Genomic DNA, 238,763 nt, shown 5'->3' with positions numbered 1-238,763 from the left:
TCAGCTACTGTGGGAGCTCTGCATATTCTGCAGAGTTGGATAGCAGCACTGGCACTTGCTAACAGAAAGGTAATCCTGGGAGCCTGAGCAGTATGAGGGAGATACAGCTGAGTAGACTGCCTTAAGTTTCCCAGCCCCTGAGCAAGCTGGACTTTTCACATAATGCTGCAATATTCATAAATAAATGCAGTCAAACTACCTGGAGGAATAATTAAGTGCTGTTAATTATCCATTAGAACCACCCTCCTAAGGGTGCTTAGGCACAAGGCAGAACTAATGTATCATCTGCTAAAAGGAAAAGGATTAAGAGGTTGAGAACAAAAGGGTAAATCCTGCTTTAAGCATCACAGCTAGAGCTACAGCACAGCTAGAGGACAGCTGGTAAGAGCCTGTTTCCTCCTTTCAAAGTGAACGAAGAAGAGGTGATGTTTCCATGATTGTTGTGTCTTATTAGCAGCATGTGGTAGGTGATGTATTTTATAATTTGCTAGCAGATTGTGATGTTGCAGCACTGAGGTGAATAAAATCGTGTTTGACTGCAGTGTTATTGAAAGTGAGGGAAGCCCAGGAATCCTGCTACAATGTTTGCTAGATGTACAGAGGATCTGTCCATCTGTGCCTATCACAGCTCATGGGGTATTCCTCGCGTTGTACAGGAACGTGGTAGAAAAAGCAGGTGGGTGAGTCAGAGAAACGGATCGGATTAGATCAGAGTGGCAGGCAGAAGGCCTTTCACCTAGAGGCGTGTGGCCACGTAGAAGTCCCAGTTGCTGCTTTGGAGGTAAAAGACAGTGTGGCCCTGATGGAGAGGCTCCCAAACCTGGCCTGTGTGAGTGCCCTTGTTCTGGAAGGAGAAGCATGTGGTGGAGGCAGTTCTCGGGTCTCTTCTGAGCAATGGGGAGGAAGGCATGTTGGGTAACTCAGTAGAACAAGAGATCCCCACTTTCTTCTCCAGGAAGAAGGTGAAAAAGGTGTTTGGGTGGGGCAGGGTTTTGGGGGAGGAGGTTTGTTGTCTTTTTTCCCAGAAGAATGTAAAAGTTTTTCAGTTACTACCAAAGCAGTCGCATCACAGAGCTTGGAGAGTCCTGATCCAAGGGGTGGTGTGACACCCTGACAGTGAAAGCTGGAATTTCCACCCCCCTCAGTCTTGTCCAGAGACCCCCCCTATGTTATCTCTAGGATTTTGTTCCATCTCTCCTTGCCTTATCTAGTTGGAGCATAACCTGCGCCTATTATATATTTAATTGCAATTAAATGGCTCTGTGAATATGATTTGTTGTTTGAACATTATGCAAAGGCAGTAACTCTCTTTCTGCGGTGACCGTGGAGGATCTGTGTTTCTGCTCTGTTTCGAAATAGGATTCTCGGATGCATGAGTGCTATGCCACTCCTACTGATTCCAGCTAAATGTGGGCCAAGTATTAAATATTTGATTGTCCTTATGGAATCTGATCCAGCTGGACTACAGTCCTCTCCTGCCCAAATTCATGTAGCAACAGCAGCAAACCTGGTAGTTTTAGGTGTTCATTGCATAGTTTTAGGGGTTCGTTTGTCCTTGTTTCTGAACGCATAGTTTTGTTGTGTTTGAGCAGGGCTAGCAAGAAGAGCTGTGAATTAGACTTCTGAAGAACCTTAGTTGAAATGTTTTCATGCTGATTTTAAAAGCCCTTAAAGAAAAAACAGAGCTTCCCTAGGTTTCTTTAATTTTTACAAAACACCTGGGAAGGAGAGAATCAGGCCTTTGTTTTAAACTCCCCTATACTTCTACCTTCTGTAGTACATGATAGTACGAAGAGGATGTATACAGTTGCCATGCTGAAACAACAGCCTTTGACCTGCTCCTTATACTGATGTAAATGACAGCGTATACAATACTGCCAAGGAAATGGCCCTCTGCGCCTGTTCCCTGCTGATGCTCTTGCTGTGTTCTGGTGTAGTTACTTAACAAGGTCCAAAGACTTCCTAGGAAGAGAAATGGATAAATGAAGGAATAACTTTTGCTTCTACCTGACAGACCCACAGAAGAAAGAGTAAAATGCACGGTATCCATCAGCACTGACTTTCTGCGTCCGGTTGTCCCAAGAGAGAAAGGGTCTTCAGCATGGGTCCTTTCAGCCAAGGACAAAAGCCTGCTGGCAGCTTGTGGAAGACTAAGCTCTCAGGAGTGTGCCAAACAATTGTCTTTGTTCTCTGCTCTGGGATGTAGGAGCTGTTCACACCTTTGCTCTTGGAAAGGCTGCTACACAACAGAATGGCTCAAGATACTCCCGAGAGTTTGAAGTCATCGAATCATAGAATGCTTTGGGATAGAAGGGACCTCCAAAGGTCATCTAGTCCAACCCCCCTACAATGGGCAGGGACATCTTCAACTAGATCAGGTTGCTCAGAGCCCCATCTAGCCTGTCCTTGAATGTTTCCAAGTCTGGCTCTTTCTGCACAAAGGGAATAACAGATAAATTAAAGGTATGAATACTTAGGAGCATGTGTGGCAGGGCTTGAGGCTGGAGGCTTGGAGAGCATCAGCATGAAAACAAATGCAAGACAGTGAGGTTTAGAGCGGTTCCCTGCTCTGGGCACTTCTGTGCAGAGTGGCAGCTTCATGCTCAAGTTCTGCTCCGTGTTCCTGTGGCATGCTGCCAGCTTTGGCTGTTTCTGGATCAAAACTGAATCCTACTGTGATGGATGTGTAAACACAACTGTGGGATGAATAAAGCAGTGATCAAGCAGAATCATGTGATTTGGGGGGATGTCAGACTGATGCTGCCTGTAGTAAGAGAAGAAATGGAAAAATAATGTCACGGGCATCTTTTGTGCCTAGGCACTTGAGTGAGCTGGGAGTTGCTGGAGTACAGCAGAGCTAATGACACCTTCTCTGCTCTTCCCCACACCCACTTCCTGAAAGCAGTGACTTCTTGCACTAGTCTTGATCTTTTTGCAGGCAAACAGACCTGTGTTTCTGGGCCAGCCCAAGTGTAGCCTAGCGAACAGAGCACGGGTGAATTTTCAGGACACCTTGCTGTTGTCCTACTATAATGACCCCCCCCGAAGAGTTTGCTTGCTTCTTCTCTATCCCTACTGTAAGGGAAAGCGGGGGACTGATCTGGAGGCTTTTGTCTTTGGCAGCACTCACTGTAGCGTTAGTATTTAGGTACAGTCAAATGCTGACTGCAAATCTGAAAGCCACTGCTGCAAGCAGAAGTTCAGTATAGAGATAAGTAAAATCTTCCAGGCTGTAAAGTTCCTTCTTCTCTTACATATGCAATTTCCAAGTTGCAAGCTGTTTCACTTACATAGGTACAGATCACTTCAGCTTTGTTTGCCCTTTGTGGTGGTGGGGTGTGTGTGTGTTGTCTCCAAAACAAGGCAAGGACAAAATTGGTATCTAGCCACTGTCAAACTAATACAAACCATCTTTGTTACCTCATGGGTTTACTGCTAGTCACAGCCTGGCTTGGTTGGAGAATCTGCACCTTTGTGACTGCAGTTCTTATGACAGCGCCAGCTGTTGAAAATCTTTTCTTTGCTCTCTGATTTGTTTTGCATCCGAAGTTCTGTACTTCAAACCTCTGTACAAACAGAGGGATTTAGGTGTCTTTTATGGCTACATGTTGTTGGAGAGTGATATTCTGGACTCAAAATTGCCGTTCTAGTCAAACTTGCCATTTGCAGCTGCATCTTCAGTTACTACAAAGGAGCAGCTATGCAGTTTCTTCTCGGTGTCTGTTGGGCTATCTGAGCTCTGCTGGCTAATGGCTGTGTGACTGGGCAAGGTGCTGGCTATGCACAAAGAAAGAGTAAGGAAAATGATACTGTACTTCAAAGCTATTTGTTTCTCCTAAAAAGTCCTTCAAGGATGTAACAGAAAGCCAGGTAGAGGTACTGGTATATTGTCCTCCTGCTTGCTGAGTGACAGATGTGGAGCTAGCATGTAGTGGCCTTGTGTGTGCTCCACTCCTGCTCCACTTCTGACTGAAGAGAGGACATTTGGATTCCCCTTTGGAGGCTCAGTGAAGTGCTGCTAGTGAGCTTCCAAACTCTGCTCTCTAGGACTGCTTCTGTTCAGGGGCAACAATGATGTTTACCTGGATAGGTTTGAAACCAACGAATGCCATTGTTTTCCTACTAAACTTGGGGGTTTTTTTGTGGAGCTTTCTGGTCACATTTTCATCCCTGTCTGTTTATCCCTAAGCAGCTGCCTGGGACTGACGACACCAAGTGAACACACACACCAAGTGAACCACATTTGGTGAATGAGGTCAAATCCATTTGGTGGCCAGTCATGAGTGGTGTTCCCCAGGGCTCAGTATTGGGGCCAGTTCTGTTCAATATCTTTATTGATGATCTGGATGAGGGGATCGAGTGCACCCTCAGTAAGTTTGCAGATGACACCAAGCGGGGTGGAAGTGTCGATCTGCTGGAGGGTAGGAAGACTCCACAGAGGGACCTGGACAGGCTGGATCAGTGGGCCGGGGCCAACTGTATGAGGTTCAACAAGGCTCAGTGCAGGGTCCTGCACTTGGGTCACAACAACCCCATGCAACGCTACAGGCTTGGGGAGGAGTGGCTGGAGAGCTGCCTGGTGGAAAAGGACCTGGGGGTGTTGGCTGACAGCCACCTGAACATGAGCCAGCAGTGTGCCCAGGTGGCCAAGAGGGCCAATGGCATCCTGGCTTGTATCAGGAAAGTGTGGCCAGCAGGACCAGGGAGGTGATAGTGCCCCTGTACTTGGCACCGGTGAGGCCCCACCTCGAGCACTGTGTTCAGTTTTGGGCCCCTCACTACAAGAGGGACATTGAAGTACTAGAGAGTGTCCAGAGAAGGGCAACAAAGCTGGTGAAGGGTCTAGAGCACAAGTCTTATGAGGAGCGGCTGAGGGAGCTGGGGTAGTTTAGCCTGGAGGAGACTGAGGGGAGACCTTATCGCTCTCTACAGCTGCCTGAAGGAGGTCATAGCAAGGTGGGGGTCGGTCTCTTCTCCCAAGTAACAAGTGATAGGACGAGAGGAAACGGCCTCAAGCTGCGCCAGGGGAGGTTTAGGTTGGATATTAGGAAAAACTTCTTCCCTGAAAGGGTGGTCAGGCATTGGAACAGGCTGCCCAGGGCAGTGGTTGAGTCTCCATCCCTGGAGGTATTTAAAAGACGTGTAGACGTGGCGCTTGAGGACATGGTTTAGTGGTGGACTTGGCAATGCTAGGTTAACGGTCGGACTCGATGATCTTAAGGGTCTTTTCCAACCTTAAGGATTCTATGATTCTAAGTGCCTCTGGTGTCTCTGACAATCAGCAGAATTCGTAGGCGATTTCGGCTGTAGTCTGTGAGCAAGCTGCAGTGCTCTTTGCTCTTGTGTTTCCTGTTGTGTAGCAGAGCATGGGAATAATAAGCTTAGACTTACAACAGCAAACTGGAAGCTATTGTACATGACTTCTTGAATGCAGGAATAAGGAGAGATACCCATTTAAAAACAAAACAAAACAAAAACCAGATCTGAACTGGACTTACCGGTTACTGAGAGGATGCAAGTGTCTTAAACTCAAACCAGTTCAATATTATAACTAACTAAAATGCCTGCTGGTGCTAATTTTGAGGGTGAGACTATTTGATACTTAAAATAACATCCACAAAAACCATCCCTAGCCTGCAGCCCTCATCCCTGGCTGAGGGTCAGCAATCCTCTTAACTGTGGTGAAGCTACGAGTTCTAGTTATTTGTATTGTGAATGTCCATGAGGAAGACACTGACCTTGCACTTTCTGAGGCCTTAACAGATCAGTTCAGTTAATTTTTTTTCTTTAATTGCAAATAGCATTGAAACTTTCTTTAGTCCTCATACTTTTCTTGGAAGAGGAGTGATTCTCCTGCCTGCTGATTACTAAAACTAGACTTCAGATTTGTTACTAACTGAGGTTATGCTTTATTCAATAATTTCATAACACATTTCAGGACTGGAAAAAGCAATTATTTAAAAATAAGTTTATCACTCCTACTGCATTGTGTTTCGCTTCTGACTGTCAAGAGGCATGCTGGCAGGAATTAAAACTCAGATTTGCTTTCCAAACAAGAAGATTTGTATAAAAAGTCCTGGATTGAGGACTCCATTGAGGAAAGTCCTCCATTGAGGAGATGTGGAGTAGGGAACTTCTTCAATACATAACCTTGCATTTAGAAGTAATTTGTTTCAACCATCTTCTCTCTGTAGTTAGTTCTCATAAGATTTTAGAAATCAAGATTATTTTTTTTCCTGTCTGACCCCACTTAATTGAAGGAACCAAAATAGGTATTAAAAACTTTTCTGTCTGAGCAAGCTAATCCTGTGAATAAAAAGGCGTTACTTCTGTGCACCAGCAGAAAAAGTTCCTGCTAGCAAAAAAACCCAACCAAACAAGACACACAAAACCAACTAGTTTAGCATTCCAGCACTCAGGTAGATTAGTGATTTTAATAATTTAAAATTTTTTGGTTGTAAACATATTGTTTAGGTTTTATTTAGCAGATTACCTTCTAATTAACTGTCTTGATACTCCTTTTGTGCAAGAGGGGGATTTTAGCAAAATGGGAACCACATAGGGTCCCGTTCTCCATGAGTGGAGGTCAAGACCAGCCTAAGTCACTGCAAGGAAGTGTTGGGTTGGGCACCAGAAAAAACTTTATCCCACGTGGGAGTAAATGCAGGTTATCAAAGTAGTGGCACTGGGTTTTCAGCAAAGCTGTTTCTCAAAGTGCCCATCAGGAAGGGAATAGGTGGCGTCGGTCAGTTCAGCTCCTGTTCCAGGGAAGAATGACCTCAGTTAATGTTTAGGATTGACCTAATATGAAGATTGAAAGACAGGAAGAGATACGGCCTTGGCTCGTTGGAGCGTCTCTCTTTAAACTTGCAATATTTTTATACAAGCAATGGAATATCACAATTTTTTGTGAAAAATTAACTGATAAGGGTGGACTTGCATTGGTCTTTCATTTTATTCTGTTAGTTATTTGTAGTAGTATACTATCTTCTGATATCCTTGGGTATGGAAGGAGAGCTAATCTAACAGCGACTGAGAAATATTTCCAGCAAACCTGACACAAATATATCTTTTTATTAGTCTGGTGTCTAGATGGAAACAAGTAAATATGCTTTGGCACTCACCGTCCTCTCCACCTCTGTCTCAACTCTTTCTGTGTAAGAGAAACCCATGGAGTAACTACCCCAAACTTCCCCTGCTCCTACCACCAAACTTCACGTTCAGAGAGGGTTAATTACTTTTGTCCCTTCTCTCCCCACTCTTGAGATAAACGAGCATCTCCCTGTTCAGCAGCCGTCCTCCGTGCTGTGCCAGACGCTGCGAGGGCTCCTGCCTTTGTAGATCCAAGGAGAGGAACTTGGTCTTGCAAACGACTAACGAGCTCCCCAGCACCTCGAAAAGCCCTCGTTCCGTCCTGTCCCTCTGCAGCTGCGGGGCGGCTCGGCCAGACTCCACCCGAGGCGCAGGAGCAGCCTGTTTGAACTTCTCCCTGCCGCAGGCGGGTGGCGAGGGAGGGAAGGAGAGGCCTCCTGACCCCACCGGCTCCCGGCGGCTCTGCAGCTTCCCCTGGCTGCGGGCTGGCGGGGCTCGAAAACTTTCCGGCGGTGCGCGCCGCGCCCGAGGGAGGGAGCAGGAGCGGGCGCGGAGGCCCCGTCGCTCCGGGCGCGGCGGCAGGAGCAGCCCGCGCCCCGGCCGGGCGCTGGCGGGGCCGCGGGAGGCCCGGGCGGGGCGGGGCCGGGCGGGGCGGGGCGGGGCCGCCCCCGCGCCCCCCGCCCGCCCGCCCCTGCCAGCGGCTGCCGGCGCGGCGCTGGGAGCTGGGAGCTGTCCACAGAGGGAGGTGCTGAAGGCAGGGAGGAAGCAGAGGGACGCGGACATCTTCGCTCCCCTAATTTCCTCCCTGCCTTCTGCAGCCATTTTGCACCAGCAAAGCTGAAGGGAGGTGTGAGAGGGGAGGGGGGGGACTGCAGAGGATGAAGGGAAGAGGGTAAAGAGTTATGGAGAGCAAAGAGGCAGCCATGGGAGATCCCGGCTGGTATGTCTGCTGAGACTGGCTCACAGCAGCAGCTGTCATCAGCATCATGGTGAAAAGGAAAAGCTCAGAGGGCCAGGAGCAGGAGAGCGGCCGTGGCATCCCTCTGCCCATCCAGACCTTTCTATGGAGGCAAACCAGGTGAGAGCAGCAAGCCCTGGGTGCTTGGGATGCAGCTGCAACAGGCCGGGGGGGGGGGGGGGAGGGGCGGGCAGGCCAGCTGCTGCCCAGCGGCGGAGAGGAAGCGGCTACTGCAGCTGCAACATGAAGGCGTGAAACAAGCTGCTCTCTTTGCACTCAGTATAGTGCAATCTGTGTGTATCGGGGATGGGGGAAGGACTGGAGGCAGCTTAACCTAGTGGCAGTCCCAGGCAGCTTCTCAATTTTACTTTAAAACATCCATGTGTATGTGTGTCTGTGCACCTCTCCCCTCCTCCCTATCGTCTGTCCCCCCCACTTCCACCCCCACTTTTAAGAGGACTCCTGGAGCACTGGTACCAGAAGCAGCATCCTTCAGTGCTGCACCGGACTTGCAGCTTTGCTTGTATCTGTATTTGCAGCCGTTCTGGAAGTGTAATCTATGATTTGAGAGGTCAGCACACAAACAGATATGTCAAAGTCTCACCTTATTTCATTGGATTGGAGAGTAATGATGTGTCAGGGGCAGGCTGAATGTATGGCTGGGGCTTTATGTTCCTTGTGAATCCTGTCTTAGCAGAATTCTGAACTGAAAACACTGTGGGGACTGTGAGGGGAGGTTGGAAGGTTTGAAGGTTGTGGCTCTAATTTAAGGCCTCAGTCACAAAATCCCTTTATTCCACAGTTTCAGTGTCCTCCAAAAAAAAAAAAATATCCACAATAAGGTGACCTGATTAATTTTTTTAATATTTAACTCTGATCCCATTCTGGAGGGGAATGACAGTAAAGGATGGGTATTCTCTACCTACAGGGTACAGGCCTGCATTTCATCATAAGCCTTCCACGTCAGCAGTTGTGGAGAAAAATACTTAATGCAAAACTGGCAAATGGATCTCTGGCTTAAAATAGAGGCAAGGCAAAGTTCCGTAATATTTAACACATTTTAAACAGAATATATTGAAAATCTTTCACTGAGGTAAAATGGCTGAAAACTGTCTGATGGCAGATTTTATCCATGGGGAACAGGACTTTTCTTGAGGGTGGATTAACTGCCTCGGCATATCAGTGTGCGTACTTTTGTCTTCTAGAAAAGGTAACAGCATTTTTTCAGATGTCGTCAACAGGTATCTGAATGTTGTTTTGGCCTTATGTCTTCCTTTACATTAAGCTTCTCAGCCTTTTGTCAACCTTCTGACATGAGAAAAATCCTAAAAATAACTAAGCAAAATCCACACTTGAAGTACTGGGTCTCTAACGTTTTTTCTCCCTTCCTTCAGTGCATTTTTAAGACCTAAACTGGGGAAACAATATGAAGCTTCCTGTGTGGTAGGTACATGTTTCTCTTTTTCAACTTTTATTAGTAACTAACTTTTCATGCAACTTGATCTGACCATGGTGGCTGATCAGCAAGCTTCTCAGCTTATGCCAGAAGTGGATTTAGTCCATTCAGCTTAATTTTGTACTTTTATCACAGGAAGGATTTGAAACTTTTTCCCATCTAGAGAATTTGGATATCATGTGCATCTCTAGACACCACAAAAATATATTGATATTAGTAATTGAACTAATTTGTGATTAAATAAAGTTAATAATGGTATGGGCAGACTGAGCTATGACAATCTGGGTCTAAACTTGCAGTTCATCGTGTATGTATGTGCTTTCAGATGAGATTGATGTCATTTTAGTTTGCGAATACTGGAGTTTTTTCAGACTTAAAATATTGAAAATCTAAACATTACTAACAGGCTTTAAACAATACTTTTACCATTGTGCAAGATGAAACTACCTCCTCTACTGGAAAATAGAGGGAGCATGTCTTAGCACCATAATTAAAGAGAGGTTATTATGCAGATACTAATAGCTCTTATTTCTAACTGTATTTCGAATGAAACCTCAATCTACTGTCTAAAGGGAGGAGAAAGGGAAGAGAAAGGGAAGGCATGCAGCAAGTTCAAATAAGATGGGTATCTAGGGAATTTCAGAATTCCTTGAACTGTTGCCGATCTTTGAATGACTTAAAGTACATTAAGCAGTTGCAGCCAAACTTGACAGACTGGAAAAACTTGGTCTGGACATGTATCTTAATAGTTTAAAGTACTTAGGTCTCTCTGCAACAATTTTCTGACTTCCTTTTCACAAGATATTAAGCTGGAGAAGCCCTAGCTGCTGCTGACTAATTTTCTTCTAAGAATTCCATAAATTTTTCAGGGTTGTTACTAGATACCAAATACTGATAGAGGACTGCTGGCTTAGTGTGTTGGTGAGTAAAATGTATTGCAATTCTGGCACATGGAGCAAAAAGCATGATCACTGCTTTACACCATTGACACTTCCTTGTTGTTCAGAGGCTAGAAAATTGAGCTTGTTGCCTTATGTCCTTTACCAGGAGTCTCAGCAGTGTGCAGGAGCCATGCCTTGAAGCTCCTATGATCTGAGGCTGTGGCCCCACCTATGAGCTAATGTCTGTTACTGTTGGGAAGAGGGACAGAGCTCCCTTCTCTGTGCATTCTCCATGATGTACCTATCTGTCTGTGCCTTCCTTGTGCTTCATGCTGTGCTGTTGGCATCAGGTCTTCCTCTGTCTCCCTCAGGCTGATTCTAAAGCATCTTTCTTCTATGAGCACATATCAGAAAAAACAAACAAAAAAATCAAAGCAACTGCAAGACAACATAAATCACACGCTTCAGCCAAGGGAAAGGGAGCTCTGGAAAAATTCATTTCATGAAGATCCAATCCATTTCCACCCCTTGGATGAAGGAGAACCTGATTCTTCTCCAATTCTTAACATAATCATTAAATTATGGTAGAAAGCTTTCAAAGGTGGGGCTTAGTTTTCAGCAATTGATGGGATACAGCCTGAGCTGCTGCATCTGCCACCTTCTTTTGCTCATCAGTTTGCTATCCCTGCCAGTGCACAGGAATGCCTGCCCACATCAACAGTTTCCGTATTACCCAGTGGGGTAGCAGAGTGCTGCGTGCATGGGTAAGACAGGGTTTCTGGAACTTGACAGGTAGTTGGCTTGTCTTCTGAAACATCAAGCTGACTATCTAACACCACTGTATTGAGTAGTGTGCCTAAAAATACTGTGCACCTGTTATATGATCTGTCCTTTTAAAATTCGCTAGCTAGAATTGTTCTAGGCTTGTCTATAGGCTGTTAACTGTCTGACAATGCATACGACACAACATTGTGCAGTTTTCTATTACTATTCTTGGCTCTAAACTGGCTGCAGTAGAATTTGCTGCATATTGTGCATTGAGGAAGCAGATGCTGGAGGCCTAGATTCAGTGAGTACAGCATCTGGTCTGCAAGAGCAGTTTGCATTGCTTCTTTGAACTTTGCTTTATATTCTAATACTTGAGGAAAAACCTGTCCCTTTCAGGGTCTTGCTTTCCTTACCTGAACAATCACACTGACTTCAACTGGTCTATGAATAATAGCCTTTAATCTGAAGATAAATACGACACACACCCACACCCCGCCACATTGTCTTACACTGTCTAAATGCTCTTGTGCCTCAGTATGGATGTAATGTTCTTCCTTCTCCCCATTCTGAAGTTCTTCTGCCCTGACACAATGTCGTTCCTAATGTGCATAAGGCAAAGCTGTAAATGACCTCACAGGAACGTATGTGAGTGCTATACAAAGCTAATGTTTTTTTGGGGGTGAGGGTAAGGCACTCAAGGGTATGTTTTAAATTCTTTTACCCTGGATTGCATTGGGCGTGGAAGAACCCAAATGTTTTCTGGAGGATCCTGCAAATTCAAAGTTTACCTCTTTTCAGGTTTTTTACTTGTTTTTGCAAATGTAGTAATATGTTTTGTTGTTATGAGTGATTAAAGGATAGATATGGAACAAAGTTTAAAAAGAGGCCACCTTTGGTTTATCTAGCCAATGGACATGGTTGCAGAAAACTGAGTTTTTGAACACAGGAGTTTTCTGTAAATGAAGTGCTTGGCATCTGTGTTTCATTGCTTGTCAACAGAAATACTATTACTATGTTTAGTAAACAATGGAGCCTTACCATCCCTTGTGCTATGAGCTCCTAGATTAATGTTTTAGATCTTTCTAGGAACTCTTCCCTACTGAGAGGACCTTTCCCAGACTGACAATACTGCCTGCCTGCGTTTCAAGTTCTTTCTAGTCAGTCTGAAGTGACTTTAGCAATGGTCTGTCCTTGCCACTATGATGCAGCCTGAGCTTTGGAAGAACAGGGCAGTAAGGTTCTTTCCAAGGACAGCAGTCTGGTTCAAGAAGCACTAGTAGTTTCTCTGTGTCTCTGCCAGGGTCCTTCTGCACATACACTAGGCTAAGCACTGGGCCCTGCTCTCCTAGCTTACTGCCTTTTTGTTTTTCTCGAGGGAGATCCTCTAGGGCTACTTCCCTGGAAGAGACCTGCAGCTCATCTGGCACTCCTGAGAGGATGGAACAGGGCGGTGCTGAGTTTCCCAAGGTCCTGGCTGTCTAGTGGGGGCTAGGGGCCTGGCTGAGCCCTTGTTGCCTTATGCAGTTCGCTGCAGGTACAGCTCCCCTGGGCTTAGAGCAGGGGAAGTTCATGCAACTCGAGCAAAACTGTATATGAAACCATGGCAAAGCCCAGCCAGAATCTGTTCTGTCCTGTACTGCTTGTCTAGGCTTCTTCAGGCAGATGCCTATTCCCCTTCCAGCAGCAAAGTGACACACAGGCTGACCCTGGTCACAAAGTATTTGACAGTCCCTTTGGTTCTTGGTGGAGAAGAAGGTAAAAGGAGAACAGCAGCAGTGGGAAGGCAGCCAGACAAGACTGACCGCCACTGCCTGTGAAAGCAGATGGTATCACCAGGCTAAAAGGAAAAATGCTTGTGTAAGTGGCCCTGAGGGAGCTGACCACACAAACACTGCTAAAAGGGGCTGCCCTTTCTCCAGCCAAGGCATAACACTGACTTCCCTCACTACCACCTTGGCAGATGTTCTCTGTGTTGCAGGCACAGACGAGCCTGCTATAAGTAGGTAACTGTTTTCTTAGCCAGGCAGCAGCCCTGAGGCTGCAGCTCCAGACATACCCATAGCATGACAATATCTCTCTTCTGACTGACTTACAGGGAGCTTACTTCAGACATTCTCATTCAGCCTTCTCATTGAAGCATGTAACTCCTCTCAGCTGTAGCAGCAGTTGCTTAGTTCATGTGGGGTGAGAACTAGGTCTTTCATCTTAATGCCTGTATATTCTCTGTAGCAGGTCCTGAAAGTTAGAGTAGAGCCATAGCAGACCAAAAGGGAGGCTCTACAGGAGCAAATGCTAAGCCAGGGCCTTGCATCTTGAACGTCTGGTGTAGGCAGAAGCTGCTGTGAGCTGGACCTTTATGGAGAACTCCAGGCAAATCCCATGGGAACACTTGTCCGAAGAACTGCATGTTTTTGTTGGGCTGCTTGTGACAGGTATCAATGTGGGGACTGATGCCAGCTAGGTCCCGTGCTGACAGTACATGCACAGTGGCAGTTGTGTACCAGCCAGTGCCTGTAGCATACAGGGATGCTCAGTGGTTTCCATACAGTAGCCTTTGTGTTAGCATTTTTCTGGCAACATACGGTACTTCTGTCTCAGATGCTTGTGATCACATATGCTGTTCCGGAAGCTAATCTTTCATTGTGGTACACAAATATATTTAGATTTCTGGTCAGGCCAGGAAAGAACAGAGGAATCTGGTGGCTAACTATGTAGGAAGAGCTTCATGTGGCTCAGAAACCCAAAATGTTGAGGTGAATACAAGCCTAATTTAAAGACATAATTGTGGACTCCTTGGCTTCCTCTTGAGTTTCTGAAGTATGCAGAATGCGGGCCAGAGCTGCCAGAACGCAGTTGTTGGACAACTTTCTCCTTGATGCCATTGAAGTACCCGTGAATGAGACCTTGAATGGAAAACGAGAGAGCAACACTGTCTTCCATCACGTTTCAGAATAGTGTTGCTGCTCACAGTGATTTTTTTCCTACCCTTGCTCTGTAAACTGAGTAGCTTTGTCACTGTACTGAAGTGTGAGCCTAGGGCTTGGCTTTTCTACTGGAGGTGAGAAGATAATTTCTTTCAATAAGCCTAGGTCAGCACTGGTGCTTGGCAGGCCTTTCAGTGAGCTAATTCAGGTCACTAACCTGGTAGGAACTACTTACCTCTATGCTGAGCTCCATTTTGGCTTGCATAGAGGCTTGAAATCCATTGGCTGAATGAAGGCTTCAGTGAGCCCCAGAGCTGATGCATGAGTAGAGGTGGGAGCGTGTGGCTGGAACAACAAATAAGGAGTGGCACCCTGTCCCTTTTTGACAAAAATAAGTAAAATCTCATGGTTTTTCACTGGCTCTTTCAGACTTTGTGTTGTTTGTAACCATGCATTAACCCTGCACCTCTTGCTTCTGGGGATACTTTCCTGCTTTGTTCCCCCATTTTGTTAGTTAACCTTGTCTGGGATAGTTGTCCTAGACCTCTGTTGTCTTTATACTAATTTGCTCTCGACTGCTACTGTTGCTCGATGACTTTGTAGTTCCTAAATGGAACAAAATACTCAGACCTTATGAGTACTTTGCTCCCCCGCCTGCCAAGGCTTTCCAAGCATCGGCCATCCCTTCATGTTCCCCCCATTCCTGAACTGATAGAAATGAATGGCAGGAGACCATTTCCCTTTATAGGCAATGTGGCCCCCAGCAGATCACGGTAAGAGTGATCTGAGGCATCCTTTTCCTGGTAGACATGTTATCCGATCCTGGTGCTAAGAAATACACATTGCTGACAACCTAATCCATGGCAGATTATTTTTGAGTAATGCCCAGGAAGCCAGCATTTTTGTCCATGTATTACAAGGAATGCCCTCCAATTTCAGCCATTGCGCCATAAAGAAAGTCTATTGAGTTTTCTGACTAGAACCTGGGGTTTCTAGTAGATGGGTAGTGTGATCGTCCATCCCCCTTCTCTTTGTCTGTGCCTGGTGCTATTGGGGAGTTTCTGTCTTAGGTTTTAAGTACAAATAGATGTGTGTTTCTCTGCCTCCGTGCTGGCCAGAGCGGAACTGTTATAGGGATGCTGTAAAACCACAATGGTGCAGAACTATGCTTGCACCAGGGCATTCTGCCTCTCAATGGAGGGCTCGTGTCTGCCCACACCGGCGGATGTGGCCACGACCTGAGAGAACAGATGGGCGCAGCTGCTGGTGTATGCAGAAGAGTGCACATTAGCGCTGGTTAGCATGCCGCACCTGGGAGTGGCTGGTCATTTAGGAGAGCTAGGTTATGACTGCTGCCCTTTTTACTTTTCTTCTTTGTAATTAAGTCTATTCTTATTACCCTCCCCCCAATTTTGCTGGAAAAATCAATATGACTAGTGTTGAAGGATAAGCTTTATGAATCTGGAGTGAGGGCATTTGAAGCATCCGTTAGGTCATGAATGCCAACAGTTACTTGTTTGCCCAGAGCCTGATAAAATTGGTGAAACAGCTTGTGAACAAATAGGTAGCCAGGAGGCTAAGCTGGTATATGGCAAGGACATGTATTATCAGTAACGTATTTCTTCACTTTAGGAACTTCAGTGAAGGAATATAACTGCTTTTGCGACCTATAGTGAGATCTTTGTATCTGGTCAGAGGAAGAACTTATTGAAATTTTTGGAGCAACTAGAAATAAGGAACTTCCTTAGGGATTTCAAAGGCAGATAGTCTTATTTTGTGTTGCTTGAGGTGGAAATAATGAACTTGCTGCAGCCATCAGCTCTTCTAAGTGTTCAAAAAAACATTGCATCATGGCTCGACAAAAAATTTTGTACACTGATGATTTTTTGTGGCAGGGTGTGAAAACATTTCCTAAGGCCTATATATCTTTAATGGGCTGCCCTTTATGTTACACTAAACTGAAAGAGCGTGTGTGTGTGAGAAGAATATCCAGCTCTCAGCTCCACAAATACAGGCTTCATTAGCTCCTGTGACTTCCAAGAGGATTACTGGTATGCCAGGTTAACACCCAGCACAACTGTAAGTCTGGCTTGATGGCACTGACGAATATACACGATACTTGCTTTAATTCTTTTTTATTACAGAAAATATATTGAGTGACCCATTCATTTCTTAGCCAAGTATGTCCATATGTCTGGTGAGCTTTAGCTACAGTCTATGTCTTTCAGAAAAAAATATTCTAAGGTGTGCTTTAGTTATAGAATGAAAACTTACAGATTACAGGGTTTTGAAAGAGAATGTTGTATGTAGTAGAAGGTATATGCAGTGTCTGTTTTTCTTTGTTCTTACTTTTAGTCTTTTGAAAGAGTTTTAGTAGAGAACAAGCTGCATGGCCTTTCTCCAGCTCTCTCTGAAGCCATCCAGAGCATTTCTCGCTGGGAACTTGTCCAAGCTGCGCTCCCACATGTGCTGCACTGCACCGCAACATTGCTCTCCAACCGAAACAAGCTAGGTTAGTGCTCACGTGAGTTTGTTTTTCCATTACTGAAGTTATCAGTCAAAATATGACAGATTGATGCTCAGGGCACCAACATATTCTAAATCCTAGAATCCCAGTTAGTTCATTCTGTGAATTGCCTTTCTTGATCAGTTCTCATTTATAGCAGGGTAACCTGTGAGAGCTTCCCCAGTGGAGTTAATGGTCTGATGAGATGAACAGTCAAAGTAGTTCAATAATATTTTGCTATTTATTTTCCAGAAATAATAGAACTAGCTTTAGCAAAAGCCTTATTACCCAGCAGGCATGGGTTCCTTGAAGGAATACATATTTCTTTCAAGGAATGGTGCAGTGTCCAATTGCAGCAGGCACTTTTAATATCTTCAGTTCTTTTTTTTTTTCTTCTTTTTCTTTTTATACAGACTAATGCATTTGATTCTCAGCAGGTAAGTCAATCAGATAATAAGGATAGGACCAAGTCCAAATCTAACTTACTTTTACTAGTCTTTTACTGATTTCAGCAGTGATTTCAGCAGGAATTTCAGCATGTCTTCATGAGACACGCCATTCAATAGAGTCAAACAGACAAGGCTGTTAAGCTGGCATCTTCTAGGAGCACTCTATGTCCATGCATTCAGTTGCCTGCAACTGACATTTCAGGGACTGAACTGCAAATGCTGTGAAGTAAATGGAGACTTGTGAATTAGGCAGTTTCAAACATAATGAGCAGAATGCTGATACTTTTAATGGTAGAATTTTAATTTTCAAATGCTTATCGGGATGTTGGATGCCCAGTTTCCTGTGCAGCTCTGAAAGTCTCAACAGTAGCATTAATGGACACCCGTGAGATACTGTGATGCATTTTTCCATCCAGGACATCAGGATAAGCTTGGAGTAGCTGAAACAAAGCTTCTTCACACTCTTCACTGGATGCTGTTGGAGGCCCCTCAGGACTGCAGCAATGACCGATTTGGAGGAGACAGAGGCTCTAGCTGGGGAGGGAGCAGTAGCGCCTTTATCCACCAGGCTGAAAACCAGGGATCACCAGGACATCCCCGTCCCAGCACCACGAATGACGAGGAGGAGAATAACAGAAGGAAGTTCTTCCAGAATTCCATGGCCACAGTGGAGCTCTTTGTGTTCCTTTTTGCTCCCCTTGTCCACAGGATTAAAGTAAGTGGAACACTGGTGGGGTACTTGTGTGGAGACACCTCTGAGCAGGAAAAGAATGATTCTGCCTTTGTGATTGTTAATTAATTCAGCCTACAGTGCACACTAGGTGACCACTGGAAATGTTTTAACAAGCTGGCAGAATACCACTGCCATCAGGAAGAAATACTTGCAGTGACATGAACAATCACCACAGCATCAGGCAGAGACAAAGGGAAATAAATCTGAAGTCAGCTATTTTCAGCCCTCAGGAATGTCAAAGATCTGTGGCCCTGGTGAAGTCTTTGGGACCCTGGAAGCTGCAGAAAGGATTGTGAGCTTTAGCTTGCTCCAGTGATTCTCAACCATTGCTTAAAAGGGCCTTGCTAGCTTTTCAGGGATTCCACCATGGGGGTGCCACTGGGACTTGTTGTTGTCATTACTAATCATCTTGATGAGAATTACCAGGAATGTGGGATAGTGGTATAAGCATGGCAGTGGCAAAGGCAATTGAGCATTCCTTTGTCCTGAAGTTGGAAGCAGGCTGCAGGCTTCCTGTCTGCCAGGGTCCCTCCGTTGGTTTTATGCTGAGTGCATTAGCTTTGTAGAGTGGTATGATGAGGAGACATTTTCTGCATGCTCTGACTCCTCCCTCTTGTCTTTAGTCTCTCTGGAGGGCTGCCATTTAGTCTTTACTTTTCCAGCTCAGCCTTAGAAGAGGAACTGGCTCTGGAGAGTAGGTGTTTGGAAAAGGTCTATAAAGTCATGAAGTGATGGAGGCTTTGGATCTGGATGTAGATCTGTTCTAATCCACCCTTGTATGCTGCAACAGTTGAAGAAGATAAGAAAGTACAGGAGATAAAGGATAATGTTTTGGTTAAGGCAGGTGAAAGCAGGTCTGGAGAGCTAGATTCTTTACCTACTTCTGCTGCTGAGTTCCTGTACGGTATTGCTCAATTTATTTAGCCCAAATTTTTCATACTTGTTTACTAGTTCCACATTTTCTCTGTAAGCTACTGGGACACGACAGGAAGAGATGCTGAATTTTTCTCAGTGCTACACAGACAAATGTCAGCTGCCCTTTGAATAAATGAAATGAAACTGGGGGTAGACCCTGGCTATTAGAGATTAGGTTTCCAATTTTTTTATATTAATCTTTCTGGGATGTAGTTTCCCATTTACAAGATGGGGTTAATAACAATATCTCAGGTTTACCTTGAAAACCTCTGAGATCTCTGAGATACTGTAGTGATGAACACTGAAAAGCCCATGAAAACATGCATGTTTCTGTCATCAAAGCAAAGCTCAAAAAAGGTGAGGTAAATGAGGCATGTACCTGGCTCACTAATTTAGCATTGTCCCTTCTGTTTTTCACAGAGGTAGAGGTCTCAGGGGAAGAATACTATCTGATCAGATAACCAAAGTAATGCATGTGCTCAAGGAAGACGATACATGTTTGCACAGGCAGACCTAAATGATGGAATTCCTAACTTCTGAGAGGATTTGTGTATTTAGCAATGTGTTTTTAAATGAGGCTTTTGGGGGTGAGAGGGATGCATGTAATCCTGTGACTTAACAACTGTAGATAAAAGCATTGACGTGTGCAAGCAGTGCAAGGTAACAATGTAAAACATATTACTGCTACCACTTCCAAAACCCTTGCAAGGTGCTCCTTAGTAAAAATAGCACTTAAAAACAAGCTTAGTTTATAACAAGGCTGGTGAGCTCATTATGACAAGATGACACCTAATGACGAGTAGGGAATAGAAAGGCTGGAGAGCTACAAGCAGTCAGCTCCTGCCGTTGCTTTAGTTCTGTCTGCATCATCGATTTCAACCACTGAGGCATGTGGAGCTATGTCAACAGGAGATGGTGGTGCATCTATAATTATGCTGCGAGAACTGCTATTACCATGTTTGTTTGCCTTATGGGGATAGCTGGACTATACCAACATCAGTGTCTCCTAATGTAGATCTGACCTTAGGTCAAGTAAGTGCATACCTGCACCTTGATTCTGCTAAGATTTACTTGTGTACTAATTTACATGATTTCAGCTACTTGCATATGTAAAACAATGATGGCACACATCTAAGTAGTACCAATGTCTCTGTATTGACATAGCTCAGGTACTAACAGTGCTAATAATAATAATATTGTATGCTGCTGTTTCATAGTAATTTGTTACATTTCATGTTTCTCAATTTCTAAGTAATGTTTTAATATTTAATATTGTTATCCTTTTGGGGCAAGAAGTTCAAGTCTTGGACTGTAAATTCTAAGGTTGAGATCGAATACTAAATATGAAGTAGTTATATATGGTCAGAAGGGATGCTTTCTGACACAGGAAAGGTCTTTTCTTTTACAGCTTAATGTCCTGGAAAAAATAGGATTCATTAGCTAGCATAGAAATTTCATTTGGAAAAAGCCTCTTGTATATTTTTGTATTGAGATTTCCCTATTATTTTTTAATAGCTATACTTGAAATGTATTCATGTCTGCTGTAGTGGCCCTTGAGTTAGCATATAGTGACCACAGAACTGCATGTGGTATCACTCATTTCTTTTAAGATCTATACATCAGAGAAATGACAGTCCTTTTAGACTGGAAACCACATTCTTTTGTGTGAGCTTGTGTGATACAACCTCTGTTCATCTTTCTAGGAGTCTGACCTGACATTTCGGTTGGCTAGTGGCCTTGTTATTTGGCAGCCTATGTGGGAACACAGGCAGCCTGAAGTTTCTGCCTTCAACGCCCTTGTAAAACCAATCAGGAATATCGTTACAGGTGTGTGACTTTGCTGTGGTAACGTAGCTCCTGAGAGCTGGGAAACCTTTCTTTTGTTTGCCTGATGCTGCCTTACATTCTGTAGCCATCATATTTGAAGGAATATGTTAATACTGCAGGAACTCATCAAACCTTTGAGAGTAATTTAAGGTTGTTTCCCCTCAGAGTCAACTGAGATTTGCATAATAATTAAATAGGAGATGAGACAGAAATCACAAATGGGAAATGAGAAACTCTTCAGTAGAGTTATCATTTCCTGTCAGTGTCGTATCTCTGTTTCACCATATCTTCCTTAGTTGCTAAGAAGAGCAATGGCAGTATCTAGCAGCAGCCTGACACAGGTGGGGAAGACTTTCCCAGACTGGCACTGGACAAAAATTAACAGTGAATAGCACACAGTTGGCAGCGTAGGTTCTCCTATCTAAAATTTGAATTTCACCATGTTATGAAATTAAACAAAATATAGTTTCAAGAGGCTCCAAAGAAGGCTTAGGTTGTGAATTCACTTTTGCATACTGGAAGGGGTTGCTCCTCCTTTGTACTTCAGCCATAATGAGACAGGAGTTGGGTGCCTAGGCTTCCAAGCCTTTGTGTCTGGCCTAGTTCTAAAAAAACCTTTTTTACTTTTATGTTTTTAGACAATAGTTTTGCATAATTCCTACAAGGTAGTGAATTGAAAGTGTGCTAGGTATATCGCTGTAGCATTGCTTGCTCGTCCTCCAAAGCACGGAACTGTAATTTTCACAGTAGTGAAAATATAGTTCGTTAAATCAGATTTTTCTCATGATAAGTCATTTTGGATGTCATATTTTGTTCTGAAGGCTTTGTGGGCCTCTGGGACAGTCCAGAAATGAAAAGATTCAAATCTTTCAAATGATTTTAAACCATCTTTGATATCTACCTCTTCCTCCCTCTGCTTCAACTTCTGGAATAAAAAAATAGGTTTTCAGCCCTGGAACTAACAAAAGGAATTAGTCCTAAGTTTTCTTTGACGGTTGGAGTTTTTTCCATAGGTCTGGAGTGTGGTCAGAAAATCCCTAAAGAATAGCTTCAGAAGTAAAGTCTGAAATGAAAAGACTCTTATGTTTTGAAAACATTTTCAGCAGAACGGAAATAGCAGTTGGAATGAGGTTCTTTATATCAAGGAAGATTCTGCTATCTGAGCATTGTTGTCTCAAATTGGGACAAAAAAGTTAAATTTACTTAAATTTTCCTTCAAACAACAACTTTTAAAAAAAAATCTACTGAAGCAGCTTTGCAATGTTTTGTTTGGAGTCAGTCTGATACTAAGTCACATCTGAATAGCTTGCAATGTGACAGGATTTCAAGAATTGTCATCCGAGTCTTTGTGATGCCCTTGTTCTTCTACAGTATCACTGATCAACCTTTCTATATGACATTCGCGTGTTTCTTGTGATGAAGGCATTTGTCAAATTGGAAATCACAATATGTGATGTAACCTAGAAATGGAGCTGAATATATGTGAAAATAGGAGGAGGAAGAGCTCCAAAATAAAAGGCATTAGTATGCACAGGAAAACACAATTTGATGCCAAATAGATTTAGGATAAAATTTTTATTCAAATTTAATTTTAAAGAAATAGAGACTTTTCAGTAGACAGTGTTGTTGACAACACAAATGAAATAATTGTGCAAAAATTAAAACAGTCCTTTTTTCTTTCTTTTTCTTTTTATGGCTGTGGCTAATGCCTAGGAAGTCTGCAGCAGAGAGATGCTGCTTTGGGTTTGTTTTTGTTTTCTGGTTTATCCTTTCAGTGGTACATTTTAATATTAGAGGTGATTCCCAAAATGTCCTCCTTTGACTTCTTTTCTCAGCTAAAAGAAGTTCTCCTACCAACAATCAGAGCGTGACCTGTGAATCCCCTAATCTGGACAGTGGACACACCGAGGTAAGTTCTATGCTAAGGTTAGACAAGCTTGAATAAGGAGCTGAGGGAAGGGGGAAATTAGTATTGAAACAGCACTTGCACTTACCAGCCTAAAGTATTCCATCTCCAGAAATTACAGTTCTTCCGAAGGCTCTCAATCTTGTCTGCAGTGGAACCAAAGGGTATTGAGTATAATTGGCAGGATCTCCTTGACCTTATTCTATCTTATAGGATGGCAGCCTGATCTTATGTATTTCTTGGGCAAGAGCCCTGTCTTACCCTTTGCCTGTGCAATGCCTAGTTCTGCGAAGCCCCAGGCTTGATCAGTTTCTCCATGATATTACCACAGTATTATGGTATAAGTAATAGTCATGTCTAAGCACAAATTGCATTAAGAAAACTAATATGGGAGAAATAAATATGTTTATATACCTATTTCCTTTTATTGAAACTATCCAAAGGGACTACAGGTGGTCTGTGAGACAACCCAGCCAGATTCTGTACCTCCAAAGGCCACTGTTTCAGCATGTCATCGTGGAAATTCCTTGGATGGAAGCGTATCTTCCCAAACCTCTCAGGAGAGAGGTACCGCACATCCCAGGTACAAACCCCTTCAGCAGAAAGTTAGGCTGGTGTGACTCAATAGTGGAGGTCACAGAAGTCCTTTATCGTGAATCTGCTGTTGTCTGTACACGCCAAGGATGCTAGATGTTTATCTCAAACTCTTAATTCAACAAATGTCAGTTCTGGGTGATGAACAAGGTGGTGACACTTGATATTCAATGCCACTTTCATTGGAGAAATCTCTAGCTGGCCTGTTGGGACACTTTCTTTGGTCTTTTCTAATACGTTGGTTTCTTATAATTAAAGACAGTAACAAATAACCTGCAGGTTCAATCCTCCTTAGCTAGATTCAGCATCAGGCAGCTGGCATCTTTTCTGGCTTCCTTCTGATCAAATTTTCTTTGCCTTTAGCAAAGGATTTTTGCAGGCCTCTCTCCATTGCCTTCATTATGCCTTCTCTGCATCCAGCTGCTTAGCTTGCTGTAGACTACTGGCCCAAAGGAACAGACTAACAAAGAAGCGCAGCCATGCAAACATCCTCCCAGCTTGCCCTGCGGAGCCCAGGCCATGGTTTTCCAGCATGGCACTGATAAATTAACTTCTTTTAATCTCGATTTGGTCAGGTAAAGATAGAACCAGATTTTCAGTAGTGCTGGACACTCAGTAGTACCATAAAGTAAATGAAGCTGATGAGTGTGTTCAGAGGGTGGAGAGGGAGGGAAGCCTAGCAATATTTTTAGGTCTCTGTGGATCTAGGAGTGTCACTTAAACTCCTCCTGAAAATTTTGGTCCTGTTGCTTATCTCTTTGGGGAAATGTCATATCCAAAACACTGTAGTGTTTTAAGAATTTGCTTCATTACAGAGACAGAAGAAACGTGGGATGGAGTGGGTGTCTGGATATAATCTAGGAATGGCTCTGATTTCTCAAAAAGGGATTTGATGCACCCTTTCACTGGTGGAAAGGGCAAAGCTATTCTCTAGGGTTCTGATCCCATCAGGAGGCTTCCCTCAGGATTTTGTATCAAGCCTGCTGTCAGTTCTGGGTCTTTATCTAATTGTATGTATGTGAGCCAGTAAAACTGAAGTTGGGGACAGAACTGCCTTTCTATGTGTGAACACTGCTGCTCAGAGGGTGCACAGCCATAAAAAAATAAGCAGCCTTTTAAGAAGACAGCATCAGGTGATCAATTTGTCAAGCTGGGTCTGGTGGTTGCTATGGGGATGAGGCTTCAGACCGGCTTTGAAGAGAGCATCATTATGTCTCCTCATTTGCAGGACTCATTGATCAGTTAAAACTGTACAGGGAGCTTTGGTTGCCAAGCAACCGACAACTGGGGAACAAATGTTGTTTACTCTGCTTACCAACAGCCGCAGTATTCCTTTGTCCTTGGGCCGGGGTTGAAGGAAGGCTGCTTTTCCACTCTCCCTGCAGTCACAGGCAACGAAGAGCTGATAATACGAACACTAGGTTTCCTTCTAAATGAAGCACAAATTTTAATTTCTGGTGCCTCAGACACTTCTTGAGCAAATGGCTTGTTCCTCTGGTCCTGGCTAATTATCCCGGCTCCATTCAGTGAAATTCTCCATTTACAGATGATGCAGTTTAACACTGAAGGAAATAAAGCCACAGCCCTTTGGCCAGCTGCTGTCTTGAACACACTGCCTGGGAAAGAGACTTTGCAGGAAGGACTTTAGTGACAAATATTTCATATGGAGAACATGCCTTGCTCCAATCTGTTCCTCGGGTTTGCCTGTGCTGCCTACAGGGGGGCATGAAAGACTGTTTAGACTCAGACACTGATCTGGGTCCTGCAAAGTGACCAGGGAGCAATGCATGACCCTTCACATTTGCTATTGAGGTGGTGGGCTTTGTTTCCTTTGCAGAGATGCTTTGAGTATCCCAGCTATCTTCATGGTTTTTTTACAGGCTGCATCTATGTGACACAATCTTGACTCTGATAAAAGCAGCCTTCACATCAGGTTTATGGGAAAGACTTTATAGCACATTGCCATTTATCATTATTTTTCTCCTTCCTAATTCAGTTTTTCAGGTTTTTATAACAGCTCATTTTGAAGTCGTCAAACTTGTAACATTTTTACCTTGAATACAGGACTAGGGGAGAAGCTTTGAATCTATAGATTGCATATAGTGACATATGCTGACACAGACGGGCTGGTCTGCAGTCGCCAAGTGCTTTCAACATTGGCCTGTGGGGCTGGCAGCAAACCAGCTCCTGCAGGTTTGAGTTCTACATGCACGCACTGCTCCAAGCCCAGCCTTGCCACCTGCCCCCTGTTTCCAAGCTCATGATATGGAGCAGAGTTCACATGATGCCAAGTGGTGTCAATGTTCACTGCACGCTTCTTTCTCCTTTGCCAGTCCTATATCTTCCTTGGATGCACAGGGCAGCTTTGTGGCACTGGGCAGTGACACAGCAAAGCACTTCAAGCATGCACTTCACCTTAAGCATTTAGAGGTTCCACTGGGCAGTATTGCTGCTTGTTCCCTAATGCTTTGCTGGACTTTGGCCTTGGATGCCTGCCTCCACCCAGCTGGAGATGGGGGTGTCCTGCCAATGCTGTTCGCATGTTGTTTAGCAGAATTGATGATATAAATGGTTTAAAAAAAAAAAATATTTGATGTTCTTGTGATGATTCCCAAATGTCTGAGAATACAATTCACGGAAGTGCTGTTGATTTTTATAGAATCCAAAAATCACGGAAGTACTCAGTTCATGGAGGTGTGTTTCTAAGACAGTGAGTGGAAACAATAAAATTGTGTGCTTCTGCAGGCAAAAAGCTAGACGAATCTCTGGAGTTCCTGCCCCACCCCCAGCATTTCACACCTTTTGCCATGTGATTCTCATTCCTGCGACTCCCTTTCATGCTTCTTTTCTGACAGATTGTCTCCTAACAGCTAGTGACTGTACAGGGAGTAGATCAGGCCAGTTGCACTCTGCTGGGAGAGAAGTGGTGTAAAAACCAAATAATAAAAAAGTTGGGGCATTTTATTGCAATAAGATTGGCTCTGAAAACAGATATGATCCCTTCGAAATCTGAAATCTCTGGAGTCTCATTTCTGAGGCTTACTACAAACATCTTGCTTTTGCGTGCACTAAGTTCTACAATACTTAGGAAATTCTGTACTAAAACCCATCAGGAAATGACACCACCTGAAAGGCAAGAAAATCATAATGAAGACTGAAAATGGTCCTTTTCTCTAGCACACCTTGGCAAAGAGTGTCCATAACAGTAACTTTTACTTGTATAAGAATCAATTTAATTAGCTTAAAGGGTTAACTAACTTAGCTGCCCTGCCTGCTCCTTCTTAAGTAAGGCCTGATGTGTACAAATGTAAACCATTCCTAAATACATATTAGTAGTATCTGAACAGCAGATCCTCAAGTGTTGGCTGTTTCCAGCTGAACAAATTATTCAGTTGGCGCAGGTGCTGGAGTCTTATCTTCAAACCACAGTTTAAGAAAGCAACCCTAACCAGGAAAGCACTTAACAAAGCATGTACTTGAGTCCTCTAGGGAGCTGAAAGCAAAATATCCACTTACGTGTCTTCAGTAATGCTTTCCTCAGTCAGGGCCGTAGTCCCAAAGGGTCAGTGTCAAATGTCCCTGCAAGCTCAAGCAAGCACAGCTGTGTGCACGTCCTGGTGATTTCAGCAGATGGCAGGAGAATGAGAATGGCTTAGGGCTCTTGACGAGTGGCTAAATTTTAGGCCTCTTAGTAGAGCTCTTGGGTCTTTTGGGGTGGACCAGCATATATGCAAGGGCAGAATTGGTTTCCAGCTATCAAAGAAAGGTTTGTGGTATCGAGAGTGACCCCTTAAGGACAGATGAACATACAAACTTGACAGATCATCATTCAGTGGTTCTTTATTCAGAGAGCTGAGTCCCTAAGAAGGGCTAAGGAGCCTGACGACTAACATTTCTACTCCTGCTTTTTGGAACAGGGTGTCCTTGGTGATCCCACCATGCCAGAAGTCTCGCTATGCCACATACTTTGATGTGGCAGTGCTGCGCTGCCTGCTGCAGCCACATTGGTCCGAGGAGGGCACACAGTGGTCACTAATGTACTACCTGCAGAGGCTGAGACATATGCTACAGGAAAAGCCGGAGAAACCACCTGAGCCAGAGATCACCCCTTTACCAAGACCTCGTAGCAGCTCCATGGTGGCTGCTGCACCCTCTCTGGTGAATACCCACAAAACTCAGGTAAGCAGTTGCCATCAATAAGAAAATAGCAACTGTTGCGGTGATGCTGGAAAGTGATGGCTGGACAACTACACACAGCTTTGGTGTTGGTTAAACTGCCCAGAGGTCAGATATGTGCACTGATTCAGAAACAGACCCTGAGAACGATGAGGATTTTGGAGGCAGAATCTGATGCAGAGAGACAAGAGCTGGTGACTGCTGAAAGCTTGAGGGTTGATTTGGGGTGGTTAATCTAGGGTGAACTGTGATAACATTATTTTTTAATGTGAGAATATACTAATGAAGGTGTCAGAAGAAATCAGACTGCCTTTGCGTTACAGCGTAATGCTCAGGACTCACTGAGCTTCTTTGGTGTAACCCCTCAAAAGAGAGAAAAGGACTCGCACTTGGCGCAGCACTGCACACTCTAGGCAGACAACTTGGGTTAAAATACTGGAGTAGGCTTTGCAAAGAGTAGCAGTGAGCAAAAGCCCTTCATGTGGTTACCTCTTCTCCTGCTGTTATTGTGTAACTTTTACCTTTATATTTGCCAGCAAAACCTCAGTAGACAAATTGTCCTAATAGGTGTCAAGACTTGCTCCCTGTTTTGCTGGAAAAGGAACCCCAGATTCCTAACCTCAGTGCGGTAAAGATCTTTGTGTTAGAGCTTAAATGTTATTCTTTTGGGTAGCTCACTGTTGTTCCAGGGATAAAAAGGGGATGCTGCTGTAGTTTCAGTTAATCTCCTTGTTGATTTGTGCTACTTTTAGGTTGTGCACTCTTTTCCTGTCATGTGGGCTTTTAACAGCAAATTCTGATTTACTAAGTTGATGGAACTGTCTAACAAAATTTAATACAGATTCTATTTTTTGCAATGCAATTTTATGACACAGCTCAAGTAAAAGGCTGTATCTTCTGTTAGTGTTGCTGTCAAATGTCTTTTTTGAGTCAGAACTCTCAGAATTTTTGGTGTTTTTTCTTAAAATCCTTGCTTTCAGTATTGTAGAGCCCTGGCAGTTTTTGACATGTCATTTTATAAGGGAGAAGGGTGAAATATCTTTTCTCCTGTACAGCCCAGATGCTCATAAGCCAGAAGACAATCATAAACAATGTAAATATTAGTACTGTTATTTTTAAAATCTCAGGATTTTATAGTCATTCTTATGATTTTTATGAGGGCTGGTGGTTACTTGTGGTTTTAAGGGCTCAGCAGCAGCAGTATTGTTTAAACTGTATTATACTTTAGTGCCATTTCTATAAAATGCTGCCTGTTTCATCCCTGTAAAAGCTTGACATATCTCCATAAAGGCCAGGTGATATGAATTACTATTCAGTCTTAATCTACCTTTGCATGAGGATTTTATAGGATTGCTGTGCATGTACAGAAAATCCTCCTTAATATCATCTCCTGGAGGGAGAATTGGAAGATATTGCTGTTGATGTGGTTCACTGTTTCCATGCATGTACCGTCCCTTTGCCTTTGCTCATAACAACCCGGTTATTTTGCACATTAACAAGTTTAGCTGCTAGTGCAACAGGGAGTGCAGTCAGTGGTTCTCAGCTCCGTGGCAGCATGAATGGGGTTGCCCTCCATAGGCACTGTTTGCACTAGTATTGTGCTGGCTCTTCTCTATACAGTGGAACACTTCTTTCACACACTTGGCTATTTCTTGCTTTAACAGGCTGTTTCTCTTGCAGAAGATTCCGTTGCTCAGTTGCTCTTCACTAACATTTTTCTGCTAAATCCATTTGGCAATTCCACTGGGTACTTTCTAGCTGTTAATGTGAGGACTCTGTCCAGGGCATTCTTCCCAGGGCCAGGTTTGATTGCTTTTGGTAACCTCTGTGTCAGTCCTGTGTATTTTTACTGTACTTCATCAAATTGGAATCCTGTTTAAAAAGGTTTCCAATTTGTTATGCAGAACAGCTGTGATGGAGGAGGTGAAACGGTCTTCCATGCAGCAAAAGTTTCAGCTCATACCCCCCTTCTTTACAACTCTGAGGACTGAAATCTGTGCAATGCACAGAGACACCTAAGCTCTGTTTCGTCCCAGCCAACTGTAGGGACTTAACTGCTGTTCTTAAATTCAGAGTCTCATCACTTAAGGTTCTCTGCTTGTCAGAGGATAGAATGGCACCTCCAGAGGGCTAGGATTTGTTATTTCTTTCTGTCAACACAAGGGGTTGTGTGCTGAGACTTCACCAGCTCATCGGACACGGAGATATCCTCAAAGCCTGCCTTTTCAGTCTAGATCTTGAATTCCTAACATAATGTCATCATTTCTGCTCACAGGTTGATCAATAAATTCTCAAAAACATCGGCACTCTGTTTCAGTGGGATAGATTTAAAGTGGCAGGCAGAAAGTGATTAAAGACAAACACAGCTGCCTGCAAATCACATCAGGAACCAGTAGATTTTTCTGGTAAATCCACATTCTTTCTATTGTTCTGCAGTTTATCAGGGTAACTTCCTGCATCTCCCTAAGCCTCAGCAAAACTCTCATACTTCTTATTGCTTTCTGTGTGCCTGAAATCACATTTCAAATATAAGCTTGGGCTAAAGCAGTTGGGATTGAGAGAACATGAGGAACATCCTCCATGTGTTGCCTAGTAAACTGAACAGCAAAGTAGAAAAAGATTCAATGCAGCATGCCAGCACTCCTTGTTGCATAGGAAAAGGGGTACTGGATGGAGTGTGAATAAAATGAATACTACCTTCCTCTAGAAAGTGACTTTAGTCTAAACATATTTCAGACCTGGCAACATGTGATAAAGGAAACCTGCATTGCATCCGTATGCAGTGAATTCAGTGTAAGGACAGGTCTAGGAAATGAAACCTTCAGAGGCTCACAAACGTCTGTGGTCTTGCACTAACATTGCAGGGGCAAAGAGCCAAAGCTTAAATTAAGCATAAGACCAATGCAGCTGGAGTGCTCGCTGCAATGCTAGTATAAAGCCAAGAGTCTCAAGTGTAATATCTTGAGAGTTGAGAGAGGTACTAATGAGCTGGTAGCCATACAGTCGTGGAGAAGGAAGGCGATAGAAAACAGAAACAACAAGATCAAGAGTAGCAGCCCCAAAACTATTTTGCTTTCTTATCCATCTTGTGCATATCATAATTGCCACATAGCCTACTGCACAGAATAGCCACATTTTTAATCGGTCTTCAACAGGAGGGCTAGCTTGATTCATTAACATACATCATATACCACACTGTACATTTAAGGTGATTCTGTAATTTGGTTTTCAAGTGTTGCTTGCTTGATACTTACCCTAAGTGGATTTCAGAACTAGGACTGTGTCTTCCTGTGTGCTTGTATGGCTTGTATCACAATAGGCCTGGATCCTCACTCTGTCCTTTTTGGTGACCTAAGCCACCTAATAAAACACTGATTTAGTAACTAATGGACAAAGATAATGAATCTGAAACAAATTCATATAATGTCTTCCAGCCAGAAGAGGCCAGAGAGCTGTAAAAGCTGAGAACTAAGCTATATGTAATACTTGCTGGCCTTGCTGTTGAAAGCACCTAGGGTTGAATCCTGATTTGCTGTCCATTGGATTTTACATTTGACTCCTCCCCTGAATCTTTAGTCATATATGCAAAATGGTTTAAAAGCATATCTTGACTGAATGTGACTGAAAACAACTGTGAAGAGGAATCTTTCTGTTTTGTGTGACCTTCATTCTCGTGTTGATAAAACCAATAGGAAGGATTCAAGGGTAGTCTTTGATTAGCCTGAAAAGTCTCTGAAGAATGTGTGGTCCCCAGTAGCCCAGTACTGCAAATACTGTAACTGGTGCTTAAGACTTCAGCTGCAGAGACTGTCACCGGCTTCTGCTGGACTTTTTTTATGCATAAAACTGCATGCTTGTGTATTGCAGAGCTCACTAGCTCTGCAATATGCAATCTGGCTAGCCAGAAACTAAACCTTCTATACCACAGGAGTTGCTTCATCTATCATTGGCATACGGCTGTCTCTGGATTGAAAGCAAAAAAGTATTTTAACATGACCCAGTTGTTTAGCAGAACCTTTCTGATGAGGGAGCAAGGAAAAAGAGCATCTCCATTGGAAACAAGCTGATATTTAGGCAGAAGAAAATTGTCCTGAGGGAATTTGGTCAGGTCAGCTGCACAAACATCTCATGAAAAGTGGCATGAGATCTTTAATGAGAACAGATGGGCAGGAGCTGAGCTCATGCCACCTTTTGTAGCAAAGCTTTTCTTTACAGTAGGCAGCTGTAATGTGTGTGGCTCAGTGCAGAAGGACAGTAGGGTGCCCTCTACTGAACTGTCAGTAAATTAGTCTCAAGGTTTTCACTGTCATGGGGCATTCTGTGCTATAGCTATAGGGGCTTTCACAAATATGAACTATGATGATAACTATGATGGACAGATCTTGGAGCACTGTTATGACAAGTGGTGGATGCTTACTGATGTAGAAATCTTAGGTTTCTTTAGTGAGTAAATAAAATTTTTATAAATCAAGTCTCTTGAAGGGACAGAGCTGCTTACTGCAGTTCAGTTCCAAAATGCATGTTTAAGGGCATATGTTATTAAGGGCATATTCTCTTAGTTATTAAATAAAACGCTTCAAAAAGGGTAGCCATTGTGATTGCTCATAAATGTAAACCAAGGCCTCAAGAAGATCGTCAGCTACCCAGAGTCGTACCTGGGATCAGAATCAGAGTATAACAGAACATGAGTCTTCCATGCCACTAGACCACACTGACAGCCACACCTCAGGCTTTCTATGGCAGCACAATGTGCTGTACTTTTTTTCTGTGGTGACAGAAATGATAGACAAGGTCAATAATTCTGTGAGTTTCTAAACTTTGTTTGTTTGTTCTTTTGTTTTTCTTTAAATATGTGAATAGTGTTTTGTGTAATGAATTAAAGGTCCTTTTCCTCTACAGTGCTCCTATGACAGCTCTTGGAAGTAGCTCTTTTTTTTAAGCCTATTATCCTCTATTTCTCCTTGCGCTTATTGTTTTCTTTTGGGAGCTGCAGGATCTTACAATGAAATGTAATGAGGAAGAAAAATCACTAAGCACAGAGGCCTTTTCCAAGGTTTCACTGACCAACTTGCGTAGACCAGCAGTTCCAGATCTCTCCACAGACCTGGGGATGAACATCTTCAAAAAGGTGAGTGGAACAAAATTGTACTTTAATTTACCTCTGATTCACCTCAATGTCCTGGTAAGTAGCAGCTGAAGGTCTGCTTGGAATATATATATATTCATGCCATATGTGAGATTGACTTCTCTTTCCATTGGAAATGATTGTGTGTTATTACATAGGTTTTTATATGCACATTCCAAACACAATACAGAAATCTTTATACAAATAACTGTCCTGCTGAAACTGCATGAGGAGAGGCTACTCAAACAGTGCTGATTTTTAAGTGCTTGTGCTCACTGTAGTTCCAGCTAATCCAGTGAGTTTTTCCAATGTTTTTACCTCATGAAGCTCTGGGTTTGCAGCTATCCAAGATACTTAGAGTTTTGTGGATTCTACGAATCTAGCTCATGGTCTGAGAATGTCATAAAATTATACAAGGGCATCCATCCCAGCCTAGGGCAAGACTGAGTTCCTTTAAATACTCATACGGTCCCAGAGTGCAGATAGTTGCTATCAGGGTAAATGGCCAAGATAAAAAACTCAGACTGGAAGGTTACACTTGGGCCACACATCTGTATTATCTTTTTCCCTCAAATGGTAGTTTGCCATGTTTCAAAGTCTCTACCTGCTCTCGTATTTGCTCCTCTTCTTCCTGCAGTTTAAGAGCCGCAAAGAGGACAGGGAGCGTGAGCGCAAAGGGTCAATTCCTTTCCACCATACTGGGAAGAAGCGGCAACGAAGGATGGGGGTGCCCTTCCTTCTCCATGAGGATCATTTGGATGTCTCGCCTACTCGCAGCACTTTCTCCTTTGGCAGTTTCTCTGGAATCGGAGAGGACCGGCGTGGCATTGAGAGAGGAGGATGGCAAACCACCATATTAGGTGAGATATTGATATCTCTGCCCCAGGTTCTGTGTCATTCCTCTCCTGAACATTCAGAGAACAACAGAGGCTCTTTATTTCTTCATCCATCCTGTTGCCACCTTACGTCCTTGGCTCTGTTTGCAGCGTTACACACCTGTTTCTAGAAGTGGCAACTGTGCTGACAGCAGACCTTGAATGACTTACGCTTTAGTTCCCTTTTTCTCTGAAAACTACCATCTTTACTGGAATAACAGCTACTCTAGAAACCTGTAGTCATGTCTGTACCACTTCAATGTACTTTCCCTGAGTGGTAGCAAGCATTGCACAACTGCACCTTAAAATAGATTCAAGGAATGGTTACATCCTCTTCTTTTAAAGAGAAATCTCTGGAGAGGGAGCAATATGGTCATTAGGAGTACGGCAAAAAATATTCACAGTCTTCCTCAAGTGGATACAAAATAAATAGGGTATTGTCTCAGATAGTGGGGCTTACACTGTCTTGATATTGGAAAGATACAGTGTTTAAATCTAAATATTGGCTCCTTCAAGCTTCCACGTTCACTGAACAGTGTCTAGGCATTGTTTCTGTTTCATAAACTTATTTCTAGTGTCATAGATTTCATCCTGGCACCCTTTCATGGAGATGGTAGGCAGCAAAATGATTGCCTAAAGCCGTGCCATGGCCTTCTCATTTATACCAGCTTAGATGGCATCATTTGGTAAGCTCTCCATTTTAAACATGTCCCTCTTTGGGACACAGGACAATGAGCTTAGCCAAGCGAATTCTTAAAGATGCACGTGTTTTGTCAATGGTTAATACACGAACACCTACAGATTTGTACAAGAATAGCAAACTTAGTATCCAAATCCTCTTACCCATATCTTCAGTAGCTCAAGAAGTTTGCTACATTTTGATCACAGGGGCTCCAGGATCTTGTCCTGGCTTAACCTACAGTTCTTTCATTCTGATATCTTGGTGAAATCACGTATTTCAGATCCAATGAACAGATCCTTTGCTTTAGCACTCCCCATCTTAATATACCTATTTCTTTTGGGCAAGGGGAGAAGAAGCCAAATTGCTATAACTTGCCCCAAAGGGTCGTGTCTTTCAGAGCTGACCAATCTTATTTTCCTGAAGCTGCTGGAGGGTGACAGTGTGGGTGTCAGCTAAATCAGTATGTGCTGATGGGGAGAGCCTTGCAGAGAGTGTATAGATTCTGTCTTAATGTCAATGAACCCTGGTGAGATATCTCACTATAATGTTTGGTTCTGCTTCACAGGGTCCTAGAAGGCCTTGCCTTTTGCTCACTCCAATCCTTCAATTTCTAACCTCAGTTACTGTCTCTTGCGTCCAAGCACCTCTCAGACAAGTAACCTAAATACTCATGTCATGTCTTCACCCTAGGAAAGTTTACCAGACGGGGGAGCTCTGACACAGCCACGGAGATGGAGAGCCTAAGCGCCAGGCATTCACACTCTCATCACACGCTGGTCTCTGACCTGCCGGACCACTCAAACAGCCATGGAGAGAACACAGTCAAAGAAGGTAAGTTTAACACATCAGGAACGAAACGTTTCACTGAACTATCAACTCCAAGAAGCTAAGGAAGTGTTACTATTTCCATGTATGAATATATGACTAATTGTTTTTTCCGTTTTTATTCCTTACCTCTTGAGGTTTTTTTTGTAGAAAAATGTTCCAAACTTTTCATGTTTACCTGGTGCAATTTGTAAAAAAAATTGGCAGCCATCAACGGGGAGAAGGCAGGGCTTGGCGTTTTTTCACCTTACCACAACACAGCACAGAAGTTTGGGCAGAAATTTGGTATTGATAACTTTAGTGGTTTCATGGGGAATCTTGTGGTATTTAATGCCCCTTCACAGTCCCCAGCTTCTGGATTGTGCTCAGAATCACAGGGTTTTTTCTTAATTCCCTGGGTGCCAAATAGAAGGCTGGCTTTTGAATTTACTTGAAATCTCCCTGAGGCCCATCTGTCTTGGAGCCCTCTGCAGAAATAGCAATGCCAGTGTGATCACGATGGGAGAGCCTCTGGTGGGATGAAGTCTGCTCCAGAAGGAAGAGTCTTTCTACTGGCAGGGCAACATCACCTTTGTCAAACAATGTTAGCCAAGCAGAGGAAGGCTCTCCTCTGTCAGCATGGCTGTCTGCACCAGAGCACTTTGCTGGCACTGCTCCTACTGCCTAAACACAGAGAATTTGTTTTCTCCCTCGTACACAGTGCTAGTGGCAAAACCTGGTTGTAGAGATTGGGCCTCACTTGTGGCAAGTGCAGCCTTAAACCTTGATGAGGGAGCAGGATGTCAGATGCTCCATGGAGCAGGGCACAGTCTGTCTCTGCACAAGCTGTCAGGCAGCATACCTAGGAGGCTGCAGATGCACTCACGTGATATGTGCTGTAGCCTTGGAGCTCTCAAAGATCCATGCTCTTTTAGCACAGCAAATCTGAATAATCTGAGAGAGGATGGATTTGCGTCAGCTCTAATCCAGTGTAGGCACATCTCCTTCATCTCTGCTCTGTGTCTCCTGGGCAAAGCTCTTCTCCTGGATCAATTTTGTGGTGTCTGTCTTCCCAGCCTGCATTTGTTCTATAGGGCAGTAATCCTACTTGCTACAGCAGCTTCCAGCCAAATATTTTCTAAAAGGTAGCCATATGCAATGCTTGTTTTTCTAGTTGTACTCCAGGTACAATTGTGCAGCAGCTATATAATAGGACAAATCATACTATTTCTAGTGGTAGTCTATGACTTTGAATGAACCATTCTGTAGTTAGAGAATAAGTATGAATACTACACATTTGTTTTGTTTTGCAGAGAGTTTATATCCAAGCATACTGGTCATTCATAGTTTCCCCATCTGTTGTCTACTTTCCCTGGCCAGGAGACATTTGCTGATAAGCTCATTTCTTCTGGCTGACACACTGAAAACCAGAGATAAAAAACTAGTTATGTCCTAGGTAGCTGCTCAAGAGGAGTCACGGGCACATGCTGCAGGCATGCATGGATGTAAATGAAGACTCCTTAGTCCTCCTTCCCTGCCTCTGTGAGTCCCATCCAGCAGTCAGCCCTATCAGTGATAATGAAATAAAGATACAACACAGGAAAAGTTACTTTATGTAGGATTTGGATATGGAATTTTGTTAGCCATTTCAAAACAAACTAAGCAAAACCTTAGTGAAACAAAAAATAGCTACCCTTGGATAAGCATCAAACTTGGTAGCTCAGGAACAAAATTTCCTAATTCTGTATTGTTATCTTCACCATGCAAATTTCAGTGAATGCCATTAAAAAGTCACATTTGCCAGCAAGTAATCCTGTGATTACAGGCAGCTAATTCCTGCCCTGATCATTGACCAAATTGTAGCATACTTCAAGATACTGCCATAGACCTTAGAACATTTCTCACAATAAATAGTGGTAGTTCAGTGCTGGCAGGGTTGCACAGGCTATGAGGAAATGTAGTCACCGCTCTGGCAAGTTATTTGCATAATATAACCAGTCCATCGCTGAGTCAGTGCTTGAGGAATCTTATTAGATGTATGTTATTTTATTCATTAGAACACATTAAATAAATAGCCTTAGGTAGAGGTTCTTTGTTATTCCATAGCCCTCTTACTGTACTGCCTGGCAGAAGGTGGTCCAATCAACACTGTGGGACACATAGGGTCTTTCTACACTACAGGGTGTATAAACCTACTTACAAAGCACTAAGGGTGGGAAATTACTAACATCGTGGCCTGGAGTTCAGCATGAGTTGTAAAACCGTGGTGAATCCTTGATAAAAATTGGCCTGTGTAGCCAAAATTCTGTCACTACCTGAGCTAACCAATTTAAAGTTAAGCTTGCCTGTGTCATGAAGTCCCTTCTCTGAGCACTGTGAACTTAGACGCCACATTGCCTTTCTTATCAGTCAGCTTTGCATTTTGGAGATGGTTTAGACTGTCACAAGTACTGTTAGGAACACACTGCTCCATTTTTTTCAGCTGGTGTGATGGAAATATTTCAAACTGTTGTGACTTAGAAAGCTATTCCAAATTGGTGTTGCTGTTACCCTACCTTCACTCCTGAATCCAGCTGCAGAGTCCTTCCTCTTTCCCTCACAGGGGCAGTGCTGCCTTTAAGACCAGGCACTGGACCAACACAGGGAGCAAAGCTAGCCAAAATCTAATCCCCCTTTTGGATTAGATCTAGACTGGCTGAGCTCCCTGATCTACTTAACTGCCCAGTTAACCAAGATCAACTTAAGCTGCCATGGAACTGTACTGCTAGAGCAAGCTTGGGGTTGTTCTAATTTGCACAGGCTTAAGGGAAGAAATGAATCTATGCTTTCATCCCTGTACCCATGATAGGAATTAGGAACCTGTCTTGTCTTTCAGCATTAGAAGCTGCATTAAGAGCTGCTCCCTTCTTGTAAACAAGGACAGCCTCAATTCACCATTTTGTAACTCTAGAGATGGAAATTTACAGGTAGCCATTTTCCTCCCTGCAGTGCGGTCCCAGATCTCCACCATCACTGTGGCCACCTTCAACACTACCCTGGCCTCGTTCAATGTGGGCTACGCTGATTTCTTCAATGAGCACATGAGGAAGCTTTGCAACCAGGTGCCTATCCCTGAGATGCCCCATGAGCCGCTTGCATGTGCCAACCTCCCACGGAGCCTGACAGACTCCTGCATCAATTACAGTTGCTTGGAGGATACGGATCACATTGATGGAACCAACAACTTTGTCCACAAGAACGGCATGCTGGATCTCTCGGTAATTGGCAAGGAAAGAGGAAAGCCAGGCCCCTCTTCTGTCAATATAGCTGTACCATTGAGATCAGGGTTTTGATGGGCTTTTCCTCCACCTCTTTATATGACTTCTCTCAGCAGTACATAAAGGTCAGTCAGATACATTTGTGCATATCATAAAAGTCTACTCTGAGATACTGCAACTCCTGTTACTCCTTGCAAGGAGCGCATGTGCATGTGGAATGCACACATCAAATCTTAAGTGATATTATTTAATGGCTGTGTTCCTGGGGCGTGCACCAAGTTCCCTATAAAATAGTATAAAACTGAATAGCACCTTTCTTCTAATGGCACCTTAAAACTCACCTTTTCTGCATTCCCCTTAATGACTTGACAGCTCCTGGTGCACTGAAGCAGTGTTCTCAGGCTCACAGATGTCATCTCATGGTTTCCTTTTCTGCCTGACTGTGCCCAGCCTGTGGTTTCTTGTCTTACACCTAGATTGTAGGCTCTTGGGGTTGAGGGTTGTGTGTACTTCATTCTGAGTTTGTACTGTGCCTGCTATAATGAGTCTCTGGTCTGTGACTAGAATTTCCAGGCACTAAGTAGTACTAGGAGAGAAAATAAGTCTGACTTTAAGTATGATGTTTGAATCTCCCAGGTTGTCCTGAAGGCTGTTTACTTGGTCCTGAACCATGACATCAGTTCCCGGATTTGTGATGTGGCACTGAACATTGTGGAGTGCTTACTTCAGCTTGGTGTGGTGCCCTGTGTAGAGAAGGTTCGGAGGAAGAGTGACAACAAAGAAAATGAGGCCCCTGAAAAGAGACCAAGTGAAGGATCCTTCCAGCTCAAAGGGGCTGCTTCTGGTGGTTCAGCTTCTGGATTTGGGCCTCCCCCAGTCAGTGGAGCTGGAGATGGAGGAGAAGAAGGAGGTGGTGGAGGAGGTGGAGGTGGAAGTGATGGAGGTGGTGGAGGAGGAGGGCCATATGAGAAGAATGACAAAAAACAAGAAAAGGTTTGTCTTGCTTCCCTTTATACAATACCTGAATGTACTGTAAGATCTGTTAAGATTGAGTACGCATGTGTATGCAACTGCCCTTCTGTTTTCCCTCCTTTTTTTTTGCATGACAATCACAAATTAATTTGTTTTGCTCAGGTGCTCACTTGGGGTTCCACTGAAGAAACATGTTTGGGAATTCAAGCACTGTAACTACTCCAGCAAAGCAGCTGCCAAAAGCAGAGTTTGTGAGCTTTGCGTGGACATTTTCAATATCTTGTCAAAGTGCCTGAAACCCTCAATCACAATGATTTTTTTCAGGTTTATTATTCATAACTTATAAGGGAAAACAGAACCCGGTGTGTGAGCACAGTTTGTTTTCTTTGGGGCCAGAAATCATAAATTTTTCAGTATTGCTATAAGAATTGGCCAAGAGACACTGTTGCTGACCTCCAAAGTTGCAATTCATAGTAGCATAATACCTAAGACATTTTTAAAAGGTGCTTGTTTTTCTGCTCCAGCAAGCTAGCTCTCTGTTTTTCAGCCAGAATATTTTGAAGTAAATGCCAAATGGTTTTAATAGCAGCATGTAGGGGACTTCACATTTATAGCATGACTTTTTGAGGGGAGCTGAAAGGGAGGGGGCTCGTCCCTAAACTTGAAGAATAATTGGAGTAAAGATTTCAAGAGTAACAACTCAGTAATGGAGTGTCTGAGAGGAGAAATGGACAGCAATTTGTTAAAAGTAAAATGCTAACAAAATGCCAGTGGTTGTGCCAGGGTTTCACACCATCTTTCTCTCTATGACTCTCAGGATGAAGGCCCATCTGTCAGTACCCATAGGCTGGCACTCACAATGCTGATCAAAATTGTGAAGTCCCTCGGTTGTGCCTATGGTTGTGGGGAAGGACACCGAGGGCTCTCTGGAGATCGCCTGAGACACCAGGTATTCCGGGAGAATGTAAGAGAATTAAAGCTCATTAAAGCGTCCCCCTTGTACTTTTGACATCAGCTGCTGAGATTGCTGTCTGCCCCCTCTGTAGCTTTCTCTGTATTGACAGTAAATGTGTTGCTCTTTGCCCCAGCTCACAGACTGTGTTGCAGCCCAGCTGTAGCAGATTTTCAGGAGATTTTCAGCTGTCATGTTACCTTCTAGCCCCTGGGGCTTGCTAAGAGCGCGCTTGAGGCCCAGGGTCCTTCTGAGTACCCTAATGGGTACCCTTTGCTGGGAAGGGACAAATACATGGGAGCAAATCCCCTGTGTGAGCTGGTGTAAGTAATTTTTCACATTGACAGTACCCCGACAGAGTACGCTATTTACAAGAGGTGCAGCTATCTTGGGTTGCATATCTGAATCCAGAAGTCTAAGGTGTAGTTATGTCCACCTTTCCTAATGGTGATTATGACTGGTTGCTGCTGGGCTGCTCCATCAGCTCCTGATAGTTGGCGTGCACTGTGCTTGCAGGCATGTTAGTGTGCTGCAAGGAAGTAGAAGGCTCATGCTCTGTTGAAGGGCAGGGTGGATAGTAACTGTAAATTCCTTACATTTTTGATTCTGCCCAGTTTGAAGCAGTGAAAAGTGCCCCGGATGTAGCCCAGACATCTGAATTCATCCAGAAGAGTTTGACTCCCTGAGATCAGTCCAATGCCCTGTCAAATGTGAGCCTTTCAAAGGCTTTCTCCAGCACATGCCTCCTCCTCACTTCCTGTGCTTGCAGCAGAGAGCATTTTTGATGACTGTAATGAGAATTTACACTGTGCCCATCCACGGTGTGGGTGGGAGCCAGGTGCTTCTCCGTGGCTTTGGTTAGCCTGAGCTATGCCAACAGTTACAATTTGGTTCTGGGATCTGAGCTAGGTGGCTCAGAGATGGATTGGCTGCCTCTGTACCATGCAGTGTTCTTCTGTTAGCTAGACTCCCAGGTACTGAGGAGACTGCAGCAGTAACGTTAGTTCTGGACACAAAGGGACAAGATGGGGTAAGAGAGTCTCAGCGGTAACGGTAGAAAGGTTCTGCACAGAGCACTGGTTGAACATCTACCATATTCATGAAAATGTCAGTTAGGCTTTTATGTAATGTTGGAGCTGAGCCAGCAGAACATTCAGGCCTATGCATAACATCGAGCATAAATGAATAGGTCTCTTGGAGCCAAGGTTCTTATCAGACTCATTGAATTGAGGTATTTATGGGAAGAGATTTTCCTACACGTCTAAGTCTGCTGCATTTTCTGTGCGTTTGTCTGGCCAAACTGCTTTGCATGCACCATTTGTGTTGACTGCATGGACAATCACATGTCTAAGTTGACTGGAAAGTTAAGCACCCTACTATAGGTAGCAGGAGAGTTCATGTTTGCCATAGAGCTGGTATTTCAGATTCTCTAACTCCAGCCTGCATGGCATCCCAGTAGGATGGATACTTTTGTGATAAGAAATTGACAATTCGTAGTTACCAAATAAAAAGCTAATATTTTGCATGATACAAATTGGTCACTGAGTACAGGTGCATCAAATGGGTTGGGTCTGAGCCAGAGGCTGAAAATCAGGTGCCTGAGGCTAAGAACCTGTTTCACCAAGGCAATAAGCCTTGACTGAGGTGGTACATTCCTACTTAATTTGTATTCAGTGAGATTTTACCTTGGACTTGGGGAGAGGAGGACAGGCCTTGAGATATGGCTGGCAGTGACTTCACTACCACCTCCAAACAGTGGCACCCATACTGGTCCACTGTCTCCTTGTGCTGAACTTCTTGTTCGCTTCAGAGGAGAAGCTGTCTTCTGTTACAGGACCCAAAGCTTCTGGCTTCTAGGGGAGGTTACTTTAGACAGCACAGCAGAGCACTGGCTAAGCAAGAGCAAAAAATACCCTGCTCCTATTAGGAAAACTCAAACACATACTTTGATGGATATTGTTGCAGGCTCAGAACTGCCTCACAAAGCTGTACAAATTGGATAAGATGCAGTTCCGGCAGACCATGAGGGACTATGTGAACAGGGATTCTCTCAATAATGTGGTGGATTTCCTGCATGCTTTACTGGGATTCTGCATGGAGCCAGTCACTGACAGTAAGTATAGCTGGCATCAGAAACTCTCACTGGAATATTCCTAAACTGTACCATCAGAAAAAAGCCACGTCTTTTCCTTTTCCTTTAAAAAAGAAAAAAATGGTGAATTACTATCCTCAGAATGTACAGATCGTATCCTCAGTCAGTGCGAGTCAGGGGAGTTGGATCTCTTCTGATTTGACCACCCAGTGATCTCACCTAGTGATCTTGCATCACCCAGTACATCTGAAATTGAAGGCCTCTCTTTTGATTTGTCCTACCTGTTGTTCATGGCTCTTCAAAGAAAATATTTTCATTCAACTATGCCTCAGGCAGGAAGTTTTCTGCTTCATGACATGACCAAGCACCAGCTGGAATGGCCCGTTTAATCCAGGGTTTATTCTGAATGGAGATATAATTGAGCATTAAAACCATCTGTGGTGCCTCAGGTGAGGCAGTAAATAGCAAGAACAGATTGAATAAACAAGAACATGAACACACAGCTGCACATACCTGCAGTTACAAGCATGTGTGCATATGTGTCTATATATATTTTTTTTCTTTTGTTTTTGAGTTAGGAAAATTATTCTAGGTGCTATTAGAATGACCAAACATTTATGTTTGGTCAGTGCATGCAACAACAGTTAACAATGATTGTTTACAGAGTAGGAAGAGCTGCTCTGACACACTCGGGGAGTCTGACTAGTCTATTAGCCTACCTCTGATCCCAGGCACTTCAGAGAAAGCATCGAAAAATATTATATAGCAAGTTTTTGTGAGGAAGATGCCCATAGGAAGTTTCCCCAAGTATGCATCAATTATTGACTGGCTTGTGCTTTGAAGCATGGCAGCTCATGCAGCTTTTGAAAGTCTTTTCTCTCACCTAAGGAAACTGGGATGTTTTGTGTTATTCATATAAACGTGTAATTCTTTTTTGACTCTTTCTGAGAGCTTGGTCTCCTTGTGCACCTTGCAAGAACAGTATTCCTGTAGTTCAGAACACTTTCTTTTCATGAGTATTGTCACTTTTCAGTTTCATCAAACATATCTTATCCTTTAGAATAGTAAATAGAAAAGCTGGAGGTGTTGTTCAAATTCTATGCCTTATTCTGTATGTCTCTAAATGAGAGATGTGGATAAAAGGAAAACAGAGTGGTCCTGATCTTTTCAATCCTTTTTCATACTACAACTATTTCTAGGAAGATTTCATCCTTCTCATTTATTTTACCCTTCCCTTCTGCTTTATTTTTGTGGGGTGGGATTGAAGAACTGAGCATAGGATATTAGGTGGGGACTTGCCCTTGTCTCATGTATCTGAATCCATTTATGTGTGTCTTTAAGCCATCTTTTTTAAACTGTTCCTAACAAGGGGGCTTGCTTGTACTTGAATTTCACAGACAAGGCTGGATTTGGGAATAACTTCACCACAGTGGACAACAAGTCTACAGCCCAGAGTGTAGAAGGTATTATTGTGAGTGCCATGTTCAAGTCATTGATCACACGCTGTGCTTCCACTACACATGAGCTGCACAGCCCGGAAAACCTGGTAAGCACTTGATTTCATGTTAACAAAGTTACTTTTTCACTTGGGTGTCACCAGCAAGGCTTTACAGTGAAGAATTGATTCAGTCTAGCCAAATCCCTTGTGCGTAGCAAGCTATGCAGTCACAGCTGAAACATGATATAAATGTGATGCCCTCCTTGCATGCCTGCCTTGGAACCTGGGGACTTAGCCAGGATAAAAGCCGTGCACTCTGAATTGCATTTTCCTCTCTGCTCAAGCAGCTTCTGTGGGTTTTTTTTCCAAATGGATAAGTAGGATAGTCTGGAGCAAGGGATTAATGAACAAGACCACAGCCAGCGTAAATGAACATTCAGCAAAGTTAAAGACAGGTTACCTGGTGAAGGGCGTGGCCCACCCATGGCAGAGTATGTGATTTACTGAACAGCCGTTCTGTACGTCTTCCCAAGGTTTAGACAAACATTCAATTTACCAAATACCTGGAGGAAAGCAAGGTGCTGCTGGTTGCTGCCTATGTGCTATCTCCCCACAGTAGAATGGATGACATGAGCTCTCTTCTTCCAAATTGGTGCAGAATCTAGCCGCTAATCTCAAACTACCTCCTTTATTTTAAAAAATTAGGATTTTTCATGGAAGCAACCAAGAAGCACTCTTGTGCTCCATCCTTATGGTAAAGCTGTAGAGGCACTGAAGTCCAGCTAAAGGGGCAGTAATCCTCTGTGAGGGGAAGGGAGAGGGGGAAGGAAATGCATAGTAACATCTTAAACCAGCAGAGTAGTCTGCCTATGTCCCAGTCCTCTTGTACTTATGGATATTTCTCCTTGGAAATGTTTCTCAGCAGAGTTTAAGTGGTGGGATGCAGAAAAACATGCGCCATTGTTGGACCTAGATTAGGATCACTAAGTATAAATTTTCCTTGTAAATTCTATGTCTTTTTGGACCCTACTTTAGTGAGGTGAAACTTATCTTTAAGCATAGTACCATTAATTGTGCCTGTATGGAGAACATAGTACGCAAAGTATATATGAGAATTTCCTGTTGTTGCATCACTCTTTAAAGTCAATCTTATGTTCAATATCATAAAAAAGAGCCTTAATCAGTATATAGGTCCAATTACTTGTTTGTTTGGGTTTTTTTTTTTGTTGAAAGCTGGCTGTGCAGTTCCTAGCTGAGAATTTTCAGAATACTCCAAGATCTTTCAGGAAAGGTCATAGATCAAAAATCAGGTCCTGTGAAACTGTTCCCTCCCTCCATCCCCTTGCCCTCAGATATAGAGGTGATTTGTCACATCACAGATGTGTATGAATGTTCAGAACTAAAAAGAGCCTTGAGTGTAGGAGTGGGCTGGGGAATGAGTGAGTCATTCTTCTCTCTTCCGATGATGTAAAGCTCTAAAATAATTAAGAAAAATCCCAAGACACCCACTGGTTTTGAAACAAAACATGAAATTTTTTGCACTCTACTCCCCGCCCTCCCCTTCATTTAGCTTTTTCCTGCTTTTTAAGATTATGGGCTAGATGAATGGGATAAAACAGGCTTTAAGTCATCTTTGCAGCTCCCTCATCTTGCAGCTATTTTAGCCTCTGATACCTCTACATCTCCTTGAGCCCATTGCAGAGCATGTTCCGTAACAATAATGCTCCTCATCGTCTGCTTCTTCTGAGTGCACTAAATGGAGTTTCTAGCTTTTGTTCCCAGCCAGAAAGTACAAAGCCTGTACATGGAGAGTATATCAGACAACAGCCAGTGGAAGTAATGGCCTGCTGAAGTACTTTAGAAACTATTGATTCTCACTGCTTCTTTACAAACCACAGACTGAATTCTTTCATTTTCATGATGTCTTGCTACTCAGGGCTTGTACTGCGATATCCGACAGCTGGTCCAGTTTATTAAGGAGGCTCATGGGAATGTCTTTCGGAGAGTGGCACTCAGTGCCCTCTTAGACAGCGCTGAAAAGTTAATACCAGGAAAAAAACTAGAGGAAACGGAGCAAGAGCCAAAACCTTCTGGGAGCAAAAGGTGGGTGTCTAGGAGGGAGAAGGCAAATGACTGACTTGCATATGGCTGTATGACTACATGTACTGAACACAAATGTAGAAAGTCCAAGGGCTTGTGTGTTTTATCTTGATAGCATATGTCAGTTCCTGATGTACAGAATTGTACTGTGGCAGCAGTCTCCTTTAAAATTTAGTGAACTGAGACAGTAATAGATTTGCAGCAAAAATTGTTAATCCTCTCATACAAGAAGTCTAAGAGAACAGTGCAATGGAAACATGGGGAGAAGGAAAGGTTAAGAGATGTAAGAAGCATAGTGTCAGTCCCAAAACACGGTGTGGACATATCTTTTAATGTACATCATATCCTTAGTGTTGTTTATCTGACAGGTAAACCCTGGTATGCAAAACAAGTCCCACAAGAAATCTAATCCTGACATGCATCTTTGCCAAAAATAAATTTTCTCTGGTGCTTTGAGACTTGTCATATTAAAATGTTGGGAAGAAGTATTAAGAAAGTTGAAAAACTCCTAAAAACTGTGGCTTGGCTTCTAAGAGCTGATGCCTTTTTCATGAATTATATATAGAGAGGCAGTAAGTTGCTAAAGAGAGGGTACATCTCTAAAGCTGCGTTATTGCTCAGCAGCACTGGTTTCCATGTCATGTAGCTATGTGATGACCATGAGATGGGCCATCCATTTGCTTTAGCTGATGATTTACATTGTTTGTATAGATCTGAGGTGGGAAGCGTCATCATTGACAAAAGCCAGGCATCAGCTGCCCCTGATGAATGCCGTAGTTACGTCTCAAGCCGCCCAATGCAAACTCCAGAACAGTGAGTAAATATTGAATTGTTTCACACGTTATTGCCAGCAGCTTCCTTCTGGGGTTAGTACAAATGGGCAGGGCAGCAAGGACTTATCTCTTTGGATGGTACACCAAATGCGTTGAGTGTCTGTTCAGGAGCTGCTGATAATGTCCAGGTAATGCCTATTTTCAATGATGCCAACTGGACCCACCCTGATGGGAAACCACCAGAGATTTTCAAATGACAGTACAGTAGATTTGTCAATATCGTATACTACCATATCCATGAATAGAGTGTGACTCCCTCAGAGATGTTATCACAGCTTTTCTCCATGATTTGTTTGTACTTCTGGGGATGATACTGTTAATTTTCAACTTCCAAGTTGTTGCTAAGGGTCATTAATTCTTTACTGCCTCCCAAGAGCCAGCCCATTTCTGACCTATCTCGGGCATGTAGTCTCTGAAGATTGTTGCATTTCCCTTATCAGCACAGGTGCTCTACCAGTTTTCTCAATAAGCAAATCAACCTGCTATTAGGGATTGCACGTTTGACGTCTCTATTGTCCAAAGAATTCTGCCATTTAATATTGAAGTAAATTTAATCAATACTCTTAAGAATTTTAGAAAATTTTATAAATGGCCACTGGTCCCTAAGTAACACTAGCCAAGTAATTTAATTTCTCTGTGTATCTGAATACCTGTATGTCTTGTTAAAATGCTTTGAGATACACTGTATGAGGACATTGCTGTATTATGCATTCTTTTGCAGCAACTGAGCCTGCAAAGACTCACTGTTTCTGAGACTGCGAGGATACCACAAAGCCTTTTACTGCTGTAAAGCTGTTCTGCTCTGAGCCCTGCCACAGCAATGGGAGATCTCAAGAGTGTAGCAAAATACGCTGTCCCCATTCCAATACCTTAATGAGAACTGTGACTCCAGCAGGTTCAAAAATGGCTATAGTGATGTCCAAAAGCTCTCTAGTACACATCCCTGTAGAAAGCACCAGTGTAGTCTTATCAATATGGGCCATTTTGACCTAAAGAAGATGATTTGTTTTTCACATGTAGAAACTACAAATTGGAATTATCTGTTCAGTGGACAAGCTTCTAAGGGTAGAAAAGATGGTTATTTTGTGCCTCGAACAATATTGAGCATGTTGTCAAACTTGAGTATGTCCCACTGAGAAGAGTATGTTTGGAATTCAAAATGAAACAACCTCAAAGAATAGAGAGGTCAGGAGGGGACTGCAGGAGGGAGGCCTCATTCCCCTGAGCATCCAAACTTCACTGAAATGCAGTTCACGCTCTGCATCCCTTTTCTTCCAGTGATGAGCAAATCCAAGGGGCCGTTCTGGGACGCAAGGACTTCTGGCGAAAGATGTTCAAGTCACAGAGTGCAGCAAGTGATACCAGTAGTCAGTCTGAGCAGGACACATCCGAGTGCACCACTGCTCACTCTGGGACAACCACAGAAAGGCGCTCCCGCTCCCGTTCCCGACGAATCTCCCTTCGAAAGAAACTCAAACTCCCCATAGGTAAATGTATGTCTCTTCCTATTCTATATACATATTGCATGTGCAGAGAAACGCAGATTGATATATTTGTCTTAAGAAATATTGCAACACTGTTCCTTACTGTCCAAGTATATTGTATATTCTCCCAAGGGAAGCTGGGAAATGCTGCTCTCTCCATTTTACAGATGGGGAACTGAGGCAAAGGGAAACGTAAGCAATTTGCCAAAGGTAACAGAGGATATATGTGGCAAAATAGAATATTGAATCCGTGTCTCCAAAGTAGTAGGCTAGTACCTTAATCTCACAGGCATTGTTCCTCTCTGCAGAAGAGAAATATTACAAATAGCATTTGATAGACAAAGATATATCCTTTACAAGTCCCAAGATCCAGCCTTGCATGGTAGTTAATGCATGTAACACAAAAAGGTTGCTTTCTGCTTTCCCCCCATTTTCCCATACCCCTGGCATGGACACTTTCGAGAAATACACTACAATTGCTAATAAACAGATTCTGCTTGGAAGCATTTTCAGAATTGTCCTGAGTGGCTTATTCTGCAACAGGGAACTGGCTGAAGCGTTCCTCCCTCTCTGGCCTGGCTGACGGGGTGGAAGATCTCCTAGATATCAGCTCTGTTGACCGTCTGTCTTTCATCAGGCAGAGTTCCAAGGTAAATGTGTCAGGTGGGATTGCAGAGAGCTTGGAAGGACAGGATCTGGCTGGTTTTACCTGTCCAGTGAAACAGTCTACTCAATATGGACATTGCAGCCAATGAGACTCGGTCACAGAAGTCTTCAGACTAGAGTACCATGGGAATTTGATACTGGACTTTTGCGGCTCAAAGTGAAGACTAGGTTAAACCTACACTGTACTTGTCGGTCTCCCTTGGTTCACTGAGAGAGAAATGCAGGCTCTGTCAACACACTTAAGGTTTAATTGTTGGTCACACTTCTCCTTCCTTCTTTGTGCCTTTACAGCCTCTTGTGAAAGACCAATCCTTTAAGCAGAAAGCTTAAAAGATGAAGCGCTTCAGCGTACGTAAATCTGTGTAGACCCACTTGTGTTGCTATGGTGATCCACTGTGTTACAGCCCTTCTTTATCTCTAAGCAAGGAAGATCAAGAGATTGTGGTACAGCGCAGCCTGACCCGGCCTTCTGTCTTTGCACAGGTGAAGTTTACCAGCGCAGTGAAGCTCTCAGAAGGAGGGGGGCCAGGAGGTGGCCTGGACAATGGGCGAGATGAAGAGGAGAATTTCTTCAAGCGTCTTGGTAAATGGCGCACCTGCCGAAGACACCCATCCAAGCTTCATCACACAGAAGAAAAAGATGGTTAGAAATCAGGGTTCTCGTCTCCTTTTTTCTTTCCTTTTATCTTTTTTTTAATCTCTTTCTTTCTGTATTTTACCCCTTTCCCTTTTTTCCTGCTTTTTCCATAGTTTTTGTATCCATTCTAGCCTTCTCCAACTTTTTAGTCTTTGTAACTGTTTTCTTTCCCTTCCTTCTTTCTTTTCTTTTGATTTAGAAAAAAACTCTAGTAAAGTCAATTTTTTAAAAAATCAAGACTATCCAAATAAATTATGCAAATACGATATTTGGGCTTTTTAAAGCAAATTTAATTTGATCAACATACTTGAAAAATTAATGCTTGCTTCAAAGCACTTTTCAGTTCAAAATTAGGTGTGTAAATCTTTCATTGCTTAATATAACAATGGGTGTTCCATCAGTTTTTTGTTTGGGTTTTTTTTCCAATTTGTGACCATTTGACAGTTTTAGCAAAGATCAGCACTGATGAAATGGAAAACCCTGCACAAAACTTGTTATAATTATCTCTTTTCTTCTGTGTTTGCATGTCTAGTGTCTGCATACCATTCGTTAGGGATGCTGTCCCTTTTTCTTAGCACACAACATGATAACAACAACACTACTTTTCCTTTCCACGAAAGTATATTTAATTGCAATGCGTTTTCAAAAGCAGCAATGTTTGAAAAGTGCCTTTATGAACAATACAAGGTCATGATATATTCTGTTTTAAAATGTCATGCAGTCATTCACATGCTCATGTCGTCAGCTCAGAGCTCATCCTTCTCAGGGCGACAACCTTGTATCTTGAAGTTCTGTTACTGTTTTTTCAAGAAAAACCAATCCAACTCCCAAAAACACACAAAAAGCAGTAGATTTTCTTTTTCACCATGATTTCTGTAGCTTTCCAGCATGTAACATTCTCTGGCATTATGTTTTTTATTTTCTGACATTACACTCTGACACTGCATTTTATGTATTTCACCATCATGTCTCCCAGACCTGCAGTACAATGCGTGTAAGGCATTGCTCAGGCACGTGATACTAGCAAAGTATGAGCATATCTCACCAGTGTAAACTGGTCATCATTCTACCACTGCAGAAACACTGGTGGTGGTTTTCAACTAGTTCCTAGGTGAAAAGTATTGTTCCTTTAGAAGGAGGATGCATCAGCACAGCAGCTTGTTGTAGCTTGGTAGCTGAAGGTGAATACCCCTACAATGGAAGGAACTGCATTGTTTTCTTCATCCATTACTTTGTGCTGAAGTAGGTGTGAAATACTTCCACCATGTTTTCTCCCAGCTCTTACTGGGAACAAAAAACTGAGGGGCAGTGGGATCTTTATAGACTGCCACAGCTGTTTCTACAGTGCTCATGTGAGATGTCCTTTGTATTTTCTTGTAGGATTTTTTTTTTTTTTTTCATCTTGCTAGTGCTGATTTTATGCCACTGTGAGTTTGCTTCTGCCTCGAGTGCCCATAGTCTTGATTTAATGGCACAGATTTAGTCTTGGCCCTGTGAGCGTCAAAAGCCTTGTTCGGTATGTGTGGCACATCTTATGTCTATACAAAATTCAGATGACACATTAGTATTGGCTTTTTGAACTTTGGAAGTGCTGTCCATACTTCAGCCTTCTGTGAGTAATGTCAGAATTTATGTAATTAATGAAAAGAACTTGAAACGTCTTTTACATGCCTGTGAGAGAAGCGATGTACATGACACCTGCTTGGTTTTGACATATGCATGCATTAGAAACACCATAATAAAAGCGATGCAATGGGTTAAAGACAGAGACCCTTGCACGTTAGTATGAGAAACAGGCAAATTGTCCAGTGATGTTGACGGGGAAGGTTGCGCTGTTGCCTGATCAGTAACTGAAGCAAAGGGAGGGTATTTAAAGTTTATAAGGCAAAGCTTGACGGTTAAGGAAGTTGTATCACCATATCCGCAAGGATCTCTGGTGTGCAGTGAAAGCCACATACCATTAGCAAAAATTAAATTAGAGTAGTTGTACACTCCTGTGTGTGTATGCACTTGTATGTGCATAGTGAAATCGATGTGAGGCCTTTTCAGGGTGGGACGGTTCATAACACAGCAAAACAGCCATGTTACAGAGGGCCTTCAAATTTACAGTGCTTCTGTACCTTCCATAAAGATCAGCACGTTTTATGTGCGTATGGAGAAGAGAATAAAAGCCTGTTGAAGGTGGATGGGCATACTACTAAATCCTTCAAGGTCTGACCCTAAAGCATTGTTTTGAACCTATTTCTGCCTTCCCATTCTTGTCATTCATGATGCTGTGCCATTACTTTGCTGATGCTTTTTCCATGTGGTGTTTTCTCTTGTGTTTTTGGGTTTTTAAACATAGTAGACCAAATTTAAAAGAAAACAGAGAGAGGAGAAATACATCACAGAATAATTTGTCACATCATTTCTGAATTGTAATCTTCATTGTGATATATCATCTAGACCACTGGAAATTCTGTGTTGGATATGTATGTAAGCATACGTGTGTGTATCTGTATGGGTGCATATATACACACATAAATATATGCACATTCATGCATAACAAAATGTTTATTTTAATGATCTTTTTACCTATACTAAGAACATAGCATATATACAGAAGTGAGTTACAGTATGTTTACATGAGACCCTTAACATTACTTTGGGCACTTACTGAAGACATTATGAGGGACCATAGAAGTTGCCAGGTTGTTCAAGGCATAAAGCACAGGCAAACCACAGCACATCCTTGCTCCAAAGGGTGATCTCACATTCTCACAGGAAGCAACTGGGGGGGCAGGAGCTTGCGCATCCAGTGTCCTGCTATGTTAGGAACTGGTCTCTGCTCACTGGGTGAGATTTTCTGCAGGGCTGAGTCACATTAAGCCAGTGAGGGCTCCCCTGCTTACGGCAAGGCTACTCCAGGATGGGTGTAGTGGAGGACAGTCATCACCTGTCTCTGAAGGATTCTCCTGCAAAGCTTCAAGAAAGTGCAAGGCTGAGACTGCAAAGGACTGCAAAGGGCTCTAGTGATAGACTGTAGGTAGTACCACTGAGCCCAGATGGACAAAGCCTCTGCTAGATCTTTGTAGTGGGGGTTAGGGAGGTGCCTTAGGTATGCCTTTCTGTATCAGAAAGTCAAGTTTCTGTTCTTTATCTCATACAGGCACAGCCCTATCAGGGCCCTGAATAGGAAACATTTGTTTGTACCTCAAATGAGTTAGTGTTACAACAGCCATAGCAGAAAGCTCAGATAGCATGCTACAGGCTGTAAGGAAACAGGAGGAGTTGGAAGAAAAGGGTATTTGTGCCTGCTCATTTATGTAAGTGTTCTACCTGTTCTTTCTACTTTATTTGTTTGTTTGTTCCATTTTGATTAAATATTTCCCAACATAGGAACATTTTGTTTACTGGAAAACTATGTACAGCTTCACTGGAGAGAGAAAAGCCACAGATGTCATAAAGAAGTCTCTTGAAAGTTGATATACCCCTGTCTTCAGGGGAAAAATTGAAGATCTACATTGTCATTTTCTGTTGTGACTATTGTTTGTGGTACATAAGTGCTTTCCAAGTAATTCTGGGGAGTGCGATCTCAAAGGGACTTTGTGACTTCTCCTTCCTCAGGAAAGAAGAATTGCTGAAACTCAAAGTCCTGTAGAGCTGACATTTTGCCTCTTGTCTTTCAAATCCATGTTTAAAGCCAATCTTGAATTCTCCACTTGGTGTTCTCTTCTTCAGTGCTTTATCCTTCAGTATTCTGTAAACTTTTGTACTTTCACATGTAAACTGGGAAAGTATTATGGATAAAGAGAAAAAGCCCAGAAGCTGACTCTTCTTGTTTTGACCAGACACCTTGGCCTTAAAACTACTTTCCTGATTTTTCATCTGTGTCTTTCTACCACTCTCTCAAGTCTGGGTACCAACTGCGTAAAGATCTTCTGCATTCAGAAGTGTTCATTCCAATCAGCAATGGGATTAGTTCATTTATCATGTGAACTCTATACATGGAGTTTAAAATTGTGCTTGAAAGAAGCCCTGGAGGGGGATATTAGATTCATTTTCAAAAGGAACTCTTATTAGGGAGCTTTCGATCCCAAAGAGTGGAAGATACTTCGTGGAGAGAGGCTGGAATGATGATGATAGCTAGGAGTTGAGTCCAGTCTCAATTTGCGTGTTCTGGTAATTGCAGAAGATGTATGCCTAAAAAAATGACAGTACTCGATTTCCACATCATAGAACATTTCCAATATTTGTTACTGATTTTTCCGTCCTAGTAGATGATATATTTCTAAATTGATGCATGAGGAATAAGGTTTATGCATGCTCCACTTTAAGGTAAACTTAGAGGCAGTAGAGAAGTAAGAGAAGAGATTATTCAGGAAAGACAGAGTGTAAGCGTGATGTTAAAGAGGTGGGGAGGAAGGGCCATATTCTGGTTCATCTATGCTGGAGTAGATCCTGGGCTTCCACACTGAGTATGGTGGAATTGTTTTGGGCAGACGTCAGTATGACCAAGACCAGAATCTGGCTCGCTGTATGCCTATTTCACGGAAGTCATGAATATTGTAAAAATGCCCTGTTATCTTCAAGACAGCACATCAAGGTGAGGAAGGGATTTAGACCAAGACTGTACTCATCACGGTTTTTATACCACTTCTTTTATTGGTGAGAGACTGTATTCCCTTCTCCCTACCCCTCTCTGCATCCCCTCTGTACTCTCTACCTCTTTAGGTTGCCATAGCTTTGATGATCACTTGACCTCCAACCAAGAAGGAGGAAAATCCAAGAACGTTGTGAACCTGGGAGCAATCCGCCAAGGCATGAAGCGCTTTCAGTTTCTCCTGAACTGCTGTGAACCAGGCACTATCCCCGATGCCTCCATTTTGGCAGCAGCCCTAGATCTTGTAAGTCATTCATTGGTGTATTTTTACCTGCTGAGTGAGAGCATGTGCATACGTGGTGGTCCGTTTTCATTCACTAATGCTGTTCATGCCCGCACAGAAAGCAGGTAAAGCATCACAGCAATGCCAACTGGTGTTGCTGTTATTAGGTGGAGTTTTAGCATCTGTGACTGCATGAGTATGCAGACAAAATGGATCTTTTTTTCTTACATGGCTCCCCGTAACTAGATTATTGCCAGCGCAAAGCTTTTATTGTCAGACTTCAAATTTTGCTCACAGCCATTCTTCTCCTAGTGTCAATAATAACATACAGAATAAGGACTGAAGACTGGGTAACTACCTGGTGAGGCATAGTAATTCCACTCAGGAGTTCTGACAGAGTTATAAATACATTAGGCAACACTGAACTATTAGTCACCAGAGCCAGTCAGCGGAAAAAACTTCAAATGCCACAGTGTGCATGCTTTTAAATGCAGATATTGCCAATTTGCAGATCCAAACCACAGAAGTGACACAATTCAGTCCCTCCTTCCTGACACTGAGTGTTTCTTCTGTATCTCCCTCCTTCCTTTCTTTGCAGCTGCTGGTTTTTTAACATTGCCCTCCATTTCTAAAGCAGTGGCCTTCAGCCTGTGGTTCATGGACCAGTGGGGCTCTATGAGATGCTTAAGTGACAAGCACAGGAGTGTGACAAAGACAGCTTATGAAAAGCCAGCCAAATATTAGTAACTTCTCTGCACAGTGATCTTCTACTTCCTTCCATAAGTGTTTCAATGTCTGCAAACTTAAGATTGAAAGCCACTGCTCTCAGAGCATCCACATCCTCTCTATCCCTTTGTCTTCCTGTCCTCACCACTGGCCTCTTTGACTGTCATGCCATTTGTGCTTATATTCAGTTTTTTGCTTGCTGCTGGAGATGTCAGGCTCATGGACTCTCCCGTTCTGCTAGTGCCGTGCTGCCTTGTGTGCTCCATAGTTGTAGGGATGATACACTCTGTGCACCACACCTTTATACGTTCTTCTTAACCTTGCATCCTTAGGCTGCAGATTCAAGCAAGTCTGCATTAACATTGGCCCAAAGTTGCTGTTGCTATCCGTTCACATCTAGCTCTACTGTTTTGACTGGTCCCCATCCATCTTCCAGTAGACAGGTGTTTTCTTCACTAGTTCCCATTCTTCCTGTTGGAGACTGTTGGCCCTCTGCCTGAAAGCTATGGAAGCAATGGCTGATAGGGAAGCCTGTCAGTCAGAAGCAGTTCCTACCAGTCAGGGTTGCAGTGAGCTCAGAAGGTAGCTTGGGGAGGTAGCCAGTTCTGCCGCGTATGCTGCACAAAGACAACGTCATTCTTCGAGGCTGCCAGGCTGCCACCCCACTGCAAATTCTAAACTAACGCAGGGAGTGGAAGGTGCGTGGGCAGGGAGGAGCTCATTGCTGTCAAGTATGTCACTAAGAATCTTCCGGGGATGCGCTACTCTGTGTGCTAATAAATCAGATGATAAAACAGGGGTTTGGCAATTATGTATCTATTGTCTGTAAATGTCTTATTTATTTTTTAAATTTGCCAAACATTTAAGCCGCAGACCAACTTACTCTGTGCCCGTGTATGAAGTTTACTGAAAACCACTGGTCAGAGTGAACAGTTTGAAGACATCTGTTCTGATTTCCAGAGCTGGCTTTTACAAAATAGAGTTTCACTCTGTTTCCTTTCCGCTGAATGATGCAGAAGGCTTTGGCATCAGAATTTCTAGAAGGTCTGCAGCTACAGATGAAAGAAACCTTGTTCTAATTACAGACTTGGGAGACTCCTTACAAGTACCTGCTCAGCTGGCATTTTGTCTGCAAAGTATTGGAGATGTGTGGAAGTTAAGAAGTCACATGCGCTGCAGGTTTCAAAAGATGACAGCTTGTCATCTCGCTGTATTGCTTAATGGCAATGTATGCTGTTACAGAAAATCCCCACATTTTATGTTAATAGAGCACACCCAACAGAAAACATTCTGTTTTTTTTTTAAACTTCTGCTTTCAGGCTTTTGAAGTAATAGTTTGAATCACGTTTGATGCAAATTAAAAGCTTCTTAAGTCATTTTATCCAGCCTAGTTGCTATAGCAACCTTTAAAAAATGAAAGAAAAACATCTCCAGTTTCAGTTCTTTCATAAACTTTTTCAGCATGTTTTTTCATGTAGATTTTCAAAATTCCATTCTTATACCAACTTCAAGATCTTTGATCAGCCTGGATATTTATACAGGTTTGCCACAGTGATTTAAAGAAATTAGAACAATGAAACAAAGGCTGAATCCTTATGGAGGTAATGGTTTATTTATATATTAAATTGAGTGTTGCCTTAGTTTTAGAAACTATGTAGTTAACGTATTTTCCCAGAAGCAGCGTCCATCCTTGACTGAATTTTATAAAACTACAATCAATTTGTGGCTTTGCAAACATTCAAAAAATTGATAATACGTTGCAGGCAGTTTCATCCTTATGTCACCAGCTTAAATCCAGACTTGGCAATAAAAAAAAATTATTTTCTTTCCCTTTTTACAAAACTTTGGAAGTCGAAAGGCAAGTAATATGGTATTTCAGTCTGTGGTCAAGTTTCTGCAGAGGGTTCCAATAAACCACTGTGTAGCATTGTATAAAGATGTTACTTAAAGTGTCCTGATTAGACTAGTGTAAATGACTCAGTGGGGAAATACAAGCTTTCCTTGGACCAGTTTAGCACTTTGTGACACCTATCACCATTACTCTTCTCCAATGAGATGTGTGAGCCGATCTATTCTAACACGTAAATCTCTTATTCTTCTTGAAGTGCCCTAATGGCACTGCTTTACGGTACGGTTGTTTTTGAGTGGACCTACCAAGTATTGGGAGGGCAGAAGCAAAGCCTAATACTACTTGCCAGTATCCTGACTCCATGTCACCAATGGTTTTAGGCAGGCTGTATTTTTCCCACGTCCCTGTTTCCATAGGGGAAATATTTGTCCCTAGGAGGGCATATGACCTGGAAGGAAATCGGATATTGCTCCAAACAGGTCCCCAGAATAGTTGACTGGGAACAGAAACAAAGACCTGTGTCATGGATTGTACTTGACCATTTTTAGATATAATCAGAGAGATCTGAACTAACATTTTTGAGACAATTCTCCTAGACATTGGTTAATAATTTACTCACATGTCTTCATATACCTTCTTTCATGCCAGACTTGTCTTGTGGCTAGACAAAGCAGAGCTATCCAGTCAGCATCTTTTGACAGTACTTGAATTTACTTTATTTACTCTAAAAGTAGATTGTTGCTATTTTGCTTTTTTTTCCTTGAAGACACCAGTAGAAATGAATTTTTGTTCCAAGTGCCTTGCAGAGTGTAAGAAAGGGCACAAGAAAATTACCACTGGTTGATCAGTCTTATAAAATTCATTGTCCTTGAAAACAAAACTGGACCTAAACACTCTGCAGTCATAAAACTCTGTAGAATCAGCTGTACTTGAACAGTAATGTGATGCTGTAAAATTCCAAATTCATTCTGTATTTGCCCCCTCCCAGGTCATTGCTTTTGCTGCTGTTAGTACAAATCAGGGTATCTGTTGAAAAGCTCCAATGGGAGTACTTGAAATTGTGTTAAGAAAATGATGGATTCTTATTCATGTCAATTTATACAGTACAAGAACAATTTTCCAAAGGCAAAGCGATATGGTAGATCTAATGTTAAAGGTTGACTTGTGAACAGTTTCACAGGCACAGACAGGCTTGTGAGAGTATTGCTGCTGTGTTAAGTTTTGACAGTGACCATGGTAACTTGTGTTCTTTTCAGCTATGCATCGCCTGCCTGATTCATTTCTCTCCATTTGTGATGTGTTTCTCTGTGGTGTGAATCCATCCTTGTCCATTCTGTCACATCTTCATCTTTCTCTTGCTGCTGCTTCAGGTTTCTCTGAGCCTCAGGTAAGCAATCACAGGGAGCTTGTGCCCCGTGATGTTCAGAAAGTCCTCCTTCATGCAGGTCTTTTCAGTGTTTTTTGGTCTGGAACTCCTGCTTCAGGACACACTCCTCCTCTTCACCCCCCATCCTATATATGCTCCTTTAGTTATAGTAGTTGAGTACTTCCATAACGTTTACAATGTGTATCTTTACAAGATTCCTATATGCTAAGAAATTGTGACTTTACCAGTGGTGAACTAAAACAGGAGGAGACTAAGGCTGGGGCTTCATCTTTTCATGTATGTCTCCATGGTTAAGGTTTTACTTTGTGAGAAAAGAATAAAATCCTCACTTACTCTGTGTTCCATACTGCATGTAGGCAACAAGTAATTTGTAATGGTTTTTCCAGGTGCTAGATATTAGTTTTGTTTCTGGTTGTCAGTGACTGTCTGGCTTTAAATTTCTGCCTTCCTCCTCAGAATGCTGGGCCAGCTTTAATGCTCTTATTCAAGAAAATTGCTAAAAGATTTTTATTTTCTTCCAACATTTGAATAAAATATGAGCAAAAAGCTGCAACAGGATGTTGTGTCAGGAAGCAATTAACATATGTTTTCTTGTTAATGTAGACAAAACATAATCCTTTTTTTTTGCCAGTGCCCTGAAAGGCATGACTTTTTTCAGTCCTGTTGGTAGTAATTTCTGGCTGTAAGTTTTGCTGCAGTACAGAATTTCTTAAATCAATTCCCGAACTTTTGGCACATTGGTCCAAAATTGCTTGCTTTCAACTTTTGATTAAAGCACTATTGGAGGCACTGTCTGTTATTTATGGACCATAGATGAGGAACCTCCTCTTATAAGTAGATGCTGATCTGTTTAAATTATCTCATTAAAGTTGTCAGCATCTAAATGTGTGGAATACACATGTTTGTGCTCTGTGAAATCCCTGTTAGGGAACCTTTCAAAGCCAGCTTGTAAATTGTGGACATTGTTGTATTCTTAGTTTTACAACCTGCTGACCACAGGGGTTTTTGCTCGTGAAAATTGCAGGAAGAGAAAGGGGAAATTAAATGGAAATGAGGAGAACCATTTGGTTTTAGTCACTTTCCATGTCTGTAAAGATGTTATTTTTGCAGGGTTGCAGACTGCTGGGAAGAAATCTCCTTCCTGAGTCTAAGCTACCCTTTAGGAAACAAATTACAGTGTCCATTTTTGAATATATTTGAGAGTTTCAGAAGCATTCTTTATTGGTCTAACATGGATCCCGCTGGGCAATTTAATACAAACTAAGATACATTCAATATAATTTCTCTCATTAAAGAAAAGTGCTCTTCCAAGGTGGGGGCAGGAGGATTTTCCTCTGGAAAATAGTCAATCACTTCAAAACTCAGCTGCCTGATGTTAAGTTTCAGTACTAAATTGTCTGATGCTTGCTAAGGCCATTGAAGTTAGATCAGCGAAATTTTGTTGACTTATGCCAGTAATGGATTTCACTCTCCATATCTGCTTGTTATAAATGCAAAATAGCACTCTTCCTAGTTTCAACAAGCTTCCATTCATGCTTCCACCCCCAAGATGCACAAGCAGAACTTAATATCACAAATGCTAGGCTTCATGTGACCACGCTGCCATTTGCACTTGCAGTATTTGCAGCCTGACTAGCGAGGGTGAAAGAAAACTTGACTCATTCCTCCAGTAAAAGTGCCAGATGCACGCTTCTGCTTTTTGGCGGTTACATGGTTTCTGAAAGAAAGGATTACAGAGCAGGGCTGAAACAAGGTTGTTTGTAGGTTTATAATGTGGCTCTTTCTGCCCCTCTAGTGGTTGGAGTAAGCATAACTGTTCAGTGTTTATAAGCCTTGGTTTTATTAGCTCAAGAGGTGTGACTCAAGGCACAGATCCTGATTTCAGACTCTGATGGAGACATTGCTCAACCTGTATGACTCCATGGCAAACTTGTGAAGCAATTGATTAAAGCACAAAATCCTCTAACGTTCGGAGTGTTTTTCCAATGTATTTCCATTTAAGGTGATTTTTTGCAAATATTTCAGGAAGCTCCTGTAGTGGCGAGAGCAGCCCTGTTCCTTGAGTGTGCACGCTTCGTTCACCGCTGTAATCGTGGCAACTGGCCCGAGTGGATGAAGGGCCACCATGTGAACATTACTAAGAAAGGCCTGTCCCGTGGGCGTTCTCCTATCGTGGGCAACAAAAGGAACCAGAAGCTGCAGTGGAATGCAGCTAAGCTCTTCTACCAGTGGGGAGATGTAAGTGTCTGATTCTCTTCTACTTACCTTAAAAAATATATCAAAATGTAAAGGTAATTGGTTCCTATGCAGAATTTCAGTTCCAGTAAAATGGGGACTCATAAGCCTCCCTTCCAACTCGCACTTCACAACCTGCCAAGATCAACTCTTCTCCTTACGGAAATGGACTTTGTTAGAATGTAAGTGTCCTCTTCCTTCCCCTCCCCCTGCCGTGTTCCCTCTGAGGATCCATTTGGTCCACTCTCCTGTTTCCAGCACTTATCATATGTGAATGCTTAAGGAAGAGTAAGAGCAGAGTGTGTGATACTACTTGCTTTTTTCTTGCTTCCAAGTATTTTTAGCCCAGGGCTGCTTGAGCTAGATGTGGTGCTGTATATTTAGTAATGGATTTCTCTTTGACGTACTTGTTCTATCTCTCTTTGCACTCGTACAAACTGTTAGCACTCATCATTCTTTGGCAAGGAATTCTACGGGGCTACTACACATCATCTAAAGAACTGTCTCTGGTTGTTCTGAGCTTGGCTTCTTCAAGTTTTATTTGATTGTGATCTCTTACAATACATGAACTAGGCAATTGCCCTGTATGGCCCTGTCAGTGCTGCTTGCAATTTCTTTGGAAGCCCACCAGGGTATACCTGCTGAAGGTCTGGTGCTTATTGCAAGTCATTTCACACAACTCGAAACTCAAGTGAGAGAAGTTCCTTTGACCTCTATGGTGCCTGTTGCATATATCTATTGGGAAGTGAGCTTTCTGCTTCTCACCTCTTTTCACAAAACCAGAGATTTTTACAGTGAGCATCATGATCCAAAAAATAAAAGAAAAAAATTACAGAAAATCCAAGGCTCAGGGGAATTTGAAAACCATGTATTCTGCAGTCTTGGGGTACTTACATAAGCCATGCCAAAAAAAGCCTTGCTGACCCATTTTCTTGTAGGTTAAACCAATGCACGCTTCTCAGTGGAGCACAATGTAGGGACCCTTGAGCTAGTGCTGACCGCGTCAGTACATTTCCACCACAAAACACAGCCCAGGGGGAGAACCTAGCTTGGGTCTGAGCACCCAAGCTAATAAGCTTTGTCTTTTGGCAGCTCTCCTCCTTCCATTTCTGAAGCTAATTAAGGGAATGCTACCTGGGCACCCTACTCTCTGTTATGTCTCAAACACAGGTGACTATCTTAATAACAGCACAGATACCAAAGTTCCTTGAAAAAGTACATAGTGTGAATGTATTTTCTTCTATATTCCATGAGGTCACCACCTTAGCCTAACCCCTTTGAGGAATCCTTCCAAGTGGAAAACATACTATTACATAGTCCTTGCATTTTTGCATACATTGCTGACAGTCAGGACTGTCCATCTGTTTGTGGACTTTATGCCTCTGGACATTCCTTTTCTTCAGATTCTGACAAAATGGGAGTGAGCAAGTCAGTAACCATTAGAAGCCAGTTAGATTCCACATCAGCTGCCATTTTTAGAAACTGAAATAGCCTGACCTTGAAAAAAGTCCAGGAAGGTTTTCTTTCAGAAATGTTAAAGTACCACCATATGATGCAACGTCACAAGAAAGGAGCCAGGGAAATGTGATGGCAAGCAACTTAGCTCTGACCAGGTTCCAACCAGATAGGCTGAACCGTGAGCAGAAACAGCTTTCTGCTGCTGTAGTACAGGCACCTGCTGCAGAACATGCTGTCGTTTCTGTGTGTTAACCTGCCCATTTCACCGGGGGCAACATCAGCCTGAAGGGCAGAATGACTGTGCACTCACATAGCTCCTAAGCAGCTCCAGTATCAAGAAGGTGGGATACCTCCCCCAGCCCATTTCTGCCTCCACGCTACCAGATCCTTGTCAACACTACAGCACACCATCCTTGCTGCTTGGTGGCAGCAGAGCTGCTGCTCTAGAAGGAAGATCCTTGGACAAAGAGAAAAGAATGTATTAGTCTGTGAATGCACTGAGGCCTTGTTCTATTTTTTTCTTGCAGTAAATAAGGCTGGAAGTTTGTGCTAATTATGGATCCTTGCTTGTCTGTCATTGCTCACTAATTGTGATATACAGTGCTGTTGTCAAAGTTTAGTGAGACCAAGAATGAATGTAAAACCTTTTTTCCCTACCCAGCTCCTTTAATTCACCCTCTCTAACAGCCATCAGTGGATAACAGCGGTAAACCCTTTCCACGTGAGGTAGGATTTGGACTGCCTGCAACAGTGATGAGCTTGTTGAATCATGCAATATCACTTGTTATGCTGTCTTTTTAAATAATACAATATGTTAAATCTATTCTGATCAGGTTAGTCTGTCACTTCCTGTGGCTTCTTCTGTTAAGAGGCATTTTCTTTTAAAGTGTGGCATGCTCTCTGTTTGCTAGGAAAACCAAGGATAATTCATGCAGATAATACGTGTTAGGAATTCAGTGCTGTGGGATTATGTATGATTAGTTTAATATTAGGGTGGGCAACACAGCATAAATAATATGTGATAAATTACTGCTTTTTGGAGAGGCAAACAGAATATTTCTTCCTTTAAGCACCTGAAACATGAAAGGGGAAAAAATTGTGAGAGATGCGGAGTTTATTTAGCAACGTGCAGGCTCACAGATCACAGAATCACAGAATGGCTGGTGTTGGAATGGACCTCTGGAGATCATCTAGTCCAAACACCCTGCTAAAGTAGGTTTACCTAGAACAGGTTGCACAGGATCGCATCCAGGTGGGTTTTGAATATCTCCGGAGAAGGAGACTCTACAACGTCTCTGGGCAGCCTGTTCCAGTGCTCTGTCACCCTCAAAGTAAAGAAGTTTTTCCTCATATTCAGATGGAACTTCCTGTGTTTCAGTTTGTGCCTGTTGCCCTTTATCCTGTCACTGGGCACCACTGAAAAGAGTCTGGCCCCATCCTCCTGACACCCACCCTTCAGATATTTGTAAGCATTGGTAAGATCCCCTCTCAGCCTCCTCCAGGGTAAACAGACCCAGCTCTCTCAGCCTTTCCTCATAAGAGAGATGCTCCAGTCCCCTAATCACCTTCGTAGCCCTCCGCTGGACTCTCTCCAGTAGTTCCTTGTCTTTCTTGAACTGGGGAGCCCAGAACTGGACACAGTACTCCAGATGTGGCCTCACCAGGGCAGAGTAGAGGGGGAGGATAACCTCCCTTGACCTGCTGGCCACGCTTTTCCTAACGCACCCCAGGACACCATTGGCCTTCTTGGCTGCAAGGGCACATTGCTGGCTCATGGTTAACTTGTTGTCTACCAGGACTCCCAGGTCCTTCTCTGCAAAGCTGCTTTCCAGCAGGTCAACCCCTAACCTGTACTGGTGCGTGGGGTTACTCCTCCCTAGGTGCAGGACCCTACACTTGCCTTTGTTGAACTTCATTAGGTTCCTCTCAGCCCAACTCTCTGGCCTGTCCAGGTCTTGCTGAATGGCAGCTCAGCCTTCTGGTGTATCAGCTGCTCCTCCCGGTTTTGTGTCACCAGCAAACTTGCTGAGGGTACACTCTGTCCCTTCATCCAGGTCGCTGATGAATAAGTTGAGCAAGACTGGACCCAGCCCTGACCCCTGGGGAACACTGCTAGCTACAGGCCTCCAACTAGACTGCGACACAGATCATGACCCTCTGAGCTCTGCCATTCAGCCAGTTCTCAATCCATCTTACTATCCGCTCATCTAATGCACACTCCCTGAGCTTACCTATGAGGATGTTATGGGAGATAGTGTCAAAAGCCTTGCTGAAGTCAAGGTAGACAACATCCACTGCTCTCCCCTCATCTACCCAGCCAGTCCTGCCATCATAGAAGGCTATCAGATTGGTCAAGCATGATTTCCCCTTGGTGAATCCATGTTGACCACTCCTGATAACCTTCTCTCTTGGAACACCCCACTTTCTAGAGCCCATGGCATTCCTCCAGGTAGGTCCTTGAAGAGGCCAAAGTTAGCTCTCTTGAAGTCCAGGGTTGTAATCCTGCTTACTGCCCTTCTTCCTCCATGCAGGATCCTGAAATCCACCATCTCATGGTCACTGCAGGCACAACTGCCCCCAACCTTCACATCTCCTAACAGTCCTTTGTTAGTACAACGCCCAGCAGCACACCTCTCCTTGTTGGCTCCTCCACCACCTGTGTCATAAAGTTAGCATCAATGCTCTGCAGGAACCTCCTGGACTCTGTGTGCCTGGCTGTGTTGTCTTTCCAGCAGATATCAGGGTGGTTGAAGTCCCCAAGATGGCTGAGATTGGCAACTATTTGTATAAGCTTGTAAACCACAACACCACCACCTTATTCTCTTCATGTAGTAGAGCCTACGCTCTTCATTGTTGCTGGATTTCACAGGAACTGCTTAGTAGCAAGGAAGAAGAGCCAAACTAAGACCTGTTTGTGACTGTATCTATTTCTGCTTTGCTTCAGCTGAGACAGAAAAATTATTTAGTGCTGGCATGACCATCAGTGCTGACTTGTAGAAGATTCAGAAATCCTCTGTAGTACCTTTCTCTGAAACTATCCCAAAACCAAGGAGGCCAAATGGCAAGTGCTGATGAAAACTCAGTAATTAAACACATTTCCTCCTTCACGAAGTGATGATATCATAGGATAAAGTTTTACATACTTGTCTGTGTTCTCTTCACCTACCTGCAGCAAAGAAAATGAAGAAAATCCTTAAGAGCTCTGAAGTGTCTTAGCAGGCAAGCATTCTTCTTGCTAACACACCTTCATCTATAGCTTTGTGGAGAGCACCATGAAGGCTGCTTACATGCTGATAATGATGCTGGCAAACAGCCACGAATAAATGATCAATGCCTTTCTGGAGAATGTAACAGTATTCAGTGGAAATCGTCTGTGTTCTCTACATGGATCCCCTTTACACCATTACCCATGCACCTTTCCAGCTTTTATACATGTATTGACAGCTCATTTTTGGGAAGTGCATCAGGCAGTCTCTCCTTTAAAGATGGAAGCAGGCTTTCCCATGGGCATTCAACAGTTTTGTGGAGGAAACAGGGACTGTTACTGGGTTCCTAAGTCACAGGGTAGTTTCTTAAATGGAGTTTAAGTTCTTAAACAATTTCTTAAATATTCTCAGACTTAGCAAAAATCTGGCACACATATATCAAGGGCAGAAAGAAAAGTGGAAGAAATTCATACAAAATAATGACCTAATCTCCTCCTGCCTATCATCTGCCAGTTTGGGGATTTTTTGTTTGTTGTTATTTAACTAAATCTGCAAAAATTTTTCATCCTGAAATATGACACTGTTTGCAAATTTTGGTTGAAAAAGAAGGTGAAATAAATTATGGTTTTGTTAGCAATTATTCTTCTATCATCATCCCTTTCTCTACTTTACTGCATTTTGCAAACAATAAAAATAAAGCCAGGACATTCTGTTCTGGCTGGAACATTTCCACAGCCTGTATGGGGCAGAGCCCTTGACCACCAGTGACCTGGGCTGAAATTCTCACCACCTTGTGCTTTCTCTTTCTCCCTGTCTGCAGGCAATTGGTGTCCGCCTCAATGAGCTGTGCCATGCTGAGAGTGAGAGCCCTGCCAACCTGCTGGGCCTCATTTATGATGAGGAGACCAAGAGGCGCCTGAGAAAGGAGGATGAGGAAGAAGACTTTTTAGATGACAGTAAGGAGACTCCCTTTACTACAAGAACCCCCGCTTGTAAGAACCTCTGCTTTAGGAGCACTTAATTTTTCTTCTCTTTTCATCCTCTTGCCACTCAGCTGTATTTCCCAGTCCCTCACCTTCACCCCAACTTCCTCCCCTGTTCTTTCCGTGCCTGGATGTACAACATGACAGATGGGTAGCAGCACTGGGAGACTTTGAAGGAAAGGGGGGTGAAACCAGGCAGTGAGTTGCAATTCCTGTATACTGGCAACTGCAATTGTAAGCCGGGTACTAATTTCTTGAGTCTTCCTGTCACCTGAGTGCCAAAACTGGTTCAGACTCCCATTCTTCCCAGTTATTTCTGCCAAAACATTTGTGTAACATCAGCTGCTTTTCTGTTTCTTAACATTGAAGAGTCATCTCCTCACCTGATGTGAATTGGCACAGCTCTGCCAAAGGCTTTTAAATCTTGACTTCAGTATATTTTCCTGATTCTCAGGCAGAAATATAGCACAGTGGTATAAAATGTATCATTAAAAACCTGTATAACAACAAGATGACTAAAACACACGTATTTTTGTGTGTGCATATGTAAGTGGGGGGGTGTTGCAGATCGCTGATTCTGAAAGTCTAGATAGGCATGCGAATTATAACACACACTGTGAATCAAAATAAATTAAGTCAAAACACATACTGTTGTAGGTGTAGGTGGTAACAAACATTATGTCCTCTCCAGACACCATTTGTATATACGTGTGTGCTGTAATGTACTGGTTCCTGTGTACATGTACTGTTGTTCGCCATTGGATGTAGTGTGCTAGTACTGTTTATGTATTTTCTGGTCTTTTTTTCTGTGGCTCTGGGTTTGTTCTTATCACTGCATAAAGGCCAACTTTGGAGTAGAGAGGAGTAGGTGGGAGCAGTGAAATGGCATTTGTGGGAAATGATCTCAAGAGAAGGTATTTGCCCTAGGCTAGATCTTCACATGTGCCACTATGTGGTGTGCCAGCGCTAGCAGCTACATGAATGTGGGTGGCTGTTCTGGATATTTTATTGGCCCTTTAAGAGATATATCCAAAGCAGGAGAGTGCACCCAAAATTTTCCCTCTCCTGAACCATGAATGACTTTTGAAAGGTGAAGAACAACTTCATTCCCATGACCAAGTGACAGAATAGTCTTTCTTGTGCCTGTTCAGCCACTGATAAGGCACTCATAAGGGGATGGGGACCTGCTTTAAAAGGGTGGTCTAAGACAAGCAAACAGAGAGAACAGGTTATGATCTAGAAAGCCATGTAAAAGCTTGAGTACTCTCCTGAAAGCCACGGTCTGAAAATAACGGATCTGCATTCTTGCTGAAGGCAGAGATTTTTCAAAAACTGCCCTGTATGCTGTAGGGAGTAGACTGAGGAACATAAAATATGCAGTTGTATATCCCATTACACTCTAAGTCCCATCTGTATTTGATAGTTCAGGTAATTTTAGTCCCTACAAAGTCCATAATTTGTTACTGGTAATGTGTACAGAGGAATTAGCAAGCATCACACAATTAATCTGGTTTTATCTGATCCCTGCAGTATCCTCTCACTTGTTCAGTTTGGACTGTTTCTTTGCGAAAACTAGTTAGATCATACATGAGGGAAAGCAAATGAAAACATAAATCTCTCTGAAATGTATGTAGATGGTAATATCAGGCACTATTAAAAAATGGGTATGGTTAGTTGTTGTCACAACTAATTTTTTCATTTACTTTTTTTGCTGTCCATTACCCTAAATAGTATTTTTCAAATCGATCAAGCACTGAAGAATCTTTCAAGCTTTGAATGGCATTAGATGGGTTACAAAGTATAGAGCTTTTGAAGCTGATTGTTTACACTCGGTTAAGACAAAACTTCAAGTATTTCGATAATCCCTCTTCCCTTTCCCCCTTTGTTTTAGGTTAAGCATTTGACTATATAATTTGATTAAGCGGTTTGATTTTTTTTTTCCTTGATTATCTCTAAACAGCACTTGAATTCTGTGCACAAATAAAGAAGCCTGACTTCAAAGGAGGCTGTCTTTTCTAGTTATCAGGGTAGCAATTTATAATAAGCACAGTATCTCTTTGCTGGCTAGTCATAACTCCATGCATTTTGAGAAATTTTCCTATTTTTTAAAGTGGTTCTTTTGTAGAACTGCAGAACAATTGGCTGAATGCAAAATTGTAAAGGGGAAGAAGGGTGTCTACTTCTTAAGCTGTATTTACTTTAAATGAGGTGTATACAAAATGCTGTAAGATCATGTTACTTTAGTAGATACTTCACCATAATATACTATAATATATACTATAGTACACTATTGCATGTGCTGGTAAATACATGGATTGATATTTGTTTGGCTATGTTCCTTTTAGTATAGAAAAAGTAGCATAGATAGAAGTCTGGGCTTTCCTCTTTTTTAGTGCAGCTTGCATTGTGCACCATATGTGAAAATGTCCATCACTTCTTGGTTCCAGATTTTGCATCATCTTGCTCACCATAGGAATATTTTTTCCTAGGCACTGTGAATCCTACCAAATGTTGTTGTCCTTTTGCACTGAAAATGGCAGCCTGTCAGCTTCTCCTGGAGATAACCACTTTCCTTCGAGAGACTTTTCCCTACATGCCCAGGCCACGTACTGAGCCTCTTGTGGTAAGTGGACAATACACACTGGAGAGGGAACCATGCCCACAGAAGTCATTGGGCTCTGTGCCTGTCTGAAGCGAGGTAGGGTGAGGTAATAACTCAAGTGGATCTCTGATGCAGGGAGAAAGGAGCCATTCTCTGGTGAACAGAAGATGGCTAGGGCACATCAAATGGGTTGATTAAGAAGATAAGACTGTGGAAGAACAACATGTACTGGAAGTTCAAGAAAGTTTCAAAAGAGAGAAGAGGGCAGCTGATGGATTAAGTAACTGAGTGTGGGGGACTTGAGAGGTGTGGGAGATGGACTGCCGGAGGTGACAGCTTGCGTGCTGCCTAGCTGATTAGGAGGGCCAGTTGACAGAGAACTGAACAGGGCAGTTAGGAGAAAGGAAAGAGCATGGTTTACAGAGAATTTACTGGATCTTAAAAGTTGCAGATTTTTGGCTTGGGTTAGACAACAGAATTGAAAGGACTGGGGGAAGAAAGGAAAGAAACAGAGACAAAGAAGCAAGGTAAGAAAAAAAACCTCCATGAGACCGAGAGAGGCACAGGCAAATCCTGGCATGAATAGTAAGCTAAACGACTGATTAGGTCACAAATAATTTTGTGAATAGCAGAACCCCTGAAACCTGATTTCCAATGGTTCATTCTTGTGTGGTTTCTCTTATGTCTAATAATGCAGCTTATCGTTGCCTTCAGCCTGTTGTTTCACAAAATACACAGGTACTCAGTTATCTTTTGTCAAATTGGGTTGAAGGTGACTATCAGCTTCAGAGGTGGTTAATATGGAATGAGATGAGAATTGAATGGCAGACACACAGTTTCATCTTTTAAACCTAATTTCTTTAGGAAATCAGGATAAAAATTATAAAGAAAGAATGAGAAGTTTCCAAGTGAACATGAAGGGATTAGCCCTACTGTTCTGTTTTTTGTTATTGATAGATGGAGATCAAATTTTGCTGATGACAATTGTGCTTGACAGGCTGATTTGGCTGGGCATTATTTTAATTAGGTTCGGAAATTGGTTTCAAAGGCTGTAGATGACCTATGATGAAGTGACTCAGCCCCCAGGTATGCAAGAAGGGCAATTTTAATAAACAGGGATAAATTCAGTCTTTCTAAACACTTTGTTGATATTTTTACCATGCAGTAAATGACTGCATCCAAAATCAGGATAATACCAGGGTTTAGAATTCATCTCAATAAAGTAGTTAGGCTTGGAGCTAAGAATATATTGGGTAATGATTGTCAACAGAAATTTGTGCTTTTGTGCCAGTTAGAAATGCAACTGATTAATAGCTTTTCAGACCTGTATATGGGAGAGAAGGAGGAGGAATTATTCTGTGATGCATAGGCAGAAGAAACCTTAAGGTCACATTATGCAAGAGCCTGCTAGAGAAAATGGCCATAGAGTGCTTCGTTTAACTTTGTACGAGGGGGAAAAAAAAGAGCCAACAACACTCCAGATTAAAATATTAAGTCTCTGTTTTCATGGAGTGATGCTTCCTTTCCAAAAGAATCAGGTACATAATGTTATGGTTCATAAATCTGAAATTCCAGTAGAGCAAATCTCACTTCCACTGGTGTTTGCAGGCATACCTGTTCCATAGCTATGAGCACAGATTTAGCAGCCTTGAAGAACTGAAACATTTGCAACTGAACTAATTGTGGTGAACCAGTTTACCTACCCACAGTCCATCCAGAGTTACCAGGCTGAGGGCAGAAGCACCCTTACCTATGTTTGAGTGAGGCAGGCAGTCCTGACTGAAGTTTCAATCAAATCCTTTTACCAAAGCTGGTGGAGTAGATACAAGCTCACTTTGAAAATGGCTGGGAGTGATGAATCCATTCTCTTGAAGCCTACTGCTGCCACAGTAGAGCCAGAGAACTGGAACTTGTCATTTGCTGTGGTGGAAAGTCATTCATTTTAGCTTAGCAGTTCATAGAATCATAGAATACCAGGTTGGAAGGGACCTCAAGGATCATCTGGTCCAACCTTTCTAGGCAAGAACACAGTCTAGACGAGATGGCCCAGCACCCTGTCCAGTTGAGTCTTAAAAGTGCCCAGTGTAGCAGAGTCAAACACTTCCCTGGGGAGATTATTCCAACGATTGACTGTTCTCATTGTGAAAAATTTACCTCTTGTGTCCAATCGGAATCTCCCCAGGAGTAACTTGTACCCATTACCCCTTGTCCTCACCATGTGACTCCTTGTAAAAAGAGAGTCACCATCTTCTTTGTAGCTCCCCTTTAAGTACTGGTACATGGTGATGAGATCACTTCTAAGCCTTCTTTTTTCAAGGCTGAACAAACCCAGGTCTCTCAGCCTGTCCTCATACGGCAGGCTTCCCAGACCCTTGATCATCTTGGTGGCCCTTCTCTGGACCCCCTCCAGCCTGTCCACATCTTTTTTGTATAACGGGGACCAGAACTGTACACAGTATTCCAGGTGTGGCCTGACAAGTGCTGAGTAGAGTGGGATAATGACTTCTTTATCTCTGCTGGTGGTGCCCTTGTTGATGCAACCCAGCATCCTCTTGGCCTTCTTGGCCGCAGCAGCACACTGTTCACTCATGTTGAGCTTCCTGTCCACCAGGACCCCCAGGTCCCTTTCCATGGAGCTGCTCTCCAGCCAGGTGGATCCCACTCTGTGCTGCACCCCTGGATTACGTTTTCCCAGGTGCAAGACCTTATACTTGTCCTTGTTCAACTTCATAAGGTTCTTGTTAGCCCACTCTTCCAGCCTATCCAGATCTTCCTGCAGGGTGGCTCTCCCTTCCAGAGTGTCTGCTTCCCCACTCAGTTTGGTATCATCTGCAAACTTCACCAGGCTACACTTGATCCTGTTATCCGGATCACTTATGAAGGTATTGGATAAAGTTGGCCCAATATCAGTCCCTGGGGGACCCCACTTGTGATGGGTTGCCAGTTTGAAAAAGAGCTATTTAGCACCACTCTTTGGGTGCAGCCTGTCAGCCAGTTCCCCACCCACCGCACAGACCACTTGTCTAGGCCATAACACATCAATTTCTCCAGGAGGAGGCCATGGGGAACCCTATCGAAAGCCTTGGAGAAGTCCAGGTAGACAACGTCCACCGCTCGCCCCATGTCAACCGAGCAGGTCACTTTATCGTAAAAGGCCAGTTGCTGAAGACAGATAGAGTCGGACTAACTGTGTGCTAGGAGGATGTATTTCATTCTGTCAGTTAATTTGTGGGGGCAGCAATTTCCAATGTAAGCATGTTGACAAACAGCTGGGAGGAGTAACATGCTTAAACCCTCCAGGGAAGGGGACTGTGACCATGCCCTAGGAATATACCTATACTGCTATCATGGCTCAGCTTATCCATGCTAATTTATGAAGCTGCTTCAGACAGATTTGATCACAGATTTTTATCCTGAAATGCTTTAGCCTTTGTTTCATATCCTGAACTGTGTTAGATATATTTTAAACAATTTACATGGAAGTTTTCAATGCTAGAGATACTACAGATCATTACTTTAGGCACCCACCTTTTTGTATCCCAGGTTTTGTTATTGAGCAAATTTAAAATATTTCCCTTATGGCAATCAACTGTTAGCTTTTCTGACAATCATTTATGATAATTTTCCCTGGAGATGCAAAGCTGACTGTAAATGATTTGGTTGGGACCTTCAGCTGGTGTTAGATAATCTAAAAACCTTTATTTTTTTAAACCAGCTCTTAGAGTAGTAGATTTTGTCACTACCCAGGTAGCTCCCAGTAACTTCTATAGGAGTTTTGTATGCAAATTCCTGTATGAGATCTTTTGAGCCTACAGAATTTTATCCGGAATAACTATTTTGGATAATTTCAGTGATGTTATCATTCACGTTCATCAACTGTTTACTCACAGCAAGGAGCTTTCATTTTAGATTTCAGCTAGTTACATTTTGGGTGGGGAGATCTCGAAGCTGATGACACCCCCAGTCAAAAGGCACAAATGATGTTCTTAAAGAGCCCAGCATTTTATCTGTGTCTGCCAGTGTGGGAGTTCACAGTCTTCCTTTCACTTTTTCTAGCTGTGGTTCGAGAAAGCGGATGATAATCCGTAGCTTGTGGAATCTTAGGATTTTGGCTTTTTTGGCCCAAATTGGTAGCCAGTAGATGGCACAAATGGTGCCATTTCTGTTAATAGGAGAAAATGATGGTGCAAACTAGCTTCTCTCTGGTGCAATGCTGTTTATTTTCCAGAATTTAAGTGCAGCCAACATTTTTATTACTCCTTGTTTTCCACTGTGTCCTTTCAGCCGGATCTGCACACAGAAGGCTTGCTCTGGGCCATGCTGCCATGGCTGTTGCACTGTCAGCTAGCTCGCTCTCAGATTTTCTGCCTCTGATGACTACAGTGGCAATGCATTACCTAATCAACCACAGGTAGCCTTTTGGAGTAGAGACCTAACCACCCACCCAGCATCTTGGGCAAGGGCCACCTTTTATTGCCACCCATCCATTAGGGACCATTTATGTGTTTTCCCCCCTCATGACCCTGCAGACAGGGTGCCAATTCACTCAGCAGTGTTAACCAGAAATGTGTGTTAACACCTGTTAACTCTTCCATCCTGACAGCGTGGCTCAGCGTGCTGCAAGTCTGAAGAGCAGTTGGATTAGAAGGTGTCAGGGTAGATGGAGAACTGTGTGATAGAAATAAATTCCCACCTGAAGCAGTTCTTCCTGAAGCTTCTATGGTTGCAGTGAAAGGCGTGGGGGCTGATGCTGCTTGCACATCTGTGTGGTCTACATTCTGCTACAGGATCTGGAGAGCTGCAGGCTGCGTCTGGACCCTGAGATGGACCGGCACAGGTATGAAAGAAAGATCAGCTTTGCTGGGGTTCTGGATGAAAACGAAGATTCAAAGGATTCCCTGCACAGCAGCAGCCACACCCTCAAATCTGAGGCTGGCTTCGAGGAGAAAAAAGGTTTGTCAGCACAATAAGGCTTTTGTATTCTCAGGGCTTGTGAAGTGGCGCTTGATTTTATGTTTTCATTTGCATAGACTGTGTTAAAAAGCAGGCGGCCATGGAGTCACGTGGCTTTGAATAATTTCTGAGATGCTTCTGGCCTTCAGGGTTCAATATAACAAATGTGAGAAGCAAAGATGTTAAATTTTATAAAACACTGCTGTGACTGAAACCGATTGAGAGCACTGCAAGATTTCTAAAAAGGAGGGTGCCTTGTTTGAAACTGTCTCTCAGTGGGATACTGAGAGAAGCATCACTAATTGATTCACTTTAAAAATAAAGATCAAAAGTGTTCTTGTTTGGTTTTTATTCCGATTACAATTTTTCATTTTGGGAAAACCACAGATAGGAGGGGAGACTGGGATCTTTCTGTGAAAATCTTGGAAGTCATGGCATCTCACAGAATTAGTGGTTGATCACTTGATCTCTTGAATTCTTTGCTCCCACATGAAAAACACACACCTATGTGGCTTTTGATGGCTAGCAGGTTAATGTTACCAGCATACTGTATACTGTACAAGCAAACCTCAAGCTCACTGTGTTTGCTGAGAACAGCAGATTGTTTCCATTTTTGAGCCATCTCATGCAAAACTCACATACTATCTGATGGTACAAGTGTTGCAATACAATATACAGTCATCGTGCGTATTTGCAATTAGAGGCTAAACTGCCAGACAGTTATCTGTAAATGATTCTCCCTCTAACAAGTTTTCTAGAGCTGTTTAAATTCTGACTCATAATAGCCATATAAAGGTGCAGATGTTTGAATGATAATTTTGATGATTGTTTGAAAAGGATAAATGTTTGATGATTGTTTGAAAAGGATGGATTCTGTGGCTGGTTATCCTCTAGCAACTGTAATGTGTATTAATGATTCAGAGGAGCTTTTATTGACTTCAGGGGGCTTTGGATAAATTTTGCGTTGTCTTCAGCTGTGACCCTGACACAATTAATATTAGAAAATATTAGAACTGCTTCCATGATTTACATGGTATAAAACTGCCTCCAAAATTGTGTCAGGTGAGACAGTTACTCCTGTGAAGACAGCTAGGTATCGACCTAAGAAAGGTGAGCTGGATAAATTCATGCTCAACCTCATTTTTTGTACCTTTGGCACACTGGCAGCCCAGAGAAGCACACAGCCTTATGGTCTGTCTGATAGTCTAAGATCAGTGGGATAAAATGTCTCTAACTATTTAGATGAGGAAAAGCTTGGTTTTGGGATTGGATTTTTTTTGAAGATGGTTACGACAACTACTTGAAACCACTTTTCAGCCTCTCAGGCAGCAGTCCCATTCACTGAGATGTTACCTGAGTGGGAGAATGCCTACAAGCACGCAGTCCTGCTGGAAAATGGTGGTGGCTGGTCTCTAGCTATGCTACTTTTCTTAGAGACAATGCTAACTTAGGATTTCCTTGATGTGTTACTGTACTAAAGGCATAATGCAGAATTGAGTTATTTTTGCAAAGATAGTATTAACTTTCTGCATCCTTGACTTAACAAACTACATTTTCCCTGCAGTTTCAGTGGGTTTTTTTTCCCTCCATTCTCCCTTTTCCCTAAGCTGTCATGTAGTAGTCCTTTACTAAAGCTGCCTCTTTACTACATTTTACAGACGGGAAAAGTGACTATGGTAGGAAAGCTGAATCCTAATATCCTAATATACTCTAGCAAAAATGTATTTGCAGTACTTTGGAAGCTAAATAAATGCAAGATAATGTTATATTTTAAAATTACAATAATTATGTTTTTTTCTCTGGCCACAGCATATTCTTCTGGGGATTCACCTGGGCCAAACATAACAGATGCAGAGGCATCTTTCATAATCTACACTTTTCTAGATAAGAAAATGTTGTTGTGTGAATGTAACTTAATTTTTCTCGCCTGCAGTGACAGGTTTCTTTATCTCAACCTCTTTGATGAGTACTAATCTGTTTCCTTTCATTTTTTCCGGAGTGTTAAAAACTTTGCTCTCATTGCTCACCCCAGGCGTGGCTTAACAGCTATCCAAAAGCTACGAGTTTACTGTATAGAATCTGCTCCAGGTAGGTCTGAAATACAGACACTAAAGCTAGGTAGATGCAGGCTCTCAGAGGATCATATGTACTGTTTGCGTGCTAAAATGAGATTCTGCAGACTTCATGAAATGCAGTTACAAGTACTTAAATGGTTTGGCATTCGAGGGAACTGAGCCACTGTATTGAGGCCGATCTGAACAGAATTCAAGCAGTAGTGATTGCTAAGGAACTCAGCATGGTCACTTGGAGGGAGATTCTCTGGTCACTCAACAGTGATTTGCTCAGCTGATTCATGAGGACTGAGGAGTAGCTCTCAAAACCTCTACAGCTGTCTTCGGCCAGGACGTTAGCCACTGGAAATGGGAGTGGGAATTGGGTTCTGGAGGAATTAGGGGCATTCTCAGGAGTAAAGGTGTGTTTGATTTTTCCTGAAACCCAAATACAATTCTATTAAAATATTTTACTTACCTGTGGTATCCAAAAAACTGTATCCTGTTCATTTTCAACAACACACCAAAAGGTAATCGATCACACATGGCCTTGCCTGATTAGATCTGCAGTAAAATGACTGAGTGTTGCAACATTTGGACTGACATACTGCCATGTACTGCCTTTGAACTAGGAGGAGAATGAAAGCGCAAACGGTTGGTGCTTTGAACATTGAACCATTTCATGTCTGTGCTCATCAAAAATGCAGAGTGTCAATGGATGTTGTTAATGCCTGAAAGCTGCTGATTTGTCTGAAGGAGAGGATCTACGTGCTCCTGTTTCCTCTAAAGCATTCTAATGATGAAGAGTAACATGCAGAGACACGGATTTATGCAAATCTTACTTCAAAGAAGTCTTGTGTGCTAACCTCATGAAGCAGACTACCCTTCTGCAGTCACACGTGCTGTATGAATAAAAAAATTGATCCTACTGCAGAGCTCAGTGAGGTTTACAGAACCCAGGCCCACAGGAAAATAGGTTTGTCCATGGTGCCTTGTTCATGCTTGGGATTCAGCCATCTGTCCCTAGCAAGAGGTGATTCTGCACTAATGTAAACCCCAGGGGCTGGCAAAGAAAACTGCAATTTACATCCATTGGGCAGATCCTGTTTCCTGGCAGGAATGGATTGAAATTGGTGTGAATCGTAGGTTTTCCTTGTCCACGTTTTGGGTTTCTGTTAGAGCAGCTGACTCTACTTGCTGGTGGTTGAATGAGGGCTAATTCCAAATACAGACAAGGCCTGAGGTGACGTACCAGGTCTCCAGGAAATGAGGTGCTGAACGCATATCTGTTAAACATCTTTACTGCCTGATTGACAGAGCTGCATTGGCGGTGGCTTTGGAGGGAACCTCTGGCCCCACATACCTTGGTAGAAGAAAAGATGCTGCAATACAGGCTGGCAGCAAAGGGTCGGGAGGGAGGGGAGGGCCAGGATATCTTTCTTTTTAAATGGGGAAAAATTAAGGGGAAAAAAGTCCTCTTTTATTCTTTCAATACAGTTCCCAGCAGGAAGATCAGGATAGGAGGCTCCCGCTTGCTCCAGATTAAAGGAACCCGCAGTTTCCGGGTGAAGAAGGGGGGTTCCCTTTCCAGCATTCGCCGGGCCGGCAGCCTAAAGAGCACCAAGTTATCACGGCAGGACTCAGAGTCTGAGAATGAGGAGCTGCAGCTGTCCCACAGCAGGGACACTGTCACTGATATAGGTAACTTAGACGAGTGGGTGGAAAGGGAGGGGGCAATAGGCAGGACCTAAACTCTTGATGGGATTGCAGCAGAGCTAGAAATGACGAGAGACCCCCACCCCAACAGGCTAGGAAAGAACCTGGAGTCCTCTTCAGGGAGTGCCCGAACGAGGGCCTGGGAGGAAGATGTTTCAAATCCTGGGTGCAGCGTCAGCTCCACGCACAGGCTGTCAATTCAGAGCTCCGTGTTAGAGCATGAACTCTTGGAATGCTGGTGCCTGCCAGCCAAACGCATGCTGTCTTTAGGGGAGCACATGCACGTGTGTATACGCACATACATACCCCCCTAAATAATATGATATAGTGAACACGTGAGATCAAATGGATATATGACATTTTATTGTCCATATTAACAGGTAGGATATATATATATATATGTACAGACATGCACTTCATATTCTATGTAGCATATGATGTCATAGGCATGTCATATGACATGTAATATATATATTCCTGTATGTAGAACATAACATGTACATGCTACATACTATATTTCTACATATTGGCATATACATATATTTTTACAGTTTGCAGATGCCTTCCTTAGTCTTCAAAAGATGGATCCCCAGATATTTATATTATGGAAACCAAAGGTGCATCCTGCCTTGAGAAATCTCCATCACAGTTGAACTAAAGGGGCTCCCTCTGCTAGAGCTGTTAACCAAAAACTACGGTTTGGATACATTTGGAGCTGAAATAATCTCCCAAGCTTAATGGTCATTTTTATGTTGCCCAAAAGATGCTTCCATAGGTGAACATGGAGAGTGGGATTGCCTGTTTTGTAGACTTTGGCAAGTCATAGTTCACTTAAAGAGCAGAAGGAAAGGATTAAAAAAGTTCATCCCCAGCCATCTCTTAACAGCATTAATGTTAGTATTATAGGAAGCCTACAGGTTACGAAATGGTTAGAGGAAACACAGGGATCGGTGAAGTTCCCAGAGAAATCTCTCCCTTGTCCGAGTTCTTTAGAACTAGTGTGCAAGAATCAGGATTTTTTTCCCCTTTCATCCCCATGACATTAGCAGCTTCCATGGGCAATTAGCAGTGACTTTGCCCATTGGCGTATCCAGTTGGATGCCACTTCTGGTTGGATTTTTGTTGACATTTTTAACCACAGAGCCCAGTCAATGCAGATCACTAAACCAACCATTTGCAGCATCTGAATGGTGCAAAGAATTTGTTTCTGATATTTTTCGTTTACCTTCTCCCCTTCCATTAAAGAAAAAAGTGGGGAGGGAGCAGTGCTTGCTACTGACAAGATAGCCTGTGAGCCGAGTATAAATGGTTCTTGTAATTGTCAAGCCAGCATGATACAAGGATCAGGGAGGGGTGTCCAAACGCAGTCTTTCCAGTGTGGCATATTCTGTGTACTCTGGTCTGTTCCCACAAGGCTGGCCTGGCTTACAAGTGCTGTCCCTAGTCTTTAAGCACATAGGGAGCAATAAAAACAACCACCTTTTGGGTATTTTTCTTTTGAAGAAGGGAGCCCTTGGAGCGCGAGCGAACCTAGCATTGAGCCCGAGGTGCTGAGCAACACAGGCACGGAGGAGAACTATCATCGGAACATGTCGTGGCTGCACGTAAGTATGAGTCGCCAGCAGCGCTCTCGAGGATGGCATTTTCAGTAGGAAAACCTTTGTGCTGGCAATAACCAGATCACAATCTGTGCTTTCTCCATGTAGCATCAAGGATCCCAAGTGTAAGTAAGCTGCGACCTTTGAAAATCACGTTTGCCATTTCTAAAATGGAGTAAAACCAGGAAGTTTTTGTCTTGCTCCCTCTGTCCATTTCATATATTTAGTTTGTAAGGGAAAAGGGACTATTTCTCTCCAGGCGTGCAGGGACAGCCATGCTACCTCAGCTGAAAAATACGTTTGCTCAGTATCTTTTCACCAGCATGGCTAGTAGTGGGTAGTTCAGGAAGAGTAACAGAATGGGCTACAGTGTGAGCTGGGTCCCAGCTTCTGGGAAATGGCAGTTGAGAAGATACTTGAGCTGGAGGTTCTGTTGTGACCACTATGTTTACTAACTACCAGAACATTTTTCCTCAGGGAGTTTTTCCAACCCCTTTTTGAGCCAATTTATATATTTTTGTCTCCATTAACTCTATGGCAATGAGCTCAATTATGCACCTTGTGGGGAAAAAAAAACTTTTGCAACATTTTCTTTGATTCCATTACATGCATTCTATCACAATGTCTAACCCAACAGGGCCTTGTGTAGTTTCGACTCTATCCAACAGACAGGGAGTACAACAGTACAAATGTGGTTTGGTCATGCAGGGCCTAGGACATCCGTTTTAGTGATCTCTGTACCCATGATTTAGACATGCCAAAAGTCAGTTGGGCAAGTCTACACCGTTCAATCCACTATCCAAGGACTGTATACCTCTACCTCTGTTGCCTCTTGACACTCTGTGATGGTGCAGTATGGTCAGTGTGCCCGTGTGTACATGCTTTGCAGAAAAATTGGATCGACTCCCTGTGCGCAGATTGATTGTGTCCTGCATGTGTGTGTGAGGACAGATGCCTTTTGACTTCTTGGTTGCCTTTGGGAAAGACAGCTGCCAATAATGAGTTCATATCTCCCTCTTTCCCCCAAGTATTTCACAGTCTGCTCTCAACTGCCACATTCCTATGGCGTGTGGGCAAGAACAAGATTAACCTATACTGCGATTTCAGAAGCAGTTCTTGATTTGAAAAGCAGTCTTTTTTGGAAGAGGGTGGCAGGGGGGGAACTTGAATGTTATGTCTTCCAAGCTAGTACCTCAATCCCTGGACTACCCCGCTTCCCTGTCAGATTTGGAAATTCCAGTGTACTAAACTGAGTATGTTATACATGAGAATGTGTACTAGGTGATGAATTGCTAGAGGATAAAGGCATCTCCCTAGCTAGCAGCTTAGGATAAATCACGGTGCCTCTGCTCAATGTGGGAGGATGCATGGACTTATAAATACAAGGCATAAACTGCAGGGAACTTGAGATGTTTGTCCCACTTTACATGTGATTAGCCTGCATAGGAGAAAGGAAGATTTGAAAAATCACCTGTTCCAGTTAATGCCATGCAAGTACCAATATCACATGAGAACTTTCTCTTTTTGTTTGTTGGAAAGAAGGTGTGGATGAATGGTGACTAAAACTACAGGCAAAACAAAAAACTGCTTTACTTAATGGTCATGAGAAAACCACTCAGAAGTATCACTGGTTCCAGTTACTTCTATGCATGCACCAGCATTTCCTTTACTTGTCCTCTATGGCAGCCTGGAGTGTGATGTCCTCACTCTGTGTCAGTGTACCATAACTAAAAGTTACAACAGTGGACCAGAGGCTGGGTAGAAGCTATACAATGCTGATCAGATTTATACCGTTTGCATATTGATACCACGCTAGTGGCTTGAGTTATTCCTGTTTGACCCCAAAATAACATGAGGCCAGAATAGGGAGGCAAAGACAAGGATCCCGCATACGCAGCACAGATTTGTGTTAAATTAAGGTCCTGACTTTTTGGAAGCCTAAATATTTGAGGGTTGAGAGTGATGTGGCTGCCGTACTTGGGAGACCCAGCAGGCTGCAGCTGCACAGACAATAAATGGATAGAAAAGGTGGGATGATAGCCTCTTTCTGGTAGTTCTGGGTATTTCTGCACTAGGTTGTGGGATAAAGAGAAGGATTCCTAAAAGCCAGTTCTGACCTACAGTGTGAATGGCTTGGGGATGCCTGCGTGTTTTCCTCAGAGTGCTGCTAAGCCGCTGGTTTTGTGTGTGACATGAAGACCAATGTACAAAGAGCTGCTGGACTGAGCTCTACTCCTCCAGGAAGAAACCCCCTGAGTTACACCAGAGAGCAGTGACTGAAGTGTAAATTTACCCAAGGCTGTCTTTAATTAATTAGTTTAGGGACTAATAGCAGTGTTGCTGCAGCAAAGCAGGGCTCAGAATAGCTAAATGCCAAAATATTTACTCTGTTTCTTAGTCAGGTTTTACAGCTCCTAGCTGCCATATGGCAACACCACTAGAAATAGTAACTGAGCCAGCTAACATAAAGCTAGGCTGGATGGGCCTACCGAGGCACAGGGAGGGAAGCATATGCAGAACAACTGGCACAGTTTATCCCTACTTGAGAGTATACTGAGACATTTCCTTTCCCCTTCCTTGAAGGAAACTAACCCCCGAACCTGGTGTGTTTGCAGCTTTTATGATGATTGAGTAGTTGACAATTTCCAGTCTAAGCCCTCATCTCAGAGTGGCGGTACAACAGCTTTTCTGCAAACTGAGGAAATACTGTTTTCCTCAGCCTTAATCTTGCCACCAGCCAAACATACACATCTACAGCAGCTCTGCCTCTTTGTCTGCTGTAAGACTTATGTTTCTTTAGCCATGCCTAGCCAGTTTGTAAATCACTTGCAAGTATGGAGCTCTGCACAGACACACAATACCTTTTCAAAAAAAAGCTGTGTCAAGCTTCATGCCTCCCCAGCTAGGCTGTGGAAAAGTTAGTTTGACTGTCCCCATCACTGGCTGCCCTGTGCCATTCTCTGTGTAACTCCCTTTTCTATAGGTAAATATTCTCTTTTTTCTTTTCAAGGTTATGATCCTATTATGCAACCAGCAAAGTTTCATATGTACCCACGTTGACTACTGTCACCCACACTGCTACCTCCATCACAGCCGGTCCTGTGCTCGCCTTGTCCGGGCCATCAAACTCCTGTATGGAGACACAGTGGACTCTCTGCGAGAAAACAGCACATTGAACAGTGTGGCAAGAGGCAAAAAGCAAAAGGAAGTGAGTAGATGGAAAAAGCAATGTTTGGGGGTTTGTCAGGCAGGTCATAATTACCTTCAAGGGCTGCGTAATGTGCTCAAACAGTTCTTTCATGACAAAATGAACACAGCCCTTCCTAAACACAGATCTGCTGTAAAAAAAACAAAAACAAAAACAAAAACAAACAAAACCCAAACAACAAACCCTATTGAGTCATTTAGCATTATGGAAGGAACATAATCTGTATTGATTGGGAAGAATCTTAGTTGCTGATAAGGTCGTTTAAAAGCTTATAACCTGACTTTAATTTTAATGTTCTTTTATGACCTCCACTTATCAGCCCCTGGACTCCAGTCTCTTTTTTCATGTTTCTTCTCATCTGTTAATAAGAGTCACTCTTGAAATTCTTGTAAAATCTTGCATAATTTCTTTCTTTTAGGTCTGAGCTCTCAGAGCTGTTCCAAGAATTGTATACATTAGTCTTTAATGTTACAGTCTCTTTAGTGACACACTTTTAATGACCAATTCAGCAGGATATTCAAACAAGATTGCACCTTTTTAGCCATATAAGTGGTTCCTTTAACTTCAGTGGAAATGCATTTCTGCTTTCAGTAAAGTGCCTACGCAAGTACCAACTGAATCATGTCAACTTTCATATTCCTGACCACAACAGACAGACTACAGTTATTCTGAATACTTGTAATGGCAGAGTCATTCAACTACTTTGCAGTAACATTGAAAACAAAAGTGTGCATGAAGCTCTGATCAAGATTTCAGTTGGCTATCATCCCTGTAGGTGGAAAATGAAGGAGCAGGAGACAAGTTCATAATGTTTCTTCATCAACCAGCAGATTATTTGTTTCCTGTCAAGTCAGAAAATTGAAGGGTATTTGTATGGAACAAAGCACAGAGCAGATGAAACGACAGATAATGATTCTGCTTTCCTGGAAACTGCAACCCCCATATATTTCCTCTGACACAGGAAAGTAGTGTATCACACAGTTATTTAGGAAGAGAGGCGGTCATTTCCTCTACAGAAGGCAGGCTTGAGATGAGCAGCTGGCAGTGTTCATGAAAGGTAGCAAAAGAACACCGTGCATTACTGTGTGCTGTTTCATCTCCAACCATGAATGGCAAGGTAAAGCAATACACATTTCATCATCCATCAAACCATTAAAGCCTTTAAACAACAGCAAGGAAAAAAGAGGTTGGGGGACAATAAGGTTTCCTACAAACACATGCACCATGTTTGTACAGACCTCACTGCAGGAGAACAATTGATGATAACTTTTGAATTTTATGTAACAATAGACTTTTCATCCCGGTTCCTCATGCTCTGGTATTCTTCAAGTGTTGTCATTCTCTGACTGCATGGGCACCATTTCCACATTTATCTGGGTTTCAGAGGAACCTCCCTTTTACTCTCCCAGCTTGCAGAATGAAAGGCTGGAGGTAGCTGCAATGTGCAGACCTGGCTATGTGCTCCATGGGGTTTGTGAGCTCTCTGATAAACGAGGACCCCCATGTTAATCAGCAGGCTACTAGCTTGAGGAGAAGAGTCTGTGGCAACCTAGCATTCTGGGAAAAGTCCCTGGTATTTTGAATAACGAACATAAAAAGGACTTGTCATTATCACTGTCACTGTCAATCTGCTAGGGACAACTCTCAGGCAGGCATGAGCTCAAGTCCTGAAATGTGTTACAGTCACTTATGCTTTCTGAGGAAGAAGAGAAGATAAATATAGCTGAGAGGAATCAGTGTTGTACACACTAAACACCTCTGTGGGTAATTTTTTAGAGGGAAGCTATAGGCTTTTTACCTCTCACCTGCTTAAAGTACTCTTCTCCTGAAATACATGGGTGTGCCACTTGTGAAGATTACACAGAGCACATTCACATTCCTCATTTAGTTTACTAGCTTCTGCCTTAAGCTTTTATTGGGAAAAGCATTGTTAAAAAGAGAAGAAAATTTGATGATGTATGTATGTCATCTGACTGATACTAGGCCTGTTGCCAGCACAGGAGACGGCTTTGTGCTACAGCTCTGGAACTAGACAGATTTTAGTGTATGGAAATTCCTCTTGTACATGATCTCCTCCCTTTCCACATTTTGGGAAATCTAAATGTGGACTCCACTTTTTTTTTCTTTCAGTGCTCAGACAAGTCATGCTTGAGAACTCCTTCTCTAAAAAAGAGAGTGATTGATAACAACTTGGAAGGGAAGAAGGACTCTGGAATGTTAAAATACATCAGGCACCAGGTACTGACTAGGCCATGTGCTAGTTAGGGAGGCTGATACATACATGTCAGGTTAGACTGCAACAAGAAGGAAAATGTATACGGACCTCTAAGCGCATGTGAAGAACTGTTGTTCCTGAATATCAATCAGTTCAACCCTGCATGTTTTCCCCAGCTGAGTAATGGTAAATTTAAGCCTCTTAAGGTAACCCCATTAAAGAATCCTTTAAACATGTAGTTCCATTAAATTGCAGTCTTTATCGCCGGCTTCCCATAGCAACACATGCATCAAAACTGGGGATACAAAAAGTTAAAACAAAACAACAAAAAAAATTAAAAATCCACAAATGTGATTAAATACAACCTGTCAGTTTACAGCAATAGTTTTATTTGTTCTTTCTTGTTCAGTGTTCCTGAACAAGCAACAGGCTCTTCACAGGCCTGTTCTTGGCAGTCCGTGAGATTTTAATGAATCTGTATCACTATTTGTGCACCACCTTGGGAGAGTTTGGCTTTCCTTTTGTCATCTTTATCAGTGTTTTAGTGACATGAGTGACTAGCAACAGACTCAGGGAACTAGCTAGAAAACACTGCTCTTTCAGTGCAGGCTGAAAGCAATGTTCTTCTATAGAGCATTATCTGAAATGGCTGAAACTAGAGGTTATCAGTGGGTAATCTGCAGACCAAAACTAGGGTAAAATTACGGAATGTGTTGTTCACTGTGGATAGTTTGCACAGCTCAACTGTAAGGCATGGCTCGTTTTTTTGCAGGTAATGAGCCTCTCCCCTGCACCTTTGTCACTGCTAATCAAGGCAGCTCCTATCCTCACGGAAGAGATGTATGGGGACATCCAGCCAGCAGCGTGGGAGCTCCTGCTCAGTGTGGATGAGCACATGGCTGGAGCAGCAGGTAAGAGAATGAAACCACTTAGTATGGCTACCCTGGCTGCACAACGCACAGTACATCACAGGGCCTTGCAAGACAGCTTTGTAGTGGAGGAGTCTTAATGACACCAAGGGTTTCTTGGGGGCTGTTTGGTTTTCATAGACCTTCATGTGTTTTTGTGCTCTGTACAAAAGAGGTGGTCAGAACTGTCAAGAAGGCAATCTCTCAGACCCTGGCTGTGGTGGATGATTAGAGAGCATCAAAATTAGTTTCTCTGTTAGCTGTGTTTCTAAGCAAAGGAAACACAGTGATTTAATCTGTCCAGAGTTTACTGAAGTATTTTGTATGTTGCCTCATGGAAATTGTTAGTACCAGTTGAGGGCTGCTACAAAAACTGAGAAAGGGGGTGAGAGTGGAACTGTCATAGCTCCTCTTTTGTACTGAAAGGAAAACTCTCATGTTCTATGGAGACATCAGCATTGATCAATAAGTAGTCTTATGGTATGGTATTTATCTAAATTTTCCATTTTGTCTTGGTATTAAATTGTGCAGATGACATTTGCTGATAACACATAGTTGAGACGCATCTTTAAGACAGAAGAAAACATCATATACCTGTTAGAGTATTACCTTGAAAAGGGAATTCCAGACATGGGACGAATTTATTACTACAAAGTGTAACATTATATCCTTGCAAACTAACAAGAAGAATTGTTCTATTTTGAGCTTGGATCTTCTCCCATGGAACTGATATAGGTTTGGAGGAATTCAGAATATATCAGCTGGCCAGAAGATGACTGACTTATTGAGTAGAATTCAGCTGTGGAAACAACAAATACAGTCAGGATGTGTCAGAAGTATTTCGTTAGAGATTCAAAGTATTAACGCTGTTGTAAAGCACATTGTACAATTACCTAGAACACAGCACATCCATGCACAATTCTGGTCACTGAAGAAAGAGACATTAACATTGGACAGGTACAATGAAAGACTGTTAGGACAGGAGGCAGAATGAAGAGCCTATATGATGAGGGCATTTATTTAATGGATTCAGGTGAAGAATGAGAGGGGATACTGTTGCTCTCCATAAATACAGCAGACCAGGCAAAGAGGTAGCTGTGGTAGCATAAAGATGAGTATGAACTTTTTTTGACTTCTTTCACCTGGAAAACAGAAGATTTCTACCCATCAGAAAAGAGAGCAAATGCACTTAGATTTAAGAGTTTGTGAAAGGGATTAGATGTTGTGACTCAGGAGGTCTTTTCTAGTCTTATTGTCCTGTCAAAACACTCATAGCCAGTGTGTACTAATACCAGATGTTCAGAAATCATGAGCCACAACCCTAGAAATTGTGAACATCCCTCACACACAACACACAGATTGCTGAACTAAAGCATAAAGTAAAGCGATCAAATTTGTTTGTAAGCCAGTCTCCCACAACTTTCAAATTCTACCTTTCTCCTCCCCTAGCACCTAAGGAAATGGCTTAAAGATTGCCATCTTCCCCAGATTTGTGCACCTAAGGGAGCCAACCCAGGTGTTCTTACACTGAAGATTAAATTACAGACATTTTTATCAAATGCTGCTAACAATGCAAGAATTTTGAAGTGCTCCTAAGACATTGCTCCCCTTTTCATCACACTTCAATCTAGCTTACCAGTCCTTCATTTTCCACAGCTGGCAATGAATTCCACCCTGAAGTCCATTGTTTGACTCCACATCTCATGTTCTTCCTGCTTCTCTCCATTTCCATCTGTTCCACCAGTGCACAGCGCACTTCTTCAGCCCAAAGGTCTTCTCTGTGCTCTCCTCCTTCGCCTTTCCCAGGCCAAATGTGCAGACAGGAAGAGAAAGGAGCAAAATAAAGAAGAGAAACAAACTGCCTGAAACTGCACTCCCTTCAAGTCCCTTTCTGGGGGAATAATTTTGGATACTCTTTCTGTCTTACAAAAAACTTACCATGGCTCACAGGGAAGGGAACAAAGCTTTGGCACTCTTCCTGAGGAGTGCCAGCTGGCTGCTCCTCCAAAGCAGCCTCTGAGATACATCTTCCTCCTTCTCCCCTTCCTGAGGGGAGGATTAAAATCCATTTGAGGGCCTGTAGTAGCTTTTTTAGTAGCGAGTGATTTCAGCTCCAGCATAAATTACATTAATCAGTGTCAAAACCTGAAAATTCATAATGTTGCTATCCACAAGCTCGATAAAAAGAACTCGTGTGTTAGTGTACGACAGCACCATCTACTGACCTCTTCCAAGGCTGTATTTCTTTTTTTGGTTACTTCAGTATGAGCTCACACTTTTAAATCAGTCCTATTAAGACTTGACACAGTTACATTGCAAACAAGAAGAAGTAGAAAGTTCTCTGAGCTGGTGAAAGAACAGGGTCCCTACAGATTTGGAGCAGGACTTTGGAGCAGGAATGGGAACCTTTGCATTGCAAGGCAGGACCTAGGCAGTCAAAGAGCAGCCTTGTTTTTCTGCAGATGTTCAGACTGCCTCCCACCAGCACAGCTCTCATGCCTGGCACCTTCTGAATAAGTGTTGAGGCAAACACGATGGCAAATGTCCTGTTTCTACTGTGGAGGAACAGCCACCAAATCTAAAGAAATTTGTCTCCAGTGATCTGTGGTGAGCTACTGGGTAAAGAAGCTATGGACTCTCTGACACCCACAGCAACACTCTTCCCCCTGCTTTTGTTTCCTGCTCAGTGCCCCTCAGATACCCATCTAAATTAACTGGCCTCCATCGGTCTGGAGTTTGACTATGTTTATATTCAAAGATGCTCCAATGAAACAACTGTGGGCCAGCTCAACTTCTACTGTGGTGTTTCCCATTGTGATCTGGTCCTTGGACTCTCAATTCATAGCAACTCCGCTTTCTCTTGGAAGCAGATTGTGATCATTGCATGGTGCCCATTTAACTAAGAACCTTTCTTTTTGGTTTTATCCATGAAAATAGACCGGTGAGACATCTACTGGGGCCCTGCCTCCTGCTCTGAGGGGAAGGCTGAGCTTCTGTAAAACCAGCCTTTATTAATCATCACAGAAATCACTTGGAAGTGGAATCTTTGAAAGAAAAACTTAATTAGTCCTGTTACTTCAAGAGGTGCTTCTTATTTTAAACCAGTCATGACTGAGATTTTAGTGAGAAGAGCAAAACTGCGTTTTATTTTAAAAGCAGTTTTTCCAGAACCTTTTACAAGCATCACACGTAGCGCTGTGTGGCTCCAAAAGGTGGAATCACACGTGCTTGGTTTCATGAAGCAGTACAATTTTCACTAGGTGTGGTAGACTGCTGATCTCATTTCTGGAGCCAAGATTAGGTTTCTTTTGGTGGGGGTTTGTACAGCCACAGTTTTTCTCTGCCAAATAAACACATTATTAAGGAAAAGAGATGATCAGATGTTCTCTCCCTGCAGCTGCTATGTTCCTGTTGTGTGCTGTGAAAGTGCCAGATGCCGTTTCTGACATGCTGATGTCCGAATTTCATCACCCAGAGACAGTGCAAAGACTGAATGCCATTCTCAAATTTCACACGCTCTGGAGGTTTAGGTATCAAGTCTGGCCAAGGATGGAAGAGGGAGCACAGCAGATCTTTAAGGTAGATGATAGGATACATGAAACGCAGCCTGACTTGTGGGATAGATGTGTAACGACACGCTGCCATGACGTAGCCTGAAAATCTGTTTAGAGAAAAAAATGGTTGTGTAAGTCACACAAGTGGGGGAGGTGATGTGTAGAACTCTGGTATAAAATGGAGAGAGTGTAACGGGGACACGGCCAGGAAAAATATCAGAGAAAGAAAGAATTCTGTGTCATATATGGTGTTACAGTGTAGTGAGATATGGAGTTGCGAAAAATTTACAGAGGCAATTAATGTCTTGGGTAATTAATGTCTTGGGTACCTGTTTAATTAGCAGTACTGACATTAATAATGGTCTACTGTAACAAAATGTCTTTCATGTTTTTGTTAGATACCTCCTCCAAGCATAAACTTCACTCTGCCTTCTCCTGTCCTGGGGATGCCATCTGTGCCAATGTTTGATCCCCCCTGGGTCCCTCAGTGCAGCGGGAGTGTGCAAGATCCTATAAATGAAGATCAGTCGGTAAGTAGAGACATCGTGAGAGTAAGCACTGGGTTTACTCTGCAGCGGCATGGGGGAAGCTAAAGGCAAAAGATGTGGGCTAAACTCTGAGTTTTCTTGTCTTCCTCAGCTAGGAAAAGTCTAGTATGCTGCTTATGTAGGGCACACAGAATTTTCTACATGGGCATAAGGCTTTTCTGTTTGTTCACTGAGGTACTGTACTGCATATCATATCCCTATGAGAGACAGTAACTCAGATCTCAGGAGCACACAGCTGTTCTCTCTCCAAGAGAATATTAATTCACTTGAACTGTGTGACAGACTCTTTTCTCTGCACTGGTTCATGTGGTGTCTCTTGGGAGATGTTTGCACCAAGGCTTATTGTAGACATAGCTCCAAGAGGAGTCTCCTGGTGAATCTCTGCTCAGCTAGCACTAGTCTGATTTGTATTTAGAAACTGAGTTGCTGTATGTCACTGAGGTGTCTGGCAGAAAATGCAGGATGTGTGCATCTTAACTAACAGCTTCAGGCTGTGTTTCTTCTCTTTTTTTTCTGACAGAAGTCATTTTCAGCCAGAGCTGTGTCACGTTCCCATCAGCGAGCAGAGCACATCCTGAAGAACCTGCAGCAGGAGGAAGAGAAGAAGCGCCTGGGCCGGGAAGCCAGTCTCATCACTGCCATCCCCATCACTCAGGAGGCCTGCTACGAGCCAACCTGCACACCAAGCTCAGAGCAGGAAGAAGAAGGTGTGCTCCAGGGCCAGGAACTGCATTCCAGGAACCTGAGAGCACCTGCCACCAACACAGACCACTGCTTAGGGGTGTGATGTCCAGGAACATTGATTGTTAGTGTTAGGAAAGTCCCTGCTTTGGTGTGCTCAGGAATTAAATTTGTCTTTCCCAACTTTAACCCTTTAATAATTAAAGGGTGGGAGGAATCACCCTTTGGCACTATCTGTCTTAAGACACATAGCTTAGGATAGGCTGAATTGTCCCTGTAGTTTTCTACCTTTGCAGTGACTAGTGGCAGAGCCTAGATGACAGCTCAACCTCAGTACCAAAATTTCAGATGGCCAAAGTTACATGACATGAGTCATGAAAAGCTTAGTCTTTGAATGGGGATTTTCATTGGTCCAGGCTAACAGAGCACAAAGATTTCATTAAAGGCATTCCAAGGTATGTGCCATTAGGTGAGTACAGTGATTTTCAGATCTAAACATACATTGGGAAATTTGTGAGCAGAAATCCCAATTCTTAGGAAAAACTAAGCACCAACAACCATGATGGTTAACAGGATGTAGATGAAAAGAAGTATAGAGCCAATTCAGTTACAACGTGACTCACCAAAGCACTGAACACTCTTAGGGAACAATGCTCTGCTGTTTCCCAAAGCATGGGCAAATTACCTACCTAACCGATCTTTATAGATTTTAAATTGCACCTTTTGAGTGTTACCTGACTTGAACTTTCAATGTTCCAATTTGGTTGTAAGTGCTGTCCTTCAGAAAATTCCCTAAAGTCTGTCAGTTGGATCTGGATTGACATTTCCCATTCTCTTTGTCAGTAGAAGAAGTTGCCAACCTGGCCTCCCGCCGTCTCTCTGTGAGTCCTTCCTGTACCTCCAGTACATCTCATAGGAACTATTCTTTCCGCCGTGGCTCTGTCTGGTCAGTGCGGTCAGCAGTCAGTGCAGAAGGTGGGTTGACTTCGCTTTGGAGTATCCTTTCCTAGATTTCATTCACTGGAAGCCTTTCCTATTGATCCATAAAGCTGGTGGCATTTTCTTTTGCTGAATGTATTCCCAAGCTTGAGCCACTTTGTAATAAATTACTGCCCTGCATTATTTTATTTGCTCCTGCTGTCACAATGTCTTCCCTTACTTCTCATGTTTCATTTACAGAATAGTGCCATGAGGAGCACTCTGGCTGAAAAATGGTAATGAAATGGGATTTCATCAAAAAGAAAATGGGTTCCATACAAGAAGAGAAATGTAAATTGAAAAAGCATATATATACAATGAAAATTCTTGATCAAGAAGTTGGCTGGAGGCTCAGTTTCTTCTTGGAGATAGCAGTAAACCTACCATGCTTGCACAGTGATCAGACAACCTACCATTTTGTTCTGTTTGTACAGCACCTGACATAAATGTTTATCTTAACCTGCCTGGATAACACCATGGCTTATTCACTAACACTCACCTTCTACTCTTCTTACTGCTCCAGATGAAGAACACACTACAGAGCATACTCCAAACCATCATGTGCCACAACCACCTCAAGCTGTATTTCCAGCCTGCATCTGTGCAGCAGTGCTCCCCATTGTCCATTTGATGGAAGATGGAGAAGTCCGGGAGGATGGAGTAGCTGGTACTGACCTAGATTAAACTTCACGTGATTCTTGCTCAAGGGTGGCAGAACCTGCCAGCACTTTGAATAATGGCTTACATTTGTTAGGTGCCATAACTAAAGTGGAAAAGAGGTGTAACACAACCTTGTATTCACAGTTCATGTTTCCTAGAAGTAGTATGTGCTATATATTGTTATGACTATATATGTTTGTTAAAAAGCATATGAATAATCTATTAAATCTTCACAAGGTATTTGAAAGTAGATTCACAATAGAAATGTGACTTAGTAGGGTTTTTCCTTGTTTTCTCCATTATTTGTGTTTGGTTTTGAGGGTTTTTTGCTCTTTTGGGGCCCTAAAAAAGCCCCCAGTTCAAGAAAGAAGTTGAGGAGCTGGAAAGGGTCTAGTGAGGGGATACCAGGATGGTAAGAGGCCTAAAACAGGTGTTCTGTGATTGCAGAAGCTGGGCTTGTTTGGTGTGATGAAAAGGAAACAAAGAGTTAGAGGAACTCTAACTTAGAGGTTGCAACTTGGGAGGTTCAGGTTAGAAATTTGGAAGGAACTTCATAACCAGGAGCATAGTGCAGTCTCCATGGATTCCCCATCCACAGCAGTTATCAAGACTTGGCTAGTCAAAGCCATGGTTGACATAATCTGGTGTTGGTGACAGTCCTGCTCCAAGCAGGGCTTGGACTAGAGACCTCCAGAGGTCTATTCCCACCAACATTTCTTTGATCCTATGACAAACAGAAAGCCACCTATACACAGCTTGAACATTTTGTTTCTGGTCTGTGATGTATTTGTAAAGTAATAATGCATTTTTTCTGTATTTGTTTCTCTAAAATGTTTATAGATGGTGGACTGTTGCCTCTCCTTCCTTTCGCATCACTCGTCATGTCAGCTGACTACACATTTAACTTCCTGTTACATTTTGTATTCAGTTTTGGGTGGGTGTAGTCAGCACCTAAATAATGTATGTGTCATTTTGTGATCAGGGGCTGAATACTGGAAAAAAAAAAAAAGAATAATTCTCTGTTGTTGTTAGTCTTCACAGGATTGCAATTAATTACACTTTGGGGAGTTGATCAACACAATTCCCTGCTGACTGTCTAATACTGTTCACCTATACCAGATAAAATCACTCAATGAATCACCATGAAATTTAACTTCTATGCATAAACAAAAAAGTATATGAATTTATGGTTTTTTAATTGCCAGATTTTTCCATCTGGAGTTGTGAATCCAAATAGTTATCTCTTTATTATTCGTCTGACTACAGTGGTGAAGTGCTTCCTACTATATCACCAGTAGCTAGGGAAGGTTCAAATATTAGACCTATCATTGCTTGCGATGACTGCACTGGTGACCAGGAATCCTAGTGCCTCATAGAGGCTCCTGTGGGTTTCAGTACAAAAATGACAATTGTGGTAGAAGGTTAGGAACTTTTTTGTCTAAGTGTACCAGTTCAAGGCTTTTCCAAGGGAGACGGTTTTGACCTTGTTTTCTTTCTCTTTTACAGTAAGCGCTGTTGCCCAGCAAGTCCTGTGGAACTGCTTAATTGAAGACCCCTCTACAGTTTTGCGCCATTTCCTTGAGAAGCTCACAATCAGCAACCGACAGGTAAACTCTTCCTCTCCCCAGTGGGTGTATGTATTGCTTAGAGCAGGGGAGCACAGCTGCAAGCAGAATCACTCTGTGGGCATCACTGGAGAAGAACATTTGCTATTATAACATAGCTCAAAGTCTTTTAGGCCATATCATCAGTTGGCTTCAATCTCTGTCCACCAATGTAAATGGGACATAGCTGATTTACCACCACTAAGGATCTGACTTGCTCTAAGCCAAGCTTTGAACAACTGCTTAGTGAAGCACAACCCTTTCTGTCTAGCACAGGCAATATTGCCCCACCCATGCCACTCTGTTCAGCTTTCTCTGAAAGACAGGGGTGGCCTTGTCTCTCCCTGGCTCATTAGACTGTTTTCTAGTGCCATGGCTAAGCTTTATGGAAGAAAGGCATACCAGTTCTGACTGGATGAAAGGCAGTGAGACTCTCCATACCACTTTCTCAACTGCCATTCAGTGTACAATATCAGTAATATCACTGTCCTCACCTTCCAAGCCACCACCTAAGAACTACACCTCAAGAAAGACCAGGAAAGGCTGCTTTTTGGTTCCTTGAGTAATCAGGTCTCAGTGGCCTCACTATTCCTGAGACTTCTTAGCCATAGTCCCCAAACCTTCCATTTAAGTTCAGAGGGTTGGTTCTATTTGTTAAGCACCTTTGAGAAGGAAGCTGTATGCTGTCCAGCCTCAGCTGCCTCTGAGCAATCATAGTCTGCTGTTTTACTGTCTCCTACAACCATGAGTACAGAACACAGAGAACAGGTGTATTTCCTTGGAAGATTTCAGCAGATGTATCATTGGCATGGGTTGTCCTATGCATATTCATGACCCTAACACTAGCTCAAATCTGCTGTGGGTTAAGAGGATGAGGGCCATAGAAGAAATTTATGATACGGTCTGTCTGTCCTTAGCTGACAGTGAGATTCCTTCCCCTCTACACCCCCTTCCCACCTTAAAAAATGTATTAGTCTACATTTAAAGCAGGCAGCCTCTAAAGGAAGAAAAGTTAGATTCTGCCCCCACCTCCTACCCAGCAGCCACAGCTATTGAGTTGAGCTGAACTAGATTTCACAGATCATCTAGGGAGTCGTTTGTTGTGATAAGCAACACAGGGATTATCACAGGGAGAGGAATGCAGAATCAGGATGCTCCAGTCAGTACAAATTGCAATAGGAGATATTGGACCCTGTCAGATAAAAAAAGAAAGACATTGACCTGGGTGCTGTGTCCTGGGCTTTATTTTGGGAAATGTGGGAGCAGTCACAAGCATATAGTTCTACTTCATGCACCAAGAGACAAAGCTGAACAAGGGAGTATGGAAAAATGGGAAGAAACAAAACCAGTAAGGACAAAAGGGAGAAATCTGCTCTTCATTTTGTGAGGGAAAGAAAAACCATTTGCTCTTCTTACAGGATGAGCTGATGTATATGTTAAGGAAGCTTTTGTTGAACATTGGAGACTTCCCTGCCCAGACATCTCATATCCTCTTTAACTACTTGGTGAGTAGCTTGTGGGTCCACTGTGCAGCCCAGAATCTCACCTCTGCCTGTATGTGTCCTAAGAAGTTAATGTCACAATCTGCAAGGAAATAAATGCTCTTAACTTTTCCTTTATAGCTCACACCTGCTTCTGGCTGTAGGTGCAAGTCACCAGGCTTACACCAGCCTTTCATTCCTTCTAGGAATAGGAAAAGGAACCTTTAACTTTTTATTAGGCTCCTAAGCAACCTGTCATGGATTTCTGAATTGAACCACAGACAATGAGTTGCAGACCAATAGAAGGATCCCAGTGCCAGAAACCTGTAATTATTTTACTTAATTTTGATTCAGAAAGTGCAAATCTAGTAGCTTCTTTCTAGATTGTGGAAAATGCATTTGCTGCGGTTCTTTCAGTTAGAACATGAAAAAACAGACAAGATGTACGCTACTCCAGGAGCCTTCTGTTATTTGTGAGTTGTCTGTCTGGCAGCACATCAGAGCAGAAGGCATAGGAATTCTCTTACTGCAGAGGTTCTCCCTTTTCCTCATCTACAATGGCTTTTAAGGCTGGGCTGTAACAGTACTTTTTGCCCTCACCCCACATCTTCTCTAGAAAAAGGAAGAATAGTACAGGCAAATTGTTCTGTAGTATGTATAAACTTTCAAGATGCAAATTTAATGAGTTTATCCCTCTGACTGAAGAAAGGTAGGAGAAAAATACTGTTGTTCTGTGTTTATACTATGCTCTGCACAGTTAAGAGTGTGCATAACCTGATATTCCTCTTACTTATTACCTGCAGGTAGGACTGATCATGTATTTTGTACGCACTCCATGTGAATGGGGCATGGATGCCATTTCTGCCACACTTACCTTCCTTTGGGAAGTGGTGGGTTATGTGGAAGGACTGTTCTTCAAGGATCTCAAACAGACTATGAAGAAGGAACAATGTGAAGTGAAGCTGCTGGTGACTGCCTCAATGCCAGGTATAAGAAATGAGTCTTTAGATCTACTTCACTTCCAAGTTCACGACCCCCTCTACCAAAAGGAGATCCATCAGAACTGGATCAGAAAAGGACCTGCTACAAATGGCTGCATATTCTAAGTCAATTTTCCTTCAGCTGAGGATTCAGTCAGTAAATTCCACCTTTAATTCCCTGAGATTCAGAAAGCCATTCTAAGAGCTCTAGAAGAAGCAAACAAAGTGAATTAGAACACTCTTTTCAACCCAGAGCTTTGTACCTGTTGGGCTGTGAAAGGCTGGCAGGATGATCATCATAAGACTGTACCATTCAGACCCAGTTTGATTTCATGCAACCTCTCATTTCAGTCTTCAGAGAACCCAAGAAGAGCATGCTGTGAGCCTAGGACGTCACAAGTCAGGCAAGAGCTATCTTGCTGAAAAACACATTTGACCTTTTAGGTTTGTTCCTGCCTCAGAGTGACGGTTGCTGCTAAAGCCAGCTCAATCCTTTAGGAACAGATTGATTTCTCATTAACTATAGAAGCATGAGACTATGCTAACACTACATAATGGATTCCAGGCAGGACCGGCATTGTCTGTCTGCCCAGGAATGAATTTTAACTACCACTTTTCCTCCACAGGCAGTCTTTTGAAATTGAGTTAATTAAAGATGCCAGGGACAATGTAACTGCTTTTCTTCCTTTAGGCACAAAGACCCTTGTCGTGCATGGACAGAATGAGTGTGACATCCCAACTCAGTTACCAGTCCATGAGGACACACAGTTTGAGGCTCTTCTGAAGGTAGGAGTGAGTTTTTGAACAGGACAAACTGCTTCATAGTGCATTTACCTGCCACACCTGTATGCCAACAATACATTCTGCCTGATCGTCCTGTTTCAGTGTGGGAGGGAGAAGTTTTGCTGTAACAGCCATTTCTGTCTCTGTATGAGGAGAGCTTGGTTGCAAGAAACAGGATCCCATATTAAAGATAATAGAAATACCCTGACCTCACAGACAGCCAGAACCCCACAAACGCAACTACATTTAAAGACACTGGAGTTTGTTGGGTATTTGCTGTATACTATCCTTTGGATAAATATATAAACCATTTAAATATTTGGTTTTATCAACACTAAAGACTAGACAGAATGATCAAGATCAGAGCAGAAATGATGGTTCAGTAGCCACGATGGTATCTTGGGACCTGGGAGATGTGAGGTCAGTTCCTCCTCCTGCCAAAGATTTCCTGGATGGCCTTAAGGGAGTCACATAGGAAACAGATTTGTAAAAGCCTTCAGTTTGTCCAACTATGTTAAATTTTAATGGGAATCACACATCTCAGTCCTTTAAAGGAACTGAACTTTAGTGTCTCTGTACATCACCTATCACTAAACCTTGATAAATACATAGTATGGAAATGGAAGCTGCAATACCCATGTGGGTCTCATAGCCAGACAAATATGTGCGATGTGAAGACATCGAAATAATTAATATCAGTCTTCAGGACTGTGATATCAGCATGCCTTGATTATTGCAAACATATTCATGTACTTTATGATTAAAAAAAGAAATTAAGACTTAATGCCAAAAGAGTGTACCGGCCTGACTGAGGCATGCAGGTTTGTGCCTTTATACATTATTAGCTGGATATTCTTCTTTTGGATGTTGTGGTCTTTGTACAAGACAGCTAATAAGTAACAGGATGTTTTTCTTTCTTCCTCTTCAGGAGTGTTTGGAGTTTTTTAACATACCTGAAACGCAGTCTTCTCATTACTTTTTAATGGATAAGCGATGGAATCTTATTCATTACAACAAGGTAAGGCAAAGGTCAGGTCCAGATGACTTTATTCTTTCCATCTTGTCCGCTTTTAAACATTGGGGTTGTCTAAAGGAGAACAAGCAGCCCATAAACAGACAGAATTCTGTCCTGTGGGCACCACATCTTGGGTGTTTAGTTGTGTGTGGTGAAAGACTGGAGTTTGACAGAATAAGGAAGAAGCAGAAGTGGAGTCCCTTGCTCTTAAGTCATTAATGTCTAGCTTTCTTAGAAAAGAGCAAATTTCTTTTCTGTTTATGCTCTTCCATGATGCCTGACACTGTCTGAAAGCCTACCCAAAAGCTTCAGAAAGGGCTAAAGGGCCTTTTATTCAGTTCTGTTGAGTGATGCTGTTAACGGTTGCATTTGTTTAAAATACACTTGTTTCCTTTCCTGGCAGACCTACGTCCGCGACATTTATCCTTTCCGGAGGTCAGTTTCTCCCCAGCTCAACCTGGTGCAGATGCATCCAGAAAAAGGTCAAGAGCTCATTCAGAAGCAGGTATCTTACTGTTACCGAACACTTCCGCCCAGAATCAAAACCTTTTTTTTTTTCTCCTTTAAAGGCCTTCACTCATGCTGCATGCAGCTAGAGAGCTTTGCTGGAGAAGTAGCAATTGGCATGAAATCTGCCCTGGTGCCATTGGACAGGTATATGGTATTTTAAGAAGGGCCAAAGAATGCAATGTGGATTCCTTCCTGCTCTCTCCAGCCAGCTTCTTTTTGGCAGATCATTTTGCATTCTCCTACACTTGGCCAGAAGAGCTTCAGTTGCGTCAGCTTCAAAAGTTGCTTATTCCTTTCTTTAACATGATCTCTGGCTCTTTAGGAACCCATTTAAGACTTTTTCTTCTCAAGTCTGTCTGGCTGTGGAGCAGGAATTATCTGTTCTACCTTCCTCTCTGTCCTCTTACTGTAAAGAATATTACCTGCCTCTCTTCCTTGTCCTGCTGTCAGATGCTAGTCTTACCATAGCTACTCCCAGAGGCACAGCAGTAGCGATTGTTTCGTCAGGGGAATATCTGCCCTCAGAAGAGCGCTGTCCTCTCTATCTTCCAGCCTCATGACTTGATAATCTGGCTGATCCTGCTAATGTTCTGCAGCTCCCTTAGGAACTAAACCCTAACTGAAGTGGCAGGGCACTGCCTTTAATGTGCTGCAAACCCCTACAAGTATCATTTCTTTAGACAGTAAGACAATGGTATTGAGCTCACTCTACCTGTAGAAGCCACATGCTCTGTTTTCCACAAAAGCAAATTTGTCCCAGTAGCACAGGGTTGAGTGCTTAGGGAAAAGTTGCTTTAGCTGTATCTGCAAAGGATGACAATAAGCAGGAAAAAAAAAGGAGGGGGATGTGGTTAAACTGTATGCGTTTGGTATTAATAGTTGTATTATTCTAGCCAAAAAGCAGCTACTGTAGCTGTGTCCCTGGCAATGTGAGTGCAGGGACAGGAAAATATCATCAGGGATGGTTATAAAAAGCAGCTATGAAGCTGCTTAAGAAGGACTAGCAGCTAAAATAATGGAGAATATAGTTAATGTGCTCTCATATGTTTATGGTACAGAATAGGGAAATTTTTCATGTGCCACATCTGTCAGTAGAAAGTCTATAAAGATATGAAATTACTTGGGATCATTTTGGTTGCTTCTCTGGCAGGAATTATTCTCACTGTGGTTCTAGGAGATGTCCCCCACATATTAAATAAATGAGTTTGATATGCCCTACATGAACCCAAAAGATTAAAATGGCCTGCCCAGTTTTGTCAGGGTGTTATTTTACACTCCACATTTTTTCTATTTAGAGTACTTAGAGGCCAAAATATTTCCAAGGTAAAACTTAAATCAAGCATCTACCAGCCTCTCTGTAGTCATGCTAGAAGTTGCTGGACAATGTCCAGCTTCAGCAAAGAAAACAGCACTGTAGAGTCTACCCACAGAGCAGCAAGCCATGGAAAAGTACTTTCTTTACTGTTGATTGATTGAGCACCCAGTTCTAAGCTGAGTGCACTTCAGAGCAAGGTCACAGCAACTGCAAGACGTGGGAAGCTGAGCTTTGTCACATGTTAAGCCACATGCTTCAAGTTTTGGCTTCATCCCAGTAGCTAAGAGCTGTCTCGAAACTGCTTCCAAAGACAGTTGTTTCTACTACTGAGCATCACTCTGCCTTATGGTTACTTTTAGCATTAAAATAAAATAGCCTGACTAGTCCTACCAGTCAGAAGTTCAAAGGAGGCTGGTAGAATGAAAGTCTGTTTCCCAGTTGGTGTAAACTAGAAGCGATAACCTGAAATCAGCAGGACTTTGCTTGTTCACAGTAACTTAGAATCCGGTCTGCTTCATTTTATTGACTACTTTTCTTTTGCAACTATACATACACTTTCTATGGCCAGACATGAGCCAGCCTCAGCCCAGAAGGTAGATAACCATTCCAACTTCATGTTGACTGTAGTCCAAGACCTTGTAGAGAGCAACTGCAACTGTATAGCTTCAGTTTGGAGTTGTTTTGTCTCTGACCACCTTGGGGCTCACACTGGCAAAGCTTGCATTAATCTACAGAAGACCACATGGCACAGTTGCAAAGTGCTTGACAACCACTCAGGATCCTTTGCAAGCCTGAAATAGAAAGTGTTGTTAAAGCCTCTTTTACAAACATGATCCATCTTTGCTGAGCTGGGCTGAAGAACAGTGGTCACACAAATTCCAGCAAAAGGGTGCAGCACTAGCCTGTGCATGTCAACAGGTTCCTCTGGGCCATGAGTGCAGCATCCCTCCCATCAGAAAAAGCCATGGAAGCTAACCTAGAAAAGTGCATATACGTAGTAAAGAACTTTTTGATCAGACTGATTCTGATCCTTGTCTCTTTTTCTCTCAGGTGTTTACCCGCAAGCTAGAAGAGGTGGGGCGGGTGTTGTTCCTTATATCGCTGACACAGAAAATCCCTACTGCCCACAAGCAGTCCCATGTATCTATGCTCCAGGAAGACCTCCTCCGCTTGCCTTCATTTCCCCGAAGTGCCATTGATGCTGAGTTCTCACTCTTCAGTGATCCCCAAGGTATGGCCTTTTGATAGCCTTCTCTGGTGATTGTACAGGGCCCAGAAGGTTTCTGTGAGGCAATTCATTTGCCTTAGAAACATGCAGGCTTCATTTGCCTTAGAACCATACAGACTTGTAGCATTACTGAAAGCTGATAAATCTCTTCCTAGGGAAAATGATACATAGCTGTTGGTTTGTAAGCACAACAGCAGAAAGGGCTTTGCTGTTAGAGGTCTCCAGACAAAGCTACTTTCTTTGGACACAAATGAGAATAAGTTATAATTATGTGTTAAAATTATGCATGAAACTACAGGTGAAATACTGTGTCCAGTAGCATAACTGCACCTAAAAAGGATTGCTTAGGGTCCTTTGCCATCCACTTTGAGGAAGCAATGGACTTTCAATGAAGATTGGGCAAATTCTGCAGCAGGGATATAGAAACAGCCCTCTTTCTAGAAACTTTGCTCTGAAAGTCAAGTAGGGTTTCCAGCCTGACTTAAACAGGCCACTGTTGCAGGATGGTAAGCATTGGCAAGTTCTGTAACAGACCCTAAAGACACTTGCTTTCAGAAGCATTATTGTAACTCTGCATCAATGTCCTGTAATGTGTGGGACACCTGAAGGATAAAAATTCAGCATAAATCCACACAGCCATTCAGGTTGTGTGGGGCAGATGATGCATGTACAAGCTCAGATCTGCTTTCGCTTTTTAAGAGGAGAATTTCCAACCATCGGGGAGCGGATTTAATGAGCTGCGTGATATTCATCATTCTTCGTCTTCATGTCTGTTGTTTTCAGTCAAGGTTTGCTCAAGCCCTGTGGGCACTTCCAGAAGCACAGGATGGTTGAAATAATTTGTAAAAGGCAGAATGATGGTCAGTGTTGTGGGATGGTTCTTGGGAGAGGCCTTTGGCCTCTGGGAATATTCTGAGGCTGGCTGTGGTGGACAGAGTTGATTGCTGTTGCCTCTTCTCCCCCGTAGCTGGGAAAGAGCTCTTTGGTCTGGACACTCTTCAGAAAAGCTTGTGGATTAAGCTGCTGGAGGAGATGTTCCTTGGCATGCCCAGCGAGTTCCCCTGGGGGGACGAGATCATGCTGTTCTTGAATGTCTTCAACGGTGCCCTGATCCTGCACCCTGAGGACAGTGCCTTGTTGAGGCAGTACGCTGCCACAGTCATCAACACAGCTGTGCACTTTAACCACCTCTTCTCCCTCAGCGGCTACCAGTGGGTCCTCCCCAGCATGTTGCAGGTGAGCCATTTCCATGAACAATACGAGGGAAGACTTCAGAGCAAGCACTTTGTCATAGAGCTGACTATTAATGGGGAAACTTTAAACTGCTGAGTCCTGTTGAGGTCACAGATTCAGGAGGCCCCAAGGAGACAAACAACAGATCAGGGTGGGACGGCCCAAATTAGCATTCCTGAGACTACATTTCTTCTTGAGTAAATGCCTACATTTTCTTTTCTTCGTTATGTTAAATAAATGAATGTCTGTTTCCCTCAGTATGTACTTCCACACAGAAATGTGAAATGTCTGGAAAATTTTTGGACCTTGGGTCTCCCTCAGCGTTTTTTCCTCCAGGGATGGCTGAAATTTGGGCAATAGTTGAAATATCTGGATTTGCTACTTGCTGACTGAAACTAAGTTATATTCACTTCTTTAAGTATAATTGTATTACCTGCAATTTCAATAGCAACAGAAAATAACACTAAGTATTTATGAAAAACTGTATGCTGTCTTTTCATGTGAGTGATGACAAATATTGCAAGTATTAGAGGTGGAGTTTCTCTTCACTTTGAGGTCTACAAGTCTGCTTTTTTTCCTGCTGACATTTGGGAAAAATCAGATACTGAAAATAAAAAAAAACAATATAGTTCTGTTACAGACAGAAATATTATTTCTGCAGGGCTCAAAGACAGTACCTAAATAGAGATTTAGTATTATAATGCAAATACAGAAAAAAACTATTGTTTCTGTAAAAGAAACAATGACCATGACATCCCTGCATATATTCATTTTAACATAGTTAACAGAGCACAATAATTAGGACCAGTGATGAATTTAGCTATCTAAACAAACTCTTTAGTAACTGGAAACTCTAATATCATGCCTTACATGGTTAGGTAAGTATGTATTGCACCCAGGTCTGCAGTGCATGGGTTTCTTGATTAGAAATAAGACATTTTGAAATAAAATAACTTAATAAGTTAATTTGAAGTATTTGGCAGCAACCATTCAGTTCTGTGAAGGTCTCTCCATTTTCACTTTTCATACTGAGAGAAATTAGTTTTGTAATTGTCCCCTCCCCCCCCCTTACCAATTATTTCCAACTACTGAATTAATAAAATACCACTTATGGGAGGCAAAAAAGCAGTTCCAAAAGGAAATCCAAGTATTGCTAAGCTTGTTTGTTTTTGCAGACCCTCACATCTGTCTTCCAGGCACCCAAGATCAGCTGGTTTGCTTGTGGTCATCACAAACAAATTCTTCTACCACTTCTGGGCTTGAACCAGCCATTAATAACTTAATTCCCGATGCATACATGTACATAACCCCACAGGACTCTTTTTGTTGCAGGTTTTTCTACTCTCCATGGTGAAATGCATATGCAGTTAATTATTTCCCTTTTCTCAAGTAAATGAGATATTGCAAGTGTAACAGGCCATGGTGATAGACTGTCCTCATAAGCATGCTAGAGGCTTCTGCTTGTTCGAAAGACATCCTCATCTCTTCAGCCTGCTAGGCTACAGAGGAGTAAATGCATGTCTGCAGAAGTCTCACACGCTAATAATTTTTTAGAAACCTTCAAGAGCTCTGTGCTGTAGTGTGAATTTTGCACTACCATAAAATCTCAGCATTACCTGTTGCCAGCAAATAGCAAGAAAATCCTGCCCACCCCAACCCCAAACCTCCCACAGGCTTGCACCAGCAGAGAAGTGCAGACAGGCAATTGAAATGGACAGAAGCAGGAAGCATAGTGAAGTTGTTCCTAGCAATTTATACTGTTTACATAACTGAGAAGCAAATCCCACATCTTTGGCAACACGTTGGCTGCATGGTTCAGCGGCCAGCCCTGAAGGAAATGCCACTCTAAAAACCTTAAAATATCTTAAAAGTGGGTGGAACTGTCAGTGTGTTGGAGGACAGGCTAATTCAAATTATCTTGACAAACTGGAGATGCAGTCTGGAAAAAAAAAAAAAAAAAAGAAAACCCAGAAGTCGTACTTCCATGTCCTTTTTCATTTGCTCAGGTATACGCTGACTATGAAAGCAACCCACAGTTACGCCAAGCAATCGAGTTTGCGTGCCGCCAGTTCTACGTTCTGCATCGCAAGCCCTTTATTCTGCAGCTGTTTGCAAGTGTGGCCCCTCTCCTGGAGTTCCCTGTGAGTAAAAGCCATTCCCTAGTCTCAGCGTGGGGAAGCCTGCGTATGCAGCCAGCCCCCATCAGAGATCATAAAGAGAAAACAGCTGGAGCAGCAGCACTGTGCTTACTGCGCTTGGTGCTGCAAAGAACCAGTTCCTGAACTTATTTCTGCATGCTTCTTTTCATCAGTTGATTGAGCAGGATGCTGAGATAACGGGCCACTGGTATCGGGGCTAGTAAATGTGGTCTCACTTTAGATTTCTGTGTATAAATAGGTTGTAAAAGGACAAACTTTTACAAATCATGATGATTTGTAACTCTTTAAATGCAAATCCTTTCTTAGAATCCAGCAATAAGAACAAAAGCTTAATGCCAGGTTTTACTACATGTCAACTATAAGACTGGATTAGCCATGTTTTAAAATATTCACTAATTTCTTTTTAACATTTTAGTGAGTTAAAACAAGGTAATCGAATTTTATTTTGAAGTGGGACTGCCAAATCTAACTGTACATACACTGTAAGCACACACATCTTTCTCCTTCACAGGTCAGCAAAGATCTGCTCTTTCTGGGAAGTAAAGCTGTGTGCAGTTTTCAGATCATGCTTCCACTGTAGCATCAATTTGTTGATTGTCAGGCAAGGCTTATTGTTTCATTGCAGTAAGCTCTTGAATTCCATGTGGGCCCTTTATCCAAAGAAAAAAAGGTTCCCCACACCTCCAGATAAAGATTTCTGGAATGCACACAGGCCTTCCAACCGCGAATGTCTGTTGTTGAAACAGGATGCTACAAACAACGGAACCAGCAAAGGAGTGTCAGCTCAGTGCCTGTTTGACCTGCTGCAGTCTTTAGAGGGAGATACTCCAGACATTTTGGACATCTTAGAACTGGTGAAAGCCGAAAAGCCTCTCAAGTCATTAGGTAACAGCAAAGCACCCTTTATTCAGTAATTCTGGTTTGTTGTTTATTGATCAACACGCATTTGATGCAGCATGATTTGTTCAGGGCCCTTTTCTTCTCCCAGAATGCAGTCATATCTGTTTCTTATGCCTCATGAGGCTTTTAAGGTTGGCTTTATCACCCACCATCCTTTTGGTATTTTCTACAGGAGGGGAATTATTAATTTATTTCATTCCACAGCCACTTTTTCTGCATTGAGCCTGCTAGTCTGAGACTAGCCCCTGGCATTTTGAATTTTATCATGTGTGGGTGAAGAATCAAGATGCCTAATAAACTGTATCATGCTGACAAGATCAGTGTCACCCTCTCCTCTGCTCCATGTGGGCAGGAAACAAAAGCATCCTCTCCCGTGGGCAGACTATGACTAGTAAATGATGGATGCCATTCAGACATTCAACAGTGCTGAGTTCTAGGGGGGCTGCTGATTTATCACAAAGCAGAATATGTAGAGCTGTATGATATATGCAGGACACTGTCTCTTGATAGTTATCTATGCAATGTGCAATGCAGCATTTAAGAATTTGGCTTGTTTGTGATTTGCAGGGAAGTAATTTTTGCTGATTTTTATAAGGATCTTCAATTTATTTTCCAAATTTGCACTTCACTTAAATAATACTGATTTTGATGTACTGTGAAACCTGTCTAGCCGTAAGAGTTAAAGCTTTGTTATATACTGGGATTTTATGATGCTGCACAATTATATCACAAGTTATAATATAAAATGGTACAGAATTGGAAGATATTTTTTCCTCTTTGTGGATTGTAGTAAACATTTATATAAAAGCTTTGGGGTTTCTGTGGAGGGTTATTCAAAGGCATTGCTGAAAATTCCCAAGTGTGTGTGGATGATGAGACTGTAGATGAGTATGTTGTGTGCCTGATATTTTCCATATGAAGATCAGAATTACCTAAAACATCTGACTTCCAAGTTCCATTGTTCAAAGTGATTTACATGCTCTGGGACCTTAACTTTGACTTGGGCTCCCGTATACCAAAGTCCGTTCAGAAAACGGTACTATAGTTGTATTACAAATATTATTCTTTGGATACGTCAGTTTCTTGGTGCCTGGCACTAATTATCCCCAAAGTAATATTTGTAGTATGGGACTTAAATACTTTTGAAAACTTTTTCTCAGATCACTAGCAAGCCAGACTCACTTTTGTGCTGGCGCTCATGTGGCTACCAGTATAAAAGGGGCTTGACTTTTTAGAAGTAAAACTATCTTCTGCCATCAGTGGTGTATCAGCATCATTTTTAGTGCAGTGGAAACATCTAGGGAAAAGTGGAGGGGGCATAAAAATTGTCATTAAGTTGACACATGTCCTTGTCATGTATGAGCTTAAGATTTTGCTTGTGACGGATGATGTTTGAAACGGGACTCCAGTAGCAGCTGTAAGTCTTATGCCCAGCAGTGATTTGACCTATGGAGAACTGTTTCTCACTTACTGATTTCTTGAAGGGCAGGATTTTTTTGTCAAAAATCAAAGACCTGTTAGGGATTGTTAACATGAGAAGCAAGCAATTGAAGAGGGGAAAAAGGAAGGAGCGTGCTAGCTCCTTTCATATTCAATATGTTTGTGTGATAGTCTTATATTGCTTTACTCCCTTAGACTTCTGCTATGGGAATGAAGACTTGACCTTTTCAATCAGTGAAGCCATCAAGCTGTGTGTGACGGTGGTGGCCTATGCTCCTGAATCATTCAGAAGGTGCTAATCTGTTTTCTTGGTTTGTGCAGACTTAGAAAAGGCATAAAAGCTGCATATGGCGTGCGAAAGCAAGGCTGAAAAATGGAGGCAGACGCTATAGAAATGCATTCCAAGCACGGGGCTTCTCTGTGAGGCCAAGCCTCTGCCTGTTGATACCCTTCCTAGGGCACTGGCTCCAAATCCAAATATTTCCAAGTGGGGATCACACTGTGTCCTGCAGGTTTCTGTTGTCAGAGCAGCAATGGAGAGGGAACTGGAGGGGAGAAACAGGCAGCTGGAAAGCACAGGAAGATACAGAGAGAGGGGAGGTAAACTGGTAAAGCAAAAAGGTTTGTTTCCAAGAGGGAACCAGAGATGAAAGAAGTCTTTGGAAGGGAAAATGAATGTCTGCAAATGGATGACATATTCAGAAGATACCCAGAAGTTAAGGTTGGTTTTATTGTTACTGTTTCATGCATCATCTAATATTCCCCCTGAAGTCCCTGATCCAAGAGTTTCTTTGGCCCAGGACTGCTTATCTAGTGAGAAGTAATGAAATCACAAGGCTAGCAAGAGAACCAGGGGTCTTCAGATAGAAACTTAAGCCTCTGCCTGATGTGAGTTTCAGGATTAACAAAATAAAACAGACCAAGTTTTGGTTATTTTTCCAGCCTCCAGATGCTGATGGTCTTGGAAGCGCTGGTTCCCTGTTACTTGCAGAAACTGAAGCGACAGACCTCTCAAGCAGAGACTGTCACAGCAGCTCGTGAGGAGATTGCTGCTATGGCTGCCCTTGCCACCTCTTTGCAGGCCCTCTTGTACAGCGTAGAAGTTCTCACCAGGTAACCCACATGGTTCAAAGGTCTGAGGCAGCGTTTGGTTATCGGTGTGGGGAGAGGGAATGCACAGGAGGTCACGATATGCAGCTCAGCTTGAATATTGGTTGAATCTTAGACATGGTAAAATTAGTGCTAAATTTCACCAGATCACAAGCAGAATTTCCGTGCGCTTCTTAGATTTAGTCTTTAGGTGCTATTCGCCTTCCCTTTGCCAGGCCTATGACAGCCCCACAGATGAGTCGATGTGACCAAGGCCATAAAGGGACCACAACAGCAAACCACACCATGTCAGCAGGTGTGAACACCAGGTAAGTCAGTGGGATTTTCTTTCTTTCTCATTTTTCTGAACAGCTTTTCTTTTTTTTTTTTTTAATAAGATAACAGCTCATTGCTCAGAGTGCTCTAGGTACTGTGAGAGAAAACAATCAGATAAGAAGAGCACATAGCCCAGGACTGCATTTCTGACAGTAACCAAAATACCCAAGACTAGAATTTCTAGTTTAAAACCATGTGACTAAATAGACGACCAGGATATCAAAATGGAGGACACCCACCCTAAATGTCTTTTTCTTTGTTTCCCCTTTCGCACTGTAGAAGTGTACTACGAAGCAACTACATCCCTCAGTTGTCTGCTTTGCTTCCTTCTGAGTCCACTGTCAAAGCGACCACTGGGCAGAGCACGCTTGGATAGCAGAAGGGTCGGATCCTTCTGGCCTTGTTCTGGCCTTTCAGTTGAGACTTGTAGAGACTGGCACCTCCTCTAGTTTTCTTTTCTTCCCTTTTCCATTTCCTTTTACTTTTACTTTTCTTACAGTCTCTTTCTATCATCTTTTCCTCCACATTGGTCTGGGTTTTTTTTTTTTTTTTTTGCAGTTACAGATAGCAAAGGAGTGGGTGGCAGAGAATTTGAGAGAAAGGGAAGAATGACTGGGAATATTTTTGTCCTCCTTAAAAAAAAACACAAAAAACCTTCACACGGAGGAAGGAAATAAGGAAAAAGATGGTGCCAGCAGATTGTAGTACTGCTCCTTGGCCATATTGGCCATTCCAATTAGGCTGCTGCAAATTAGACAAGGTCACTGGACAATTTCCTCAGCCATACTGCAAGGGCTTAAGAAATCTTGTTACAAAATCCACCCACAAGCATTTGGGATTATGAAGGTTTTCTTTGCAGTACTGATTACTCTTCTGGGCAGCCCTGCCTTCTCCTGGCCAGGCTATGCCTTACTGTGCTTAAAATCTGAATGTTTGTACTGACCTGGAAAGGGAATTCTCCCCTAGCAAAAGCTGGTGTGGCTGTTCTTCCAGAGCAGAGTGTTTCCTCTGGATTTCTCTTTTGTCTGTAACAGCTGACAGTAAGTCTGTGCACAGCCAATAGTCTAGTACAATACCATGGGCTGTATAGGACTGTAAATCAGGAACACCCTTCTGGCAAGACATGCTTTCCAAGTTATTCCCTGTCTTTTTTTGTCTGGAAGGGAGAAAGAAATCACTCTCTGCATGGATCATCAAAGGGCTATTATGTCAATTTATAGATGTGTAGCATACACATCTTCGTTGGTAACTCCTGGAATCAGTCTGTTACTCTTTAAGACTGATTCAGGCATGGAAGAAACACAGCTTTGACTTTCAATCCTGGATCTGAGAAGCAGAAAAACTCCTGCTTGCTCAAGTTCAATGTGAATATATATACATTTACTTCCATTGCAAGATTGCCCAGTCTAAGGAAAATAAGTTGTAATGGAAAGTAGTGGTTTATTATCTGTCTGCTGATTTTAGCAAGCAGTTAACATGTATCTGCTGACAGGCAATGTAGAGACTCCTGATGCTGTGTGACTCAGACATCTTGGTTTACATTTCTAGATCTTTCTGATTATCAAACATTCAGTGTCTGATCCAGAATATTTTTGCACTGCTCCAGGTTGCCTGCCCTTGTTTCTTCCGTTGTGTTATCATTGCAACAGACATCTGCTAGCAACAGCAGGAGTCTCGTGATGGTAGAATGATTGCTGTTCCAGCCTTGGACATGTTAGCCAAGTGGTGCAGGGTTTGTTAATGCTTTCTCAACAAGAACTGGCAAGAGAAAATGACAATAAAACAAAAAAACCACTCTGAGGTATTCTTTCCACTAGGTGAGCTCTGGCTTCATGAAACAGACTGAGCACTGGGGTGAAAATCAGTAAGAGAAATTGCTTGAAAGAGGGCTATGGTTTTTAAGCCTGAATTTTTCCTTTCATAACAGCAATAACTATAGGAATCTGCTGTTTGCTGCCAGCTGGGAGATAAAGGCTATTCAATGTGGTCACTAACTATGTGTAGCAATTTTTCCAGTGACCCAAGGTACCATCCTGCCCATGGCGAGTATAACTCTGGGCTAGAACAGTGACGCCTTCTTTCAGGAAGGCACAGTTTAGGCATTACTAAGTTGGCATTTACAACTGCACTGTTTCTGTTTTCCCAGGTACCCAGAACAGGGAGCCAAACTACACTTCATCAGGTACAGTAAAATCTTCGCCCATTCTTCCCTGACATGTGATGAATTGTTCCCAAGCAGTTTCCAGGTTCACTGGGTCCCACCTACTGTTGCTGTGACAGGCAGCCTTTTTTCAGGGGAGGGCAGCAAGGGATAGTTCATATAGAAACTATTTACATTTTTAACAAGACTTTAGAGATTATAATTTCCCTTTTTTTTTTTATTGCAGATGCAACTATCTTTCTTTTCAATTGCAGCAGAAAGCATCTGTTGCAAAAACAAATTGGAGATGTTGTTATAATCTATCCCTGCTGTTCCACTGCATATAACACTTCCTACTTTTTCTCATTTTATATCCTCCAGGGAGAATCTTCACTTACTGGAGGAGGGCCAGGGTCTTCCCCGAGAGGAGCTGGATGAACGAATTGCCAGAGAGGAGTTCAGGAGACCGCGGGAGTCATTGCTGAATATCTGCACAGAGTTTTACAAGCACTGTGGTCCAAGGCTGAAGATTTTGCAGAATCTGGCTGGTGAGCCCCGAGTGACTTCTCTGGAGCTGCTGGATGTGAAGTCCCACATGAGGTATTCCACAGGCATTCTGCTTTTACTTGTTCATTTCAGGAGGATTCCTTTCATTTAGCTCTTAATTTTTCATAATAGCAGACAGAATCACTTTTTGGTAGTGTAGTTGCACATTGCTGTCTGAAACATGCAGAGCTTGTTTTGAATATTCCTTAGATTGTACCTGATGCTGCTTGTGTATAAGTAAGGTTTCATATGCTCTCCTCTGGTCTCATTCAGACCCCCATCTCCAGTGGATGAAATAGCTCCATGGAAGCCCATCTGGTACATCAGAGTAAGATGCAGTGAGAAGCAGAGCAGATAAGGCTGCCTCTGCAGGGCAAGGGGTGGGAAGGTGCCTAGCTGGCTGAATACCTTTATCCTCTCCTGTGACACTGTGCATCAGAACCAGCTGCTAACAAGCAAGAAGGGCAGAGCAACCACTGCACTGTATTGCATAAATGCCTGAAATAGAGGGGAGGATGGGGCAGAAGGCACTTACAGGACCACCACCTCGGTGTGTGATACAGCAGGTGCACAAGTCTTTTATTAAGGTGCAGCACGGAGCCCAGCTTGCTGGTTGGTTGGATGCTTAGTGCAAACCGTTTCACGTGGTGCTGACCTAGAAGAAGTTGGGGGTAGGGCCTTCTAAGCACTTTAGACCTGACTCTCTTCTCTGTGTTTGCTGTTCATGGTAAACACAAAATACCGTGAGGGTCTACTGAGAAGTTTGTCCAGACATAAAAGACAACAAAAACTGGGACAAGAGGGAATAGACCTGATTCTGTTGTCAGTTTTTCATTCATTTTCAGTGGAAAGCCCTTTCACACATAGTATTCCCTTAGGAAACATAAACTCATTAGAGTTGTTTCATGGTAAGATGTCTCTCCATGAAAACAGCACAGATACTCTCCTAGTGAGCCACAGTTAGCACTGTTCTGACTGGCACTTGTCAGAAGGAAAACTGGGATTCATATGAGGCAGTCCTAGTGTATCCCTTGGCAGGGGGGTCACAGGGAGACAGCTATCTGTATTCTTTTATGAGACAGAGAAATACTTCAAGATCATTCTTTGAATACAGAATAGCTAAATACCAAGAGGCATTTTTTTTTTTATGGCCTAAGCCAAACGGTGCTCAGTAGAGTATTAAAGTAAATAGGAAAGACAGCAAGATGTCTTAAGCTGTTTGGGACTGGCTCAAAAGTGAATCAGAACTGCCTTAAGAGTAATTTATGTTGTTCCCTGAACTCCAAGAGGCCCTTCCTCTCTTTGAGTGCTATACTGTTTTCCTCAGGAATACTCTGTAAAGGAAGCTGAAGGGTGACAGGTCCTAGCAATGCACTGAGCCAGCTCTGTTCCTGCCCTTGGACCAAGGAAAACCCTCTAAAAGTTCTACCTTTTACATGCATGCTGTGAAAAAAATGGCAAAGCCCCTTAGCTGGCAGATTCCATCGCAATTGGAGATCTTTGGATTCAAGTTGTCTCTATAGAACACAAAATTGTGTTTGACATTAATTTAGGTCTTGTTTAACAAATGCCCTGAATTCCTTTGGGAGTTGGGAGTTGGTTTTTGTTTGGTTTGTGTGTTTGCATATGAATTGAATGTTGCTGTTCTCCCCCCACCCCCGCCCCGCCTCTGGCAAACGTTTAATAATTTAGAGGGTAATTTTAAGCAAGAGATGTCTGTTTCCACAGATGCATGTCATTCTTATGTAGCACTTGGCTGCAAACAAACTGAAAACCTGATGGACAAGGCTGCTTTTGCAGTGCCACCTTTACATTTTTTCCAAGGGACACAAGCCTCAGAAATCAATACATCTCTTTAGCTGCATTACAAACTCCATGACTTTTAGCAATAGAAGCCTGAGATAAGAACTTTAATCTTATGTAAGAAACAAACATGAGATTCTTGGGACAGATTATGTCCTTGGTTAGACATGTTGGGGTTTTTTATGATTTCAATAGGAGTGAGGACCATGTGTCTGATCAATGAACTTTATTTAGTGCAGTAAAGTAAGGGGCTTGCTTCTTTTTACTATCCTAGTCTTACATTTGTATATAACATAAGTATACTCTAGTGTACTACCCAGAAGTATTTGCAGTTTAACAGTAATGTAGGAACTTCATTTCTACGTGTTTCTATATTCCAGAGAAATTGAGTTTAATTGTTCTTAAACTATTTTATGTCCCTCTCTTAAAAGACAGGTTAAACAAACTTAAATCCATATGTACAGAAGGTGTTATTGGTATGTTTTCTGGAAAGATACTTTCTTGTGAGATTTCCATGAAGCAGAGTCACAGTACACAGTAGTAGCTGGCAAATACTGCATTCTTTTCAAGAGAGAAGATCTTTCATGGTCAAAGGTTACAGCAGTAAAACTAAGGGATTGATTTGCAGAAGATAATGAGTTGTGCTCTGATTCTCTTATGTCTCCTGGAAAGTGCTAGAAATAACTGCTTTATTGGGGTTGGAACCTGAATTGCTTTATGATAGTTAGCCCTAAATAAAAGCGAACATCATCTTGATTCTTACATAAACTCATTTCATAAGTATCAGTAAAATGACTGACAGGATTTAACCGCTGTAGGAAAAAAAAACTTTTCTAAGTAGAAAGCAGATTTATCAGAATGTGATGTGACAGCCACGGCCTTGGGAGGCTGACAGATGCCGTTTCAGAGACTTCAGAAAACAAGATAATATGCTAGTCACTTCAGACAAGATTCATCTCACCCAATTTTAGCCATTTAAATGTTAAATGTTTAGTCTGCAAGAGCGATAAAGATCTTTTTGGATGTAATGAAAAGGGAGATGCACATCCAATGAGCTGTTTATCCCAGTATTTCAGGAAGATAAGAATTTCCCAGGTTGTTTATTTCTGCATGAACAGAGCTAGAAGATTCATTGAGATTGACATGTGAAGTTGGATGAGATGGATCTCACACTTTATAATGCATAAGAAAGTTTTCATATACCATTATGTGCCACTGATATTGTATTGCCAGAAAGAATCATAATGATAATTTTGATAATTTAAATTATTAATTATGATAATTAAGAATGTTTATGATATTTAAGAATGTTTAAGATGTTTAAGAAAACAGTCCTACTCCATAGTAGGACAAAGTAGCTGTAAAAAGTAATAATAAAGAAATACTGGATAAAGAAACACTTTTATAGCACTTTTGGTTAATCTGAGGAACTTGTTGCCCTTGATATTGCTAGGCAAATTTTAAAGAGAATAGAAATATGTTCCATTAGTTGAAGGCATTTCAGAAGAAGCCCCCAAAATACAAATAACATTGTACTGTAATAGTCCACTACAAAGTCTATTGATGTTTCAGGGAGCATACGGGTTTCTATCCCTTTTATTAGTAGATGTAGCTTTATTACTCGTCTTTGTCTTCTGCAAATATTCAAGTATTTCAGTAGGTCTTTGTCAAATTGCAAGTCCAAGTTAAATGTTGCCATGGTATTTCACAGTCAATGCAGAAAATGCCATTGGTGAGGCCATCTGGGAGGGTTAGAAGAAGCAACAGCAACACAATCTGTAGAGGTGTTAGGAGAAACAAATCAAAGCTGCAGGGCGTAATCATACAAAGTACATGTTGTGTAAACCTATGGGACAGCACATTATTTTTAAAATTTAACACCGGAAAATTGCACTGTGAGACCTCTTAAAGAGGTGACACTGAAAAACAAGCACAAAACCAAACCAAATCACTCATTAATTGACATACAGGTGATGTCACGTCTGTGTTTCACAGGCGTTTCCAATGTTGTAATCTTACTAATAGCTCAGGTACTTTGTTTTTAGCTACATAAATCCATGATTCCTGATGTTCCTTTGGTGCATTTAATATCAATGTAAAAATATTCTTCAGACCAGTCACATGTACATAAATATAAACAGTGATTCCAGCAAAAGAATCTTAACAGACCAGGAACTGTGGTATCAGGTCTAGGAGTTTAAATAGCAGCACATTTGACTTTTGCATCTTTTTCTTTTTACTAGGCTACTGAAGATTTATCTGTTAGTTCATTGGCATGTGTGGAGAAATGCAAGTTCTATTTGATTTTCCTCTTAACAAACCCTGGGTTTAGATTGGCAGAAATCGCACATTCGCTGCTGAAACTGGCACCTTATGACACACAGACGATGGAAAGCCGAGGTCTCCGGCGCTACATCATGGAGATGCTGCCCATCACTGACTGGACAGCTGAGGCGGTGAGACCTGCCCTTATCCTCATCTTAAAGAGATTGGATCGTATGTTCAATAAAATTCACAAGATGCCTACTTTGAGGTGAGCAGGTACAACGGAAACCCTCGGGGGTCCGTTTCTGATGTTGCAAGCCTTGAAGTGTGGGTATGTCATCTAACTAAAACTGTCATGTTGCAATGAACCTTTACAACATATCACAAAATGAACAGATGTTTTTATCTCTGTAAGTGTGCATTTGTGTTGACATTTTTGTTGTGTCTTCTGGTAGCAAGAGAAGAAATGCATGGTTATTAAGAACTACAGAGAGAACTTCCAGAAATCTCTTTTTTCTTTCTCCAAAATAAGTCTTCAGATTTGTACCATCTCACTACCCTCTTTATTTATTCTAGCTGTGAGTTGAGGAGATTAATTTTATTTTTTAAGGGAAAGTTACACTGTAAGTTAGAGTATCTCTAGCATGACTTCTCATGAAAATACTGTTACGTTCTCTGTAAAGACAAAAATAGTCTGGAGCTATGCAGTAGCTTCTGAATGCTCCTTAGTAAAGGGAACAGAACTGCATTGATTGTATTTAGTCAGTGGCTAATAAAAGCCTGGTGCATTGCATAGTAGCGTTATGGTGCAGGCTTTGGCGACTTCAAGAAGTATTCAATATGGAGCATTTCCACCTCGCAGGCAGTGATACAAATCCGGTCTGGGTAGTGTAAAATCTCTCAGCCCTGTGGATTTTCCAGTGATCTGAGTAAAAAGAGTCATTGGTCTCAGTCACCCTCATGGGCAGATGTCCTCGACTGCTTGAGTCAGTTACTTCGTTAGCAGTCTCAGCTGAGAAGCCAAATGATGGTAGAGAACATCAGAATTTAGGACTCCGACACAAAACTTGAGGTCCCAGTGGGAATCATATGTACGCAACTAAGATGGGTACATAACAGGGAGGTGATCTCTTCTTTCTGGCATCACTACCTATCACTTTCCTTTGGCTAACAATCTGCTTTAAGAAACTCCTGCCCCTGTAGCGAATTTAGAGGCAGAAATTTTGATGCTTCTCCTTCCTGTTGGTTTGATTCTTTGCCATGTCTTGCCTGCTTCTTGCTCATTCTTTCTTTTCGCGCTCATACTTTCTTCTGCCTTAAAGGCAGCTTAGGAGTCTTCCTGTTCCTCAAGATCTTTCCTCTTTGTGCAAGCTGAATGAATGCTCATAAATTAACATTCCCTTCATATTCTCTCTGTCTGTGCCTGTACCTATACCTGGCTGAAACTGCTCTTCCGTACGCAAAGGGACAGAGACAGCAAAGCCACTGAACCAAATGCAGCAACTACATTTAAGCGTCATTGGGCCAAGAAGCCTCTTAGAGACAGGGCTGTGTGCCAGGCCCTAGGAGCCATCCGTTGGGGTACTCACATCAGAATCTTACATGTTGCCTCCTGTGGGCACTCCACTCCAAAACCAGTGTCTGATGGGAGTAGTATATGTGTAAGAAAGAAGTACAAAACCAAACTGCTATTCTGGAGATTTAGGAAGTCTCTAAGAAGTCTACTGAGAAGCTTGACTAGGGTGTTGTTTAGTCTTGAGCTAACAAGTTATGCAAGCCTTGTCTTTCTGTACCAATAAGTGCACAATCAGATGTTGGCTTGAGAACTACTCTTACTCCAAAGAGTCAGGCCCTGAGATGAAGGATGTGAACCCCCTTGATGTTACCTATGCTGTGCCTGCTTACAGTTAGGAAGGACTCCATTCAGCATCTGTCACGAGCCCTGAAAGCTGTTTTGGTGGAAAAGCAAAGTGTCAGGGAAGAAAGGATCCTGGAATGAAGGTGCTGGTAGGGAACGAATCAGGCCTCCGGCACAGGATGAGGAAGGTAAAGCTTGTACTGCTGGGCCAGTTTAAGTTTAGGGCAGACTCTGTCTAGGAGTCACTCTGGCAGAGCAGACTAGACTGCCAAGTAGCTTACAGAGGGCACCCACAACTGATGGGGTTTGTTCCCCTCTGTGAGGTTGCTCTCAGTTGGGAGCATGGCACAGCAGACTGCTTTCCCCACACAGGCACACCTGAGACATCTGTCTGGTGTCTCCCTTTCATTGACCATCTGTTGGAGGGAAGCGTCAGGGAGTGAAACACAGCTCATCCACCACTGCTGTTGTGAGGGGGTTTGTGTCGCTAGCGCGGACCCCTCTGCTACGTTTCTCGTCTCTCTCAAACGCCCAGTGTGCTCTGTGGCTCTGTGCTTTCCTGAGCTGCGTGGGTAAAACCTTTTCTCTGTTGCGCACTTTGTGCTCATCTTGGACGTCATTGCTGTCTGAAACGTTTCCTCTGTGGGCGTCACTGTGTGTCGGTCGCCGTGTTTGCGAGCGTCTGGTGGGGGGCAGGAGGCCCGCGGCTAACGGCACCTACTGTTGTATTGCAGGCGCCAGGTTGAGTGGGAGCCTGCCAGCAATTTGATTGAAGGGGTTTGTTTGACACTTCAGAGGCAGCCAATCATATCCTTCCTGCCTCACCTTAGGTCTCTGATCAATGTGTGTGTCAATCTGGTGAGTAGCCGAGCGGCAACCCCGTGAACCTTTGCTAAACCTCCCCCTGCTGTTGACTTCTCTGGACTGAAGATGACAGTTCATTCCCATTCCCGTCATTTTACCTGCGCCCCTTACCCCTCACAAGGGGACTTCGCAAGTGACACTAGAGATAGCAAGGTTCATTTTTGAAGTGGTGCATGGGGAGATGCAGTGACCGGTAGCGGTGGTCAAGTGATTTATTTCCGTTGCTTCCCACGCACCACTTTGAAGATCCACCTTTGCCAGATTGAGCTGAGAGTTGAGGGCTGCAAGTTGGAGAGTGGGGTGGTGGAGACTGCACACACCTGGTAGAGACGGGGAGAGGGTGGCACTGGGGATACCTACCGTCTCCAGTGGGGAAGGACCCTGATGGCTCTGTCAGAGGCCATCAGGTGTTGGCTAGTTAGAAGGGTTTACATGGGTGGATTCACTCCACTGTTTGCAATGTCCCTGGCTTGATCTAATACAGGTTTGCACTGTACAATGTTCAGATCCCACTCTTAGTAGCATTTATGCTCCTAAGTGTGTTACAACAGAGAGATGATACGGACGGAGCCTGTCTGGTCATTCAGTGATAGACTAGTGTTTCTGCAGCTGTTACACTAGGGGCAAACCCTCAATTTGATATCAGTGTAACTCCATCCATTTGGACAAACACGCATGCTTACATTTCATGTGGAAAAAATACAAATAAAGGGGGAAAGGCTGCATTAGCATTTTTATTGTTATTGGGTTGTATAACATTTTCTTCTTAGAACATAAATGTTGTAACTTTTTCTATCAGTAACAGAAAACCTCACAGGGTTCACCAGTGCTCTGAGGAGCTTTAAAAACAATGATCATCAGTTAAAATGCAGTATCAATTTTTGCCAGGCTCCTGTCCTTCAAGTCCATACAGCACTCATCTCTGCAAGGGCAGGGAAGCTCCAGCCTATCAGAGTCTGCAAGACCCCTCCCTTGTTCAAGCAGAGGTAGCTACTTGGAGGCACTGCAAATCTGGGCCCTCAGACTATTTAGAGTTGCTACATGGGGAGGTTGCTACAGAGCCCAAATGCAAGTTTAGAATGGACTTGCAGTTTGGCAAGCAGGCATGGCAGAGTGCATCACACCAGCAAGCTCTCCAAAGGGCCTGCATTAAGAATTAGCCAGTGCTCTAAAAATAGCAGGAAGATCTGCAGTGCTGAAGTGCAGTCATCATGCTTACATTCAGCTGGCTGGGAACATCAGGGAGAGCTACCAGGAGAAGATGTGCTCTTACTGTTAAGAGTATTTTACCTTTAGCTGTCAGAACTATGGCCACTGTGAGCTGTGGGAGCACCCCTGACTGCATGCTGTCTCATGTGTAGACCAGTTGCATCACGAAACCCAAAAAGAGATCAGCCAGGAAGGCAGGGGAAATGTCTAAGTGATAATCCATGGTGATATAAAGAAAGGGCTCTGCCTCTTCCCCTTCTAAATTGTCATTTGGTTTTCTGGCAGAAAACTGGTTACTGCCTTTCTCCCCAGGATGAATTTGGAAAAATAGAGTACATTCATCTCCCTTAAGCTGAGGTGTCTGCCAGGTAGCTTCTACCCGTTCCTGTCATCTAGATGTGTCCAGCCATGGAGAGAAACAGGCATATGCAGGCCTGTGATTTAATTCCTCCTGAGGGACACATCCAAAATGGCTCAAATAACTCTCCCCTAGAAGTGCTGTTTTCTTGTGCTCATATTTCAAGGAGTTCCAGACAACCAGGTCACATGCAGGTGACTCTGCTTCAGACATCTGGGGTCAGGTGAGATGAATCATTCCTAGAGTCCCTAAGAACAGACTGTGTTTGAGAGGAATCTGAACATTGTACAAAACCCGGCTTGGGTCAGACTTAGGACATTATTTTTCAAATAGGTCAGCAAGAGAAGGGAAAAGATGTCCAGTTTCAATGTAGACTTTTTGCTTTGATGACATATTTTTATTTTTTACAGTTGTTACATGACATATCCTCCAACTCTAACTGTTTCACCGGTCCAGTGCTGGTCATTCAGGGCTGGTACCGGGTACATTTATAAATGTACCAGGTTACCTGTGCACTCCTCCCATCCTTGCTGGTTCCCTCTTCTCCCCTCCCTTTCCCTGCTAGAACTCCTCCTCCTCACTGGCCCCAGCTCCCACAAGGACCACTGGGGGGGTTGGTTCTCCTAGAGCCACCCCAACCCAGTGCTCGATGGAAGGTCCCTCCATTTCACTGATGTTGGAGGATATGGCATGGATGAAACTGCAAGCAGTCAGTTGTGGTGATGTGCTCTGTTTGTATTGCAGGTGATGGGAGTGGTAGGACCCTCCAGTGTGGCTGACGGATTACCCCTTCTTCATCTCAGCCCTTATCTCTCGCCACCTCTGCCCTTCAGCACAGCTGTTGTCCGGCTTGTAGCATTGCAGATACAGGTGTGTCTGCCCTGGCCTGTGGCCAGGCCTGTTATAACTTCTGGTTGAGACACCAACTCATCGGTGCTCTGTTTTCTTTCTGCAAAAGCTGGGCAAAAACTGTGGAACATACACCAAAAATGAAAGAGAAGCAACATGTAAATTCTCCCTTCTTTTTGAAGGCTTGAACTGAGCTCAGAATTCACCTGTTGGGGCCAAGTCCACAGCAAGCATCCATCAGCTTAACACTGCCATTGAAGTCCAGGGAGTTCGGCTGATTGATGCTGTTTAAGGCTCTGACAAGCACGTTAGGATTCTCTGCAGCATCTAAGGAGTTATCATAAGTCTGTGCCACGGGGAGATGGGCCCTGACCTGGGTCACATCCATGCAACCCTACCTCTTTTCCTGTGGGACCATGGGTGTAACCAAGAGTGGAGTTGGCGCTCTTCTGCTCTTACCTGAGCTGATCACGCAGTGTGCCAGCTCAAAAAAGCAGGGCAACTTGGCTTTTCAGCTGCTGACTCAATAGCATCCTTGATGTCCAGAATAAAAAAAACCATCCTGGACTTTTTGGAGAATTCATCACTATTCCTTTCACACAGCAGTGCCATAACTATTACAGAGTCTTTCTGCCTCTGTATCCCTTTCCCTCCCCATTTGCATGAAATCAGATAGAATGGTGACCAAAGAAGGGACAAATTTCCTAATCTAGCTCCAACTTGCATTTTAAAATATGCAGTGGCACATCCAGTTGAATACTTCAGCGGGTATTTCTGAGCAGTGGGGCAGCTTGGGAAGGAGGGCTTATAGGGATGAAAACAGTGCTGTCCCTCAGAGCATGAGGCACAAAAGGACTTTTTAGTACCAACTGACACCGAAAGAGGACAGATTTCTTCCAGCTCTGAGGTAACGGGTTTTTTAATCAAAAGCAAAAAAAGGGCCACCTTCACCTTCTCTGAAATCTTTTCTCTTTTTTAAAAGCAGATACCAAATTAATCATTTTTTTAAAGTATTGGGAGTTTTTACTTTTATTATCCTCTGCTCCCTGTTCACTCATTCTTTTCATGGGCTTCAAATGTAATGAAAACCAAATGTGTCAGAAAAACACAAGTAGTCATATTCCTAATCCTTCCAGCAGGATATGAAACAGAAGTACTTCACACCCCATCAGAAAACATCTTCTGGAATTTCTCAGCCCAGATCTGCAAGCTTGAGGGGTTGCAAGGTTCAGTTGCATTTCACAGCTAAGTCTGTAGCAACTGGGAAGTTGCAAATAAGCAGAGTTCTACTGACAGTCATTTGTATTACCTCCTCTAAAGAAGAAAGACCTTCCAAATTAGGTTTGACTATGCATCAAGAAGTAAATGTGCATTTTGTTTATTTTTCAGGAGTTCATTCTTTGCGTTAGGGAGGATGACAGGGCAGCACAAAGTGAGGAGGAACAAAAAATGTGTTCGGGAATAAACTCCATGTTCGGAGAGCAGAATATCTAGATTATGTCATTTGTGCAATTTCCTCTGTTCATTTTTTTATTCCTCGTAGTCTGTGTCAGATCCTGATGCCACTCACAGTAGTGCAGAGTTTAGGACTAACACTCAGCTGACTCCTGTGGGATACAACTGATTTTGTTAATGATGTCTATGAGTTAGGAATCTGGGCTTCTTACCTCTTGGCTATGACAAGAGCAGGTGAGACCTATGTTATTCTGCGAATTCCTTTCCCTCCTGACTAAGTGGTCTCAGGGCTTCTAATTCAATCAGGACATAGATGCTGGTGGTGTACTCTGTAAACAGGATGCCCAGGGGATCATCATTCCCTGCAGTAACTTGTGTGCGTGACCTGCTGATGAAATCGTTTAATCCTTTCTTATTATTACTGCACAGGCTTTGAAAGAAGATTTCCCCCTAAGCCATGTCGTCTCCCCATTCACCAATCAGGAAAGAAGGGAAGGAATGCTTTTAAACCTACTGATTCCATTTGTGCTCACAGTAGGATCTGGAAGCAAAGGTCTGACTAATTTAACAAAAAGAATTTTTCTCCCCCTTTTCTGACAACTGATGTTTGCACTTTCCCTGCTCTCTGTTGATTTTTTGTTTTTATTTTTTAATTTGATTTTCTGTCACTGGCAGTGTGTCAGCTAAGTGCCCTTTGGGTCCGAGACTGAAAAGAGCCCCACTGGGAGAAGCTGCTGTTGTTTCTTCTCTTTGTTTCAGCTGTGCCATGGTTCTTGAGTCAGGTCTTACACAGATGTGCTCCTTCTTTTGAAAATGGAGTGCAGGGCAAGACAAATCTGTTATAGCAGAAGCCACAGAGGGGAGCAGAGGTCACAGAAATTGTGTGCCTCTGTGGCTCACAGTCTGCCCAACCCATGCCACTTGTCTGGCACAAGTCCTGCTCCTTGCTTTCTTCTATAGAGGGTGATCACTGGTAAATCCCTAAACGAAAGCAAAGAGTAAAGGGAGAGGGGAATGTCAAAGGAAATGAGATTAAGAGACCACTGAGCAGGACATTTCTTTGTGCTGTGTAGCTCTGTGTTCGTGTGTGTTTGTGTTGGTGCTAAAATAAACTTTGCCTTTGCTTGCAGGAGGAGAAGCAGCATAACAAGGTTTGGGGGACGGAGTGTTGGCTTAGGGGACACTTGAGATTGCACCCCATTTTGGAACTGGACAGGGTCTGGATCTTTTGGATGTCTTTGATGAGATGTAGCCTGATCTTTCTCTCTCTCTCCCCTCCCAATGCATCTCAGACAGCCCCTGGCTGGAGCAGCCTGAGGTCCTGCTGCTGCTCCAGACTGTTATCAATATCCTCCTGCCACCTCGCATCATCAGCACTTCGCGCAGCAAGAATTTTATGCTGGAGAGCTCCCCTGCCCATTGCTCCACCCCAGGGGATGCGGGGAAGGACCTGCGGCGGGAAGGGCTCGCAGAGTCCACCAGCCAGGCTGCTTACCTGGGTGAGTGATGGCTTCTGCTCACCACTGGGAAGAGACAGAGATAAAATGGAGCGTTCAAGACTAGATAGCACCAAAGAAAACCGTCTCAGGCAGGTTTGAGCTCTTTAGAGCTGTTTTAGGTCTTGTCCTGGCCAAGCCAGAGCGTGAAGCCAGGACTAACTCTGGGAAGGTATTGCAATGTAAGCAGCGTGTGCGCTGCAGCTGGAGGAGATTGCAGCACAGCTAGAAGTCGCTCAGTTTTCATACTGCCAGGATATAGCAGTGAAGCCACAAAAGGCAAATCAGACTGCCTGCCAGCCCCTAATAACACAGCTGCACTGGTCCTTGGCTAGCTAGAGTGAAATGCGATGCAGTCTGTCTGTCTGCTGGCCCTGCGCACACACGGTCCTTACTGACTGATACTCCCTCTGCTCACTGTATGCTGCTGCAAGGTAGTACTATATTTTCTCACGTATAACCCACAGGTGAAAGAAAAGAAAAAATAATCAAATTGCACATGCAGCAGCAGTGCAGATTATCAGGGCTATATGGGGAGAGTTTTGTCTCAAAGCTCTCACTCCTTCAAACAGCTTCTCTGTTTCTGATTTAGTGAGGGCATTTACCCAAAGACTTATATTCAGGTCTTTCTTAACCCTTATCTGAGGAATGGGGTAACACTGATGAAAAAATGGCAATTCACCACTGATTTAGCCCCCCACCCCAACAAACCTGGATATAGGTGTGTGATGGCTGAGGTGTCTTGGCCATCCCATCAAGAAAGATGGAATAGTCAACCTTCCCCCAACAATTCCCAGGCCTCCCTGTTTGTTCCAGACCAGGGGAGCATGGCAAGGGGGAGATTCCTTGTCTCTCCTGTGAGCTAACTGTTGGTCCCCGCCCATTTTAATATAGAGCATTGTTTTGAACCTCATCACTGTTCAACCCCATTTGTGCTCTTGCGAATTATGGCCCTTGGCTTACTGGACCGTATTTTTGTTTAGATTACAGTTTGGCCGTGACTCATGCAGCTGCACTGCTAGAGTGGTTCTTTTCATTACCTCATAAATAACCTGGAGGTTATTATGCTCACCGGGTGACTCTTTGTGTGGACATGCTTGATCAAGATTTTTGAGGTCGTCTGATCAGCCAGGGCTGTATTCTCCCCTAAGCTTCTTTCAAAACATCTGAATTCCAGGAAGACAAAAGAACTCTGCAGGGAGGGAGAGGGAAAGCTAGAGCAAGAAAATACAGAGAAACTTGGGTGTGAAGTAGGAAAACTCTGGAAATGGGACTTTCAATCCTGATCCTGAGGCCTTTATTATGAGAAGGTTGCCCTCCTTCCCTGCAGCATTTGGAGACTGATAGAAATGACACTGGTGACCCTGAGGGGTGTGGGTGTGCATGTGCACGTGCATGCATGCATGCCTGTGTAGGTGTGTGCCCACTGTGGCCCCCCCATTCCTCCCTCAATGCTTGCAAGGGACACTGCTAACATCTCTGACTGCCGTTGCTGGTGTGTGTTCCCCTGTAGCCCTGAAGGTGATCCTTGTTTGCTTTGAACGCCAACTGGACAGCCAGTGGTACTGGCTGAGCCTGCAAGTCAAAGAGATGGCACTGCGGAAGGTGGGAGGGCTGGCCCTGTGGGATTTCCTCGACTTTATCGTACGAACACGGATCCCTATCTTTGTGCTCCTTCGGCCCTTCATCCAGTGCAAGGTAACAGTTGCTTTGGCTCCTGCTAGATCATTCCCTGAAGGCAAGATATCCTTTATTCCCCTGCTGAGAACAGAGGAACGGCATTCCTGGAAGAACTGTGTGTTTACATAGGGAGTGACTTTTCAGAAGTTATTAGGCCTGTGAACCCTTTGAAACTAAATCACAGGGCTTTTTCCTAGACAACGCTAAAGAGTATGCCAGTCATACAGGAGCTCTGATCCACAGAGTACAGCCAGCCTTAGTTCCCCTGGGTGGGAAAGTACTATCAGGCTTGACCAAGAGGGTTTGCATGTGAACTTGGCTTTGCAACAAAGACACTCAAAGCTCTTGGAAGTAGTCTGGATGCTCTGAACCTAGGAGGGGGTTGGCATGGCTGGCAGAAATCTTCCAGAAATCCCTCTTCTGTACAGAGGCGGGCAGTACAGCTAACAGCCAGGAAGGACCACTCCACTTTCCATCTCCTGGGTGAAGGTTCTAACAGAGCTCTTGTGGATGGACAGACAGCTGCTAGGCTGAGGTGGCCAGGGCTTAAGTTAATCACGGCTCTTCCCTGCTTACCAGGCAGACTAGCACATCGTACTCCATCTTATTTAGCCTACCATGTCTCACCACTTGGACAGACTAAATCACCTTGGAGGAAGGAGCTGTCTCATGTCTGAGGGCAGAGTTTAGCATAAGGAAGGCCTCATCCCCATGTACCAATGTCAGTGAGGTTTTGATATCTGTTCAGTCAAATATAAGGTTGTCCCTGAAAGACAGGTGGAAACCTCATAGCTGGAGTCAAAACCTCATGCCTACAAAGAGGACAGTCTGCTGGCTGCAGGCTCACGCTGGTCTGGAGACTAGTCCCAGCTCCCTGGGCATCATTTGCCTGCAATGCTAACGTGTTGCAATTTTGCAGCTGCTGGCCCAGCCAGCTGAGAACCACGAGGAGCTGACTGCCCGACAGCACATTGCCGACCAGCTGGAGAGACGGTTCATACCGCGCCCGCTCTGCAAGAGCTCCCTCATTGCCGAATTCAATAACGAGCTGAAGATCCTGAAGGAGGCAGTGCACAGCGGGTCTGGTAAGGAGGAGAGGGAAGAGCCAAGGGCCATCAGCCCAATCTGACCAGCTGGGTCACCCGTAAATTAACTTGTGAGGCAGACCTGCCCGCTGCCTAGGAGGGGGATGGGGTAATCCACCCACGCCCCGACAGCCTGCCCCTGGATCAGGCCCTATGCCCAGCCCAGCCGTGCCACTGGACAGCCAACAGAAGTCCAAGTTAGTTGTGAAATGCACCTTGCCGTGCCCATTTTTTTCCACTAAGCCTGTGTCCCGTTTCCCAGCAGCCGCCCATCACTGTCACAGCTGGCTTGTGCAGCCCCAGCCCACAAAGCAGCAAACTGCCACCTACATCTCTGTAACTCCAAAGCTGCTCGTGTAGAAACGCCCGTCTGTTTGTCAGCAGCAGATCTGCCTCCTCCTTTCTCCTCTTGGGCTCTTTTTGATTTTCTGTACTCCTACCAGCACGGTGCAGGCCAGCATCCCGAGCTGACGGTGCACTGAATTCTCTCTGGCATGAGGGGACACTTTTCTCCTGTAACAGTCACCCTTGTTGCCACGAGATGGCAGCCACTGCTTACACACAGCAAGAGATTTTATGTGCTTTGTTCTTAAGAAAGGAAAACAAATTCAAAAGAAAATGCCTCAGCCTTTTTTTCCTTGGTAATCATTTGCCTTGTTCCTCAATGTTGAAGCTGATCTGGCAAATATGGCACTAAGATTGAGGGAGAAAACCAGACTGCATAAGAAAAACAGACAGAGGTTTTGGAGAGATGAGGTGAGCCAGGGCAGTTGTGTCTGTTTTATTGCCTCTGCCAACCCCTGCCCCACTAGTCTGGGCAGAATCAGGTGCCCGATGGGACAGGAATGCTTGGCTGGTTATTGATTTCGAGTGCCGTCACTGACTTGGGTTCGGTTTTCCCACTCTTGCGCAGCTTACCAAGGGAAGACATCTGTCAGCACCGTGGGCACCTCCACCTCTGCTTACCGCCTGAGCCTGGCCACCATGTCCCGCTCCAACACCGGCACTGGCACAGTCTGGGAGCAGGACAGTGAGCCTTCCCAGCAGGCCTCGCAGGACACGCTGAGCCGCACAGATGAGGAGGATGAAGAAAGTACGTGGCTACTGATTCAAGCTAAGCCCCCAGTATTGAAGAAGTTTTCTTGATGCCCCAGAGGATGGCGGGGAGGGGAAGACAGTTGTCCCTGTCCCAGTGTGAGCAAAAGGCCCACAGGGGCACGAGGCTAAGAAACTGGTGTGGTTGCTACACAGTTCATGGTGTTAAAGCTTGGGTCATTACATACCTCCTCATTCCCTCCTGAGCAATGGGTAGGGAAAAGGGAAGGGCATGGGCAGATTTTTAGTATATGAGGCTTTGGCTGACATGCAGTCCTCATAGTGCTGACAAGGCATTTGGCAATCAGTCCTCTCTTTGGCCTTCATCATGACAGTAGGCAGGGGCTGTGGCTGGCTCTGTAGATAGGATCCTGTTCCTGCAGGATTTTAATACTTCCTGCTCATCACTTCTGTCCAGACGCTCCCACATGGAATATGTTGTCCTTGTGCTGCATGGGATCCAGCTGTTGCTCTCTGCAGGGTGGAATGTCTGTGTGCTTGTGTCACTCCATTAACAAAGAGGAAATTAAGCCTTAAACCTACTGACAAGAAAAGCTTATCTCCCTTTTGGGCAGCTGGCAGGTTCTGGGGTTGCCAGGCTTTCTGGTACCAGTTTAGAAGGAATGGGATGGTGAATCTTTTGGGAACTAATTTGCAATGACCTGAATGTTGCTTTGTCATTTCAGCTGAGTTTCATGTTATTCTTGGAATTTTGCCTTCTCTCTGGTTCTGAGCTGTCCATCTGCTTCTGAGTTATCCACCACTGAAAGCCAGGGTAGAAAACTCTGCTCATATGTCATCAGGCTTGGGCTTTCCCTACTTTAGCAGGGATGCTGTCTTTTGGTGCTGCAATGGTTGGTTGCCTCAATGCCTGAAACTCAGGCGCTTCACTTCTGTATTTGAGGACTGCTGACTACTCCCCAAAGATATTAAACAAAAGGAGTGAAAATGGGTGGCTCAAAAGAAAGGCCTGTGCAATTATGGCGGAATTGCCTTTTGGGAAAAAACAGTTAGCCTGAAACTTTCCAGGCTCAGCCCAACTTTATTTTAGCTGGGTTCATCACTAAGCATTGTACAATCCACCCAGTATTGTACTGCTGATACATTGCTCAGATACTCGCTGTGGCAAAGTCTGGTTTCAGCCTCAGCTTAATTATGAGCCACTGTGTGGAACAATGAGTGCCATCTTCCTATTCGCTTGCGGCAGTATTACCTCAGTCCTGCCTTGGCTTAACGCTGCCATAAAATATTTCAGTATATCAGAATTGGAAAAGGTTAAAGAGAAAAGAGAAAATTACCCAAAACTTCCCCTTTGGTTTATTTGTTTATTTGTAATTGAAGTTGTTGTGGTAAAAACCACAACAGAGTCATTTCTTTCCAGGTACTTTATATAATTTGAAACAGCACTGAAACTTTCAAGCAGTCCTGATCACAGTCCAACTGTCTGCATAATTCTGTTGCAGTATGATGTATTTGAGTCAATTTATCCAATTTTTTGGTGACATTTTAAAATGCATGTCCCAAAGGGTGTTAAAGGGTGTCAGTTCTGCATTTTGCTGTTATGTATTTTATCTTTTGTAACAGTGCTTCCCTATATTATAGCAGCAGTTTATTTCACACCAGCAAAATGTCCAGTTACAACTTTTATGCCAGAAAACACTGTATATTAACAAACAATTTATTAATCACAGGAATTAAGCCCTAGTGGAAGCTGAATTCCCCAAACACGTTCTCCTGAGAGCCATATAAGCTGAAAGCATACATAAATCCCTGCCCCATGCGTGCTGGGTTCCTCAGCCTGCGGGGTTTTATGCATATGTCTTTCTGAACTGTGACTGTAAAATCTAATGGAAGTATTCAAATTTGCAGGCTTAGGGTCTTGGTAAGTAAATGCTGGGTATGCCTCTGGCATCCTGTTATCTCTTGACAACTGTAAATATGTAGGTGGGGTTTGGGGTTGTTGTTTCCTCTCCTTTCCTGTTTTTTCTTTCTTTCTAGATGATTCCTTGAGCATGCCCAGTGTGGTAAGTGAACAAGAAGCATACCTTATGGGTGCCATTGGGAGGAGGCGGTTCTCCAGCCATCTCTCCAGCGTGTCTGCACCTCAGGCTGAGGTGGGCATGTTACCCAGCCAAAGGTAACAACATGGGCTTTTCACCTTTCCCATTATATTCATGAGAGCAGAAATGGCGCAGGTATATTATGTGTACATCAGAGATGTGGGATAGTAGAATCAGCGCCAGCATAGTGATGCTAAATTTATTCACCCTGAAATAGTGTTGGACCAAGGGTGCAGGGTTGGAAATAAAGATTTTCCAGGATGATCTGTGTTGCGTAAGGTCCCTAAGAACAAGCTGTCATCCATAGAAACCTTCCTCTTAAACAGTTTCAGAAACCCTCAGCACTATTATTTTCCTCTGCTGCTACCGTGGATAGCAAAACGAAAGCCCATGATTTTGGGGTTATGCATTGAACCAGGGGACCGTACACAAGCTGTGTAGGGAGTGGGGAGGAATGCTGAGCAGCTGGAAGGGGGGGCAGAGGCATCCTGTTTGATTTACTTCATTTTCTTCCATGTAGTCTTTGTCCTTCCTACAACAGTAACTGGCTCATCACAGAAACTGAATGTCAAGTTCAAAGATGGGATTTAATATTGTTTCAAACCAGAAATATACTTGTTGACAGAAATAACTTTGAATGCCTTATTCCTGGTTAACACGGAGTGGTGAGAAAGAGATTGGAATATGGGAAATGTACATCTTTAGAAGATGTAGAGAGAAGTTTTGCATTTAAGTGTGATTTTTTTCTAAGTAAGCAATGTTTATTGTTTTATTTGTCTGCGACATAGTTATCCAAGGATATCTGACAATGGACAGATTAATTTATGTTATTTCCTTTGAACCTTTAAAGAATAAATTCTACATTATCTCTTGACCAGCCTTGTAAAATCAAACAACATTGTTCCCTCCCCAGTCTTGCTTGGAATTTAAGAAATAACCTTGATACATGAAGGAAAAGTAACAGCTGGGTTACATACCAGCAGAGATAGGAGAAGTGATTTTCAAGAGAGAAGTTACACAGATTTTATCTGGGAGTTTTCACAAAAGGGCTTACAGGAATTCATTTGACTTTTGAACTCAATTGATTCAGCCCCTTTGTTTCTTGAAAAATTAATACGCAAGACTGCATTGTCCTCAATCTTTCACTACCATCTTCAATGCATAAACTTCATAGGAGTCACAGTTGACTGATAGCAATGTTTGTTTTGTGCAGTCTCAAGTCATGGTGATGCTGAGAAAAAAAAAGACTTTAGTTACGACAGAGCTTTGCTCTCTACTTTTTATGTACATGGTATACCAGGAGAATCGCTTTTCATCTGTGTAGGGAAAGTACAAGCTCAGCAAGCCTAATCATAGTCCACAACATCATGCCCATTTTAGTTATGGATGGTCTCTGGGCTTTCAGACTGCCTCACAAATGTAAACTAATTAATGTTAAGTAATATTATTATTGCTTTCCTGCTGGTAACCCAGCAGACTGCTTGCTTTCTTTCATGTTTTTCCTGTGGGCTGAGAAGGCTGCTCCTGCCCCAAAGGCTGAAGTGTAGAAAAGCAATGTGATTGTGTACTCGTTTGCCAGGATCCATGCCAGCTGTTTACTTACAGTTTCATTGCACTACGAGACCTTGTTTTCCAGATGTTTGTCCTTAGAGTCATACCAGCAGGAGAGTGGTCTATAGCTCATGGGAGATAGATTAGCCCTCCCTCAGGAAGAAGTGGCTCATGGGGAAGGGGGAAGAAAAAAGCTTTCTATGAAGCTGGAAGTAAATAGAACCGAAATCAATGAAAATGCTGCAGGAAAATGGCTTTGAAAACAGTTCCCTGCCCTTATTTCCTGTGGAAACACATCCCACCAAACTTCTCAGCTCCCTGGTTCTCAGCAGAGATGCAGAAGTCTCCACGTAGTGTAAACTCCCTCTAAAGACTGCTGCTGTTATCAGATGTTCTTTCAGCTCCTCTGAGTCATATATGTGCTGTTGAGCGTGCGAGACCAATTAATGTTACCGTCCTTTTTTTACTTTTTTATTCCGTTGATATTTTTTCCCTTGAAAACAGAGACAATCGCATGCTTTTTGCATTTTCTTTCCCTAAATTCTTAATCTCCCTGCCCCTCCTGCAGTGAACCTAATGTCCTCGATGACTCCCCGAGCCTGGCCACTGAGGGCAGCCTCTCTAGGTACAGTGTTAACACTACCTGTCTGTCAGTGTGTGTGCTGGGAAACGAGCCGTTTCCAATCTCCTCTGTCTCTTCCCCTCACCTTTTGTCGCTCTTTCCATCTCTGTCTCTTGTGGCTCATTGATATTCAGGCCTGCAAGTCAAAGGTGTAGCAACCCACCTTCAGTTTTCAGCTTTGATTGCCAGTAACTTTGAGGAGGCTAAGGGGAAGGGGAAAGAAAAAGCTGTAGCAAGTGAACAGTGGTCTGGCTGGCTAGCCTCAGGGTTTTCCCCTTGTTTAGCAATTGCTTGAAAGGCATGAGAAAGATTATCCACGAGGCATTAGCTGTAGCCTGTTATAAGCATTAGTCTGGAGGCTTATATAAAACAGACATCTGTTTTTCCATTCATCTCACAGTGCTGTCACCACAAAAGACTTAATAACAATATCAAGCTGTGTTCTTTAACATTCACTAACAGAACTAATTACGAAAACTCCTGTGGAGTATAGTTCTCTGTGGATGCTTTACAGTAATTCTCGTTATTTTTACAAAGTGTTTCTAATTCTCAAATGACAGCTTTAGAAAGCTTGCAGGTGAATGCCGCTAATACATATTTAAAATTGCCCTGTCAGTGCTGGAGTTCAGGTCTAGCTGTTCCCCATTACCCATGGACAGGGGAGTTTGTGTGCAAACACTCTTACGGCCGTGCCTGTCAAATGGGTCAGGAGTGAGCTCAGGAGGAAGGTCTGCACCTTTAATGGCCAGCTCAGTTGTGTTAATCACCCTTACTGTCCTGCTGCTGTGCTTGCACCTCTCTCAACCCATCCTTGGAGGTCAGAGAGCTGCTGTTAGTCCCAAGAGCATCTCTGTTTCCTTCCAGAGAAACACGGCCCCTTACGCTGGCAACACGGAGGGTAACACGCTATTTCATTACTTTACCACACCAGCTGAAGATGTGGATATGTTGAGAGGCGTTTGTGTGAATGGTTTTTATTTTGTTAGCTTGGTTTTAGATGGCAGTTATGGCTTTTCGGGGTGGGGACAGGCTGCTTTGTTCATTTGTTCATTCTTCTCAGCTGGCAAATGGAGGGTTTGTCGGTGGTGGTGTCACTGAGATCGTCCCATGATGCATGGTGTCCTTTGTGTGCGTGAATCCTGCTTTGGCAGATTGGTCTCTAACTGGTGCTACTGTAGGAGTGGCGTTAGGGAAAGACATCGGTTTGTTGGCAGAAGCGGGAATATTGTTATCTGGTTTTGTAATAAAGCAAAATGGATGGCATGGTCATCTGAGCATGTTTTGGGGCCTAAGGAGAACAGAAGGTACTCAACCAAAGAAGTACTGTCCCTTAAGTAGACTCACTACTCACTACAGTTGAGGAGGATGAGGAAGGAGAAGGTCTGTATCTGAGTTAAAGCCATAATGACCTGATAGCAGGTTACATCAGTGTTGAATTTGAAATGTTTTGATCTTGTTAAGTGGGGGGGAGTCACTCCTAATAACGGTGGTGAAGCTGAGGAATATGAGACAGCTAAGTCAACAGATGAGCTCAAATGCAATAATTTATTTTGAACCCTGAAATGTAATCAGCTGTACACTGGGTTCCTGCTAATTTCTGTCACACCAATTTTTGCAAGGGACCAGGACACTGTGTCCTCCACTCTGCTCTATGGTACAGGGATTTCCTTAGGCAAAGAGGTTAACAGATGTACTTAGGAGTCAGTTCTGTTGAGTTTTATTATTCTTTTCAAGGAGCGGGCACTAACATCTGAAGGAGGGGCATCAGGGCTGCAAAGCCTTAGAAAGAACGAAGACAAGGAAATACTGCAAATTCTTATAAAAAGGCTAGGTTACAGTTCTGTAAGGAAGAAAAGATGTTTCAACTACATTGTTAAATGTGCAAATTGGATTCCTCCTCTGAAGGCCAGAAGTAATAAAGCAGATGCTGTAGGAGCTTATTGTGCTGTGGGAATCATAGGACAGAATAAATGTGTTTTTATATTCAGGAACATTAGTTTTGAATAAAGCAGGCTTGAGTTTTTCTTACGTAACTTTGAATTCGGCTGGAGCACAATGATAACAACTGTTTAGGATTGCCTTCTTAATTCAAAAGCTGATGGTTAGTCATAACTGACATAAAGAAATGTCATAGGGAGACTAGACCCTTATGGAAAGTAGGAGTTTTAAATAAATTAAATAAACAGTGACAAACACCACAAAGAATAAAGTCTGTTGCCCTTTGTTCTATAGCAATTAGAGCCAGCCATGTAGAAAAGCAGGGCAGACAGGAAGGGGATAGCATTTAAGTGCTCAGAAGTAAACAGATATCATGGGATACAGGGCTGAGGAGCATATGTGTCCAGCATCGTGATTTGTTGTGGTTATAATATGAGATGAGAGGATGTTTTCCCAAATCAGAAAGGAAGAAGAACGAGAAGTCACTGTAATGGAAATCTGTTGCACAAACACATTTCCCTTTAATGTTTGTCGTTATGCCTATCGTAGCTTAATGGTGCCTAATAGGGAAAAATCAGAGTGAATTCACATTGCCAGGGCAAGTGTAGCAGATCTAACACTAGCTGGGCTAGGATGTGTCTGGGAATACAAGAGCTGGAGTACATCTACATTTTAACGCATTCCCCACTAGCCTTTGTCCACCAACCCTCTCATTCAGATGTCTTGGGACACAAAGCGTGTACGTTCTACCATAACGGCGTGGCAAGCATGTACGTCTTTTTAATAGATATTTAAACTCCTTGCTTCCTTTGTCTCTGTTTTTCTTCTTTTTTCTTTCTTTTTTTCTTTCTTTTGTTGGCTGCATGGTTTCTTGCAATTCATGAACATCACTTATTATAATTGCCAACCTGATAAAGTTTCTTTTAGCCCCCACTGTGTGACTGCACTGGCTGTCATTTCTTGTAGTGCTGTCAACATGCTTCCACGAAGCTGGGTTTGTTTTATCTTCTGCTCACCTGTCTCTGCCCTAACTATGTAATGGGAGTAACATTATTGTGAAGATAAAACCCCTGACAGAGATACTCAGAGAGTGACAGAGCATCTTTGTGATGGGCAGGAAAAAAATCCTGTTTTGTTATTCCCAAATAAATCTGATTTATGTACTGCAGAAAACCCTTCTTATTGATCACATTGCCACAGGAGGGAAACGTACCGTCAGCTGAAATGGCATTTGATTCAGTGTTCCTTGACTGGGTCCCACGGGCTGCCAGAAAAACAGTATACTCCTGGTCAGGTCTGGTAAACAAGGAGAGACAGAAAAGGAGGGAGGGAGGGCTACACAGCCAACAGTCTGCCTGCCACACTAATTTTCACAGAAATAAGATCAGTAGTGCTGTTCTTTGATGTGAAAAGAAACCCTCACAAACCCTCATGAAGTGAAAGGTTACATCTGAAAATTCAGTCACTCATCTGGAATTTGCGGTCTTTATGATTCTCCCTCTCTTTCCTCCCCTTCTTCAAAATTCGGGGATAGAAGGCGAAAAGACAGCAACAGCAGGACTATGCTGCGCACAGTCAGCTCTGCAAGACTTGGCTTCTCTCTGGTCCACCATTTGCCTGCAACAGATATCTGCAATTTCAGCTCATAAGATCATCCCAAATGATACCAATTTGTGTAATGATTCAGTACTGGAAATAAATATCCACCAGCTCACTAAACTCATTTCACTTATGATAGAAGCCAGGCTGAAAATCCCAGACTCCAGCAGGAAGACACTAAGTCCAGCCTTTCTTTTGCTCACCTATTGTTTGTCTTCAGTGCACAGATTACTCCATGGGAATAGCTTTTTTTCCTCGTGTATAGTCTGCGTGCCCTCATGTGGTCCATGTACTCCCTTTATCTAATGACTTTTTCAAAATGTTCTCATGATGCATGTGAAATGAGTTTGTTTCACCACTATAAACCGTGTTTTGTAGTGAATATAATTGTAGTCTTTCTGCTACAGACATTTATGTCTCCTCACTCATAGAACTAAGAGTTACTCTTCCTTCATCAGAAATTGTAACAGTATTCTCAAAAGCTAGTCCAGTAGAAAATTATTTTTTCAAGACCTTCTCCAGCTAATTCCTACTTAATTCACATACTGGTAACTACTCTAAAAACTTCTTAAAATTCAGAGGAATAAGTTTTTATGTAATCCTAGAAACAGAAGATTAAGAAAATTCTACAAGCTGTAATTTCAGGTAGTCTGGACCACAGAGCTAAAGACTAATTTAAGCACAGTCTCTTTGCTTTAATAAGGAATGATGTGTTGCTTCTGGACCTACCGGTCATATGCGCGGCAGTCATCGTCTAGGTCAAGAACACAGTCCTACTAACAGGAAGTATCTTTGAGGACTCTGCTTATTCATAGGCGGGTGTTTGCATGATGTTTAGGATGCCCTGTGTGTAAATCATGTCAATACCCTACGTAAAAGCTGGAAAATATGTTCCAGAGACCGGTGATCTCATTTGGAAGAGCTGTCTGAGGGAGAAAAGGACTCAAATATATCTTGTTTGTTCTGGCTTTGAGCTTGCAGAAGCTTTTGCTTTTTTCCCAAACCAAACCACTGCAGCTGTGGTGAGATTGCGGGGGGCATGGCTAGGACTATTCGGCTGGGGTCGGACAATCAGAAGAGAAGCAGCTTCAGAGTCTTCAGATGTCTCTCTCCTTGAAGTTGCCCAGTGTCTCCCCAGTAGAGCTGGTAGAAACACATGCATATGGTTTAGTGCAAAGTCTGGCTTTAGTTTAAACTGATAAGGGAGGAAGGAATAGGACTTTCAGGTCCAGGAATAGGGCTTTTCAAGTCAGTGAGCAGACTTAGACCCGAAGCAGACCAGGAAGCTCTCCTGTTCCACCAAACCTTCTAAGGGCAATAACTTCTGCCAAAGCGAAGAATGAGCTGTTCAGGAGACGGAACTTTTTAAGCCTCTCCACAGACATTTTCCATGTCTTGCCTGACCACGTCCTTGGGTTTGTCTTCTTCCTCCACTTCTGTAAGGTCAGGTGATAAACCTTCACTCTGTTGGTGGTACTGAGCTCCTTCAGGGAGATCCAAGGAAAACATCCAGAGAAAAGAATGTTGTTTTCCTTTAGCTTAATGCAGGCCAAAGGCAAAATGGATTGTAATACTGAATCTTCAACAATGCATACCAGATATAGCTGGGAGTTGCTTAAATAGGACGTGTGGCTCAGTGGATTCCAGTCTGTCCCAAATAAGCAGCTGCCTGACTTAAAAGAAGTCCATCTTAAATTTTAGTTGCTATTGTAACCATATGTCTCTCAGACATAGTTCATTCAGCTAAAATGTTTTGTGACCGCTGTCTGCTAAATGACCCATTTTTAACTGTTTGGAGGGAGGAATACAGTGCTTTGATAAAAATGAGGGGAGGGTGGTATTTTTATATTAAGTAGATTAAATGGTCAGTTGAATGGTAGAATGAGATGGTATGTAGCCGAGTATGTTTTATTGCTAAAGATTCTTTTACTGCGGATTTTCAGATACTTTGTGTCAAGATATTAAAAGCTAAAAAGCTGTGTCTATATATATATATATATATATATTAAAAATTTACGTGTACTTGTCTTTTTTGTTTGTTAGCCACAAAAAGACTTAAGGCTGCAAGTGTTGAGTGTGGGGCCTTGTTCACATAACTCATGCATCCATTATGTGAATGGATCCTTTGTCACTTTGTGTTTGTTTTTTGTTTGTTGACTTAAATTGAAATTAAAACCAGATGACAAAATTGTGATGAGGCTGTGGAGTCTATTTGGGAGGAAAAAAATAGCCTTTACAACATTGTCCTTGAAAAAGGAAAGGCAAACAAGGCGGCTTTTGAGCTAGGAAGCTGATATTCTTGCCTTTATTGATGTGGCAAAGGATGCAGAGAAGCGAGTGTTGCTCAGTGGGATGCATCAATCAATGACTGAAAACTGAAATCTGCAGTTATTTATATTTGGATGCTACCTGTGCGTGGCCAAGTCCTGAATGCCATGACTCCACCTCCCACCCCTTCCTAAGTCCCGGAAGCCACAATCCAACAGACACGTCCCCCCCATCCTTCAAAGACAGTATTGCTCTTTGAAGTGACTGTGCCATTAGTGGTTGGTTTATTTATTTATTTATCTATTTATTTTAGTCACAATTGCCAGGACACCTACTAGCTATACAGGGTGCTTCTGTGCTTGGCCTAACGCTGTCAACATCTAACAGGGTGGCAAGCGTGCAGAGCGAGCCAGGACAGCAGAACCTTCTTCTGCAGCAGCCCCTGGGGCGGAAGAGAGGCCTACGGCAGGTGAGAACATGGGGAGCGAACAAACCTTCTCTCCTTCTGTTTGAGTTGGTTTGGTTTTTCTCATCTCTGTCTGTTCTGAAACGATTTATGGATGTGACGTGCCCCTTTTACCTAATTTGTAATATATTAGGGCAGTCCGTTGAGTTAGCAGGAGCTGTAGCACAAGTCGTAGCTGTGAGGCCTGACAAATCCCTAAGAGAAGGAGGTGCACTTTGTTTTGAATTCCCCAATCTTTTCCTCTGCAGGCTTTTTTTTTTTTTTTTTTAATTTAAATGATGGTTACACAATCTGCATTGCATTACATTCAGTATTGACACTGAAACAGCACGAAACCCAGAAGTTCATATGAAGATGTCTGAGCCATGGAAACCTTAAAACCTATATCTATCTGCTGAACGTAGAGTGAATGGACATCTAGAGGAATAGACAATGATGATCTCTTCTCCTTACAGAGGAGAAGTTAGTTGTGTAATATGCGAACATACATCAGCCTAACTCTTTCTTCCAATGTTTAGCTTCGACGGCCGCTGCTGTCACGTCAGAAAACTCAAACCGAACCTCGTAGCCGTCACGGAGCTCGGCTTTCAACCACGCGGCGGAGCATCCAGCCAAAACCAAAACCTAGCGGTAGGGCAGTGCTGCGTTTCCAGTACCAGCACTTCATACTTGAAAGTAGAAAATACTACCTTGTTTTAGCTTAAAGGAAAAGTTAGTATGTACATTGTTAGTAGCCTATATTAAAGTGAAGTCCCAGCAGTTTTATTGTTTTTCCTAGTGAGTAGATATCCTATTAGAAAATCACACCCTCAAAACACTTTGATGGGTTCTCCAAAGGCTTTCAAGGTGAAACTGGACACGGACGGTGAATTATCATGCCTCCTAGAGGCATGGAGACTTTAGGGGACAGGGATCCTCTATTCAGGATGCCTTGCCAAAACTTCCAGATGTGCAAATTTTGAAGCTGCTATTGAAAGTAGTAGAAAGAAGGAAATTTCCCATCATTTGTAAGTTTAGCAGTGCAGAGCTTTAAGGGTGGTATGTGGAAATGAGTATAGGACTGTTCTAGTCCATGCCGTACGTTTCCAGGAGTCAGCACTGCCAAGCAGAGCAGGTAGCTGTATTCTGTACCATCTGGAGTGAGCAGGTAACTTTGGAGGAAACACCTGGAAGAGCAAGGGTTGCTTGCGAACTTTCTGGGTTTCTAACCACTCAGACTGTGCTGGAGCAAGAGTGCTGCTGGAGATGTTTGAAACATAAAAGTTGACCCAAAATTGTTAAGAGCAGGAGCAGGGATATCAGTTTTACTCATAAATTTTAGTCTAGCTGTCTTCACCCTGTGCTGTCCTGTTATTCCCAGATAGCGGACTCAGTCTGCAGGAATGGGGGGCAATCACCTGCCCTCTTTCTTTTCTCAGACTTCCTGCAAAACCTTGGGCAATTCCCTTATATATTTGCATCTCAGTTTTCTTCTTTTAGTTGAGGGCAGAAATGGGAATTCAATTCAGTATATTCTTCTGGAATGGAAAGATGTTATGGGTGGCATTTATCTCATCAAGCCATGACAACGATAGGTAGGGTGACTAGTCTTGAGGAGATCCCTGACTCTTGCTGTGGCTTTAGAGGAAGCCCAGGGTAAAAGGCTTTCAGATTAGACTCCAATTAGACAGCTTATAAAGATGGAATGAAGTAAGAATCCTGTCTTAGTTGTAAAAAATCTAGGGATTCTCTCCCTTCTTTTCTTGTTGTGTTCTCCTTCCCAAATTGTAGCATTTTAATACTCAGTTTTCTGGGTTTTGTACCCTTCAGTGGAGCAGAAGCGGTCGGTGACTTTCACTGAAGCCCAGCCTGAGACAACAGCAGCCTCCCCAGGGGACCCCTCCACTCCAGCAGCCCAGCAGCAGGGCTGCAGCCGCAGCAGCCCCCAGGCGACCAGCAAGCAGGAACCCCTAAGCAAACCTGTGCTGACCTCCTCACCTGCCATCGTTGTAGCGGATCTCCATAGCCAGACCACTGGCCAGGTAATGTGACCGGCGGTTTTATCGTGCGTGTCTGTCCGCTGCTTCATCAAAGTCGCAGGGCGAATGTGTAGGGAAATGCCTGATGCATTACAGCGCTATAACAAAAGCTGGCAGGTAAGTGAAGACAGCAAACTTTTCTGTGTGTCTATTCTTTCAGCCGAGTTTGCTGTCCAACTCCCTACTTTTGTAAACCATTCACTTCTAGATCTATGCAATGATTCTTAATGTGCAAATGTATTTCCTGCATCTTCCCTTTCCATCTTCCCATCCCATACAGTAGTGCTTCTGGACCTGCTCACCAGTGCAAGTTTCCATCAACAGGTTTTTATAGCTTGCTTTCTGAGAAATGCGTCCTTAAGGAAGGACGCCTTCAAAACCTCAGGACTGTTTTAGCAAAAGCATCACGTTTCAAAAGAAATTGCTTCTCCAACATTTTTTCTGTGTTGGACACCACTGAGGACAGTGCAGAGACACTGACAGTCATCCCTTCAACACATCGGTGACACTGAGATCACTTGTATATGCCCAGATAACTAGCGTCTTTTGGTGGTTATATGTCCTTTGCCATGAACAAATGAAGGACGCCTGTCTTGAGAATACACTGAAAAAAATGAAGTGGGGAAGCGTTAATGACTTAAATCAGATAACCTTTCTGATCGTTGCTACAAATTTGATTCACCAGCAAAAATATATCATTGTTAGGGCAAAATTTTAGGGATTTATGATCTGCAAGTGCCTCACCCTTTACGGTAAAAAGTATTTCTGAATGAGAAAATATTTTATAGATGTTCCCTTGCTTTTTTGCCCCTCTCCCTCCCGCTTTCTCTGAGCCTGACCACTGGCTCCCCTCAATTGCAGAGCGAGGCACTTTCTGGTGAGAAGGAGAAGGAAAAAGAGGAGGGCTTGGAGTCCCGGCCAACAACAGCACAAAGCACCCCACCCACACAGCTCTCTGACACCGAGGATTACGCTGGCCTCGAGACCACCAGCTTGCTGCAGCACGGGGACACTGTCCTTCACATCAGTGAGGACAACGGGATGGAGAACCCCTTGCTGGCCACTCACTTCAGCTTCACGCACGTGGAGCTTGGGGAGACTGACATCGATCTCGATGAATCTCATGTTTAACTCTCGGGGAAGTGCAGTAGTGGGAGGAGGAAAAGAAAGCAAGCATACCTTCTCCTTTGAGTTCCCTGGTAACTAATTAAAACAAGAGCACTTTATTATCCGAAAGCAGAAAATAGCTAAGAGCCGGTTGCTATAGACTGGCAAATTTCCGTTTGAGAAATCTATTTCAGTTCAGGGCAAGACCGCAGGAACAGAGAATTTTTACAAAATTCTCAGGGTAGGGGTGTGTGGGCAAATATGTGGTCCATAAAACCTTGATCTGGCAGCCATGTACTGTGATCAGCAGCCTCGTTGGGTAAGCGGGCTGTCGAACTGTATGAGACAGAGAAGCCTCTTTCTTTTGAGATTGTGCCCAAGATTTATTTTTGTAGCGTTTTTGAGGGGAGGGCTATATAGCAGCTGAATCCAAGGCTCTTACACCTTGGTACTGACAGTGAAAACACTGACAAAAAGTACCAATCTAAAGCTTGATTTTCGCAAGCCTGGGACCATTGTTTCTAACTTGCAGAGCAATGATGAGCACCATGGAGCAATTAGACTTTTTTTTTGGTTTTGGCACTGCAGACTTTAGTTGAGTTGACTTTTGTCTGTTGGTTTCATTCCACTCTGTAAGATATTGCCCTTGTGCTACAAAAATATTTGCTCTGTAAAACTAAATACAGTACATACCGTGAGAAGGAATGCACGTGCTGTGCACAGATATAGATGGGCAGGGGGTGAGTGGTCTGCAGATGGTATAAATAGCCCACGCTCTCCTGCTTAAATGTACTGAGTAATTCATCTCCGCAGCTTAAAAAAAAAACCCGAGAAACCGCATCTGGAATGCGTGGACCTTCCGGTACCTAGCAACTGCTCCACTGATGCTGTCGTATGTACTTAGATATAGGGATTTAAAGTAAATATTTATATATGTTATTTTCATGTTCCTATATATATAAATATAAATATATATGTACATTGTAAACAAAAGATGGATATTGCAGGGCAGAAACTTGATGAAAGAATCTATTTTTGGCATGTTGAGATTGTATTTAAAAGGGTTCCATTTTATGTATGTAATGGTCATGGCTGCAAGCATTAGAGAGAGATATACGTAACATTTATACGTAGGTGGAGATCCCCGTGGGGGATCAGCTGAAGTCACAGCTGAGTTATGGGCTATGCTGCAGCATCATGGAACTACACTGAAATGTGAATTGAGCCATTAGCTGCTTACGGGCAAACTGCAAAACAGCTGTGAAACAAACCATGAAATCATAAGCAACGCCCAAAGTTACCCTGCGCTTTGGGAATCATATACTGCCTTTTTCAGCTTATAAGAACTAGAGTTTATAATCATGGCATTACTGTGCAGAGAAAAATGTTCTAGAGCATCCTGAGAGCCTGTAAAATGTGCCAATTACCAGTTTGGCTCCTGAGTGCTTGTAATTTGGACACACGCATCATAAACCAAACAGCCTTACTGAGGAGACAGAACGATACCCTCCTATCCATCTCCAAAGGACGGACTCGCATCTCTCTTCAACAGCTCTGAAACAGCCGTTTAAAACACTGCCATACAAACGACTGCCTCACTGCTGTAGCGCAGCACGCAGTTTTTACCGTTGCATGGAAAATTAACCATATACCTGACAGCAGGTTTCAGCCTGCTGAAACCCATGGAGCCTCCAGGCTTTGCTGCCCGCTGTTCGCCAAACGCTCAAATTTGACGGGAACTGTGCACACCAATCTGCGGCGGGAACTCGGGCACGTTAAACCTCTCAAGCTAGACAGCACAAGCCATCCTTCTCCCGGGCTCACAGGTGCTGAGCATCCTCTGCTTCCACTGCATAGCTGAGAGAGAGAGAGAGACTCTCAGCACCTCTTGGTAAAAGCAGGGCTGAAGAGGCAAATATTTTTATAGCGCACCACCTATATCACCATATATATAGGTGATGCACTAATGCAACTTTAAAGTGTGCACAGTTTTGTAAGAGAGATGGCTGGGCAAAGATGGCAGTGTCTTGATCTGCTGCTCAGTGGGCGTCCTGGATGACAAACTGCTTACTCTGCTGACCAAAACATGCTGTACCACTTCTTATCTCCTCAGCGCACAGGAGCCAGCACCAGCTACCTATAGGAGACTGCTTTGGATTAGCTCCTAGCTTGGAGGTCGTTCAAAGAATTGCTAAATTCTAGATGCTAAGTTTCATTATTAACAGTGACGCACAAATGAGAAAAAAACACAGCTTCGCTTTCAAATCCCAGGGCAGGCTGGGTTACTGGCAGTCAGGTGGGGGAGGAGAGTTTTAGACGCGAGCTGAGGAACGGCTGGGACACAACACACACAGATCTCATGGTGCATTTTACAGAGTGACCTCTTCTGCCGAAAACGAGAAGGAAGCATCTTCCTTAATGAAAAATAGATGCCTCACCATGGTACTCTCCACTCTTAACGATGAGAAAAATAACTGTGATTTACTTCATTTAATACAGTATATGTAATAAATGTTTCCATTCAGGTTTCTCACTGTCACCCGTGAATCCACAGTAGTAAGCCATAGCAAGGACTAAAATGCCTCTTTTTAATGCCTACCCTGCTAGAAATCAACGCAGCTTATAAATAATCTGTAATTTAGTTTTATCCAGGTGGCTGGGTGGATGGCTGTGATTTTGTTGGGTGGTTGTTGAGAGATGGAGCAGACGGGCGGACCAGCCAGTCTGTTTTCTCATGTGTTTTACTTTCGTATTCGTTGCGCTGAATACTGTACTAACGCGGTCCATACCATGTACTTTAGTTGGTTTTGTGCTTTCCTCCAGTGTCTCTGTAACAGAACTGGTATACTTCTGCTGTGACGACAAACAATGCTGCTTAGTGTTAGAGGCCTTAAGCGCATGTCATGTTCAACAAACGTCCGGGCTGTGCGAGTCTTTGTCGGCGTCGGTCCCGTTGCCTCAGCATTTTATGCAAATGTTGTCCCGAGGACTAAATACAGAGGAGTCTGACGGCAAAAGGTCGGAGTTCTGTGTTTACGGCTGCTGCGCAACACCGCCTCGGTCCTCCTTTCTAAAAGGCTTTGCTATGCGCTGATTATTTTGTTCCGGGACGCAGACAGCGTTTGTTAAAACTTTACCCATCTGCTTCCAGGCCCTGCCGCGCCCTGGCTCGGCCGCCCGCCGCCGAGGGTGCCGGGGCTCTGCCCACCCCGCGCCCGCCCCCTGCGCCGGGGCCTGCCGTGGCACCGCCGCCTACCGCCGCGCTTCGGGGTAACACGATATTCGTTGGTGGGAACCTCAAAAAAAAAAAACAAACCAAAACAAAAAGTCTGTCAAAACAAGCCTTCCCCCCCTCCCCGTTTAGGCCCTTCGCCGGGGGCGGCTGTTCGGAGCGGCCTGCGCCCTCCCAAGCGCCAGAAGGGGCCTGGCTCGGGCACCAGCCGCAAGCCCTGCCCGCGCCTGAGCCGCGGGGGCGGCCGGGCGGGGCCCCCGGGAAGCCCCGCAGCGGCGGCCGCGCCGGCCGGGGCGGGAGCGCTGCTCCCGGTGCTGGCGGGCGGGCGGCCACAGCCTCGAGCTGCGCCGCTTCCTCCGCGCCAGCACCGCGCGGCTCGGCCCCCGCAGCGCCGGGCCCCGCCGCCGGCGGCCACCGAAGATGGCGGCGGGCGCGGCGGGGCGGGGCGGTGGCGCGCGCCCCTCCCGGCAGGCCGCGCGGCGGCGCATGCGCGGGGCGGCGGGCGGCAGCCATGGCGTCGGGGTGCCGGATCGGGCCGTCCATCCTCAACAGCGACCTGGCGGCGCTGGGCGCCGAGTGCAGCCGCATGCTGGACTGCGGCGCCGACTACCTCCACCTGGATGTAATGGACGGGTAACGGCCGGGGGCGGGCGGGGCCGGGCCGGGGGCGCGGGGGGCGGCCGCCCCGGGGCTGCGGGCGGGCGGCCCGCCCCGCCGGCCGGCTGTAACCTGCGGGCGGGCGGGTCTCTCTCTTCGGCCCCAAGACACTTCGTCCCGAACATCACCTTCGGCCACCCCGTCGTGGAGAGCCTGCGCAAGCAGCTGGGCCAGGAGCCCTTCTTCGGTAAGGGGGCGGGGGGCTGCCCGGGCAGGGCCGGCGGCGGCGGCCGGGCGGGACGCGGGACGCGCTCGGGCCGCTGCGGTGGCGGCTGCGGCCGCCCCTGCGCTCGGGCCCTGCGCTCGCCGCCCCTCCGGCGGCGGGGCCGGGGCGGGGGCTGCCGCGCTCGCTGACGGCTCCGCTCTGCTCCCCCTCGCAGACATGCACATGATGGTTGCCCGACCGGAGCAGTGGGTGAAACCAATGGCTGTCGCTGGCGCAAACCAGTACACCTTTCATCTGGAGGCCACAGACAACCCAGGGGCCTTGATAAAAGACATTCGGGAGAACGGGATGAAGGTGAGGGGCGCGCAGGCTTGGAGCAGCGCGCTGCATGCGGCTTCACTGGCCGCCGCGTTGCGGGCCATGAAAAACCCATCGTTGCAGTTTCGGGTGGCCGGAGATTGGTGCGTGCAGCCCTGACGCTCTGTGCGCAAAGTCAGTCTTCAGTTTCGGCTGAAGAGAATCAGGAATCTTTACTTAAAGCAGCCTGTTCTTACTGCGCTAACACAGACGCATACTTATTTTCCTGGGCGCTTGTACCCAGCTCAAGCCAATCTTGCTGCGTTTGTGTCACCCTAAGGCGCGCTGGGGTTTGTCTTGCCTCGCCTGCAGGTTGGCTTGGCGATCAAACCTGGCACTACAGTTGAACACTTGGCACCTTGGGCCAATCAGATAGACATGGCTCTGGTGATGACGGTAGAACCTGGATTCGGAGGGCAGAAATTTATGGAAGACATGATGCCAAAGGTAAACTAAATTTCTCTTTCCTTATTTATTGAGCCTAAAGGTAATTAAGAGTACGGAGTGTAGTGGTGAAGTGGATAAACCTTGTTGGGGTGTGTAAGCAGCTATACGTAGGTGTAGCAGCTGAGCGTGGATCTCTGTGCCGACCTTTCTGTACCGTTTCTCAGGTTCAGTGGCTGAGGACACAGTTTCCCTCGTTGGATATTGAAGTGGATGGAGGAGTCGGGCCTGACACCATCCATAAGTGCGCAGAGGTAAGAGGCTCAAGCGGAGCAGCGTTTTCAGTCGCTGTGCCAAGAGACTTAATCGTCCCTTGGAAAATAAAGCTTAGGAGGAACGACATTTTGACCGTTAGTTTTCAGAGGGAACAGTAAAGCACACTTAATATAAAAAAATCTACTTGAGGTCTAATCTTGTGCCTTTTTTAATAGTGGCTACTGCAGCCTCCCCTAAGCTAGAGAAGCTGTTTGTTGGGGTAAATAGGAGCGATGATGAAGAAATTAGCTATTAGGGGAAGAGCTGTCTTTTCTGAACTTGATTTGTGGTTGTAGTTAGAGGTATGTTGCCCGCGTCCCACAAATAGCGCTCGTTTGCCCACCAGCCTAGAATTCACTACCTCCTGACGCGTTTTACAGCAAGAAACCTTGTTCAGTGGATCTGTTCCATGTTATTGAGCGGGTGTTTAATGTCTTTCAGGCAGGTGCAAATATGATTGTATCTGGCAGTGCTATTATGAAGAGCGCAGATCCAAGATCTGTGATCAATCTTCTAAGGAATGTGTGTTCAGAAGCAGCTCAAAAGCGCTGTCTGGATCGATGAGACCTACCCAAGCAGCGTTCAAGAAGGCTGTGTGCGTGCAGGAGAACCCTTGTTTCTCGTGCGTAAGGGAGGGCTGGATGAACAATAATTACAGAAACTTGTTGCTGCTGAACAGAGGAATCATTCCTTCGCTGCAATGAAGCAAGCAGCAGTGAAAAACATTCTGGCTGTCTTTCAGGGTTGGAAATGCAATGGTTTGAACCCGTCTCTTGATTCTGTGGAGGCTAATTTTGTGGCACAACCTATAACACTGTCTGGATTGAACTAAACTGCAGTTTTTTGCTTGCTAGAAGAGTGTAGCATCACCACAAGCAATCTCTCTTGTGGAAGACTCTAATCAAACTGCCTTCTGCTGTCTGTATTTTGTCGTTTGATCTGTGCATTCCTACCAAACTTTTCCAATATCTGCATTAAACACCCCTCCCTTGGTGTGGTAAGTCTCCTTTAAGCTGACTGTCAAAAATGAGTGGTTTTGGGAATAAGTTTGGGAAAAAAGCAGTTTAAGAGGGCCAAGAAGTCCCACGGATGCTAGATATGTTCCAATGTTTTGCTTTTACTGCACAGAAGTACTTGACCTACATAAGTTGAGCATCAAACAAGTCAGTGCAACATCTTTACCAGGTCACAAACTGGGAAATATCTTCTCATTTACCTTTCAAATATCCAGTTAAGACAACTGTGTCTGAAATTCCTGACAGTGACAGGATTCTACAGAAGAATGTTGCTTTAAAACCCTACAGGTAGCTAAAAAACTTTATCTTGACCCACAGCCTTCTTGGTTTGTAGATATGCCTGAGTAAACGATTAAGATAGCGACATACAGGAATGTGATCTACCGAAGTGATTTCAGCGTATGTAGGTTGAAACGCACTGCGTGGAGATGGCTCTGTAAAATGGCTTAATGCTCCTCTTGGCTATGAAGCCAAATAGTTGTCATACCTTCAATTCGCTTGTGCCGGCTTCACAGCCTGGCCTGCTGGGGCACGTGAGAGTTACAACCCACGAGAGGAAGGCCTGAGCAGGCCGTTTTAGACAGACCTGCCTCCCATGGCTCTAATTAGTACTGCGGACTCCTTTAATATTTCATGGTATTCTACACGGTATTTTTCCCTTTAAGCTGTAATTACAGAAGGGTTGCAGACAGTCTGCTGAACAGGCCAGAAGGCTCAACAGCTGCAGCCAGTCCATTTCCACGAGGCCAAAGTCGAATCTGTTGTCCGTGCAGCAAAGCTGGGCACGTGTCGCCTACCAAATGCTGAGACAGTGCTGCAGCTGATGCACCCCCTTCTTCTAAGCCCACAACCCGTGAGGCGTCCCACAGACAGACCTCTGCTTGGTGGTTGTGGAAGGAGATGGCTGTGGTACAGCGTGGGACACTGCCACTGTGAAGTAGAAGGAGCTAGGGCCGGTTCAAACAATCTGGACAAGCGTCTGAAATGGCTAAACTACTGCTTCTTCCTGCGTGGTTAACTGTGGTTTAGGTGAACAAATGTCTTTGCTTCCTGTTTCCACTTGCAACCCCATTTGACAACTAGCCAAAGAAAAATGGAGTCATCTGGACCCACTGCACTGAAGACATCTTTCAGAAGAGGTTTGCCAAAAGAAAGCTTGGCTAGGAAAGGTAATAGTCCAAATGGCTGTTAGATGTGTTAAAGCAGCTTATTCGGACTTCTGGAAAGAACCTGTGTAGAGTCTAATATAGTGTGCACAGAGAAACAGTCATCTAAAACGCAGGCCAAGCAGCCACAAACAGGCTATGAAAATGTTAGTTTAGGATTTGGAAGTGTGGCTTTTCATGCTGTTGAAAGCAGTACGACAACAGCTGTAGTATCCTTGTCTCCTGCAGTTGACCGTAAGCTGGTTTGAAGGGGTAATCAAACTATTTCTACTTTCTTTTCTAATTAATTTGGGGGGGATGGACATCCCAAAGTCATGCTAGTTAATTGATGGTACTGTGCTTTGTTCTGAGCATGGAACCATGCGGTATGTTTTCTTTCACAGGTTGTAGTCACTTTGTCATGGTTTTAGATCTGGTAGTTTGCACTTCCATTGACTCTCAGGTTAGGAGTGTTGTGGGAGAGAGAAATGACACACACAGTAAAATTAGTCAATTGCTTCTTTCTGCCTAAATCCCACCCAGCTGGATTTATGCAGCTGGCTCCTTCTGCAGCAGCTTTTTACACCTCTAAGGTTAAATCTGTTAGCGACTACAGAGCATCCATGGAAGTAACAGTCATGATACTTGTTCTTTTAATGCTTAAGACTGTTCCAGTTTCTTGTCTATACATTAACAGAAGCGATCTGTTAAGACTCTATTTTGGCCTGTCCTCCTGTACTCTGTAACGTTAACCCCACAGCAGAAGCGCCACAGCTGCAGGACTTGAACCAAGCACTGACATGAAAACGAAGAGAGCTGCTTGCATGGTATCCGCAGGGCCAAATAAACCCCAGGACCGTTAGATGTTGCAATACTCTGATAAAGCAAAGTTTCAGCAAGGAGGGAGAGCACAGTCTGGTGATATTCAGTCACATGGTCTAGAGCAGTCGAGGGTGATCTGAGAGAGCAAAGGCTCTGTCTGCACTGGAAAACAGGATAAAAGAAACTGATACAGCAGAGTAAGGCTGGGCTTGGACATGTGCTCCACAGGGTGGTACAGCGCACATCCCTGAGCAAGGTGAAAAACTGCAGTAGACACACAGAGTTTAATTTTAATAGGGCTTAGAAGTTTGTATTTGTACTTACATTCCATTAAGGTCCTGGATGCAGAGATGAAGCGTTTAAGCCCTCATAGCAGCAGGGAGCAGAACATAAGTGGCCTTAAAAAAAAGTCTCAACTGAAAATGGTAAACAAAGTGCAAGGGAAATGGCTTTCTTTGTGAAGCTGCAACGCCCCAGTTTCACGCGTGGGGGGCCCTTGCTGTATAATGTTTAGGTTGGTATTTCAGTCATACCTTTGGCCACAACATTAGGAGCAGTGCTGACAGCTGTTTTCATAGCTTAACAGCCAAAAGACAAACAGGTTGGGTTTCCCCACCCCACCTCCCCTTGTTTAAAACTTTGAAAAGGAAAGAAGCGAAGCAGAAGTTTCTTACACATTTTATGGCTTCATGCACGAGCCTGGCTCTGAGCTCTCAGCCTGCTCCCACCACCAGCAGCTTCCTCACAAACCCAACATTCATGCAAAGACTGAACTGTCTGGAGGTGGGACCACAGCTCTGCAGGCAATAAATGAGAGTACTAGTGCTGATTCCAGCTGCATGCAGCACAGGGGAAAGAAGATGAAAGGAGGGGGCTGGTCCTGTGACCAAGTTCAGTTAAGCCAGTTTTCTAACCTTGAAATGGGGCTAGTAGTGAAATGGGGCTACAGAAAAACTGGGTGCCTCACTGGCTGGAGCAAAGACGCACAGAGTAGAGACAGGGAGGGTAGGGCACAGCACCTGGTCCGCTGCAAGAAGGTGGCAAATGATTAGAGGTACTGTGGGTGAGGAGCAGCCTAGGGCTTCCTGAAAAGCATCTTGCTTGACATGCGCACACAGCGTTCCCCATCTGCCCTCGCCAGATGAAGGGCTGCTGGAGGTAGGCAGGCGAGGTGAGAAAAGCAAATGCAGCCTGCTCTTGGTCACCCCTCCCCACCGGCCTTCGCCTGCCATGCTTGCACGTGCTGCTCACCTGATGGCAGAAACCTGTGCACCACTAACAAACACTTGGAGAGCAGCCCTGTGGTGGGGGCGTGGGGAGGAAGAAATGCTCTGGCACAGTTCTCCAGCCGTGCAGTCGCTTGGGCAGCTCTTTGTGTGAAGGCAGTTGCAGTTTGCCATCACAGGTCTAGCCAGCTGAGAGGCAGATGTTAGAGAAAAGACTTCTGACGGTGGTGGGGTGGGGTTATGACCAAACAGACATTTTTATAGTTTCTCCAGGGATTTTTTTTTTCAGTCTCCTGGCTGCCCAGCCTTTTTTTGGCTAGCCTTTTTATTGCTGCCTTGTGAGGCACTAGCTGGTTCCCACAATGGCTGACAAGAACATCTAAAGAGGGGACAAAGAAAATGCGCTTACCCTTGCTGGTATCGATAACTGCTTGTGCAGCCCCTGCAGCCAGCAAGGTAACAAGCAGCTGCTCTAGGCCAGCACACTGGAGCCTGACCCAAAAGCAACACAACGGTTCAATAGCACACCACAGCTGGGATCTGAACAGCAGTGCAGGAACAGCTTTACAGTCCACCAGGCTGACCAAACCTGGTTAATCCAGCTCCTTTTGTACAGTTTTTTTTGGCCTCATTTTAACACCCTTCCCTCCCACCCTCCAACCTAGAAAACCCCTCTCCTCTTGCTCCTTCCTGTAAAATGCTGGATTGCATTTCCATTTCCTGACGGCACCTTCAGGACATGGAAGGCGGCAAGCCGGCTGGTTTACTTGGTCTGTCCCATCTCTTAAATTGCAGAAACTCCTCACACTGCCCCAGGGATCAAACAGAGCAGGAAGCCCTGACCTTACAACAAAGCTGGGTGAGAGCTGGTCGGATCAGATGTCTTAATGAAAGGATAGGGGCATGGAAAAGACCTGCAAAGCATTTGAGACATGTAACTCTCAGCAACCCTTTCCCAGCAGCAGATGCGCATGCAGGACAAGAGAGAGGGAATAAATCCACCTCTGTATTCAGACGCTGGGGGGACCTTAGCCTCACAGCACCAGCGCAGCTTCAGTATGACAGCAAAGCTTAGTGCTGCTGCCACTTCAGTATGTTTGCAAAGCCATTCTTGGGCCAAGCAGGTCTCTGTGCCAAGAGGAAGCATTACTGCTATTTCTTCACTTCTAAAAGGCCATCAAATTCAGACTATATACAACATATATAGAAATAACTTTTAATTAAAAAACCAACCTTGCATCAAAGATTATTGTATCAGACATTGAGGCAAGATTCAAGTTTAAGACAAACCAGTGTTAAAAAAGTGTTTGAAAAAATAATCAGAATGTGCAATAAACTACAATGTAGCAATAGGTTGTAGTGTTGAAACTTTACTGAACTGTTTTCAGATGCCCAGTGCATAATTCCTGTCATTTTGACCAAAAAAAACCCAAACAATTGACACTAAAACTGGGTCGTCTGTCCAGTGCCATTCCAGATATTACACATGGAAGAAAATTTTGCACAAAAACAGAGACTCCTATAAAATTGCCTTCAACTGTCCTACACAGAAAAACTTCCTGTTGATGGATTATACCTACATTCAATGTTTAATCTTTGTTAATACCTCTTTAAGATTGCAGATACATTCCAAACTACGCTATTTGGATGCAAGTTTAAACAACTTGCTTTTGTTTCCTCACTGTGAACTCACTGGGAAATTAAAAATCTATCTGGAATCACAATGGAAAGCTTTGGGGCTTTTTTCTTTATTGGTCTTTAGACATCAATCATCTTTTCCTTTTCAGCTAGTCACCAAATGTTGGCATACTTACGAGACTCTTACAAGGCACTGTACAGAAATTTGAACAAGACTTTGTCTTTAGCATATTAAAGCAAAATATTATGAGCCTCATTAGCTACTGAAGGACTAAGGAAGTAAGATGACCCAAACCACAATATTCAAAGAGCTGCGTCACTGATTTGACTTGACTCCTCTTTCCTTCTGTTCCTCTGTACCCACATGACTGAAGCAGAAACCCTACTTTCTGAGTAGCAGATATATCGACTATTGAAATGCAGTGGTCTAGTTCTATCTTATTGCTTGAGGACATCTATATGAAACATGCCCTGGCACTACTGAGAGCTGAGTACAGATTTTAAGCTAGATGCAAGGCTTCCAGAACGCCTGCGTTGAAACCGCTCGTTCTCACCTACCCTTATCGTACGCATGGGTTACACACATGCATTTAGAGAGGCAGACTTTTGCCTCATGGTCATGCCACACAGGAAAATAATCTGAGGCTATCGCTTCTCCCCGCTATTTTTTCCAAGTAGTTTTTCTGTGTTCAGTTGAAGTTGTTGGTTAAGGTAGACAGCATATCCTGCTGCACCAGAAATCCACTAGAACCAGAAATGCATTTGAAAACAAACAAAACAGAAAAGGATGATTATTAACAAATGTGGCAATATGACAACAGAAAGTGAATGGTGCCAGCAATTTATGTGCGCCCACTCCCGACACTGGGAATATTAGACTTCCAGCTTGAAATAATTACTTTCTCTTGGGGTTCAGGAAGAAGAAAGTGTTGTCTTTGGGATTTATCCTGCCTGTTACAAAGCAAGAAAGAAAATATATTATATGCAGCTAACGTACAGGTTTTGAATTGTGCTGTCATATGCTGTGTGAACAAGAGAGATTTTACCTTACACTTTTCTCCACCTTAATTGGCTTTCTTAATGAACCACATTATTCCCTGTCACCTTTGTTTTCTTGTATTGTTGATTCCCAGGCAAACATTTTCGCAGTCTTCTGACTCTTCGGTAGATTGTTTTCTTGGTGGATGGCCATTGTCTGGCAAACCAATGGGTGTGCATGAAGTACAGAGAGAGTCGCTGGGAAAAGCTGCACTTGACATTTCAGTCTGATTCGTTATTTGATCTTGGCACAGTAAAGCTTCTACCTCTTCATCTTTTAGTGGAAAAACTCGAAGTTCCCACAGCCCAGACTGAAAGGAATCAGAAGGGTAGGAGTTAGGGTGGAGAAAGAGAAAAGAGGGGAAAAAGGGATTTCAGTTGAGTCTGGACTGATTAGCTATGTGCAGAATGATCTGCTATCAAGTAACAAATGAGTGTCTGTCTTTACAATGTTTGCAGGGCTCTTCAGATAAAGAATACGACACTGCTAGGCACCAGCTGTCAGTGTAAGCTGGCTTCATACGGTTTTGCACTAGTAACACAGCTACAATTGAACAGGCACAGCACAGGAAGGGGCAAGCTCTTTTCCATGGTGCCAGACCATCAGGACACCTGACCTCCTAACAGTCAGCCCCATCTGGAACCCTGGCCAACATCTCTGAGAAAAGATCCATCATCCCTGAACCCAGGCCTGCCATACTCACCTCTGAAACATGTGCTGTGTGTGCTGGGCAATGAAATTTTTACCTGTTGACAAATCTTACGCTTAATTCATAAAGCACAGCAATCTAGTTCTAAACATTCAGTTTACATAAACTAGGGCAACAGCCTGAGATTTTGATCAGTGAGACAGGAGGATATGTTCAGGTTCTTTGTTTTAGGTTAGAGACAGTGGTCACTGAAGACCTGACCAGACCAGGAAGCACCCACCTTTGCTTCCTGGCTCTCCCTGGAGAGTTGTGCAATCCCCGAAGAAACAGAGCTGTGGGCTTCCGAAGTCAAGTCGGGAACAGGTTCAGCAGCGCAATGCAGCGAGGCACAGGAGCTGCTGTGGTGGTCTTTCTGCACCGAATCTTGGCTGTGTCGTCCGTCAGCATTTTTGCTGTAAGATCTAGTGCAGGATAAGAGACGAGTCTTAAGAACTACCCCCTGCCCTTTCACATCACCAGGAACAATTTAGATTGTTTTTTCCCAAGTGTTCAGTTTCTCCATACATGCTACCTACAGTCTACTTATTTAAATCAAAAGAGCAGATGAAAACACACATGGTTCTTGACAACCTCGATGTCACAAGCCAAAGCAAAAGCTGCTATGTGGAGGAGCTAACCAGACAAAACAGGGCTGGAACAGGCACACTCTGGCTGCAGAACAGCTGGTGGCTGGTCCCACTCCTGCGCCTTGCTCCACATGCTCACCAGAATGGTAATTTTGGACAGAAGTCAGTGAGCTGTGGGTTGTTCCCACTCAGGGGAACACGGCATCATTCGCAGGAGCCTGTGGAGTCCAAACTGCACTGTCAGCAGATCGTGCCAATGTAACTTGAGAAGAAACAGCAGGTCCTTGGGCTCCCCCTTCCCACCTCTGCTCTGGACTCATCTCCAAAGCAGTCAAAATAATTTAGTAAGATTAAAAATTTTGACCTTGCCTTTAATGCAAATTTGAACTAGATATAAAATACTGGCACACATCTTAAATGCCAGGTGGAACTCTTACCTTGCTCATGTCAACAGCAGTTTTACTTCCGAATTCAAATAGCACCAAGATTTCACCAAGTTGTTCACAGAGTTTCAAAATTAAGGGTACATATAGAACTTGTATTTTTCAGTACACTTTCTAAAGCATTTTTTGTGTTCAAAATGGCTTAAAATAGAATTCCTTAATATGGTTTAGCTCTAATTTTATCCTCCATTAAAAAAAGCTATCTTTGCATATACATTCATAGTGTCATGGTTCACTTTCAGCCAAGAGTAGATACAAGCATATGATAAATGGCAGAAAAAGTTATCCCAGCATTTATAGGATGCTTTTTGTCCTGGCAGATTCTGAAGCGATTTATGGGAATCATTTTCCCAGAGCCCAACTGCAGATACAGCTTTATGATGTTTGGTCTTACATGCACTACTTTTTGCAAGACTTTTAGGGGTTATATTTAATTCTGGTGAGTTTTGCACCAGACAGCAAACCTGTGATAATTAAACTTTTTCACACAATGACTTTTTTAAGCATAAGGTCCCTGGCACAGCCCAGGACCCTTCATTAACACGTCTCTGAATGCAGTGGACTTTCATCTTAAGTCAGGTGAGTGAAGAAGGGCTCATGTTACACTCGGTGGCTACAGTCATAATAACTGGGAGTAGCTCAAACTAGCAGAGCTGTGTTGTATGGGAGTAAGATTTTTATTGTTATTATTATGGAGTATGGGAGTAGGATTTTTATTCACTAATACCAGATCACTACCATGGCAAATTTCTGTAAGTATGCGTGCTTCAGAACTGCCGAGTCTTCCCTTTCCAGCCAAAAAACCAAACATACCTGGTACTGTCCCTGATGAGTTAATTAATGAGGAGTGCCCTCATTTTCAAAGTTCTCTGGGACAGCATTTCTGAAACTGCTGCACCAACAGCTGACACCAGCGGTTCAATAGGAACGCTCTTATCAAAGTCAATACACCTGCCTGCTATTCCTTCTGGGCCAGCGGCTCTGCTCCCACAGCGACCACCTTGCTCGCTCTCTTTTTTCGTACTTTGTATGACGTAAGGAAAAAACTTCATCTGACAGATCTTCTATCTGTAATGAAATACAGGGATAGCTGCTGCCATAATTATGAACAAAGGCAGCCAATATTATATATAATTCTGCAAAGGTCTGTTCGCCAAACAAGAGGAGGCAACGCAATGCATGCTTGCAGTATAAAGTCACATCAAAATACACGCATTCAGCTTACATTCTCACTAGAGCTCCAGTATATGGGACGCTGTCACTTTCACTTTATTTCTTTACAAGTCTGTGGTTGATGTGAATGGATATAGAAATTATGACACCACCCCCCCGCCCCTGCAACTAACACATATTTCTCTATGGTGAGAGGCAGAAAATTAAGAGGACAAGTATTTGCAAATCAAGGCAATATTAAAAGCACATAATAAAGACAAGCAAAAATTCCAGGATTTTCCAGAGACTGCTTTAGGAGGAGGCTGGGAGACAGCAGGATTTGCCAGGTGCTCTTTAAGCACGGAGAAATAGGTCTGAGATCACCAACGACTTCAATAGCTCCACATTGAGAGGAACTCAGCAAACCTGAGATGCCACATTCCTGCTACGAAACCAAGCAGAAAATGGTTTCTGCTTTGAAGAGACTATTTCTTAGAAAATGATCTGCATGACCCCAGTACAGCTTAAAACAGCCTTAATGTGAGTACTTTACATCCTCGGATGTAGCCATCGCATCTGACCTTCACTTTGAAAGAGCCATCTTCATTTTTCTGTTGGCAGCACACCAGGAAGTTTGCTGCTTAGACACGGCTGGGCCAGGAGCACTTTGCTGCCCTTCCCCCTCACTCACCAGATGGCGGGGCGAGCTCTTGGCTGGACCCCTCCAGCACAGCTCAGAGTTATTTCAAAAGTGCTCCAAACCATTCAACCTCTTCAAAGTTCACCTAAAAAGCTAAGGTTGGCGAGAGCATATGAGTGCTGCAGCCATGGACTTTATGCCAGCCACTCCCAATTCAAAAGCAGAGAAATTCTAGGAAAGAACAATTCCTGGTCATAGAAGCTGTGAAGCTGCACTGCCAGATCAGTCCTGGACACGAATTATACCAATGATTGGGGGAGTCATGGAAAATAAATTGATTTTTTTCTATAAATGAAAATCCTCAGTGGTGTTATACAAGTAACACCATTTATCTTCCAACTGAGTCTGATAAAATAGAGAACTAAACACAGAGTCCTCACTGCAGTGCGAGATAGAGCCATACAATATAGGTTACATTCTCAGCTAGAAGTACTCCACTCCAGACAACTAACAGCCCTGAGGTTTTCTGCAGAAGCCATTCTTTGTATCAAGTCTTGCAGCACGGAGGTAGTTCATGACCATTACGGGTACAAATGCAAAGTATTACAATGCATTTATGCTGCTGTAAGCATACCTGGTAGCGGCACTGCGCTTGCCAGCGAGCACATTTCCAACGTAGGTGGCTGGTCGTAAACTACAGCCCCACAATGAAATTTGACTGAGCCAATGAAAAGGATCTCAAAGACTTCAGTGCCATCTGAAACGGCCACACGACCTGCTTGCTAAAACTGTAGCTGCCCGGTTCCTCCTCAGCCCGGCACTCAACAGGAACCTTCAGACAAACAGGCCTGCTTTGTTTGCCCATCTCATGACTGCGTTTTGAAGACTCCTCATTGCTTTTATTTATTTACGTTAAACACAAACCACTTTGTTAGCTGCTCGTTTCCTTCCATGCAAGCCAACTTAATGGGTTTCCTCCTCTCTCTGGAATTCACCAGCTCTGTCACTTGGATGGCATTGGTATGGGACTGCATCTCAGTTCAGATTCTGTCTTTCCGAGGTCAATTATGTATAGCGTGAAAGTGAGAATTTTATGAACTACAAAAGTGCTATTCCCTCAGGGAAAATTCAGGATTTTTCTGTGTGCTCAGATTTCTTTTGAAGTGGAAACAAAAGATAATTTTGAAAGAAAAACTTAAGACTTTGAAAATACTTTTCTTAGCAAATTGCCAAAACTTTTCATGCTGGGAAGAAACTTCATTTTTAACAAGCTTCCTTTCAAAAATCAAAGTCCACATTCCTCTCCCAGCGAAGAGTTTTGAAAAATACAGAAATAAGCCTTTCTGTTCCTTTTCCATAGCTGATGATAGCAGATTGAACTACTTCTTTATTTAAAATGAGTTGTACCCTATTCCATTGACTACTAACAAGTAATACATTTTCTTACTGAAAAATTATTGTTTGTTCTATGGATAAAAAACATATTACATCAGAGTAAAAGGTCTCTGCTTGGTTCAGTACAGCCTCTGCTGCTCTCCAGCTTTGTAACACTTTATATATTTCCTCCACCAACTTTAGTTTAATTTAAAGTTGCTATAACTGGAGAAATTTGATATTTTTTTTCCCCCCACTAAGGTTAGTTTGAAAAAGGACAACAGAACTGTCAGTCCTCAGTGGATGGATCTGGCAGCGATGTTGAGAGAAAAGACAGGAAGGCCTGTTTGTGAGGCACGTCTAATGATTTCACTCAAAGAAAAAGACTTAAAGCAAACTAAGATTTGGATCCCCCCCATTGCATCTAGTTAAGCTACAAGACACCGTGCATTAATGTTGAATAGCACCAGGAATATTTCTGAAAGGTTCTCAAAACAACAAAGCCTGCGTTTCAATCTTTGGCTTCACAGGAAACACTGAGTCATAAGCCATGAAAACACTTATGCAAAACTAATTGCACACAGAATTATTCCAAAGTATTTGTCATTACTAAAACAACTGCAAAATAAACTTGAACGTTACTTTACAACCATGCCTTGCCAGAAACTTTAACCTGGACAAAACAAATTAAAAACAAAATAAAACAGGAAAACCCATGCCACACCCTCCCATGCCTTAAAGCAGTAACAGACTGCAAATTCATGCATGCAAACCAGGAAACTCAAACGCTCTACTTCCAAAAACTAAATATTTTTAGAGCAAGTAATAGAGCAGACATAGATAGTAGATTAACTTTTGCATTGCCCAACTGTTACATTTGTCCTCGTAAGGCAAAATATCCAGAAATAAGAATCAGACACCCAAAAAACGTAAGCTTTTTGTACTCAAATAAAGGCATGGTGAATAGGCCTGATTTTCAGGAAGTGCTGAGTTCCCATCCTTGGAAGTGTGGCTCCTGTAGAACATGACAAATTTGGGACCCCATATTTTTTTGTAACTTGCGGGAACTTTGGGTACAAGTCTATTGCGTCAATACCGGTTGTTGCATTGAAAGCCTTTAAATGAAGAAGAGAGAAGGAAAAAAAGGACAAGACATCAAGTGGAAGAAATCCCTAACTGCTGGTTGACACAAGGACAACTCCAGAAGTTTTAAATTTAGCCACACAGAATATAGGCAGGAAAAAACCTATTATACAGTACCACCACAGGCTGCTATGCAGTGGAAAGCAAAGAAAAAGCTTACTTTATATAAAAGCAGAAAGTACATTTTGCCCTCTCTCTTGTCCTTCACAAATGATCTACTGAAGCTTGCCTTGATGTCAGAACAAGGAACAATTTCAAGAGTGTCAGAGTGTGAGTGCAGAAGATGTGAAAAGGTAATGCTGCTGTTTTCTCATGTCTTTTTTTCAAGCTTACTCAGTAAAAAATCTAACTCGGCCTAAAACCTAAAGCAAGGAAGTGGAAGAATTATGATCAGACAACCACCTTTTCTCAGTACTCTGAAAAACATCCAAACCAATTAACACGATCCCAAAAGAAAGGGGGAAAACTGGCAACGGATGATTTAGACAAACAAGATCTTTAGCATTTTTCTCGTCTGACATCTCTCCTCTCTCGTTCTACCCAGCAGCTGACAGACAATACAGGAGCAGTGGACCACAGCAGGAGGCAAAGCTGCTTTATTGTTAACTCAAGTTATTTCCTGGCCAAAGCATGAATCATACAGGATCAACTAGTCATGCCAAATACAAATGTACTGGGAGGGCTACTAAATGAGCAATTAGCCCATGAACTTCACAGAGAGACACCTTGAAGTCTATTCAGCAAAGTACACTAAAAGTACGTAAGACAAGTCATCTGTATGGGATCTGAAATCTAAACAAGAAATCCACTGAGTCCTCCAAGCAAGTCCCTTGAAGCCCTGAAGGCAAATCACTGTTGAAATTCTCTTTTTTTTTTTTCCTCCACAGATACCAGGACGAAAGAGAGAGCAATGAACAGTAGGTTCTCAACAGACTCTGTGCCCTTGCTGCCTTATTAGTTATTCTCCAAATGGTTTAATTAAATATCCTTGCAGGAGAGTTCTCCTGTGTATCTAATTTGACCTTCTCACTATAAAAGAAGATCAGGCATGTCTCCTGCTAGCAGAGACAGTACCAAAACGAAAAGGCAGTGGTGGACGTGACATAAATCTGACCACCAGATTTCACAAGAATTCCTCAAGTCCATGAGAAAAGGCAGGGACAGAGTAAGTTTTTTTTTTTCTCTTCCTTCTGACCCAAGAGTATGGTGCCAAATGAATGCAACTGCACCAGGTAGGGAGCTGAGACCATGATGCTCTCCACAAGGAAAGGTTCATTTCCATGGAGCAGGCAGCTACGGACCTGGTAAAACCCTGAGAACTTATTTTCTATCCCAAGGGAGAGGCATAATGATTTGTTTACTGTGTCTAGCATAACCTTCTATACTGCTACCCAAATGCAATATTTTTCTACTACTACTACTACTACTACTTAAACCCCCGTTGTAGAGATTCTCTGAAAAAGGAGCTCAAGAACAGACATTGTGGATGAAAGTACGAACACAAGTCCTACATTACAACAGTTGATAGTGGCCTATAGCAGAGACTGGAGGGAGACCAGAGATGTCCAACGGACAGCAAAACTGGCAGGTTTCTGGAGAAGGAGCCACAAAAAGATTGGAAGGACAGAAAACCAGCCTAGAGACCAGACCTGCTGGTATGCTCACAGTGGAGTTAGGAAATGCCTTGAACCCCTGATTAGGGGAGAAAGGAACCTGCAGCTCCAAAGTCCACGGACATTCCCTGGAAGAAAAAGGTAGATTCTTATGTCTGGAGGAAGCAACAGTAGCACACGATGTGCAAACTTAGCTCACCAGGCAAGCAGGAAATGCTGAAGGTTATGTTGTTCCTGACAAAGCAGAAAGAATAGAAGTTTTCTCCCAACAGGAGGGCTGCAGGAAAACGAACGCTGAGAAGAAAACTGAGGAAACCTGGTGGGCCCGCAGGCAAAATGCCAAATTACCTCCTGAAGAGCAACAGGCCATGGGAACTGGCCATGAAAGAAGAATATGAGAGAGGACGGACATTATAGCACAGGTAGCCCTGAAGAGACAGTCACACTGGGACACCCAGCATCACAGTGCCCAGGAGCAGGGGAGGCGGAGGCCTGACCAAAGGGACCCTTTGGGAGCACTGACTGTGCTGACAGCAAGGGACAGAAGTGCCAAACAAACAAGTGAACAATGGTTATTAATGGAGATACTCATACTTCTGTCATCCACCATAGGATCGAGTAGGTTGGGATAAGACTCATTTTCACAATCTGATACTTAATACTTTATTTTTTATATTTGAAACTTACCAGGATTTGCATGAAGTCGGTGACTTTGGAAAATCTATACCGATTATCCCAATTATATATGATATCTAGTTTAATTAAAAACTGAGATTTAATTAAAATACAGCCTACCTCTTCTTCATCTGTATGAGATCTTTCCAAGGGTTGAAATTCAACAACTCTCCAGCTAGAAATGAGACAAGGAAAGTCAAATTAATTTACCTAAATGCTGTTTCATTATATTGTTAGTTACTCCTTCTTCAACACTGCTTGTGCTTCAACATTTCTTTCAAATAAAATAATTTAAAATTTAAGGTGCTGATAACAGATGCCCGAACTTTAGATCTTCCTTTCCCAACCCAATATCTAACCTTTCCTTTTCCCAACACAGTCTTTAAGCTATTCAGTAGTCTTAATAATATTTTTAGCTTTAAACACAATATAAAAGCAAATGTAAATTAAGAGATTTAAAATATGGAACAATCGCATTTAGCTGTTTCAGGCAATTTGCTAGTAAGCCACTGAATTACAGCACAGGAGTTCAATTACCCTGTTTTAGCAATCTAAATATGTTCTTTTTCTTAAAAAAAAAAAAAAAAAAAAAAAAAAGACGCGTCTAGATTCATGAATTATAGGTTTACACTGTATGGAAAAAATTAAGCTTATTCTACTGTATCAGAATGGATAAATTTTAAAAATATATGCTAAAACCATTTCTGTTCAATTCACTGAAAATAGTTAACTATTTTCTTATGAACCATACCACACAAAAAAGACAGCAACCTCCAAATAACTGTTCAGAGCATGTCAGCGTAACGGCACATTTAAGGCCATGAATATCAGTACAATTAAGAGGATATAAACCCACTTCTATTTTTAGCCAGTCTGTGCATCTGCCACCTCCCCTGTGTGTATCAGACAATTTCCCTTGTGCTATCAGCTGTCCAGTCTTCCTACCACTCCAGTCACACAAATTGAAGTGCACAAAAAAAAAAAAACCCAAGCACATGAAAAGATCATCTTAATATTGTAACATTATCTAACTACATGTTAATAATATTCTTAATGTTCTCATGTTCATTTTGGTATCTTCTTTGCAACTAAGGAGGTCATGAACAAACCTTGGGGTAAGGATTTCTTTGTATTGTAGTTTCTCCAACTTTGATGGTGCCACCAGCGACATTGGAATAACAATGTTGTCTATATCATAGGAGCTCTCACTTCTCAACCTCCTCCTGGAGTTATGCTGTGTAACATAATCAATACAACAGGAGATTCATCAGCTCAAATCATAGGAACTACATGTTAGCTGAGAAACATTAGAACTGCACAAGGAGAAAGTCTGTAACTTGAACACATTTTCTAGTGGCTTAATGACTTCTGACTTCCCCCCCACCTCCGATGGAATCTCAACAAATCTTAAAACTATCTCATCTCTGAGATTTACTTCTCGCTGGCCTAACTCTTACTGAAATCAGTGGGAGCTTCCCTTCCTTGATTTCAGTTACAGTTAATTCTGAATACTTATGAGAACTTTGAAGTTAATGCTGCCTTCTTCATAATGTGCAGTCTACAAAGACGACCTTCTATAATCTATCTACTAACCCGTAACCCAAGTGGTTCTTCAGTCTGATACAATTAAGAATTCCAAAAGAATGAAGCTACATTTAGCAGTGAAGAACAGCCTATATGGAAAGTGGTTTTCTGAAAGACACACAAAAGACAGAAACTGAATTTCTTTGCCGTGATCACAGCAGGATTCCTGGTGGTGTTCTCTGCCCACTAGTGCATGGAACCTACATGGGTAAAAACCTGAGGTTCCTAGATTACAGGAGAAAGTTTAGTTTTAAATCATGATACATTCCATATTTCAAGATCTCAATTTTTAACTGAACATTAATGGAAGCAGTCTATTCTAAAATGCTCATTTAGGTGTTCTTTGACAATGGTCTGCTCAAGCAAGGGAAAAAAGGAGGAGTGTGCAGTGTCAAAACTGCATTGGGGATGCAGATTTAAACTCAGCTCTCCAGGAGTCATCACCAGATTGAAACATGATGACTTACATAGCACCAGTATACCACTACGCTTAGCAGAACTGTGGGACTGAAATCTGAATATTATTATGAAATTCTCAATGAATTCCAATAAAACAAAGTGTATTTCTGCAGGGACTTCACTGAACCAGAGCAGTGCTGCTCCTCAGCAAATTTATATACCAGAGACTTTGCCTGTAGTTCTGCACAAAAGGTTTTAAATAGTGAGGCTGAGAGTCAACAAATTCTGTGACTATATTTGCACTGTGAGGCCATTTTATGTAGTCGCACCAAGAAAAAAGGGTCATAACAGTTCTTGTGTAAAACTGGGAACATAAATCACAGTATATTTAATGAAATTTGGAAAAAAAAATAAAAAATGAAAGGTCCAATGCCAATAAACTAAACTTACACTCCAGTTATATGATCTGCAAAATTCTTTTACAAGCAAATATCTGTTTTAGGAACACCACATACTCGATCTGGAATAAGTTACTTAATGTAATCCACTTAATTCAGTGTAAAAATGCTCTGTACTGTAATTTAACACTAAATTAAATGAAAAAGGCATGTGGTTTTGGATTATTAATTTGCACAACTCCCCACTGATATTTCAGTTAAGACAGTGATACATTTTTGGTTTACCTGTGATGAAGTGCTGTGAGTGGGCCTAGACATCGCACTGACATTGGTCACAGCAGCAAGACTGCTATGGGATTCTGGTTCTGCATGTTGAAAGGAGAATGTCTCAAACCTAGTGTTACGTTCGCCTGTCACAAAAAAATAATAATAAAAAAATGCATACCGGCTGTTGTCTATTAGACTAAAGATATTTTTCCATACACTAATGGTAAAGTCATTTCTAGAAGCACACAGCTAACCACTTACGATTTAACGAATACTAAAAAAAGCCATCTAAATAAACACTTGTTACTCATCCTGTCATTGTTGTTCCACAAAACTCATCCCTCTCCTTCTACGAAGGATTTCTTCTTGTGGAACCAGCTTCATATAGGCAAATCCCACTTCTTTTTTCAGAAGCTGCCACAGACTACACACACAGCAAATGCAATCAGACTTAGAGGAACGCTCCTCAGTGTTCCCTAACAGCGCTTCCCTAGCTGGGCTGCATCTCACCAACATACCAGTTCACTAAGCCCTCACTGATAGTTTCTTCCTTGAAAAATGATAAAACAGAACTGGCAGCAAGGGTAACAAATAAAATTAGTTTCTGGATCTCCATGTGGTCCACTGCTCCAGACAAATCACAACTCTTGTTTACTCTTATTCAGTCCCAGTGTAAGCAGCATTAGGGGGATTCAGAATTTCACCACCTGTGTTCTGCTTTTCTTCTACCTTAATTTCCAATAAGAAAAGAGAACTCAGATTTAATATACCAACTAATAAAAAGAGCCAGAGTATTCCAACATGGTAAAAGAGGTAAGACTGATCCCAAAGACTGTATTGCACAGGCTGGGTCAAGGACATGAACTCTCATCTCCCAGGCAGCTCTGCAACTCCCTGGCACACAGCTTTTATTTTTGGCCTTGTTCATCAGGCTGACCTTCCCCATGGATAATTTCTCCTAGACAGAGCCCAAATTAGGAAAAAATATGTAGTACTACACCCGTAGCAATAATAAGCTAGAACTGCTGCTGCTGCTTACAAATGCACCACATAGCAGTTTTCTGGCACTGGGAAACCATGATCCTCATGATAAAAGATTGCTTTTTTTCTTCCATTAACTCAAAGAACTAAATACTATTGGCAGAAGACTAACTGTAACTTCAAAAGGTTTATAGCAAGAAGTTTCCTCTCTTATTAGTGCTCCCAAGTAACTCCAATTGTTGATCTCAGTGTGCCTGACCGTACACTTAGGGAAACAACGTGGTTGCAAGAAACACTGTGTCAGCATCTGCCTTTTGGGGACCAGCGACTGATTAGGGGAGTGGGTAGCATGGAAAAAAGGATGACTGATGGTGGGAGGGGACAGGGCACAGCACCCCCCGCAAAGACAGGCACAGAGCATAAGAGAAGACTGTACAGCAAAGGGGAGGACTATAATGCACAGTTTTCAGTCTGTCCAAAACCACCTTTCTAATCAACAGGGTTTTTTGGTTTGGGGTTGTTGTTTGGTTTTGTTCTGTTGGTTTTTTTTTGCTTGTTTGGTTGTTTTTTTAATAGATAATAATTTTTTGTTAAATAATTTCTGCAGTAATTCCCGTATCTCCACCTCTATTGCAAGATTACACTATCAGTTTTACCTGGATATGCAGTGTATTTTTCCACAATGTTAACTTATCATTTATATCTTTTAATTCTTACTTAGGGGAAATTTTAAACAAACATAGTTTGTCCTCTTACTCAGTGATTTATTTTCTTCAACCATCTTCTGACGAATTTTGCCAAAAGTTTTCCAAAAGTTCACATAAATGAATCTGGAACAGAATCTGTTAGGTTTTACATTCTAATAGCCTGGAGAGGTAAGATGCTATTTATCTTTACAATGGTATGCTGAATTTTTTTGTCCCTAAATTATCACATTATTCTACAGAAATTTCAGGGCACTTTCTATCAACTTACCAAGTGCTGAAGCAGAGATTCAATGGCTCAAAATATAAAGATAACAAGGCTGAAAACACTAATTATAAGCACTGGCTACCCACAACTCTCTTAACAGTCTGGAAGGAAACCAGAACCACAAATGACAGTATACAACAAATGAAACATAGCTGACCAAAGATGCCAGTAAATGTTTGGTTGGGCACGTGATTTGACAGATAACTTTGCAATTCAGTCTGTTTCACTGACTACTAAAAAAAAAAAACCCCTTCATATTAAAAATAATGACACCCAGTATTAGAAAAACACAGCTGGACTGCTGAGCAGTTTCCTTTAAGAGTATTCCAAAAATAAAATACAGAAGCTTGTCTCATTTTGTAATATATACTCAAGAAGAAAAAGAAAGATTATTATGCGTTAAAATAGCACATTATTTTCATGGTGTCGTAAGTCCATGTCTTCACTCCTGTAAAGTTTCATACAGTATCCTTTTTGGAAACAACTTAAAATAAATTCTCAAAGCTCAGCGATAATAAACTAATTTATACAGTACATATTTTTAAAGAAGTAGTGCCACCTTAATACCATTTTTCTCTCACCTACTGCCGTCTCACTTAGATGTCTTTTCTTTCTTCCTTCCGACAGCTGGTCAGATGTTCCTGACACTGACTGAGATTTGGAATTAGATAAACAGCCACTGCTCCATTGTTTGACAGAAACATTATGTTGATTATAGTCTATAACAGAAAAAGCATGTATCAAGTTGAAAACTTATTTTCCATTGGTGCAATTTACAGGTAAGCTCAACTGCTGAACTATTTATAATGGAAAAAAACAGACTTCTGATAGGAATCCAAATAGTAAACAGTACTGCAGTCAGGCACCTGTGTCTGCAGAGAAGCCATGGTCCAAACTCCCCCCACTATGTATTACTGCCCTCCTACAGCTCTGATGGGATCATTTCAGTGCAACAAAGGAGAACCTGACACTGTGGTCTGGGAAGAGATTCCCCTTCCACCTAAAGCCTTAGCCAGTTACCTTCTCTGATAACCTGCTTTGTGGTGAGTTTATAAATTGAACCTCTTCAGGGCCGAAAGTACTGGCAAATGAATAAAAAACTGTCTTGCAAGTATTAAAGTGTTAAAGCTTTACATACCATTGTCTGGAGATACTTTAAACTCCACTCCCAAAGATGAGGAATCAACAGGTTCTCCTTTGATGTCATCCTTCCTTAATAATGTTTCAAAGTATATGTGAAGAGGAATATCTAATAAAAAAAAAGAAATCCACAGGGAATGCAGTCTGTATCAGAAAGATGGCAACCTATGAGCCAATGAATTATGCATCATCACTAAAGGTCTAGGAATTGATTACACAATACTATGTAATATAATCTATGAGCAATATTGCTGCCTTGAGTCCTTCAACTTATAAAGAACAGCAGTGCTGAGTTAACTCCCGCGAGGACCGATCGCTTGTCTATATAGCAGCAGTGTCTTCACATGGTCAAGCTGAAGACAATGTAGAAAAACATGTCCTGAAACTGGTGAGAGCCAAAGGAAAACTTGATGACAATATCTCAAAACAGCCCAGTCAGACATTTCAAAGAAGTGATTTTTGCAGGAGTAAATAAGAAAATTTGAGGTGAGGCAACTCTCAGCAAGATAGTTACTGTATGAGTGCTATCCTCCACTATAGGCAAAGACTTTTCTATCGGTTATCTAAGTAGTATACAAGATAATCTCCACTAATTGCCTGGAGTAAGATCTCAAGGTACCTATCTTTCTATTAACGGGAAGTGAGAGTTACGCCATGGTAAAAACAAATCCATTTGTAGCTGTGAAGCTACACTGCCATACGTGCTGACCAAGGCAGTATGCTTAAGTGGTTCCAAGCTCTCCAGCACTAAGAGCTTCCAAGGGCTGACAAGACAACTCAGATCAAGGTAAGACTCAAACCTAAGGAATGCTCCTGTTCAGGAGCAGTGCAGACACACACACGTAGTAGATTAACAGCACTTCTTTTGGCGTTCAAAGTCAAAGTAAGAAAGAGCAAGGTTGTCTTACTCTGGAATAAACTATGTCCGTACCTGCAATTACTCCAGAATTGTTCTTCACGAAAACAAGCCCTGGAGGGTATCAAGTGAGAGTAAGACTGGGGTCTTCCCCTCTTGACTAACTCCTGCACAAAACCCCGCATGGTGGAGAACACACAGTGCGTTTTTCCTGTAATCTGAAAAGCCTTCAGTTCAACCTTTTGGGTACAGGTAATTAATGCTTTTGGAAATTGTTACTGCTGGGAGCCTAGAGGTAATGTCAAGGTACATTCCTTCTTCCTCTCTCTGGCAAAGGCTACAGCAGGGCAATGTAATTCATTTCCTGAGGGAGTTCTAACCAAGAATTAGTCTGCAAAACATCTCAAGTGGTAAGGAATTTACCAACTGTTGTAAGGCAGGAAAGCTTAAGAAAAATAAGTCTCTGTCTGAAAAGCCCTTCTGGAAACAACATTACAAGAAAGAAGAGAAATTAAGTAGAAACAAATATGTCCACATCAGAAGCAGGCTTGACAACTATTATGTTCAGAACAAGAAGAGGTCTGAGGGCAGGGCCAAAGGGTTGGCATTGGACTTTTAATTTACATACCACCTTACCCTCATGTGCCTTCAGGACTTGCCTGGACAGAAACTTTCAACATATTTTGCTAACTAAAAAGAATAATTTATTTCAATTTGATACGGATCTAACTAGATATTTTGTCACAAGACTAAAGGTGACCTGTAAAAGGCTGTTCCCTCCCAAGGTTTCTCCTGTGTTTCCTATTCTACTTCTGAGTAAAACATAAAGTAGGTCTGAAAGGTTTACTAGTCAAAACATTTAAGTAAAGAAATAAACAAAACATTTCTTTTGTGTTTTTCCTGGGGAATCACCTGGATGTCTCAGAGATTTTTTTATTATTTGCTCCTATATCTCAATTAAAAGGGCAGGAGCATTTGTTTCAGTTTATCTGCAGGCTAGGTGCAGAAATACCAGAAAGCCAAACTTCTTAGATGCAAACTACAATTTTCCAGCTATCGGGATTGAAGTTTAAAGAGGTGCTTCTATGCTCAAGCGATGTTGCAACCACTGACATACTTCTGGTCAAGACCCTTGGTAATATGGAAACTCTGAAGGCAAGACTTAGAACCATAAGGGCAATTGTACTTCCAGAAGCCTGTACACTAGTGAGGCAGTCCCACTGCACTGTATTACTACGTTGCTTGCAAACTACGATTCTCCTTTGAAAGTAAAAAATAGGTACAAGAGAGAACAAGATCTGAATCTTGAATCTGAATACCTCCTCATACACTGAAAAATCAAACTCCAGAGTTTCAAAATGGAAAAAAAATACCAATAATATTTAAAAAAAAAAAAACAGAGGAAATAAAACCAAGAACCTTTTCTTCCACACTGCTGAAAATTTTTTTTTATTCAGAAGAAAGTGGTAAAAGATGTGGGCACACCACAAGTAGTATTTTAAAAGAAATTATCCCTTTGGAAAGGAATAACTAAGGAAGCTGCAAAGAAAACGTGAAACTGAATCAGGCTACCTGACCAAGTTGGAAAATTTCTAGCATGCATTTATTCACAATAATTCTTTCATAAGAAAGAAAATGACAAATAGACTAGTGGTCTTCATGAGGAGATAGAGACAGCAAAGTACACAAAGCACAGACTAGACCATGAGTCTAGCCTCCCTCAAAAGCAAGGACCGCATCTGAGCAGGAGATAGTACGTCTAGTGCTTTCTTCCTGTCTCAACTATTATTAGCAAGGTTAAGGCTGCTTGAAAAGAGAATAAATATTCCTCAAAAGAAAGGCATTCTTGGTATCGGAATGAAGCTAAATTAACATTTTTCTTCCTCCATCCTGGCAAAGTGACCAACAGTAGCCACGATGCAGTCCAGATCCCTTCCGTTTTTTTCTTTCCATGATGATTAGTCTTTTTTCAAGGAAAGAATATTCCAATATTCTTGTTAAGCTTCCTAGTCTCCCTTAAAAGTAAGGTACAAATAAATGCAAGGGGCGTGGCCTTATACAACTATCCTTAAACAGACTTCTAAAGAAACACTTAAAAAACCCACCCCAAAACATATACACTGTGGTACAGTGAACCTTGAATAGAAGCAGAAGCAAGGAAAGAATCTGAGTAGTGAGACAAGCTGGCAGTCGCCCAGGAAGCGTGTGGGGACAGCTCTCTGCAGGGATTCGGGAACTACTGTCCAAGCCCCCGGCTCCTGTCCAGCTGGGCTGTCAGAGTCACAGGGTAAGTGATGGAGAGTGTGAGTAAAGAAGTAGTATTTAAGAAGTGTTTTTCTCTCCTCTCCACAACAGAGTCCTGCTGACTGGGATGTTTGCTGTCGCGGAGTGTTTTCTTCCCCCTATCTGCTCCTCAAAAGAAACTCCTCTTTATCCCATACATAGGATGTAAACCCTCGTAAACTTGCAAGAGTTGAGACCTTCTCAAGATTCCATGTCCACGCTTGGGTCTTCTGTACTGGCCAGTGATGAGTTCTTCAAACCCAAGACTTACTTTAATTCCTGACTTCCTAATACCAGGCTGGAGTGTATACACTGTCATTCTGGGAAGACAGCGGGTTTGATTAAAGACTCAAGCAGTTCAGTCCCAGCCTCATGTTCAGGATTATTTTGTGGCAAAGCAGCCACCCCGAACAGCAGAATTCCTGCACTGGTCAGCAGCTACCTGGCAAGAGGTTTTTCCTAAAACAAAAAACCAAAGAAAACCCAAATCCAGTAGTATCTGCTGCTATCCAATCCCTCCTGCTGGTAACAGCACTTAATATGCTATTTTGAGGCACAATGTGCTGTCAACTTGCACCTGCACTAGTTTCAGGGCTAAAAAGAGTCAGAAAAAAACAACATCTGCAATATTGCCCAAAAAGATTAAAGAATCAGATGACAGAAACCATAAACTTCAAAGATCACCAAAAACACACACTATCACAAAAACTATTAGAAAAACTAAATAAAGCTTTTTGGGGCTAGTCCAAAGGGCCTGAACTGAAAGTTGCTCATGAAAACAACATAACCAAGGTATGGTAGTGTGTCGGCAGAAGCACCATCTAAAGGGCTAACGCTTACTCAATTAGACACACCATGAAACAGACAAAAACCACCTTAACCAAAAATGTTCCCCTGACCAGTTTTTCTTGGTTGTAATCATGTTACTGATATGGGAAATCTACAAGGTTTATTTTTCAAAGGTCAGGATGAAGTTAAGATTTTCATTTAGTCTAAACTCATATATTTTTCCAGTGTGAGGTTTTCTGTAAGTGAACTGAGTTCTAAAAATCACTGAAAAGAAAAGTTAGTTCATAAACTCTACAGCTCTCACAAGGACAACCACCCTCTGTCAGAGGCATTGCATTTGAGTTACTTACCTGAAGGGAATGATAAGACCGGATGGAAGGAAGAGTCCAGCTCTTGCACATAATCTAGTATTTTAGATTCTGCACTGTACTCACTACTGCTCAAAGCGGAGGCTGGCACCATACATGGTAACTGAGTTTTATATGGAAAGGAGGCATCTCTAGATGGCGAAGTCTGCGAGGATACACAGAAACAAAGGTTAACTTCTCCTTTAGTCACTTCCTTCAAATTAGACCGCGGGGGGGGGGGGGGGGGGGGGGGGGGGGAATCTGAGTGACACTCTTCCATATGAGAAGGGGAAAAAAATTCCTACAAACTTCAGATAGTGAAGTTACGACTTACCTCCACTTATCATGGACTATGGCGCACAATACAAAGAATACAAAAATACCCTTCAATTAGGGCCAGGAAACAGTTGTCAAAGTTTCCAGAGAAAATTTAACTGTTTCCAATCATTATGCTGATAGATCCTATGACAAACACCCCTTAAAATTCCATTCCAGCACAACAGGCATGATATAGATGCACAAACAAAACTAACACCAGACCAAATACAGGTGTCTCCTCCATTTATCCCCTTACTCTTAGTAAGATTCTTAGTATCGATATTGCTAGACAGTTTGAGCTTACACATTTTAATGCAAGACAATATTAAACATTTTGAGCACACTGTGTACTTACACAAAGCAAAAGAGCAAAGTCCTTACCTCGTAATAATCAGTTAAACAACACAAACAAAAGAAGATATAAAGCAATAAATACGGAGAGGGATGCATTGAGGATTGATTAATACGTAGTAAGAGGAATTACTAGAAAGAGGAGAGCTCCAAAGAAAGATTAATTTAGCTGCTTATTTGCAAGGCTTGTTGAAGTACGGAAGGTAAAATGATGGATTGCACAGAACTGGTAGGCGTGAGGTAGCAGGACACTAAGGCAAAAGGCAGGATGAAAATGGGCAGGAATAAGCAGCAGAGCATAGGCAACATACTGAGCTCTGAAAGGCAGAAGGAAAGAACAGAATGTGATAATACAGGGCAGCAGTCAACAGTAGTCTGTGCTTCAGAATAAGCTACAAAAACGCTGCAGGGAAATCGTGCTGTTTATGCCACTTTCAGCCTTACTGGATACTAGCACTAGTAACCCCAAAGGCTGATACTCTGCCAAATGCTGCAGAATCCTCTAAAGGGGAAGGGAGGGAAGGGGGGCATTGGGGTAATTTGAGGTTCTCAGCCTAACGCTGTGCAAACTGCCACATTTACCATCTCCTGGAAAAGGATTTCAACATAAAAAAAAAAACTGTAAGAATGCATACAGTAGTGGTCTTCTTGATTTTCTTATGACTTTTTATGGAATGAAAGGAAAACGTCTAGCAGCTGCATCAGAGGCAAGATGATCAAATGAACATTACTTGTATTTTTAGTACTTCTACTTTCTGAATCCAAGAAACCTCTTTCTGCTGTTTTTTCCTGTCCGAAATATTCCAGGCTGTATTCTAGCAGTGTCACTCATCTGTTAGTGATGCGGTGATTATGTCCACCACATACAATCCCCCTCCACTTACTGAAATCATTTCTTCTGTCAGGTGGCATCAGTATTCACAACCCACGCTAAGGAGCAGAAAATATCCCATTAAAAAGTTCCCCTTTCCATCTCTTTCCTTCTCAATTGGCAAATTCCCTATGCTGATATTGTATTGCAGGAACTATTAAAATCAAGTAAGCATGTTATGATGCTGGAGCAGAGGAGACCCTGTGGTAGCGGTGGTGGGGTTGTTGTATTTCACTTTTTTTTTCCACAGGAAAACAGTAACAGTCCTAAATCCACCTTGATCTCCATACACAGGTGTATGTAGAAGTACTTTCAACTTAATTGGAAAAAATTCTCTTCTAGACCAGGACTCCTTCAAATCAATGTTCTGTTATTTTCCTGTGACAAACATATGGGACTCTTCATCTGTTAAACTTTAAATATCCATGAAGTGTTGGCAGAACTGGGACCTGTGTTTGGAAACACTAGAGGAATAAATGCTAAAGCAAATTTAATGTTTCCTGTTATACGGACCATTAAACTAAAGCTTAAAGAGCTTTTAGGTAGTTGCTCTACCTTTGATGCAATATGGCTTGCTTTTCAAAAATGCACAAAAGCACATTTCCTCTTGATATTTGGTTTTTAGAAATGAACTAGTTTTCTGAATCTCCTCTATTTAAGCTGCCACTGCACCCCCTCTGCTTGCATTTTTTTTTACAGAAATGAAACCACATTAAACGATAAATCTCATTCTTCAAAAAGAAATCCCCAAACGTTGATCAGTAACATCACCTAGAAAATATACAGATAAGACCAACACATACAGACATCCAGTCCTTCAGTCCTGATTCGCTTTTTATTGCTTTAATTCACTTTAGTCCCAAACACATTTAGAATATAGCTTAAAGCTAAGCCTGCTCAAAAACATGCATATATGGTCAAATAACCTCCACAACCTCAAACTATTTTGAAACACTATTAAAATCTAATTGCCAACATCGGTAAATGCCAAATTCTTTTCCTCATGTGTCTGTGGTGGGAGTTACAAAACCTTATGCCTGAATTTGTGCGGTATTTCCTTGAAAGCTCTGGCATCAACACCTAAATAATTAAATCTTTCATTAAGTCAGTTCGTAACTCAAAAGAAAATAAGGACTTATATAGAAACAAGAGTAATTTTATTTAAATGCTTGTGAAGCTACTAGAAAAAAAGCTAAAAAAATCTTGCAGTGTCTCTGTTCCTAGCTACTAGATCTGGTTTAAATTTCTGATGGAATAGTTTTCCACTGGAAAATGCTGAATTAGTGAAATCATTATGTTTTTCAGGATGTCAATTTAATCAACTCTTGATGAAAAAATTTCTGAAGCCCTTCATTCCGGAATGAAAGCGTGTTGCTCAGTCAAAGAAAGTGCTTCAACTTTATTGAAACAAAACTGAAGAACTGTTCATTGCAAAACTAAACTCTCCCCCCTTCCAATTCAGTATAGAACAGAGTCTACAACCTGACTGGCTTTTCCAGCAGTTAATTATTGATTTTGTAACACAGCAACAACAAAATCCACCCAAACTCATCTGAACACAACCCCACAAATACAACTATTCAGCCACAGCAATGACAAGTGGTTTCATGAAAACCAAGGCATACAGCTTTTAGAAGAGAGGTCTCTACAGCAAGCCTGAGTACAATGCCAACCCTTCAGAAAGCAAGAGATTACTAAACTCTTATCAATTTTCCCCCTGCTACACTATACCTTGTACATCTCCTGAAACATTTTTCTTCATTACTGAAATACAAAACCTCATGCTTCCTGAGCTTAAGTAGATATGAAGAATAAGATTACATTAAATTGATTCTATTAAGGAAAAGAAAATACACTGTATTTAAGAGGAAATCAGAAATGTGCATGCTTTAAATCTTCAACTAAAATAGCAACTCTGTTTTAAACTTCATAAGAAATGCTGTCACCAACAGAATCTAATTTTCTAGAGTATTATGAATTTTAATCTTCTTGGAATTTTTTTTCCTTAGTTCTGTTTTACTGGGTCACAGAAAAGCTAGTAAGGAATTTTTTTTTATATTCAAAACAATTCTTGCACTTGCTTGTGATAAATTGATGCATTAGACAAAGCACAACTGGCCCATGCCTCTGTTCTAGAAGGGTCAGAAGGCTGAACAGTACTGGCCAACCATCCTTCTGCAGAGAAAAAAGTCTGAGCCTATGAAGCATGCCATAATCAAAAAGAAAAATGTTTTGTGCTCAGAGTTAAAAATTCTGAAGTGAATACTCGCTTCATGGTTTCAGCTACCGATCAGTAAAACTCCTACCATTTTTGGAAACACGCCTAAGTGTAACAGTACGAGAGCCACAGTTCAATTACGCCAATGTGTATGAATCCAGTAAGTTAATTAAGTTAGCTCAAATACACTCTGCTGAATACCTGTCACGTCTGCTTCAGATTACTCTTATAAGCCCAAAAAAGGCAAGGAAAAAGCATTTATTCTCCCTACACACACACGCACTCAGAACTTTTCAGCAATATCAAAGAAGAGATATCCCCCTCAATATTAAAAGCTGTTATTCAGTAAATGAGTAGCCAACTAAATTGCAGAGACTTAACTGTGGGATCCAAGAGAAGAACCGCTGTGTGGGTGGCTGATGCCTCCTCTTTGAACACCAAACACACTTTTAATCCTCCAGAAGTGCTATGTACAGCTCAAACCAACAGAGCACCACGTTACCTACTTGCTTCTGTGCTTTGGCATCTGCCTTAAAGGCCAGCCCACTTCTCCATGGCCTCCCTCTCCTGCACACAATAATCTGCTCTGAGCAGAGCTATGCCCCTCTGGCAGAACACACAGTTCAATGAAATGTCTTATTTCACAAGCTAAACATCAGGAGCTTCCTAAGCAGGACTTCACTGCAGAGTGCTTTTAGGAAACATACAATACATGGATAGTGAAAGGTTAATCTGAAAGCCCGAAAGACCTTCTCTCTTATCAACAGGTAATGGAGGAGAAGGCAGGCAAAGCATCCAAGACATCCCTACATGGGAAGGTGCATAACAGATGGTGCTGATGATACATACTACATGACAGACCCTCCCTTCCAGATGAAGTTTCTATAGATGTCAAATGGACGGACCTTTCTCATGCACTAGCCCGCAATCTATATGCAGGTCAGGTACAGCGAAGCAAGCTACTCTGGGATGTAAACAAATTCATCTGCCTCTGGCCCCTCTGATGCTGCCGATAAGGATAAAGTGGCAGGTCCTGTGGCAGAGACCAGTTTTTCCAGGAACAGAACTGAGACTTTCATAAAACACTAACTTCAACTTACTCAGCATCTGGCTTGTCTCAAATTCAGATTTTTGGTCAGTGTCACAAAAGGAGTGGTAGCTTCTACCATTCTCAGAGACCACCCACCTCTCCTAAGTATACACGGAGTTTAGTTTCTTTAATCCTGTTATAAGCCAATGGGAGATGGACTTTCACCTGCTCTGTGGGAAATGTACGCTGTCCTCAACATCCTGAAACAAAGACCTTTTGTTCAACTAGCAAATCAATTGAAAAATCAAGGTTAGTGCTTAATCTTTGACCAGTTAAACCAAAAGAAGGAAAGACACATTAACCCACAGGGATATCTTTTAAAAAATGCCATGTCGAAATTAAGAGTAGATGTGATCAGTAAAACACTACAGAAATGTCACAATAAGCTAAAGGTGCAGGACTGTGAAAAGCACACTTCAGGTTTTTCATTCTAGCAAAGAAGAATTCACGGGCTGACTGGCTTGCCATAAACCTCACAAAGGATGGATTTAGTTCCACTGGCAGTATCACCGTAGTACAAAGCTAACGGTGTTCTCCCTTCCTTCCTCCCCAGTAGACAACAGTCTTGTCACACACTCAGAACAGCTGAATGTATAGGTATACTTCTTTTTTTCCCATTCAGGTTTTGCTGATTTTTAACTAATAGAAGACCTTACTTTTTAACTTCCAGTGTTAAATAGTAATTTTATCAACTATTATTTTCACTTACAAACTTGGTAAATCATAACCAGAGGGTTCTCCTCCCCAGATCAGAAGACTGACATACCCAGAGGTACTACACCATTTCCACTGAAGCAGCATGATGCATCCTCTTCTCGAAACAGTGCGCAGGAGACTTGGCAACACAACAACATTCCCTGTATTTATGGCTTTTTAGAAGACAGCAATGCCAGGAAGCTACGCAGAAGCAGGCGGCAGAGCCAATATCTAGTGATACCAAGGAGGGGGATGACCATCAGTAGACTCCTTTCAGTGCCACTAAGCGGAAATGACTACTTCACTGTGTGAAAGGCAAAACTTCTAGCTGGCTACTGAATAATACGCTTGATAGCTACTGCTGTAGACAGTACTGTTTCTTTAAATTTACACACCGAGGGAGCTAGAGCAGTAATTAATAACAGTCACAAAGAATTCACCTGTATCTCCTCGAACGCAAATAAACCACAACATGGGACAATACGGTAGAGGAAATGGGATTGTATTCTAGGAAGCAGGTGTTAAAATATTCATCCCAGACAAACATATCACCTGGCAGAAAACAGGGTACAATTTCCACACTATATGCAATATTCCGATTAAGCACCTTCTCTGTACACACACCCTTCTCCCTGTCCCTTATTCTCCTTTCCTCCTAGCTACAGACCACTTGCTGATAGCAGACATTTAGGAAGTAAGATAAAGGCTCTGCATGCTGGGTATAATACAAATTATGAAATTGTATATATATACTCTTCCCTAAAAACCACAAATTAACAAGAGTTGGTGAAAGACCCATATATATTTATCAAGTGACATCTACAAAAAGTATCATGGGCTCTAAGCATGCACTGGGAAAGCAGCAGGACACAAAAATCATAGCATTGGCATGAGAACTAGATTAAAATAAGAAACCCAAACCCTAGAATTCAAATGCTTTGTTCCTGTCTGTTTCAGAGCCTTCTGGAGAAGTACTTGCTTCTCCCCCCCCTTCTTTTTTTAAAAAAAACACTAAATGAAAGCAGATACTCTTCTGCTCTCACTTAACTCCCGTTTGAGACTAAAGAGAAAAAATGTGGCAATACTCAACTACAAGAGCTAGGAACATTATACCACTTGTTTGTTTGTGGTATCTAAAATGTAAGCCTTTGCACCTCAATTACCAACTTCCAGGGTGTTGGCACCTTTGCAAATCTGAATTCTAGTTTTCTCCGTGCGCCTCAGTCCACACAACCACCTCTTCCTCCAGCAGGTGGAGATACAAATACAACGACAATTTTTGAGTTAAAAAAAAAAAACAACAGTGTGCTCTACAGCTCTGCAAAGAAATGTGCAGGACCAAAATTTATAGTCCTCAGATCTCACTCTCTATTGCCTCTTACTTGTATTAATAGCAGTATAAAGTTTTAATAGATTAAAACACTACTTAGCCTCAATGACATCTCTTGTCAAAGCGTGACTTGACAAAAAGAAGTGAAACTAATATCATTAGCTATGGTGTTAAATGAGAAATTAACAAAATGTACTAGCAAAACAAAATTCCTTGTTACTAAAAAAACCCTGCAGCAAGCCACACAGATAAAATACTAGAAAAGAAAACATCAGGACACATCAGCTAAGCAAAGACCTCTCTGACAGTATCTGACTAGTAACAACACTAGTCTGCTTTTAAACAAACTTAATAGAACTTCTGATCTCTTACCCATAATTCAGTTCCTTCAAGTTTAGGCAAAAACCAGCCAGTGACAAAGATACTATAGGTCCTCACTGTACAAAAAGCATTTGCGGGAGCACCCAGGCATTAGCCTGTGGAGAATCAGGGCGGGAGGGGGGAGAGGGGAGCAGTTATAAATGCAGCAACCACTGGGAAATGATTCAATTGGAGCTCCTGATACCAATCTGCTACTTACAGACTTTCTTGGTTTTAAGGCTTTGATACTCTTTGCTTCCTTTCTTAGTGTTAAAACTACATTATGTGCCTTTTATAGGAGGAGACAATTACCCAGATGTTGTTTGACTTGCCAGCTGTAACAACGCAAATGAGTGGCAGAGCCAGCATTTTGAACGAAGCACTCTCAGACTTCCAATCCCTGCCTGCAAGCACGTGTTCTCCTACTAGACCATGCCTGTAGTTTACTCCTTTGTGCTATCCTGCATACAAGTTTCAATATTCATTCAAAAATCACGCTTAAGAAATGCACCACTACAATCGCCCTCTAGACTGAAGCACAGACTGCAGTCCCAGGGTTTACTGTCCATGTGGATTATTCTGAGTGGCGTGTGACTGACTCACAATCAAGAAATGGCCTAAGCTCTTACCAAGCTATTTAGATAACGAAAGAAGAAAGATACAAAACAGATTCCATGGCCAAAAGATGATTCACAGATCATCTGTGGCACTTAGTCATTCTGAATTAGGGGACAAGCGGATTTGGCCCCAAAGGATGTTTGAAGTTCCTGAGGATACTGGATGGTGACAGATCAACCAAACACCCTGCATCCTGTTTTATTTATCCCCACTGCAGTCTAACTATCTTGTAGATCTGGCAGGTCTTCTAGAGTTTCAGAGAGTTCTATGTTTTCTTTTAGACATCACTCTGTGGAAGCATTATTTAAATACCAGAGAAGGGGAAGGCGTAGTCCTCTTCAGAAAAGAAATACAGCAAAGCAGAGGACAATACAGGGCATCTCTCAACAGGCACTGGGAGGCTACTAGGTCACTAAATACTCAAACTTTTGACAGCATTGTAAATGTATGTGGCATGGCAGTAGATAAGAGAAAAAATGTGGCTGTCTTCCCAGTGACCTTATGAACTGACAGATGGGATAGCAGTTCACAGTTTCATACTTTGCTTTTCCTAACATGGATATTGGGGGGTGGAGTGGGGGAGACGAGCTTCCCAAAAGAATCTGAAGAGATATGTAGGACAATACTTTGAACGCCATTCCACGCACAAAAGGTACAGTCAGCCATCCAAAAAAACCCCAAATTCCTCAAAGTTATCCCCTCATTTCTTAATCTCCTACAGACGGGAAGTCTGCATTTTGCTGTGATTCTCTGATCACAATTCTTTAGTCATCATCTGCTCAGATTACTCTGCAGAACGGCATCACCCACCAGCACTGCCAGGCACTCGCTCACCGGCTGTTTGAACCAGGCACCATGAGGAAGCTGGCACAGGAGCTGTGATGTTCAGAAGATCCAATCTTCTCCTCAGACTTTGGCAAGCTGGTCTCTGTTAACTTCACATCTGCTGCAGGGAGGTGGCAGCAAGTCTTCCCTAGCTCCAGCTTGCTCTAAGGCCAGTGACCTTAAAGAAATGGGGGTCCTTACAGACCATGGTACCAGAGGCTATATAAGTATGTAAAACTTGAAGAACTATGGGAGCAGCACTTGCTAGCGATGGCACAGTAACATTACATTAAAAATCCAGCTATTTTCCATGCTGCTAAGAATTAACTCCTTTTTCTATGAAAGGCCAGAGGAAATTTGCTGGATTACTATTGGGAATATAAATGCATTTTCAAAGAAAACTAGTTATCAGTCCCAGAGGCCATTCCCCATTTTGCATCCTTACCCTTAGACATCTGCCTAATCCAGCAGTCAGCCTGGGCTGATAAGCCAGTGTTCTTCCATTACAAGTTGAGCAATCTTATCAACAGCTAGGTAACCAAGTGTAGCAAGTGCAGGACTAAGAAAGTGATAGGGCCTGTTAGCATAAGATTTCTTGAATGAAATGATACACTGATGATGGCTCTTAATTCGGAGACTCAATACCCATTTAGGTTTGATTGTCAGAATGTGCTGGGAATGTCCAGTCCAATTTTATCACTTACTTCCCCAGCAGGATCCCTGATACTCCATTTTTAACTAACACTGTGTAAGAGGCTTTGTTCACTGCTTTACCTTAATTTTGAAAACTTTAATTGAGTTTGGCACTTACACAAAGTCTGAAGCTGACAGCTTGATTGCTGCCACCACCTCTTACTTTCTCCAGGAACACGAGCATAATCTATCTGTAGCACATGACGCAGTTCTCCACATGGTCTCTCGGTTAACTTCCCCACGGAGAGGACATGAGAGAGCAGAGTCTAAACACAGGTTTTTGAGCAGAGAGCTGCGGTAAGCGTAAACAGCATTCCCTACAGGGGTTTTTACCACACTGTCTTTGGGACATCTCTGCACTTTTCAGTACAGAGACATTGGAGCTGGGTTAGCATATGGTAACCCAGCACTAGAAATGTCAAGGCCATGGAGCAGACACACCGTTGCACCAGTTCCCATATTTGAAGCCTTAACTAGTACCTTAAAAATGCAGTTTTTGATTGCAGTCTACAATCAAAAGTAGCCTACAGATTTATCTTTTTAGTCTACAAGTCAAGGTAAACTATTGAGCATGCAAAGCAGCTCAGCTCTATGGTTGGTTGAAGACAAAAATGTAAACGCTGCTTTGAACCCCTGCTGCGGGCTCCAGAAACGAAGTTCCTGTTCACAAGCCTCTACCACTATTTTTTGAACTGCACTAACTCTGGCCCAGTTTTCAAAAGACAGAGACATAGGCAGCACTCATAGAAATATGAGATACTTGAGCCTGCAAGATGCGGGCTTCTAGAAGAGCCTGTTATTTAAAAGTTGCATCTGGAGTGGAAACCCGTCATGTTTAACTAGAAGGAAGGGAAAGTCCTGGTGTCCATTGCTGAGGAGCGATCTCCACAGCTGCAAGAAGGACTTGTGTTATTGGAAGCATCGGTCAGGGAACAAGGCCTCCAGCCTCTTTATCAGGACACGGATTGGATTGAATGGGAAACAAGGAAGTCCAAGTCAGCAACAGTCTCCTTGGTTAATGCAAGGAAGATGAAAAGCCTAAGTGTCTAGGAGGTAGAGCTCCCAAACCGTAACCCTCCACCCCCATCCCCCACCATCAACCCTCCAGGCAGGCTGCCAAGTCTTTAAGCGCCACTGCCAGGAAGCTGGGAAGTCAAGCTAATAAGAAACTGGACAGTTTTTCAATAAAATATCTTGCTAAAACTAGGACACTTCTGCAATTTTGCAGAGGATGCTGAATCAGCGCACTCACACAGAACATCCTTGCAGGGGAAATTTCTCCCCAGACTACTGGTAGACTTAGTAAATCCTAGACAGTAAGCTGAGGAGACACAGAGATTTCTCTCAATATAACACACTTCTAAAAGGCAAAGTAAAATCAAGAAATTAAAACCGCTTGGGATTAACACTGCTCTAAAGAATGAGTTCATACTGTCTCTGCTCCCAAATTAGACTGTTGCTTTAAGCACCATAGCTAAACTCATTATATATTCTTACCAGCAATATGTGATTAATATCAGACATGAACAGATATGCCTTGCCCTGCACAACAGACAATGTTTTTTTTTTCCCATTTTAAAATATTAATTCCTTTGCAACGTGGAAAATTTTAACAGTTTTAAAGCATTCATAAAATGTCATGAAAAAGGCAATAGAATTAATCAGAAACAGCAAAAACGGAAACAAGATTAAGATATTGCAATTTAATTTCCTAGAAAATAATGTGCCACCAGCTGTGTAAACTTTCTTGTAGCTAAAACAAATATTCTGAAACCAAGCAGGCAGCTGATTTACACTGCAGCATGTTTCCTCACCAGTCAAGCCTCCCAAAAAAGCTCTCGAGTTGTCTCTTAGACTGTACAAAGGCTTTCAAGACAGCCATACATCAAACTGATTTGATAAGCAGGATTCTGAGCGATCTTTAATTTTTATGTTCAGCTCATTAACTCTGAGCTCCTGCTGACACTTCTAGTACTCCCGCCACATATACTATATGCTCCCTGAACGCAACAAATAACCAGCACAGCATGCACTATTCTTCGACATACCAGACGCATGCAGACTCTAGCAGCTGGACTCTTTGGTTTTGCCTCCTCAAGAGAGAGCCGACTGCCTACCTGCTGATTCCAGTAACAGGCACCATGCATTCTGTAGAGCTTCCTCTTCTGGAAACTATGAAGTGGCCTTGTTCGGGCAGATGTGCTGACACTAGCCACGGAGAGAGATCTTAGTCTTGTCCTGTCTCTCCTCCTTTTCTTGATGTGCTGATGATCAAGCAACCAGCTGCTGGAAGAGGATACCTCTCTGTTGTCTGAAGCTCTGCAATTTCATGATTAATGAGGGGAGGAAATACAAAAAGTTACATACGCTCCACATGCACAGGCCGAGATTGCATACGCCGATTAGCATTAGCTATCTAATTCTAAGAGAATGTTATAAACACTAAAATGTTTCAGCAGACTGTTTCAGGAAACTGTGTATGTGCTTTGTTTGCTCTTTGATTAATTCTATGTTAGGTCACGAAAGGAAGTTTATCATTCTTGTTCACTTTTTGCTCACGGAAACAAATGTCAAAATTAAGTTAAACCCCCAAGCATATAATGTTTTTTGGTTTTTCCAAATTCAAGAACTCTCTTTCTAACACTTCTAACACCTATGAGTTTTAAGTTACAATTAATATTTCCCTACAAACTTACATTCCATTCAAGACAGCAGACATGCTAACACAAAGGAGGCCTAGAGTCCTGCCCTAATACTTTTCAGATTTTCTAGTTTTGCTCAAGAACTGAAACTTAAGTAAAGCTTACAAACAATGTCCATTCAGCATAGGGGTTGCAACTCACTGTGAAGCATTTCTATCAAAATTAGGAACTCTGCACACTTAGTTTAACCAACACAAGGCCATTAAACTTCACTTCCAGGAACGTGCCAATACAGCTCTCCAATAGAGCCCAAGCCCAGCCTGGGGGAAGCTCTCGGGGAGGAGGGAAAGCCTAGCCTGTTTGTCTGTCTTTAAGACCTAGAAGCTGGTTAGACCCAGATGATTTGGAAGAATGCAAGCTCAGCTCCATGGACATATGGAAAGCTTTGTTTTAACATTAAATCTCAATCTTACCTGCATTTCCCCAAGTGTAGCCCTTTCAAATCCCGCTCAGTGTTATAGCATCATCTCTCCACAACCTTACCTACATGCACGCTTGCAGTACTCAAGTCCCTAGTAAAACAGTATGCAATCACAGAAGTTAAGTGACAACACAGGATCAAGTGTGGTAGAAAACCCTATACGTATAACAACCTTGGATCACTCTCACCGATCTACAGCCTGTGTGCTCACCAGAACCGGGAGTACTACAAGGTAATAATTCGTAACACCCTCCATTTGGGTGGGAACGACTCAGTGGGAAGAATGCACTTCACTTTTATAGGTATTCTGATCTTATTTTGTTGCTGTAGCAACATCTGCCTGCAAAGCTGAAGGCTTGCTGCAAAAAGTGTGCATTTATTTTTACAATATTGAAGACCTTGACTGTAACTCTAAACTGCCTCAGAAGTGCAAGTATATGAGATATTTTGGCCTTGGTTCATAACAGGTCATCTGTCTGCACAAATTATTATTTTCCCTTATGAACTTTAGCTGGCAAATCACAGCCTTATTAGCAAAGTTATAACACACAATACAAGATGAAAATGAATTTATTACAAGACCATTTATCAATCTTTTTTGACATGTAGTATTCTTCCAACAGCACATTTTATTAAATAGAAGTGCTTGTTATGAAAGTGTGATTAAACACCATCCCATGCTGTGCTGGTGTAGTAATAAGGCTTTAAGGGCTCGAATTTGAGCTGTCCTTCTGACACATCAGAACAATCCCAATAAGCAACACAGACTCAATGAAAAAAATGTGCTAATTAAAAGAGGGATGGTACAATGTATTTAAGGGAACATATTAGTAAGTGCCAAGAAAAAGCCCCAAAACACTGAAGCATTACATTCTTAATGCTAACTACCAAATTTTTGAGGCTTGAGAAAGAAATAAAATGTTTAAAGTTAAAAAAAAAAAAGTTAAAAGAAAAAAAGTTAAAAGAAATAAAATGTTATAAGTTTTATTAAAATACTTTCTCTGAATTCTTAAAAACATTTTCTCTGTAATTATCCTCCTCGAAGTCAGATAGTGCCAAGCCCAACTTCTGGACTTCCACGTGCCTTCCCCTTACGTGAAAGACAACTTGGACAGGTAAATTAGAACAAAAAGCCCCTCAGTCTGGCTCTTCAACTTATGTGATTCCTGCCTTTGTTCTGGTGGTCTGCCCTGGTCTTTGATAATCTCTTCAGTCTCTGCCAGCTGCTCTGTTGACCCTCCTGTGCCTTACAGTAATGCACGGCTCCATTTTCAGATGAAGCAGAAACCTTGGTTCTGTGGCTTGGAGCTCCAGTACACAGCGGAATGGTTTTCCTGCCACTTGTGTAAATGGGCTTCCCAGTCAAGGTTTAAGTTACCCGTTTCTTTTGATGTTAGTTTGGGTGTTTTTCAAAATGTGACTCGACAGAAGAGCTGAGATGAACCATCACCAGATGTAAAATTCATGAATTTGCTAAAACACTCCTTTCAAAGCTCATAGGTTGGCCTTTCTTGCACTGTAGCCTAGCTAAACAGCAGAGACCTTCCTCACAGATACACACATGCACAGCAAGCCATCAGACAGGCACTATCCTGTTAAGAAAGTGGTTATCACTAGCTTAGGGAACTGCTATGAATATTTACCTTCAATGCATCTGGCTAATCTTGGCATCTAGATTCAATTGAACAAAGAGAAGCTACACAGAAAAAGGAAGCCACTAATGAAATTAGACCTTGACAAATGGCAATTCAAGGCTACCTGCATTTCATCAACCAGGAACCATACATGCACCACCACTTCCACTGCCCAAGTAACCAACCGTACTGCAACCCCATGATTACCAACCTCAAAGCATCTCATGCTTAGACTTACTTTAAACATGAACTATTACATCTTTCACATCAAGAGCCTACAACTAATGTCAAGAATTTACTTAAGTAAAAATCGCTATTATCCCTTTTTTTTTTCCTCTTCAATAACAAAAAATCACCTTACTTTCCGTTTGGTTTTGATTTCTACTTTCTCAAGTACTTAATACAGTCCGAGTGAGCTCTAAAAGGAGTGAGGGAAGAAGCAGCCAAGAAATGAAGTTAGCTGTAGTATGTAACTGTCTCAATTAATTGCACACAAAACTACTACAACAACAAAATACAACAACAAATTGAAACACACTCAAAAAAACAAGTAGGAAGCAGTGAATTTCCCTGCAGGATTCTCATGACAACCACTCTATATAGGCTTAATTACCATCTTTAATGAACAGTATTTATTTGCAGATTTCAAGACACTTCACAAGAAGCGAAAAATTAAAATTAACTATTAAACTGATTTTTAAGATGACATCTAGAAAGGTCTCAAGTATCTCAGATTCCCTTCCAACACCTAACTCACCAACTCCAGTTCAGAGCTACACCACTGAGAAAATCTTCAAAGTCTTCCTATTCTTCTTTGGGCTTTTAAAGGTCATGAGTAGAAAACAACCGGCCTTGGAGAGAGTGCTCCATGAGCAAACAACTGTGTTGCTCATAAAATGGAAAGAGGACTGATTTTGCACAGTGTCTGATAAATCAGAAGTGGCTTGAAGTTACATCATTAGAGTCCCTCATCATGAAGTCAACTTCATACACTCCTAAAAACATTTTTAAAAGCAGGAGCCCTTCCTCATCTGTTTCGTGAAAAAGTCACAGATTCAAGACACAGCAACAGCATAAATTACTTTCTTCTTCCACATACCCATCTCTATTAGCAACTCCTATTTCAGAGCTATTTTTATTCCAAAACTCAGAGGAATCTTCTGATTTTCCCCAACATCATTTGTAAACAACTGGTACGTCAGGAGCATGAATGCTACATGACAGCACCCCTTCTTCTTTAAATTTAGGGCACAGTCACACAATTGTTTTGGAACAGACGGCAGTTAAAGAAGTTGCCCATCCAAGCTACTCATTATAATCTCTTTGTGGGAGGCTACAGCCTCTGCAGCAAAGCTGATGAAACAGACAGCGTGGCCAGGTCTTCTTGGAGCCGGGAGCCAGGGAATTACGTTCTGCTGCAGACACTGCCATAAACCTCCCAGCTGTAGTAGGGAACACTTTCTTCATCTACCTGATCTTAATTAAGACCTACAAACAACAGCAACCCCTCCATCCTCAAAAATCGCATTACCAGTATTTCAGGAGAAATATTCTACATACCTAGGTCTTTTGTAAGACTGGACTGTAGTCCATTACCTTAATGCTGTTTTGAGACTAATACTGATTACAGACTGCACTACATTTTAAAATCTTAGAATAAATTATGGAATTACTAAGAAGTATGGAGTAGTACTGAGAAACATTTTTCTACAATATTAATTTCGAGCTGCTACAGTCATCCTGGAAGGTATATCCATTATCCAAATGGAAAAATATTATCTCCAAATTCTTGAGAAAGTAGCTGGCAAAGATAAATTTGGCCTTGTATTGAAGACTGATGTGCTTAAAATTAATGAAGCTGCCACAAAAAACTGACACATGCCGAGGCACAGGTGACATTGCTTATGTATTCTACTAATCTAGCAAAGTCTAGTTCATTGCTTTTCCAGAAATAAAGTTGCATGCATGATGACAGAATGTCAGTCTGAAATAATAAGTAGCGTGTTATTTACCATATCCTTTCACTACTTCACAGATATACTCAACTTCCCAGTATTTAAATGTACTTACAGTGACTGCATAATTTCATGATGTCTTTAAGAACAATATAAAACCCTACTACTTTCAACCTTACAAGCACGACTTGACTTTTCCTGAAGCTTGCAGGAAGCAGCTCTCTTTTCCTGATTTACTACTGTAATGATTATCAGTTCCATCTATATAACTTTACCAAAAGTTATTTTAAAAAAAAAATGCTACCATACTGTCACCTACCTGAAGGAAATGCCATTGACCAGCTGTCTATGCCTACAGGTCTTGGATGAAAGTGATGAAGAAGCTGGAGACAGATTGAGCGGAGCAATTAGGCTGCTGATGATTTCACTCAGTTGTGCGCTCTGGGAAAAATAAAAAAAATAAAAGGTAGTTGGACTTCTGTACAGACTCAACAGCTCAAAGGTCCTGGGTTTTTGTTGTTTTGCTACTTAGGATTCCAGTCACATACATCATGGAATAATCATATTTAGTTTCTTCTTGTGAATAATCAAGAGTGGCATGTTTTTTCTTTCACAATTATTATGTCCAACTATACAAAAAAAAAAAACCCAAACAAAAACAAAACAAAACAAAAAAAACAAACAACAAACACAAAAAACCAACACAACCCTGAACAACCAGCCAAGGACATTGTTTATACATTTGAATAAGGAGAACACAAAACACACCAGTGATTTTAGCATTTTAAACAAAGATTTCTAAAAAAGCAAAAGAAACCAGAACACTTTACAGCTGATGTTACAACAGCTGCAGCCCAGAGCTGCTAACTGGCCATTCAACAAGCATTTCAACAGGGGGAAAAAAACCTCTGCTGTCTACTCATTGTACATTTTGTTCACTCAAAGTATTTTTCTTGTTAAAAGACTCCTCTTCATTGCTCACTGTAGTTTGACAAAGGTGTTTTTACAAAAGGAAGTGTAACTACAGGAGGACTATTCTAACTACAGACAGAATGGCTAAAATCTTCTGGTATCCTCAAAAATAGCAACAAGAAGCCCCCACCCCACCAAAACCCAGACTTTCAGAACTGTCCCAAAACAAATGCAGCTAATTTGTTACGACTAAGAATTACTCGTTATAAAGCAATGAATTGTGGACTGACTCCAGATAACATTTCACAATGATTTTTTTGTTTTAAATGTCAAACCTTAAAGGCTATTCTGACAATAAGCGTAGCATTCTTAGAGGAAACTCCATGGTGCACACTAAACAGAAATGAAATGTATCTGAAATGGCATACAATTTTTTTTTAAACTTTTAAATTATTTTGTAGGATTTTCATTCAGAACTAAGATTACTTAAAACAAGAATTACTAAAGGTTACCCAGTAAGTTTTCCTTACATTTTGAGGCACTACCATTTATGCAGAAAGAGGCAGAAAAAATTATTTTCCATTTTATTACAACTCATGTCTTTCCTTTTAATGTTTAAGTGATGCAGTCGGGTAAAAATTTCATGTCAGAATAAAATATTCAGGGATGGATATTAAAGCACAGAAATAGCAAGTTAATTATAAAAGGTCTGGACAAAGCAAACAAGATGCCAGTAAAATATGTAGCAGATTGATTGAAAAATCTCAACAGAATTCAATCTGTAAGGAGCAAAGTCTCTACTGAATATAAAAGCACCAAAACAATGGCAGACTTCCAAGACACAGGGAAAAACATACATGTTTTTAAAACATTGCATAGCTATGAAAAGGACTTGAAAACAGTATTAATAAAAATTGCCAGGCTCAGGCACTTTGTATTCTTTATGATTTTTTTTTTTGTTCACAAGTAGAATTATTTATTTTTAACAAATAAATACTTTAACACAGGACCGAAGAATTCTGTGGGAGTATCTGGGGATGTACTTCAGCCTACAGCATCGCTACTCCTGACACTGAACAAGAAGAAACTCAGACCTTCAGAGTTAAGGTTGATTTACAGAACTGACAGTCAAAAAGCAAATCAAACCCCAAAGCTTTTTGTAGCGTAAAGGGAAGAAATCTGATGTAATCTGTGAGATGCGTTAAATGAAGAACACCTTTACTTCCAAGTAATTTTCAGATCATCAAAGTTCTTGGACTCGCTGTTTGTAGCTACTTAGGGACCAGGAAACACACTACTATTACTCTAATTGTCCAATGTCTTACTGAAAAGTGCATTTAATTCTCCAAGTAATCGCTTAAAGAGGAGACAATTCACCACATTCTAAAAATGCTCTTTGGTTTACCTTGTGCAATTGCCAGCACTGCACATATAAATTTCCTGTTTCATTGCTTCCTCACTCCTGTCTGTTGTAGATAAGATCTATCAAACAGGGGAAGCATTTTAAGAACAGGAAAGTATGACTATCAAATAAGAAAAATTGGCACAGAGATTCAGAAACAGGCATTAGTACCTAAAGCTACTTTTACCCCATTTAAAAAACTTGCGTATGACCAAGAATTTATGTACAGCAACATAGAAACATACTAATGCACCATACCGCCTTTGTCAGGTTTGCTTTATGCTAACTGCATAAATTTATCTTGAAAACAAATTTCCTGTATCTCCTTCAGCAAGGTAATCTTACCACATGCTTTATGTACTTTCTAGCAAAAGAAAACCCTGCTGGAGCCTATATCGTATTTCCTGGAATTAACCTTGGAAATGACTGTTTTGAACACTATGAACCGAAACTCCACTCACAGCTACGCCCACACTATGCCTGTTAAGTACCTGGAATTCCTCAGCTCCTAACTGCAGTCCTATGACGCCTGAAAAGGCAGACCAACAATTATATTGTGTTGGGGCTTTTTTTTTTTTGTTTCAAGTGCAACATATCTCCATCTTCAGCTGTACTCTTTCATCTCACATAAGTATTTCCTGAAACAATCTGTGGCAACTCTACACTGAGCCTAACTGTAAAGGAGAGGCAGGTTTGTGGATAGCTATTAGAAGTGGTTATGTGGCCGCTTTGATGGAAACAAAGCGGTAACACAGACATGTCAGAAATAAAAGGTTAATTTGTAAACCTGGTGTATAATGTAGTTATTTAAGCCCTTCAATTCATCAGCACCCACTCTTGGGACTGCAAAATATCTTCCTTTCTGGAAGCCATCACCATGGAACCTGCCCTATTTCTGAAGTAAATCACTTGGCTCCATTGACCGTTCAGTTCTTATTTTACTTTACCTGTTTTTCTATGTTTCGTAAAAGCAGGGTAGGACTGCTGGGTGACATTTCAAAGTCATGCTCCGGCAAAGAATCCTGTCTCTCAACGGCAGCTTGCGAATTCCCTGTGGCGTTTAATAAAGCTTCTTGGTCTGTCAATTGTATTTGCTTCTTCAAAATGTCTTTTGGAAATGGGAATTCTTCTAAGATCACCATCCCCTAGACAACAGCAATTGAACACAGTTGGTTGACAACAGATTAACCCTCCTAAATCATTTTTAAGGGGCAGTCGAATCTGGCACATCCCCCATAAATCCTCCCAGCAACTCTTTGGAGCACTTAAACTACGTTTTAAATACACTTAACAGCTAAAATATAGAAATAGTAGGTATTTTCATTAATGAAAAGCTGCACCACTTATTCTAGTCCTTATAACAGCAATCACTCTGGTATTATACCAATGCTTAAACATCTGTGCCAAAATTCAAATCAGAAATTCATACTTATTAGAGCAACTATATGATCATTTGCCCACTGATTTAAGAAGAGGTTTTTCTGTAAGAAGCAACCACCCTTTGATTTGAAGTTGGTTATATAGTCTTTGCAGCCAACAAATTTTGCATAGGCATTTTAAAGTGCTCTATTTTTCTTATTCCTATCCATGTTCTAAGCAAAACATCAAGGTTGTTATTTTTTACGTACCAGAGATAGATACAATTCAAAACAAAAGCCTTTCACAATTTAATAATTGATTTTTTTTTTTTTAAGGTGAGCATTTTTAGAGTTTCGTAATTACAGAACTAACTATCCTAAATACTCTAGCAATCTCATTGCTTTTCAAGACGCTCTGCACAAATGTGGTATCAGACGTGGTCTATTGTCTAGAATGTCACCTAATAAGATAAATATAACTTTATATGGTAGGGAAATAACAGAGTTTCATAAACGGAAGTAGGAAAAGAATACCCCCATTGTGTTTTCCACATGACAGATTAGAAAAATAAAAGTGTCAAATACAATTCTAGGTAACATCTCAGCTGGTTTAACAACTTAAAATGTTAACCAAAACAATAAGCAAAAATAACTTTGTAACAGTCAAAACCGGTTCCTCAAATAGTCCCTTAATTTGTCATTATCTTGAGCAAATAAATTCAATACTTGGAAGAGGCTATCAAACTTCTGCAGGCTTTTTCCAAAGAGAAAGGGAAAGAATTTACTTCCTTGTAAGTACTGACTGCTACTCAAATATCAAGCAGATATTGAAAGAATGGGACCATTCCACTACACTGCCTCAAATTTTTCTTTCTAGTGAGAATATTCCACTAAAAAGCAAGGGAAGATTGTCATCATGTGCACACAAGGAACCCCTACATTATTTCTTTTAGCAAGACAGACTTCACGTAGGTTATGGCTGTGGAAAATTAAGGAACCTATAGTTTTACTCACACCTTGACTCCTGCCTCAGCAGCAACTTGCCCTAAACCATGAAAGCAAGTCTCAAAGAGACTTCAAAGAGGAGACTAGGAGAAAACGTGAAATTGTCCTGTTCTCATTGTGTCTCTTATTCCCCTGTTTAAGTTATAAATTTAAAGCTTAGAACAAAGATATTCTCTAAAAACAAATGTAGGTGCTTGAAAACTTGCTTTAGTGCCCAAAAGGGGCACAGAGATTCTGAATTTCCATCAAGTCAACACCAGATTTTCCACATTCATTATCAGGTAGTAGCCCATCATCTGTGCTTTTCCATTTACAGCATATGGAAATGAATCTAGACAGTATCGTACTACAATCTGTAGACCAACAACAGTTACAAAGTAGGCAGTACGTTCAAGGAAATTCAAGTATAGATCTAACTTCTATGTGCCACAACAGAAGGACAAGCTAGCTCAATAGCTTTAGACTCTTTTAGAATTTAGAATCTTTACATCTTTTTAGTAAAAGCATCATAAGTCATGACCACAGAGAGAGCAAAAGAAATAACCCACAAAAGTCTATAACACAAATTCTGAAGTCAGAGGAAGACACACAGGAAAAGTGGTGAAAAGGGCGGGGAACACTCCCCCCCTCTCCACTGCAATTTCATTTTTTTAAGTTGCAGAATCCTGTTGACAAGCATGAAAAGAGGAAAGTAGAAAAGGAAGGAGAAAACTGACAGACTGTATGAAAAGGGAGAGATGGAATAGGCACAGAAGAAAAGAGGAAGAGTAAAGAATTAGAAGATTAATACTGACTATATAGGAATTGTAAGTTAAATGGGTTCATTTGGGTTTTATGGTTTTCATTATAATATATGGGTTTTACGGTTTTCATTATAATGGGTTCATTCAAAATCAGTAAGTTTTGGCAATGAACTCCCTCCTCTCCCCCCCTTAAATGGAATTGTTTTGTTTTGCAGATATAATTTTTTTTTAAATGGAAGGACTCTCAAAGACCCAGAGCTGCTACTTCTGTGTGCATAGAGATGGAGAAGACACAATGTAGTAGGGCAGGAAACTGCCCACAAGTTAACCATCTCCCTTCCTATTGTGTTGTGGTGTTAAGAGGAGTGGCATTTTGCTTGAAATCATTGTTCACTGGCTATAAATCACATTTTTTTCCACTCAAAACACAGGAAAAACACTCTGAAACCATTAAACACAGCATACAAATTCTAATGATATTGTGTAATGACTTTGCAGCCACTAAATGAAAACAAAGAGCTCTTCTATCAGCCCACATGTCCTTCCGTAGCTGCTGCACTGGTGTACTACAAACACGTATACAAAAAAAATCACAGCTGAAGAAAATACGTGTCTACCTTCACTATGGGACACAATGCAAAATACTGAATACCACTGCTGGTAAAAGGGGCATGAAGTTTGCAAAAAGGAATGTCACTAAAGATCTGCACCAGGAAGATGACTAGGCTCCAAGCCAACATACCACCTAATGTGAAGAAAATGCATGACTAAAAGAATATTCCTTCTCTCCTTTCTCTGTTATTTATTTCTCCGTGTTCTGCAGCTCATAAGACCTATGCCACCCTAAAGGCTGATTGCTTTTGGGTGTAACAGTGTGCATGTACCTGGTATTTACGACAACGCTAAAATATGGGCATTCTCACCCTTCACCAAAATACAAAATCTCCTTTCACTTCTGTGACACAGAGGCAGGACAGACCCTCAAACAAAGGCTCTTCAATATTTTTTAAAGAAAAACCTGACTGGGGAAAAGTTGTGAGCAGGAGAGACAAGGCTGGATATGAAAAGAAGGGCTCTGAGGGCGAAAAGAGAAGAAAGAATCGTTTTTCTTTATGCGCTCAAAGGGAAATACTCTCTGGGATAATTTACCTCTCCTTTTAAAGTCTCATGTTCAGCCACGTAAAGTCTAAAGCATCTTCTGGCTCCTCTCCATCTGTGCTTATCTGACCCCAGCATAGATCAGACAACCTACGTGAGGCTCATCAATGGAGAGTCAAAGAGCCCTCCTCTCAAACTATCACACCACCAGAATTATCACAGGTTTTGGCTTCTTATATATGAGAATGACCTGGGGAAGCCATTAAATTGATAGATAGATTATTAATGTTTTAGGAATGTGACTTTCCCACTGTCTAGCCAGTTCGATTTACAAAAACTAGTACATGAGTTACACACATTGGAATTTTAGTAATAATTAATCCCTGACCTGTTCAAAGTGCTGTACAAACATTAACTAGCTAATCCTCAGAATAAACATGCACTGTAAATAACAAAAAAACCCACCCTGAAACCCCACAACACAAAAATGAATAATCAACCACCCCACCTGAAAACCAAATCTTGCCTCTTCTGCAGAGGGAAAAACTAGTGTGATAAATGCAGTACCTTGTGCTGGGCCCCTGAAAGTCACTAACAAAGTCACTAACTATCACAGATGGGAAGGTAAGAGCTCCGAACTCCCAGTCCTGTATTGATGCCTCTAGGGTACAATACTTTTTAGCTCCTGATGTCTTTCTCATTAACCTTTGCAAGCGATAGCCTGCGTGGATACAAGAACTCTAGGGCAAAACAAACAACAACAACAACAACAACAACAACAAACCAAATAAATAAATATTACAAGAAACACTGTCAAAAAATTATTTGAAAAGCCCATTTATGAGCTTACAGACAATACCTTGGTGGCACGTATCTGCCTGTGAAGGTCAGTTAGTTGTTGGATTTTGTATTCTAGTTCTGAAATCTGGGCTTGAAGCCATGTCCAACGGCTGCCAATTCTAGCTCTGTCTGCAAGCCACTTCCATTCAGAAGTATAGCTGCTGTGAAGACAAAATGCTGGTTAGTCCAAAAATAAAGATAACCACATTTGCACAAGAACATTTTTGACAGCTGCTCTGCCTCATGTTGCAAGCATCTCGGTTGCTTTCAGAAGATATCTGATTATACCCATCCAGTTTCACATCAGCTTATTTGTGTAACTACAGAACTTGCCCAAACCAGTATGATCAATGTTCACTGGCTATTCCCAAGCTAAGCTAGTTTTCTGTTCTGTATTATAAAACCCAGAGCAGGAGAAACTACCAAACTATATCAGTTAATGCAGATCACAGATTTGTAAAGAATTCCAGTAACTCCACCAGCAAGAACCCAAATTCTTACACCATACTTCTTCCCACAAGCTTTCACGAATATCGTTTGCTAACAATTGGAATATAGTAAAACACCATCCAGCAATGACCAGCAAGATATCAAGTCACTGTCCAAAAAACCAACTAAGTAGTTTAGATTTCTTTTATTCAGGCTATTTTATAAATACAGCTGTGTCAGTATAGTATAGTTAGGTCACCTCTTACTGGTGTTTACAAACAGGTGTATTTTATAACACAGAAGATATGCCTCCCAGTACTTGTCATTGTGATTAGCTTATTATGCTAAATTCATCACTGCTATCAGCAAACTTTACTCGACCTACATATTGAATAAATGAATTACATAACAGTACCACTCAACAAATAAACTTAATATCCAGTAAGTTTAAGCAGCAGAGACAACACAATGCAATATTTTAGTACGCAACTTCCACTAGTATCCTACCATTACCTGTGTTTATTTATTTAAAGAAAATGATTAGTGTTTTTTCCCACTAAAGTTGTCAAGTAGTTTGCCACAGCTAACTTAAAAGAGCTGTAAAACAAAATCAAAATTTTTCTGGAAAAGAAATATTTTTACTCGTTACTGGGTAACTACCAGATCTAAATTGTGGATGACACTCTATGGTAAGTTTTGCACAGGCAGAATATGTGATCCCCGGTTCCCCAGGCAATGAAGAGTACTGAAGTATCACAAAATATACAAGTAAAAGCAGAAGCCAGTGAATCGGAGTAAGAACATCACACAAGTGCAATTGTTTCATGCAGAATTTTGTGTCAACTAACTCAACAACAAAAGAAAGGTAATACATCACCCTGCAGAAGATGCTAGACATTTCCTGGCATGAGTAGAGAATGACTAAATTTCAGAATCCTGATATTTTCAGGGCAAAGATTATAAAACGTAATGTAACTCAAAATCTCAGAACCTTCAGTCTACTTTAGCTACCATAAATAGTAAGAAGAGACACAGTCTCTGGTAGGTTACCTCTAAAATACATAATTTCCCCCTTTTTAACATAAATTATCTGCCCACATAATTTATAACCAGCTTAAACTCTCTCCTACAGTGACAAAATGAACATATGAAATTAGACAGGAGATTGAAATGTCCTGTTTAAATCCAGATTGTACATACAACCAAATAAAGTAGATTACCATCAAAAAGAAACTCGAAGAACTCTATAAATATATACCATAATAAATTATTTACATTTTATATATTCTATTAGTGATTTTGTCCTAGGAAAAAAGGCATATGAAGTCATCTTGTGAATATCTGTTTTTCTGACAGCCCCTTCTTATTTCTCTTTGTTTTCCCATTATCACCAGCACATAGTAAATAGCCCTGGTTACTTATGCTTTAACCAGGTCTTCTTGCCAAGAACATCTCTGGGATTGATAGCTTTTGCACATTTGTGCTTCTGGAAGTTAGAAAATACAGTTTGCAGGGAAAGGGAGGGATCCGAATTCCTAGTTGGCTCAAGTCAGAGTTCAATTAAATAATGTGTTCACACAAGTGTGGTGGCTGGAGTAGTTAGGATTTGTCTCAAGACCCTGGGAAGGCAAAAAGCTAGTCCTAAGAAAAGAGCTGCTTAATGAAGCTGTAACAAATCCCTTAATCATTTTAACAACAAAAGTTAAATAGGAATAAAGAGGATAACCGAGAAAAACCCAACAGGAGTGCTGAGGTGCTTATTTCTATTTCTTTCTCAAAAGACAAATGAACAACTAAACAACAAAACCCCACAAACCAGGACATTTTTACAAGAAAGCCCAGGTGAAAGAAAATAAATCACACTGACAGAATTACCTCCCAAGCTAGATGCAACAGTTTGGGGAGAAAGGTGAGCTATCCTCAAACAGACCAAGGAGGAAGGGGGAGCAAATAAGAAAAATAAAAAGTGCCCACACAGCTGGGAAACAACAAATGGAATAGAAAGGGCCAGAGCTGGTCTTATGTCATATCCACTGTATAAAATCAGCATGTCAGTAAGGGAATCCATAATCAATACCAAACCACAGCAGATAACAGAAGAACAGTTAAATATTGTAACCTTAAGACAAACAAATCATATCCTCTGTATATTACTGTCTTATATATATAAAAAAAATCTCTGCAAAGTTATATCACAAGTTATTTTTCAAAAACGTGTTTGCAGTTTTTTCTTAAACACTATTAAATCTTGAATTAATTGCATTCACTTTAAATATATTATGTATATTTTCACTTCATTCTAAAATACCATGCAAGTATTTCTTAAGGCTTTAAAGTGTAGTATATAATTAAACTAACAGGATTTAATTACACTGTAATAATGATGTCCTTAGGCTGCTCTGTAAGGAAGGGTTTCCACTGAACTAAGCACAAACATTTTAAGCTCACGCCAAAGTAAGCAATTTTAGCTTCTCTCCCCTGCCAGCCCAGGCCGCCCCGTGCCCAGCGCCTGCACAAGCACTTGGGCAGCTACACGGTGAGATGGATTAGAGAGTTGCTCACAGTTAATTTTAACTTCGGAGGCAGGGTGAATGAAGCAAGTTTAAGTCTAGATCCCCCTCCCAGTTTTGATGCCTTGCAGACAGACACACACTTTTGCACTGCCACAAGGGAAGGGGCCAGAAGCTCAGGGCAAGGCAGTGAGCGCAAGCTCACATTTACAGGATAGGAGGTGAGACCACTGCTAAATTCTGTTTCCATCTCTGTCACCCACATTTGTTTGATCTTGCATTATTTATTTACCATCTTTGCATCTAAGTCTATTTCTCTACAAACTATTTAGTAAACCTTGTAACTCCTCAGAGGAAGATAAAATCGTTATAAGCTATCCTCACACTCCTAAGGTGAGCTGTCTGCATGCAAAGTAGTATGGTCACTCAAGTGACAAATGATAATCTACTATTGCAATTAAAAAATAAAATTAAAAAAATCTGTAAATCTGCTCCTGGGATGTTAGGGAGTACAGCGTAACATTCACTCAGTTAAGAAAGCTGCTTCAAGGTGGCACCAGTGAATTCATTAATTCTGCAAATCCAGAGAAGAAAAAAAAAAAAGAAACAGTCACAAAGGGTTACAAAAATAACCAGGCGTGTTACGGAAGGAGGAAGTCAGAGCAGGTGCTAAAGTAGAAGCTCCTGCTCTGGCTCTCTGTTGGGAATGAGACAAGAAAAAAAAAGTTTCTGTCTGTCCTGTTTCCTGTGTGCTCCTTTTGCAAGGCAATCTTTACTTGGTTTCCACGCTTTTGACTCTCACATCATACATCCTCCACAGGAATTTCAAATTTGTTCTTCGGCTGGCAACTCAATATAAACCACATTACATTTGCAAAAGTTTCTAATGTTCAGTACTGTCATACAGTGAAATATTAACTTAAATATAAACTTACTGCTCTTGCAATGACTCTAAATCTGCAGCTGACCTCCTGCACTCACCCAGGACTATTAGGATTGGAAGAGAACGGAGCAATACTGACTTTGTATGAATAAAATATTTCATTTAAATTTCCCTAGAAAAACATGCTGGAATTGCATCAGAGGCAAAATTTGTTTCCATGTGAGATACTGGCTTGCATTTCCCCTGGTTTGATTGAACTGCAGGAGGTCAATCCTGCAAGAGAAGAAAGAAATGCAGAAGAAACAAGCCACAAGGAGCACAGACACAAATGCAGATAGTCAAAATATGATAAAAAAAAAATATAATTGGGAAGGAGACGCCCAGGCTGTACTGTGTCACCCCAAAGTATGGGAAAGAATTCAGCTGGGGATCATCAGCACCAGCAGAGGCAGTATACGCATTTCATCAGACCTACTTGCTTTTGCTGAGACCAAAGAGGCAAGTGAAGAGCACTAAATAATATACTGCTATTACAGTCAGTACTGAACTTGAACTGAACGAAGCCATGCTCTATGGACAGAATATATGGATGAACCCCTCAGCACTCTCCCTTTCCCCAAAAGAGAAAAGTGAATTGAGAACAAACCATGCTTCTATGTAACCAAACCAACATCGGAGAATGCAATAGGACTATGAGAAGTATTTCCAGTACCTCCATTATGTTGTGGGTGAGATTTATGTTTTCCCAATAGCTAAAATCAGTCTGTCCCAAAAACCAAAACCAGGCAACCTAACTGAATGCAAAGGGGAACTGCCAACCAAAATAAAATTGCTGTGCTAGACACACTGTCGTTTGGGTCTTGTGTGTGGGGTTGGTTGTTTTTTTTTTTTTGTTTACAGGGGAGGAGAAGGGGTGGAATTTAAACCTTTTAGGCATATTTTATTTTTATAAGTAAACAAAACAAGAAGACTGAAAAACAGTTCATAAATAATGAAGGAGAAACACGGTGGTGTTTAAAACGCACAAAAAATACAGAACCTGGAACTGACAGTAAGTATCCAGGAAGGTTGACTCAAATAGGTAAGGTGAGCACAGGAAAGAGTATTTTAGAGCACACAGCTCTGTGCCCAAGGCAAGATTCTCCACAAGTATCTTATATCCTGAAAATTAAAAGAAAACTGAGGCCTTCCAGCCTCATAACTCCCAGGGAGAGCAAGTAACATGCCCGTACCATGACACGTCTGCAGGGACAATGACAGGATGCTTCCTACTGAACAGGAAAGGAGGATGCTTGCAACAGACCCACATCAAAAGTCCAAAACGCAGGTTTGCCAACCCAAAACAGTCTCCTTCCAAAAGGTTTGTTTTAAAGAACACCAATGCTTTCAAGTTACAACATTCTTAAACACGAAGAAGCCAGAGAGCAAGGCACCCATGCAGTGTGGGTGGGAAAAACTTCTCTAATTCCAGAATTCTGCATTAAACTTAAGAACCGCAGTTGCTCCTGACATCCCTTCACACTTACATTTCTACTCAGTTTCCTAACACGGTGTATTTTGCTCTTACTGCCAGGCCATGTCCCATTCAGTTTAATCCACATTGTTCTGGCATCCAGTTTTCAGATGATTTAGTCCTAAAGTGACGCCATGATCCTGACCTCAGCCATCCCTGCTGGTTCATCTCCTCCTCTTGCTGGGAACTCCTGGGCTATCAGAGGCCTATTGCAAATCATGCAACAGTGAAGCATTTGGGAGCAAGAAGCAGCTCATAAACTGCAGACTAATTACCCTCAGGACAAAGAGTTAATCACCTTCCTTGGTGGAAGTCACTGAAAACAACCGAAGTTTATCATTTTGATGGACTCAACTCCGGAAACTGAAAAGCAAAAAATCAGAAAGTTCTCCAGATCTTTAAATCCCATCCAGATATATGACTCATGATGAAATTCATGAGACCTAACACACTGGAAAAAAATCATACATTCCCCAGTTCTCTTGGGAAGCTCACTCAGTTGTACAAAAATACAAAATAGTTCAAAATCACCACATGGCACTCTATCACAAAAGCTTAACAGCACATTAGTATGGTGGGGGTCCCCCAGGACCGGAGCTGCAAGCCTGTGAACTTCCTGAACTGCCCCTAATTTTACACCAGCGTTACAGTCAGTTTTCCTGTGACTACACATGGCAATGCTCAAAAAGCAGCTGGCCTGAATATAAGCATTTTCTTGCAAGCCATTAAGGTGAGCGCAGGGCTTCTGCTACGTTCTGACAACATGCTGGTGAAATTCAACATGTCCATTTTTCTTTTCTCTGCAGACACTGACAGTTAATAAGAGATTACCTATGAAAATTATGAGATAGTATCATAAAAAACATTTAAATTAGGTGAATTCAGATATGTAGTGCATCTATTTTAGATAATCTTATCTGGATTTTACTCATGAGATAAAAATGCCCACTCCCAACAAAAACGTCCAACACTTGTAATGACTGAACAAACATGTCCAACCACAAAATGACCCGTAAATGCTTTCTCAAGGACTAATTCTTCCAGCACAAGTACTTAATGTTTGTTTTCAGAATGAACTAACTTCAGTTGCTGTTGAAGTATTAATTTCCCCGGACCAGTTAACTGTTACATCCATAACAGCCACATAATTAAAAAAACAGCAAGTCCAATCCCTTCTATGCATTCCAGAGTGCAAACAAGATTAAAACAAACTGCAACAAATATCGTCTTCTGGTATCATATCCGATCAACACTACAAAACAAAACACTATTTACTCTGACAGTTCACTATCACAGCCTTTGCTCAGATCATCCAGGAGTGCTCGCCGCAGACTGACTGCGGAGAGCAATATGCCACTGTTTTGTAACAACCAGCACCAAACCAAGCTAAGCACTGGGGGGAAAAAAAAAAAATCAATCAATTAAGGGAAGCTCTCTGGTACTCAAAATTATACTCAAAATTATACTCAAAATTGCAATCTCTGCAAAGATCTGCAATCAGGTCATTCTTCTGGAGCTTCCAGGGTTGCTGTCTTCTTTGATGTTTAACAGAAATTTTTACCTGGCAGAGATTTTCCTCCGAAGCACTACACGGCTTCAGAACAGATGGGTTACAGTTCTCCCTATCATCTACAGACATCGGCAACTGCTTACCACAATTTCTGGCACCCACACCTGGTCCCACCATCTCTGACATACTGTTGCCATTTAATACTTTCAGAATTGCATCCAATAAGATACGTTGATAGTAACACAAAATACACATCTTATCTTCCCAAACCAAAAACCTTTATCCAGGTCAACATTTCTGCTAAGTCATCAGACCTGAGGAATTTATGCAGTAACACCTGAAATTATCAACCATAGCTATGATTTTCCCTTGAAGAGAAAATTCACGGTACAGAACTGGGGGGGGGGGGAGAAGGGATTAAGTAGCAACAGAGTAAGATTTTCCTTCTTCCACAAGTAAGTTCAGAAGGGACAGTGGGAACGGGAGAAGAAGAAAATCAATATTTAGGAAAAAAAGGCTGTAGAAGAAAACTGAGAATATAAAAAGGGCAAGTCTCTGCGCTTGGATACCCTAGCAAAGGAGAAATTTCATAAGAATTTCACGCTGGAGCTCTATATGCTCCCTCATCTGAGAAATCACATCTTCCAAACTGATGAGATGCCACAGCCCGTACTTGCCTGCTACAGCGTTCCTGCAAAGAATCACACTATTACTACAGGTTTTTTATTAGGAACTGAACTGTTACACTTGCACTGAATTGTTAACTCAATTTAGGGCTCAACAAAAGAAATTAAAAATTCAGCTTCTTAAAGCAGTGTTGTCTGTTACAGTGATGAACTTTTCCAATGGCTGGCTTCACAACCTGGTAGGTGCTTTTCATCTTCAATTCTGTTTGCCTAATTCTTTAGAGCTGTTAATGATAAAAGGCCAAACTGGTTGGCAGAGGTGGGGTCAGTTAGAATATTAACTGCCCAAGAAGTAAAAAACCTGCAAAAGGTAAACAACCAGCACTATTTCCTCTTTTAATAAAACAAACAAACAAAAAAATCAGTCCAAAATGTGTATCTGCTAATACCTTCTGTTAAAAATATTTTAAAACAAATTTTTAGGATTCTGTTGGCTCCCCCGGCACCCCAGCTTCTTCCACTAAACCTCTGCATGCTGTAGATCAGACCAACATGGAGCAGAGAAGCAGGCAGAGCTAACATGCAAAGAAAGAAACTACAGGAACACCAGGGCTGCCTGGAAACAAGGTTCTTTTCTTGCCTTTGAAATGGCACAACATCAATAGACTAACAACAAAACACCAGGAACACAGGCCTAGAAACTTTCTGTATTACACAACTGCTCTTGAAAAAGAAATCAAGAAAGTAGTGCTACGTCTGGATCCCATGCTCAACCTAAGATAGAGCTTACAATATATTCCTTTAAAGGTACGTGCAAATGGAACATTATTACAGCATACAAGCAGCGTATCAATGCTGTCCAGCCCCTGAAGTTGGTCCCAAAATTTGTACATACATTCTTACAAGGAATAGGTGGGTATGATATTCGTGTAACATCTAACTCCAGCTTATAACTGATTTCATTCTAGCTGTACATAGTGTCAGATTTCAAAGTAAAAATGGATAAGCAGCATATTCTTTTTTGAGACTTTTTGGATAGACAACTAACAGTTGATCCAGAACTCGCATGCCAGATGCACTAGAAATCATCGGCAGGTTTTCGGTAGTGGAGGGGCTGCAGCCCTGCAGAACAGGAAAAAACTGCGTGGGCAGGGACTAAGGGGAGACTCAGAAGGGGCTGTGGCTGGTGGGGAAGCCCACGGCAGAGCAATCACCTGAGAAATGAGGAGCAGCAGCAGCAAAGGTACCACCACATACTGACCTCCACCTCCTGATGCCCCTCACCTCACCGAAGGGAATGTGCCTTGCTGCAAGGTGATGTGAGCAGTGCGCCCACCAAGTGTGTGTGTGTGTGGGGGGGGGGGGGTGCGCTGCGGGGAATGGGCTAACGGGAGAGCTGGAAGGACCCCAGAGCACTCCTTCAGATGGGAGGGCAGCTGGGCAGAGCTAGGACAAGTCCCACTTCAAGCCCTGAGGCCTGGACCCAGCCCACCTGCAGGACCCAAAGGAAGCTGCGGAGGGACTGTGCTGAGCGTGAAACCCCGGTGGGTGTGAGTCCCTAGGGACCCCGGCACCTGTCCTGGGGACACGGGACACCCAGGTACCTCAGAAACCAAGTCCTTTGGGCCCCCCGCAGTTGCTGTAGGCATGCTGTGATTAAGTAACAGAGGAGTAACCAAACAGTATTTGGCTGCCTGCTTTGCAGGGCAGGGATGGAGTTTGTTATGAGGTTAAGCCCTACGGTCTGGTCTGCAGGGACAAGGGGTGGAGAATGTAATGAACGTAGGTTTGAACAGTTGCATCCTTCTTGGTTTGGGTGTTTTGTAAGAACTTGGTGCGAAGTTTCACTGAGTGTTGTTGCTGTCCGGTCCGCCACCATGGGCTGGAGGAAGGGGAGTTTATAATGCACATATATTCAAACATGCATGTTCAGGTTTATTTGTTTTCAGTACCAGAAGCAGTAATTAAAAGTTTGCTAAGTGGAAATTAAATTGATTTAAATTCCCCAACAGAAAACTTTTTCTCACCCACAACAGTTAGGTAAAATGTTTGGATGAAAATAAAGTAATTTACAGCTATTTCAGTTTCAATAAAAAAGAGCACAGGTCAATATATTTAAATCCGACATCTAAAGTTACATTCCTAACCCATATTTAGCAGTATGAATGAAAGCCTGTTACAGGAGAGTATTCCTATTTGGGGAAGTCTTTATGCACACTTTTTACTTCATGTGAAAAGGAAAGCATTTAAATGATTTCCTGTATCAGGGGCCCACGTACACTGATTTTCAAAGACACTAGATGTATCCCTTTTAAGTAGATTCTTATGAAATCAATGTTATCTATAAAATGAAATAACGCTGCCCTCACTCCAAAAGATGTTATAAAGACAGTTTGTTGTTGTTTGTAAACAAATCTTTTTAATTAAAACAAAACACATTTCACAGCTTAGCAAAATAAAAAAGCTAGCCATAAAACACTGATTAATCAGCAGTTGACATCAAACACCAAACTCATCTTGATCTACCATTTAATTAAGCATGTGAGGTTATCATGTATACACATGTGTCTGACTACTAGCTTTTCTATTCTACTATACTATGTTGATTGTGTATTAAACTGTCATTCAGAAGAGTAATGCCAAATTTTTATTTAATATGCATTCAACACCTATCTAACTCAAAAGCTTTGACGTTCCCGGCTCTGAGATTCCCTTACAGGTTACAACTTGTCAAACCTGCTGTCTTTCATTAGAACCTTTCAGTCTGCTTTCAGCAGCTGCAAAAATATTAATGTAATTACAGGTTAGAAATCAGGATCCTCACTCACAAGAACATTACTCTGGTATTGGGAGAAGGAAGTCTTGCTCAAAAGCAAGTTATTATTGCTGTACATCAGATCTCTAAAGAAAAACAGTAGATTCATATGGGACCCTAAAGAAGTTGTAAATCCATCTTATGGAAATCCAACCAAGTGTAGTTGAATATATTTGAAATAATACATGTATCCCTAGAGTGAAAACAGAAGGTAATATAAAGCTAGCTTTTCTTTCATTCCCTGGTAACAATTCTCCTCCCACATCCTAGTGACAGGGGCCAAGAATTGAGAGAATGGAATTCATGAAAAAGCAATGTATAAAACATTTTGAAAACAGCATATTATTAGCAGCTATGAATTTATACTTATTCAAAAGCCCTCACATTAATCTTCTATGCTAATAAGACACTTCCTGGACTTGTAAACTAAAAAGGTCTTAAAAACTGAAAACAATTGGGGTTTTGTGCTTAAGAAAAATGGAGAGTAGTATTTAGTCCTGGCAGACTCTCTTCCTCCCCTTCCCAAAACCAGAATTCAGTTCTGATATCAGGTATGAAGAAAAATTACACTTCAGGATGGAAAACTATGACTTGATCTTGCAAAAACAGCTAGCATCCCCTTATAATGTGGCTCAAAGACATGCAACAAACACCAGTCCTTAAGCAGTGCCTTCTATAGTGAGGCCTGCAGAACTGCATTGATGTTGCTCAATTAGCCATGAGAAAAAATGCTAGGAAAAATGGAAAATAATCTAGAACAGATTAGATCTGGAGATACTAGTCATAATATTTTCTTCCTTCCTGTCTTCTCTCCATCTTACTGCTCCCCTCCCCACCAAGTATTTGTTGTAAAAGCAGATTTCCCATCTTCTCTCTTTCCAACTAGCAATCTAAAGGGGAAGAAAGAAAAAAAGAAAAAAAAAAAAAAAAAGAAGAGAAGAAAAAAAAAAGAGAAAGATTTCCTATCTCTGCACATTCATTGTAAAAGTTTCCAGGCACAATAAACCCTCTGGGCATGGAAAAATACAAGAGTGCTTCTTCGTCAGGCTTGAGGTTGCTGGAGGATAATCAGTAAAACATGTCTTTCAAAAATCAGAGGAAAAGCATGAAAATATTTCAGAAGAAAAAAATCCCACCAAATGATGCAGAAGGACTGCATTCAGATGGCGGAAGGAGGATTGGGGAAACAGGGCACAGGACATCCTTTTTCACGAGTAGACAGAGCTACTTATTTTGCAGAAAAATCTACTGTAAGCAGTTTTTCTCTCTAATCAATTAGGTGCATGCATTACTGTTAGATTGAGCAAGGAGCTCTGCCTTCGAAGAACCCCAGTGATGATTCTGGAAGATCATTCACATAGTGCACGTAGAAAAACAACTCTGTACCCTGCAACTTTAAAGGTTTCCCAAACAACCACCTCAGCATCAGATTTCTTTGTGGTACATTGTAAACAACCAGAACTTCTAACCACATCAGGTACACACACAAAATACATGAATAAGGATGTAGAGTTGGTCTGGAAGGACACAATACTATCTCCCAGGGCAGAGTTGTGCTTTTGAAAAAACTTCAAGCTCACATCCTCCCCCGAGTCACGTTGTTTGAAATCTGTGACCATTTCTGCAGATAATCTTCCATCTTTGTGAACAACAAAGAAGATCAACAAGTTCCAAGTAAACTCAGCTGGTGAAATATTGGCTATGTTGCATTTCAAGTGGTTGATGTTAGTTGTGAATTCCTGAAGGAACTACTTATGCTCAGCTTTGTGACGTCCTCCTCGGGCCCTTCGTCCACTTTCGTTGCTAAGACCTAACAGGGAGCTAGTGAACAGCATCTAACATCTGCCTTCGAGAAACCAGAGAGAAGTACTACCATAACCCCTGTGTAATCTCTTGGGAATTTCCTACACCCAAAGGCTGGAATGGTACTACACTACACTACAAATTACTGATGGAAATTTGGTGCTTTGCCTAAGAAACCTTCCATGAAAACTGACAGGTTAAAGACATTCATGAGCTGACACTAGCAGCAAACTGACAAAATTCCTGAAAAGAGCCAACTGTTCTTTCATATTTCTTTTTAGCAAATACTCAAAGGACCAAATGTATTTTGATTAAGCTCTTGAAATTGGATGAGGCTTTCCAATTACTCTAGGAACTAGGGAAATTCAGTAAGTACTGTGAATTGTCAACTAAAAGAATTGCCTTCACCAGCAGACCAAGGATCTTTCTTGTCTTGAGGACAGCACCTATGTAACGCACAAGGAATGAACAATGGTCTAAATATCTTATAACAGCTATTTGCAACTAAACAACAAAGGTATTGAAATAGATGGATAAAGACAATCATACTTGAGACAAAGCATTGTGATACAGCTCAGAAGAGCTTATGTCAACACTCATTGGGTACAACTCTTTTCAGGGTAATGAGAATGAACAGGTTCAAAATGCTAAGAATAGCTCCAGGTTTTTTCCTACCATGAAGAACTGGAGCCAGAATCAACTTCTCCCTCCTGATGGGAAACAGACTGTTCTCAGGTAAACACGGTAACTGCAGGTTCCTCTCCCCTTGCTTGCACATTGGACTGACACCTCCTCCCTCCCAAAAAAGGATAAAAAGCACTGCAGTCATGACAATGACCAGCCACCAGCGTGATTACAGCCTGAAGTTAAATGCAATCAGTATACTGTGACAGAGGCAAAGCCAAAACATTTTCCCATTCATCACTGCATTAATAGAACCTTTTACAATCTACAGTTAAGTATTATGAATAATATCACACAGGAAGAATCTTTCCAGGTCAGTAAAAGTCTTCACTATGAATAATAAGTCACAGGCGAGGAAACAAGTATTCTCTCACCCACATGATCACATTATTTCTGGAAAGCACTAAGAGTCAATTCCCTAGGAGAGAAAGGCATTTCAGAGAATGTAAATCCACTTAGCAGAAATAAAAATGGATGTTAACTTTCTTTCTTTTGTCCAGGTGAAAGGCAATCCGAAGAGCCTTAAAGTGGTAAAGCTCAGAAAACAGCACATCTCAGCAGCTGCACTGGTGAATAACTGATTTACCTTTGTCACCTAAAAGAAAAAGTGCAGCCTTTTAGCCACAAAGACAAATCTTAGGAAAGTTGGAGAAGTGAAGAAAACCATTCCAGGCTGAAGATAATGGTAAATTTAAATAAGAGGCAGCCTGTCTTCACTGCAGTGTTAACTCAAGTACTGCCTTAGCCTGTGCACACAGGCAAGAGTCTTCTGCTTAAATTAGGTAGTACTTCAACTCTGAGCTTGCTGGCCCAGCAGCACAGTTCAAACACCAGTGATTCTTCCACTGCCAACGCAGCAAGGCATTGGTTAATGCACATTGCTAACCTCGTCACCGCTGCTGCTTGACTGCTGTTCAGCAGTAAGAACATAAAAAAGGGAGGAAAAAAAACCCAACCCACAAATAAAGAGTTGCACCGGGTCTGACTGTAGACGATCTACCCAGTCTCTTGCCTCTTAGCAGTGGCCAAGATAACAGCCTTACAATAGGGCAGGCATGGAGGGAGCAGTGCTTCTCCAGAACACTCCCTCAGCTGCCAGTAACAGCAGCTTGGAGATTTCCTGAGCCAAAGGTGGTGTCTTTGTACTTAATAATCCTCTGTAGATTTTTTCGTCAGTGCAACAAAACAAACTGAGTAAGACTTAAGTGGAAAGATAACTTAAGGAATTCAAAAGCCACAAGAAGAAATAAAGGTAAAGGACTAGCAGGCGGTTAGAAACTCGACTATCCCTGGCAAGAAGAAAAAAGAAAACCCTTGCACAGAACTTCAGTCCAAGTTCTACATTGTCCACTACCCTTCAAAATCAAGAGTTTCTCATCAGTTTTTCTTTTTCCGTTCATGTAATCACAAGGTAAGAATCCTAGAGGCAAAGCTATTACTCAGAAGTTCAAACATATCAGCTAGGAGAAGAATGCAGATTCTCCTACACTGGCAAGAGCCAAAAACGCTGTTTTTTCATTAAAATATTTCAAAAGGAGAATAATTCTTTTGCAAACGTAAATATTTAAGGTGAATCTAACTTAGTTGGCAAGTCATTATGCTTTGGTTGGACTTTAGTACAGTATTTACCATTCTGACAATAAATAAAAGAAAATGAAAACTAGTTTTTACTTTGCACTTTTTCTCCACTCTGTTTTCCAGACGTACAGAGTTTAACAAAACGCAGCAGTGATTTGAGACAACCATGCTACACTGAAGCTTCCCTAACTGAAGCTATATAAACATGTAACAGGGCACTGCTCTTTTCCAATTTAAGATGAAGCTTTCTTGATTTCTTCTGAACATTATACTTTTCAAGAAACAGACTGAGAAATGTATGTTTTTAAGTATTTATTTTTCCTCAAACACCAGTGTCACTCTTAATGCTTTCCAGACACTCCCTAACAGCAGAGAGTATAGGAGATCAGGAAACAAAACCAGTCCTGACTTCAACTGCTAGAAATGCAGGTGCCATGAAGCTCCTACCAAGCTGCTGCGTTTATGTGAAGCTGTATTCCGTGTGTCACTGTCCTGACTACCACATCCTAACAGACCTTAAGACATACTCTGTTCTCTCCAGCTGTAGGAAGGGGAAAAAGCAGCCGTCCTTTCATCACTTTCTATAATTATTGACCAAACAGATTGTGTTAATAGTGTAGCAAGGTAGGGGGGAAAAAAAAAAAAAAACAAGGAAAAAAAAAAAAAAAACAGGCTGTACCACCATCAGGGAACAATTTTGCTATCTACTTCTCCTACCCACCACTGGGGTAGGATTTCCAAAGCCACAATAATTTGTATTGACAGGATCTCAAGACAGTATTAGTTAACAATATTAATTTCCATCTAGCTCTTCTTGAAAAAGATAGCAGCAACAATAAAAACATCACTGCTAGCTTCATTCACAGTAGTAGAACAACTTCAGTAAGCAAATTAACATTTTTTAAAATCAAAGAACCAAACTTTTTCAATATACCACTCCCAAACAGTGGACGGCTTGACACCTGCATCAGATGACCATTTCTACTCTTTATCACATCATAATAGATTTCAAGATCCTAACATTGACTAGTTCTTAATAACTCCAGAATAAAATGAAAATGATTTTCATACTGGCCAAAAATATCATTTACAGCACTGCTATCACTATTTGATTTACAGCACCATCTGAGTATCGAATAATTAGCAGCACTAATGTAATGCAAAGTGATAGGGTGCAGTACAAAATCTACAGTCTCGTAAAGTAACTGTTCCTTAAACGCTGCCATTGGAAGTTCTTATTTTTTGTCTGGCCTCTGCCAAACCTAGCTCACACAGGCAGTCCTGCTGATTTCAGTAGGACTATCTGTTGAGTGAGGTTACTCACACAAGAAGGAATCTGCAGGTCTAGACCCTTCCATCTTGATTTATAAGCATGAAGCACATGAGTCTAGCAGGAATTTAACACTTACGATTCCACAGTTGTTCTTACAGTCTGTTCCTCACCATCTTCATCTGAGCTGCTACATGTTGCATCAGAGTCCAGATCCTTCTCCACGCGAGACAGCAGCCCTCCAGTAGAAAGTGCAAAGCCCCGGATTTCACCTGGTGCAACGCTAACTCCATTCTGTACATCCGTACTCGAACTACTCTCCAAAGTAGTGGAGTTGTCTGACCAACCTTCAGTGCACCTGAGGGAGCTACTGCTCAAAAATCTGGTTGGCTCATGGAAAACCTTCATTCTTTGTAGCTGATGTTTCACGAAGCACTTCAGCTGCTGATCACAGTGTTTGATAACATGCTTTGCCAGGAGCATTTGTAAACGTTTCTGAGTTCTTTTGGCACGACTGATTTCCATTTGTTGCTTAGTGACACACTGGAGTAAGCGAGCATACACCTCCTCCGGGGTGCAGCTCAAAATCCCTTCTGAAGGCCCGTGAAGAATTTGGTGTAATAAATCCCCTTTTATTGTTTCAGTGCAGACTTCCAAAGCCCTACCCAAAAAACCATTCTTCTTGTACCATTTACCATTCAAAAGCTGCAATTCTTCTGTGTTACTGGATTCAGTTACATTTGAATCCGAAAGTCTCTGTGTTTCTGCCAAATTCGGAGATGTGGTCTCTGAAAATGTTTCCCCTTTGACCTGTTCCTCAGGTTCTGAACGACTAATCTGACCAAATGATGTGTCAGCACCATTATGTAATGCATTTCTCATCTTGGAGCAGTCGGGCTCTCCTGCTTTCATTTGCTTACCGGTTTTGCTGCTAAACGCAGAATTTTTACTCATTAACAAGACAGACTGATAGCGCTTGGATGATGGTGGAGAACCAAAATGCTGCACACTGAAGATATCATTCCTGAGGTTGGGCTCAGCAGTGGGGAACCCCAGGACTGAGCAAGTAATCTGTGCGATGGAGTCCTCTTTTATCTTCTCTTCCACTGCTCTGGAATTTTCCATGCACAAAGCTGTATCAGACTCCATAGCTCTAGAGGACAAAGAAGGTGACAAGTGGATACCATGACCTTTTGTTGCTGCCTCTCTGAGGGCTGGTGTCATTATAGCTACGGTAGGTAGTTTACAGCAAACCTGAAAATAACATGGGCCGTGTAAATTTTCTCATTTTCATGACAAGGTACAAATACAACAACTGTCAGATATTTCATTCTTTCAACATTTCAACATTATTCAAAGATTCCATAAAAAAAAAGACATTATCTAAAGAACACAGATAGACTACACTCCCTCCCAAGTCAAACAGGAACACTCTCTCTCTTTTTTCTTTATTTCATTGAGAGGTTGCTCCATGTGCAATGAAAGCCTTTACTTCTCAGGGGAGTAAGTGTTCATACCTCATTGCATTTCTGATCCTATCAGCCTGAGAAGTAAGACTCACAAAGTTCAAGACTGTCATCTAACCTTGCCCGAACTGAAAAACATGACCATAAGCCATGTGACTGGAAGGATGCATTTTAAAATATGTGTGCAAGTGCATGTATATGCACACGCACAGAGAAGTACATCTACACATACAGAGATGTACATCTACACATTCCCACCCCAGAACTCTGGCTGGATTTTATTTTAATCTGCTCTGGAGATAAGTTAGTTTTGAGTTGTATTTGGTTTTCATTCAAGTATTTTTTTCTATACTTAAATGAGTCAACATCAACAGTATCACAGAAATGGCAGCTATGCAGCTACCTATTACAAGTTGAGCAAAGCAGAACACCTACCACATGATGAAACACTCTGAAATAAACTCAGAGGCACTATTGGGAGAAAGAGATTTAATGTAAATCTTATAAAGCAAGCATTTGATTAATTAATTTATTACATATTCTCACAAATACATTGTAGAAACCAATCATCAAGGCTAATGCTTTAAAAACAGAGAACTGTAAGTTCTAAATGTTTCCTAAAAAAACAAAACAAAAAAATCTTTTCTGTGCCTTTGTATCCCGTTCTTCTTTATTCATCAGGCACTGCCTGCATAATACAAACACAATATTCTTTGATAACAATTTGAGTAAAGGCAGTTTTCCTTTACAAATCCTTTTGCCTGTTGCTTGCCATAGCTTAGACGAAGGGTTCCCAAACTTTGGGATCAAGAGACCAGTGTCAACGTTCACCTCTTCTTGTCAGCAGCTATGCTGCCATGTCATAGTGTATCTATTCCACAGCCTACAGGGCAGGAATCACTGCCTTACACTGTACTTTCAGCTTTGTTTAGGAGATGGTTAAATAAACCCAGCAAAAGATTTAATTGAACATAGCCTGCAGAAGCCTGAAAGATAAGCTAGTCAGTTCTTCATATAGGAAGCTAGAGACAAAACCAGAAACAATGAGAGTAGTAACAAAAGTGTAGCACAGTACCTCCACAGTAAATTCTCTGTTTAACTGGTGTGCTAGTTGAGCAGCATTTCCATTGCCCTCCTTTTAATGTCTTCAGTTTCTTTGATCTCCACAGCAACTGCCTAGCTCAGCAATTTTCAATGCACAGATCCCATAAGGGGTCAATGATTCTGAGACTGCCACGTATGGATCTTAAGAAAAGCAAATTCCCTGTCTGAAGCCTTAGCTTGTTTGTAACTACAGGTTTTACACTGAAGGTGCAAACATTAAAGGGAGATATGGAAATCTAAGGAGCCGAGAAGTACCAGTCTGGATACTTTCTCCTTAACCCTCAAAACATGAAGAAAAACACAAAGAGCCACATGTTCCAGTACTGCCTTAACACTCTCCATATGCTTTATTCACTTTTCATTGCCCCACATATACTTCAACCATGAGGTTTTCACCCAGCATCACAGGGACCATGTTTGGTGGTCCTAACGCTAATCCTAAACGATACTATTAAAATCCCCGGTATTTTAACCTTTACCAACAGGCCAATAACTTCAGACTATAAAGGAATTCAGGACAAAGTCCTCCCCCGTGGACAGCCATTCACTAAGAGCCCCATTACCAGGATGGGACAGGGAAATGCACTGATGAGAGCTGGAGCCCTGAATCACAAAGGCTCTGGAGACTGAGCAATGCTCTCAGCACCTGGCTCACTCGTGGCTTTACATCTTCCCGCTCTTGTAAGAGCTAGCGGGGACAAGGATTTTTAAATCTAAAGGAGTACGGATTCAGACACTTATGCCTCCCCCCCCCCAGCATATGGCAAATAACTATAGTAAGTCAAAGTGATTTAGCATGGCTAAAACATAAGGGGGAGAGAAACGGAGCCCATGCTTGTCTGTGGGGTTACTATGAACTCAAGGAAGTCCCCATGTTAGATCTGTCCCTGGGAACTCCAAAAAGCTCTCTCAGAAGAACGCTGTCAGCCCGATATCTACATACACTGAGCAATGAGTTGACAGCTGTTTCAACTTTACCATCTACCTTCCTTAGCCTGAGTGGTTTAACAGCCACTTTTAATTGCTACTCCTGAAAGACAGGAAACATCCACACACAGCAGAGCTGTGGCTCAAGCAAACAAGAAGGATGGAGATGTGTATCTCGTACCTATACAAAGATCGAGGCTATTCAAGAACTGTGAGCAGAAAATTTTCCAAGTACTGTGTTTTAACTTAATCGTATTCCCTCAAATACTACACACCCTTCTGGTACAGTTTCAAATTTCCTAAATTGCAATGAATACCATTAGCAAATTATTTTAAGGTTTTTTTTTGAGTTTGGGGAACTTTTTCCCCCCCCTCTTTTAGGGGAAAGAGGGGAAGAAATCAAAGTACCCTCAAAATGAACCACAACCATTAAACTAAAGACCACCGACAAACTACTAACTACTTAGGAGTTCCTGACAGAAGATGCTTAAGTTACAATATAGCTAAAAAAAATAAATAAAATGCTTTTTAAGAGAGAACTCACTCAATTAACCCCTTACCCAGCAACTTGCAAACTTCACAAGATGTTTCTGCCCTGAAGACAGTCATGTGAGAGACTTCAGGTGTGTACCTCTCATTTCAGTGACTTTATAAAAGCTGCTACTGTCCCAGTCTCCAGTCCTTGACATTTGTCCAAGAAGTTCACACACACACAAAAAGTCATTGGTATATGAGCAAAACAAAATATCAGCTGCAAAAAAACTAAAACCAAATTTTCATACAAGTACTTGGCTCAACAAGAATTGAACAATTTTCATTTTGACACATTTTACTTCATTTTGGCAGAAAGCAGCAAAAATAATTTCACTCCACCCTTATTGGAAGTGAGTTTCTAGAGCCAAGTCTATTATCTTCTGGGGGGAAAAAAGTGCAGAGGGAGGGAAGACAAGTACTGCAACATGGTATTCAGGAAGAGTCTGTATTTTCCTTCTGGGAAAAGCTTTTTTGTCCTAGGTAAACCATTTCAAGGATTTTTTTTCCGTTGTGTACTACTTGAGGTTTTGAAACCAGAACAGCTGAAATGCTACTGAACTGGCAAACAGTTTGCTTTTCATGTGCTGAATACGCACTCCACTTGAAAGACTAAAAAGTATTACAAAAAGAAAAGCTGACGTAGAATAAGTACCAGGGAAGGGAAGAAACAAGTACCAGACATGCACAGTACAGCAACTGATATTTAAAGTGACTTTATGCTTATCCTCCCCTAATGCCTTAATTACCCAGGAGGATACAGCCAGGAACTGCAGTTTACCACAGCCCAAGCGCTCCCCCGACCCACACCCTGCTCCCTCCTCTCCCCACAGCTATGGGTCCCTAATCCCCCAACGACCCCTGCTCCTCTACAGCTCCTCTCCCCGCTGCTACCTCTGTTTATTTCTTAGTCCTTACTCAACATTTCCATGTTATACCCTTCTCTACCAGGCTTACCTCAACAGAATTTGTCTAAATCCTGAAACTAGTGTCTTCATGTTGGTAATTAGCAGCACCCTATTAAAATAAACACAACAAAACCCAATCACAAACCTGCCTGCACACAGGATGGCATTCCCTTCCCAGCTTTTGTTCATAGTCCTTTCACTTTTTGACTCTTTCCGCCGCCTTGCATAAGACTATCAGTTTTGTTACACAACACTGCAGACCATGTTTTGGGGGATTTTTGCTTGGGAGGAGGATTGCTTTGTCTTTTAGTGGTTTTTTTGTTTGTGATCTTTTCGTTTTCAATGACAATAAAGCTCCATTTGCACGAGGGTTTGTAAGGCTCCTCTGTACCAGCCTTCTCTCCTTGTAAATTGAGTCCTCTTTTGTCATCCCAAACACCTGAAACTTTCTTGTTAATAATGAGATTCCTGGAGACCAGGAGAAGATTTTTACTTTTTTTTTTGCTTTTAAATTCAGGGGCCTACAAATAACAGTTCAAATTAATACAGCTGTTTCCAGTTTATTCACAGATTAACAGTGTTTCAGATAAGCAAACTTCCAATGTTTATTCCTTGTCTAGAAGGCATTTCAAAAGCAAAGTGAAGTCCCGAGCAGCAGACAGCATCTGGTGAAACACCCAAAAATTAAGTTCAACAAGAACATTCAAAAACACTGTATTTCACACTGACAAGAGCTGCTTTAAGGCCTCTTAGAGAAAACCTGCAGAAGAGAAGGCAGCTACATGAGCAACCTTGATCTGCCTACAACATAACTGACAAAACCTGGTTTCCTACAGCTTTGTGTTGTTTGCCCCGTAATCCCTAGCTCCTCTTGGACAGCCTTCCTGATAATCGCTGGACAAAAATAAAGTGGTGCTCTGGCAGACAGGCACTACTGCGACACTGCCTTAGCTGTGCTGCCAGGACCGAGAGCCACTGCCAAGCTGAGCATGCAGGAGCTGATTTTGGCCAGCTTCTCCAAGCCTTGCCTGGTGAGAGGCATCCACTTGGGTATACTTTACCTACCTCTCCCAATTTTCACAAAACTTACAGGATCGTAATAATTTCTAAGAATAAAGAGAACAGCTCAATAGCATAATCTGCATTTTCTCACAGAACAGTCTGCAGCAAGGACCGCAAAAGAGATATTGGTCCCACTGGGTATGTCCTGGTTGGGAGTATAAAAGAAAAAGGGAAGATGACCATATTTAAAACACCTGGGACTAGCCTTTAAGAAATAATAAAAAAAAATCATCTCAGTAGGCAGCTTTTGTTTTCAGTTCAAAAGTAGCCCAGTTACTCATGACGAGTATTTAAGCATTTTAGTATTTTGTTCTATTAATAGATCGGAAAAAAAACCCAAACAAACCAAACAGGATTATGTAGGGAGTCTCAGCTTTCAGCAGCACTCACTGTGCAGGCAGTACTATATAGATAAAACTGTAAACTCCAGTGTTTTGCACTCCCCAGAAGATATAAGCACAAATTCCTCTTCTTTGGAAGGAAAAAAAAAAAAAAAAAAAACAAAAACCAAAACACACCCACCCACCCAAAAAGGATCTCTCTTTGAACAGTAGGAGAACTCACTTTAAGACAGACCACCCAAACAGTTTTAATCATTAAAAACATCAAAAAAGCCACACTTCAAGTAGAACTCATTAGTATTCATTTATGATAAAAATCCATGACTCATTAAAATCCCTGAACAGGGTTGTTTTTCTCCTTGTTCATAACTGCTTCTGAACAGAGAATCATATATTATTTCCAAGTTTATTACCATGCCATCAACTAATTCCTGTTCAGTGTATAATATCATATATTTGTAACATAACATCTGAAGTCATTTTTAACATATGCTAAACTTAAACACTCTTTGTATTACGTGACAGGTGCCTCTGTAAGTAGGTTGTACATATGTCTCTAATGTAAATATCTTTAATACTTTTAGATCCATTGTAAGGTCCATATCAACAGTTCAGTTATCCTTTTGAATTTCAGTTACTGAAGTGAGGGCCATAAAACCTGGTCTTAAACAAGACCCATTTAGCTCTTAAGACACTAATTAAGATGACTGGAATTTACACTCCCCAAAACATTTACAGGATTTCACAATGTGGACCAACAAGGAAGGAGAATCCTAAGGCACACAGACTAGCTTTCTGAATTGGTACACCTACTAGCATTATAACCATGCTTTATCCAGTTTAATTTTTAATATTTCCTTTTTATTAAATTAAGCACAAAAAGGAAATATCTACCCTTTGACAACAAGCAGATTTTAGCCATGTAGTTTTTGGTTTTTTTTTTTTTTTTTAAATCGGTTACTTTGCTCCCCATTGCTGAGGGGTATCAAGTACCTCAGTCACTGCTACATTTTATTTTGGGAAATGCTTCAGCGTTCTGCAACCCAGGTGCCGATGCACAGAGACTCGCTCAAGACCACAGAGGAAATCTCCACGAAGGCTGAGGGACACACCTGGATCTGAGCTGCTGTCCAGAGCTTTGCTGTCTACTTTATCTAAAGTATTCGGTGTTATGAGTAAGTGGCCCGGAGTCTGGGAAGCCAGCTTGGTCAGGGTCACTCGAAGGCAAAGGAATCCCTAGCAATATGTTCAGCTTGATTATCAGAGGGAAGTTTTAACCCAGGAATTAAAAAGACAAAACAAAACAAAAAAATCACACATGAAAACGCAGGCTAAAGGTTTCCACCCATCTACTGACCCAAACATTAAAGATGAACGAAAAAGAACAAGGCAGCACAACGCTATGTACCTACTCCGCCGCGCTGCTGGGAAGCTGGCGGTACCACGCACCCCGCCGGCGCGGCACAGGCACCCCGCGCCCGCAGATCGCCGGGCGCCCCCGGGCAAGGCGGGGCGAGGCCAGCCCGCCAACGCCGCGGCCGGGAGCCAGGGCCGGGCAGGCAGAAAGCGGCGCTCGGACGGCGGGGGGCAGCGAGGGAAGGACGCGGGAACCCCCATGGGAGCCGCGCGGGGACGCGGTGGAGGGGGGCAACGGCGGCGGCGCGGCCCTGCCCGCCGGCTCCCGCCCCGCGCGCCCGGGCCGCCCCCGACGGCGCCCGGGTCCCGCCCCCGCGGCCCCGCCCCGCGCCCAGACCGTTAGCCCCCCCGCCCCGCCCCCACCCCAGTCTCCTCCTCGCGCATGCGCGCCAGCCCTCGGCGGCGCCACCGCCGCTCCCGCCGCGGGAACCAACCGCCGCCCGGCCCCGGTTTCTCCCCCCCTCACCGCGCCTGAGCGCAGCGCTCCCCGCTGGCGCGCAGCGGCGGCCGGCCGGCGGCCCCGCCGCCCGCCCCCGGCTGCCCCGCCAAGCCCCGCGCTTGCCTCTGCCCGCCGGCTTCTCCACAGCGGCGCTGCCGCCTCCAGCCCCCGCGGCGCGGCGCCCGGCGCGGCTCCCACTGCCGCTGTTGAACTGTCCGCGCCCAGCTAAAGCGCAGCTCGGCGGGCGGGGCGGGGCCTCCCCGCAGCGGGGGAGGGGGCCGCGCCGCTCAGGGGAGGACCGCGGCCAATCCGCCGCGCCTGGGGGCGGGGCTCGGCGCCGGAGCGGCCGCCCGCCATTGGCGGGGCGCCTGACGCGGGGACGGCCCTCCTGCCGCGCGCGCCTCCGCGGGGCGCGGCGGGAGGGGGACGGCGGCGCGCGGAGGCGCGTCCCCTCTCCCGGCCGGAGCCCTGAGGGGTACGGGGCCGAGCCCCCGGCTCCCTGCGGCGGGGGAGGCGAAGGTCTGACCCCCAGCACGCCTACATAATTGTAAAAACACCCCAAAAATACGTTTTAGCATTTTTTAGCACTCGGAAACATTTGAAAATATTCACCAGCACCACCTTCCCGTTCTCGAAACTCCCCATCAAAGCCCTGAGGTGAATGCGGGCACAGAGGAAGCGTCCCGGTTCTCCCTGGGGCTTTGAAGTAATGCAGACAACCATCAGATCGCATAGAAATGCTTTATTATATTTATTTGAACACAGTAATTAAAATAAGGCATTCTGGGTTGCATGTAAACATAGAGGTCAGTCGCACGTTCCCTCCTCCTACAGCGGGGGGCTGCTGTGCGGTAAGCAGGTGTATAGTAATGGCAGCAAAAGTTTCAAGTTCTACTTTGACACAGTGATATTTGTCAAGTGGGAATACAAATTCGAAGTTAAATGTTCACATAACTCTGTTTATTTGTTAAGAACCTGGCTCCCCCAAAGAAGAGATTTGGATTCTGAAAAAGCAAGGGCTGGATTCAATATAATGGCATCAAGTCTGAAAGACCGAGCTACCCATGACGTTCCAGACACAAAAACTGCCTTTCACTACCAGAACTTGTAGAACCCAGAGAATTACTCTGTGTTGTCCAAATATATTTAAATTGGAAGTTCATTAAATATTAGATATCCTGCAAATGAGCACACTGTTGTTACTAACACCTTTTTAAATAGTGTCACTTCCTTCAAAGAATACGATACCCCACGTTTATTTTACTTACATTCTGATGTCTGATTTTATGCCATATATTAATGTAAAAGGATTCTGGAAGATTCTCCAGAGTAGTGAGCATCTGCCCTACTTGTCACTGACAATGTCTCTAGCAATAAGCTCTTTCATTATTTCATTGGTACCACCATAGATTGGCTGAACACGGGCATCCACAAAAGCTCTGCAGGGGGTGGGAAACAAAAAACAAAACACAAAACAAGGAAAGATCAAAAACAACTCCTCAGAATGGACATACAATCAAAAGAAAAATATATCCAGTTTTATCTTTGAAGATGCCTCTTTTCAAAGTATGATATTCCCATTTTTAAAGAGGTTCACATTTCCAAAGAGGTTTCAACTACCCAAAATATTTCACCTTTCCAAGTTATTGTGCCAAACTAGGAATTTGGTCAGTATCTCTTCCCTGGTTTTTGTTTACATTGTAAAGCCTCCACTATCCCCCCTAATTAAACAAAAATAAAATAACGCTCTATAAAACCAGACTCTTCCCACTTCCCCCCGCCCCCAATTCTTCTTCCCTCCTTTCCTCACATCAGCTGAGCATTAACTCAACTCCGGAGAGCTAAGCCCCCATTCAGCCACGACACACATCCTGCAGAACAGCATGCCTGCATGAACTGCCAGACCCAGGTGCCTCCTTGTGAAAAAACACCACCTGCAGAGCCAAACTGCTAGTTATCATTGTAATTTGCTCTAATGCCCTGGGCCTGTCTGATCCTGTTGGGAGGACTGCTAACGGTGCTGTCAGTTTTTTCTTTGAGGTGGGACACAAACACCTTGGGAGGAAAAGAAAGTGCCAACTGGTTCCACATCAGCCGGCTACAGCCTGCTACTGACACCAGCTCCAGCTCCATTTGGGCCAGCAGCTGAAAAGCTGCACACAGCCAAACCATTTCCATCCCCGTGCTGGAGCTGGCCCCAGCACATGCACAGCTGGTGACAACACACAGGACGATGACAGTATACAGGACGATGACAGCGTGCTTTTCCATCTTAATTCTGCTTCATTATACAGAGAGCAGCCCAGGAGCAATGCAGCATTCTCTGGAAACATGCATGTTGCTGAACCACAGGGATAATAAAACCCTGTATGGACAACTACTGCACACACAGATAAGAAGGGGTTCGAGGACACCCTGAACAGGGCTTGCTGGCCTTCCTATTTAGTAAGATAGGGTGTGGAACACTCAAAAGTTGCGCTGCTTAAAAACATGCAGGAAAAAGTTATTTTAAAGCAATGTTTCATACTCTTAATGTATTTAGAATAAAAAAATCTAAACCCAGTCAGTTAAAAAAATTAGTTTATCTGCTTACAACAACTGCACAGCAGTCCTGTTTTTGCTATTTTTACTATCAGATTAGCCCCTCTTTAAAAACAAACAAACAAACAAACACCACCAAAAGCTCTACTTATATTAGTGTGGCAAATGGCATGTACACAAAAGGAAACAAATCTTCACAGATAATATACAGGGAAATATTAAAAAACCTCCAAAAATGTCCCTATATTCATAAAGCAAAAAATTGGGAATGGCAAATTCCTCTCTACATATAAATCTCTTAGCTTTTTCATTTAAAAAGGTGTAAAAAGCTGAATGTAGTCAGTCATGCTCTTAATTAGGCAATTTGTTATTTTGTGGTATTACAAAAGATTTAGGCTGACCAACATGTTTTCTTTCCTTCATATGCATGCATTTAATTTCAGATAAAACATACAAACTAGCTCCCCTCATTTTTATTTTTACATTGCTTCTCTGGTTTTTCAATTAACATTTTCTTCTAGAAAAGCAACTTCTATTTTGTGAAAAATAGGTAATAATTGCTCAACAGCTTATGAATTATTATTTGGAGAATCAAAACAAAGCCTTCCTGAAGACATTTGTACAGTGGATTGCCTTTCAATAAACATGATGGGAAAAGGAACAGTAAATCAGTATTAATACAAAACAACTGACAAGTAGATGTAAAGGAAGTGCCTCATTTCATTTTTCTGGTAATCTTTCATCATTCAAGTCTGAAATGTTACACTTACTTTGCAATTGGATACTCCCACATGTACCCCCATCCTCCGTGCAGTTGCACACACTGAGTAGCTATGCTGTTTTGGAGATCAGAAGACCTTAAATGGTCAAAAAGAAATTTGTTTTTTATAAGGATGTTATGCTGTGGAACATTACTAAAGATACAGATAAGTTAGCAAGACAAAAATATAACCAAACTTTTTACTCTATATAACTGATCTTAAATTATGGCCATTAAAATACTTTATCTTATGAGGGACTTTTTTCTTCCTGCATGATTGGTAAGAAATTAATACCTTAAATTGAACAGTATTTAAAGATTTGTTCTCCTTATGGAAGAGCTTTCGGAGAAGGAAAGCTGTCAAAACAGACAAGCTTGTTTACCTTTCTCACAGGCCAAGACATTTCTTTTGTAAAGCAGGTTGATATAGTCTCTTTTCTTATCAAATCCCCCAGCTGTGTCATAAAAATTAACGGCATCATAGGCTTCCCCCCCCACTAGCAACACACCAGGATGCTCTTTGAATATAACCATCACCTGGGGATAATTTATTTTCCTCGATAGATTTTATACTTTCAAATTCTAAGAAATACTGTAATTGTTGAACACGATTGCCCACTGCAAAATATTCAATTATTTCATGATCTTAAAAAAAAAAAATAAAAATCTTTAAAAGCATTTTGTTTTGTGAACGTTCCCTCTAGAACATGGCAGATAACATGCCATTTACAGCTGACGTTCTGTATCTCAGCTTTTGGAAACCTACATACTTGATGTTACTTCAAACACTCGATGAAAATTAGATGAAAGAACCCATAGGATTTTAACTGCACTGGAAGTCAAGCTGAAGTTGAACGACATGAAAACCACCTTCTAAACATACAACTTTCAGAGTGGCAACAGAAGTAAAGAAAATGATGAGTCAAGTCAATTGCTTCTCATAGAATAATGTAAGAGTCCTTTTCTCCAAACCACCCCCTGGCCCTGTCCAGTTAAATCCTTTCAGTTTATTATACCAACTTTAAAATCTGCAATGGCGAGTTACCTCAACTGTCTTTCCTAAATGTATTTTCAGATTAATTTAGCTACATAATACAACCTGTCACCACAAGAGTAAGACCTACAGACCTTTCATCAGATATCAGAAAGAGAGATGCACAAAGTTTTAAAATTCTTCAAAGCTCAACTCAAGTCATTGACTGTACAAGAGGTTTGAAGCAAAATTAGCTGGAGATAGTCTCCTGAAACAGTAGGGAATAAAACAATTCTACATTCAAGCATTTTCTAGACCATGTAAGAGAGTTTTATGGAACGGAACCACAGGGACTCCATTAGGGAAAGGGGAAATCTGCAAGAAAGTGTGGCACTAACATTTGGGAGGGTGGGGGAGTTTCAAATGCTTTGGGAAATTTGTTGAGGAAGTCTACATCTGAGCTGGCACTAGTTGTTTCCTCCTCCTCAAAACTGAATACCTCTGCTTATGTACCTGGTACTTCTAGGTAATCAGTGCCAGGAATAGCACTCAATCAAAATCCTTCCTTTCATTGTAAATATTCTCTCTAGATTCCCTTAGTATTCTCTACTCATTTCCTCTATACTTATTTTTAAAAGTCTAGAATCTGTAAACCTGTGCATATTCCATAAAGTTATTTGTTCATGTCTGATGTGCTTTTTTCTCCCATCTTCGCAAGCAAAACAAAACTACACAAATTCACATGCCACTATTTTAGACACTGCTACTCATCCAGCTTTCTCTGGTTAAACCTAAGTTAACAGATAACACCACCAAGTATGGGGAGAGGGAGGAGGAGTTCTGGCCAATAAAAGAAAGCGCTGTTTAGTCTCAGTTACAGCAATAGCTCTAGCTAACTATTTCTTCCCAAAACCAGATAGCTTCAAAAACTGGCTGGGCCAAACAGCTATTGCTAAGTAACATTAACTAAAAAATATCATATGAGCTTCAAATAAACTGGTGCTTTTTAAAAAACCCAAACCATGCCCCCATTTAAAAAAAAAAAAACAAAAACAAAAACAAAAACCAAAAAAAAAACCAACCAAAACCACACCCAACAACTATTTGCTACAGTAAAATGTAAATGTTTGTCTAAATACCAATGAAGTACTCACTTTTACTTGAAGCTAAAGCCAAGTCCTGATCTTGTTATTAATGGAAGCCTATTTTAAAAGCATGCTATTATTTTGAAATTGATCTGTTTAACCAACACTGGTTTTCAATGTAACTAAGATTTTTGTTGGCTACATGATTGAAGTTAAAGCTAGTGGTCTCTATTAGAAGCTGACAATGTTGTTATTAATCAGACAGTAATTTTATCTTTTCATTAGATCTGAACAGTTCAGTTCTATCATTAGGCTGCTGTCAAGATCATGCAAGTAACACTTCCAAATTACTTTAACCACATACCAATACTTTGCCATAGAAGCTGTGGAGGAGTCCAGACGTTTATCTGCATGCAGCTGCAAACAGTTGTCCATAAAAGCTCGGCCCACACAAATCTGCGTTTTCATTTCTGCCAACTTGTGCTGTACTGTCTTATTTTGGAAGTGGATAGAGGAGGCAGAGGAAAGAAAGAGCAGAAGTAGTACAGTTTTTAAGTGATATTTGAAGTTGAAAATGGAGCATTTTCTAAAAGGATTTCTGTTATAAATCACCATTTCAAACACCTTTGGCTCTGTACATCAGAAGACAACTTACTTTCCGTACAATTATATCTTTACCAGTCTTATTACAGAAAATTACTGCCCTTTACTTCTCAAACCAACTCAAAACATGACCTTAAGAGAAAAAACCAAGAGCCTGAAAACAAAAATTCCTAGAGAGCACAGAGTAGGAGGCACTGGGTGCTCTGTCACTCTCAGCTCCCCCTTGTGGGGGAATGTCCTTTCACTCTGTAGAGCCACTAATTTCCCCAGTTATTAATAGCATTTCTTTGTCTATCGGATGCATTTTTCTACGTATCCAGTTCTTCAGCGTTTAAGTAATATGGAAAGAGACACAAGCAAATCCAAAGGAAATTTTAGACTAACTATCAGAAAGTTTTCCAACACTGAGTTCTGTCACATTAAAAAAGTTTCTAGATAGGAGAGGTAAAAATCCATCACTAAGGTTATATAAAACCAGAGCAGGCAAGCATTCAACTGTCTTCTTGTAATTCCGGTAGGGAGAGGATAAAAAACACCACCCAGAACCAAAAGTTTTTTTCTCATCTCACGGTTCTAAAATTGTATATAACAAAGTCTTCTTGCTTCTCTTGACAATAAATATAATTGACCAGTCTACTATTGTTACAAATAAAAGATTTTATTTCAAACACTGTACTGTGGCATGACTAAATGAATTGGGCAAGGCAGAGATCTAATTAGAAAGGATATTTTATTATATGCACATTCTAGTCATCAGCAACAAAAAGGAAACTGAAAAGGTATGCAAGAATGGATTATTTTGGCAAAAATAATATACTTTATGAAGTACATTGGCCACCTGGTGGTTGGCAGCGGGTTAGCCTAAAAAAGATTATTTTGGCAGTCTCTGCACCGTGAACTACTACAATTAGGAAGCATCCCTTACCTACATGAAAAAAAGGTAAAATATATTTCTTTTGTTAAAGATGCACATTGCACATATTAAATTCCACCTGGAATTACGGATTTCTGAATGCTAACTTTAAAAACAGATGAAGATCATAATTTCCTGAAAGATATCTAGCATTCCAGCCTCTAAAGGGCCCAATTCTGCTGCTATTCGGAACAACTAAAGATTTGATTTTGACAAAGGAAGTCTCAACACTTTGAAATGATCTTTTTTTATTATTATTTCAGAAGTGTGTGTATATATATTTATATAAAAAAAAGAGGCAGCCAACATCCTCTAATGCATATGAGTCACTTCTATCCTGTAAACCGAACATGCAGGAGCTTGGTCTGCTTCAGCCCTAACAGCTAATGTGGTTTTCAGGAAAACTGTAACATTGCAATACTGCGGAAAGCAACGTTTGTTTTATGACTGCAACTAAAGAGCGTAGGCATAAACATCTCAAAACACAATTACCTACCACTGTCAGGAGCGAGGTATGCTCACAGAGAATGACCCAACAGTTTTATATGCAGTCACTTAAATACCCAGCTAGCTGGTAGCTGAGGAATCTCATTACAATACCCATAAAGCTGAACACAAACACCTCTGCAGGCATTCAGTTAGCAAGGTCACTGCCTGGGAGTCCCCACTAGCATCACCCTCAAAGTTCATTTTTCTGCATTATGGGCAGAGGAACGCAGTACGTGCACACGCACCAAGCTCGTCTGCAGTCTGCAGGCTTCCGGGCAGATACAGAAATACATGCAGGTGTAATAGATCCTGTGATTAGAAACTCTGACAGTAAAATGCAAGCCTAAAAGCAATAAGATAATTTTTCTTCATCAGCAGCAAAAAGCCAGTATAGTTTCCACCTCTGTATTTCACTTCCAAAAGCAGCACTGCTGGGAGGTATCTAACTGAATTGTAAAATACATACATTAAGGCTTTTATGGTCTTGGGGTTTTTTTATTATTTTTGTTTTTCAAAACTGAACGATGAGCATGGAGACCAACAACAGCCACAGTCCAACAGCGAAACCTGTGCAAATAGCCCTTTGAAAACAGCCCAGTGATTTTCATTTGCTCACTATTTCACATACACAGATGTAAAGCAAATGCACACTGGAATCTGCGTACAAGTCTCTCAGTTCAAACTCACCTGCAAGTGTGCAATTGTCTTCCCAAAAGCTTTTCTTTGCTTCACATAATTCCTCGTTTCTTCAAACATGAATTCACAACTGGCAAGAGCCATATCAGCAATTAGCAGTCTTTCCTTTTGAAACACAAATTACAGAACCCAGTTGAATTAGTCCTACGTTTCTCCAGATGCACAATTGGGACACAGATGTTCAGTGTTGTTCATTAAGGGAGGGGGGCAGAAGTCACACTAAGTATCAAACCAGACACACGGCATTACTGAAATTAATGAGTGGGACAAACGCCTTGCAGCCTGAAGCTCACTTTTAAGTCTTTCCGGGGTAATGTTCTATCACAACAATGACTCAAAAAACAGCTACAGATGAACCACAGGACTCTTACTGACTGAAACATTCACATCAAATTCTCTTTCGATTATTGGTTTTCACTGCTCAGGTTAAACAACAACTGTATTTAACAATTTCAGTAGGACACCTCTAGAAAAACAAAACCTACAAAATAACATGGCTGTTTTTTCCTTCCTCCTAACATGCTGAAAACCAGAAACTAAGTACAGAACAATTATTTCTAGCACCATTGAAATCATCTGATACATCACACTGAACCTGTTCATGAGTGCATCTATTTTTTTAGAGCAGTAAAAGATCTCCTTTGATCAGTTTTCGTATTTACTCACAGTATAAAATTAAATAAACATGATCCCTACCAGATCAGGCAAACAGTTTTGACAAAGCAGAGTCATGTTTTAAAAAACTACATTGCCTCTTTTTGCTCCCAAAATAATTCCAAAACTTTGTAAACTAAGTCATAAACTGTTATTTCCACTGGCAAGGTATTTTGGCAACTAAACAATTTATTTACTTCGCTATATGGACAAAGAAAGAGTTCCTTATATATTTACTATGCTTCTACTGGTAGAACAGCTAGAACACGAGTGCTTGCTTGTTTCTTTAAAGAGAATGCCAAATGCATCAAAGACCTCCAAGCTACATTTAATTTACTAAGCAAAGTGGTTCCATGCTAGAAGTATACAAGAGAACGTGGGATGTTCTTTTACATACACCACCCTAAGCTCGAGTTCTTCAATAGCTGGGCTGTTGATGAAGAGATCTGGCTTTGAGCTGGTGGGATAACAACATTTTTACCAGTGCCCAAAGAATTGCACTTTTAGCACTAGGAACTGTCTACTTCAGTTAAAAAGCAGCAGTATCAACACAATGTTGCCTACAGACATCCCGATTCTGAGCCCAGGGTGGCTCCCCACGATACAAAACTTCAAGACTAAGGCAGATTCTTGCAATGACAAGAATTGTCTCTGTGTTCTTCCTACAGGCAGCAAACACTCACGTTCCTCTTACCTGAGGGAGCTCTGCCATCAGGTAATAGAAGCCTTTGTTCTCTTTTCCAAGCAAGGCACTGGCTGGCAACCGCACATCTTCGAAAAACAGCTCTGCTGTGTCCTAAGAGGATTTGAAACACAACAGTTTATAGCCTGACATTCTCATCTCTTCATTCCACTTCTTTCACCCTATTTTTTTCTTGCTATTGTACACTTTAGCTTGAAATCATAGAATCATTTAGGTTGGAAGGGTCCTCCAGAGGTCATCTAGTTTATCTCCTACTCAAAGCAGCTCCAGCAAAGCAAGCAGCTGAGGGCCTTGTCCAGTTATGCTTTCCTAAGCTCCAAAGATGAAGGCTCCACAACCTCTCTGGGTCCCTGTTCCAGTATCTGATCACTTTTATGGTGAGTTTTTTTTCTTAATACCTACTTCGAATTTTCCTTAATATAACTTGTGTCCCTTGCCATTCTCCCTTTCACTGTGCTCCTCTAAGAAGAATCTGGCTCCACCATCTGTGCAGCCAACCATTAGGTAGCTAAAGACACCAATAAGATCCTGTCCTTCCAGGATTCTTCGGAGTGAACAAATCCAGCTTCCTCAGCCTCTCCTTGCACATCACATGCTTCAGACTTCCACAGGCAAACTCAGCATACTTACTTTGCATGTGTGTCATTTGTGCTCTAAAGCCTAAGAACTAGACTAGAACCACAGTTCCATTTTATATTTATTTAGGTAATGCCAGGCATTAAGTGGTTTTAGACTTTCTCCAAGTCTATTACGTGCTAGGGGTTGTATGAACTCACTTGAGCTTTCAGGCCGATTTTGTTCAGCTTGCGTCCTTTGATGAAACCTTTTGTTCCATTTTCCACCAGAAAAAGGCTGATCCCATGAGCAGGAGATCGGGCCTCCCGGTTTGTAACCGCAACCACAACCACTACATCGCTCATCCAACCATTAGTGATGAATACCTGTAAAAAATGCAACTTGGAATAAAGCAAGGAGCTACATGGAGAGAAGTTAGAAGAGATCAAGCAGCAGAAAAAAAGATTGCATTGACACTTTCACAGGTGAAATGAAAGGCAAGGTTTAAGTGTCCAGAAGAGTTTTAAGCTTTAAGCTTTCTGAATTAAGTGTTTTGGAACAAGGTCTGTTGAGAAGTATTGTGTGGGTCAAAAGTGTGGAGTTAAAGAATGCCCAGATCTGTTTTTTTTGTCTGTCCCATAACAAAGAAGGAATATGGTATCAAATGCAGATATTAAATGAACACAGAGGTTCTCTTTTCTAGAAATTAAATTAGCAAGGTATAACATGCAAAACTATCAATGGCTTCTTGTCACAACTGCTTACTATAATCCTGTAAAATGATGCATGAACCTGTCAAAATGATCCATCTTAACTCCAGCAAAAGAAATGATCTATCTGTCCTGCTTGGCTTCATCTGTGCAGCATGAGCAAGTATCCTTTTACACACCTGTACATACATATTTGCTTGCACACATTCTCACCACTTGAAATTCTGCTAAGGCCAGAAGTCTCTCTCAGTACCATGTTATCAGCAGGAGTACAAAAGAACAGGGGGAGAAAGAAGATTAAGACATTTCATAATTTTAAAAAACCAAACCCTGTTGAACCCACACTTCCATTTGAACACTTTATTTCTGCCTTCTTGCTTTGCTATTATGGCAATGAAAGAAGAGGTTAATGCTGCCAGCTTTGCAACAGCTTGTCAACACACACAGAGCATCTGATGCAGTTGGGTTTTTTTCTCCTAACACGACCAGCAGACTCCTGAATAAAGATTCCACAGCTTCGATTGTGGCAGCGAGTTTTTACTCAGGCCACAGAAGATTTCACAGTGATAGTATATATATTTTGCTGTTCAACCTCAGTAGTAAAAACCAGCCCTGATCCTGCTTACACTATGCAGGACTTTCCCCCCCCCCACCTTTTCTTCCCAGTTTAAGGGAAAACAGGCGTTTTGATAGGGTTATTTAAAAGCTACAAAAAGAACCTACTCAAGTCCTTCCATAAATTGCCAGCAACAGAAATATCTTAAGTCCTATTAAAAAAAAAAGTAACGGGGGGGGGGGGGGGGGGGGGCAGGTGGGAAAACCCACAAAAAACACAGAAGTGAAAAGATTGGGGGGAGATACTAAGTGGTGTACATCCTTCACTGTCTAAATGCCTCCAGTTCCCAAAGCCTATGAGTGGCATATACGTCTGTTCACTTACCTTACTCCCATTAAGGATCCAGTCACTTCCATCCTTTTTTGCATATGTTCGTATTCCCTGCAAGTCACTAAAATGAAATTCAAAAGGTCCTTCAAGAAAACATTCCAGACACTGCAAGTTGTATCTTGAATTCTACCCAGTATAAAATAAGGTAGATTTTATACTGACTGGGCACGGGCTCAGTGAATATGCATACAAGGATAATGAAATGTGGTGAAAAGGCTGAGAGCATAACAGAAACGACAAGCATGCTGTAGCAAGGGAGAAGTCTACGCAATTGTGCAAGTGCATGAGGTCCCACTTTAACGTATCTACTTGTGGAAGATGGTGTAATACAAGCATTGACACCAACAGATCGGCATCCCCTTACATCAACATGCCTTAGATGACAAACACCAGACAAAACCACATCCTCTAAGCAGGCTCAACCCTGATGAGGAGGCTCTGTAAAAAGCCCCTGGCAACATCTACCATCTATAGAATCACAGAATGGTTTGGGTTGGAAGGGACCTTAAGGATCATCTAGGAGCACGACACCAAGAGGTTTTGCTCTTCACCTGTCCCTGTTTTGGAAACTGGCCAGATCAGCTGTGTCTACTCCAAACGTGCTCTCTGCCCTTCAATAATGACATTTCTCTGTTTGAAAGGATTCAGAGGAAAGAAAATAAGGTGTTCTGTTCCACAACAAAAGCTAATAGTAAAGCCAAGCCCTCTCTACCGAGGTATGTAATTTTCTCCTGACTACATTTCATATTAAAAGTATGTTCATATGACAAGTAAGTTAGTAACTATAAACCCAGACCATAAAAGCAAATACAAAGCATGTTTGCCCACAGTGGGATGATATTGAAATGGATTCTGAGCAAGTATCTTGAAACGACAAAGCTGTCATAAAGTAATCTAAAAGTAACAGTTGTTTTTGAGGTACTACCTGATCTAGGATACTGTCTAGTCACTAAGATGACCATACAACCAGGAGAGTCAGGAATTTTTTTCACCAAGAACATTATGTGCCATCTACTGATTTAAGACCATTGTTTTAGTATTTAGCTTACCTGCCAGCCCCGGGTTCTGTCATGGCGATAGCTCCAATACACTTGCCTGCAATCATTTCAGGGATAAAGCGTTTAATCTGTTCTTCAGAGCCATAGTTTGCAATGTAGGGCATGACTATATCTGAATGAAGGCTGAATCCTGGGCCAGTACAGTTAACATACATCCTTGGAGAGAGGGGGAAAAAAAGAAAGAAGTTCAAACAGAAGTACTACAAAGATTTAAACATTGAACTTTACACAGTTATAACAGACCCAACAATGAAGAAATCCACCACGCAGATGTCTCAGACACAATCTGAGGTTATGGCACTTGTATTGTTATTTATAGAATGTACTTTCACAGCCAAATGAGCACATAACCTACCAGACGAACTAAAATGCTTCCCCCGGTTACTAAGTCCTAACAGTGGAGCACAATGACATTTGTTACTTAAACAATCATCTGGAATACTTAAAACAGGAGGAATTTACATATGTCTAAACTATCCTTTCCGTGAGAAAGATAACACCATTTTCTGTAAGCAAACATATTCCACAATGAGGACATCCTACGGAAAAACATACAGTCTCTTGATAATATCACTGAAATTCTTCCCGAAGCATCTAGTACTTACTGCTCCTCCCAGACCACAGCTGAAGAGAGAATATCCGCTCCAATGCCTCCATGTTTTTCAGCGATAGCAACACCCAGCAAACCCTGCTGTCCAGCCTTTTCCCAGAGCTCCCTGCTCACCTGGCCATCCTTCTCCCATCTGCAAAATGAACACAAGAAAGGGAGTCATGCATTCAATTCCCCATGTGCTGCTGTTTATTTGTCATGGCTGCTGCTTCACGCTACAGCACCTGCAGCCAGGTTTCAATGCATAGGAATAAGCTTTCGGTCTCCCCAACATACAATGTGTAGGGTACACAGACAACTATATTTCCCAGCTAAGAAGCGGTGGCTTAATAATATGTTTTCTATTCTTTGAGTCCACAGATGCTACTGGCATTACAGGGGCACCAACTGCATAACAAATTTGAACTCCTGCTTCCAACATACAACCTGACATCTCTTTAAGCCTTGTTATGAAAGGCAGTGCTGCCTATTGGTCCGAGTACCAGATCAGGATTTAGAAGATTTAGCCACAACCATCTGGATAATTACGAGCAGGTCTTTACCTTCCTGACATTCCATTTTCCCCACGTACAAAATGGGTGTAACACATCAGTATCTTATGTGAAAGATTTCAAATCTACCAATGACAACTGCTTCATAAGAACCGAGCATTAACACATTAGTAACTTTTACATAAAAATTGACCCCTGTGCACTTACTACAAGTTAGTACTGTATCTTGGTAAATTACTGCTGTAAAGTGGTTTCAACTCTGTAAATAGATAGTTGAGGCTTATCTGCTGACAGTTTGCAGATTTTAACACCACAGAGATCACTTATTCTTGGAAAAATAGTGCCTTTTAATGGAGTTTGCCAACTCAACAGAAAGTTGGATGGCCATTAATGGCACGGCATAGCTTTTTTTTTTTTTCCTCTTTTCTTTTTTAAACCACAATTTAAAAATTATATCATAGACAGATTAGACCAGAGATACTCCTCTGACACACCTGTGTGTAGCAGAGCTATACCACAGGACTTTATCCACAGTTAATCAAGTACCTTATCCTACACATTTAAGCTTCCCAAAGCTATTCCCAGAGCTTTCACTCCTACACTGGAAATCTTAAATCTCTCTCATGACCATCTTTGCCCCCGCCACTTTCAGGGCCATTCCTGTCTACTTCACCCATCACAAAAGCTTCTCCTCCTCACAATAATCCACAACTGCATTCACTGATGCCACACTTGTCTTTTCACATCAGCCCAGCCAATTAATATACTATGCCTGAAGCCTGTTTACTTGAAAGGTGTGAGAACAGAATGGTTCATAGGTCACTCAAGTGATGCAAGAACACAAGTCCAACTTGTTCCAGTCTCCCTTGGAAATAGTTGTGTCAGCCAACTAGCAAACAGGATCTTCAGCAACCTCAAGCAGAGCCAGTATCTGTTCACAAACCTGCACTAGAAGTCATTCTAACAAAAGATGAGGGAAAACATCTGTTTTTGTAGACAGAATATGACTGTACAGTAGAAAAGCATACTACTTTGAGGTCACAGTTTGAGGATGAAAAAAATAGTTGGCAACAACCCTGATGTAAGCTGTTTCCATTGCCTCCCGCTGTTCATTTCTGCCCCAGAGCCACAACACCCCACCCACTCAATTGTGCCATCTCAACTGTTTGTGGATACACACTGCGAACTCATCTAGCAGTGTGATTTAAGAATAAGCCCTTTGCTACCCCCCGGTGTTTTTGCAGGAATGTTTTTAAAGTAAAGTAAGAATTGCTTAAGACACTACTGCAGCTTAATGCTTTCTGTTCAAAACACGTTCTGAGTTCATTTATTTTCTTTCTCCAACTATAATGTGATTGGATATAGCTGAAATAAGGGTGAAAAACACCCTCCAGCGCTAGTTCAATGGAAGTACGACACTTCTACTCTTTGCAGAAGACCACACATATTTCCATAGAAGCAAAAAAGACAGGAATTTAAACAAAGATATTTTGTGCAAGTTTCTTAGTAATACACAATCCAGCTTACCATCCTATGTGTACTGTATTTACAAAATCTACTGCAATGTAACCTAGACACAGTGTTAATGCTTTTTGGATGACAGCAGTACAATAGCGTGGCAGCTGAATTCTCTCCCTAACTCCACCCCCAAGATACCGGTGTCAGAGGTAATACCTACAAGCAGGGATACTTTTGCTGCAACTCTGCAAACTGCATTTGCCTGCTCATAGGCCCTAAGACAAAGACGCCATATTGCCTACACTGGAGCTCAAAGAATGCAATGGATTTTTATTACGTGTGATTTTTTTCACATATGATTTTCAGAGGCAAGTTTGTTTTAATTGAGTAAATTTGAAATACAAAGCTTGTAAATGAAAACAAATACCCGGTTTATCCTGTTATATTAAGATTAACACCCCAAAAAGCATTTTGGGGAAAACATGCATACTATTTGGCAAACCAAAATGTTTAAAAGGTATCTTACTCTGCGTGAAAAGGCAGCACTTCTTCCTGAAAGAACTTCCTGGCACTCTCCCTGAAGATATCATGATCTGGCGAGAAGATCCTCCGAATTCCTATATCAACCAAACTTTTAGCAGAAGACGGTTCTGGGCGCTTTGTGCCATGCTGTTCCGTTTGCAAAGGACTGAAAAAAAAAGACAAGTGAAAGCATCTGTTAGGACACAGGCACCCTCATTTACGTAACCCTTTTAAAAGAAAGGAAACACCCGTGTTGTTAAACATAGCTCACATCTCAAGTCTAGCACACTATTGGGTCCAAAGGATACCCACAATAAATGTAAATACCTAACACACACTGTACTTCACTGGGCTGTGAAAGGAGGTAAAGCAAGACTGGTTTGTCCTTAATGCTTCAAGTAAATTAAAAACAATAATAATACATACATAGGTAAGAAGATAAAGTTTCTGTTCATTAGATTCTAAAAATCATCACTGCCTTCTCCCCCCACCACACAACCTCCAAAATGCAATTCAGCTCAATTTAAACTGAGGAGGTAACTCTTTGAACAAGTAAACCTTTTTGTGGGTTTTGTTCATTCTGTACATGCCCCCAAAAGCCCCAATATTGCAAATCCATCACACTGAAAATTCACACACTCAAAATAAAAGCGAGTACAACATGGATTTGCATGCTCTGAGGGCTATATTATACTCTGCGTTATCACATATATCTGCGTAGTTCTAACCTTGAAAATAATGCTTTCTAATTCCTTCTTTCAGTATTTTTTTTGTACAGGAAGGCTAATCCCTCTGAAACTCTGATAAAAATAAATGTAAAAATAAAATGCTTCCTTAACAAAAAATAAAAACTGAAACAGTGATAAATGTCAGTAGTTGAAACCACACAAGGAAAGTATAATTAGAAAATAACAAGGAAGGGTTTAAAGCTTTTGTAGGGGTTTAGAATGTCAAGGAAGACATACTACTTTAGGGCTGAAATGAAAATTCCCTTCTTACATTTGCGCATTGAGTTCTTTGACTTGCTTTTATTTTATTGCCACAGAACATGAGAAATTATAAATACCAAGCTGAACTATATTAAATTGAAAAGGCATTCATTGTTCCTTTCTCAAACTATTTAGTTCATCTCTCCTCAGTTCCTCAGCACCAGTTTCCCGGCACAGCACAGTAATTGTGTGTAGTCCCACAGAGCTTAGCTGAGCTGAGCGTACGCTTATTTACTCTGTTACAAAGGTCTTCATTTACTGCCACATGAAGTTACTCACGCTCTTCCTCGTGCAAAGGATTAAAAGCCCCTGAAACACAGACTCTATTTACTTCTAGTGATATTTGGAAGAAATGGGCTGCTGCAACTTGCTTCTTCAATATTTTGTACTTTCAAACACAGGCTTCCTGTGCTAGGCACACAGTGACTCTCCCAAAAGCTCCACCTTATTTTTAAAGCTGTTTGAGATGATATCGAGCTTTATTTAAGACCACCCTTTTGCTTAATTCGCGGCTCACGGCGCACAGGGAAGGGGCAGGTTGCTCCTTCACGCCAACCGCAGCCCTACGAGACACAACTGGAAGGTCAGAGGAGGCCTGAGCACCCTCCTGCATTTCAGCTCGCCGAAAACCCCCTTCCCCGACCCCAAGCGCCCTGCTGCCACGGGCCCACGGGTGACCGGGGTGCCCGGGCAAGGACGCGTCCGGGCCCGTCACCTGCTGCCACCACGGGACTCGGTGTCCCCCGAGCGCAGGCGGGAAGTGGAGCAAAGGTCGGTCCCGTCACGGGGACGCGCAGGGGCTCCCCGACCCGCCGGGCCCCAGCCGTTCACCTGGACCCCTGCTGCCTCCTGCAACAGGGGCACAGGCACACATATACACACACGCGCCTATACATACATATACACCTATACTTATAACCTTCCCACCACACATATGCAAGGCACACATCCACACCCCTTCAAACATACACGTAGGTGCGTACACCCACCACACAGATATATATTCATATATATATATGTATACATGTGGCACATGCAACCCCATCAACACGTACACACACACGTACGTACGTACACACCCACACCCACCCACCCACCCACCCTTACGCGCCCAAGCGCAGGGGCGCACGCCCACCCTCACGGTGCGCCCCGGCGGGGCCCCCAGACACAGGCGCCCGGGTACCCTCCCCGCTGCCCGGCGGCCGCCCGCCTCCCCACCCCGGCGATGCCCACCAACGCCGGCCCTGCGCCCCGCTAACCTGGTCTGGGCAGAGAAAGGCCGGAGACCGGCTGCCCTCAACAACCCGCGCAGGCGGAGCAGCCGCGCCGCCATCTTGCGCCGCGGCGGGAGGCGGCGGGACAGAGCGGGGCGGGGCGGCCCCGCCGGTACAACCCGCGGCGTAGGCGGGCGGCGGTCCGCTCCTCGCCGGTGGGTTGATCATGTTTGTTTGTTATTATCGTTTTCTTTCCGGGTCGTTGAGTGGCAGCTTCTCGGTTCCGTCAGCGCTGCCCCCCTCCTCGCCCTTTGGGGCGAGTGGAAGAATTTCTGCTGCCCCAAGCCCGTCGCAACGCGCACCCCCGTAGTCAGCCCCGTTCCCGCCTTCCTGCCGTTGTAAATCCCTTCTAATACGTCTGGGCTTACAACAGGGTTATGATGAAACGTCTGTATTACTACTATTTTTCTAACGTAGTTTTGAAATGACGTTACAGAGGGGAGCGGGAGCAGGAGCAGAGGCGACTCGGGCGCGCCCAGGGAGGGCGAGGTGGCCGCCGGGCCGAAGGGGATGGCGCGTGCCGGGGCGGTTTGCGTGACTGCGCGGGGCGGGAGCTCCCCGCTCTGCCATGGCCCCGTCCTCCCGCCCTAGGGGCGGCAGCAGCGGGGGCGTCCCCTCAGGGACGGGGCTGTCACCCCTCCCCGCGGCGGCAGGCCGGATTTTGGGGGGCCTGGCGCCCCCAGCCCCGGCGAGGGACCGAGGCGGGGAACCTGCGTTCCCCCGCCCTCAGGGCTGCTCCAGGCGGTGCGGCGGGGGAAGGCAGCGCCCCTCGGGGGCCATTTTGGCGGCAGGACGAGCGCTCGCTGCCTCCGCGGGCCCCGGCTGCGGCGGCCGCTCCCCGGGAGGAAAGTACCCCACGGCCTGCTGATGTCGATGGGTGTTAATTTTTGGAACCTGCACACCAAAATCTTTTAGCACTCTTTTTTTTTTTTTTTTTTTTTTTTTTTTTTTTAAGGGCTGCTTCCCTAAAAAAAGTGGTCTGTGATTATTATGTGCAGGAGCTTTCCAAAGGATGGAGAGAGCATTACTTTCAGGAAGAGAAAACCACTGAAGCAGGGGAAAAGAGTAAAGATTTAACATTCTGCTCCTAGTTCTTCCTCCCTTCGGCTCATGTGGTCGCCCTGCTGCGCGGGGAGCAGCCCTGACGGATAACACCCTCCCGCGTCAAGCGTTTGGGAAAGTTTTGAGCTGTAAATGGGCATTTTTCTCTGAGAATGGAGCTCCTATCTGCTTCCTTTACCAACAAAACCCCGAGATACTAACTGACTAGAAAATAGATGTTACCAGTCGTCATCGTGATGAGGATTGGGTTAAAGCTATATGCAGTTCCCATCAGTGGGGTTTTACATGCTTTCCTCACTCCCCACGTGGTGGTGGGGAACCTTCAGGCATTACCTTCCAGAGCCATGAGATGGCACAAAAATTGTAAGCAAAAAGTGAGGTTTTGATCCTTGATGTTTGCTGAGAAATAAAACAAAAGCTGAAAAGCAAGATTGTAATGGCCCAAAACACAAAGCAGGTCGGACCAGAAGATATTTTTTAAAATCTTGTCATTTTAAAACTAATAATTTACTGGGAGGTGAATTGTACATAATCTGTCAAGAGAATTCCTGTGGTTTGGATGTTTCTGTATATTGATCCATAGTCTAAACCTGTTGTAATGTTTTTAACAAATAAAAAAAAAAAATCTCTTGATCAATCCCACTTTCAGCTATAGTGTTCCTACACCCGAAGCCAGAAGATGGCACTACAGGAATAGCTATTCCTATAGATGGGCCTACCTGAAAGGAGTCTTGTCTCTTGAAGGGTATATGTGTTTTCAGTGTGACATACTGGCAATAGAGAGAGCTGTCTGTCTGTCTGTACTTAGAGCCAGAAGCACCCGTGTTACAAAACCAGTTGCAGCCTGAAAACTTGTACTATTTTTTCATGGGAGTCTGATCTCATATCAGAGTAGGCAGGAGGGAACCATGCAAGGGCAGTTGAGAGGAAAGAAGTAAAACAGAGTTTGGTGGGAATTACCGAATCTGGGTGCCCAGAGGTAAGATTTGGGCATGCCTACGAGGTCGCGTCAGGTAGAGCCTCCTAAGGAGTGCCCTCCCTGCGCTGGTGTAGGCTCCAGTGTGAGCCCAGCACCTTGGTCTCAGGTCTGTTAGCAGGCAGGAGGCTGACAGGGAGATTCACATTCCTGGGGATGCCCTGGTTACCCAATTTACAGTCTTGGCGGCTTTGTTGCAGCAAGAAGATCTGGCAAGACATATCCCATCACCCACGCACAGGGTAAAGTGATAAGGGAGCTGAGAGGTGGGAGATCCTGCCCTAAGCCACAGAAAAGCAAACTTTGTCCAGGTTTCAAGTATCAGCTCCTGGGATCAGGAAATGCCTCAAGCAGGCAGCGGCAAACAGATTGATGTTTTTCATACCAGTTTTTTGGGGAAGAAGGATGGTTGTAAAAAATTGGACATTAAGAACAATGATTTTTTTTTGCACGCACTTGCAGAAAACAGAGTACTGCAGCAGGGCAGAGAGTGCAAATGCGTTGTTGTCCTCCTCCTAGATGCTGTTTCCAGTTTGGGATTGTGCTTTTCTTACGGCAGCCTAATGGGACTTTACAGAGACACAGCATAGCCAGGGTTAAGTGACAGTGGTGTACCCCTTCCTAGCGCAGTCTGGTCCCTGCACCTTCGTTCCTCCTGTGGGCATAGTCACAGGGTGAGTCTCTAATTCTGATTTTCCCCCTCTTCATGGCGATGCTTTCTCTGTTACGGTCATCTCCCATACCAGTAAATGGCCTGTCTGTCCTTCCTGACCTCTAGTACGGATACCTTGGGAGAAGGATATGGTTTGCCATATGTTATTGGGTGTAAATGCTCCCGAATTAGTAACTCTGCTGCTCTCATATGGTGTGGTTAGTTGTAGGCTTTTTTCTTTGAGACACCAAACTGCTAGAGATCTCTGTGTTACACTGGTAAACACTGTATCCCCCAGTCATACCCAGCAGTAGCAATATCCACCCCTCTCATATTAGAAGTGTTGCCAGCGTGATGTAAAGACACCAAGTCAGTGGGCTCCCATACAGTGTGCTACTGCCCTGACCTGAGGACTCTGTGACATTTGGGCTCTGTTACAAATTGGTTTGGTTGAACAGTCTCTTTGGAGTCATCCGTTTATGTTCTTTTTTTTATGATTGCCAGTGTTAATAGGCCATTGCTACAGCTGGAAAGGACCTGTATTCTCTTCAGTGCCTGCTTTGTTGGGAACA

The 238,763-nt window shown here is 42.5% G+C and overlaps 4 protein-coding genes across 17 annotated transcripts; 2 read left to right on the top strand and 2 right to left on the bottom strand.

Moving 5' to 3' along the window:
* Positions 1-8,078: 8,078 nt before the first annotated feature.
* Positions 8,079-139,912, top strand: UNC80 (unc-80 homolog, NALCN channel complex subunit; the record flags this gene model as incomplete). 3 transcript variants are annotated; one of them, XM_082311741.1, is made up of 65 exons in its annotated part: positions 8,079-8,170; positions 9,445-9,493; positions 16,435-16,591; positions 17,451-17,749; positions 20,386-20,509; positions 22,345-22,418; positions 22,859-22,998; positions 26,927-27,188; positions 32,179-32,313; positions 32,948-33,170; positions 34,558-34,698; positions 37,660-37,928; positions 38,565-38,921; positions 39,718-39,864; positions 41,818-41,965; positions 43,342-43,490; positions 45,319-45,485; positions 46,194-46,295; positions 47,594-47,802; positions 48,343-48,449; positions 48,949-49,048; positions 53,816-53,988; positions 59,955-60,167; positions 65,649-65,784; positions 68,301-68,434; positions 73,201-73,366; positions 76,915-77,118; positions 78,637-78,737; positions 81,742-81,939; positions 84,070-84,177; positions 84,927-85,065; positions 88,460-88,641; positions 89,015-89,146; positions 89,685-89,871; positions 90,689-90,820; positions 91,347-91,490; positions 92,990-93,090; positions 94,506-94,592; positions 95,372-95,555; positions 96,240-96,334; positions 97,260-97,349; positions 97,750-97,851; positions 100,222-100,402; positions 101,367-101,635; positions 103,639-103,773; positions 104,538-104,676; positions 106,327-106,423; positions 107,074-107,244; positions 107,457-107,549; positions 109,703-109,738; positions 110,078-110,296; positions 114,378-114,578; positions 116,903-117,026; positions 119,344-119,469; positions 121,333-121,456; positions 122,196-122,402; positions 123,913-124,097; positions 124,999-125,164; positions 126,078-126,257; positions 128,258-128,396; positions 130,439-130,495; positions 136,685-136,766; positions 137,282-137,393; positions 138,573-138,784; positions 139,643-139,912. In XM_082311741.1, 65 exons carry the CDS (start codon positions 8,079-8,081, stop codon positions 139,910-139,912), a joined length of 9,984 nt encoding a protein of 3,327 aa, XP_082167867.1. The 3 variants fall into 3 exon arrangements, with proteins under 3 accessions (XP_082167867.1, XP_082167868.1, XP_082167869.1); XM_082311742.1 differs by lacking the exon at positions 76,915-77,118 and having other exon boundaries at positions 47,594-47,808; XM_082311743.1 differs by lacking the exons at positions 76,915-77,118; positions 130,439-130,495 and having other exon boundaries at positions 39,718-39,849; positions 47,594-47,808.
* Positions 139,913-143,616: 3,704 nt separating this feature from the next.
* RPE (ribulose-5-phosphate-3-epimerase) lies at positions 143,617-150,289 on the top strand. 3 transcript variants are annotated; one of them, XR_014228284.1, is made up of 7 exons: positions 143,617-143,753; positions 143,885-143,964; positions 144,158-144,297; positions 144,613-144,747; positions 144,912-144,998; positions 145,441-145,996; positions 146,681-150,289. XR_014228284.1 is itself a non-coding variant. In XM_082313056.1 (6 exons), the coding sequence occupies exons 1-6, from the start codon at positions 143,632-143,634 to the stop codon at positions 145,561-145,563; spliced, it is 687 nt and encodes a 228-aa protein (XP_082169182.1). In that variant the 5' UTR covers positions 143,617-143,631; the 3' UTR covers positions 145,564-150,289. The 3 variants fall into 3 exon arrangements, 2 of the variants coding, with proteins under 2 accessions (XP_082169182.1, XP_082169183.1); XM_082313056.1 differs by having other exon boundaries at positions 145,441-150,289; XM_082313057.1 differs by lacking the exon at positions 144,613-144,747 and having other exon boundaries at positions 145,441-150,289.
* A 121-nt stretch (positions 150,290-150,410) lies between these two features.
* On the bottom strand, positions 150,411-217,698 carry KANSL1L (KAT8 regulatory NSL complex subunit 1 like). Of its 10 annotated transcripts, none has more exons than XR_014228275.1 (16): positions 217,595-217,698; positions 209,417-210,531; positions 193,676-193,817; positions 189,560-189,757; positions 186,618-186,739; positions 181,635-181,905; positions 170,220-170,382; positions 165,940-166,050; positions 165,383-165,520; positions 162,867-162,991; positions 161,310-161,434; positions 160,321-160,375; positions 154,559-154,671; positions 152,815-152,995; positions 151,893-152,195; positions 150,411-151,797 (listed from the first exon to the last, which is right to left on the bottom strand). XR_014228275.1 is itself a non-coding variant. In XM_082313055.1 (15 exons), the coding sequence occupies exons 2-15, from the start codon at positions 210,499-210,501 to the stop codon at positions 151,947-151,949; spliced, it is 3,078 nt and encodes a 1,025-aa protein (XP_082169181.1). In that variant the 5' UTR covers positions 210,502-210,531; positions 217,595-217,698; the 3' UTR covers positions 150,411-151,946. The 10 variants fall into 10 exon arrangements, 1 of the variants encoding a protein (XP_082169181.1); XR_014228276.1 differs by having other exon boundaries at positions 181,704-181,905; XR_014228278.1 differs by having other exon boundaries at positions 193,676-193,814.
* A 500-nt stretch (positions 217,699-218,198) lies between these two features.
* Positions 218,199-235,579, bottom strand: ACADL (acyl-CoA dehydrogenase long chain). Its single transcript, XM_082313160.1, has 11 exons — positions 235,487-235,579; positions 233,243-233,404; positions 230,763-230,900; positions 230,149-230,313; positions 229,094-229,160; positions 227,665-227,829; positions 226,880-226,981; positions 225,523-225,636; positions 223,195-223,322; positions 220,783-220,869; positions 218,199-218,910 (listed from the first exon to the last, which is right to left on the bottom strand). Exons 1-11 carry the CDS (start codon positions 235,558-235,560, stop codon positions 218,817-218,819), a joined length of 1,296 nt encoding a protein of 431 aa, XP_082169286.1. The 5' UTR covers positions 235,561-235,579; the 3' UTR covers positions 218,199-218,816.
* Positions 235,580-238,763: the final 3,184 nt, after the last annotated feature.

This window comes from Platalea leucorodia (genome assembly GCF_965183815.1).
Source record: "Platalea leucorodia genome assembly, chromosome: 5".
NCBI lineage: Eukaryota > Metazoa > Chordata > Aves > Pelecaniformes > Threskiornithidae > Platalea > Platalea leucorodia.
Note: the sequence above shows the minus strand (reverse complement) of the source record. Positions and strands in the feature narration are given on the sequence as shown.

Bases quoted from the DNA above. Each gene is read 5' to 3' on its own strand.
- RPE (XM_082313056.1), top strand. From the start codon at position 143,632: ATGGCGTCGGGGTGCCGGATCGGGCCGTCCATCCTCAACAGCGACCTG. The intron at 143,754-143,884 runs GTAACGGCCGGG...TTCGGCCCCAAG, and splicing joins CACCTGGATGTAATGGACGG to ACACTTCGTCCCGAACATCA. The intron at 143,965-144,157 runs GTAAGGGGGCGG...TCCCCCTCGCAG, and splicing joins GGGCCAGGAGCCCTTCTTCG to ACATGCACATGATGGTTGCC.
- KANSL1L (XM_082313055.1), bottom strand. From the start codon at position 210,501: ATGACACCAGCCCTCAGAGAGGCAGCAACAAAAGGTCATGGTATCCAC. The intron at 193,818-209,416 runs GTAAGTGTTAAA...TTGTCTTCACAG, and splicing joins GTAAGAACAACTGTGGAATC to CAGCTATACTTCTGAATGGA. The intron at 160,376-161,309 runs GTTTGTTCATGA...TCTCATTTCTAG, and splicing joins AAAGAAATCCTTACCCCAAG to CTGGAGAGTTGTTGAATTTC.
- ACADL (XM_082313160.1), bottom strand. From the start codon at position 235,560: ATGGCGGCGCGGCTGCTCCGCCTGCGCGGGTTGTTGAGGGCAGCCGGT. The intron at 227,830-229,093 runs GTAAGTGAACAG...CATTTTTTACAG, and splicing joins GGATCCTTAATGGGAGTAAG to GTATTCATCACTAATGGTTG. The intron at 218,911-220,782 runs GTAAGTGTAACA...CACCCCCTGCAG, and splicing joins TGGGAGTATCCAATTGCAAA to AGCTTTTGTGGATGCCCGTG.